Source organism: Leptidea sinapis, chromosome 33 (assembly GCF_905404315.1).
Source record: "Leptidea sinapis chromosome 33, ilLepSina1.1, whole genome shotgun sequence".
NCBI classification, from domain to species: domain Eukaryota; kingdom Metazoa; phylum Arthropoda; class Insecta; order Lepidoptera; family Pieridae; genus Leptidea; species Leptidea sinapis.
Genome location: NC_066297.1, coordinates 2,600,344 through 2,853,190, shown reverse-complemented (window position 1 = coordinate 2,853,190; position 252,847 = coordinate 2,600,344). Strand labels below are relative to the sequence as shown.

The following is a 252,847-nucleotide window of genomic DNA, read 5'->3' as shown; positions in this document are numbered from 1 at the left end:
TGTTACACATACTCTTAAGTCTTATTTGTAGGCTGCTAATGTTTGCTGTTGGTTATAGTTAATACTCCATAGCTATTTTGAACTACCACTTTTCATTGGAGTTAAACAAGTTTTTTCTCGGCATGACGCATTTGTTTAGTACTACTCTCAGAATAGTTATTCTTATAGCTTGTACTTTTTTTGTTTAGGTACATTTATTCAGTTTAGTAATCAATAATGAGAATTGGAAGTATATAACTGCTTGCGCCTTTGAAAATTTTACGTTTTCCACGCAAGAATTTTGAAACTATAAGCTTATTGGCGTCAACTCATATCACTCAAGGTCGCTGGCATTTAGTGTCGCCTTAAGCTCAGCATAATCTCAGCTGTCAAATGCTTAAAGTTGAACTCAGCTAAGTTTTACGTAAGTCTGAGCAAACGCAAAGTACGCTCTATTGTCCGTAGCCTAAGAGCCGTGACTGCGAGGTTTGAGCCATTTTCGTTACTTAGATGAAATAACTTTAAGAATGATCAAGGGAAACGGTCGGTCGTTTTTTTGAATAAATGAGTGAAACATATGGTGCTAGAGAAAGAGGTAGCTATATTATTATTACCATATCTGGTCAGCTACCACCATACCTACATTGTAACGTTAATAATACCATCTATGGTTACACTATGTAAATAAATTTTGGGTGTCGTCGCATAGATGGCGTGAAGATTGTCATTGCTTGTCAAATGATTTTGGATTAGGGTGGGGTCACAGTGTACGCTGTCTGCGTATTATATTAATACAAATAGGCGCCCGCTAATTTGCCGCTAGATTTCAGAGTATTAGTTTTATTATTTGTGATTTCAGCAATATTTTAATTGCATTTATTAAAAAAAAATATTGAATCAGATGTAATTTTGCGGAAATACCTAATTATCTAAATTTTGTGAGCCTAAACTCACTAAATTTAGATGATCATTTATTCCTTTAAGTTCCTGTAACCCCTAGCTGAAGCAGTGGGCATCCACAGTGCATCTCCATCGCGATCGGTCTTGAGCATTTTTCTTGATTTCTCTCCAGGTCTATCCGATGTCTCTTTCTCCATATTCCCTTGCTACACCAGAGGTATCACATGAGCGTTGCCGGCCTTTAAGGAAGGCTTACGCGCTTTATTTTGAAGATACCCATGTCGTATCGTCTCGGAAACACGGCACAAGGAAGCTCATTCCACAGCTTTGTACGTGGAAGAAAGTTCCTTGAAAACCGCACTCTGGAGGACGCACGCCACACATCCAGATGGTGGTAGAATTCGGCGGCAGGATTCAGGTAATTTTATTGAGCAAGCAAAAAAAAATATCAATGTAGTTTGTTACAAAACTAAAATGTGAATGAAATCTTAACAAGTTCCGAACGTTTAATTAACAGAGAGTTGGAAGTTTCGGGCAATCTACTTGAGTGGGCTATAAATAGAATATTGGGCATTTTCATCGAAACCGGATGACGAAATATCTTTCAATACTAATTGTACTTCTTTGTTATTACAAAACATTCATCTGTCTTGATTGTAGTTCCCTTATTTGACTCCTTGCTGTTTCGAGTTCTAATGGTAAAAATAATTAATATATTAAGATTTCTATATAATAACAAAATAATTTTTAGGCTATATTTTACCTTTGAAAGCGCCAATTAAGTTTATTTTTGTTTATTTTGAGCTGATTGGAGCTTTTTTTATAAATATATTACACCCTACGTAATGCATAGAACCAGGCAAAATGGTATAAATAGGCTTATATAGGACGTGTTAATAGGCTCAAGGTCTAAAGGCTGATGCATCCAATATATGATAATTTATATTTATACAGTTTATTCTTTAATAGTTTTTATGAAATATTTAATGTTTAAAACACTTTTAACTTTAGACGTGAGCCATGTATTAGCAGCACCTTACAAACTAATTTGTTTTGTATATTAAAGCCATTGTAAAATACTCTATTGATTGAAGAGTGTGGCCGTTGAGTTTCTTGTATGTTCTTCTCACGAGCTCTACTTTTTCCGAACATATGGTAGATTCAGTAATTTAATAGAAATATTTTATAGCGACGATTCAAAAGCGCTTAGATTAAGCCTAATTTAATAAAGTTTATTTGACTTTGACTTTAAATTGACTCTTGCTAGTCATCAAGTTGTAAAGCTCGTTGACTTTTGCATGAACATATTAATGCATAAAGTTCATTGCAAAAAAAGCGGAAAGGGAAATGTGAAAAATAAAAAGACGATCTGCTCAGGAGTAAGTAACTATATTTATTAAAAAATAAAACACCAATTATAATTTAATACATTATATCTATTGATTACTGTATATTAAATACAACTCATCCTCAATACTAACATTTATTGTCAAGGAATTATTATTGTCAACTTTATAGTCGCATTATTAGAATTATTGTCACAATCCACTATTCATAATAATATTCAGTAGCTAGATAAATAGTAAATACAATTTGACATCGCCTCAGGTTGCAAGTTTCACGGAATCATAGCACAAATCTATTAGTACCACAGTTTAAAAAACGCACGAAGTCCACGAGCTGATATGCGGCTAACTGTGACATTGAATACCACGGAAAGAACTCTAGATTTGTGTTATCATTCCACGGTTAAAGATTCCTAAAATTGTGATATGACAGTGAAATATGTCTCCGTATAGAACAGATATGTCCGTAGTAAGTTCTAGATTATAGACACATTTTAAATAACTATAACACGTAAAAAGTTCGCTAAACTGTTACAAACTGACTCGTAGTAACTAAAATAATTTTGTAAATTTCTACAGAATATTGTTAAAATATCATATTGTGTAAATTAATGTATATAATAGTAATGACGGGGAGGACCTGGTGCCCCGTCCCGTTACAACGAATAGAAGGTTAACGAATTGATTAGCTTAAAGCTGTAATAATGTAATATAATATTTTAAAGCCAAATTTTATAGTCTGTAAGTTATGACGATCTCAACCGTCGGTTACACAAGTCAAGACGATAATTATACAATACCTAACACGTAAATAGTTAACAATTTTCTTTCGCAGCCTTCTGAGTCTCGAAATTATAAAAAAAAACGCCAAGTTGACTTAGCTGATCTTCTTTATTGTTTGAAAGTGTCTAGTTCGTCAATTGTTCAATGATTAGATTGACTCTACATTTGCCTATGGTAATAATAATATGGTGTAATATGTATCAATAATTGACCAGCAACAAACAAATTAGTCGTATAAGTTCCTGTGTATTTATAGGTTTTAACTTAAAAAGAGAACTATTGATGTAAATGCTTTGTTTTAATATTATTATTGTAACAAGCAAGAACAGGTCACATTTCATAAGTTTTAAAACCATTTTGAAGACAAGTTAGGCTGCGAACACACCTACACTTACAAACATTAATTGATATTAATAGAAGCGCTTCTTGCGCTATGCTTATATATCTATAATAAACACGAAACATTTAACATATTAAAGCATAGTCCATCGGGTCGGATAGTGCATCCAAAATATATCCGAAAATTTTCAGCAAAGACCATTTCACACCGCACGTTACCGACACCGACTTGGCCGTCTCGAAGGCTTTTGAATCTTTAATATCAGATAATAATCTTAGATCTAATAAATTTAGCTTGATTAGAATAACATTCATTAAAATATCTCACACTTATTTGTATATTGTCACGGAAAATTGATTATTGACAAAAAATATTATGTTTTGTGATGTTGAGTATGTGGTAAAGAATACAGTCCACATTAGAAGCTAACTATTACGTTAGGCATGTGTTATTTTAATCAAGCTACATTCTCCGAAGAATAGCGACTAATCGTAATCACAACAATTCAGTAAATATTCGAATAAGCTACGTGGTTATTTATTGATTAAATCGTAAACACATTTGTGCCAAGCCATCGAGATTACACTCTTTATATACCTCAAGAGCCAGTGAGTAATGACTAGAACGATTTTAGTGTAATCCTATCCACGAGAATGTCGGGCTCTGACGTACCCGTGGATTCCACAATCTTTATTGAAATATTAGTTATGATTTTATGTTATTGTGGTTAGACAGACAAGAGATGGCGCCACTTTCTTTAACAATTATTAATTCTGAGAAAGGATTATAAATTATTGTATTCCTAGGAGATTCTTAGCATGGACCTCCTTTTCCCAATAAAAATGTATGCCTAAAATATGTTAGTACCGGAATTGTTTAAGAATCTGACTCTACTGTTTATCCATCTCAGTTGTTCAAACAGATTGACTCGTTGGTATTTTAAAGTATTTAAGACAGGAGTGTCACTGGAGACAGCAACTTTTGGAACATAGAAATAGCCTCTATAAAATTATTTATGAAATATTAATTATATTTAAAAGCAAGCGATAAACAATAGCGATATTATCTATTAATTGGATTACACTATACAATTACTAGTCTAATAAACATCAATAATTGTAAACATTGATTTTTATTGTCAATCCAACGTCCAAATTGACGCTACAGGGTAAAATAATTGATCTTGTAAAGTACTAATCAAAAAATCAATAATTTCGAGAGCGCGAATCACAAAAAACTTGAGATATCTGCACTTCCGGTGTCAAGATACAACCACAGACATGATTTTACACGTGTGAGGAGCCAATCACATCCATCGTCCATGTTTGTTACAAAACAGTAAACTCTTTAGTCATCAATTTTGATATTTTTCAAAATAAAATAAAGTTCTCTCTTGTGGCAAAGGCTTTCAAAATAAGGCTTCTTATTTATTTTAATTATTGTTATTGTTTTAAAGATATCCCTTAATTTTTGTGATCCGTGTTCAAGATTTCTAAAAGGACTATTCTTACATTATAAAATATTTGTGTAAAGCATCTACAAAGATATAAAAATAAAGCTCGCATCGGCAAAGCGAAGATATGATAGAGATATGATTTAATACTGATAATTGGGTTTAAAGCCAGAGAATTGTACGGAGATTTCCCTCCCGGAATGTTTGATCGTCCGTCGTGGTATCGTTCAGTAGATGTAGGGGACGTACTCGGGGAGCGTGTACTCCATGTAGGGGTGGTAGAAGTTGCGACGGACTGGGGGGAGCATGACGTCAGAGTAACGGTTGAATTGGGAGATTTGCCGGCTGCCAGTCGGTGGTTTCCTGTACAGATTACAAATTTGCTTAAAGAAAATGATTACGATTCGGTCTATTTGATGTGTAATTTATGAGAAAAAAAATACGAGACGAGCAAGTCGTTCACATGACAGTAAGTTATACATACGCCCTGCTCATTCAAATTCAAATAATTTTATACAAGGTAGGATTTAAAAACACTCATTCAAATTAGTGTGCCTCAGACCTGAGAAGAACGGGTGCAAGAAACTCAGTTGGATTCTTTTTTTTAAATTCTTTACAATATAGATAATATATGTCTTAAAACTTATGTCATCGCGGAATTTTAACATACTTATTTAATCCAATTGCATGAATCGAAATAACGGCATCAAATTATTGTTAAATAGGTTGAGGGCGTTCGCTCCATTCCCAGTCTCTGGTATCATCAGGAAAGCCATTAATCTTATAGTAACCTTTACCACACAAATGTTATTAACAATACTTTAGAATTATCAAATATTTGTTTTTTTGGATCATGTTGTAAAAGCATATACATCGCCCAATAAAAGACTTACTAACTTGACTTATAAATGTCCCAGTTACTAGCGAATTCGTTAATGTGCTTATGAGCATATAGAACATTACCAAGAATATATTATTGAGATGCAACAGTCAAAATGTTTATTTATTTCTTTAAATTTTTCCCTTATTGATTCATTAGGACCTAGGTTATAAATATCGCATTACAATGCAGCAGATTCTGAAAAATTCTTTAAATCTGAGCATATTCGTACCTGTGCCATCTTGAGAAATAAAATGTTAAATCTAACCAAAACACAAATTTTGGTTGCATGGTCCTATTTTTTTTTATGAAATCGTCTGCTAGTCTGCATCCTGTACAAAGAAGCCTCCCACGTGTATTATTGATTCATCAAAGCTCCTTATATAGACAGAATATGTGTTTGAGAATATTGATGAGGTGATGAGATCAGAAAATCTACAATACCAGAGGTAAATTATTTAAGAATGTGGAATGTCAAACATCAAGATGGAGAAAGTAGTGGACCTTGAGAATTCCTCCAAATGTATATAGTAGAAAATGCAGAGAGACCGCACCTCTCTACGTATGCCAAAGAAGTTGAGTGTGTGAGAAATTTAATTCAGGATGCACTGAGATTATATGAACACTGGTGAGATGCTCATATAGCAGTGATTCAGAGTAAAAGTCTAAGTTGCCTGAATGATTTCTTTACGTCACAATATTGATATGATGATGAAAGTGTTTCAACTTCCCTGATCCGTGTGATGATGCCGATTTGCAATATTCGTTGCATGATATTTACGAAAATCCTCAAAACTTACTTGTTGGCATGTCGCGTAGTTGGATCATCAGCGGGATACTCGATTGGCTGCATACCTCGGGGTTCTTGTTCTCCATATGTCCCGTAAGCGAAGTCATCACTGTACGGCAGCAACCAAATAAATACAATTTAATGTGTCAGCATCTACACAGATTTCAATAGAGCCTTCGACAAAGTAAACACTTATACTTGACTAAAAAAATAGTAAATTGTGGAATCACTAGGAATTTGTTGCAATGGTTTGATTCATACCTATGTAATAGAATCCATCGTGTAACCACTTAAGGGCTTACATACGAAACTTTTACCAAAACGTTCCTCAGGGATTCCATCTAGGTCCTATTTTATTCTTAGTTTTACGAACTATATTTCAGAATATAAATAACCACTTACTCTTTGCCAATGACATAAAACTATATTGAACAGTTAAATTACTATTCGATTTTGTTGGTTATATGCTTATGATTATATTTTCAATTTACTGGAAATAAAAATACATATTATTCCATTATTTGTATACGGACCTCTAAAAAATACGAGAACTGGCGGATAGTCGATATTTCTAACATAATAAACGCGAGACAAAATTTGAACTACATATAAAATAAATTACTCATGTGTGATGTAATCAGGATTGTCTCACTACATTAGGTGATTGTTTAATGTGCTCTTATCAGATCACATAATTCTTACAGTTAAAGACTAGCTGCTGCCCACGACGTCGTCTATGTGGATGCTATAAAGCACCAAAAATACTATGACTACATCTAGCGTGATAATATGTTGCCAATACGTTGCCTCATTCTATATAACTACTTTTTTAGTTTTCATCATTAAGTATTCATTTAGTAACAAATATAATGTACCAGAAATTATATTTGAGCCAGATAGCATCCTTCGAAAACAGCCAAGGAAGAAGGAAAACAGGAAAGAAGGAAATCGATGGCCGTATCGAGAATGCATGGAAGAGCTTCTGGTCCATGAATCACTTTATAAAGGGAGGTGATCCCCTGTCACTAATGCGCACATTCGTCGACATGTGAATCCTGCCCATCCTAACTTATGGTGCACAGACATGGTCACTTATGGAAATCAGAATTCCAAACTCCATGTTTCTCAGCGAGCTATGGAGTCAAACAAATCAATCGTATTAGAAATACAGAAATGTGCTTCAGAACTGGAATTGCTGATGTGGGACAAAAAACCACCAGGCTAAAGTGGAACTGGGCTCTGCATGTATGTCGGATGTACACAGACCGATGGGCAAAGGTCGTCACGCATTGGGATGGGCAAAGATGGCGAGGCAGACCCCGAAAACGATGGCGTGACGATCTGGATACTTAAAACAAGACCTGGTCGGAGCTGACAAAGAATCGCAATAAATGGAGTAAAGCAGAGGAGACTTTTGTCCAGCAGTGGGAGCCAATAAGCTAATAAAAAAATATTCAATGCACAGATTTGTTTCTTACGTACCCGTGACTTATAAATAAATAAAAAAGATAACAAAAGACATACCCTCGTCCAGCGGCAATCTCCTTTAACTCGTGCTTCTGCTCCGTCTCGTACTTCCTCTGCAACTCGCGGAGATGTTCTTGCCGGATCAATTTCTTCAGTGCTTCGAATCTGCATACAAACAGCAAGTAAACCTCCGAGTTAGGCAAAAGAACATGTTGATAAATATTTATGGGCAGGGCGATACTGCAGTGGACATGATGCAGGCATCGTAGATGGCATCACAACCGTTTCTCAGTTATTGTGTTTCAGTCTGAGAAGCAGTTCAGTTCAGTTTTAAAGCGATAAAGTAAGACAAAGACGGACCAGTAAACTCATATAAGTAGATCAACTACTTATATGAGTTTACTGGTCCGTCAAGACTTCATAGACCATTTTAGATACCGACTACAACTAGATACCGTACTACCTAAGAACAAAAGCTTTTTTAATACGGCAACTATTAGATGCTTGTGTGTGGCATCTTGACACTCAATGGCTTCTTTCAAATTTTGTAACATACACTTCATGTTATTTTACACTGAAATTAATAAAATATAAAATGATCACTGATGATATACAATCCCAGTGTCTTTCTTATATCTTGTAGTATTATTTTTACAAAGTGCTACTACGCAACCATTTTAGTTTCAATTATTAGCAAAGTTAAACAGAGCATGCGACACGACAACGTGCAACGTTGGGCGTAGAATTAAATTCCGCACTTTGCGACTACGCCTGCCATATCTAGTTCGAGCGCAGCGGAGACCAATCCTAAATGTAAGCTTACCATCTTATATCTCAATTCAACGGGATCGTACTCATGAGAATGCAATCACGGTGCCATTCAGAATTTATTTTGTTATTACAAATGTTTACCATAGATTATGATCTGATGTATTAAACTCTGAAGCTTATTTCTGTTTGAAAAATAGTCTGACCTGTCCCTTTGCGGAGGCACCATGAAGGTGGAAGGTCCCCTTGGTCGCGAAGGTCCAGAGTAACGCAAAATCTTGCCAGAGGTATGTGGAACATTCAGCATCCCGAACATCTGGAATTAACAAATCAGTTGGATGCAATTACTAATTATGACATTAATCACGACCTTCATGTTCACGAAGCATCCTTACACAAACAATGAGTTCAAGCTCTAAAGGTTGACAGAGGTTGAGGTTGTAAGAGGTTCATCCAATATACGATAATTTATATTTATACATTTAATTCTTTATTCCTTTTCATGAAATAATTTATATTATTTAAACACGACTCATATATTGGACGCGGCATCTTACAATCTAATTTGTTATGTATATTACAGCCATTGTAAAATACTCTATTTGATTGAAAAGAGTTGCCGTCGAGTTTATTTTATGTTCTTCTCGCGAGCTCACTCTTTAGCCAACATATGGTAAATTCAGTAATTTAAAAGAAATAATTGTAGTGACGATTCAAAAGCGTTTAGTTTAAGCCTACTTAAATAAAGTTTATTTGACTTTGACTTTAAATCGGCTCTTGCTAGTCATCCAGTTGTAGCAGTTTGACTAATATATTTATAATAATATCAATAAGGCGTACGATAACAAACGGTCTATACGAATGTGAGTTTGTTTGTTAACCTGTAAATTAACAATAATATCCTGAGATGAGTGACAGTGGACTCAGTTGGCGATGGATAGCTCACTCCTGTATTTTTTAGAGTAGATGATTCTCCAGATATTAGTAGCAAAGGTGTAAAGGAACTTAGTTGCTTAAATTTCATGAAAATCTTACCACGGTAATCGTTGTTTAATTGTTTGTGAATAAGTGATTTAAGAGACATTTGCACAATACATTATAATATGTTACCTGAAATATTTATTTTTCACCAAAAAGCATTGCGGATTTTTTTGTTTCAAAGCTATGTCTGACTATGAATTTATTTTTGATAAGTTAACTTATTTAATATTTATATTCAAATTCAAATATTTTTATTCAAAAAAGGATGTGATATCACTTATTGAAAGTCAAAAACTACCACCCATTCCAAAAAATATGCCTCAGACCTGAGAAGAACGGGCGCAACAAACTCAGCGGGCTTCTTATTTTCATAAATAATATGGTTATAAAGTAATATTGTACAATTAAACTTATTATTTAATAGCCTGAGGGCGGTCGCTCTATTCCCAATCCCATGAATTTATTCGTTAACTAAAACGCTTATTCTAGAATAATAATATATATAATAATAATAATAAACTTTATTGGCAACATAATTACACTGCTAATAGGTCATAGTTTATAATATAATAACTTTAAAAAACAAGTAATTTTAACATAAAATATTAGATTAAAATTATAAGTAAACAAAATTATGAACTTAAATTATAAAAACCACTAAAAAATAATTAAAACATACCTAGTAAAATTAAAATAAATAAAACAATTAGATTGAGGAGCAGTGCAATCACTTTAGTATTGCCAATCGGAGGCCCACTCAGTATGCGTCGAGCCTTCAGAGACTCGACACTGATTTTCAGTAGGCACCGTGTTACGCAGCACGGACAGCGACTGCGGTATAAAAATACTACCTACATCTTCAATTATAATTTAAATACATATTTCTACACTAAAAGCAAAATTTTATAACTATATTAGCAAAATAAATAATAAATTTATATAACACAACTACAGTCATTGTTTATTGTTGAAAAATGTAAACTACGCGGACACAGGGTATAAAGAGAATAAGAAAGAAAAAATAAATTGGCAATAGACACGTTATTTGAATAGATTCTTCTCTTTACATTTGAACCTCGGACCAACGATTTTCATAAAAAAAAATATATAGGGGATTTCGGGGGCGATAAATCGATCTAGCTAGGTTTCAATTTAAAAAAAATGTATTTTTATCCGTGTTTTAATGAGAAACAACTAGAATAACATTAGAATACAAAGGTGAATTTCGCCATTACATACAAAACTATAATAGCTCAGATGGGTGATCCGGAAAGCAGAAGACTCGGGTTCAAATCCAGATGTCCTATTAGTTTATTTTTTGTTCAAGTTTTGTACATTCTTAAAAATCCGGATATTGTTATTAATAAAAGAAGTTTGAAATGTGTTTCCTTTTCTTTTTAAATAAATAAAAATATTAATTGTGTTACTTTTTATGCCTTGGATTGCTTAACTTAATAATAACGACTGGTTTATTTAAATCAAAAAATATATAACAGCAGGTTTTTGAACAACACAGAGAATTTTAGCGCATTATTCATTCGATTATCTTTTACTTTCATCTCAAAAGTTTCAAGGGTTATGTAAGGGTTTTAATGAGCTTAAATATTCTACTGAAGTATCTCCATTTCGGTCAAACAATTTTGTAAAGTGTAGATCAAAGATCATTATTGTCGAGTCTACGATACTACGGCGTAGCAACCAGTCACATTCAAAATTATAATCTGAGGTTCGTAATGTTTGCTTCCACTTTTCGGATTCTGGTCATGCGATGGTAACTGACACGCCCTGCCATTACAATGCAGTGCCGCTCAGGATTCTTGAAAAGCCCAAATATTCTGAGCGGCACTACAATTCTCGCCAGCTTGAGACATAAGATCTTAAGTCTCATTTGCCCAGATATTCCACTAGCTACGGCGCTCTTTAGACCAAAACACAGTAATGTTTACACATTACTGCTTCACTGCAGAAATAGGCGTCGTTGTGGTACCCATAATCTAGCCGTCATCCTGTGCAAAGGAGCCTCCCACTGGTGAAATGATAAAAAAAGTGTAATTATAAATCGAGCGATGTTAATAAAATGCGTTTTTGTAAATCGCTTCAACTTTTCGATGTTTTTGAGCTATATTGAGCCCTCGAACAAATATTGATTAAATCCAAAATACCTTATAATATAAGTTTACCCTCATCAATTTCAATCAGAGTGTCAAAACCACAGAAAAGCTCTAACAAAACTCAAGATTAACTCAATAACTCTCTACGAACAGGGCCGGATTCATAGATCTGAAAAACCTCGTTTGGATTTTTTTTTCTCTTAAAGTAATATTTACTTTGTGAAAATTAATTAAGCATGTGGTAGATACCTGTTATTGTTTGTTACATTAAGTACATTATATTTAGTCTGTTTTATAAATATAGAATGCATCAATGTAAACAAATGTTGGTATTTCTAAATAAATAAATAAATTATCAGCAGACAAACATGAGGACCAACGCCCCCCCTTTAATCACTAATAATTATTATTGATTTGCCGCCGTAAGCGATGTTTTCATTTATTTTACAATCGAGTACTGGAGAGACATATATTTGTTAAATGTGGTTGTATTCCCAGTTGGAGTTCATTTATTTAATTTGCTTATCAACCGGAATATAATAGAATAAAAACAAGACGTAGAAAAATATATAGCTCATGCTCCCAGCGGTTTTAAACTAGCAACCAGTCGCTATTATAAGCCTATGATAATAAAACGCTTCTATAAATATAATTTAATTATTTTACTTTACACTTTAAATTTATAAATGATATATCAAAATATAAAATACCTCACAAAATCTTACAATACATAAGTTACACTACATAACTCTTAAGAATATTAGTTTGAGCGCTTACTACTGAAAAACCAGTTGGATTTTATTTTTGGATTTGGTTGCCAATTCATAAGGATGGCTTTATAATAGCATGAAGCGTAATTTATATATATATAGCGTAATTTTGTCTCACCAGAAACAATGGTATTTCTAAAGCAAATCGGAACGAACAGACTGCCGAGCTTAAACCGCGTGCGCTGACTAAGTAGTTTCATACATAAATACTGTTTTATTTTATAAATTATCCATAATAACATAAGAACATTTCTTTTATAAAATTAGTGATGTCTTTTCAATATTAATGCGGACATGAAAACAAATCTTATAACTATTTTTACAATATTATAATTACCTTAAATTAAAACTATCATTACGGGGAAGTGTACCAAGAATACTGGCAGCATTTCCGCGTTGGATAGCTAGCCAGCGTTTGGGTTTCCAGTAGCCCTAATACGGCGCGTAGATAGTACTTTCTACATTCTCCGCGCCTCTGGGTCCCACGGGCCAAGCGTCTCGACACCAAACGGCACAAAGATGTAAGACTAACTGTGACTAACATATTTGCGATATTTACTATCTTCGGCAGTCGAAGCAGCAACCCCAGCACCAACTGATGTAACTGTGACATGAGAAGGAGCCAGAGTGTGGGCGCAAGTCGCGTCTCCCACAAGCGCTCTTCCCCGTGCGCAAGCCCCAAGAGTCATTCCATTAGGACGCCTGCCTTCGCGATGGGTAATACCATTTGGCTCTAAAACAGCTGGTATATTAAGAGCGGCAAATGCCCTGCAGATGAGTTCATTAATGCTGGCGTTAAGAGCATCTACCTGAGAGCCACATCGGCAGTTATGTGTTATATTAAAAAATAAACTTGAATCCGGCCCTGTAAAGGGTGTATAAAGAGAGGGTAGCCACGAGCGATTTTCAGATCAATAACCGTGAAACGTATGGACAAATCATTGATGCTGGATGTTGGCAAATGTAACATGGTTTTACTTTTTGTTATATTTAAAGTGTTATACTTCGATAATCTAACCTCTATAAAACCTATAACTTTAAACGTTTTTTATACATAAGTGATCAGCCGTAAATACTCTTTTGAAACACCAGAGAAATTATATCACAGTTGTCAGCCATGAAGGTAGAAGAAAGATCATTCCCCATTTCAGCTGTCAGTTTAATACCAGTCACGGGGTTCACCTCGTCACGATGACAAATATTATCAATGCAACAGTTGAATCTTCATAAAACCAATCCGCTTAGAATGTTTTGCGAAAAAAGTTTTTATGTAAGAAGCTCTGGCTGCTAAAAAATGTGATTAATTACGAGTAAAAATTCCATCGTTCGAATTTCAAATATCCCTATTTCTTTTTTGTTTATTTTTAATACTGAAACTTTAAAACATAACAAATTGTTTAGATGTGCAAGAGCGACATCTCAAGTCAATTTGCTAATATAGAAATATTGGGGTTGAGCAGGTTTTACTGTAAAGTAGATCCTGTAGATGAAGCCACAACCTGAGAGTTGAACAAAGAATACAAGAATTATGATATATCACTCGAACGGTTGGCTCAGAAAGAGCGCTCGATTTGAACGCGAGAGGTCGCGGGTTCGAGTCCCGCATCGTTCATAAATTTTGTTTTCAAACTTTATTTGTGTAATTAATCCCAGAAGTGAGGGTTATCACTTTAAAACATAATAAATTGTGTAGTTATATTTAATTATCGTGCCTCATTGAAAAATGGATCTGCATCGGATTTTTTTTATGATTTTCTTTGATTTCAAATGTGTCCCTAAACCAGACGAGTCATTTCATCGACTCCAAATGCCGCTTATGACTGAAGGTCCTTTTAACGTTAACCATTTACCGTTGGCATATCGAATTTAAGCGCGGTCGTCTATCGTAAGGGAATGAAGAAAGAATTGGTTGTTCTTCTACGACTATTACCGAGGAAAATGTGTTAGCAGTGAAAAATTTAAATCAAGGAAACAAACAAATTACATAAGGAGAAATTCATCATATACAGAGTGGTTTATTGAGAAGGGTGGTGATGGCCAAGTCAGAATCTACGAGACTTAGAGAAAAGTCGTGAAAGAAGTCATGTCCTCGATTTATAAGGTTTTTGATTAAGAGATTTAGATCGGGAAGCGATCACAAGATGCTACACGCGTGAGAAGGAAAGGTCGCGCTGCCACTCAACATCACCGAAGCTCAGAAGCTGGCGCATGTGAAATGGTGCCGTGACATGATCGTGACGGACCGTGGGAAGCCGCCATTATACCGCTGAGATTAAAGCTAGAATTTATTAACTTTCTTTTCGCAGTACGGGAAGTAGAAGTTTATAAATCTTAATAATTAACAAATTTTACTTTTACAGGTTTCACATTCCTTGCGCAACTTATTTGGTAATACTTGTGGTTCGTACTTTTTCTAAAGTTTGAAGGTCGATTAGCAAATTGGGAAAATATTTGGCAATTTTGTTTGCTGGAGTTTCCGCAGCCATAGTAATGCCAAATAATGTTAACTCGTTTAAATATTGCCTAACAAAGTTGCTAAAAATTTTGCTTAATCCGATTGCAAAACAGAAATGTAAAATAAACTTTGTAGAAGTAAAACCTTAAAAAATGTTGACTCCAAAATAATGATGCATAAAAAAATTCGGGATGAGGATAATTGTAGGTTTCAGTAATGATCATAGTGATACAAAGTTTGATTATTATTTTATTCGTATATATTACATAGATTTATTCGGACTCAGAGCTTACATTTTCGATAAATGATACAAGAGAGAGTAACAAAAGTATGAAATAAATACTTTGGTCTGTATATGGTCAATATATCATTGGAATACTGCGTCAATTACTCTTTTTGATCTTGTTATTGATACAGTGCGACTGCTGCATATTTTCAAATTTAATTTGGCGTCCAAAAACTCAATCAACAGAATCGCTAGCGGTATCCGATGCAAAATTTACAAAATTTAAAACTCTAAATTGCATATGAAGTCCTGGTACATGTTGCTAGGATGAAACATGATTACAACCGCTATGAAAGACATTACTATCACCGTTATTTATGTTCTCCTGGTGTCTATGTAATAATACGTCGAGCGCATGACGTCAGAATATAATATTAAGGTATACTCGCGTCATACTCAAGACAATCTCTTCTTCAACTTTGATAGCATATTGCGTGACGAACCCTGTGTGAAATTTAGATAACTATCCTTACTTAAGAATCTAGGTGTGAAAAAGAGACGGAATAGACGAAGAACATGAAACCGTTCTGAAATAATTTAGTGTGCATTAGTCTCCTGTCAAATTGGACCGCGTTTTAATTTTTGTGTTTTTATTAATTAAAAAATATAAACGTGTCGTGTTAATGTATTAGATTGTGTTGTTTCCATATAGAAACAACCCAACTAAAGTATAGGTAAATACTGATTCTTCAATACTACTTTCGTGATGTTTATTTTCGTAGAATTTATGCACTAAAATACTAAATATTACATTTTATATACGCAGTAAGCCCTGTATTTTCTAAAGATTATAATAATTAAAAAAAATTCGACTGCCGAAGACAGCAAGCGTCGCAAATATGTTGGTCTCAATGAGTCATACTTCTTTGTGCCGTTTGGTGTCGAGACACTTGGCCCGGGGGGCCCAGAGGCGCGGAGAATGTTCAAAGTACTATCTTCGCGCCTCAATAAGGCTACTGGAAACCCAAACCGGTCAGATCAGCCAGCTATTCATCGCGGATATGCTGCCAGTATTCTTTGGTACACTTCCACGTAATGATAGTTTTAATTTGATGTAGTCTTAGCATTGTAAATATAGTTATAACATTTGTTTTGTTTGAATAAAATATATTAAAAAAATATGTGTTAGAAAATTAAATATTGTATGCGAGAATATGATGCCCTTTATCAATATTTGTCATAGGTATTGACCAAAAGCATGAACATTTTGAATTTTGTCTTGCCGTAATAAGGAGAGTGTTTGTCTGTTACGCTACTATTCTAAGTTTATAGATATATCACTGTATCCTCACACTGGATTATTGTATTATTAATCACACCGCACACATACCGCATATTAATACTAATAACCTTGTTTATTTAACGTATCTCTCATGTTACCAGTTGGAGGCTCCTTTGCACAGTATGCCGTCTAGATAATGGGCGCCTATTTCTGCACCAATACAAAACAAATATTGGAAATAAAAATAATTATGGATACCCAATCGAAATAAAAACTATCCTATCTCTTAAGTTGGACTTAGCTGCACTCAATGATGTAATCCCCATTAAAATCCGTTCATTAGTTTAGGAGTTCACTGGAAACAAACATCAGGACACTGGATTTATATAAATTAACTAGCTGACCCGGCAAACTTTGTTTTTCCATATAAATTATTTTTAGAGTTGGAGCGTTTCTTTGACATTTCAACATTACTTTATTTTTCTAAAATAAAGTATTTTTACAAAATAAATTTGGCCAAAGTTAGTTCTTGTTATATCAGCTAGCTGCCAATAAAAGCCCCGTCAAAATCGGTCCAGCCATTTCAGAGATTAGTCGGAACAAACAGACACACAGGCGAAATTAGTAAAATGTATTTTTTTGGTGTATGTACCGTATATATATTCATATACATGTAGTAAAGAACTGTTCTTTCAATATTACAAACAGACACTCCAATTTTATTTATATGTATAGATATATGTTGTCGTTCTTTGTCTCGTTTAACTCTCAATCTATTTTTTTTTAATTTATTTAATTATAAAAGTATTCACATTTACAAGTTTTACACATTTCGCCAAACTGTTGCAACAGTTTGTTGGCGAGTTTACGCTCTTACCCTCTTATTCATAATGGTCCGCTAACTTAAAACAGCTGCTACAGAGTGTTATTTTTCATTGTGACTTAGGTCAATAGAAGAAGACGGAGTGAGAATTAGCAATGCTTTAAGTTAGCAGACTATTATGAATAAGGGGGTTAGACTATACTATAATATTGTGCATCTAAAATAAATAAATTATCTATAACTGAAATGCTTTCAATAGATTGAGAGTTTGAGGTTCAAACTAACTCCTGCAAAGCTGCGTATTAGATCATAAACTGACCTCTCCATAGTCGGGTGTACGAACGACATTTGGTGGTGCCTTGGTGATCACTCGGCCGTAAGCTTCGCGAGGAGCAGAAGGGTATTGGTACCGGAACCTGAAACAATATGAGGGTATCACGAAAAAGTTCAACACACTGATCGACAGAAATCATCAAATTAAAATGTTTGTTATGTAGACTTAAGTTAAAATTCCAGTAAAAGTTCACAAGAACCAAACAACAAAATAGAATCATCATCAATTTACAATACTTACAAAATACCTCTACCTACTTACAATTTGACAATCCTGCTAAAATTTGAAATTAATATAATTTTAAAATTTTAAAAATATAATTATTTTTATTAACAGTAATTAAAAGCACAAAATCCTTTAGGGTTATCAAATCATATCAAAATCAATTTATTCATGTAGGCCATGGAAATGACAGTTATGAATATTAAAAGTTTTCTTATCTTTTTATATCCACCGCCTTTGAAGGTTGAGCTTTTATGAGAAGAAGAAGTGGCAAGAAGTTCATTGCCACTTTTTTAAATCAACATTTAAAGTTACATATCTTAAATTAAGTAAATGATTTAATTAATTTTTCAACACACTTGCTCGTAAACTGAGCCTTATTACATCGTTCTTAGGGCTATAAACCAAACTATAACATATACGTGGATAAAATTATTACACACTAGTGCATAATAGAATTATCCCAACAAAATTAAGTTAGAACCTAACTGCAAATTATATAGAGTAAACAGAGTATTTTCAATATAATCGTGTAATACAGTTTTTTTTTAACAACAAAGAGGTTTATGCGACTGAAAATCCATTTAAATCCATCAAATTAATACGAAAAATTTGTATTATTATCAATATATTTATAATTTATCAAGTGTCATTATTATTTTATATAATTTCTTACTTTTGTGATTACAAGCTGTACTTAAGTTTTTTTTTATTATAACGGACGAGACGAGCAGGACTTTCAGCTGATGGTAATTGGTACTCCATACCCATTACACTGCAGTGCCGCTCTGGATTTTTGAAAAACCCAAAAGTTGAGTGTGTGGTGACACTACAATTGCGCTCGTCACCTTGAGACATAAGATGTTAAGTCTCATTTGCCCAGTAGTTTCACTAGCTACGGCGCCCTTCAGACCAAAACACAGTAATGTTTACACATTACTGTTTCACGGCAGAAATAGGCGCCGTTGTGGTACCCATAATCTAGCCGGCTTCCTATGGAAAGGAACCTCCCACTGATAAGTAAATACCATTACTCCTTTTAAATAAGAGCGCCATCTCGCGATCCAACTTAATGTTGTAGCTTATCTTGAACTTCGCTGGCAATCAGCTCTTGTTTTTAAGAGAAATGCTGGTGCAATGGTTAAATTTACTAACTCAATTCGTAATACATCTGGATCAGTGTGGAGTGAATATGCAAGAGGTAATGTTGGTACAATGGCTTCGAGAACAATATAGTGTGAACAACACAGCGGCGCCGCTACAAACAACAGGTGGATATCGTTGCTTTGATCACTTCAACGCAATTTGCATTCAAAGGACAGCGAGAGGCGTGGAGTATCTCGATTAATAATAAAGTTCGATTAAAATATAGAATAATATTTTTGTTGTAGAGTTTAATTATTGTATTTTATTGAATTGTTTTGGGTACAGTGCATAGGTTATTTCTGTTTAAGTTTTAGTATCAATCTTCAGTAGAATCTGGGACTTAGTTTCAGATCGAGTTACTTTTGATTTCAGTTCCAGGGAGATTCTCTATCACGATCTCGAATATTCTCTATTTAAAATTGGATTTGCTGTCATGCTCAACATGATTTATGGTGATCGGATAATCATTTATTTATAACATTACACCTGATTACAATATTATATTTTGTTCTTTTATTCGTAACTTTATTAATAGAATGTAACTTAAAAAATAGTAGCTTACTACTAATCAAATATATATATTATATTATCTGATATATTTAAATTTATATATTGCTCATGGACTTAGAGTAGTTCCCTTGTTTGTGCTTTTTATAAGTTTTTAACATTGATAAGCTATGATTGAATTCCATGTTTTAACAGCAAACAAATAAAATAATTGAGGGCTGTATTTTTATCTATTATAAATCATATAGAAGAAATCAAAACTATTCATAATTTTTTTAAATGTCAAGGCAACTCCATATTTTTTATTACTTCTATCTGCATTTTGACCATCTAGAATGTAATTATAATTAACCTTTCGTTGTTAGATTACTAAGTGTAGGCGTCTTACAGCTTCATAGAAAATATTCAGCCCCATTTGAATTATTTCAAAAAAAATCAGGTGGATTTTCTAATAAAATTCTAAATTATACTTCATGTCAATGGGCGGTGTGAGTGAAAATGTGTCATTTGTGTTTAGCTCGTCTAAATATAATAAGAATATATGTTTTAATGAGATAATTTATCAGATCAAAGAAGTTAAATATTCCCGCACGTAATTGAAGAGGTGTTGGGAAGTGGATGTGACGTGGTGATAAATATATTATATCAATGGCGAAGACTAGACAAGGTCTAGGGTCGCTGTCGGCGATGAGATTTGAGATAAAAACGAAGTAAACTCATTTGCAATAAAATGTTTTGTTACGAACGACCAATGTGAACAGGCCCTTTGTTTTGTTTCCTTGCGGCGGCGTCGTATGCCGGGTCATCTACTTCCCTCAAATAACATGTGCGAAAGAAACGATCGCTGATCCATGCGTCAACTCGTGAACGGGTGTTGCTTGTGGTGCCAGGTCTACCTGTTATAGTTAATAAATCATTGTATTTGTTGGATGCGATTACTATTATGACAGTTATCACGACCATCATGTTCAAAAAGAATCCTTACACAAAAAATGAAATCAAGCTCTAAAGTTTGATATATCCAATATACAATAATTTATATTTATACAGTTTATTACTTTTTATGAAAGATTTGATATTTAAAATGCCTTTAACTTTGTACAGGATTCATATATTGGATGCAGCCTTACAAACTTATTTGTAATGTATATTACACAGTCATTGAAAAATACTCTATTTGATTGAGAAGAGTGGCCGTTGAGTTTCTTGCATGTTCTTCTTAAGAGCTCTACTTTTTCCGAACATGTGGTAGATTCAGTAATTTAAAAGAAATATTTATACTGACTATTCAAAACCGCTTATTTTAAGCATAATTGAATAAAGTTTATTTGACTTTGACTTTATTTACCTGGGAGCAGCACGGGGCATGGCCGTGTAGACGGGCCACTCGTTGTACAGGAGAGGGTCGCGGTAGGTGTTCACCTCATTCATTATCTCCGGAGCGCGCGCTTGTCGCTTGGAGAACCTGCGAGACAGAACCAACATTATGAGATACAATTACAGACACATTTAAAGAACAATAATAGTTATATGTTCAACAAGTGAGCAAAGTTATTTTTTGCTGCGAGTGCTGACTTTAGATCACGAATAGACTTCTAGAATCGAATCACGAGCGTAGAGAGTGATTCTTATATAGACTACTGAGGTAGTGAGTGATTTAAAGGCACGAGACAAAAAAAAATTGCTCTCGTGTGAAACATACAACTTTTCACCTCGACTAGCGAGAAAAGTGTTATAGGTTATGAGGTTAGAGAAACAATTAAGATAATATATAACAATTTTTCTTCAATTTTTCTTTATCATTACAAGTATTTATTTTAAATATTAACTCTTAAAAAAGGCAATAGTAAAACTTATAAAGCTAAAATTCGGTAACATATAAATTGTTGTGACAATGAGATAATACGCTAGGCTAAAATGAGTTTCGGAACGCACCGGATCGCTATGTTTATTTTTTCCCGGAGGTATGGTCACGTGGGGTTCGAAATTTAAATCACTGTCCCTTACGCTCACGCAAAAACACTTTTTGCTGCGAGTTTTCACGTAGCAATAGGGCCCTTTTCGTGCTGGGGAGGCGAAATATAAATGAAACCACCTGAAATATGGGAAAGTAATACGGAAACTGAATTACCGCGACTTCGACATCATTACTTTTCATTTAATTTTTTTATTTTTTAGGATACTTTTAATACGTACATATGGGCGCAAATCGCCACCTATCGTTAATTGTTTGCAACTATTGATATTTATGTTTTAGTTTGTCGTTAAAATGAATATATTATTATAGATATATCTGAAATATATAAGATTTAAATACAAATAGCTATTTGTAAACATGAAACTCTTACTTATTAAGGTCTAACTAATTTAATAGACACTGTTTTGACTGTTTGAATTATTTGAAGATGTTTCATTTATTGTTAAAATACTTAATTGAATGTGTAAATGTTCAAATTAATTTGTATTAGAATTAATATCGTATCAAACTTTATTATTTTATGCAATAAGTCTTTCTTAATTGTATTTCGAAACTTGCTTGCAGCGCCATCTTCTTACTTCGTAGTGTTTGTTCAAATTAAATGAATAAACTATTATATAAATCATTTGAAGTTGTATAAATTCACTTAAACATTTATTGAGCTGTATTTAGGAATTATTTTACAATACCTAATTTTATTTGTGTTTTAAAAGAAGTTGTATCTACTCTGTTTCATCTATTGTAAGGAAGCTATAAAAGCGGTTGTTTTATGTAAAGACGGTTCATATCTATACTAGCAGTTGTGCTTCAATAAACTGAGAAATTCTCAGTGTTGTATTTCTTCATGATGGATCCTGATCAAGGAAACCCTGGCGTAACGCCGGCATACACATTCAAACTGTTCTTTTTTCGCTGCTGGCGGCGCTCTTCTATGATAAAGCGGATATAAAAAATCGAACAAATGTTTATAAATTACTACTTATTAAGTACAAATACAGTTTCATGGTTTTCTCTCCGAAAATGAAGAATTCCCATGCAAACTTTCATCCTTTATTTCAACCCGTTCTTGCCCTTTTTTAAGAAAAAGTGGTAGCTTAAGTATAGTCTATTTTGGTAGTAAACATAATTAAAATCGAATTTGGTGTTAGGTGTGAAAGCGTGACATTGTTTTGACATAGTTTTTTCTTTGATTAATCAAGCGAGTGTTACACATTTAAATAAAACACTATAACAGGATTCAAACGAGAGTAATTGTAGATAGTATATTATCTTTGACTCATTTCATCTGCAGTCCCCATGAAAACGAGATCTGGAAAGGTCTTGAAACGCCGGGTTAACTAAAATAAAAATGTAACGTTTACGCAAAAGTCTTATGTAAAAACAGTTACAAATACGCATTTTAATCCTCGACATCCATCGTCTTCTATACGAATATTTATCCTATATTTCATCCTTACACCGGTCATAATTTTAAAACTGTAAAATAAACCCTGTAGATGAAGCCACAACCTGAGAGTTGAACAATGACATTATATGAACTTTACGTCACTCGAACGGTTAGCTCATTGGAAGAGCACTCGCATTTTATTTTTCAAATTATTTTGTGCAATCTTGTTAGATTTTCACGGAAAGAGAAAAAAATCAATCATTCTTAACTCTATACAATACACCATTGCATAAAATTTAATAAATAATAGATCTAAGGATTATAACAGACGAGGAACTTTATATCGTGAATATACTAGTTTTATTAAAATATATTCTAAAAAGTTTTGGCTAATATCGATTAAAATGTTCTGTTCAATGATTTAGTTCGAAGTTATTTAGATAATGCTTGTATAAGTACGGAATCCCTATTATATTGTATATTCTGAGCGCAATGAAATTTCCAAAGAACGTTCACAACACACTTTGCTTTTTTGGGAAGTGGAAATAGCCACAGATGTCCTTACATACAGTGCTTATGTTTCATTAAGATGAAATGTTTAGACATGCACCGCACATTTTTTGATATAAATATTAGATAATTTATAAGTCTAGATAGACAGTTAGACAACCGATAAAACAGGCCAGGTATATTTGTTTAGTGTGCGTGACAAGCTACGTCTTACACCCGCGATTTGTGTGACACTTTGTGTTAATGTGCGTGAATGGCTCGAGTTCTAAACTCAATTTTTTTCGACGTTTTGTTAGCTGTCATATGTCTATCTTGACGTATAAATGATCAAAGATATTAACATATTTTTATCCAATTTCCTTAATAATAATATCGACTCTCTTTACCTTCTAGACTTCCATGTCTTTTTTTATAATACGTTTAGCAGACCACTTATGGATTACAATTATGAACTTAGCTCTCAAATTACCAGAGGTGGTGATCAATACAACATGTTATATAATACCCTTTTGGCCCCCTTTAAAAAAGACAATTCTAATATACAGCTAATTCCCTAATAATAATAATAACATAATAACGCGGTAAAGTGGTTCCGCGTTTTAGGAAAACACGTTATAGAGGGAGTTTTTAAAGGCCTCGTAATTCATAATAATAATTATTAATCACAATTCTTAAAAAGTCAAATTGTTAGCCTAGTGTAACTATAATGAAGAAATATAAATTTCTCAGTATAGAAATATGTATTTGGGTAATATCGTTTTATATGGTGTAAGTCACACGTTATACGGGTAAATGATGAAACTCGTTATAATCATACCGTGATAATATAGGGTGCATTACTGCTTTTCAGTGAGATTACCAACTTATACACAAAGTAATTTGATTTTTACTGTTACTTTATTACACTATACTTAATTGGAAAACTTTAATTTAATTATTAATTAATATTGACAGATTTTCCTATTTTAAGCGATAGTTGAAAATAATAAACAACCAATTCCTTTTAAGCGTCACTTTTTTCTCTGTATAATGATTACTCTGTAACTTTTGTAATACTTGAAACGGCCTCAGATAATTTTACCCACACACAAGACAACCCACGCCTCCATGGACCCAACAGAGCATGAAATAGCCCTCGTTCAACCTATTTTTATATCGAAGTGAGGTTGGGTCAAACTTTCTTGAGAAAACTGGATAATATGGAATTAATGTTTTTTCTATTTTGGGCTCCGAAGTAAAACCGCTTAACGTGATTTACCTTATTAATATATAAAGTTTGTAATGTCTGATAACAAGTGTAGAAATAAAATAAAACTACACGGGAATATTTATTTTTATGTCAGAGCTTTTGAAACATGACGCATTTCTTATATTATTTTATTCCCATACTTTTGACTTAGATCACGTTTTCAGGGGAATGAAACTTCTGGACTGAAACTGGTTTCGAAACGTCGGGTTTGCTAAAATAATAATAAAAATAAAATTGTTACGAGAAATCTAATGTTAAAACAGTTACAATTACACGCGTTTTAATCCTTTAAAAGATGTTTGATTTAAATCTATTTCACTAACTTTCTAGAAGTTATTTTCACTTAATTAGTACTATTATACTTTGATGAAATAATAACTTTTACCTAGTATTTAAGTGGAAGTGATCAATATGTAGTTAAGTCAAGTCAATGTTGTTTTTATAGACGACCCGCATAGCCCAGCGAAGTAGAGTTCCTGGGTTCAAATCCCGGTAGGTGCAAACATTTATATTACGATGAATATAAATGTTAGTTTCCGAGTCGTTGTTGTTTATATGTAAGTATATCGTTTTCTGGTACCCAAAGTCTTTGCTTCGTTTGGGGTCAGATAATTCGATTATTTTATTATTTTAATCTATTTCGGAGGTATGTAAGTCAGGGTTACATAGTTTTGAAATGGCTTTATTTAAACAGGTTGACCCATTGCTTGTTTAGTGCACAATTTTACCCCCATGTGACTGCACATTTTCCATTTTTTCTTTTTACGTTTATAAACCAAAAAATGGTGCCAAAGTTTTGATTAAGCATAACGTTAAGTAACCTCAATAACGTGGTAATTAAACTTAATAAAGATGATTATTTGTTGTTTTACACGATTTTTATTAGGTTCACCTGTATGTATGTTTGTTTGTAACCGTCTCATTTGAGAGCGATTTTGACCCACTTTAAACGGCCAGATTTCGTTCAAATTCAAATATTTTTATTCAAAATCACTTATTGACCGTCAAAAACTACCACCCATTCAAAATAGACCTCAGACCTGAGAAGAACCGCTGCAATAAACTCAGCGGGCTTTTTTATATACAAATATTCAAACTTTGTAGATTTATCGATGGCCGATGACATTACATTATTGTTGATTTATAGCCAATCTAGTATTAAGCGTGTAATGTTGGGGATCCCTACCCTACATAACGTCATTTTATAAAATAAGTAGTATAAAATGTACCGCATGCAGATAATGGCACTGCATTACAAGTAGTTCAAGCTAACGTAATGGAGCATTATCTCGACTCAATACATCTCAATGAAGGTTATCCATACACTTAGATAGCCCGGTAATATATACGGGGTGTCCCAAAGTTATGGGACACGAAGGGAAAGTACCTTAAATATCGAAGATAGGCTATTTTACTGAAAGAAGACTTTATGTTATTCTTAAAAGTTAGTAATTCTGCATTCAAAGATTTTCTAAAAATTACTTGCCTCGTCTGGGAATCGAAACGACTTAAATGTAAAAAAAACACCCCTACTCTTATGATGCCAATCGAAAGAATGGCCAAAAAATAATAACTCGTCTTAAGTAACATAGTATTTTAAAAGATAGTAGTCAAATAAAGTCTTCTTTCAGTAAAATAGCCTATCTTCGATATTTAAGGTACTTTCCCTTCATGTCCCATAACTTTGGGACATCTGTATAATAATATAATGTTATATTGGCACGCTTTTAGACAAATTATCTTGCCCCAAACTAGGCATAGCCTGTACTATGAGTACAAGACAATGATATATTTAAAACAATATACTTACTTACACATACATAAATACATATAAACATCCATGATCATCATATAAATGATTGCACCTACCGGGTTTCGAACCCGGGACCTCTAGCTTAGTAGTCAGGGTCACTAAATATTCGCCTATATCGGTCGTCATATAATACATAGCTAATTGATTTTTGTATGCACGCGTTTGTTAGTAGGTTACTGTAAAAATTAAATTGGAAAATAAATTTATTTAAATTTAGTATCGATAAACTCAAACATTACTGCACCGATTTTTATGCTATATTCACCAATAGATAGCGAGATTCTCGAGGAAAGTTTTAGAATATAAATTGTTATTTTTCTTTTTATGAAAATAAGGGACGAGACGAGCAGGACGTACAGCTGATGATAATGGATACGCCCTGCCCATTACAATGCAGTGCCGGTCAGGATTCTTGAAAAACCCCAAAAATTCTGAGTGGCACTACAACTGCGCTCCTTAAGACATATATCATAATTTCACTAGCTACGGCGCCCTTCAGACCGAAACACAGTAATGCTAACACATAACTGCTTCACGGCAGAAATAGGCGCCGTTGTGGTACCCATAATCTAGCCGGCATCCTGTGCTAAGGAGCCTCCCACTGGTAAAACTGTTAAGTTTAAGTATTCACTATTGTATGCATTAACGATATTTGTTGGAGGTGTCGGAAGAAAATAAGCCGTCTGGGAAGCTTTCAACGAAAACACTGTCTAAACCCTTTGAGATATAACAGTAAATATACTGTATACCACAATACAATAGTATTGTGGTATTGTGTATCTTTTATAGGTCTACAGAAAAGTCCACAATGGCTTATGTGTATCTCTTACGTACAACATACTATATCCGTTTTAATACTTAAAAAATTGCCAATTATACAGCGATAATATAAAAACTGTTTATACAAATATGATATTAATATCGTATTTATAACATATTATAAGTATTGATTATTAGAATTTTTATTACTACATATTATACAGTCATTCAGAAATGCGTTTTCGTTTCATTTTCAACTCATTAACTTGATTAGTTATACATTTCTGATAGCTTTAGAGTTAAGACTACATTATTCCAGAATACTTACTTATTTTTTTTTTCTATTTACAGAACAGCGTCTGTCAGGTCAACTAGTTAAAAATAAAAAACAAACCGACGGATAAATAAATAAACTCATACGGCCTTACAAATAAACTTGGTATAAAGTTATAACTGATGATAAACAAAGAAAATGCAAAATGTTTAAATCGTGGACAACACTGTCAATACAATGATAATTCTGAAGTTTTCCGAATGACAAGCTGCCTTGCAAATAAACGCGAGAAACGTTATACGTGCGAACAAACCATTCGTAAGCAAAATGTCTATTTGTAAACATTTTACATATTCTTGGTTTAGACTTACTTATAACTTTATGCCATTTTTATTTTATTAGGCCTTTAGAATTCTTCCTCTTACAACTAACTCTAAAACTACATCATAGCTAATTATAATACTATTCTTTTACGACGCATCACAAGACACAAGAAATGTTAAACTAAACAATTTATTTTTAAAGTGACAGCCCTCACTTCTGGGATTAATTACACAAATTAAGTTTGAAAACAAAGTTTATCAACGGTGCGAGACTCGAACACACCATCTCTCGCGTTGGACGCCAGATGTCGCGGTATCGAGTCCCGCAACGTTCATAAATTTTGTTTTCGAATTTAATTAGTGTGATGTTAAACTTTGAACCTCTCTTTTGCGTCAGTGTTTAAAAAGTAGGGTCGAGTAACACTCTTACACTATATAAAATATAAGCAAAGTACCGTTTAGGCAAAGCTTCGGTAGATTTAAACAGTGTTTATATAATCACCATAAAGGTTATTATGGCGAGACCGCGTTCATTCCATCAGGCGTAACAAAGTTGTACAAAAAACATCATAAGAGACAACGGTGAATAAAGGCAATTAATTCGCAACAAGGGTGGAATATAAGAGCTCTCTCACACTGCCCGACGCAATATGTGACGTCGTTAAGAATTAATGTTAATTCAATTAATTGAAATGATTATGTCAGCCGGAATCCAACATATGTTTGAATTAAAGCAGAATTAAGTTTAAATTAAAACATATAAGATACATGAAGGTTTATTAATAGATTAATAGTTATAAAACATACTTCTAGTGTGGTTTAGACAGTTTATATTGGCAAAAAGCGCCTTGACCGTTTTGATATCAATGTCAGGTAACAAACTAGGTAGAAAGGTATATGTTACCGGTAAAATATAATTAAAACATGGTAGTACATATTCAGTTAATTTTAAGATTCATATTGATAATATTTTGATGCCGTTATATTTCTTAGTATACATACTTCTTAAATAAACTTCTTAGTAATTAGAATATGTTTGATTGTCTCTAAAAAATGTAATAAGTATTGATAAGCTATCGGAAGAGCGGAGTTTTCTAACACAGGCGCTATAGTGCTAAAACGGAGGCTTCAATCACGAGTATCGATTTATGTACATACTTGATAAAGAAAATAAATATTTTTGTATTTTTATTTTATTATTGATTGTTGCCATCATCAGCATCATATTAATATTTATTTTAATGCGTTATATGTGAAACAATGGATGCATACCCTTACAAATGCTGTAAAACCTTTTAGATTATCGCAGCGGTTGGTGTGTGTGAAGGAATCTTTATAGCAAAGATTATCTCGGCTCAAGGCTTGACAGAATCACCCAATTTTAGATTAATCTCACTTAATTTTCACGTCTTTTACGTGCAATTTTACGGAAATTTGTGTGTTTTTTTTGATTGAGTGGTTTTCTTCGCGTTTTACATTTCAGCTAGAATATTTTTGATTTAAAACATATGCTAAATTGGACTTTTTGAATTTAAATTGTTTTCTTACTCGATACAACTTATTAACGATGAATACATTGAAGATTAAAGGAGTTTTTTAACGAACACACATTTTTCTCTTGAAATTTATTCTCATATGATAAAGAGGATTAAAATTTTTTTTTGCAACCAATAAACTCGAAAGCTACTTGATCATAATCGTTCACCTGAAGAAAATTTTCAAAAAAAAATAAAAAATCGCTACGAATAATAGTGTTTAAGGTAGTTGCCGTTTTATCGTAATAGGTACTTCTAATTGACATAGAATCTTCATGGTTTCAGATTTTTGAGTGAAACTTTTTTCACATGGTACCTATGGTAGGTAATTCTTAAAACTATTCATCACCATTGGTAACGCCAGTCGTCCATATAACACACAATCTTTTCCTTAATCCCTTACATCTTTATCCTTTGCCGGTACAAGTTAAGAATAAACCGCGAGCCGCGATATCTATGGTCGTATAGCATAACACACATTCCGTCAAGTAACCACTCGCGAAGGTTGAGCACCCGCAACAATTAATTATAAATCCAGGAAATCCTCGTATTCTTGTTGATTTGCCGCTTTCTTCGATCGTAGCGATTTCTTCGTTATGTGTCCCGTGATATTATTGTATGTGTCCCTATTAGATACCCAACACATAAACTATATAAAGACTTAGAACTTCTTTCTGTCCGAGGTATATTTATCTTGCGTGTTATGACAAGCATGCATAAGGAGGTCTTGAATTTGCCTAATTATAAAAACCTACTAGATAGCCGTTCGTACAAGATTCCAACTCCAATAATAAATACAACATTTGCAAGTAGATTTAGCCCATTCTTACATACATATATATACAACAAGGTAAATTTAAAATGTTCTATTAAAAATTGCTCGGTCCATCAGGTCAAATTTAAAATACAGAGATGGTTACACACACTCACTTATGCAGACATGGAAGCTATTCTTAAAGTGATAGCTTAGCATTCATATAATGTTAATTCTTTGTAACATGATTAATCAGATACTCACACTCACTCACACCCACCCTCACACACACACACACACACACATACACACACACCCAGAGACACACACGTGTACACACACACATATACAGAGTGCACTTTTTGACCTTTCGGTTCATATTGTTAACCTTAGGATGTAAATTGGTTGCCTACAGGACAGGCTACGCCTAGTGTAGGGACCAAATATAATGTAATATTATGTGATAAAGTGTCTGTATATAATAAATAAATAAATAAATAAAAAATATATAAATTATGGTTCGCCAGCACACTCAGGCGAATATAGAAGAACCCAGGATCCTGCAGAAGAGGTGAGTACCGGCTATTCCCTTTATTCCAATGATTCCTATTCTGTTTACCTGAGAACCCCTTTTATTAATACAGTCCACTCTAAATTCCCTGGCGCAACCATACTTGTGGTCCTTCGAGCCGGATTGCTTCATGATAATGCGAGACCTCATGCAGCACGAGAAACTGTTTTAACTCTACAGGAACTGTAATTACAAACCATCCGTCACCCTCCGTATTTGCCAGACCTTGCTCCAACTGATTACCATAGATTTGGATAATTTTCTACGTGATAAAAAGTTTTCTTCTCAGCAGACAGAGCAAAATTCTTTCACACAGTTTGTCGAATCTAGATCACCACAGTTCTATAGCAAAGGCATAATTAATGACCTTCCTTTTAGATGGCAACAATGTATAGATAATAATGGTTATTATTTTGATTAATTTAATGTGTTAAGTTAAAAAAAAATCGGTTTTTCAGTACAAATCGGCAATTTCATACTTAAACTCAAACTCAAAAATCATAACCAATGTAGAGCAAAGCCGTACATTTTTACTTATAATATGATCAAATTTAGTCTGAGTATGTCAGGGCAAGTTAGTTAATATTAAGAATAAATTTATTTACATCGATCTTTCAACACACGCATTGTCATTAAATTAAAATAAGTTTAAATATTTTGCAAGCTTATACAATATATATATATACTAGCTGACCCGACAGACGTTGTTATTATGAATTTGTCAATAATATTTCATAACATCAAGAATTATTTCGTAAAATATGCTTCCTGTTGTTATAATGAAATTATTTCAGAACAGAACTGTCAAACCGTGCGTCAATAAATTCTCTCATATAAAATATGTCCATGCAAAACAAATATTGGAATTTAAAATATTTATGGATCTAAAATCGAAATAAAAACTATCCTATCTCTCAACTTGGACTAAACTGCACTCGATGAAGTAATCCCCATTAAAATCCGTTCATTAGTTTATAGAGTCCATAGGGGACAAACAACGTGTCACGTAATTTATATATATTAAGAAGACATATGACTACATTGTGATTGTCAATGGATCGACACACTAGTCGGAGACTATATCGTGGAATCAAATATATCTATGATTAACAAAAATCCATTTAACTTGGTAGCCATCATTGGCATTACTATGGCAAATTTTGAACATACTGTAAAATAAGAATTTAATTAAATAACTACAAATTTAACAATACTAAATTTAAAAGTGTGTTAATAAAATAAAAATAAAATAACAACGTGTGTGAGTATGTGTTTGTCTGTGTGTTTTTTTTTTATGGAATAGAAGGACAAACGAGCGTGCGGGTCACCTGGTGTTAAGTGATTACCGCCGCCCACAATCTCTTGCAACACCAGAGGAATCACAGGAGCGTTGCCGGCCTTTAAGGAAGGAGTATGCGCTTTTTTTAAGGTACCCATGTCGTATCGTCGCGGAAACACCGCGTAAGGAAGCTCATTCCACAGCTTTGTAGTACGTGGAAGAAAGCTCCTTGAAAACCGCACTGTGGAGGACCGCCACTCATCCAGATGGTGGGGATGATATCCTAACTTGTTTGTGTGTGTATTTGTAATACATATAACAATAATAGAATAATAAAAACAATTTTTAACTTTTCTGTTTCATTTGTTTTTAAGTTTACCGTTAAAACAGTTAATGTGTGTCATTTAAAATTCTGTTTTATCAACTGCGAACAAAATCCATGCTATCGTCACGGCTTAGGTACCCCTAAGCCGTGACGTCAGCATGGGATACCGTCATACCTTCGGGATGTTTAATTAAGTGACAGTTGATACCTCAACGATATATGATACATTAAGGGATATGATACTTTAAGGATAAATTTATACACATTTATAATAAAGTCCCAGCCACTGTTCAGGCATTATCTGTAAATAAATTTAAATGTTTTATTAAAAAATGGCTCTGTCGTAAATCCTACTACTCCACAGCTGAATATCTAAGTGATCGGACAGCCTGGGACTAGATTATGATTATTGCACAACAGCGATAGTACAATATTGTATATTTATTACAAACAATGCCGTGAGAGTTTCTTGCGCCGTTTCCTTTGCTTCCGAAGCGGTAGTAGTATCTAGTATATTAGAAATAACATCAAAAAGAATTCTAAAGGAATAATTTTTAGAAAATAAATGCCTTTTATGCCTTTTTATGACATAAACACCTCCTGCAATCATTCGAATTAATATCTAAATGCTATAAAAATTATAATAAAACTGCATGACACCCAACATAAACTAAGTTGACTACAGCTGACCACAACTTGTGTTACAAACATAGTTTTAGATATTATATTACCTCAGTGCATAATATTGTTATAATTTACCCAGTTTGGCGCGGCTTTGTACTCTGAATACAGCAATAAGGAATGTCTGTACAACATTCCTTGCGTACTAACTCTGGCACGATCTTAATTTGTGTTATTACGTGAAGCTTTGAGAGTTGTTTGAGAGCAATTTGCGGAATAGACGGACGATAGAGACCTACGGAATCTTTGTCTACGGGTGACAGGTAATCAACTAAACATTACCTACATGAACCACAAGATCCTAGAAAACGTAAAAATTATTAATGTAACATTAACATAAAAAAACATTAATATTACAGACAGCAAATTAAACGTGTTTGTAAGATATGTATATGAATAAACCTAACACTGAATTATTATCCTTTTTACATTTATAAATAGATTTGATTAATTGTAATCCATATATTTGCTGCTATAATTACTGATCTGTATCAGTATCTGAGTTAGAAAAGGTAACTTTTCACCAAATATCGTGGAAATATTTTTTTTTGTTAAAGATAAAAATAAAAAACCAAAAACTTGGTTAATGGAATTTTTCACATAAATTTAAGTTATAGTGAAAAGATTAAAAAACAAAAGTTGTAGATCTTTTTATTACCTACAACCTTGCTTTTTAACTTTTTTCCATAGGACTTGTAGTTTTGCCGGAATTCGAGATAAACCGTTTTTTACACTTAAGCCTTTTTCCTCTTCCCGACCTCAGATTTATTTATCCCTACTAATATTATGAATGTGTATGTAAATTTGTTTCTTACACTTGTATCTACAGAGATAGACAAGAGCTTGGGAAAAGACACAGGCTACTTTTATCGCGATTTGCTTGGTGGTATTGAAATAGGGATGACAGTTCGTTATTATCAAAGATAGCACCATGAAACTTTGTATTTAGGCACTTGATAAGAAATAAATAAAAATTTGTTCTAGCGTTTGTAAAATTAAGACATGTGTGGGAATGAAAAGGGAATCCCCCTTTTCATCCCCACACGTGTAAAGTTCTATTATAGTTGGTAGCTTATAAAAATGTACTAACAACAGCAGTTTGTATGTGTATTATTTGAAAAATGAGTATATTTCAAAAATAAAAAATACTTCCCATGGTAACTATGGCATGCGGACGAAGTCGCGAGTACATACAATGTATATATTGCTAAGATATAATAAAAACTGTATATTTGTATTGATTACCTCCACATAGCTTTGAGCTGGTCACAGGTCGGCTCGTCAGGTTTGGATTCCCGATCCCGGAGCCTGGACTGCCGTGGAGTCAGCACGCCCTCCTGATCCACTCTCTGTGCGCTCGTGATCGCGCATATGCAGGTTGCGACCAGCCATGCGGGCCACGATGACCACATTCTGAAAGGAAACACATTCATCAACTCCAAACGCATATGATATTGGTTTTTTATATATATATATATAAGAGGGGGCAAACGGGCAAGAGGCTCACGGGATGGGGAGAGGTGAGGCAACCGCCCATGGACATCCGTAACAACAGGTGTGTAGGTAGGGGGTACGCTTTTTATTGAAGGTCCCTAAGTCGTATCTGTTCGGGAAGACCGCAGCCGGTAATTGATGCCAAAAAGTGGCTGTGCCAGGCAAGAGATTTCTTATTTATTTGAAGTTTTTTTTATCACATTAAGGGATGAGATGAGCAGGCCGTTCAGCTGATGATAATTGATACGCCCTGCCCATTACAATGCAGAGCCGCTCAGATTCTTTTAATACCCAAATTTGTGAGTGGCACAATTATTGCGATATAAGATGTTAAGTCACATTTTCCCAGTAATTTCACTAGCTGCGGCGCTCTGCAGTCCGAAACACAACAATGTTTACGCATTACTGCTTCACGGCAGAAATAGGCGCCGTTGTGGTACCCATTATCTAGCCGGCATCTTGTGCAAAGGAGTCTGTTAAAACTGGTAAGCACTAGCTATTTTAATGTATACTCTTTCTTTTTTCTCTACATACATTTAAAAAGAAATTGAATTACTTCTTGTTTCAATGTACTTTTTTGGATTCTTCTCAGCAAATCCTTCCAACTTAAAAAAAATATTGAATTAGGCAGTATTTTGCATAAATGCATAAATATTCAAATGTTATATTATTATTATATGATTATTTTCATTTTTTGACATATAAAATAGATAAATGCTCGTGGCCGAGTGGTGGGGCGGGTCGTTCGAACATTCCCTAATACATATTTTCTTTTATTTACTTACACTATTAAGTAAAAACGATTGAGTGCCTTATTTAAGTGCATCACTTTATATGAATTGTATAAAATATAATATAAAAGTTTTAACAAAAAATCAACCGACTTCAAGAAAACTCTTCCAAAACAATAGATATAATATGCACTAAGAAGTATTAAAATAATTGCGTAATTTTATACAATCTAGGTAATTAATCTAATTCTAGTCACAATTATTGTTATTTTTGGAATTCGTGTTCATCCGCCGTGGCCCCGCTCTCGCCTCCACACGTCGCGCGTGCGACACAAGCACATCTCATCTATAACTATGTATATAGTTAAAAACCTACCTTTACTGACACCGACTATGTCTATGTATATATATTTACAGCCGCTTTCAATAGCGTATCTCTAGTTACGGATATATTGCTTACACCGTTATGTCCAATATAGTTATAGTCCAATGCTTTATGTCGATAGGTTATTGAAATGAAAGTAAGCGTAAAAGGGTAGATATGTCTACCTCTAGTAACTTAAACTAAGGATAGATAGGTTATTGAAAACGGCCTGTAAATGTTGCCTGTTTGTGTTAGAAGGTTATGGCTTATGAGTTATCCGGAGAGTTCGCTCGCTCCAAATTTTGTCGAGCCAACACCCCCTGAGGATGCCTCGTATAGAGGCGAATCACGTGTCGAATTGGTTGAAGACAAATCTAATATATTAAATACATAAAATTTGGCAGCCATATCGTTCAAAAATGTACATTTTACAAAGATTGCAATTAAAATACACTGGCCTGCAAAAGTAAGTATCACACTTTTCAAATTTTTTTTTTCTTAACTATAGAAGGTAGAGATTTAAGATTAAAAACGTTTTGTTGCAAATTTTATAGGCTTTAATTCTTAGAAACTAAAATTATACATTAGTAACATTTTTAACTTAAAAAAGATAAAACAATGAAAATAGACATTTTTAGTTTAGTGTAAAAAAAATCGACTAAAATGTATTACAGTATTATAAAAAGTATTACATGTTATTTAATTTTTAATTGGTAGCTGGTATTGCCTCCTCGAGCTCTGATTAGAGCTTCGAGCCGGTTTGGCATACTGAACACTAGGTTTCGGAGCCGATGTTGGGGAATATTCTCCCATTCTTCTACCAGGGCCTGCTTTAGTGCCCTGAGGGTAGTAGGTGGTGGTCTGCGATTTCTGACTAGCCTCCCAAGCTCATCCCAGGCGTGTTCAATCGGGTTGAGATCAAGACTTCTTGATGGCCAAGCCATCACGCTGATACCGACCTCCTGAATATACTCTTGTACGATATGAGCCGTGTGTGGCCGGGCATTATCATGCATCAGCATCGATCCATCACCCATATTTGCTAAATACGGCCCTGCATACTCATTAAGAATCTCTTGAGCATATCTTTGCCCAGTGAGGGTGCCATTTTCTATGGCTACTAGCTCTGTGCGACCTTCTGAAGATATGCCAGCCCATACATGTACACTGCCTCCACCGTATTGGACTCTTTCTGAGATGCAGGCTTAAAGGTATCGCTCACCAGGTCGCCTGTAAACACTTCGCCTTCCATCAGAAGTGTAAAGGGAGAATCGAGACTCAACTGCAAACAAAATTCTTGACCATTCTTCTTCATCCCACTGCATGTGTTCACGGGCGTATCGCAGTCTCGCTACTCGATGCTGTCTCTCGAGTTTTGGACCACTCGCTGGTCTTCGGGGTTTCAAATTTGCTTCAGCAAGTCTTCTTCTCACTGTACTGTCACTAATGTAGTCCCTCCGGGTCTGAAGTAGCTGTTGCTGGACTTCAACTGCATTTTGGTGGCGATTTCTTAACACAGTGGAAATAATATAACGATCTTCTCGGGTACTGGTACACCTGGGTCTGCCATTACAAGGTCTCCTCAGATGGTGTCCAGTCTCTTCGTACCTTCGCTTTACCTTCTGGACCGTTCGTACCGTCGCACCCACCATTCTTGCAATGCGACGCATACTGATGCCTAGTTCCAGAAAAGCCATGATCCTAGCACATTCTTCAACTGAAAGAGGCATGATAAATAAATGTTATGTGCTTTTTAGCATAAATTTTTAAAACAAGACCCATCGATCTTGAAAAAAATTTAAAACAGAAAGTAAAATGTAAATGGTAAAATTGTAATTCGGAAACGTCCACTTTGAAAAAGGAATGGTTTTGTTTTTGAAGTTTTTTTTCAGCCAATTCTTAAAAGAAGGTTACCGACTATAAAGTTGTTTTGTACAAAATTAAATTCTCTTTGGAGTCCTTTTTATTTCGAAAGTATATCTTGTGAACTTAAAACGTTATCCCAATTTTAAAAGTGCGATACTTACTTTTGAAGGCCAGTGTAGATTGTAAAACGACAAAGTCGAAATATTGATTTTATATACTGGCAATGATTTTCTTACCACTCATTAAAGCTCAAATCTTTTCCAAATTGGTGGTAAATTGTAAAATGTATAACTTTAACCGTAGTATTTAAATTCTCTTTGAATTTGACAACTATACCTGTCATTTCTTTAACCAAAATGAATTTAAATTTTTACCCATATAATTACATTTACGAAAATTGATTTGACCTAAATCCGTTTTATTGTGTTCTGTGAAATGCTCCTGATAATAGAATAAGTTTAATATCGATACAATATGCTCATTTGTATTTGAGGTATCCGTTTAATCCCAGAGTACTTCGGAACTCATAATCTTTACAAGGTTATTGTGTGTGGGTACGAAATATATTGGAATTATAAGTATTTGGATACAACTCCTGAAGATCCCTTAGCCGGCTTTCCAAACCAACAATTTCATCTTAAAAGAACTGAAGATAAAAGAAAGGCTATCGTCGACTGTGCAACTACGAATTCTGAAGTTCTTTTGTCATATCTCCAGAAATGAAGGATTGATTGAGTTGTTGATAGTGCAGGGCCAAGCAGAGGGGAAAAGAGAGAGAGGATGCTCACCCACGCTATGGACGGATCTTATCAAAGCAGTGACCCAGTGGTGGTCTGAAAACTACGGTGGAGTGGCCCCGCAATGATACAAACCGTTAAAAGTTGAGGAGCATCGTGCGGGAGGCAGTGTGACCCAAAACTAAAGAGACCAACGACGAGTAATTTTGCATCATCTTAGCGGCCACTACCACTCTGACAAGAGTGACCGATTGAGAAGAATGAAATATATATTGTTTCCGGATTGAGCAAGTGAAAAATCAAACTCAAAATTTAGCCTCTCAATTGTCTAAAATTATCATTATTATCATTTTATAGATTTTAACAACCTCCAGTTAAACATGTTTCATTGCACCGTTTCCCGAACCATGTCACCTATTCATTGGTATCTTTCAACGCGCTCTTGGACAAGAATGCTCAATGGGATCCATTCAATGATGGGTGGACTTTCCTAGTTTCTGAACTACTAAGGTACGCGGAGAGCATTGAAATTGTATAATTAATTCAATTATTCTTTAATATTCCTTTTTTGTTTGTAATTTTTTCTTTTTGTGTTTCGTCTAATTAGTGTAAGTGGCACTGCCGTGCAAATTTGACGGTAAATAAATAAATAAATGTTTTAGGATAGTGAACTAAAGATTATCATTATCCATCTAAATATTCCTAATTCTGTCGTCAAGTTTCACAAAAATACTAACATACTAAACTACTATTACTAATATCCCTCAAAGTGAAATAACAATGGACAACTTTTCTTCGAATTATTTATTTTTCTGGAAACAAATTGTAACCCAATGTTGCCGCTTTTTTGTTGCTGTAGATTTTATATTTTGAAACTACCTGACCCGACAGACGTTGTTCTGTACGTAATAAATAAAATACTGTTGTTTTGTGAATTTGTCAATAATATTTAATAACATCAAGAATTATTTAGTAAAATATGCTTCCTGTTGTTATAATACAATATGTCCATACAATACAAAAATTGGAAATAAAAATAATTATGGGTCCCAAATAGAAATAAAAACTATCCTATCTCTCAAGTTAGACTAAACTGCACTCCACGAAGTAATCCCCATTAAAATCCGTTCATTAGTTTAGGAGTTCACTGGAAACAAACATCAGGACACGGGATTTATATATAATAAGATAGATAGAACAAAATGACGGTATTTTTTAAATCATATCTCAACTTATTACCCCGTCTCCTTGTCATTTATAAATAAGTTTTACATGAAACCATAGAGTACACCAGAACTCATAAGTTGGCACTTAACGAGGTCGTGTTGGAAGAAGCAGCGACCGGCTTATGTGGGTGAGGGGAGACCATTAACTGGCGAGATAATCCACATCCAGCAAACTTGTGATGACGTGTGACAGCTTTTGTTGTACTTGCCGTCCATTGCGTGTTACTTTAACATACACTCACTAGTTTCTATAAATGAGACACAGTGGAAAGCAACTCTATAAATATGTCCATTCAGTATGACAAGTATGTTTTTCTACTCCTTTTCCTTTAACTGTCATTTATACAGCGACGATCACTAATATGATTACAATATCTGGATGACCGAGCCTTGAGCCAAACTTGAACAAAAAAAAAACAAATAGGAAATCTGAATTCAAACCGGGCTCTTCTGCTTTCCAATTAACCCAATGTCCCATCTGATCTATTATAGTCTTGTATATAGTGGCAAAATTAACTTATGTATTCTAATGTTATTGTAGCTGTTTCTCATTAAAACACGGATAAAACTACATTTTATTAAATTCAAACCTAGCTAAATCGATGTCTCGCCCACGAAACTACCTGTATACTAAATTTCATTAAAATCGTTATATACAAGAATTGCTCGTTTAAAGATATAAGATAATGTCGCCAAAAAAGCACTGTTACATGGGGCACACTAAAAGTTTTGCACTTCTGGCTAATCGGAACTATTTGAATTTCGAATGTTATATTTTTTGAAACGTTTCAACCTTCTTAGTAATAAAAAAGCAATTGGCGGGAAATCATGTGTCACTTGTTTTTTATCACACATCAAAGTTCTACGTACGCAACGAAAATGGAATTAAGTCGAAAACATTTAAGAGCGATGATTTTTTATGATTTTAAAAGTTCTCTCTCTCCGCAGCACTGTGCCGCTTGTCTTCAAAATGCTTTTGGGAGAGAAGCACCTTGCTTGATCACAGTGAGGCGATAGTTTACTGAATTTGAGAGAGGTCGGGTTTCTTTACATGACGAATTTCGTGAAGGGTAGAGTGGTGGATTTGGGATTGGTATGAGAAAAAATTCAGAAAATTTGACATGAAGAATTGAAAGTTCGGAAACTTTGTTTTCATTGGATCCCTCATGAACTGACAGCGGATCAGCAGCGGGCTCGCGTGAAATGGTGCTCACAGATGCTAATCAAGTACGACCAGGGGCATGCGAGCTGATGAAACTTGAAATTAAGATTTAACTTTTTAAGCAATCAATAAATTATGACTTTTTCACTAATTATATGATAGTATATTGCATATATTATATTAAACGAAGAGCGGCTCGAATCATCACGACGATAAACTCAAGATCGGTTTGATTTTTTGGCGTTGCGTAGAGATGTGGATTCTCTCTGTATCTTCAACCGAATTTATCACGGAGAGTGCTAAGAGGAGCTATTCCTCTTGATTCCGGCGGCCGAATTCCATCACCAGACTTTACGTCAAGATGCAAAATACCACCCGCTTCACGTTGACGTCTGGTATTCCACAACCGCGCGTTTTGCAAGAAATTTCTTGCCTAGCACAGCCACTTTGTGGAATCAATTACCGGCTGCTATTTTCCCGAACCGAAACGACTTGGGGACCTTCAAGAAAAATGCATACTCTCTACATCTCTTGACAGCTGTTGTTGCGGATGTCCATGGGCGGTTGGCTCACCACTCCCTATTACGTGAGGCCCTTGCCCGTTTTCCCCTTCATAAATATAAAAAAAAATCTTCTACTGCATACAAGACGGTGGAAGACAACGATGTATTTAATACGATATACATACGTAAACTCATATAAATACATAATATTTATTATTAATTTATATTAGTGGTTAGCGATCCTACCTACTAAGCTAGAGGTCCCCGGCTTCGAATCCCGGTAGGTGCAAGCATTTATATGATGAATATGGATGTTTGTTTCCGAGTCATGGATGTTTAAATGTATTTATGTATGTTTATATGAATTTATGTATGTTTAAGTAAGTATATTGTATTAAATATATCATTGTCTTGTAACCCATAACACAGGCTATATATGCTCAACTTGGGGCAAGATAATTTGTGTAAGAAGTGTGTCAATATTATTATTAAGCAATCATAAATGCAAGTGCAAAGAAGGCTCCCACCAGTAAATACTGTACTGTGTATAATTATTGTACGTATATAAGTATATAATTTAATTAAATCTCAATCAACAGTTAAACAATGCAAAGCAACCATAATAATTGTATCATTTGGCAAATGTAACGTCCCAACTCCCAATTGAAACAATTCGAATGATCGATCGAGGTCATTCGTGTTCGGTTCTATCGCCCACTTTACGAGAATCGTTATTGTGAAAACCATTTAATTGTATTTTAAAATTAAAAGTCAAAGTCGAATAAACTTTATTCAATTAGGCTTAAACTAAGCGCTTTTGAATCGTCACTACAAATATTCCTTTTAAATTTCTGAATTTACCATATGCTCGTGAAAGTTGAGCTCGTGAGAAGAACACATAAGAAACTCAACGGCCACTCTTTTCAATCAAATAGAGTATTTTACAATGGCTGTAACATACATAACAAATTAGTTTGTTAGTTGCTGCATCCAATATATGAGTCGTGTTAAAATAATATAAATTATTTCATAAAAAGTAATAAAGAATAAACTGTTTAAATATAAATTATCGTATATTGGACGCATCAAACTTTAGAGCTTGAATTCATTGTTTGTGTAAGGATGCTTCGTGAACACGATGGTCGTGATTACTGTCACAATAAGTAATTGCATCTTACAAATACAATGATTTATTAACTATAACAGGTCGACCTTTATTACTGTTATTTGTCCATTTCAATTAATAGTATGTCATATTGGCGCTAAAAGCACTCAATTTGGCCTATAATCGTTCTGTGGTAGCCCAAGGAGTCATGATATATCATGTTCGCAAGAGTGTAATAAACGCTTATCAAATCATTCAACATAAATTCTGCGCATGAGGCACTATGGTTAAGTAGAAAATACTGAAGAACTCTTACCAGGACACTAACGGTGCACTGCACATTAAACAAACTCCTCTCAATCTTTGTCCTCAGATATTGCAGAGTGTGTAGATTCTGTTAATAGTGCAGATGAAACCCCGTTACAGATTCTCTCTGAATGTGGCCCTTTAATGTCTAACAGAAGCATTTGTTTGGGAAGTCCAATTCTCCAGCCACTTGAGATACGTCAGGTTAATGCAAAAGATATAATAAGATTCATGAAAAGAATCAATCTTAGCAGTTAGCTATAGTTAACAGTGGCTATCACAATAGATCACATTGGTCTCAGTGAAACAGTGCTGCACTGAAGTCGCTTTACAAACCATAACCCTATGGTTAGAGAGGGCAATGGAGAGGGATATGTTTGGAGTTTCTCTGCGTGATCGAATCAGAAATGAGGTGATTCGTAGGAGAACCAAGGTTATCGACATAGCCCAAATGATTGCGAAACTGAAGTGGCAGTGTGCATGGCCCATAGCTCTACGGAAATATAGTCCACGAATGGCGACCACGTACCTAAAGACGTAGTGTCCCGTAGGGCCTCCACAAGATAGACAGACGATCTGGTCAAGATCACCGGAATGCGTTCGATGGAGATCTTTGGGGGAAGCCTTTGTCCAGCATAGCAAGCTGTCCGGCTGATGATTATGATGAAAGTTTATCTTTTGACGTACTAAGTAATGTAAAAAAATATTGATGAATACTATCTGTAAAGATAAATTAAGATCTCTGCTGTTCCGTGGGAGTCTAATGAAATGAAAATAACTGAAAGGTGCTTCAGTTTTAATAAAAGTAGCGCGGAGTGCATCTTTATTAATAAATCAATAAGACGGAAATAGTAAAGCTCAGCGGATATTGCACGGTGAAGGTGAATCTTATCTTTGAACGAGCGACAACAAAGCCTTTGTTCCCAGTATGATTCCATTCTGTGAGAATTTATACTTTATTTTGTACTAGTTACAGCCTGGGAATTTTCTCAGGCATATCAACTCAGACACCTATAAAACCATACATATACACATATGGAAATATTCGACCGCGTGCAATGCAATTCTACTTGAATTGTCGGGGATCCAGTGCTCTGTGAACGGCTCAATTACCTGGCATTCCGTAAATCTGTATGTCTATAAAAAAAAATCAATAATATTTTATTTCGTAGGTAACACACATTACACTTGAAATATGTAATTTTGTCATACAGCTCATTCGGAAGATTCCTTACAGAAGATAGAGCAAGAAACTCTAAGGTTGCTCTTTTCAAAACAGAATGGTATTACAATTTATTATTTTCAATTAAATTTACAAAAGTGATGCAACAACAATACTGAAACGTCAGTTACTAAATGCCTTACACGAGTAAATCAAAAAAACATTTACATTAATAAGTAAATACACAGTTAAAGTTATTGAGTACATACATATAGTACAAAACAGTAGATGTATCAATCCACATATACCATAAATAAAATAATGGCATTATACGAGCATTTTATTAGCATATTAAAAGTATATAAAAACTTTTATTTAAATAAAATAAAGAAAATAAAAGAAATATAAAAAACATGAAGCAGACTTCTCGGTGAGTGGATCATCCAACCACCACAAGTAGCGCCTAGTCACGAGCATTACGAATGGACCAGCCATCGCCTCTGTCGACTATATTTTAAGGAAGCGACCCGCCCCACGTCGCCACCACAAGCACTTGTCTTAAAAGTTCATAAATCTTGATATGTCTGTTCACATACCAGGTTGTGACTTCATCTATAGGATCTACTTTACAGATGATAACCTGCTCAACCCCAATATTTATATATTAGGAAATTTACTTGAGATAGTGGTCTTTCAAACATAAACAATTTGTTATATATATTTCTGAAATATCTAAACATTTATATCGTAGCTATAAATTTCCACAATAATCGCAAAAAGTAATACAAAATCCCTTTGAAGTTGCCCCACAAATGTATTCATTGAAAATATCGTCCATTTCCATGCTAAAATCAAATATAAATTTTTCATTTCTATGCCATCACATTTTATCGGAGGGAACTTTCATCAGAGTCTTCAAGTATAATCAAGCTATACATAGAAACCTCGCGTGGGTCACATTTTTACGTAAACGTACATTATAAATCGTTTTATTGCCGCCCACGATACACCAAACATATTTACTGTTGAACCTTTGAAGAAAATATATTTGAATACATAATATAGGAACTTATTTGGGTTGTAGTATTGTGAATCTTTGGGGGAGGCCTTTGTCCAGCAGTGGACGTCTTCCAGCTCATGATAATGATTGTGAATTTAAAATAAATTTTGGGGGTGAAATATTAAATGGTAATTATAAAAATAAACTGTATAAGCAACATAATTACACTGCAAAACATAGGTCATAATCTATATATAGCTAGCTGACCCAGCAAGCGTTGTATTGCCATATAAAGTAATAAAAAAAAATCAATACAATTTGTTATGTTTTTAAACTGATAACCCTCACTTCTAGGATTAATACACAAATAAAATTTGAAAAACAAAATTTTATGAACGATGCGGGATTCGAACCCACGACCTCCGGCGTTCCGTGCTGGTGCTTACAGGTTGTGGCAGTGTTTTATGGAGTCTACATGAGAGTTGAACAAAGCAAACAGAATTTTATAACGAGGCGGTAATCGAACGGTTAGCTCAGTGGTTTAGAGCACCGGCACGGAACTACGGGGGTCGAATCCCGCATCGTTCATAAAAATTTGTTTTTCAAATTTAATTTGTGTCAAAATACAATAATTAAAATTTTTAGGGTATAAAAATAGATGACTACCAATTCTCAGACCTACCAAATATATCATACATAAAATTTATAGTAATACAATAATCATTATATTCGATTGCCATATCGCGACACTATTGGATGGATTAGAATAATGTTAATATCGCGATACAAAAGTTAGTGTTGATCGTAGATGGGTGAAGTTGTATGTACATTTTAATACTGAATCATAATTAAATAAATTAAAAAAAATTAAAATATAAAATTTAAAAAAAATGTTAAGGGTCAACAACCCTTATCACTTAGGGGTATGAAAAATAGATAGTAGCCGATTCTCAGATCTACTGAATATGCATATAAAATTTGGTAAAAATCAGTAAAGCCGTTTCGGAGGGGTATGGTAACTAACATTGTGACACGAGAATTTTATATATAAGACTATCTGACCCGACAGACGTTGTTCTGTAAAAAAATACTGTTTTATAGGAACTTGCCGATAATATTTCAAAACGTCAAGAATTATTTCGTAAAAAATGCTCCCTGTTGTTATAATTGTTTCACAGCGGAACTGTCAAACCGGCACTAAATTCTCTCATAGAAAATATTTTATACAAAACAAATATTTAAAATAAAATAATTATGGGTCCCAAATCGAAATTAAAATTATCCTATCGCTCAAGTTGGACCGAACTGCACTCCATGAAGTAATCCCCATTAAAATCCGTTCATTAGTTTAAGAGTCCATCACGGACAAACAACGTGTCACGTAATTTATATATATTAAGATATAAGAGATTTATACCTATATAATGAATCATCAAGATATCTCTGGAACCATAAGTAGTAGAGATTTGAAATTTGGTAGGAATATTTCTTTCGCCGAGTAGAGGTCAGCTTAGCTGATTTTACGAAATCCCCCTCGCAATAGTTTTTTATTATGAACAGAACAATGGCTGTCGCGTCAGCTAGTTTATAATAAAAAAATGGAACTAATTCAAATATTTTTATCCAAAATAGGATAAATAAGCATCTTCAACATTATTTGTTACAATTGTTATGTAAAGTAATAGAGGAAATCGATGGCTGGTCCATGCATCATGCTCGTGATCGAGCACTGCTTGGGTTAACTTTGTCATCGGAAACAAAATTACGCTTCAAATAGTTAAATTGAAATAATACCTATACCAAAATCTCAAATGAAAGTTACGGGTCCGCGCTTATTTATGATGAAGTTACTTAATGTCGTGTAAGAAGGTGTTGCGAATAACACATTAACACTGGTCAGAATCGCGCCATTTATTTACGCCGCCAATTTTCCTGTTTATTCCCGGTGGTAAATTGCTTGGAAGAGCCCGCGCAACAGGTAAGGTCGTCGATAATCACATGAGGTCTAAATGAAAGCCGGAGGGCTTCAGATAACGTCACTTATAATCTATTTTCCTGTTGTATCACGTGCTTTCCTTGTCACACTTGTGAATGTACGGACGATTACTAAATTGAATCGGAATCAATGTTCGATCCGATGGGATTACTAATTAGTAATAATTTATAAGTTGTCACTATTACAATGTTGTCGAAGGATCCTTACACTAACAATATAAAACTTACCAATACTATTTTTATTAATAATTTTTTTGTAATAATTTTTACTACATTTTCTCTTAACATTTCATTAATTATTGTAATTGTTTATTGAAGAGTTTTTGAGGTATCGCTTTACGTTGGTCAAATTAAATGTAGCAGTTATTATTGATTGTGTTAGATTATTATGTTATAAAACGAAACCATTAAAATATTTGCATGTCTGTCAAGACGAAACATGTGCCTAACTTTTAAATTTGTAATAATAACTTTACTTGTGAATGTTTCTGCGAAATAAAGAACTTTGACTTTGATAAGTTCAAGCTTTAAAGGTCGATGCTTCCAATATACGTTAATTTATATTTATAAAGTTTATTTTTTATTATTTCTTGTGAAATATTTGATACTTAAAATGGATATAACATTGAATATGATTTATATATTGGATGAAGCAACTTACAAACTAAATTGTTATGTATATTACAGCTATTGTTAAATACTCTAATTTATTTTAAAAGAATGGCTGTCGAGTTTCTTATATGTTTTTCTAAAGAGCTTTACTTTTTCCGAACATATAGTAGATTCAGTAATTTCAAAGAAATATTTATAGTGACCATTCAAAAGCACTTAGATTTAGTCTATTTGAATAACGTTTGTTTGACTTTAACTTGGATATAAATATTATTTTTATTCTCGTGTAAGAATCTTTATAAAGTATTGCATAAATTGTTTACTTTAAAATTCAATTTAAATTTAAATATTATTATACAAAATAGGATGTGATATCACTTATTGTAAGTCAAAAACTACCATCCATTCGAACAAGTACGCCTGAGACCTGAGAAGAACGGGCGCAAGAAACTCAGCAGCGTTTTTGGTCATAAAAGTATGGTTATCATGTTATATCGTACTATAACACTCATTATTTAATAGCCTGAGGGCGGTCGCTCCAATCCTAATCAGTGGTATCATTAAGAAAGTCATTTATATTACGCTAACCCTTGCCAAGCGAACAAATGTATCAATTCTCTCACAGCTCAAGATTAAAGCCCGTCTGTCCACGATATGCCACCAACGAATTCTTTCGTATTTTAGTCACTTAAGGGTAATGAGAGCCTGGAGAAATTGATCGTAGTTGGGAACACAAATGGCAAGCGAGCCCGAGGCTGATCTCCTACCAAATGGACCGACTAAATAAAATACTCTAGGTCCCCGAGGTTTAGCTCAGTTGCCAGGGCCGCGATGGACAGAAGCCGATAGAAACAAATACTTCACTCCAAGTGCGGAGCACTTGTTGATGACCAGGATCCTCAGTCATGAGCTTTTTACCACACAAACGTTTTATAACAATTCTTTTGAAATTCGTAATGCATTTGATTTGAACATTTCGTGGGATGTAGTCGTAAAAGCTTTCCGCAACCAATGTTATGTATCTGTATGTGGTCAATGGAATTCGTTTCCAATATTTTGTTGAGCAACAATTAATATTGGTCAATCATACCGGAAGCCCGAAACTAACACATCGCTACACTTCGATCGATACCATAAGCGACTACGGCGTAGTGAATGCTACGAGAGACGTAGTAAATTTTATTAGATACGAACAGATGCCCGTGTCTACGTGGAAAATTTACAGTTGAATTAGATTTTACCCAACTTCTTTTTTATAATTTTATTCCTTACTAGCTGACTCAGCAAATGCCGTATTGCCATATAAAGATAATTAAATTAAAGTTTGTTTTTTACCTGCTGTGAAAGATATAAATATTCTAATTAGTTATTCATTTTAAACTATTCTTTCAATTTGATTTCTGAACGACAGGGGATTTTATTTTATTTTTTTTTAATTTCGAGCATTTTCATATTTATTCACATTTTAAACCTTCTCTGAACTTCCACAAATAATTCAAGACCAAAATTAGTCAAATCGGTACAGCCGTTCTCCAGCCGTTTTCTTCTGTCAATAGAAAACATATGTAAGTATTCGGGAATAATGTAGTCTAAAGCCATGAAATGAATCAAAGTTAATGTGTTAGAACTGAAACAAAAACGTATTTATGAATGATTTTATAACTACATTTTTAGTTACATTTGGTCCAGATCTGATAAGGGCATCCATGAAGAAACCATAAAAGTCATAAATTTGCTATACATACGTATAGCAAAGTGGATGTAAATTTAGGAATAATTCAATATTGCGACAACCGATTCTTTTTTTACTGGAAAGGATATACTTCAAAGACAGTTTGGTGAGAGTTTGGTTAGGTTCTGATTACGGAATCCATGACAAAATCGTTACTTTTCCGTTGAACTCTTCAATTCTTAGGATACTCGGATATTCTTACGATACTCGGCTGAATCTTTTTTATGGTATCCGGATATTTAAGTCATCTACCATTACAAAGTTATGGCCGTAGTAAGTAATTGTCGTAGTCGACTCGACTCCTTTACGACTTACAGTAAGGGTGCGATCTGTGGGAGAACTTCTTACTGTTTGTAATCAAATTGCGAAACGTTCATTGCTGCATTGAAAAATTTAGTGTATTTACAAATATTTAGCCAAATTGTTAGTTTGTTTACTTCAGATTCACTAAAAATCATAAAATAAAATAAAATAACAAAAACCGACTTCAAAAACACTATTTCAATAGATATAAAATGCACTAAAAAGTATAAAAATATTGCGTATTTTTTTTACAATCTAAATAATTAATCTAATTCTAGTTATGATTATTGTAAATTTTGGAGTCGGTGTCATCCAAGATAGGTTTGTAACTACATACATAGTTTTAGGTGAGATGTGCTTGAGTTGTGAGGAGGCTAGAGGCGAGAGCGAGTCACGGTGGAAGGACACCGATTCCAAAAATGACAATAATCGTAACAAGAATTAGATTAATTAATTATATTATATAAAAATACGCAATTATTCTTATTCAGTTTATCGCGATCAGACAGACAGACAGACACGGCAGAGAACTTTGTTTATAATACGTAGTGATGATTGAGTTATAGTTCGGTGATAAGCCAGAACAAAAATATACTAACAACCATGTTAATGTAAACTACTGATGACAATAATTTCCGCTTTTGAAGCAGAGTAATTATTATTATATATAATTCAAACAAAACAAATCTTATAACTATATTTACAATACTACGACTACATAAAATTAAAACTATCATTACGTGGAAGCTTACCAAGAATACTGGCAGCATTTCCACGTTGGATAGCAAGGCTGATCCGTTGACCGAAATAGCTCCCAGCACTTGGGTTTCCAGTAGCCTTATTGAGGCGCAAAGATAGTATTTTGAACATTTTCTGCACCTCTGGGCCCCACGGGCCAAGTGTCTCGACACCAAACGGCACAAAGGTGTATGACTCACTGAGGCCAACATATTTGCGACGCTTGCTGTCTACGACAGTCGAAGATTATTATATTATATGAAAAGCTTCTTGAAGCCCAATCAAAATAGAAATCAAAGAATATGCACATAGAATTTGTATGTGCAGTGAGTGTCAGAGCACGAAAAACAACTCACAGGCAAACGTAAGCCTGCAATGGAAAGAGTTCGTCCTCTTACTGTTTACTGGCATTTGCGTAACTGTTTACAAAAATCTGCTTAAAATTATTATCCGAGTTTCAGGATTCGTATTGAAAAAATCACCGTAAATATGTAACTATCGACAAAAGCCTACAGATTTATTTAGTGGTTTTATATTAGAGCAGTGGTAAGAATGAACAAAGTCACGTGCCGACATTGTACGTGTTGACGTCAAATTTAAATGAAGGTTTGTACGTGGGTGGCATAAATAGATCCATTATAGAAACAATAAACTTTCTATTTTTAGAGTTATCCAAATGATTTATAGATATATTTAACATTTACGTAGTCTAGCTAAACACATGATCGTATTTGGGCACGGCCGAAACATCGGCCAATTGCCATGCCAATTTCGCGGCCATCTGGAAGGCAAAGCCCAATTGGCTTCGAAGAAACTGGGCGTCATAAAAAGAGCACGGCAATAATTCAAGCCGGCCCACAAAGTAGACAAAGCGCAGGTCCGGCCACACATGGAGTATTGTTGTCATCTCTGGTCTGGCGCACCACAGTATCAGCTCAATCCATTTAACCGCGTGCAACGCAGAGCAGCTCCAATTGTGGGGGACCCAGTGCTCTGTGAACGGCTGGATCGCTTGGCGTTGCGTAGAGATGTCGCTTCATTGTGTGTCTTCTACCGCAATTTACACGGGGAGTGTTCCGAAGAGCTGTTTATCCTGATTTCTGCCACCGAATTCCTCCTTCGCACGCCACAAGTTAGGATACCATCCCCACCATCTGGATGTGTGGTGGTCCTCCACAGGGAGTTTTCAAGGAGCTTTCTTCCACGTACTACAAAGCTGTGGAATGAGATTCCTTGTGCAGTGGACATGGTTGCCATCAAAAAAAAGCTCGTACACCTTCCTTAAAGGCCCGCAACGTTCCTGCGATTCCTCTGGGGAATGTGGGTGGTGGTGATCCGTACGCTCGTTTATCCCCCTTTTCCATCAAAAAAAAGGCGCAAATATGATTAATGAAATAAAAAAAAGTTTAGATATCCAAATTTTATGAGTTTTGATTCATCTGAGATTTGCCTTTCTCTAATATGACAAGTGTTTCGCCTCTACACGAGGCATCCACGGGAGATGTTGACTCGCGGAATGCTGGCACAAGACTGAACTGAATGAGCCGAAAATATGGTGCGCTGTTTTTGAACGGCTGTTGTGACATATTATTCCCAGAAGAATCACGTTACAACGGCGAGGAGATCCAATTTGTATTGTATAATGTAAACATGTTGTTTTGCGTTTTATTATTTTTAATTGATTGATTGAAATAGTAAAAAGAAAATAAGACATAAGGCAGCTAGTGTCTGTTACTTTTGCATCACCACACACTAGAAGACCAACATCACTTAGAATTATTAAATAATCACAAAATAAAGTACTAACCGCACCTTATCACTTCAAAAAAATCATCACGGTCCACTGAATCAATGACAAATATAATTGATCGTATATTGATATATAAAATATCGTTTATTTGATGCACTTATCTTTATAACTTTTTTTTTCTATATTTATTTAGGGGCCTTTATATGTATGTACATGCCAGTCCCATTATTATCTATTAACATTAACACTAAAACAAAAGAAAAACAAAATTCTTAACTTAACAAACTAAAAAAAAAAATTTTAACAAAAAAACAACCGACTTCAAAAACACTATTCCAAAACAATAGATATAATATGCACTAAAAAGTATAAAATTATTGCGTATTTGTATACAATATAATTCTAGTTACGATTATTGTAATTTTTTGAATCGGTGTCCATCCGCCGCGACCCGATCTCACCTCTCACCTCCTCACGACTCAAGCACATCTCACCTATAACTATGTATGTAGTTACAAGCATATTTTGGATGACACCGACTTCAAAAATTACAATAATCGTAACTATTAGTAGATTGTATAAAAATACGCAATTATTTTTATACTTTTTAGTGCATATTATATCTATTGTTTTGGAATAGTGTTTTTGAAGTGAATTAACTAACTTTTTTAGACAAAAAGTTAGTTAGTGAAGTACACTAACTAACTTTTTGTCTAAATATGTGCAGATATACTAAATTTTTCAATGCAGCAATGAACGTAATCGCTTAATTGAAAAGTTCCGTAATTTTGTCATGGATTCCGTAATAAAATCCTAACCAAACTATCTTTGAAGTATATCCTTTCCAATAAAGAAAGAATCATCGAAATCGGTTGGCGCGATATTGAGTTATTCGTAAATTTATCATCCAATTTGCTATACGTATGTACAGAAAATTTAAGACTTTTATGATTTTTCATATGGATGCCAATGTCAGATTTGGATCAAATTACAATGAGACCACACGGGAAGCACCAGCTTTCAAATTAAAAGAGAATTATCAAAATCGGTTCACTCAGTCGAAAGTTTTGTGGTAACAAACATAAAAAAATGCCTACGAATTCAGAACCTCCTCCTTGTTCGATGTCGGTTAAAAAATAATAAAAGGAAATACAAGTGTTCAACATCCCTACAACTCAAATTCGTTGTTTATGTAAAGATGCTTTGTGAACATGAGGTCGTGATTACTGTCATAATTAGCAATCAGAGTCGTAGAACAGGTCGAGTAGGCAACACAAGAAGCAGTCGTTCACGAGTTGAAACATTACAAATCCTGTATATAATAAATCAAATATTTCAATAAAATAACATTTGCTAAAATGAAGAAAAATAATAGCATAAGTTGAATAAAAGAAAATTAACTGTAAACAAAGTAAAGTAGAATCAAGCTTGTGCAACAAAACCTCTATAGCCACTTCACACCAACACTCGAATCAAATGAAATTCGCGGAAAACAATTCTCCACACTTTTATTGTTTCTGTTCGAAGAAAATGAAATTCTACGAATATTTCTGCGGCTTGTACACGAGTGTTGAAGTAAAAATAGTCTTTCAGCGAAATTCTCGAAACAATTTCAATTACATTATTTTACATTGAAATTTTAAAATAAATGAATTTATACGAAACTTCGTATATTTATGTGTTAAATTTTAATGTTGAATGAAAAGAGATACTTCCTTATTTAACCTATAGTTGACAAGGCTAGCGGCGAAAAATATGGAGAATAGAGAGCAGTATGTTGGGGTAAGCCATAATAAGGGACGGGACGAGCAGGACGTTCAGCTGATGGTAATTGATACGCCCTGCCCATTACAATTGGATTCTTGAAAAATCCAAAAATTCTGAGCGGTAATACATTTGCGCTCGTCATCTTGAGACATAAGATGTTAAGTCTCATTTGCCCAGTAATTCCACTAGCTACGGCACCCTTCTGACCGAAACACAATAATGTGTAAGCATAAGGCTCCTTTGCACAGGATGCCGGTTAGATTATGGGTACCACAACGGTGCTTATTTCTGCCGTGAAGCAGTAATGTGTATGCATTACTGTGTTTCGCTCTGAAGGGCGCCGTAGCTAGTGAAATTACTGGGCTTAAATGAGATTTAACATTTTATGTCCCAAGATGACCGCTCAGAATTTTTGATTTTTTCAAGAATCCTGAGCGGCACTACATTATAATGGGCAAGGCGTATCAGTTACTATTAGCTGAACGTCCTGCTCGTGTCGTCCCTTATTATCATAAATAAAAACACCATCTTGTCAGCACCATGTGTAGGTCACATATTTTCTCTCCTATCGCTTAACAAGATAAACCTTATGAAATAGAGCCTTCGTACCTCCTAAACCATTTACATTAACAATTCGGGTAGAAACTTGATTCGTAACAAAACTTAATTGAAGATTCAATTAGTGTTCGCATTAGCAACATCTGGAACATCTGCAGGCTCAAAGATAACTCGATTAACTTAATTACCGGGACGTGATTAACTTAGTTTTGCTTTTAAATACTGTGCTGACCCATTGATTTTCAAGTCTAGAACCATCCAAATGGCTTATATTTGAAAAATCTTATATTTTTTAAAGTCAAAGTGAAATATTATACAAATTAGAGCAATAAAAAAATTTAAGAAAAAAACAACCAACTTCATATACACTATTCCAAAACAATAGATATAATATGCACTAAAAAGTATGAAAATAATTGCGTATTTTTATACAATCTAATTAATTAAACTAATTCTAGTAACGATTATTGGTATTTTTGGAATCGGTGTTCTCCCGCCTCGTCTCTCGCCTCCTCACATCGCGTGTGCGACTCAAGCACATCTCACTTATGATGTATATCGTTATAAACCTACCTTGGCTGACAATAAAAACGGAATTATCGAAATCAATTCACCCAGTCCAAAGTTTTGAAGTAACAAACATAAATAAAATATACCAACTAATTGAAAACCTCCTCTTATTTGAAATCGGCTAAAAACGGCATAAATATAAATGATGGTATCGATATGCATCAACCTTAAGAACTTGAATTGTGATAATTGGTCCATCTTATCGTGGCCTCATCATCATCAACATCAGCTGGAAGCCGTCCACTGTTAGACAAAAGCCTCCCCCAAAGATTTCCACGACGTTCGGTCCTGCGCTGCCCTCAACCAACGTATTCCGGCGATCTTGACCAGATCGTCGGTCCATCTTATGGGGTGCCTATCAACACTGCGTCTTCCGGTACATGGTCGCCATTCGAGCACTTTACTGCCCCAACGGCCATCTGTCCATCGAGCTATATGCCCTGCTCAAGCCACTACAGTTTCGCAACCATCTGGGCTTGTCAGGAATTTTGGTTCTCCTACGGATCCCCTCATTTCTGATTTAATCTCGCATGGAAACTCCGAGCATAACCCTCTGAGAGACCATGAGCTTCCTTATAAGGTTCATAGTTAGCGACCACGTCTGCGTTCCGTATGTCATCACTGGTAAAAATTCGTTTACATTAATACAAAACAAATACGTAATATAAGCGAACCTAACTTATTAGATTTGTATCTGTCAATTTAAATTTATCTGAATAAATTAGATACAAAAAGATACAGTCGAATCGAGATAGGAGTTATTAGATTACAGCCCGGCTTGGGTCGGATACAGGAGTAATGCGCGAGGTGTCAGCGCTATCTGTCTAGAAGACGTTCTAACTATTTGTCTTGGAGAGAGCCCAGGGCTGGATTCAAACATTCAGGTGCAACTGTAGTAATGTTTTTATTATTTATTAAACGCAAATAATAAGAATTAAGGACATTATATGAATGAATTCATTAATTATATATAATACTCGACAGACAGATGGCCGTTGGGGTAATAAAGTCCTCAAATGGCAACCACGTACCGGAAGACCCAGTGTCGGTAGGCCCCCCACAAGATGGACCGACGATCTGGTCAAGATCGCCGGAATACGTTGGATGAGGGCAGTGCAGGACCGATCGTCGTGGAAATCTTTGGGGGAGGCCATTGTCCCGCAGTGGACGTCTTCCGGCTGATGATGATTTTGATGATGATATAATACTCGCACTTAATAGAAATATTACTAACTTAACACAAAAACTCTACATAAATACTTAAAGTCAAAGTTCTTTATTTGCTAACATTTCGAGCTGAAGTTGTTACAAATTTAAGACTAGGCACATGTCTCCTCTTGACATACATGCAAATATTCTAGTGGCTTAGGTCCTTTATTATTTTTTAGAAAGAAAATATTTAAAACAGAAAACGTTTAGGATTTGCCCTGAGAAAGTTCAATTTCTTGGCTGCTTGTTAGAATACGAATAAATTAACCAAATCACAGTAATAGTTTTTTTTGTGAAAACAAGAGTCGAGACGAGCAGGACGTTCATCAGATGGTAATAGTACTCCCTGCCCATTGAAATGCAGTGCTGCTCAGGATTGTTGAAAATCCCAAAAATTCTGAGCGGCACCACAATAATTGCACTCGCCACCTTGACACATAAGATGTTGAGTCTTATTTGCCCAGTAAATTCACTAGCTACGGCGCCCTTGTGACCGAAATGCACATTACCACAACACAGAACTGCTTACACATTACTGCATCACGACTGAAATAAACGCCGTTGTGGTACCCATAATCTAGCCGGCATCCTGTGCAAAGGAGCGTTCTTTTCTCCAATTTCTTAAAGCACGGGTTGAACAATATTTTTTGTATCGTAGAGGAGGACAACTGGACAATAGGATGAATGATCACCGCTGTCCACATTCTCTTGCAAGATGAGAGGAATCACAGGAGCATTGCTAACCTTTTAGGAAAGGTGTACGCACTTTTTTTGAAGATACCTACCGTTTTAACTTAGAAAGTCCGCACCATGAAGCTCATTCCATAGTTTGGTTGTAAAACTATGGAATAATAAATCTTATAACTATATTTACAACACTATGACTACATACAATTAAAACTATCATTACGTTGAAGCGTAGAATACTGGCAGCATTTCCGCGTTGGATAGCTAGGCTGATCCGTTGACCGAGATAGCGGCCAGCGCTTGGGTTTCCAGTAGCCTTATTGAGGCGCGAAGATAGTATTTTGAACATTCTCCGCGCCTCTGGGCCCCACGGGCCAAGTGTCTCGATACCAAACGGCACAAAGATGTATGACGATATACGGCCGATGGTACGGCCTGCCGATTTTAGGCAGGATAACCCATTACAATTAATGTTTACAATTAGTGTTTTTATACCTAACCCAAAGAACTACAAATATGAATTTTTTTATTCCTATGTGCAGTTCTAAGAGCGTCGTCAATCACTAAGCGTCTGAAATTGTTTGTAGCGTTATCTGGTTTCTACAAAGAGATTCAGTTCTCGGCCCCAATGGAATAATTGTTTTAAACTGATGATAAACTGATGTTGAAATGATGTATTTATAATAATATATATCATATTCTGTAAAATATAGATATATTTCGCTAATTAAACTGTCTGAAAAAGTTTCATCAGGCGACCCGTCATCACTTTACATATATTTGCGGCTCAGACGGATTAGGGCGGAAGTCGATTTTGCTTTACAGGAGAGAGTAAAATAAAATTTCAAATTGATCGGCTAATATTGCAATAAATAAAAGCAACTCGTTAGTTATTACTATTTCTTTTTTTTGGCTGAAGTTTGTACTTTGTTATTCATATATTGAAAGTATATGAAAACGTAGCATAAATAAATAAATAAAAGTTTTTTTTTAAATTATTGTAATTGAAATTATTTGTAGAAGTACGAAGCTGTAAAATTGATTTAAAAGACTTCCTCTCATTAAAGCTAAAGATTTTCCGATGTGCTGGTAATTGTAAAAAGAAAAGAAAACTTTTGACATTTATAATAATTGTCTTGCCATACATGAACAGAGTGATTTTGATCTGATTTGAACGATTTTAAAAATATCAATATGAAATTGTCCTTCCTCTCCATGACAAAAGCGAAAAGAGGTGTGTAAAAGGGCATCCAATTACATAATAATTATTAACGAGAATCTCCAAGGGATAAATTCAAAGAAATTCATATTATGACCATGTACGGCCAATATATTTATAGCAACCTCCTGTACATTAACATTATAATTTATACAGTAAAATAAGCGACAAACATAATTTGACACTAGAAATAACTATAAGCTTATAGTGCCCCCTACCAGGCCTTATAAAATAAACAATTGTTTTGCATGCAATGGTATTAAATTTTAACAATAAATTACCCACAAGCGTATCTAAATTATCAATAAATAAATTTAAATCATTTATTATTTAGACTCATGTCGAAGGCTTATTACAGTATTAAAGATTACGTAAACCATATTACAATATGGAGTTAAATAGTATTATAGTTGATACTTTTTATAAATTTTATGGTTCAACCTTATGCTATTTTAATAGACTGATATAGAAAATTTATTGAAGTAGGCGTTACTTTGCGGAAATCCATAATTATACAAATGATTTGAGTTTTTTTTAGTGTTAATTCCGCCAATATTTGTCTTTAAACAATTCGACGCGTGTTTCGCCTCTACACGAAGCATCCTCGAGAGATCATCCACGAGACTGACTCGTGCCAGATTTTGGCGACAACACGACCTGACGATGCCTAGTGTAGAGGCGAAACACGTGTCGAATTGTTAAAGACAAATATTGGCGGAATTAACACTAAAGAAAACTCAAATCATTTGTATAGATTGATATATGTATAAACTTTTGTGAAATTAATATGTATTTAAATTGAATTTTTAGTGATTGACGTTAAAGGCATAAAAGGCATTTATTTTCTCAAAATTGATTCCTTTAGAATTCTTTTTGATGTCATTTCTTATACTACTAGATACTACTACCGCTTCGGAAACAAATGGCGCTCTGAGAGAGAAGAAGTGGCGCTAGAAACTCTCCCAGCATTCTTTTTTTTGGGCTCTTTTCAATAAAAATATACAATATTGTACAGTCATTTCTATCGCTATATAATAATCACAATCTAGTCCCAGGCTGTCCGATCATTTAGATATTCAGCAGTGGAGTAATAGGATTTACGACAGAGCCATTTTTTTATAAAACATTTAAATTTATTTATAGATAATGCCTGAACAGTGGCTGGGACTTTATTGTAGAAGTGTATACATTTACCCTTAAAGCTATTATGTATCTTATGAAGCCTACTAGATTTTGATTTTATGTCAATAAAGTATTTTTGACTTTGACTTATTATACTATCTATTGTAATAAATTTCTATATAATAAAGTTAAATTAAATCAGGCCCGTTCCGTGTTGAGTACGGCCCTGTTCCACCGTTAATAGAAATAAGATTTCCGAGGGAGTCACCCCCCTTCTCTGAAGAGACCACGCACTGCGCGATCGCCCACGCTGCAAGATAACATATTTTCTTCAGAATAAAATCCCGCACCAATAATATGAATATCTTTAGCAAAATACAACATGTAAAGGGAAATTCTCTAGTGTATAAAATACTTTAAGGCATAATGTTATAGAAGTGGTGCCTTTCCACATTTAAATAAATCTGACGCAGGATTATTATCATTTCTGGTATAATATTAAAAGGCATTTATTTTCTCAAATTTGATTTCTTTACATAACTTTTTGATGTCACTTCAAACAGTACCACCGCTTTGGAAACACAATGGTGCTCTGAGAGAGAAGAAACGGCGCAAGCAACTCTCCCGGGTTTTTGCGCTCTTTTTAATAAATTGTCTACCATCTTAATTGCTCTAATATAAGGTAGGCTAGGACCTAAAGAATCATTAAGAGAAAAATTTAAAGAAATATATATTATAACTGTTGTATATGTTTATAAGCGCATTAACGAATTTGCTACTGTTGCTATTTGCTAACTGTGACAATCACAATGTTAACACGAGAAACAAACATGAACTTGTTATGCCTACTTCTCGGTTAAGTAGAGCTAGTAAGTCTTTTGTTGGGCGATGTATATGCTTTTACAACATGATCTTAAAAAAATGTGCAAAACAAATGTGTTACGAAATTCAAAAGAATTGTTATTATTATAACATAAATGATATTCTTGATGATATGACAGACTGGAAATGGATTGAATGACATCAGGATATTTAATTATATATTTTTTTGTACGATATCTCAGGCATACTATTTCGAATGGGTGGTAGTTTATGACATTCAATAAGTGATATTAATTCCTTTTTTGAATAAAAATATTTGAATTGGCATATTCAGCATTATTTTTATATTACTAGAAATTGACCGGATACTGTTCTTATGGGCATTTTACCATTGCATCTTTTTCTGCCGTAAAACAGTAATTACTGTCGAAGATTACTGGACTGATGAGACTTAACATCCTATATCGATTAGTAATGTTCAATCCATATACACTGTTGATGTTAAGTGCCTATTTGTCTTTTTTTATGAAAATAAGGGACGAGACGAGCAGGACGTTCAGCTGATGGTAATTGATACGCTCTGCCCGTTACAATGCAGTGCCGCTCAGGATTATTGAAAAACCCACAAATTCAAGTCATTTTGAGTCATAAGATGTTAAGTCTGATTTGCCCAGTAATTTCACTAGCTACGGCGCCCTTCTAACCGAAACGCAGTAATGCTTACACATTACTAAATCACGGCAGAAATAGGTGCCGTTGTGGAACCCATAGTCTAGCCGGCACACTGTGCAAAGGAGCCACTGGTAGTTATTCCCCTTGTCTAGTTGATAAAGTCAAAAGATTTGTTTCTGTTACCGGGAGGTCTGCTTCATGTTTTTTTAACTTCTTTTATTTAATTATTTTAAAATTTAAGATATATTTTTTAAATAATAGCTAATTAAAGTCTCGCAAAATGACTTTATTTATTTATATATTCTATGTCCACCATGTGTAGATTTATGCATCTATTAGAATCTATAGCTCTTGTGTTTTTACTTATTAATTAAAAATTTTTTTTTGTCTTACTCGTGTAAGGCATTTAGTATTTGACGTTTGAGTATTTTTGTTGCATCACTTTGCATATTTGTAATAGATATGATTTGTAAATTGCATTGAAAATAAGAACTTGTAATACCTGATCTGTTTTAAAAAGAACATCTTTAGAGTTTCTTTCTCATTCTTCTCTAAGGAAATCCTGCCTTCCGAATGAGCTGTACGAAAAATAAATGACATTCATTCAAGTGTAACATAATTTATCTATGAAATAAAATATATTTCATTTCACGAAAAATATTAAAATGTGAGTAAATACAGCCCTAATCAAAAAACCAAAGCCTTTTTAAAATAGAAATAAAATTTTAAATTAGACATTATTATGATGAATGAGCTTTTTGTTACGTTGAAACTTTGCTTATTAAACCAATCATCATGAAATTAACACGCACATTATCCAATGTACCAGAAAATTATAAAAGGTGCATTTTATATCGCTGAGCTCTATTTTTTATATATCAGCTACTACTTTATGTATTAAAACTCTTTTTTTTAACGAATCATGAATTTATTATACCGTTATAGATACTTCTATTTTATCCCTTTTTAAAATAGATACTTTATTTATCCTCATCATCATCATCACCCGGAAGACGTCCACTTCTGGACTAAGGCCTCCTCCAAAGATTTCCACGACGATCGGTCCTGCGCTGCCCTCATCCAACGTATTCCGGCGATCTTGATCAGATCGTCGGTCCAACTTGTGGGGGTCCTACCAACACTGCGACTTCCATCTAATTTATTATGTTTTATGTCTTTATTTCTATATCTTTTTTGTACAATTGTAAATGCTATATATCCTTATGGTTTTTCTCTAATTATAATTGTATAGCTTAAATGTCACTGCTTGTGGCGTTGACATGGGACGGGTCGTCCCCTTCCCTAAATTATGATCGAGGGAGGCGATCGCTGGCCCATGTGTCATACTCGTGTACTTTTATTTTTTTTTTAATCTAGACATTTTAAACGTTTTAAGTATTAATCTAAATAAACAATTGCCAATAATTTAAATCATGATTTCACATTTTCTTCTTAATTGATATCAAGCCAAGATCAATACAGATAATAGATTCGATCATTATTTTATTAACTTTAAACTTTGTTAGGCTTTCAACTTAAAGAAGTTTCTAATTAATCCGGTAAAGATTGATTGTATACAAAATGTTTGGAATTCTTTAATAAAACAAGAACAAGGGACTTGTTAAGATCAGAGAGTAGATAACTTTTATTGGAAGGAAAAAAAACATTGTAAAACATAATCTAAACTTCTGAACTAATATTATAAATAGGAATAGGTACCACAATGAGCCCTATTTCTGCCATGAATAGTAATGTGTAAGCATTATTGTGTTTCGGTCTGAAGGGCGCCGTAGCTATGTAGTTAAATTACTGGGCAAATGAGATGACAGGCGCAATTTTAGTGCCACTCAGAAATCTTGGGTTTTTCAAGAATCTTGAGTGTCACTGCATTGTAATGGGCAGGGAGTATCACTTACCATCAGCTCGTCTCGTCCTTTATTATCATAAAAAAGTCACCACTTTTCCAATCGGCCCAATTTTGCTTTAGCTAGAAGCTTGGGCCACCTTAAGACTTATTAACCAAGTAATTTCACTAGCAAAAGTGCAGTTCATTACGAAACATAATAATATTGCTTGCTCTACTTGGTGGCAGAGTACGGCGCTACTGTGGAAGCGTCCCATGATAAGACCTCTCGTCGGTGTCATCCAAGATAGGTTTGTAACTACATACATAGTTATAGGTGAGATGTGCTTGAGTTGTGAGGAGGCGAGAGGCGAGAGCGAGTCGCGGCGGAAGGACACACGATTCCAAAAATGGCAATAATCGTTACTAGAATTAGTTTATTTAATTAAATTGTATAGAAATACGCAATTATTTTTATACTTTTTAGTGCATATTATATCTATTGTTTTGAAATAGTGTTTTTGAAGTCGGTTGTTTTTTTTTGTTAAAAAAATTTTAATTCAGAAGGTTGATGTGAATGGCAAGAGATCTCCTGGGACTCCTCTCGGTATCGGTACAAGAAGGGTCTATTCTTGGACCGTTCCTCTTCCTAATTTATATAAATAATCTACCTAATCTTGTTGAAAAAAGCACAACGTTTTGTTTGCAGATGACAATTCACTTCAATGAAATATTCAAGAGAAGCTAAGTTTTATATGACGAAGTAAACAATGCTCTATCTGAGATACTGTACTGGTTTAGCGCCAATAACCTTTTGTTAAAATATAGTCATAAAATCAATATATATAATTTTCAGCGCCAAGTCTCAAAATATAGATGCGAAAATTTTATTAAACAGAGAGTTGGGACAACCAGTGGGATATTTCTTAGCATTACGAATTGTTAAAAACGTTTGTGTGGTAAAGGTTATATTAAAACATAAATGATTTTCTTAAAACCACAGATTGGGCATGGATCGAATACCCTCAGACTAATTATATTTTGTTACTGTACAATATTACATTATATTAATATTTTTTATGAAAAAAAAAGCCCGCTGAGTTAGTGCGCCCGTTTTTCTCAAGTCTGAGGCATACTATTTTGAACGGGTGGTAGTTTTTGACATTCAATAAGTGATTTTAAATACTATATTCAAATAAAAATATTTGAATGGCGGACACACGGATCTGTCGGCGCTTGCGATTTAATAATAAGAAAGTAACGCAGTACCAACACTTAATTTATACAGACTTATACATTTGACAGTCTCTCTAAGAAAAATTTAAAGAAATGTCTGTTCATTGTCAGTACATTTATGAAAATTTAATATACGTTCACAAATATCGTCACATTTTTGCTCATAATAGTGATTCTCATTATTATAACACTAGAAATAAGGGAATGCTTGTAACTAATTCTAGTAGACTTCATAAGATACATAATAGCTTTAAGGGTAAATGTACACACTCTTATAATAAAGCCCCAGCCACTGTTCAGGCATTATCTATTAATAAATTTAAATGTTTTATTAAAAAATGGCTCTGTCGTAAATCCTGCTACTCCACAGTTGAATACCTAATTGATCGGGCAGCCTGGGATTAGATTATGATTATTTTATAGCAACAGCAATGACAGTATAATATTTTATATCTTTATTAAAAACAGTGCAAAACAGGATGTTGGAAGAGTATCTTGCGCTGGTTCTTCTCTCTCAGAGCGCCACTTGTTTCCGAAGCGGTAGTAGTATCTAGTATATTAGAAGTGACATCAAAAATAATTCTAGAGGAATCAATTTTGAGATAATAAATGCCTTTTATTCCTTTTATATTTATAGAAAATTTAATTAAATAAGTTAAATACCTAATTTTATTACATAGTTAGAACGAGAATCAAGGAAAAAGGAACTAGGAAAGTATCCTATATCATTAGTAAATTATCCAAACTCATCAACGCCTTGTTTTCCCACAGTATCGATAAACTTTCTGTCTGTATATACTGAACCTTAATACGAATTCGACTTAGATAACTTTGTCAGGGAAGCCGATTGGCAAATGTCCAAGCTATTAATAGCTCACAATAACTTAATAACTGAACAAAAGGTTCAGCCGACTAAGATATTGAGAGGTCTTCTTTCTATGTCTAATCGGTAATTATATAAGTTTAGTCTGAAATTTGTTAGTACTAATATTACGGTAATAATTTTGTTATTATTTACATTATCTCAACTCTCACACATGTCCACTTCCTGGAACCTAACTGATAGGGCTATATTTCCAGTCGCACCACACTGGGTGTCCCGGTGAAATTAGCTCTTGATTTGATACTAAAATATAATTTAATTATTACTTTTGAGAGGCGTAGGATCCTCAGATGATTTAAGCAGGGCACGTCCTCTGCTTTGCCGTCCTCGTAGACGATTTTCCCGGCCTTTTGTTTGTACAAAATCGTCTACGAGATTTATTTCAAAATAATGCAGAATTCGCATGAGAAATTGCGTTTTGCCCAAAGAAAAAAATCGCCAAAAGCACAAACATTCTATAAAGTATTTCGTAGGTTTCAGTATTTGTCGTAGAACACAGCAAGTATTCTTTTATTTTAGCAATTTTACAATAGCAGGCTATATTATTAATAATATTCACGAAGTTGATCTTGAGTATTACAGTTTATTTAGTATATGTGCTGCTTTATTAGAATTTGAGAGGCAGAAGTTTGTCGCCAGAGTTACTACGTCGTAATAAGTTTAGTTACCCGCATATTACAAAATCTACAGCCACCCACGCGCTCTGCAAACATTCGTAAGCCTCTGTGATGTAGTGTTTGTGTACTTTAAGAAAGTTTCTAGAAGTTGTCGCGGACCGCAGTTTCACGAGATATTTTCAATAATTCCTATCGCGTTTTGTTTACCAGTGAACAAAGATTCATTGACTTCACTCTATTCTTCTATATTTTTCGGCACTTCTATAAGCTTGGATAGCGTTAAATTAAACGCAACAGGTGTTCCGGTTCGATCCTCGCCCGCCACTTACCGATGTATTTTCGGTTTATTTGACGCTGTATAAGGTCGGCAACTCTCTTACGATTCGTCTGATGTTACGACAGAGGCTGCGGTGATTACGTACCATCAGGTGGCCCGGCTGCTCATTTGTCCTTCTCTTCCATAAAAAAAAATTGCTTGGGTACAAAGTACACATGTAAGAAGTGAAAACTGCATTGTGTATGAACCTATAAACTGCATATGAAGTCCTGGTACCTGCTGCTAGAATGAAATATGATTTCAACCGCTATGAAAGACAATACTATCACCTGACCTCAGAATATATTAAGGTATACTCGCGTCAAACATAAGACTTCTCTTCTTATTCTATGACCGCCTGGTACTAAAACACTGTATAATTCTTCCTATCTTCATTTTCTCTAACGTTAAATCGAATGAATTTATGTCTGTCCATTTATAGTGTCGCGCTTTTTCGATTCATCCACTTTCAAATCACAATGAATCTAAAGAAGTTTACACTTCAAAAATATCGATGTTAAATGAAATGGAATAAACATACATATTGGTTTACCTTATATGATACTTTTTGTATCGTATTATGTAGCTTTATAACCACACTCTATTGATTATTCATTTAATGGGTTCTAATAGCATCCGTGTGTGATGTCAATAAGTATTGTTCTCATTGGAAGTTCAGCATCATACAGCGCACGTCACAGCAACTTTTTATTCTACGATTTAAAAGGGCTGGGGTTTTCTTATCTCTTGATACTGACTGATTAGAAAACCCCAGTCAAAGCCCCTTTACTAACTGATTTAGCTTCATGACGTTTACCAAGTGTTGTTGCAATATATTTTGTTATGATAATAAGGGACGAGACGAGCATGACGTTCAGCTGATGGTAATTTATACGCCCTGCCCATTACAATGAAGTGCTGCTCAGGATACTTGAAAAACCCACAAAATTTTGAGAGGCACAACAATTGCGATGGTTACCTTCAGACGTAAGATCTTAAGTCTCATTTGCCCAGTAATTTCACTAGCTACGGCACCCTTTAAACGGAAGCACAGTAATGTTTACAGATTACTGCTTCACGGCAGAAATAGGCGCCGTTGTGGTACCCATAATGTTATATATTGTTGCGTAGCAACCCTTCGAAGTATATGACGAGAGTTCTCAAACTTCAAGACATTGTTAATTTCAACAGCTCCGTCAGCAATACTCGTAGCTCAGCGGAAAAGTACTTTAGACGCTGTAGACCCGGGTTCGATACACCTACCAGTGTATGGATTTTTTTGGGTTTTGTAAAGTTAAAGAAAATTTCTAGTAAGTTCAGGATCAAATCGAACAGAAAAAAAGGGATGGAAAATGTGTAAGCAGGATAAAAATAGTTAAAAGAATTTTCTAGTACAATTTAAATTTAAAGATGGAATGGGAGAATCAGTTTGAAAATAGAACGGATCCGGGGCTATATAAGCCGTACTAAGCGTGGCCTACGGCAGTTCTAGTTCTGACCCGAAAGTGTAAAGAAGAAGAAGAAGAAAAGAAGAAGTAGTGAAAAGTGGAAGTGTTCTAAGAAGAAGAAGACAGAAGAGAAGTAGTGTTCGGTGCAGTGTGACGCGTTGAAGGTACCGCCGCCCACCGAGGAACAGCGGCAGACCGGCGAAGTGCAAGTTCAGAAAAAGTGAACGCAAATAAAGACTCGTTCCTATAAGCGGAGTATTATTTCCAATCCCTGACCCACTCCCGTGTCAATATTGTCGTTTTCAATGGTAAATAAATAAATATATATATTTCTATTCATGCTGAACTGCGACCAATTTGTGACAAACACAGGCAGGACTGCCTAAGTGAAAATTTAAATTTAGTTTAGTATGAAATGTGCAATGATCTAACATAAGTTTGAAATAGAAGTAATTACAGTATTTGCGACGAAGTATAATCCGGCTAAGTTTGAAAGCGAATAGTTGCTAAAAACATAGTGGACTCCAAAAATTACAATAATCGTAACTATAATTAGATTAATTGATTAGATTGTATACAAATACGCAATTACTTTTATAATTTTAGTGCATATTATATCTATTGTTTTGGAATAGTGTTTTTGAAGTCGGTTGTTTTTTTTTGTAAATTTTTTGTATTTTAGTGAATTTGAAGTACGCTAACCAACAATTTGTCTAAATATGTATAGATTTACTATTTTTTTCTATGCAGCAATGAAAAATCTAAAAATAAATGTAAATTTATCATCCACATACGTATAGCAAATTTAAAACTTTTATGGATTTCTCATGCCACTGTCAGATCTGGACCAAATTACAATGGGACCACACGGGAAGCACCAGCTTTCAAATAAAAAAAGAATGATCAAAAGCGGTCCACCTAGTCGAACGTTTTGAGGTTACAAATATAAAAAAAATACCGACGAATTAAGAACCTCCTCCTTTTTGAAGTCGGTTAAAAAGTAAACTTCGTAGGAATTCCTATTACATCATGGCACGTGCTTGCCTCGAGCGCAATGAGTATGAAACTCAATTACCGTCGTTGTAATAACTTTTATAATTAAGTCAGGCTGTATTTCGCTCACATAATTGCGAGCACTCAACGCACTCCGTTCTAATTTATACCTTTTAGGACTCTTGTGTCTGGACTCGTGTCAAATTAATTGAATCATACACCCTAATGTAGGTGGTGTAGTGCGTTTATGTTGGTCTTAGCAAGTCATAAAGGAGAATGGGACTTTTGGGCCTGATTATTAACAAAAGTATATTTTACTTTTAAAAAAAATTTATATTTTTCTGATGTAAATACAAAAAACTAGCTCATTTTGCAATCGACAAACCGAAAAAAACATTAAAATAAAGAAAATCGATTAAAATGACGTAATCGAATGAATATTTAATCGATTAAGATAACATTAAGATCTAGTTGTTTTATTTCAATAATATTAGTAAGGTGCATAGTTTATTTCCGAATTATTATTATGAATAAAATATATCAGTTTCTCAGGAAAAAAACAGAACTGAGCAATTATTTTATTATCTATAAATCGATCAATAAATCGTTTTACATAAAAAATCGATACAAGTGAAATCCTTGTTCCTCAACGCTAACTTCACTTTGACAACAGTCTGACAGATCATTTCGTTTCTTCGTCATTGTCACTTCGTTTCTTGTTGCATTCGTTGAGTTACCGGCTTGTTTACTACCTACCCATTTGAATTCCAAGGAAAGTAATTGTCTCTAGCAGTCTGTTTTACAGTTCATGTATGAGCTAATGAGTAAATATTATTCTTAAGTATATATTATTCAAATAAAACTATCTTTTAATTTAGGTTTACTATATTATATTATCTAATTACCAAGTGTCTTATATTATAATGCAAAAAAATGTCGTTACAGTAGTAGATAGGTATACGTAGATAGATAGGTATTTATTATCTAAAACAAAAAACAAGGTTTGTACCCATCTAATATAAGTATGTGATAAATCCTTCGCAGATAGGCATTTAATAAGCCTAGAATAGATGACAGATCTTGCTAAATTTTCAATTATGGATTATTTAAATGTTATCTTTTAAATGGTGATACTTTCATCTTGTTATCACTTGGGCCCAGGAATGTATGGAAGCGTTTCAATCTCCTTTTTGTGCCGTTTGGTGTCGAGACGCTTGGCCCATGGGGCCTATCTCAATTATCTCGGGCTACTGGAAATCCAAGCGCTGGCAGCTAATTCGATCAACGGATCAGCCTAGCTATCCAACGCGAAAATGCTGCCAGTATCTTGGTAGGCTTCCACGTAATGATAGTTTTAATTTTATGTAGTCATAGTATTGTAAATATAGTTTTAAGATTTGTTTTGCGTAAATAAATGTAATATCATAATTTAAAATTCCTTGGACTTTTGATGGAAATCGACCCGAATGATTTTTCAAAAAAATTACATCCTGTATTATTGGACCAATGGACTCTGTTGCGTGTAAGGATCTGGTTTTGCAAAGGAATGCATTACTAAAAATGAAAGGAAATACCAAATTTTCTGTTTTATTATTTTTGCACTGAAAAAAACTAACCGTTCAAACTTTTTGTTCGAATTCTTACTTTTTTTGTTGATATTCTATCGAGGACAAATAATTTTAGTTAAATATAAAAAAAGAAGCCCGCTGAGTTTGTTGCGCCTGTTCTTTTTGTAATGGATGGTAAGTTTTTGACTATCAATAAATGATATCCTACTTTGAATAAAAACATTTGATTTGATTTAGTTACTAAGAAATTCGCTACCAATTAAATTTTAATGAGCAAAGTAAAGCCCACTACTTACTCACAGCAAAGGCCTACTAATAACGTTGAAACTGAATGGTAAATCATATTAGAATTATAATTTTAACTAATAACTAAAGTATCTACAAGTAGTCGTCACTCTGTTATCTCGTTCCAGCGTTAATTAAAATCCAGACTCTCGTCAACTTTATTATGACAAACAGCAGTTTTCATATTAAAGCTTTATTACGGTTTCAATGTTTAACTTTCAACCGCTAATTAATTTAAATTTAATATTTACGTAAGTGTATGTCAATATAATAAATGGAAAATTTTGTATGTTTTTTACGTACCTAATCACTGCAAAACTGCAAATAGCCGGAATGGCGTAGCGGTAGTAGCAAAATCGAACAGTGAAAGAGTTATTTTGAACACAACGCGCTGCGTAGATATGAGAGATAAAGATTGAACACTCCTTGTTGTTTGTTTTGTATTCTGAGGTTTTTAGGAATTGGTGACTTTGGCAGTCTGTATTCTAGTCGTTTACCCTTTCCGTTCTGTAAAACTCTGATCGCGCGGTATGCCTCAGATCGGCGTGATATAGGCGCGCGCACAGCGTTCTGTCAATGCGTTTTATTTTACGTGTATTAATATAATTTGGATAATTTGAGTGAATGTATCAAAAAGCTATTGAAACTAGCTATAAGACCATCCAAAACAAACCTTCATATAAACAAAATAAGGGTTAGAACTTGGTTAGGGAATAGTGTGCCGTACGGCACACTCGGTTTTGGTGTATGTGAAAAATCTAGTGCTCTGGGGCACTGCTGATTTCGGAGGGTTCTCAATTCGTCGGTTTTTTTATGTTTGTTACCTCAGAACTTTCCACTGGGTAAACTAATTTTGATAATTCTTTTTTTATTTGAAATGATCTAATTCTGGTTACAGTTATTATTATTTTTGGAGTCGGTGTCAACTAGGTAGGTTTGTTACTATATATATATAAAAATATAAATAACTATAAAGATATATAAAGGTATATATAAAGCTGAGATGTGCTTGTGTCGCACGCGCAACTTGATAAGGTGAGAGGCGAGAGCGGGGCCGCGGCGGGAGGACACCGATTTAACAGATAACAATAATTTTTTTTCTTTTTCTATCTATTGTTTTGGAATCGTGTTTTTTAAATCGTTTGTAAACACAAACATTTTAAAATATTTTTATAACACGTCTTACCACATCTCATGATAAATATCTACATATTTAAATAAATAAAATATTATATTCCAATTGAAACGCTTTTTTTCACGATTCACAAAAAGTAATTCTTTCGCTACGCAGTACATTCGCCTCGAAGTTGGATACAACGACATGTTAACATTTCAAAAAATCAATTATTCAAAAGCAAAACGAGGTTTATTTGTAAGAAATCAAAGCAAACGAAGTATTTAATTCAGACTGTTAAATATTTCATTTAAAAGACGAATTAATTTCTTTTCTGCTAAATAATATATTAAACATTACTTGGCTGTGGGTAAATGAACCAACGCGCCTCTTCAATTCTATTTTTATCAAAATTACTTTAATTATGCTTTTATTAACCTCATAAATTGATTTGTAACGACGAAATAATGGATTTAACTCCTACATATATCGTCAAAAAGGTCAAATAGCAAATGAAAGCACTTTGTCGCTAAGCAAATAGTCCTGTTATTCTCAAAATTTGTAATACATAAATTAAATTAAAAAGATGAAATTTTCGACACGTTTGTGACAAAATGGTTATGCCATGGATACAAACTTGTGGAAGACTTTAGGAAAGGCCTTGGTCAAAGGGCATACTGGCATAATAACCGATTGCTGGTGCTAAGTTCAACGGAGGCCGGGTTGCGCCTGCAAACTTTAGATGACGTCATAGCTTATCAACCGTATATTATAAACCGTGACCGTCCAATCTTAGCCAGTGGGACCAGTGGGAGGCTCCTTTGAACCGGCTAGATTATGGGTACCACAACGGCGCCTATTTCTGCCGTGAAGCAGTAATGTGTAAGCATTACTGTCTTTCGGTCTGAAGGGCGCCGCAGCTAGTGAAATTATTGGGCAAATCAGACTTGACATCCTATGTCTCAAGGTGACGAGCGCAGTTGTAGTGCTGCTCAGAATTTTTGGGTTTTTCAATAATCAAGATTATTGAAAAACCCAAGAGCTCAAGAGCGGTACTACATTGTAATAGGCAGGGCGTATCAATTACGGTCAGCTGAACGTCCTGCTCATCTCGTCCCTTGTTTTAATACTAAAAAAAGAGCTAAATAGCGACCTGAAGCTTCAAATAAATACTCGATATTGACTTGATATTTCACTTTTTAACTTTAAATTTAACTATGCTAAAGAACACAATGGTGCAGCATATTCCGCAGTCCTTGCTTACTGTTAATGTTAAGTTTGACATAAACCTTAACTGTAACAGCTAAGTTGATGCAACCCAGTGGACAGACATACAGAGTTGTCAGTTGTCAGTCACTACTGTGGCACATTAAAACAAAAACAACATGGCGCGTAACCAAAAATCGTGATGATTTGCTAACAAATGTCTCTCATATCTCGATAAATACGTTTGACTTCAATTTTTGAAGTGAAACTGTATGAAACTATATATATGAAACTATAATCGTTGTGATTTCAAACCGGATGCAACGGAAAAAACGACAGGTAAGAGACACAAATACAAAAATGTGTAGGATGAAGCCGGCAAACAATGAGACAGAAATATGCATACTATTTTATTTTTATGTATGACACGAGTAGGTATACCTTAATATACTCTTATGTCATACGCACGACTTATAACTGCAGAGACACCAGGAGAACATAAAATATGGTAGCGGTGTTAGTAATGTCTTTCATAGCGGTTGAAATCATGTGTCATCCTAGCATTATGTACCAGGACTTCATATGCAGTTTAGAGGTTCATGCACAATGCAGGTTTAACTTCTGACATGTGTAATTTGTACACACGCAATTTTTTTTTATTAGGAAAAGCAAACAACTGCAGCTTACAGAGTATATTATAAAGAAATTACTTCGAAGACGAATAAATTTGTAGCCAGATAGGCTATCCACAACTTTCAATATAGAACTTTGAGGTATACAATGCGAAGTACATAGAAAAAGTATTTATACTACTTATAATACTAACTGCAATTAAAGAGACACAAAAGAATGTTAATATTCTTAGTTATGACTACTTGGAGTAAATTAAATTTACAACAATTAATGAAGAATAAAAAAAGGAAAACAAAAGAAATGTACTAATGTAATGTAATGTAAAAGGAGAACTACACAAATGTACGCTTATAACTATATTTATAATGATATTAACCTAAAGTACTTATAATGTTTTGGTAATATAATAGGTACCTATTTGAAAGTATGTATGTACATAAATCAGAAAGTATCCAGTATTTTTTTTAAATTGGCACTTGATTGACTCTCGGATAAATGGAAAATATCAGCACTTACAAATTCTTTGTTGTAAATAAGTGTCGAGACGAGCAGGACGTTTAGCTGATGGTAATTGAAATACCCAAAAATTCTGAGTGGCACTACAACTGCGCTCGTCACCTTGAGACATAATATGTCAAGTCTCATTTGCCCAGTAATTTCACTAGCTACGGCGCCTTTCGGACGACAGTAATGCTTAAACATTACTGCTTTACGGCAGATATTGGCGCCGTAATTGTACCCATAATCTAGGCGGTATCCTGTACAAAGGAGCCTCCCACTGGTAATTGGCAACTAATTGATGCAGAGGTGATTTTATTCCTGCATTAGTGCGATATTTACAATTTAATATTATAGTCAGTAAAAAGGGTTTATTATATTATATTTGATTAAAACAGTTTGTTCCAAGTACAATACCATTTCCATTCCGAACGACCTTCATTCATTCGATTCATGAACAAGTCTCATCACTCAGATGAACATATGAATGAGTCTTTGGTCCCTCGAGGGTTGATATAAGGTCGGGAACACATTAAGCGTAGCCTTCCACGTAGCTTTGTGTTCATTAAGTGAAAACCCTAGGGAGGATTCAGATAACTTGAATTAATGTGTTAGCTAAGAGTTAATTGCTTTAAGTTAATTTTGGTACAAATGTTAGGACTATATTCAAAATTCAAGATGTATTTATTTCCTCTCACGATCACATGATAAAGTCTTTATTTATTTCAATACTAGCTGTTGCCCGTGACGTCATTCGTGTAGATAATGGGTTTTTTAAAATAATAAGGAAGTTTGGAATTGAAGATTATCTAGTGTCCTATTCCAGTTCCGGTTTCCGTTTTCGCTCCCGTTGTCAACATATTATATTTTTTTTTGTGGAAAAGGAGGACAAACGAACGTACGGGTCACCTGGTGTTAAGTGATCACCGCCGCCCACATTATCTTGCAACACCAGTGGGATCACAGCGTTACCGGCCTTTAAGGAAGGTGTACGCGCTTTTTTTGAAGGCACCCATGTCGTATCGTCCCGGAAACACCGCACAAGGAAGTTCATTCCGCAGCTTTGCAGAACGTGGAAGAAAGCTCCTTGAAAACCGATCTGTGGAGGACCGCCACACATCCAGGTGGTGGGGATGATATTCTAACTTGTGCGTGTCGCACGAAGGTGGAATTCGGCAGCAGGAATCAGATGAAACAGCTCTTCGAAACACTCCCCATGATAAATGCGGTAGAGGATACACAATGAAGCGATCCAGCCGCGAAACGCCAAGTAATCCAGCCGTTCACAGAGCACTGGATCCCCGACAATTTGAGCTGCTCTACGTTGCACGTGGTCAAATGGATCGAGCTGATACTGGGGTGCGCCAGACCAGAGATGACAGCAATAATGCGGACCTGCGCTCTACAAAGCGCAGGTCCTAGAAGAATGTGGGCCGGCTTGAAGTATTGCCGTGCTCTATTAATGACACTCAGCTTCTTCGAAGCCCATTTGGCTTTGCTCTCCAGATGGCCGCGGAATTGGCAATCGCTCGAGGTATCGAGGCCCAGAATTCCGATACTAGGCCAGGCTGTAAGGGAAGTGTAGTCGAAGAGCGGTGATACGACAAATGGGGTTTTTTTAGTTGGAAACGCGCAAACTTGATTCTTCTGGGGGTTAAGACAAGGTTCCATTTTCCCCATTCCGCGACCTTCTCAAGAGAGGATTCGATAGAAGACACAAGTTTCTCCCGGCACTGGTCGATGATTTCCTAGAGAGGCCTGCATGGCCCGTATATACGGCATCGCCCGTGCTGTCGTCTGCATAGCAATGTATGTTAGAGGTGTCCAACATATCATTGATATACAGAAGAAACAGTGTGGGAGATAGCACACAGCCTTGGGGCACTCCAGCGTTCACGGGCTTCGAGTTCGAGCAATAACCGTCGCCAACGACCTGTATGCTGCGCCCATAGCTATAGGCCTGTAGTTTGCCGGATCCGAACTGTCTCCTTTTTTTGGATCGGATGGACAAGGGCTGACTTCCATGAGTCAGGGACTACGCCTTTTGTCTATGAGTAAAGTATTATATGAATCTTATCTCAAGGAAGATTGCTATGGCAAACCAAACCTACTATTGGTATAGTAAAAGCTCATCGACGTGACTTTTTGTTTTTCACAAATCCCGCGGAAACCATGAATTTTCCGGGATTTAATGTAGCCTATGTACCTAACCAAGCTCTTGTCTATCTCTGTACAAATTTTCATTAAAATCGGTTCAGTGGCTTAGGTGTGAAAGCGTAACAAATTACACTTACACTAAACATTCACATAACTTATGACATAACAAAATCTGTCCGGGCAGCTAGTTTTATGAAATTATTATTTACATTATTCTATTAATAATATTATAACGGGTACCCGATGATACATATAAACATATTACGTCGCATAAAAACATGGCTGAAATATGGCACATGCTACAAATACATTTACTCCTGTTGTTTTAAATATTTTTGGTCGATAAGCAGCAATGTAAAACACTTTTTCAGTTCAGGTGAAGTTTGTTGAATTTAGAACTCTATTCGGACAGTGACATTTGACACCCGAGTGAGGAGAAAACTGTGTGCTTACATTATCTTTAGCACACTTTTGACGTTCCACTATCAGACTGCGAATGATAATGTGTTTTTTTATGACAGTAAGGGACAAGACGAGCAGAACTTTTGAGCTGATGTAATTGAATCGCCCTGCCCATAACAATGCAATGCCGCTCAGGATTCTTGAAAAACTCAAAATTTCTGAGCGGCACTACAATTGCGCTCGTGACCTTGAGACATAAGATGTTAAGTCTCATTTGCTCAGTAATTTCACTAGCTACGGCACCCTTCAGACCGAAACACAGTAATGTTTTAACTTCTTCACGGCAAAAATAGGCGCCCGTGTGGTTCTCATAATTTAGCCGGGATCCTGTGCAAAGGAGCCTCCCAATGGTGAAAAACGCCATTGCGGGTATCGATAGTAATTTAGGTCATGTAAAAAAAACCTCAAAAAACAGGTCACATTTTAGACAAGGTGTCCTTATAGGTCACAGAGGATTAATATTAACTTTGTACCTACAATTAAGCTGATATTGTTGGGCTCGACTCTCTTAAAATATACGAACCACATGAAACATTGCTGACGATGCCTTAGCTTAAGCCGGCTTATCAGATTAGCGTAGGCATCTAGTGCCTGTTCTATGTTAAGCCATTCACTCTATATAAGCCAGAAATTTTGCAGTACGTCATATTTAAGACGATAATTATATTGAGTTTATATTTATCTATGGTACATTGCGCTCTTAAAATAACAGTACACTGTAATGAGGCAAAGTTTTTATGAAATTTGCTCAATTTGTTACTTTTTATAAAGTTTATATTTAATAAATTTTGTGTATAAATCTATACTAATATTATAAAGCTGCAGTGTTTGTTTGTTTGTTTGAACGCGCTAATCTCTGGTACTACTGGTCCGATTTGAATGATTCTTACAGTGTTGGGTAGTCCATTTATCGAGGAAGGCTATAGGCTTTGTTTTTTTTTCAAAATTATGGATCCATAATAAAATTGCTATTTTGTAACACAAGGTGTAAAATCGAAAACCTATTTTTGCGTGCGCTGCAAAAACTATTGACAATAGAACAAAATGATGTACACGCTATAATATAGGCAATATTTTATTACTTATAAAACTATCGCGTGAATTATACTTTATATGGCAAAACAACGTTTGCCGGGTCAGCTAGTATAATATAAATATAAACATAATTTGTGTAATTAATAACCAGAAGAGAGGGTTATCACTTAAAAAAAAATAGAAATTGTTTAGATTTGAAAGAGCGACATCTCAAGGCAATATCCTAATACGCAAATTTTGGGGTTGAGCAGGTTATCAACTGTAAAGTAGATCCTGTAGATGAAGCTACAACTTGAGAGTTGAACAAGTCATATCAAGATTTATGTAATAAATGATAAAGAATTATTAATATGCATTTAAATTAGGATCACATATAATAGATTAGAGTTATAATCTAAATTATATTTGAAAAAAAATCATATTGATAATTTAGACAACTCTAAGATAAAGGATTGGTCTCCGCTGCGCTCCAGTTACCGAAGGCATAGACGCAAAATGCGGCAACTAATACTACGCCCAAGTGGGCGTACTCGAGCCAGTCTCGAACAATGTGTGAGATTGACGTGCCACTTGTTCTGTTAAACTTTGTTTATAATTGAAACTAAAATGACTGGTTGCGTAGTAAATCTTTGTAAAAATAATTCTCCAATAAATAAGACAGAAACTGCGATCACATATCATCAGTAATTCAAATTCAAATATTTTTATTTAAAATAGGATGTGAAATCACTTATTGAAAGTCAAAAAACTATCACCCATTCCAAAATGAATGCCTCAGGCCTGAGAAGAATGGGCGCAGCAAACTCAGCGGGCTTTTTTTTTTCATCATAAATATGTTTTACAATTAATGTAACATTTACAAAGTAACAGAGTAGCAGTATTTTGTATTCTACTATTAATTTCAAAGTAAAATAAAACGAAGCGTATGTTACAAAATTTGAAAGATGCCATTGAGTGTCAAGATGCCACGCACACAAGCATGTAATAGTTGCCGTAATACAAAAGTTATTGTTCGTATGTAGTGCGGTATCTAGTTGGAGTGCAGCTGTGAAGCGGAAACTATTTAGTTAAATGAATTTAATTAAACTTAAAAAGGAATAAGATATACAGGAATGCTTAGAGAAAAGTCGTACCTATCTACAGCTGAATGTGACCTTTACAGAATTCTTAATTGAAGCGCTAAATTTATCACTTAGGTTTACAAAGCTGGATTTTAATTAGAATATAGTTAATTACTGACTTCTATTGTTAAATTCACTGGTCTTAAATTGTCTCGAGCCTACATTTTGAGCAATTCACGCACACTAACACAAAGTGTCATAGAAATCGCGAGTGTAAGACGTAGCTTATCACGCACACTAAACTAATTTTCACGGCCTATATTTATCGGTTGTCTAACAGAAAGAGACTCTATGTAGACATGTTTTATCTAACGGTTTTATAATGTCTAGATTCGAAGAAGTCCAGATATCGCATGGCCTGCATCCTCACATGGGACAAGCCAACACAGCATGACGAAATGAAAAGAAAGTAAGAAGTATATTCTAGTTCGTGAAAATGTTAAGTGTCACCTTGACAGCTGTCATCCACCGATTAACTACGGAACGTAGACAGATGTCTTTGTTTTAGTCAAAGACTAAAAACGAATTATATAATAATATTCACACACTTTTACACAAATCATCTTGCCCCAAATTAGGTATAGCCTATACTATGGGTGCAAGACAACGATATATACAATACTTAAACTTATAAACATCCATGACTCGAAACAAACATCCATATTCATCATATAAATGTTTGCACCTTCCGGGATACCGAACCCGGGACCTCAGTAGGTAGTGTAACTAAAACTGGGCTATATTAGTATTCTTTTTATGAAAATAATTTATTTTAGTAAATTGAGTAGGTACATAGGTGAGACACTTAAAAAGCATTATAACTCTTATCAGGGTGCCTCGGTTCGATCATCGCCCGCCAGGTACAATAGTAGAGTTGTAAAATCATAATAAAAAGTTTAATACATACATACAGTTAATTAAGAATCCCTTCCATTTTTGAAGGCGTTTGAATTCAACGATAAATTAAAATATATTATTTGATATCCATAAAACAAACCGATAAATCAAATCAAATCAAAAACTTGGCGTTGGATAGCTAGGCTGATCCGTTGACGGAAATAGCTGTCAGCGCTTGGGTTGCCAGTACTACTGAGGCGCGTACATAGTACATTGTACATTCTCCGTGCATCTGAGCCCCACGAACCAAGTATCTCGACACCAATATCTCGACGTCTATTTCTGCCGTGAAGCAGTAATGTTTAAACATTATTGTGTTTCAGTCAGAATGGCGCCGTAGCTAGTGAAATTACTGGACACATGAGACTTAACATCTTATGTCTCAAGGTGACGAGCGCAATTGTAGTGCCGCTCAGAATTTCTGGGGTTTTTAAGAATCCTCAGCGGCACTGCATTGTACTGGCGTATCAATTACCATCAGCTGAACGTCCTGCTCGTCTCGTGATCTCGTCCCTTATTTTCTTAACAAAAAAACCGAACGGTACAAAGATGTAAGACTCTCATCGCCGTAAATATTTTTAGTTACATCTTTAAAATCTTTGATCGCTCTCCCCGATGACGCGCTGTTTGACGTTATTGCGAGCACGTGCGCTCATTTGTTGCGTATGTTATCGTAACTCATGCGTCAATGAACCCCATGTTGTTGATATCGTAAACGAGATAAATATACTACGATTAAGAATCGTACTCTGAAGCAATTGTCGTGGAGATAAAATAAAAATTGACATCTAATAAAATACCTTCAATAACACATTAAAATTTGAAAATAAAATTTTATGAACGATGCGGGACACAAAACCGCGAGCTCTCGCGTTCCGTAAGCGCTCTTCTAACTGAGCGACGAGTGACGAGATCTCAAGTCAATTTCCTAATACGCAAATATTGCGGTTGAGAAGGTAAAGTTGAGCCTGTACATGGAACCACAACCTGAGAGTTTAACAAAGACATAATATCAAGATTTATAAACGTGACGAATGGTTGGCTCAGTGGAAGAGCGCTCACATGAAAGGCGAGAGGTCGCGGGTTCGAGTCCCGCATCGTTCATAAAATTTTATTGTGTAATTAATCCCAGAAGTGAGGGTTATCACTTTAATAAAAAAAATTAACAAAAAAACAACCGACTTCAAAAACACTATTCCAAAGCAATAGATATAATATTCACTAAAAGTACGAAAATTATTGCGTATTTTATATGATCTAATTAATTAATCTAATTCTAGTAACGATTATTGATATTTTTGGAGTCGGTGTCAGCCAAGCAGGTTTGTAACTACATATACAGTTATAGGTGAGATGTGCTTGATGCAATGGGACAACAGGGGAAGCACCAGCTTTTTAAAAAAAAAATTATCAACTTTAGTTCACCCAGTCCAAAGTTTTGAGGTAACAAACATAAAAAGACATACCGACGAATTTGGTACCTCCTCCTTTTTTGAAGTCTTTTAAAAACATAACACATTGCTTACCTTAAATAAATATATTTTTACATTTATTATTAATACTGGGATGCTTCCTGGCACATAACCCCTGGTAACACGTGGAACAAACATAAACTTGTTATGCCTACTACTCGGTTGGGTCGAGTTAGTAAGTATTTTGTTGGGCGATGTATATACTTCTACAATATGATCCCAGAAAATGTACAAAACAAATGTGTTATGAAATTAAAAAGAATTGTTAAAAAACGTTTGTGTGGGGAAGGTTACTATAGCATAAACGATTTTCTTAATGACACCACGGACTGGGAATAAAGCGAGCACCCTCAGGCTCTTTAATTATAAACGTTTATTGTACGATATCATGTTGAAATCCATATTTGTATATAAAAAAAAGCCCGCTGAGTTTCTTGCGCCCATTCTTCTCAGGTCTGAGGCAGTCTCTTTTGAATGGGTGGTAGTTTTTGACGTTCAATAAGTTATTTTGAATCCTATTTTGAATAAAAATATTTGAATTTGAATAAGTGCAAACAAAAACAGCACCTATTTTTGACTACAAGCAGTTGTATCCAAGCATTATCATGTTTTGGTCATGCCGGGGCTACACCTGCGTCTATCGTCATGAAGATTCGTGCCATAACAAGACACATCCAGGTGTGACCGGCCATTATCTGCTATCGTACCGAGCATTCGGGCTACTTGTGCGCTATCTCTCGGTACGTCAAAGGGTTATAGCGCGCTAGCAAAAGGCAACGTGATCAGATTTTTTGAATGGAAGAGGTTGTCTATAGGCATCTCTCTATTGCTATAGGAACTATCTGTACTATAGATTGCCATAACAAAAAATTACAACAAAGAGAATAATTAATTACACCACAACCAATGACAAACGAACGTCAATTGCAACACCACAGCAATCGCAGGAGTGTTCCGGGCCCTTAAGGAAGGTTTATGCGCTTTTTTTGAAAGTATGAATACTTTTCGTACGTACGGAAGCTCATTCCACAGCTTTGCAGTACGTGGAAGAAAGTTCCTTGAAAACCGCACTGTGGAGGAACGCCACACATCCAGATGGTGGGGATGATATCCTAATTTATGGTGTGTTGTGAGAAGATGGAAATTGGCGGCAGGGATCAGGTCAAACGGCTCTTCAGAATCACTCCCCGTGATAAATTCGGTGATACACAATGAAAAACGTCTCGACGCAACGCCAAGTGATCTCGCTAATCTCAGTAATATGTTTTCTTTAGTCAACTTTTTTTAGTATTCTCGAAATATGTGAATCAATCGAATAACTTTAATTCCTTATTCCCTCATCTCAATAGATCTACAGCAACCTGACAGTAATCGGTCCAGCCATTTCAGGGATTATCCAGACAGGCAAAAGGATTTGTAATAGAAGTTCTAAATAAAATTTATATTGGTTTTGCACAAATGTTAATTTTAATTGCTTTTTCAAACAGTATTTTTTTTACAATAAAACTATGTCTATAACTATTTACCAGACTAAATATAATATTTTTTTGGATAGCTAGATTAATCTGTTGGCCGTAGTAACTGTTACGGCTTGGGTTTCCAGCTGTTACTCTAAAAATAACTTATAAAGAGAATCAATTGATTCTTAATCGAAACACTTAGGTTAGGCTGTGGTTAATAAATTAAATAAAAATTAATTTACAAGATTAAAAAAAATCCTAATTGAAGAATCCCAACTAATATTTTAAATGTGAATGTAAGTTTGTTTTTTAAGCTTTTACGCTGGAGCGACTGAACCCATTTTTATGAAATTCGGTACAGCGTTAGACTAGAGCTTGGGAATAAGCTACATTTCATCCCGGAAAATCCATAGGCCACGGGGATTTGTGTAAAACTCAATATCACGTCGATAAGCTATAACTATACCAATAGTAGGTTTAGTTTGCCATCTAAGCAATCTTCCTCGAAATAAGATTCAGATAATATGTTGGGAACGGGAGCGAAAACGGGAATCGTAAGTATGAGATAATCTTAAATTCCAAACTTGCTTATTATTTTGAAAAACTCTTTATCTTATCGGACGAAGTTGCGGGCATCAGCTAGCATTAGCATAAGAAACTCACTGTCCACTATTTCTTATTGTTACTATTTAAGTATAGAATTATAATATTATTAGATTATTATTGTAAGTTGTCGCAACGAAATCAAAAAATAACACTTCAATTCTCTGTATTTTCCCATAAGGAAAGGCGAAGGGCTTATTAACAAAGTTAGCCAAATATTGCTGACCGATACAAACTAATAAAAGATTATTGAATTTTTTGTGGAAGTTCTTAATAATTAATATCGAGTTCTTAATGAAATGTTGCAGAAGTCACAGGTGGGACGTCAACGTGACGTTGTCGAAACGTGATTTTAAAATGTATTTCTTATGAATTAATTATTCAATAATTAACATTTTTGGAGTATAAAAAATAGATTATGACTGATTCTCAGACCTACCAAATATTTATTTAAATTAATGCATATCAAAATACATAATTAAATTATGAACTTATTATTATGAATATTTACTGTACAACAATTATTGTATTCAATTGCCATTGTGCAACCCTATTGCGGATCTGTGGATGGAACACAATAATATAAAAATCACGATAAAAAAATAGGTGTTGATTGTGAACGGGTGAAAATTTGAAGTTGTATTTATTTTTTAATGCTAAATCATAATAAAATAAAAATAAAAAAAAAATATTTATATTTTTCGTACGGTATCGCAGGGTACCCGCCTTGTCATCGCATATATATTATGTGTCACACATGTCTGTAATGCCAGTGCACCGTGAATGCTCCATATATTAATGAAATTTCTATGACATAGAAATAGAACATTATTTCCATATATGAACTAATTTACAGTTGTTTTTAGCAATAGGAAGGGCAAAGGTCCTGCGAGACACCTAAATTATTAATTTAATATTTAACTTAAAAAATTATTAAATTTGCAAAACAAAACTCTAATTAAATACAAAATTTGACACATATATTTGTAGCCGTTTCTGATTTACTTCAATATTAATTATTGTTTGAACAATAACTTCTTATAAAATAGCATAAAATATAATGAAATTTTACTTCATGCTAAAGCCACGCAAACACCCCGCCCACTACAAATGTGTCGAAGCCATTCATGTTAGTCGTCAAAAGACGCGAGCGGGACCCATTCCCAAATATTTAGGTCGAAATCACAGGGATTTATAAGGGTGCACTTTATTTTTGACGTGTGACGTCTGATGATGGCTTCTGTCTTAGGCCAAATATACTAACTTTTAATTTATTTACTTTATAATTTGAATTTAATTTAAATTCCATGATTTATTTTTCATAACCGAAATATCATGATGAACATTTACAATATATAATTGTTATGGAATTTTGAGCTAAAGTGAGAATAAAAAATATATTTTACAAAAAATAATAATAACTTAAAATATAAATTATCTACCAGAAATTATAGTAATTGTTGTCTAATCTAAAATATTGTATTCTAATTATTAAACACAATTAACCTAAAATTTTTCTTAAATAAGCTATTAAACAATTCCTAATTATGAATAAAAAATATGATTGGGGTAGCGAATAATTGTTGAACCTAATTCCTACTGCTGAATCCTACCACCACGCCACACGCCACAAAAGATGTCATCCTCACCATCTGGATGTGTGGCGTGCATTACTTCACAGTGCGTTTTATGAAAAACTTTTTCCACATACTACAACTTATTGTGAAATTAACTTTATCCGTTTCTCTAACTCCATCGTTCAAAAAGTGTGTACACACCTAAAGGGCTGATAGCACTTCTTCTCATGGAAGAGAAGACGAACGAGCATACGGGTCATCTGATATTAAGTGATCACCGCCGCCCACATTATCTTACAACACCAGAGGAATCACAGAAACGTTGTCGGCCTTTAGAAATGTGTAAGCGCTCTTGTAAATCCTCTGGTGTTTCAAGAGATTGTGGGTGGAGGTGATCACTTAACATTAGGTGACCGGTACGCTGGCTTTTCATCCCATTCCTCATCAAAATGATTTATATATTTAAATAGTACCTACTGAATTTGTAACCTTTTTTATAATTTGTATCAAAATTATATTTAAAATATCAAAAGTATTTACTTTTACAATAATTGTAATCTAGTAGCTTAATAAAAAATATTATTTTATACTTAGTTATATTTGTTTCTTATTTTTAAAAAAACCCCAAACCCATCCTTTTTTTTGTAAAAATCAATTAAATCAATAATATATTTAGTTGAGTAATTCGTGGGCCTGGGCCAAAAGCTCCACCTGTGATAGCCAGTATAAAAAATGCAACATATGTGAATGTATTACGATAATCCTTACAGACACAGTCAGGCGCTAAAACTATACTTAAACTCTCACCTGTTGTGCCAACGAAGTGCAGTAAAAATCTTCAATACTCAGCTATTCTTTACAACTATCAGTCATACAATTATTGTCTCGAATCAATTATTTTATTGTCTATACTATCATTATTGGCATCGAATTAAATATTCGACTAAAAGCCGTGCGTTCCCGTCCGCGGTTCGGCTTGAACTAACCCGGTCTGCGAAGCCTCAAAGACGTGTAGGTTGCCTTGAGTGGGTGTTTTTCAGAACGGGATAGCAATACATTTCCCGAGATGTGAGACAGGGATAGCGGGTGTCACGTATACGGTGGACTTTTCGTACTGGAGGCGGCGAAATTTTGCTTCTCAATGAGCAAAGGCTTGCCTGTGACGTCATTTTATGTCATATTTGAGCTGTGGCTTTTCCGATGGATGCTGGGCAGGAGTTTGAGGCTTACCCGCTGGGTACTGGGGTCAATATTGACTGTGGATTGTGTAAAACTTTGGTTTTATTAAATTATTTTATTTTATCAACGAAAACCGTTCATAATTTATAATTTATATTAGCTTCGTGACTTTACTTTCGTGAAATCTAGTTTGTTGGTTGTTGAAAGTGATAAAGGCATATAAGGCATTTATTTTTTCAAAATTAATTTATTTAGAATTCTTTTTGATGTCACTTGAAACACTACACAGCTTCGGGAACAAATGGCGATCTGAGAGTTAAGAAACGGCGCAAGTAATTGAAATGACTTGTAAATCGATTTGTTACAAGCAATCCCTTATTTCTAGTGTTATAATAATGAAAATCACTATTAAGAGCAAAAAGGTGACGATTTTTTGAACGCATATTAAAAGCTGCTATATAGTTTATGATAGCTGACAAAAAAGACTAAAAACCAAGTATATTATAGGAGCAAGAATAAAATCATAACTTCAAGCAAACCTCCAACCGTGAAACCAAAGACTTCATATAGATTAAGTTTATAAAGATACTAGCTGACCCAGCAAACGTTGTATTGCCGATATTAAAATCGCGATACAAAATTAACTGTTGATCGTAGATGGGTGAAAATTTGAAGTTGTGTGTATTTTTTAATGCTGACTCATAATCAAACAAATTTAAAAAAAAGGTGAAAAAAATTAAAAAAAAAATCGTGTGGACCATCCTTAACATTTAGGGGGACGAAAAATAGATGTTGTCCGAGTCTCAGACCTACCCAATATGCACTCTAAATTTATTGAGAATCGGTCAAGCCGTTTCGGAGGAGTTCAAAGTTTAACACCATGACACGAGAATTTCATATATTAGAAAACAAATTTTTCTTTAAGGCTCAATAACGCACAAAGTAGTTAGGTATGTACTCAACGTAACGGGGTGCAACGCTGACCATATATACAATGCGGATTTTCCTAGATGGTAATTTAAACCTTAGATTAAGGATTGGTCTCCGCTACGCTCCGCTACAACTAGATACCGCACTACCTAAGTACAGTAGCTTTTTTATTACGGCTACTATTAGATGTTTGTGTGCGTGGCATCTTGACACTCAATGGCATCTTTCAAATTTTGTAACATACGCTTCGTGTTATTTTACATTAAAATTAATAAAATACGAAATACTTACTGTTGATATGTGATCCCAGTGTCTTTCGAATTTCTTTTACTATTATTTTTACAGTTTTACTATGCAAGCCGCCCTGTTTGTTTCATTTATCGACTACGCTTGCGGTATCTAGTTGGAGCGCAACGGAGACCAATCTTTAATCTAAGTGTAAAGCTGTACCTTACAATGCCAAGACACTTGACAGTTTGACATATTAGCAAATAAACCCTGTTTTATTTGCTAATATGTCATTAAATAAAATTTTGTTTGAATTTGGAACATGTCATATAAATTTGAATATTCGTTGGGTTTTTCCATCAAAGTGACATTCCTTTTTGCGGTATTACACAGAGAAGGTCTGGAGCCAAAAGCAATCTTTGAAATTCTTCATCTGCTTGCATTAGTCTAATGTTTGTACACCGGGCTATTGATAGATGCAGTAAAACCTACTCTGTTTTGGGCAGAAAATGATCTGGCTCATTCATTCATTGTATCCGTGCTAGGAAAGCGATCAAGCAGTGAAAGAAAAAAAAATCTACCACCATTCAAAAGAGACTGCCTCAGACCTGAGAAGAATGGGCGTAAGAAACTCAGCGGGCTATTTTTTTTAATATAAAATATGGATTACAATGTAATATCGTACAATAAACATTTATAATTAAAGAGCCTGAGGGTGTTCGGTTTATTCCCAGTCCGTGGTGTCATTAAGAAAATCGTTTATGCTATAATAACCTTTTCTACACAAACGTTTTGTAACAATTCTTTTAAATTTCGTAACACATTTGTTTTGTACATTTTCTGGGATCATATTGTAGAAGCATATACATCGCCCAACAAAAGACTTACTAACTCGACCCAACCGAGTAGTAGGCATAACAAGTTTATGTTTGTTCCTCGTGTTAACATTATGAATGTGACTGTTTCTAGAATATTCCTCAATGTGCTTATGAACATATAAAACATTATCGAAAATGTATTGAGAAGCAACAGTCAAAATGTTTATTTCTTTAAATTTTTCTCTTAATGATTCTTTAGGACCTAGGTTATAAATCGCGCGAATAGCCCTCTTCTGCAGCACAAAGATAGTATTAATATCGGCCGCACTGCCCCATAACAATATACCATAGGACATAATACTATGAAAATAACTAAAGTATACTAATCTCGCCGTATCTATGTCAGTTAACCGTCTAATTTTCTTAACCGCATATGCTGCAGAACTAAGCCTATTCGCCAATCCATCAATATGGGGGCCCCACTGCAATTTCAAGAGTTGTCAGTATCAAGAGTAATGTCAAGAAATATCGCAGATTCCACTGGTTTTACCACCTCTCCATTTAATAAAATATTCGCATCTACATTTTTGACATTTGGCGCGGTGAATTTAATATATTTGGTTTTATGATTATTTAACAATAAGTTATTGGCGCTAAACCTGTACACGATGTCAGATAGAGCATTGTTTACTTCGTCATACAAAACTTGGCTTCGTTTCACTTTGAATATAAGTGAAGTGTCATCCGCAAACAATACCACCTTGTGTTTTTTTTCTACAAGGTAGATCATTTATATAAATTAGGAAGAGGAAGGGTCCAAGAATAGACCCTTGTGGTACCCCCATACCGAGAGGAGTCCCAGGAGATCTCCTGCCATTCACCTCGACCCTCTAAATCCTATTATTTGAATATGAGATCAGAAGATCGAGTGCAGATCCTCTTATACCATAGTGGCATAGCTTCCTGACCAGCGTTGAATGCTGAACACAATCAATCATAAGCCATAAGAACTCAGCTAACATTTTGTGAAAAAGGTGTCATAAAATTTCATTATTTTACCCTTCGCTTCTACGGGGCTAAAAAAGAATATCGAAATTCCACGTCTATGGATATCGGAAGAGACAACTAAGGGTATTTACCAGTGGAAGCCGGCTAGATTATGGGTACCACAACGGTGCCTTTTTCTGCCATGAAGCAGTTATATGTAAATTGTGTTTCAGTCTGAAGGGCGCCGTAGCTAGTGAAATTACTGGACAAACGAGACTTAATATTATGTCTCAAGGTGACGAGCGCTATTGTAGTGCCGTTTTAGAATTTTTGGGATTGTCAATAATCCTGAGCGTTCATTGTAATGTTCAGGGCGTATCAATTACCATCAGCTGTATGTCTTGCTTGTCTCGTCCCTTATTGTCATAAATAAACATCAGTATATTAAGACACGTTTCTTGAGAATGTGGTTAAGGACCGTAACAACGTCATGTTCCTCAAGCAAGAATAAAAGTCTTTTCAGGTGTTCCTGAATACCGGCTCATAAATCTATAAAAAATAAGTTTCTAACTATATAAGCTAAAAACTACCTGCTATCTAATCGTTGTCTTTATCCGCTGGATTATGATTTATGGTCAGTTAGAGAGTGTGGCATGCAAGGCCATAATAATCTGGAGTCCTTAAAAGAAATCCATAATATACACATTTAATATGTACAATAATTTATGGAGGATGCGGGTCTCGAACACGTGCTTCTCGGTACAAACGCTCTTAACAACTGAGCCAACCGTCTTGGTAAGACTTATTGTGGCTCCATCTACAGGATCTACTTTAGAGTTGATAACCTGCTCAACCCCAATAATGACATATTAGGAAAATGACTTGAGATGTCGCTCGTTCAAATCTAACAGAAGTAAGGGATATCAGTTAAAAATAACAAAGTGAGTACCTTAGATAATTTATAACTCTAGATAGAGTCTCCTGCTACTAGACAACCGATGAAAACAGGCTAGGTTTATCACTTTAGTGTGAGTATTTTTTACCACTGGGAGGCTCCTTTGCACAGGATGCCGGATAGATTATGGGTACCACAACGGCGCCTATTTCTGCCGTGAACCAGTAATGTGTAAACATAACTGTGTTTCGGTCTGAAGGGCGCCGTTGCTAGTGAAATTACTGGGCAAATGAGACTTAACATCTTATGTCCGGTATTTTCATAAAAAAAAACTTTTGAGTTGTTTGAAAAAAACTGAGTACAAGCCACGTTTTATACTCGCTATTTGTGTTAGTGTGCGTGCATTGGTCATAGAGTTAACAATTATTTCGACGTTTTTACTGCTGCCACAGTTGATCTAGACGTATAACTAATCTTAGGTGTGTACAATCACTGACCTGTATAAATACCACTGGATTGGCAGTTCCATATGTTTGACAGCAAATTTTTGGAGTTTATTGGAGTTTACTCCTTAAGAATCGATTTTCATACAAGGCACCCGGTATGAGAAAAATATGGAGAGTAAAACCTACTCATCAAATGGGATAGTAACGTTTTTGGTGCGCATTATTTCTCGCGCACCTTTCACTTTTCATTTGGCGTGACAGCTCAGTCACTATATTAGTTGTATTGCAGTGATACGGATAGCGAACATATTTACAAAAGCAAGCGATATTTATCCGAGAAATACAAGAAACGGTGACAGACTGGTGATTGCACACAAATTTCATAATGCATTCTATGGAAAATGTAGCTATGTCATGTGTATAAAAATATTTAATAAACTCCCTCCAAGCTTACGCGTATTACCCGTCCAACGATTTAAAAAGGATCTTTTTACATGGCTTATAGATAAATGTTTTTACTCCATAAATGAAATGTTGACACATTAAGTTAAATTAAATTGACTTTAAAATATATATTAATTCTAGTCTTATAATCTCATAAATTAACCTAAGTGCTTAAAATATAGAGTTTGTTAATCAATTATAATAATAACTAGAATTTTGTTAATAATAATTTTGCATGCCAGAAATGGCCGATAACATTGATACATCAAAACTATTTACACCCATTGTTAAATGTTTAGAATGAGAGTTTAAGAATTTATTATTATTTATAATTATTATAATTAAACACCATTTTTCTTTTCATATATTTTGAAGCTTTATTATACACACATGAAAAAGTCTAAGCAACATGCATGATATTACAAATTTACCAGTTATATTAATTAATTTCTAAGTCTTTATTCACTCAAAGTGCATAGGTATGTAAACTTTTTTGTTATTGATGACATACTGGCTGGTTGTAAAAAAAAAATAGTTTATCTTTTGTTTTTTTTCATAAAATTAAATGAAAGCGAATTTGTTTGAATTTAAGTGCGTTTTTGTTGCTACGTTTAGTCTTGATTTTATTATTTTACCAACCATTTACATAAAGTTAGCGACATAATTTCCTTTTCTTGTATTTTGAAGCCTTATTATATTATTAAATTTATTTATTATTATTCTTTCATAAAGTTAAGTGAAAATTCTATAAATTATGGAAGAAAGTGGTGTAAATAATAGTGCCGGAAAATCTGATAAGCACGTGGGTACTAAGTAAGTTACAATTCATACATTAATATGACATGTATTGTATATATAAACATGTGTGCTTTGTATTTATTAAATATTGAATTATCAATATAGTTCATGCAAATTCATATGAGCTATTCACATTAATTAGCTTCTGCTGCTTGTCTGTTTGCAACCGACTCCATTGGACTTGACTTTGTTTGGAGTAAACTCAACTCATGCGTCGGAGCTGACACACATAATTTTTTGTGCCTATTTGAAGCGCCGCTCGCGAGCATCCAGAGAATAAATTTTGATGTATAATACAAATGTCTACCAAGGAACGTACAATACTCTGTAGTATTTTTGCATTTTGAATTAATTTCATTAGTTTTCCGTCTATCAATGTTTTCTGAGGTTGTCATCACTAGTTTTAGTACCGCAGACTCTCGCTAAATGGCCAACAGCGCCAAAATGGTGAATATCAAACAGGCACAAAAGCACTTTGACATCCGCCCGTCCAGTGGTAAATAGTAGAGGTATGTACAATCCATAATATTTTCATTGAAGATTTTTCCATAGAGAAAAGAGTTTAAGTTTATACAGACTTCTCATTTTTATAATATTTATAACAAGACTAACAAGACTAGGGTACACAGGATGTCCCAAAGTTATGGGACATGAAGGGAAAGTACCCTAAATATCGAAGATAGGCTATTTTACTGAAAGAAGACTTTATGTTATTTTTAAAAGTTAGTACTTCTGCATTCAAAGATTTTCTAAAAATTACTTGCCTCGTCTGGGAATCGAACCGACTGAAATGTAAAAAAAAAAACACCCCTACTTTTATAATGCCAATCGAAAGAATGGCCAAAAACTAATAATCCTTCTTAAGTAACATAGTATTTTAAAAGAAAGGAACAACGTAAAATGAATGTTTTCCTACTTGGATTGCTACGAATGGACTGATTAGATGGCCGGACAGATCCCCGGACCTTACACCATTAGATTTCTTCTTTTGGGGATACGTGAAAGATATGCTACTCGTATACAAAAAGCGATACGAGAACGTGGGCGAGTTACAAACAGAATTGTGCCATTTTGAGCATTTAATTAATTAATTTACAAATAATACCCACTTAATTGACTACTTTCTTTTAAAATACTATGTTACGAAGAGTTCTTAGTTTTTGGCCATTCTTTCGATTGGCATCATAAGAGTAGGGGTGTTTTTTTTACATTTAAGTTGGTTCGATTCCCAGACGAGGCAAGTAATTTTTAGATAAATCTTTGAATGCAGAAATACTAACTTTTAAAAATGACATAAAGTCTTCTTTCAGTAAAATATCCTATCTTCGATATTTAAGGTACTTTCCCTTCATGTCCCATAACTTTGGGACATATATTATAATAGAGGAGACAAACGGCTTCCCTCATAGAAAGCTAAAACCTGGACACCGGAAACACTGGAGACCAAGTGATGTGAAAGCTATGTATATATGTAAGACGTCTCTAATATTATTGATAATAGTAAAGCCAGATAGCTAATCCACTTAATGAATGCGAGGCAAATAGTTTATGGCAAATGTTCGTTTATGAAATACCTACCATACATCAGAGTGACGCGGGTGAAATTTCACAATTCGAGAAGACGTGCGGTGGTTAAGCTCTACTGCTGGTATTTATAATCTGGGACAAGTTTTGCGAACACTCCCCATGATAGATATTAACGCGTACAACCCAACTTCAAATATTAAATTTAAAACAATGTCACTTAAAAGTAAAAAAACAAATATTATCTACAATATTGTACTTTGGGGCAGGCGATGATTTACTATTTAAATTTTAAATTAATCTCAGTCATAATAAAGGTTACGGAGTATTTGAATTTATTGGAGCAACAGAGGGGTTAGATCATGTCATAATTGATGTTATCAAAATTCCATTGATTCCTGTGTGGAGATTTATAGAGGTATTCCCTGAATTTAGGGAAACAGGAGCATAAATTTAGTAAGTAGTCTCGGGATATGAGCTATGAAATATACTACTCGTATACACATTATTCTTTGAGGAATGTGAAAAATTTGTAGTTTATACATACAAACTTTACCTGAGAATGTTGTTGTTTATAAATAAACTCCAGCGACTTTTAATCGACTTCAAAAAGGAGAGGTTCTTATTGGGTGTTTTAATTTTTTATATTTGATACATCAACACCCAGGAACTAATAATCTTGATTAATTCTATAATATTCGAAAGAGTTAACATGTTATAATATTAATAATAATAATATTGACACACTTTTTACACAAATTATCTTGCCCCAAGTTAAGCATAGGTATATAGCCTGTGTTATGGGTTACAAGACAATGATATATTTAATACAATATACTTACATAAACATACATAAATTCATATAACATACATAAATACATTTAAACATCCATGACTCGGAAACAAACATCCATATTCATCATATAAATGCTTGCACCTACCGGGATTCGAACCCAGGAATAGTTATAGCGAAATAAATTATTCTGGATATTTTTATTACTATCCAGCATCGGAAGTCAGTAATAAAACAGAGTCTCCTAGCCGTGCATAAACCCCGAAAAGAGCGAGTTGGCTTCGCCCACCGAGTGGTTCCGTAGGTACATATTTTTTACCTATATATATTTTTTATACATTTACAAATGATTGCGAAACTAAAGCAGCAGTGGGCAGGGAAGTGGTAGAGGGTGAGAAGACGCAGTATCGGTAGGCCTCCTACAAGATAGACCGACGATCTAGTCAAGATTGCCGGAAAACGTTGGATGAGGGCAATGTAGGACCGATCGTCGTGGAGATGTTTGGAGGAGGCTGTTGTCCAGCATTGGAAGCCGGCTGATGATGATGATGAAAGTTAAATTTTTGACGTACCTACTAAGGAATTTAAAAAAAAAAAACTTAAATTACGATCTCCGCTGTTCCGTCTTGATGATGATAATACTTTATACATATTGAAAAATGTGTTTTTTTCATTATTCATCATAAATTGAAACTATTATATATATATACATCATAAATATAATTAAAAACCTGTTTAAGCTAGTCCCAATGAAGCCCTTCTATCCATAATAGAAAATTCCATACAAATATTGATTTCCGTGCGAACCTTTCGAGTGACGTAACGTTCATAATTTTTGTTTTCAAATTTAATTTGTGTAATTAATCAATCACTTAAAAAAATAATAAATTGTGTACACTTCCAGTTTACCACATGAAGGTTTCACATCTCATTTATTTTCTGCCCTATTTCCTTTTCATCTCATGTTTACCATTCTGGCATAATTTTTGTCTAATAAATTAGTATTAGTCGTCTCGGATGATTTTTGATTTTTATGAAAATAAGGGACAAGACGAGCAGGACGTTCATCTGATGGTAATGGATGCGCCCTGCCCATTACAATGCAGTGCCGCTCAGGATTCTTGAAAAACCCAAAAAATTCTGAGCGGCACTGCAACTGCGCTCGTCACCTTAAGAAATAAGATGTTAAGTCGCATTTGCCCAGTAATTTCACTGGCTGCGGTGCCCTTCAGACCGAACACAGTAATGCTTACACATTACTGCTTCACGGCAGAAATTGGCGCCGTTGTGGTTCCCATAATGTAGCCGGCATCCTAAAGGAGCCTCCCACTGGTGCAAAGGAGCCTCCCACTGGTCTATCCAGTCCATCGCCATTTCGAGTGATATAAAGTCGATGTTGCCTCCAAAGCACATAATTAATTAAAAGTTTTATTGGTAAAAGCATCAGCAGATATTTTCAGGTGAATTGATTCATATTTTTTTATTATATTATTATTACAAATACAACATTCGAACCACATTTCTCGATACAAATAATACAAAATAGTCGATTGCGCAAAATTGCGTTCCCTTTATTACAAAGCTTTACTATGAAAATGAAAACTTTTATATAATAAAATAATAAGATAAAGTTCAGTCAGACAATAATTTGATAATCTAATATATAAAATTCTCATGTCGCGGTGTATGTAGTTAAACTCCTTCGAAACGGCTTGACCGATTCTCATGAAATTTTGAGTGCATATTGGGTAGGTCTGAGAATCGGACAACATCTATTTTTCATTCCCCTAAATGTTAAGGGTGGTCCACGCCAAATTTTATTTTTATTTATTTGATATTTTTTTTAAATTTGTTTGATTATGAGTCAGCACTAAAAATACATACAACTGCAAATTTTCACCCATCTACGATCAACAGTTACTTTTGTATCGTGATTTTAATATCGGCAATACAACGTTTGCTGGGTCAGCTAGTCTATATATATATATAGCAAGACTAGCGAACAGCAATTCATTTATATATATATGAATTGCTGTTCGCTAGTCTTGCTAAAACTCGAGAATGGCTGGAACGATTTGGCTAATTTTGGTCTTAATTATAAAAAAAAGAGAACGTTTAAAGGGTGAATAAATATGAAAATGTTCGGAATAAAAAAAAACAACAATTTTGTTTTTCCTTTGATGTGTATCAAATTGAAAGAATAGTTTAAAATGAATAACTAATTAGAATCTTTGTGCCTGTCTAACTTTCACAGGAGGTAAAAAACAAACTTAATATTAGCTACCTAAAGTTGGCAGATTAACTACAGTTTGTTAAGTATGATGGCAATACAACGTTTGCTGGGTCATCTAGTAATAAATAATAACATCAAACAAATTAAAATAATGTCAAAATACAATAATATAAAAACCCTAGATCATTTATACGTCCAGATAGACAATGACAGTTGTGAAAACGTCGAAAAAAATTGACTTTAGAACTAACCTCTATTTTGAGCAATTCACGCACACTAACACCAAGTGTCATACAAATTGCGAGTGTAAGACGTAGCTTGTCACGCACACTAAAATAATATTCCTGGCCTATTTTTATCGGTTGTCTAACAGCAAGAGACTCAAGTTAGACATATAATTAATTATCTAAGATAAAAAAAAATAGCAGTTAACCAGAGAAATTCAATTCCAGGCTGCTTACTCATTTAAATAATCTATGATCTTGTAAGAGCCTTTGTTGCCTAGTTTACTTTTTGTCAGGGCTTTGAATTAACTTATAAACAGATTTGGTATCTGTTCGGTAAATCCCTACTAATATTGTAAATGTAAGTTTGTTTGTTACGCTTTCACGCCTAAACCACCGAACCGATTTTGATTAAAATTTAGTACAGAGATATACTAGAGCTTTAAAAAGGACATAGGCTACCTTTTATTGCAAAAAATTTGAGGATGGCAGTTTGTATGGAAATTCTTCATTATCGAAGATAAAACCTTGAAACATTGTATTTACTGATAAGATATAATTTCTAAACATTTGTTCAAGCATTTCTGAAACTTTGACCTACATGGGGATGAAATAGGGGATTGAAGTTCACAGGGAAATACTGTTAAAAAGACTGTCAAGAAAGAATTTATTGAAATGATATAAAAGAATTACTGACTTCAATGAGTTTTGTGGCAAGTTTACCCTTATTTCTAGTAATATTAATTATTATGAAAATTACTAGTTTTTATACTAAAAGGGCAACATGAAAAAATTATTTATATCACGGAGAATTGACACATTGTTGCTAGATAATACATAGATTACTTTTTAGTGAGTTTGTGTAGTTACAAAAAAACATAAAAGGCATTTATTTTCTCAAAATTTATTTTCACTTCAAATACTACTATCGCTTCATAAACAAATGGTGCTCTGAGAGTGAAGAAGAGGCACAAGAAACTCTCCCAGCGTTCCTTTTTTGCGCTGTTTTTAATTTAATATACAATGTTGTACAGTCATTGTTATTGCTATAAAATAATCATAATCTAGTTCCAGGCTGTGGGATCACTTAGCTATTTAGCTGCCTAGATAATGCCTGAACAGTGGCTGGAACTGTATTATAAAAGCGTATACATTGACCCTTAAAGCTATTATGTATCTTATGAAGCCTACTAGAATTAGTTACAAGACTACTGTAACTAATCCTAGTAAATATATATTTATTATTTAGGTATGGAAGGTAGGTTACTGTCTATGTACCCTGATATAGTGATGCCTATTACTGCCGTGAAGCTGTAATGTGTTTCGTAAGAATATCTGTGTTGCGGTCCGAAGGGCGCCGTAGCTAGTGAAATTACTGGGTAAATGAGACTTGACATCTTATGTCTCAAGGTGATGAGCGCAGTTGTAGTGCCGATCAGAATTTATGGAATAATCTAGAGCGGCACTGGACAGGGCGTCTCAATTACCATCAGCTGATCGTCCTCCACGTTTCGACCCTTATTTTAACAAAAAACAGAGATCAAGGGCTACTTTTACCTTCAATCTATTTAGAATATCTCATCATAAATTTGGTATTATCCCGAAACGAGTATTTCAGTCAAAATCGATAGTAAAATCAAATAATTCGTTTCAGGAAAATTTACAATAGTTAGCACCAGGCTAAATATACTCTTTCAAACAATTGAAGCCTGGATATTCATAATCCCCACGCGTTGACCGGTCCCGCCAACGCTTTTTACTAACGCCTTAGGCTCGCTACATACTTGCGACCAGAAAACCGCTATAGTTAAATTGTAACTCGTGCGATCTTTAAATACCTATTTATCTAATTATTTCTTGATTGATGCTTCATTTCTGACGACCGAGATGCCGTGTTATTTAGTTCTCAACACACCTTTCTTCACAGAAGGATGTTAACAACAACTTTACATTACATGTGAATGTTTCATATCCTTAGCCCAGAAGTAGATGAATGATGAATGGCTTCAGTGGAAGAGCGGTCGCACGGTACGCGAGACGTCGTGGGTTCGACTACCGCATCGTTCATAAATTATGTTTTTAAATTTAATTTGTGTAATCCTCAGCACACATAATTTCACAAGAAAACTAAATACATAAAGAAATAGAGACAAGGGTAGATAATGAGTGGAATTGGTTAATGGCGGGTTTTTAAATCAAAATAACAAGATCCTAGAAAATGTTTAAAAGAAATTTATTACGCAATTCAAAAGAATTGTCAAAAAATATTGTATGCTAAAGGTTATTAGTATATCATAACTTTTTTAATGATACTGCATACTGGGAATGGAGCGACCGCCCTCAGGCTATTAAATAATAAGTTTAATTGTACGATATTACTTTGAAACCATACTTTTTATGAAAAAAAAGAAGCTCGCTGAGTTTGTTGCGCCCGTTCTTCTCATGTCTGAGGCATATTTTTTGGAATGCGTTGTAGTGTTTTGAATAAAAATATTTGAATTTGAATTTAAACTACCTGAAATAAAAAGAAAAGTTTTAATTTTTTTTACGACATGCTTAACATTAAATTAATGCATTATAATAATAATAATTATGTATCAGAGAAAAGATAAGTCCAAAGAAATCCTGTCTCGTGCCCTTACTATAAAGTGAAGGTAATAAAAAAATGGGAGGATAAAATTAGAATGATAATTGAAGAGAAAGGCAAGGAAAAAAGAATTGATTTGAAACATCTAGGGGTGTACTTTGTCAAAGAGAAAACCTATTTCATATAAAATTTCATAAGAAACAAAATAGTTTAGCTATGTCGAGGACTAGCCGGAATAGATAGAGAAATATTTACACGGTTAAAATTAAATAAATTGGTTTTCTTATGAAAGAACTAACCGTGTCATTTTCAAAATCATAAATAATTAGTAAAAATCTGTTATTATGATTATAACAAAAATGCACTTAAATTATATTTATATTTGTAGATAGAGGTTATAGGCAGTCATTCTTACATACCAGTGGGAGGCTCCTTTGCACAGGATGCCGGCTAGATTATGGGTACCACAACGACGACTATTTCTGCTCGAAGCAGAATGTGTAAGCATTACTGTGTTTCGGTCTGAAGGGTGCCGAGCTAGTGAAATAACTGGGCAAACGAGACTTAACATCTTATGTCACAAATTTTTGGGGATTTTCAAGAATCCTGAGCGGCACTGCATTGTAATGGGCAGGGCGCATCAATTACCATCAATTGAACGTCTTGCTCGTCTCGTCCCTTATTTTCATAAAAAAAAAATACACAACTTTGCTCTGCCCAAACTGAAAAATAACAAAAATCCTTTAAGCGTGTAGCAAGCCTAACATTTAACGTGGGCGATGATGTAAATCGCTTTTACTGAATTCTAATGAGCTATATACCTATCTTTTTGGTTATGCACAAACTGTTGAACAAACGAGAACAAAGTAATAAATAATTTTAATTTCCAGCAAGTTGATTAATGGGATTTGCCGGGTTTGTTTTTATTAAGCTTTTCATTAATTAGACTCGGGGTAGAGATCCGTCTGTAGACAATGTTGTGCTTCGGTTCGTTCCCTTACCTTCATGGGGTGACAGCTTGTCCAATCGTGAATAATTCCTTTTTTGGACTTTCATAAGGCCAACAGATCAGCAGCGGTACCATTATATAAGCTGATCTACAACTAATCTTTCTACTTTTTAGTCTGGTTTATATATTACTGAGTGTTTTTTTATTGTTTTTGACATTTTTTTTATTTTTTTTTTTCAATATATTTGTAACTTAAATTACTATACTAATTCTAGTAGGCTTCATAAGATACATAATAGCTTTAAGGGTAAATGTATACACTTCTATAATAAAGTCCCAGCCACTGTTCAGGCATTATCTATAAATAAATTTAAATGTTTTATACAAAAAATGGCTCTGTCGTTAATCCTATTACTCCACTGCTGAATATCTAAATGATCGGACAGCCTGGGACTAGATTGTGATTATTTTATAGCGATTGAAATGACTGTACAATATTGTATATTTTTATTGAAAAGAGCGTAAAAAAATAATGCTGGGAGAGTTTCTTGCGCCGCTACTTCTCTCTCAGAGCGCCATTTGTTTCCGAAGCGGTAGTAGTATCTAGTAGTTATTAGAAATGACATCAAAAAGAATTCTAAAGGAATCAATTTTGAGAAAATAAATGCCTTTTGCCTTTTTAAATAGCCTGATTTTATTGAAAAGAGCGTAAAAAAATAATGCTGGGAGAGTTTCCTTGCGCAGCTTCTTCTCTCTCAGAGCGCCATTTGTTTCCGAAGCGGTAGTAGTATCTAGTAGTTATTAGAAATGACATCAAAAAGAATTCTAAAGGAATCAATTTTGAGAAAATAAATGCCTTTTGCCTTTTTAAATAGCCTGAGGGCGGTCGCTCCATTCCCAAAGACTGTATCATTAAGAAAGCCATTTAAGCCGTAATTAATAAGCAAGTAGTTTCCTACTTTGGACTTAAAGTAACCAGTACCTAAATATAATACCAGACTTGGACATTGGTGCAGATAGGCTTACAACATTTATAAATAAATTTACTAAAATTCATTAGAAGTACTAGTAATACTGTTGTTTTTTATTGGACTTAATTTTAATTGTAACATATTTAGATAAACTGTAACTTAACTAACATATTTAACTATTGTAATTCAAGTTGAATACTATGGTTAGGAAGGTAACAGCTAATGAATGATGTAACCCTGTAAGTTATCGGTACACTTATATATTTATTTTTGTATGTATTTTGTGTATTAGTGTGCGATTCTTGTGTTTCCGAATGAATAAATATATAAATAACTACATGAACATTTTTTAACAAATCCTTCGAATTTCGTAGCACAATTTTCGAAGCATATACGAGTACATCGCCCAACAAAATACTTACTTATTCAACTTAGCATTATGACTATCGAAGTTTATAGTAAATTTTGCCAAATTACTTTTGTATAAACCTTACAATATAAAGAATACGAAGACAGGCGGGAGGATCCTTTGCAGTGGATGCCGGCTAGATTACGGAAACCACACCGGTGCCTGTTTCTGCCTTGAAGCAGCAATGTGTAAGCCTTACTGTGTTTCGCTGTGAGCTAGTGAAATTACTAGGCAAATGAGACTTAATATCTTGTCTCAAGGTGAGGAGCGCAATAGAAGTGCTGCTCAGAATTTTTGGGATTTTCAAGACCTGAGCGGCACTGCATTGGCTGTTTGTATTAATTACCATCAGCTGAACATCCTGCTGGTCTCGTCCCTTACTGTCATAAATAAAAAAAAATATAAATAACAATTCGATTCTAGAATACTTTAATCTGAAAGTCAGTTGGGGTGCTGACTCCACATAATGTGGGATAAGGGCTTTTAAGTATGAAAATTGCGATTTTCAGTAAGTTTCGATTACCTAAATCGGAATTTTACGATACTGGTTTCAGAGCATGTGACCTTGCCAAAATCAATAAATGTCTATAGTACCTAAATTATAATCATTTGTTAAAACTGCATTGTAATGGGCAGGGCGTATCAATTACCATCAGCTGAACATCCCGTTTGTCACGTCTGTTATTATCATAGAAAAGGCAACAGTTAATATTATATAAATATGCGAACAACGAGGATAAGGCAATATTGAATTAACAATAAATCCGCTTCAAAGACGACAGTGCAAGGCGTGGGAGTTTTTCAATCTAAACGAACTATTAATAGTAGAGGAAAATTATTCAAGTAATGTAAAATATTTTCTTCATTTCAACCTACGTAATAAATTTTCCCCTTTATAAGGCTTTTAAATCCGACTTCAAAGGTTTATCCGAAGGTTGGTCCGAGTTTATCAATTTGTGTGATTCATATTTACAAATTCAATTTGTACCAATATTTATGGACTTTTTAACATATACAACCATCCATCCATCATACTGCATGGACCTTAGATCTTAGTTTATCTTGTTCAACTCTCAGATTGTGGCTCTATCTACAGGATTTACTATACAGTTGATATCCTGCTCAATCCGAGAGATAGACCTGAGAGACGGTCGCTCAGCGGGCAATGGAGAGGGATAGGCTCAGAGTTTATCTGCGAGATCGAATAAGAAATGAGGAGACCCTTAGGTGAACCAAACTCACTGACATAGCCAAAAGACAAATGATTACGAAACTGAAGTGGCAGGAGCACATACTTCGACAGACAGATGGCCGGTGGGGCAGAAAAGTCCTCGAATGGCGACCACGTACCGGAAGACGCATTGTGGGTAGGCCCCCCAAAAGATGGACCGACCATCTGGTGAAGATTGCCGAAACACGTTGGATGAGGACAGCGCAGGACAAACCATCGCGGAGATCTTTGAGGGAGGCCTTTGTCAGTGTACGTCTTCCGGCTGATGATGATGATTAACCTGCTCAACCCTATTAATTGCATATTAGAAATTGTCTTGACTGTCGTTCTTCAAATCTAAATAGTTTGTTATTTGTTAAGTGGTATCACTCAATTCTAGCATTAATTTATTAAATTTAATTTGTAACCAAAATTTATGGACACACATAATATAGTATTATCCATTTATATGTTTGTGACGTCTAGCTCCTGTAGTTTCATTAATTGACGTCATCGTCTTTCGAAAAACTGAACAAGTAGATTGGTTCAAATTAAAATATCTAGTTCTGACGATAGAGCTTATGTATGAGGGTTTTTAACATGGGTATCACAACGCACCTTATTTTGCCGTGAAGCAGTAACGTGGAAGCATTAATGTTTTGAAGAGCATGTCGGTTTGAAGAGCTTCGTAGCCAGTAGTGGTGATTTATCTGGAGTAGTGAGACTTAACAACAGTGATGAGCTGCTACAAAAAAGCTGCTGCTAAATTTGGGTTTAACGGGAACCATCGCTACCATTCCTCATGTCCAAATCTAAATATCGCTGCCATCAGTTGCAGAAGACACCCACTTAAAAGAGTGAAGAAACTGAAGGATGCTGGCAAGCAAAAAATGCAGTTCTGCAAAAATTAGGTTTGCTCGCAACTTAAAGGCATCATCAATCATCATCATCAGCCGGAAGACGTCCACTGCTGTTCAAAGACCCCCCATAAAGATTTCCACGACAATCCGTCCTGCGCTGCCCTCATCCAACGTATTACATCGATCATGACCAGATCGCCGGTCCATCCTGTGGGCACTTAAAGGTATATAAAGCATTTATTTTCTGAAAATTGATTCCTTTAGATTTCTTAAATCATTCACTTCTAACACTACCACCACTTCGGAAACAAATGGCGCTCTGAGAGAGTCTTCTCTCTCAGGGTGCAAGAAATTTTCCCAGCATTCGTTTTTCTCTATTTAAAAAAATATAAAATATTGTTCTGTCATGATTATTGTCATAAATAGACTACGCAGGGACAAAATAGGTAAAAATATAGGTATTATAACCGGCCACTGTTATGGGGCAGTGCGTGCGAGTATATTAATACCATCTTTATGCTGCAGAAGAAGGCTATTCGCGCTATTTATAACCTAGGTCTTAAAGAATCATTAAGAGGATAATTTAAAGAAATAAACATTTTGACTGTTGCTTCTCAATATACTCTTGATAATGTTCTATATGTTCATAACCACATTGAGGAATTTGCTAGAAACTGTGACAATCATAATGTTAACATGAGGAACAAACATAAATCTCAGGAAATGTACAAAACAAATGTGTTACGAAATTTAAAAGAATTGTTAAAAACTACTACTAAGTTACTATAGCATAAACGATTTTCTTAATGATACCACAGACTGTGAATGAAGCACGATATTAGGTACATTGTAATCCATATTTTTATATAAAAAAAGCCCGCTGAGTTTCTTACGCCCGTTCTTCTCAGGTCTGAGGTAGTCTATTTTGAATGGATGGGAGTTTTTGACGTTCAATAAGTGATTTTGAATAAAAATATTTGAATTTGTCCCTTAAACTAGCATTTATTTACCACAGGTGTACGGACAGTCAAGAAATGCGTGTACGCAAAAGTGACACGTGACAGAACGAAGTGCTCAAATATACCCATCTCCAGAATAGCTCCGGGATGCCTGCAGCAGTCTGAAAAGGGCGATGCTTCTAGGACGGACTGGGCTGGTGAGAAGATAAACTGCAGCGCAAAGTGGCCCAGTCAAGAGGCTAAGTGCGCGAACAGCCCAGTCAAACTAACTTGGGTTCAATCAAGAATCCTGAACGGCACTACATTGGCAGGGCTTACCACTTACCATCAGGTCTTGCATGTCACCTATTCTCATTAAAAAAATTGGCAGTTGTAGAGACTGCTGATAGAAGTGAAAACATAGGACTTTTAGTATTAAAATTTGAAATTTCATAATTAATTATCACGACTTTTCTCTAAGTCTTTAGTTTCCGACATGGCCATCACAGCCCTTCTCAAAAAACCAACCCGTATATTAATCAAACTTTACATTGAACTTTTCACTTAATCCATTCAACCAACTACCAACTATCTACTAACCAACAAACTCGTCAGTCAAAGAAGGACAAATTAGTTATCCCCAAAATTATTAACTATTATGGAACAAGAGAAAAGTGCTGCCTACTACCCACTGTCATAAATGACAGTTCATTCACATCATCTAACATCATTCACATCACGAAACATATAGGGTATATTGCGATATGTACTGCGACCACTGTACAGTGTGACGTCAATTTAGTAAACTGCGAATCCGTTCCTTTATAGCCAGTTATACTGTCAGCCGTATTTTTTGACTCAGCATTCAAATGAGTGTATTAAAGTTTTCTAGTTCACTAAAAAAACTGTTGTTGGAGTACTGTCAAATTAAAAATATTTGGGATTAAACTCTAGATATTGTTCATAAAACGTTAGGCACTCGAGTGGTTTTGACTGATTCCGTGATCAAAGTACTGCGAGTACCTCACCTCGAAAACGCCAGTGCTCGCAGTAGAATATGGCGGCGATTTATGACGTCATATTCCCTAGGGTACTGCCGCAGTATACTGGCAGTCCATAACGGAACGAATTTTTCTACAGTGATAGCACTGTGCAGTGCTCTCAGTGCATATCGGAACATACCCATAATTAATTCAAATTCTTACAAACCATCTGTCACTGTGTCCTTGAAAAGGATTTAATCATATATATTGTTATTTTTATTATGCTTTATTATTTTACAATTACCTCACAAATGTTAATATATTAGGGTAATACCAGTTTTAGTTTTATTAAAAAAATATAGTATTAGTTTTAATAATGTATCAGTTATTTAAATTAGAATTAGCGTAGCATTATTGTTCCACGAGAGCTGCTGTCGACAAACTACTTATATAGTCTGGCAGATTGTACTTATGAAATTTGTAATGGCTATTTAAATAAATAAATAAAAACTTCACTTATAAGATAAACACAGCACTAAAGTTATAATCATATCGGTGACGCGAACTCACGAGAATTAATCCCATCCAAAAAATGCCTAACTATATTATATTTTTTTTATTTATTTATCGCTTGCGCCAGTGAGCATGTCGGTAAAGCGAACCCATAAGGTTTTCCCCTACCAAAAAGAGCCCAAAGTGGTTTTCACTTCAACAATTCACGACGGACCCATGGCATGTAGGCAGTTAGCTCAAAAGCGCTTATAAAATTTCAGATTGGATTAAAAATCATTTTTGACCCGGAGTATTACATGAAAATTTACTATTAGCTAAAAGATATTCATGAAATCTCGCTCATCTCGAAAGGTAAAACTTTTAATTTCCTTTAATATTCTGACATTACGCGTAATCGCGGCGAACTTTTAATAATATCCAGGAATTAAATAGGTCAGCGCTTTCGTAAACAGGAATATCTTCGACTCAGCAATATTTTACCAACGACATTAAGGAATATTTTTTGCGTTAAGTTCATATTTTAACAAGTTGCTAAATTAATTATTATTTAAAGTGGGAAATCTATCTTTAATAGTATTTTCATTAATAATGTATCCGTGAATACGTTGAAATCTAAAGTCGTGGCAGTGGTAATAAATTTACCAGTATGGGAGAAGGCTCCTTCGTACAGGGTGCCGGCTTGATTATGTGTACCACAATGGCGCTTATTTCTGCCGTGAAGCAATAATGTGTAAACATTACTGTGTTTCTGACTGAAGGGCGCCGTAGCTAGTGGAATTGCTGGGCAAATGATACTTAACATCTTATGTCTCAAAGTGACGAGCGCAATTGTAGTGCCGCTCAGAATTTTTGGGTTTTTCGAGAATACTGAGCGGTATCGCAATGAATTGGGCAGGGCGTATCAATTACCATCAGCTGAACGTCCTGCTCGTCTCGTCTCTTATTATCATAAAAAAATATTATTGTAAGTACCCAGATTCAGAAATATTTTTTATTTTAAACAGTATTTTATTTAATGTGGTTCGTTGGTAAACTGGTGATCTTCTTCGTGTACCAAAGGTTGGGGGCTGATTATTCTTTTGCAGGTCTCCCCCAACCTCATCCTGCACTGCCCTCATCCAACCCATTACGGCAATCATGTCCAAATCAATGTTTTATCTTATAGAGGTCATGCTCATTCGCCAATTCACATTATTTTTTTTAATTTTTGCCGTGCAAAGTTGCGGCAGGGATTGTTAGCTAGAGTTACCGAGAGCAGCCTTCGGTATCATCCAGAACGTCTAAACAGATATGTCTGGTCAGCCACAACCTAAGAGTTGAACAAGATATACAAGTCTTATCAACGATACGTCACATGACCGCTCCCACGGAACGCGAGAGGTCGCGGGTTCGAATCTCGCATCGTTGTTTTCAAATTTAAATTGTGTAAGTATCAGTGACGGCTCATTAACAATGTCAAAGACGTAGGCAGTTCAAACCAACCTTAAAACACAGAACTGCCTAAAAAGTAATACCATATATAAATTTTTTAATCCCAGCCGGAATGAAATGAAAAAGCAGCGTCTCTAAAATCCACTTAACATAACACGAGGAAAATTTGACAATTTAGTTGAAGAAAACTTCGAAAAAGAAAATTACCAATGCTTGCAACTCTATATTGAAACTTGGAAAGAAGTTATGAAATTGTCAAACATTAACAATACTTTTATGTAATGAATATTATGCAATACTGTTACCTCGAAACAACAAAGTTTAATTGTCGCTAAACTCTGAGTTATCCCATAATACAGCTAATTGTGTATACTTCTCTCGTAACCATAAAAGGCATTTAATTTCTGATAATTGATTCCTTTAGAATTATTTTTGATATCATTTCTAATATATATGATACTACTACCGCTTCGGAAACAAGTGGCGCTCTGAGAGGGAAGAAGTGGCACAAGAAACTCTCCCAGCTATTCTTTTTTTTGCGCTCTTTTTAATGAAATATACAAACTTTTACTGTCATTGCTATTGCTATAAAATAATCATAATCTAATCCCAGACTGTCGGATCACTTAGCTGTGGAGTAGTAGGATTAACGACAAAGCCATTTATTATTCAACATTTAAATTTATTTATAGATAATGCCTGAACAGTGGCTGGAACTTTATTATAAAGTGTATTTAGATTTCAGTATTATAGCTAAGTATTAATTAAAATGACTATTATTCTTATAAATTATTGTTTTTATTTAAATAATAATTTAAATATATTTATTTTTGAATCAGGAGCTTTTAGTGGAAATCAATAATTATCCAAATGACTTTTCGACTCGAATACACACAAACTTGTAATGATGTTATTATGATAACATTTTAAACATCTGAATAAAAATATTACTATATATTTGACAACAGCAGCAATAACCCTGTTATTGCTGCTGTTGCTATAAGTTATCATGAGTATTAATTAGCATGGACCAGCCGTCGCTTAAATGTAATTGTGATGACAATATTTCACATAAAAACACACATTTTGATAATAAAATAAGGTAAAACAACGAAAGTACTCACTTTTCATGAGTTACCGTTGGGAGGCTCTTTTGCACAGGATGCCGGCTAGATTATGGGTACCACAACGGCGCCTATTTCTACCGTGCAGCAGTAATGTGTAAGCATTATTGTATTTCGGTCTGAAGGGTGCCGTAGCTAGTGAAATTACTGGGCAAATGAGACATCTTATATCTCAAGATGACGAGCGAAATTGTAGTGCCGCTCATTATTCATTTTTGGTTTTTCAAGAATCCTGAGCGGCACTGCATTGTAATGGGTGGGGCTTATCAATTACCATCAGCTGAACGTCCTGCTCGTCTTGTCCCTTATAAATAAATGTCCATAAAAAAACATGAACTTAAACTTACTTCCACGAGATTCTTATGATATATGAAACTGTAAAATATCGGTGATTTATGTATGTATTGCGTTTCTTCAGAATATTCATCCAGGATGTCTACACCATGCATTATAAGTGACAAATATTTTTTTGTCGTTTTCGACCTCCTAGGCCTTTAGTATGAAAATTATAGCTAAGGGAAACTAGGCGAATAGATCTTTTTAAATGAGTCAATTTGTTTGGAATAAGTAATAATGCCATAACATATAGGTATGTTGTTGGGCACTATTTGGTAGGGGAAAAACTTATGGTTTCGCGTCACCGACATGCTCATGACATGCGCACGCGATAAATAAATAATAAAAAAAAATATATAAATACATATAATATATAGACAGACACTTTTTGGATGGGTGAAATCTCGTGAGTTTGCGTCACCGAAATGCTAACCAGTATATCTGTAGCTATTTTTTTTTATTAGTTATGTAGCTTTTTTTTTTTCTCATTCGCCATATGTGCAAGAAAATTAATTACAAATATTGTTGGGTGTCTAATAATCGTGTGTACATCCGAAAAACAGATGGGAGTCCGCATATTCATATACATAGCGAATCTCAAATTGATAATTATAGACCGGAATAAAGAAACCGTATGTACATTATTTAATTTTTATAAGTATTCATATATTTCTTTATATATTTGCAATCTATAGTTTAATACTCATATTATATACTTCCTTTTTTTTAATAATTTATACACATAATTTTGTATTATTTATAGACTTATTCAAAGCAACTCTAAATAACTATCTCTTTCATCATAGCATATTTCATAATCTAATTGTACAAGTGAAACGAATGATCTGTTACGTCGCCTACACTATGTGCAAATTTCAACCCACCGTCATTAAAAATAATTATTACTTGGTATTGTATGGAAGTAGAAGAATATTTATTGTACAATATAGTAAATACTACGTACAAGCCGGTTATCAAACATGTGAATGTGTAAAAAGTTCTGGTTATAATCCCAGCGCAGAGGTATGTAGATTTTTCACTCGATTTAAACAATTTAATAACTGATCTAGATGACACACATATATAATAGTTATTTATGCAACTGTTGTGTAATAAGGGGTATTAAAACACGAATGTGTATCACATGAGTGTTTTAATACCTAATTATCAACAGTTGCATACAAGACTTTATCTACACCCAGAATATGAATCCTCTCAAAGATTCTGGAACAGTAAGCTTACTTACCTAATATAATTCATTACTGATTATAAACAAATAAACTAAGTATTAATGAAACAATTATTTATTTTAGTAGTTATTTACATTTTGTATAGTGCAATAATTAAAAAACACTCGAATATAATGTTCTTTTGCAGCGTTTAAAATGAATAGCTCACTTTTTGTAAACAAAACAATAAAAATATGGAAGAAAAATGGCGGGGATTCGAATAACCTACTTTTTTTTTACGGCGTGCGACGTTCTGGTAGTGTGTAACGCGCGTAAACGAAAATGTTCTTTTTTTGAAATTCATACAGATACCACGCATCGAGCAATAAGACTGTGGCTGTATGAAACTCTTTGCGCATGAAGGGATAAAAAAAAACATAGGAGTGTTGTTATGAAATTCAGTACAACATTACAACTCTCTTTTGGATGATATAGTGGTTATTAGAACATTGGGTGTTTTAATGTTGGCAATAAGCTAACTGTTTCAGAATCTTTAATAGAGGATTTAAAGCATGGGTGTAGATAAACATAATTTACAACTCGGACAACATAAGGCGTTGACTATTTTATTGCAGAACATCCGTATATACACTGTAATTTTGATAACTTACTTACATAACTTGACATAATATCTCTTACAGAGGGTTGGTTATCGCAATGTGTGAACTATCCTACTTTAAATGGATATAATTATTCGAATACTTTATTCAATTATAATCAAAGCGATGGAGTTATTGTTTACTATAAATCATGTATCAAAAATATATCTACTATCGAACGCAACTTAACAAACGGAACTTGTATACAAATAATAATTCAAAATACGGCCATCTTAGGTATTTATCGACAGCCCTGTTTTAATAATATTGAACCTTTTCTATTAAGTCTCGCTGCTATATTGAATTCTTTAACTTCTTTTTCAAACTTTGTAATCGTAGGAGACATAAATATAAAATAATATCATATGCCGATGATACAGTTCTGCTCTTCACAGGTAGAACTTGGGATGCTGTCCAGGAACTCGCTGAACTAGGACTTAAAAATGTCACTCTATGGCTCGAGAAAAACCTTCTTACCTTGAATTTAAAAAAGTCAAAATTTATAACATTCTCTGCAAGTGTCAAATCACAACCAAATAAAAACTTCTCAGTTAAAGTGCATTCTTGCTCATCTTTAGACCAATGCAGTTGTATAAAACTCGAAGGTGTTCATCAAATTAAATATCTGGGGGTTGTCATAGACAAATATCTAAGATGGGATGAACATATTAAAACACTTTCAGGGAGAATCCGAAAACTTGGAAAGGTTTTCAAAACTATAAGACATCTAGGTGATATAGAATTTGGTTTAAAATTTACAAAGCCTTAGTCGATTCTGTTTTGAGGTATTGTTTAATATCCTGGGGAGGAGCAAATAAAACCCATTTAATACGTCTTGAAAGAGCCCAACGCATGCTTCTAAAAATAATAGCATATAAACCTTTCACGTACCCTTCTCATATGCTCTACAAAGTAACTAGAGTCCTTACCGTTCGACAATCATTTCTACACTGCTTAATAATCAACCAGCACAAAAAGCCCGGTCGCCTTAATAGACCAGTGCCGAAGCCTTTGAAAATGATAAAAAGTGAAACAAAGTAATAGTAGGATGAAACCCATTGGTATAGGATGAGAATATAACAAAAATTAAGGGAAAAATAAATTACGGGCGATCTGAGGTCGGGAAGTGGAATAGGGGGGGTGTTTTAGGGTAAGAAAAGGTTTATCTCGATTTCCGGCAAAACTACAAGTCCTATGGCAAAAAGGTAATTGTTAAAAGTTAAAAAAATATAAATTACAATTGTAAATGTTCGGAAAATATAAGTCCAACAAAAGGCATTTCATAAAGAATCACACCTGTTATTTAGTAGCAGCAAAAATATGGATTAGAAAATCAATAATTAAAACACCCCCCCTTTTCCACTTCCCGACCTCAGATCGCCTCTAATTTATTTTTCCCTTATTTTTTGTTATATTCCGTCCTATACCAATGGGTTTCATCCTACTGTATTTTTTTTTGGTTTCAAAAATTATCGACCCTGGTCTATAAAGAAAATTTGGCTATACCTTCTCTTAGATTCAAAAATATTTATTGTGTTCCGAAGTTCAATCTTGTCATGTGTCGAAATCATGCTAGCTATCTAGGACCTTCAATATATAACCAAGTAAATAATAAAATAAAAATTGCGGACCTCTCTTCTTACAAAGTAAGATCTACAGTACGAGAGAGGTTTTTACAATTCAGCTATGATGAAACCGAGAAAATTATTAACTCAAAATTAATATAACTTTATACATTTAATTATGAATATTTGTTTATAACTTTGATTTATCTATGTAACTATTTGCTTTATCTATTATTATTTAACTTTATACAGTTCTTATTATAAGATAGGTATGCTTCCTAGTGAGCCATCCATAGGAATTTAATTTAAAGGTGCCTCTTTGTTTCTGTTTTTGCGATTGAGACGTAAATTTATATTAGGCATGTAGAACAATGTATTTAATTATAATATACATAAATAATAAAATAAAATAAATAAAAAATAAATACAGCTGACGTAGGTATTGTGTAACATTAATGCTGTGTTTATCATAAAAGTGAATTTGAATGGATTTAATGAAATGTTCAATTTTATTATATATTTAATAATGATTAATATTTCATTGAAAATAAGTTAAAATAAAAAAATTATGAAATTTTAAATTTTAGTACTAACAATTTTCACTTCTCTTTATAACTGCCAATTATTTTTTATAACAATACGGGTCGAGGCAAGCCGTCCAGCTGATGGTAATTGATACGCCTTGCCCATTACAATGCAGTGCCTCTCAGGATTCTTGAAAAACCCAAATATTCTGAGCGTCACTACAATTGCGCTTGCTACCTTGAGACATCGTTTGAAAAATGACTCGCATACCTACGTTTCATATTATTTAACATTTCAATTAACATCACAATCAAATGTGTTTTAATTGTAATGATAATTTCGGTTGAAATAGAATTTATATGAAGATGGATAACCCTTATGATTAATGACCCCAGTGGCTTGGACATGGGGAAGTACGCGACCTGCGTCGACGCTCTGGCTCCTTCTCATGTCCAAGTTACGTCAGTTGGTGCTGGGGCTGCTGCTTCGACTGCCGAAGACAGCAAGCGTCGCAAATATGTTAGTCTCAGTGAGTCATACATCTTTGTGCCGTTTGGTGTCGAAACACTTCGGCACAGCCCAGAGGTGCGGAGAATGTACAAAGTACTATCTTCGCGCCTCAATAGGGCTACTGGAAACCCAAGCGCTGGCAGCTATTTCGGCCAACGGAGCAACCTAGCTATCCAACGCGGAATGCTGCCAGTATTCTTGGTACGCTTCCCCGTAATGATAGTTTTAATTTTAATGTAATCATAGTATTGTAAATATAGATATAAGATTTGTTTTGTTTGAATAAAATTGATATTATTATTGCACAAAATAAATATTATTAAGTGACATGATAGAAAAAATAAAACAGGGCTTTGTTGTACAGTAAATGACTTTACTGTGTACCAAGCTCTAATCGAAAATCGATGTAACATATTATACTAAGTATCCGGCGTTCGTTCCTATCCTACTCACGGGGAAATAAATACGTCTGCTACTTCTTTTTTTAGCCTCGAAATATGTAATAATATACTTGACATGCACAATCATGAAGTACTACTTAGCTAAGCATATGCAATGGTAATTAAAACTTAGAAAAAAATACGGGTTGCACTCCGGGAGTGCCGGCAAAGTGAAAACTAGAACGTTAACGTTGTGCATTTATGAATATTTTGAAATTATTAGGGAATAATTTCGCACTTATTGCTTTATTTATCAGAATTAAAGTATAAATTTATGTGGTTAAATAATTTTTTTTACATAAAAACATTAACGATTCAGAACTATTACAATTATTTTTTATTTATCTAAATCTATACAGACCATATGTAGGTCTTGTTTACTCGAGATCTGTTTCTTTTTTGCTATTTTGCCAGGACTTGAAAAGGGTTTTCTTCAGTTCCAGCTTTTGTTTGACATCATCTGTCCAACACTTGGTATTCTTGTTACCACAGACTGCTCCTTTTGATACTCCGAAATGCTATGACACTAATTGGATACAGTTGGTTTGGAAGCGAGTCCATATTGCGTCGGCAGTGCTTTGTGGTTGGCTTTACTCTAAGTGCGCCACGAGGTCTGAGCATAGCTTCTGCCCTTCTTCTCTAACTAGTTTATGCCAGTTGATTTTTGGTGCCCTTTTTTCTTTTCTCACTTTTATTGCTCTTGGCATGTTATAGTCTGCAACCAGTAGTCGTTGTTGTGATGTAAGATTCTCCCCTGGTATCACTTTGCAGTCGCGAAAGATTTTGAGAAGGTGTCGGTCTGCCATTATATAGTCGACTTGGGTGCTCGTACAAAAGAAACCTCCATGCACTCTCGCGTTGATAGGTGATGTTTGTCCTATATGCCCATTGAAGTCTCCCAGGATGTATTTTGTTTCTGTAGAGGGTATCGACTGTATTAGGTCAGCCAGGTCGTTCCAATAGATTTCTTTTTCAGATGTTGTGCACCCAGTTTGTGGTGCATACGCTGATACGATATTCATGCATGGCTGATTATCGAGGACAAATTTGTTTGCCATGAGCCTGTCGCTTCCGCGGTTGACTACGTGCTCCTGTAGGTCTTGATCAATCACAATGCCCACTCCGTTTTTATTTGTGATTGAGCCGTTATTGAGTAGCTTGAAGCCGTTTCTAATATCACGGGACTTGGACCCCTTCCATATTGTCTCTTGTATACAGCAGATGTTTACACGTCTTCTTAGAAGGACTTCACTTAGCTCTGAGCTGCGTCCGGTCATTGAGCCCACGTTCCAGTTTGCAATGCGCAGTTTCTGGTTAAATTGGTGCGCGGCATTGACCTTTGCGTCGCTTCGGGGGAAAGCCCTAGCATTTGCTGCATTCGTGATCACAGTGTCGTCGCGTGAGGGGGACACCCTAGCCCTTAAATTCGCTCTTGTTTCCATACTTTTCATGATTAGGAGTAGGTTGTCGGCTGTAGATTTTTACAGCCGGTTGCCACCTGACGCCAAGGCACTAATCCTGCTTAGCTTATAGAAAGAAAGTTTCTTTGCCGTCGACTCTTTCCCTTCGAATTTGCATCGCCAGGCACGGCGATGAAACTTCAACAGGGCCTATTTGACCCAATATGTGGGTGTAGCCCGCTGCCAACATCGGATGGAAACCCAAGTTTGTGCCTCCTCCGCCTGATCCGCTGTTCCAATGGACTCCATCTCCGCCTTCACAGCCGTTAAGGTCTTCACCCGTAACCCTTGGCACGGGTTCCACTGACTGACTTTTATGACTGGACTGAGTCCCCGACCGAACTCGACCACTGACATTGTTCCGGCCTACTGGAACAAGTAGTGCCCCCCCTGCGACGTGAGAGAAATCAATTAAAAATATATTTTAATATTATAATATTAAATTATTCAAATTGGAATTTGGGAAAAATATCAGCATGTTCATGATTTAAAAAAAATAAGTCTAAACATAAACCACGTTATTCGTATTATTAAACTTCGCTGTAAGCAGAGCCTGTATTAACCTGACTCTAAAACTAAGCATCTGTGGTGGATCCACATTGCTAAAGTTGGGGAGTAATGTTGCCAAAGTTTTATGAGGCTCAGCTGTTGCGAAGGCTTGCTTTAATAAAGATGAATAAATCTATCATATTTCATAGAAACGCTTTAACTAGTTTAAACTCTAGTATACTATATTACGTAACAACACACTGCAGTTATAAAATAATGGTAGGGTATAGTATTAGGGCTCCTGTTTTGACATTTACCAACTACTTAGTTGGGTAAATTTTGCATGTTGGCCAGTTACTAGACCAGCTCCTTTCAAAAGTTTAGAACACTCCTGAGTTGTTCGCAGACTTCTTGGAGCGACCTTTTATTTACTAAAGTTTTTGCCCATTGGTTGGCCATTTCTGTACATTCAAGTACTATTATTTTTTCTATGGAAAAGGAGGACAAACAAGCGTACGGGTCACCTGGTGTTAAGTGATCACCGCCAACCACATTCTCTTGCAACACCAGAGGAATCACAAGAGCGTTGCCAGCCTTTAAGGAAGGCGTACGCGCTTTTTTTGAAGGTATATATATGTCGGATCGTCCTGGAAACACAAGGAAGCTCTTCCACAGCTTTGTAGTACGTGGAAGAAAGCTCCTTGAAAAGCGCACTGTGGAGTACAACCACACATCCAGATGGTGGGGATGATATCCTAACTTGTGGCGTGTCGTGTGAAGGTAGTATTCGGCGGCAGGAATCAGGTGAAACAGCTCTTCGGAACAGTCCCCGTGATAAATGCGGAGCACAATGAAGCGACGTCTCTATGCAACGCCAAGTGATCCAGCTGCTCTGCGTTGCACGCGGTCAAATGGATCGAGCTGATACTGGGGTGCGCCAGACCAGAGATGACAGCAATACTCCATATGTGACCGGACCTACGCTTTGTAGAGCGCTAGAATGTGGTTCAGCTTGAAGTATTGCCGTACTCTATTTATGACGCCCAGGTACGTGGTATTAGGTACGTGAGTCACCGTTTTATCGTCAGCTAGACATCCTCTGTACCTAGGGCTGTCTGTTACGCCGATTGTGAAATAGCGCTTGTTTAGTGAAGTGTGACCCGTCAGGGCGCCAACAATGATACGAATGTCGTGTCAGTATAGGCTGTGTCAGTTTGGGCGATAGTGCAGGTATCTCAACTTTCAACTGACTACAATTATAAATCATGAATAACAACAAGTATGTAAATAATAAAATCTTTTAAAAAGCATTGATTTATGTATAGTTTGTAGTCATTACATCACCTATCAACATTTGTTAAAGCGCTATATTAATGTAAAACATCGAAAAAGTAAGCCGTTCTTAAGGCTGGAGACCGCGACAACGGCCTTGAGGTATCGAGCGGAGGTAGAATACCTATCTCGCACAAGATCGCTATAGTTTTAATTCAGAATTAGAAGAATTTTTAATTTTCTTTACAAAAATAACAAAATTATTTCATTTTAAATAGTGTCGGTAAACAGTTAATAGTTTTTCATACAATTTTTATCTAGAATGAATGATTAGCATGGCTTCAACTGTAAGAAATAGGGGCACTTTGGTGATTTTTTCACAATTTCTATTAAAGATAGAAATGTAAAGAAAAAAATGAATTCTCTTCTCGTGATATATATTTTAATTTTATTTTTATTTTAAATTATATATTACAATATTTATATATTTTAGTTTTAAAATTGTTAAAATTACTGTCTTATAAACGTAAAAAAAATTATGAATGCTGTGATAGCTTATAAGTGAATTAACTCTTATCCATATTATTATTATATTTTAAGTTTAAGCATGTAAAGTGTGTAATTTGTTAGTTGCCCAAATAAATAAATAAATAAATAATTCTGTAGATATATCTAATTACTTTTTGTAAAAATTGGAGAGAGATTTATATAAACCGTTAAGAAATAAGAAATGGTTTCAATGATGCGCTATTTTGGCGATTTCTCGGAATAGTGGCCTTAATTTTGACAGTTGACAGTGTTATCTGTCACCTAGACAGTTGGTTGACGCTTGAGGACGCTTGAAGACCACAGAGCAAGCAACCATCGGTTCGATACTGGTTACACCGAGAGAGTCGCAAATGAAAACGTATAATTCACAACAAAATTAAAAATTATAAAAATCATAGCGTACATTCGTATTGGGACAGCTTCAAGGTCACAGAATGGCTCAAGCGGAAGATCGGCGCTGGACATACATGATGTGTGTCAGCATATGCCGAGCTTGTGCCTATTTGCAGCTGATGTTTGAGCTTCTTTTATTTCTATTATGTTTAAGTTTCATTTTAATTTTAAGCTGTAATATATTTTGTTTTGGTAAGTTTACTTTTGTTAATTACACATTTTTTAGCTGCAAATAAAATATTTTATTATTATTATTAATTTTGACGCCTCTTTCTGCCGCCGAGCACTAGTGTATGATTGCAGCGATTTAAATAACTGGGCTGATGAGACCTTTATATTTGAAGGGTTTTGTGCACATAATTTTGTGTATTTAGAGAATCCTGAGCGGCGCTTTATTGTTGTGGGCAGGACGTATCACGGACCACCAGGTAAACGTTTTGTTAACCACATCACTTCTTCTGATAAAAATATTCGTCTTTATATTTTTTTTATAATTTTACGATTCAACATTTTGTTTTTTGCAAGGATATTATATTATATATTAGTTCATTCGAATAAAAGTAGAAGTGGATTCAAGACGTTAGGTTCGCGGTTAGAAAGAAAATTTCACAGAGTTAGTAGCGACAAAGAATACATAATGGTACACCATTCGATCGATGCGATCTGCGATCGACCATGCGATCACAGATTTTGAAGGTCATAAGAAGGCGGTTTAACCTAAGCTAATCAGCGCTCTCTGATATGCGCGCTGTACGGTGTAGATCAGGGGTGCTCAAACGGTCGATCGGGATCGACTGGTCGATCGCGAGTGCTTTTTGAGTCGATCTCGAGAAAAAAATCCGGTGTGATAAACTAAAATCGGTAATTACGTACCATCTTATGAAATGTATGCTCAGGACATGCAGTGTCATGCAGATTCAACATCCAAAGTTGCTCTTTAGTTAAGCTTAGAACTTTAGAACGCGTTTGTTTTGTAAGAACCAATAAATTAGCAATTTTGAATAATAATTATGAGTTTTTTCATTGACATTTAAGAGCAGACCTACACTTACCTTGACTAAAAAAATGCATATTTTGCGCAAAACTAATATCTATGTCATCGTGACACTACCTAGACGACAATCCTTCATCACACATACTTGAAGCCTCTCAGAGCCGATCGATTGTAGTCTAACAATTTTGAGGTAGATCGCCAGCAGTTTAAGGTTGAGCACTCCTGGTCTTCGTCGCGAATTTGTCGCTCGCGCAGCGTTCTGTCAATGCGTATTATTTTAGGGTAGGCTTCTTTGCACAGGATGCCGGCTAGATTATGGGTACCACAACGGTGCCTATTTTTACCGTGAAGCAGTGATGTGTAAACATTAATGTACTTCGGTCTGAAGGTTGCCGTAACTAGTGAAATTACTGGGCAAATAAGACTTAACATCTTATGTCTCAAAGTGACGAGCGCAAATGTATTGCCGCTCAGAATATTTGTGTTTTTTTAGAATCCTGAGCGGCACTGCATTGGGCAGGGCGTATCAATTACCATCAACTGAACTTCCTGCTTGTCTCGTCTCTTATTTTCGTTAAAAAAAAATGTATAGCAATAGATTGCTTATAATTAGAATGATTTGAGTGAATATATCTGAAAGCAGGGGCGTGCATATCATATAGGCAATTAGGCAGCGGCTACCTCGTTATGAACCTAACCTACCTACGGTAAACAATCTTCGCTTATTCCAAAACTCAAATACGATTTGTTAGATCCACAGTGCCTACCTTGCTAGAAAACCAATGCAAGTGCCTGTCTGAAAGCTATTGAAAGCTATAGCTATATAATATATAAGACCGTGCAAAATAAACCATCTTATAGGCAAAATAAGGGTCAGTATTCAGTCAGTATCAGTGTATCTGAAAAATCTAGTGCTCTTGGTAATTTGGAAAGGGTACGTGGTACTGCAGTCGGCGGTATTACCAATATCTATCAAATGATATTAGCGGGCGTAACTGTGGAATATTGACAAGCAAATGTCTAACTTGATATAGGCGGGAACAGGTGTAGGTAAAAATTAAAATCATTCACATTAACAATAATTCAAAGTCAAAGTCAAAAAAATCTTTATTCATTGTAATCGTTATTCACTGTACAAAGTTATAAGTTATTTAGTGCAAGTCATGATGAAGTACAAAAGTTACAATAGCATTCAAGTGATTATAAGAATATTCGTTAATAAAATTTAGAAACATTAATTCGAACTATCTTTATCATTCAATTAATCTTTCACATTATAATAGGACTTTGATGTTAATTTATTTTTTACGATACATTTAAATCTTTTAATAGGTAATATTTTAATATTACTTGGGAGTTTATTATAAAATACTAGCTGACCCAGCAAACGTTGTATTGCCGATATTAAAATCGCGATACAAAAGTAAATGTTGATCGTAGATGGGTGAAAATTCGAATTTGTCTTTTTAATTATTTATATTGTCATTTAATCTTTTAATGCTGATTCATAATCAAACAAATTAAAAAAAAATGTCAAAAAATTAAAAAAAAACGTTCGTGTGGACCACCCTTAACATTTAGGGGGATGTAAAATAGATGTTGTCCGATTCTCAAACCTTCCCAATATGCACTCAAAATTTCATGAGAATCGGTCAAGCCGTTTCGAAGGAGTTCAATGTACGGAGCCTAGTAGATGGAATTGAATGCAATTGTCAATTTTAAAATTCATTTATAATTATTACACGATTTAAATCTTATAAAAAGTAATAATTGTGAGAACCGCGATCGATAAAAGTCCCGAGAGAGTCTCGACAACTTCACATCTTGATTATGTAGTTATTGGAGAGAGGATGTTGTGGAGAACGGGTTGTTTCACGCTCTGTTGGTTATTGGAAGACGTGGGCGAGGTAATGTGGCCGAACAGAAATCTAATTCTATAAAACTAGTATTATTTGCGGTATCTAGAACCAATAAGAGCAAAGGAGAACAACCACTTTGTATGGAGCATTGGTACTGAAATAAAGTTCTTTGTATATCAACAAAACCTTATTGTTTTAGTATACTCACAGTTTTTATTTGACTTTGCTAGCTAGCGGGGTTTATGAGATATATTGGTTTTTATATTTAGTCAAAGCTGCTCTATTCACACTTGGAGAACTTGTTGGTATAGCAAATACATGTAATTACAAAGTAAGCTATATTTTGTAAAGGATTTTGTAAGATTTAGACCAAATAAATGTCTAATGTGATGAAACCAAAATAATATTTCAATTAGCATGTTAGAACAGTACCCCCGAGTAGACTAGACAGTATACACACAGCATCCTCAGTTCTTTCTCACCAAAGGGTGACGCCGAAAGGTAATGTACTAATTACAAAGGGTTAATTACAATAACAATTTCATGTGATGCTTAAGGTTTTTTCTAAATAATTTCAACAAGACTTTTTTTGCAAGCTTCAAAAAAAGGTAGGAGTTCAGTTCGTCAGAATCTATTATCAAAAGAAATCACAAAATCACTTGTATATCGTTTATGTGAATAAGTTATATTAGATATATTTTGTGTATTTATTTAATTTTTGTAATGACACAATCGATTAATCTATTAGACATAACTCAGGTCTCTTCCAAACTATTAAATATCTTATAAATAAAATTTAAGACTTTCTCTACTAGCTACGACTACTCATTTTACTCGTAATAATTCGTACAACGATCTATATAAAATTGATAAAATATGTACTAGTCAGTACCAATTTGGTTGTTCTCCTTTAAAGAATAAAGCATTTTAATTGATGCCTCTCAATATATTCTTGATAATGCTATGTAGAAACTCTCATAATCATAATGGTAAGACTTATTATGCCTACTACTCGGCTAAGTCAATTTAATCAAGTCTTATGTGGGGCGATGTACATATTTTTATAACATGACCCCAGAAAGTGTTCAAAAGAAATGTATTACGAAATTTAAAAGAATTGTTAAAAGAAGTTTGTGTGGTAAAGGTACATATATGACTTTATTAATAATACTACAGATTGGGAATGGAGCAACCGCCCTCAGGCTATAAAATAAAAGATTGTATCAAAATTTTATACAAAGAAGCCCGCTGAGTAACTTGTAACTGTTCTTCTCACGTCTGACGCATTAATTTCTGAGTGGGTAGCACGTTTATAATTTCAATTAGTGATTTCATACCCTATTTTGAATAAAATATTTCAATTTGACTTTATTAATATTGAAGATATTTATTCTTTATTAGTTATAGTATTATTATATAGAAATTTATTCAAACAAAACAAATCTTAATACTATATATTTATGACTGCATTAAATTAAAACTATCATTACGTGGAAGCGTACAAAGAATACTGGCAGCATTTCCGCTTTGGATAGCTAGGCTGATCTGTTGACCGAAACAGCTGCCAGCGCTTGGGTTTCCAGTAGCCTTATTGAGGCGCGAAGATAGTGTTTTGTGCATTCTCCGCGCCTCTGGGCCCCACGGGTGTCTCGACACCAAACGGCACAAGAATGTATGACTCATTGAGATCGACATATTTGCGACGCTTGCGAAGTAGCAGCCCCAGCACCAACTGAAGGACATGAGAAGGACGAGAGTATCGACGCAAGTCGCATCTCACACCAGCGCACTTTCCCGTGCCTCAAGGGTCATTCCATCAGGACGCTTGCCATCGCGGCAGGTAATTTTGGCTCTAAAATTTATTAACAATACTATGTAATTTTCTCTGCGATAAACATATCCCTTGGTCGTACAGAGACGATATTTATTATGATAGTAAAAACAAGTTGGACAAGTTAACATGATGCTCAGTGAAACGCCCTAATAGTATAATATATAGTCACTATACATGAGGCTGTGGGTTGAAAGAAAGAAAGAAAACTTTTATTTTATCACTTTTTTAAAAAAAAATAAGGGACGAGACGAGCCGGACGTTCAGCTGATGGTAACTGATACGCCCTGCCCATAACAATGCAGTGCCGGAAAGGATTCTAGAAGAACCCAAACATTCTGAGCGGCACTACAATTGCGCTCGTCACCTTGAGACATAAGATATTAAGTCTCATTTACCCATTAATTTCATTAGCTACGGCGCCTTTCAGACTGAAACACAGTAATGCTTACACATTACTGCTTCACGGCAGAAATAGGCGTTGTAGTACCCATAATCTAGCCGGCATCCTGTGCAAAGGAGCCTCCCTGAACTGGTAAACTGGTAACTACACTACAATGAACACTACAATAAACCTTAAAAGTAATAAATCCATCTACATAATAATTATAATGATAAGTAAATATAAAATAATAATAAAATTAAAACAAATAATTTAAAAAAGACTAATAACATATGAAAACTTAGACCGTACATAAAATAAAATAAAAAAACATGAGAAGAGGTATATATAGCGGAATGAATAAGACATAATCATTGTAAAAAAATATAAATGCAATAAAATATGCGACGTAAATTGATATGAAATTTTAACTTGTAATTTTTTGTTGTATAAAGAGATGTGTTTTTAATTTAGTTTAAAAAGTTCTAAGAGATATTTAATCGGGTTGCAGCCCCAGCGGTAGGCGAGGGCGCAAATATGCCGAGTGTCGTGTGAGCAAGTTGCTATCGAGTTTCATACGCACTTTTTCAACACACTTGCGAGGATAAACAAACATGTATTGCATATATTGCTCAAACAAATAATGAAAATTATGGGAAATGTCGCGCAATTTTGTTTTGGACGCCCCAAATGTCAGGTGGATTACATATAGCCTACTTTAAATATATAATTTTATTGATAAAATGCATATATTTTAGAACATTTAACATTATTTCGAATTATAAATAATTTGATAGTAATAGTTTTTCGTCTTAATTAGGGACACAGTTATTTATTCCAAAAATGTAAATGGGTAAATAAAACCTTTTTGTTGTTACAAAAAAACTGTAAATTAAAAATGATCTGGTTACAGTCTTATAATTTACAGTTAGGTACTAACATAACTTTGCAGGGATAATATTAATATGCACTAGTGTGTAATATTATAATGCACGTGTGTGTTATAGTTCGGTTTATGGCCCTAAGGACGGCTCAAAAAGAAGGGCTCACTTTACAAACAAGTATGTTGAAAACACAATTCCACAGTTTCGCTCAAGATGTTTGGCAACCGAAAGTTCTGAGCGACATGCATTGAGGTGACCTGGAGACATAAGCTCAAGTTAGAGATTCATTCATTCATTCATATCAGCCGGAAGACGTCCACTGCTGGACAAAGGCCTCCCCCAAAGATTTCCACGACGATCGCTCCAGCGTTGCCCTCATCCAACGTATTCCGGCGATCTTAACCCGATCGTTGGTCCATCTTGTGGGGGTTGGTCCATCTTGTCCTACCAACACTGCGTCTTCCGGTACGTGATTGCCATTCAAGGCCAGAGGTTATCACTGGATATAAAAAGAGAACTTTTCACCAAATTTTGTGGATTTTTTTTTGTAAAACATAAATAAATCTTAACCAATAACTTGGTGATTTGAATTTTTCACATAAATTTTGAGGTTATGTGAAAAGAGTGTGTCTTACCTACATATTTGCTATTTTAGTTTTTTCCATAGGCTTGCACTTCGTCAGAAATCGAGATAAACCGTTTTTTACCCATAGAACCCATAGAAACTTCCACTTCCCGACCTCTGATCGCCAGTAAACTATTATTCCTTTCAATTTTGTAATATTCTCGTCCTTTTCCAAATGGTTTCATCCTACTATTATTTTTTTTTGGATTCAAATATTATCGACCCTGGTTGCTCCAAATATGCTGAGTGGACGCCATTTTAGAGACATGTAGTTTTTCTATATTATTGTTTTTATAAATAAGCCGGAAGAGGTCCAATGCTGGACAAAGACCTCCACGACGTTTGATCCTGCTCTGCCCTCATCCAACGTATTCCGGTTTAGTTTTCTTTCGAAAATTTATTCCAAACCCCAACAATTCATGGAATAATAAATAAAAATAAATATTAAAGGTTGAACTATACTATAAGGGTTACTAGTACTATTACATATTCTTTGTAAAGGTGAAAAATTTCTCGTTGGCTTCCAATTTCTCTAGCGTTATTCAACCTGAAGGTGAGTTGTGGGGTGGGGGTGTCGGAGAAATAATGATAACAGTGCTCAGCGGAACGTCCCGTTTATTTCTTTTTTTTTTATTATTGACACACTTTTACACAAATTATCTTGCCCCAAACTAGGCATGGCCTGTATAGGCACAAGGCAACGATATATTTAATTACTATTATACTTAAACTTACATAAATACATATAAACATCCATGACTCGGAAACAGACATCCATATTTATCATATAAATGTTTGCACCTACCGGGATTCGACCCCGGGACCTCTATTTTAGTATGTATGGTCGCTAACCACTCGACTATATAGGTCGTCATGTCTATACAGTTATATTAATTAACTTTAATTTTGATTAATAAATTAATTGAGATAAATATTTACCTCAATGATTTTGATTTTATATATGAAACAAAGGCTTATTTTAATTATTTCAAAATATGTGATTATTTGCGTGTATAAATACCATCGTTACGATTTTAAATATCTCTCCATATTTTTTCGACACGTAAATTCAATTATCGTATCTCGTGCGATGATTTTTAATAATTTCAAACGTGGACTTAAATCAGACGAGTCTAGGCCCTTCTAAAGCGACCATCTACCGTTGGCATATAGAATTTAAGCGCCGTCGTCTATCGTAAGGGGATGATTAAAGAAATGGTCGTTCTTCTAGGGCTGTTACCGAGGAAAATTTGTTAGCAGTGAAAAATTTAATTCAAGAGCATGGCCCGTTGGTTTCCTTACACAGGCTGCCGGATAGATTAAGGGTACCACAACGGTGCTTATTTCTGCCGTGAAGCAATAATGTGTAAATATTATTGTGTTTTTCTTCAAGAATCCTGAGCGGCACTGCATTGTAATGGGCAGGGCATATCAATCGTCCTGCGCGACTGGTCCCTTATTTTTATATAAAAAAAAGAAAGAAAACATTTGGAGAAATTCAGCATACATTACAGATTAGATCGGGAAGCGATCACAAAATACTACACGAGTACCTTTGCGTGAGGAGGATTCTTTCGCACATCACCGTGGCCTGTGTGGAAACGTGCCGGGATCTGATTAATAAATTTGAAGCAGGCTTGTCTCGGTGCGTTTTCGACATAGTGATCAATAGTGACAAATCTTGGGTTATCAATAGAATCTCGAAACAGCGTCGATAGTTTGGCTGTTTCAAAATGAGCCGCCTACGAAAGTGAAGCGCAGGTAAAATTTTGATCGATTGTTTCTTCATTGTAGCGGGGTACTTAGTGTCGATTCCATTACGAAATCAAAGCTGAATTAACGTCGAATGGTATACTACAAAATGCCCACCAGAAGTTTTCACTGTCATGCGACAGGTGTCCGAATACCGGGCTCCGCGGGCTATTGCTTCACAACGACATAGCGCCAGTTTTCGTTGCTGGAAGATGCGCTTTCAGCGTTCGAGAAGGCGGTAGAAGAGGTGTCACCGGCAAACTGAAAAAAGTGGTTCAAATACTGGTGACGGATGTGAGGAGATCCGTAGGAGAACCAAAGTTACCGACATAGCCCTAATGATTGCGAAACTGAAGTGGCAATTGGCAGGGCACGTAGTTCAACAGACAGATGGCCATTGGGGCAGTAAAGTCCTCGATTGGCGACTACGTACCGGAAGACGCATCTTGGTATGCCCCCCACAAGATGGACCGACGTTCTGGTCAAGATCGCCGGAATACGTTGGATGAGGGCACCGCAGTACCGATGTTCGTGGAAATCTTTTGGGGAGGCCTTTGTCCAGTAGTGGACGTCTTCCGGCTGATGATGATGATGATGCGACTTTGTATAAAGGCTGGGGGAAAGTACATTAAAAAGAATTAATAAAATTATTTTATTCATATTAGGTGATTTTTTAATTTTTCAAAACTGAGTGTCCCCTTTTTCTCATATAAATATTATTAATACTTAATTAATACTAAAGAAAAATCTCTCCATTTTCAAAAATTCCTGATTTTTACAGCGTGTATAATAATTTTGTATTTAACTGTAGTTTATTTATAACGCTTTGCATTACATTCATTGAAGTTCAGAGTTACATGGGCAGGGAAATGCGAATGGATACAAAACTCGAAAAACTGAAATGGCATTGCTTGCGGCGGAATCGTGCATCGGGTCTTCTTCTTTCCTCAAATATGTGCGAAGAGGACGATGGATGGTCCATGCATCAACTCGTGAACGGGTGCTGCTTGTGGTACCAGGTCGACCTGTTATAGTTAATAAATCATTCTATTTGTTGGCTGAATTACTAATTTAGACAGTAATCACGACCATCATGTTCACGAAGCATCCTTACACAAACAATGAATTCAAGGTTGATATATCTAATATACGATAATTTATACTTATATAGTTTATTCTATATTACTTAAACATGATTCATATATTGGATGCACCGCACCACCTTACAAACTAATTTGTTTTGTATATTACAGCCATTGTAAAAAATTCTGTTTGATTGCAAGAGCAGCCGTTGAGTTTCTTGTATGATCTTGTCAAGAGTTCAACTTTTTCCGAACATATGGTAGATTCAGTTACGATTCAAAGGGGCTTAGCTTAATAGCCTAATTGAATAAAGTTTATTTGACTAGTAGTTAGTGTTATATTTTAAAAGTCTTATTTATGTTATTAACAAGTAATCGAAGCCTCTCATAAAGCCTTTGTTAGTCAACGTGGCCTTTGTCCTCATTTCCGGCACCAAAATCAATTGTATTTGAGGCCACGTCTGCGTAATTCATACTCGGTGGGGGGGATTTCATTCTAAATACACCGGTTGCTCGGTGAATGGTTCATTCAATACTCGGGGAGGCACTGCGCATGCGCGACATCGATCCGGCGGCGCAGACAACACAGCCCGCTGACAGGAATTACAATTTTGATATACATACCTAGTTTTTGGTTCAGAAATCTATCTATACATACAGGCTGTAATCACTGTGATCAGGTGATTATAACTATTACAGATACCAAAAAACTTTAAACTGATATTGAAAGTACGTTACCTATCCGCCATTCTCTATCTAATTCTCCAGTGGGAGGCTCCTTTGCACAGGATGCCGGCTAGATTATCGGTACCACCACGGCGCCTATTTCTGCCGTGAAGCTGCAGTAATGTGTAAGCATTACTGTGTTTCGGTCTGAAGGGCGCCGTTGAAATTACTGGGCAAATGAGACCTAACATCTTATGTCTCAAGGTGACGAGCGCAACTGTAGTACCGCTTAGAATTATTGGGTCCTTCAAGAATCCAGAGCGGCACTGCATTGTAATGGGCAGGGCGTATCAATTACCATCAGCTGAATGTCTGGCTCGTCTCGTCCCTTATTTTTATTAAAAAAATCAGTATGATATCAACAATCATTTTAAAATTGAATGTTATTATATTTTTTATAATTGCTAGTAAAATGAGAGTTCAACAAAGCATACAAGATTTTATGACGATATGTCACTCGAACGGTTAGCTCAGTTGGTTAGAGCACCGGCACGGAACGCCGGAGGTCGTGGGTTGAGTCCTGCATCGTTCATAAAATTTTGTTTTTCATATTTTATATGTGCTAATAAAATGGTCGCAAAATGCTTTTATTTATTTATATACGGTGTGTGTAGATTGATGCATCTACTGTACTCCATAAATTTTGTTTTAACGTATTCATTTACATTTTTTTTTAACTTATTCGTGTAAATTTGAATATTTTTGTTGCATCACTTTACATATATTGTAACTGAAATGATTTCTTAAAAGATGATGCTGTAAATGTTGATTTAAAAGAGTGGTAACGAGTTTCTTGCCACTTCTTCTTCCTATTAAAGCTCAACCTTCAAAGGCGGTGAATTAAAAATACATATAAAAAGAAAAGAAAACTTTTAACATTCAAAAGTGTAATTTCCTTGACCTTTATTCATATAAAGTGATTTTAATTACTTATTTTTTAAATCAAACGAAAAATATGCAATTTTTTCTATTTAAACCCTTCAGTTTGAGATTAGTAGAAAGGCCAGACTGTGTCACATAACAAGGACATCACTTCGAATACAAAAGGTTGTACTTACTAAAAAATAAATATTAAGCATTCAATTAAAAGGTTTTATTACTTTTTTAAAGCTTTCTTTTTATATCAGTATTAATCTAACCTTTTAAAATAAGGAAACTAAAGTTTTTCTACCAATCCCATACTAAATATGTGGAGTTTAATATTAAAATGATCCTACATTTTACACTTCTTGTTTGATATTTTAAAAGTTATTGATGTCATTTTACTGATTAGGTAACGTTCTTTCAATATCAGTTAATAGTTTTTGATATCTGTCATAATTACGAAGTAATCGCCGGTCACACTTAATGATTACATACTCATCACGATACTCTGGAACCATAAGGCGTAATTTGGTAGTAGGTAATATTCCTTTTGCTGAGTAGAGGTCAACTATGAACGGATTTTACGATATTCCTCCCGCAATAGTTTTTTCTATAATGAACAGGATAACGTCTACCGGGTCAGCTAGTACAGTAATAAACTAAAGAGCCGTCTTGTCTGACATTGGACATTTTTATAAAACCGATCGTAGTTGATAAAAGGTGCAAATTAAAAAAAAATGTCTGTCTGTCTGTTTTTTATACACGGATACAGCTAGTTTAAGATAAGATTGAAATAATTCACACGCTCTCAGACAAATAATAAATGTGTTTATCTACACCCATGCTTTAAATCCTCTATTAAATAATCTAAAACAGTTAGCTTATTGCTAACACTGAAAAAGCCAGTCCTAGTAACCATTACATCATCCAAATGAGTGTTGTAATAAAATTCAGTACAACATTACATCATCCGGTTTCATTACAACACTCGTTTGGATAATGTTATGGTTACTAGGACTGGCTTTATTAATGTTAGCAGTGAGCTAACTGTTTCAGAATCTTTTTTAGAGGGTTTTATATTATGGGTGTAGATAAAGTCTTGAATGCAACTGTTGATAATTAGGTATTAAAAACACTCGTGTGATACTATTATCACACAATCGTGTTTTAATACTTACTCCTTATTATACAACAGTTGCATAAATAACTAATACTATTACAGTGGTATTATAGGCTACATATAGCGGTCTACTGAGTAGGTACAAAGATAGCTTCATAATCTTATAAAAAAAAATCTCGTGAACCAAAATCTCCCGGAACGGCTAAACCGATTTGTATGACATTGTGCATATTGGGTAGATCTGGAATTGGTCAACATCTATTTTTCATACCTTTAAATGATAAGGATAACCTAGATATATATATATATATATATTTAAGGGTGAGTCCCCATACCCATAAGAAATATATAAATATATATATATATATATTTCTTGACAATTTTTTATTTTATTTTATTATGATTATTTTTGCGATTTTTATATTAATCATGATAATCGGAACATCCACAAAACCACTATTGGGTTGCTAGATGGCAATCGAATACGTATATTGTAGTATGATATATTTCGAGGTCTGAGAATCGGTTGCATCTATTTTTTATACCCCAAAAATTTTAATAATGGAATATTTTTATTTCTTTATATGGCAATACAACGTTTGCTAGATCAGCTAGTATTATTATATACCTTAATCGATTTAGTATTTTCTTTGATTAACGCGAGTGTTGCATTTAAATAAAACACTTTTGAAAGCATTAAAATGCGTGTAATTGTAACTCTGTTTTTACATTAGATTTTTGCGTAAAAGTTACATTTAATTATTTTTTTAGTTACAAATACACGCGTTTTAATTCTTTTAAAAGTGTTTTATTTAAATTTGTCAATTAAGTTTTTAATCTCATGAATGTTAGGTCTTTGAAACATATTTTTAAAAATTCTAACTCGGTAAATCCATTAGCGTATAGACTACTCGACAGTCCGATAGTGCGTGTGGAATTTTTATCTGTCAATGTGTTCGTTAGCTAATTTAATATTCATACTAAGGAGCTAATTCCAAGTGTGGTTGACTGTTTACGACTTGTCGATCAGAATCAGTTAAAGTAACAATTAATTTACTTTCCTTTTCAATTTTAGTGATAGGCCTCCCTCAAAGATCTCCATGACGATCAGTTGTGCGCTGCCCTCATCCAACTTGGTCATCATTTCATCCTGTGTTCATCGCACCAACACTGCAATTAACAGTACGTGTTCGCCATTTAAGGACTTTACTACCCCAACGGCCATTTATCCTTTGATTTATGTGCCCTGCCCACTGCCACTTCAGTATCACAACCATATGGGCGGTCTACTTCAGTGACTTTGGTTCTCCTATGGATTTCCTCATTTCTGATTCGATCTTGCAGGTAAATTACAAACATCGCCTCTGAGGGAAGATTAGCTTTCTTATAAGGCCCACAATATAGCATAATATCCATAAAGAAAATGATCAAAAATCTGGATATACAGTATTGTAGTTACAATCAATATCTATCTTAATATCTATCATCCACATCTAAAGTTTAATTATACCACTCGTTCTCTAAAGAATTATAGATATTGTGACCAATATAGGGGATAGTATTGCCAACTTGAAGTGTTTTCGCTGCGTAGCATAATTTTTGTTTACAATATCTTTCGACTTACGACCTTTGATAATGTTTAGCTCTCATCGAGATCTGTCGATCTATATAAAATATTAGTGTGACAGAGTTAGAGAGAGGAGATAGGCTGTAGTTAAATATATAAATAACACTTTGTGGACCTATTCTCAATCAAAATACAGAGATCACATTAATATTGTAAGTCCCCAGTTTTTGTTTAACATCACCGCCTCCCACATTTTCTTGTAACACCAGAGGAATTACAGGAGTGCCGGGCTTTTAGAAAAGTGAAGGTGTTATTATGTCGTATCGTCCTGGAAACCGCACAAAGAAGCTCATTCCACAGTTTGGTTGTACGTGGAAGAAAGTTCCTAAAGATCGCACTGTGGAGGAACGCCCCACATCCAGATAGTGGGGATGATATCCTAATTTGTGCGAAGGTGGAATTCGGCGGCAGGAATCAGATGAAACAGCTCTTCGGAATACTCTCCGTGATAAATGTGGTAAAAGACACACAATGAAGCAACGTCTCTACGCAACGCACAGTGATCTAGCCGTTCACAGAGCACTGGATCTCCGACAATTCGAGCTAAAAATGTAAAAATAAGCAAGAACTACTAAAATTTAAATGAGTCGATGTTGAAAAAAAAATGTTTATTCAATAAAACCTTCGTAATCTACAGATTAACACTTGGTGACTCGTAGTTACGCTCGTTTCCCCTCCTCTTCCATAAAAAAACACGGCATGAAACGGGCTACAATTTATCTTATGGTCGCTCATTTCATTTCAACGAAATCATCCAGTTTCGTAATGTTTATAGTGCAACTCCCAAAACTATTAATTTCTAACGGAATATTAAATCTAAAACGTTTTTAACACGTAATTTACACCTGATACCAAACCTTGGTCTAAATTTAATAAACAGAAAACTTAAACAATAAACAGCAAACATAAATTATTCTAAAGTAAGTGTTCTTATTATTACGTTGACATTGTTTGTCGGCGAGTTCTCGATGTTTAGTTAATGTTGATGTCGTACAAAACTCGGCCCTCCCTTTTATATCAAATACATTAAAATCGCAGCCCCACATGCCAAAACCTATCATCCCCACCCTCTAAACGTGTGTCGTTCCTCCACAGTACAGTTTTCGGCAAACTTTCTCCTACAAACAAAGTATGAAATGCACTAATACGAATTTAATATATCTAACAAAAAAAAAACCGTAAACATCTTTCGGAAAGGCCGGAAATGCTCCTATGTTTCACTTAAGCTATACAACCTAATATAATAAGTGTGTGTCAGTTAGTGGTGGTCTTTAGTATTTAAAATACTAAAATTGGTAGACGCGTTCAAAAGTTATAATAGGTTTACATACATCCATACACAAACACTCACACACACACATACACATAAAAACAGACGTACGGTCAGCAACGCGGGAATAGTCAGGAAAGCTTCCTAGGACCTTAAAACTTCGAGATATGATGAAAATTCGTTTTTCGAAAAACGGAATAAAACTAATAACTTCCCGAATTTTTCGAAAATTTTCAATTTTGTTAGAGGAAAGTTGAAAAAGGCACAATAAGTAGTTCTTTGAGAGTCTCCTTTATCAAATTGCCAAGGATTTCCGAAGTGGTATTAATTTAATCGTAGGCTTACAGTATAGTATATAAATAAATTAAATAAATACTTATTAATATACAGGTTGTCTCAAAGTTATGGGGGACATGAAGGGAAAGTACCTTAAATATCGAATATAGGCTATTTTACTGAAAGAAGACTTTATGTTATTTTTAAAAGTAAGTACTTCTGCATTCAAAGATTTTCTAAAAATTACTTTTAAGGTACTTTCCCTTCATGTCCCATAACTTTGGGACACCTGTATATTAATAAAGGGTGCAAGCGAGAATTTCTCTAACGGAGATACAGCAAGATCGAAAAGAAAAATAACGAATCAATAGTTATTGTAACTGATTTTGATTGACAAGTCGTAAACAGTGGGAGGCTCCTTTGCACAATGTGTAAGCATTACTGTGTTTCGGTCTGAAGGGCGCCGTAGCTAGCGAAATTACTGGGCAAATGAGACTTAACATCTTATGTCTCAAGGTGACGAGCGCAGTTGTAGTGCCGCTCAGAATTTTTGGGGTTTTTCAAAGAATCCTGAGCGGCAATGCATTGTAATGAGCAGGACGCATCAAATACCATCAGCTGACCGTCCTGCTCATCTTGTCCCTTATATTCAAAAAAAAAAAAACAGCCATCCACGCTTGGTTTTAGCTTCTTAGTTGTACTGTATTCTGGTGATTAGATTATTTCTTGCTTGTCGGTAATAAAAAACATGCTCTCGGTTCGAGGTCTTTAATGCTACTTTATAAACTCAATGTAAATTAACTATACACTAACTAGTTTATACAATTATGTATACGACTACACTCACAATGTATTTTCAACATGCCGCCCACCAAAGGACGTTAGTACTTTAAAATTCTTTACAATTCTAATTAAGTAATTTCAACCGGCAATGACTTAAATTCAAAACACTAATCATTTATAGGAAAATCACAGAATTTACTTATTGATGAATTTCACCGCGATATCTGACACTATAAACCCTGGTACATCTACCTACGGACCATTTTCCAGGCGGAAGATTTTCCTCTTTTATTAGGACAATATCGCCAATATTATTCTCTGCCTTGCGCTTAAACCATTAAGATCTAGTCTGAGGTTAAGTTTAATATTCAGATTGCCACCTGTGCCAAAACTCCCTAACTAATTTCTGTGTCAATTGCCGACGATCCAGTCTCTGCAACGAAATGTCTCTAATTTCAGGTGAAGGAATGTTTACTAGTGCCTCTCCTATCAAAAAGTGTCCGGGTGTAAGTGGCTCTAATGCATATAGATCTCTAGTGTCGACTGTAGTCAATGGCCTTGAGTTTAGACATGCTTCTATTTCACATAGTGTTGTGGTCATTTCTTCAAATGTCAAATGCGGTAAGTATCCTTCGCAAGAGGTACTTTGTGGACTTTACTCCTGCCTCTGAGTGCCCTCTGTTGTGAAGATTTCTTCTACCAAAATGACCTAATTTTCCTTCTTCAAATACCTCTGCCAACTCTTTATTAGCGCCTACAAAACTCCGCCCTTGGTCACTCCAAATGTGAGTACACTTGCCTCTTCTTGCAATAATCCGACGAAAGGCACCGATGAATGACTTTGATGTTAGGTGACCCACTTACTCCAAATGGATGGCTTTAGTGGCCATACAAACGAAAATGGCAATGTATGCTTTTTATTTAGCTCCACGACCTCTCGACATTAGTATGTTTAAAGGACCAGCAAATTAGCATTATGGTTAGTGGTAGTAGTCTTAATCCTAATAACTATTAGCCTATTTCTATTTTAGTTGTCATTTCTAAAGTATTCGAAATGGTAATTTATAATTGCCTTCAAAAGTATTTAGAGTCAATTTATTTTATGAAAAACTGTGCGGGTTCTGGCTTTAATCAAATATATTGTCTGCAACAATCGATTTAGTTACATTAGAATCAAAATTGACCACAAGCATGTTGCACTCGGACTCTTCATTAACCTTAAAAAGGCTTTTGACACTGTCAGCCACGAAAATTTAATTCACAAATTATATGAAATGAATATATTGTTGCGTAGCAACCCTTCGAAGTATATGACGAGAGTTGTCAAACTTCAAGACATTGTTAATTTCAACGGCTCCGTCAGCATTACTCGTAGCTCAGCGGAAAAGTGTTTACTTTAGACGCTGTAGACCCGGGTTCGATACACCTACCAGTGTATGGATTTTTTTGGGTTTTGTGAAGTTAAAGGAAATTTCTAGTAAGTTCAGGATCAAATCGAACAGAAAAAAAGGGATGGAAAATGTGTAAGCAGAATAAAAATAGTTAAAAGAATTTTCTAGTAGAATTTAAACTTAAAGATGGAATGGGAGAATCATTTTGAAAATAGAACGGATCCGGGGGTATATAAGCCGTACTAAGCGTGGCCTACGGCAGTTCTAGTTCTGACTCGAAAGTGTACAGAAGAAGAAGAAGAAAAGAAGAAGTAGTGAAAAGTGGAAGTGTTCCAAGAGGAAGAAGATAGAAGAGACTTAGTGTTCGGTGCGGTGTGACGCGTTGAAGGTACCGCCGCCCACAAGAGGAACAGCGGCAGACCGGCGAAGTGCAAGTTCAGAAAAAGTGAACGCAAATAAAGACCCGTTCCTATAAGCGGAGTATTATTTCCAATCCCTGACCCACTCCCGTGTCAATATTATATATGGTAAATCCTACCTTTCAGATAAATATCAACTAGATAGAGTGACTAGAATAAAAGTAACAACCACCTGTATTACGTATGGAGTCCCTCAGTGCTCGATATTAGGACCGCTTTACTTCTTGGTTTATATAAATAGCATAAGTGCTTTAGGGCTAAATGGAGATATTATAAGTCTATATGCCAACGATACATATTAATTCTATTTAAGTCTTTTTATAGAGAAATTATCAAAGAAGCACAAACCTTGTTTCAAAGTAACCTTCTGACGAATAATGTTGAAAAGCCAAAAATCAAAAAAATACCAAATCTTGAGCAATTTTGCAAAAAAATCAAGTGATATCCAAGAAAACAATTAAAAAGTTATTTTGGTCTCTGGATATTCAACTAATCTGGAAGTCACATATTGAGTATATTCGTACGATGTTGCGATCTCTAAATGGTGCGTTAAAAGATTGTATCTTCCATGAGTTGTCATATTTTGTTGTATTTTAAAGAAGTTAGTATCAGGATATTACCACATATTAGATATTAGTGAACTTTTTTGGTACTTTTCCTATTCGTTTGCTTTATAACTTAACATAACTTGTGTTTTCTCATTAAGTTAATTTAAACACCTAACTTCTTAAACATATTTTACATTACAAAAATAAAATTTTGTTTTCAAATTTTATTGCTGTAGTAAGTAAATTGTTAATCTTAAATCTTATGAAAAATAAAGTTTCTTAAACCAAAAAAACTATCATTTGGATAGTTTTGAGTTTTCTCTAGTGTTCATGACGCCAATATTTGTTCAAACAATTCGACACGTGTTTCGCCTCTACACGAGGCATCCTCAGGAGGTGATGACTCGCCAAACTCTGGCACGAGACTGATATCATACAAACCGACGATTTTGAACGCCTGAATTCAGACCCCACCACTCTCATGCCAGAGTCGGGTCAACATCTCCTGAGGATGCCTCGTTCCGAAAAGTAAAACAGTAGTTATCAGACAAATTGACATCATAGTATAGTATATTCTATGACTTGGAACTAGTGTAGGTCCCTTATGGAGATGGTCACTATAGGTATTACGAATAAAAACATAAATAAAGGAAAATTAAAGAAAAGACAACATTTTAAATTCTCATTTAATTCCTAGAACTCATGAGGTATAATAACTCTAAACTAATCAATCGTTCGAAAACTATATTTCGTGAAACAGAACATTACATAGTTTATCTTAAATTTGTAGATACGCCATTCTCCAATCGTTAATTTTAACGTTTAAAATACGAAAAAAAACATTAATTTAATTATAATTAATTTATGCTAAATGATAAATATGAGTATATAAGAAGTCTGTGAAATAAGTAAAATTAAATAACATAAAGATATAACAACCAATAATAAACATTTGTAATTTTATGTTTAGCTGCAGTCAATATTTTGTTTAAATATTCTGAAATTCAAATATTACTAACTAACAAACCTTACACGATATAATAAAACTATCGAGGGGTTGAGTATGGAATTATCTACGCTCCTTAATATATCAGATTATATTTAGAATCCGTTATTTCTATTCTCTTAGAACTCTTTTTGTTTACATTTCTAAAAATATCAAAAGTCATTTTAAAATGGTGAAAAAATATAATTTAAAATTGTGGCTTACACTTGGAATTACAGTACAGTTAGCAAAAAAATTTGTATTGCTTTCGTCTGCAATTCCGATCTTTGAATGATCTTCCGTTGTTTACTTAAACCCATAAGAAATTTAAAAGAAATATTTATACTGACTATTCAAAAGCACTCAGTTTAATTGAATAAATTTTATCTGACTTTGACTTTGAAAGTTGCTTTGGAAACTGGTATGCCAGCACATGCGGGTAGTTTGACACTCACTTGAATTTTATGATAAGATTATTTAACTATATAATTCAAATGGAAATAACAATCTACCAATGGTTTACCAATAAAAGGTAAGGGAGAGTTAATTTAAATTATTATAAAATATACTAAGAAATTTAAACAAATATTGATTGCAGCAAATTTAATGATTGATACAACGATAAATTAAACCGAAGATTAAACCAAGATCGAAGATGTATTGTTTAGCTCTGAACTTGGTGTTGCTAAAACCCAAGTATTATATTTTTTATGTTAGAAAAATGGGCAAGTGTTTAACAGAGTAGTGGCCCATAGACATTCGTAATACGATGGTCAAATGATACCTTTGAAGAGAGCGTATTCTTACTCAATATGTGTATGCAATTAAAATTATAAAAATTGTTGAAACATACTAAATAAAAAAAATGAAATTAAAGAAAAAAGGGAATTGAAAAAACTGAAAATTTTAAATAAATTAAATTGATCTTTTTATTTACACACACAATTATAATTATTTTCTGAATTAGAAACAATTAGCTATTAAAGAAATTGGAACAATGAATTATGTTCTGGACAAGTTTATATAAATGAATATAAAGTAGAAAATAAACATTTTTATAAAAAAATATGCATTAATTTATCAATTTCAATGCATTAGAACGCACAGGGAAAATACAATCTTTTTATTAGAATGAGATTATTTAATAATATTCCAATCGAAAAGCTTCGGTTTAATTTACTATCGCTAATATTGTCAAGTTGAGTATTTACTGATTCGAGAACTAAGTGATTGAAAATTCTATATTATAATAGTAACTTGATACAAATGACTAAATATATGGCACGGCCTTCAATTTGAGGTTCTTGTGAATTACAATTTGTGGAAGTAAATGTGTTTTTGCCTTTTGTGAAACCAATCAATGTTATTAATTCCTAAATTAAGCATCACGTAATTTGAGGAAGTTAAATTTTATTTAAGATTAGGTTTAAATGATACGAAATATCTTTGCAAGAGTAAAAAAAATATTATCTATTTTGATTGAGCGAAAGTGGTTCCGCAGAGGAGATTTTTAAATTATTCTACACAAAATATACTTACGTTAATAATAATAAACTGAATAATCAATTCAAATAAATATGTATTTCACATATTAAATTCAAGTTCATTTTAAATTATTCCATGACCGGATAAACCATTTCTAATTATTCCATATTTTAAAATTTCATTTTCAATTATTCCATTTTTTTAAATGTAATTTTCAATTATTCCATATTTTTTAAATTTCATTTTTATTAATTCCATGTTTGAATATTTAAGTAAAATTATTGAATTGTGTATTAATCAATTGTTATTATTGATTGGTTAACTTCACAAAGGCTTGCAATATAGGAACGATATAAAGGACTTACGCTATTAAAATACTAATACAAACTAGGTGTTGGACATGGTTTGGTCAACATGTGGACGTTAGCATCGGGGAAGTAACGGCCAGGAATGCAAAGGTGATTTTAGAAACCGCATCTAATACTGTTTAGATTGTTTATTAAACTAAAGGAATATGGCATTACATGGCTACCTCATGAATCAGTATCATCCAATCATTCTAAATCTATACCAATAATATTATAATGTTTAACAAATACAATTTCTAACATAATTTTTCATATATTCTTATTTACAATGTATAAATTGACATTCTTTTCCTTATAATGTTTTGTATAATTGGATTTATTACAGTTTCATAACGCAATGTATAAAGTCAAAGTATAATAATTATTTATACATCTGTAAAGTTGGACGTTTGTACAGATTTCGTATAATTATGAAACTATTATAAAACCGTTCTCTTAGTATTGTCACACTGAGGCACAAAATGGTGTTTTTAACCCAATTTATTGCCAGTAATTTTACGAGAACTATATTAATAATACTATCTGTAAAAATGTCTTTTCAGGGTACTAATAAATATATTTACTATAAACTAACAACTACGATTGGTCAGGATTTAGGATTCACTTTACACTTTAAACACACTATGTATAAAATGCTTTACACTTTCAAAGTGGATTATTAATTAGATAAATCGTATGAAATTCAACATTGAAAGTCTTTTCATGGTTTTGGCACAGTTGTTGCCGTATACAAAAAACATTTCAGAAACTAATTTGTGACTAAGGCACAACTTTGAGTAACTACACTTTTGTATAGTGCTAATTTTAATTTTATATAATAAAGAGTATATGAATATTTTTAATATAATTTAATTACAATTTTATATTCGAAATTCGAGCTTCTTTATATTTTCATACATTAAATTTAATATGTATAATTTAAAAGTCACATTGATATAAAATACAAATGAAATATGGAACACAAGTTTCATATCAAAATATTGTATAAAGTGACTGTTCAATTTAAAACTGGGTTTTACTTTAGAATTGAATAGGTCAGTTGGCACTGGTGGAAGGTCCAAGGTTTGCTTCCTGGTGTTTGTATTTGTGTGACGTCATCTGTGATAGGCCTAGAACTGCGAACCCACACTGAAGGCAGTGGTAGTGGGTCTGTTTCTTGCTGTGTATACACTGTGGCTCGTAGCCGCAACCTGGAAGATACATCATCAAATTCAAATTTTAAATTCAAATATTTTTGTTCAGTCTTGGTTGGAAACGAACATTTTGGACTTCATCAGAGCTGAAGGCTGGCCGTCGTCTCGTCCCGATCTTAATTGGCTGGATTATGATTTAAGGTCCGTTTTAGAGAGTACAGCTTGCTCTAAACGCCATGATGATTGGGAGTCCCTAAAACAATCCGTACAATTGGCAGTGAAGAATTTTCCCATGGAAAGAGTGCGTGCATCTATTGATAACTAGCCTCAACGTCTAAAGGACTGTATTGCAGCCAATGGAGATCACTTCTAATAAGCTTTTAATTATAAATTGTATTCTATTTATGTATTTAATTAACACACTGTAAAAGTAATAAATGTTATTTGCAATAGAAATTTTTTCTATGTTTCAGTACTTATGGCAAGACTAGGTAAGGCTAAGACTAGGACCTATATAGAAATGTTATAAAACGTTACAACATATTTTGAACTATCTATTCTAGAAATGTTTAATATTGCAAGAAAGGAAAGAGAATAAATAAAGAAGAATAAAGTAATGATATGGGAATAATAAGTTATGTTTATTAACTATTAAACTTGAATCTTTATGAGGAAAAATTCTAGCCTTGAAGGCATTTAGTCGCATCGTTTCGGGAATACTGCAGTCGGTGTCTTGTTCATCATAAGAAATAAAGGTCATGGGTGACATTAGAGGTTTGAGTAGCTTCCTTTAGGATTTGGGATGGCAAGATTAGCAACCCAACCCTATCTAGTTGCAAAAGAATCCCGTGAATACCTAACATATTTTTTTAGGAGATGCGAAGCGCACCGGTCACCAGGTAGTATGATATAAATAAATACTATGAATGAAATGAACTCACTTTTGCTCGGTGGAAACTTCTCGAAGCCGGCCGCTTGGATGGAGTCGAGCTTCTGGTGCTGCCGCCGGTGTGCGACCACCTTGTTAGTGTCCGTGCAGACAAACTCGCACTTCAGACAGTGGAAGTGAGAGGCTTTGTTCTGACCTGTACCTGGCGATAAACGCACGTGTTAAAGAATTTGAAAATTGGTTTACACAACAAACTATTGCATGAGTTTTCATGAGTGTTACCAGAACATTAAGACTGACAATGATCTGGTGCAACAATCACGTGACTTACATATTTGTCATGCTCTTCCAAAAAAATGGGATATCATTTTAATTTTTTGAACACATCTTGTTGTAAAAGCATATACATCGCCTCACAAAAGACTTACTAACACGACTTACGACCGATTAGCAGGCATTAGAAGTTTATCTTTGATCCTGGTGTTCATAGTTCAGACGAATTCGTTTCTCGACTAAGGAAGGTGAACATAGTAAAAATCTGAATGAAGATTTAAAATGCATCAGTGAAATGTCTATTTTTAACATTGAAAGTACTTCCTCCGTACCCTGTATAATGGCTACATATAGAATACACTTAAAACTGTTCAAACTGCAAAAAGACGAAGTACCTTACTACCGAAAGAACATAGTTTGAGGTACATTTTCTTTACCTAAAAGCTCTAGGAGATAGGTCTGACTGTATGTATGTATTATATTTACAAGGCGTGTAAGTTACTGCAACACGATTGAGAAGTAAAGTTGTTACAATGGACTTACCAAATGTAGACGCGTGGGGACAATCAGGTCTCTGGCAATAGACATTAGCCCGGAACTGTTGGAAATCTCCGCCCATTAATGTGTCTAACCTGAAAATAAAACGCGAATATTATAAAAGGCATTTATTTTTTCTTTTAGGATAATTTTTTGATGATATTTCTAATATACTAGACTACAACCGCTTCGGAAGCAAATGACGCTTTAAAAGAGAAGAAGCGGTGCAAGAAAGTCAAGATAGAAAAGGTTAGCGTGACTACTTCAAATAAACTTCATAAGGTATGAAGTAGTTATTTTAGTTATACATTTTTTCTTATTTAATAATTATGAAATATGTAAATAACGAAGCCAGGTTTGCAAAATTTGCTTTAATAGAAGAATAAGGGGTTTAAATTGTATACTTTTTATAAGATTATTATCAAACTCGGTTTGAGCGAAATTAAGGTAAAGTCATGACGACGACAAGTCATTCAGGAAATCACAAAATATCTGGATCTGATCATTTTAAAGTACGATTTTTATTAAATTGTATGTGTTTAAATAATCCCAGAAGTGAGGGTTATCACTTTAAAAAGTAACAAATTGTTAAGATTTGAAAGGGCGAAATCTCAAGTAATTTCCTAATTTCCAAATATTGGGGTGCTCAACCCCAATATCACCCCAAGGTTATCGACAAGGTAAAGTAGAACCTGTAGATGAAGCCACAACCTGAGAGTTGAACAAAGACATATCAAGATTTATGAACTTTACGTCAGTCAAACGCGAAACGCGAGAGGTCGCGGGTTCTAGTCCTGCATCGTTCATAAATTTTGTTTTTAAATTTAATGCTAATAAAAAATTAAAAATATTATATAAAGTGTGCTGGTAACGTTTTGGATTTTATACGATATAGGAACCTGCAAAAGAGAGACCCTCATTGGGAATGGTTGGAGCATTTGCAGTGTTCGCATGGCTATGAGTTTTTTTTATATAACAACGAATAGGCACGATTATCACGTGACGGGTGATAAAGCGACCGCCCATGGACATCCACAACCCAAGGATACAAGAGATGTATTGCCTGTATTCAAGGGGGGGGGGTATGCTCTAAGCTTTAAGGTATTCTCAATATCACTGCAGTAAAAATTCATAAGCAGAGACTTCATAAACCTACCTTTCATGTCTTGCCGTATGCTGCACAAATCTGGTCTTATCACAGAAGGAGTATCCACAGTCCTTCCTGGTGCAATGGAAATGGGTCTGATGCTCGCGGTAGCCGCACTGCTGGTAGGCGCAGTCCTCGTTGAATCTGAACCGCAGGTATCCTTCAGGAATCGGCTCGTCTTTCAGCACTCGCATGTGAGGTCCACGCGTACCCGATCGTCGTCTACAAATCAAGCAACTTGCTTCAAATAATGTAATTTATAATTGATTCAATTATTTAAGAATTGCACCTATTGAACTAATTGGCGGAAGTAATAAAAGCATTGCAAAAAAGTATTTTTTACGAAGATAAGGGATGAGATGAGCAGGACGTTCACTTGATGGAAATTGCTACGCGCCGCCCATAACAATGCAGCGCCGCTAAGGATTCTTGAAAAATACTGAACGGCACTACAATTGCGCTCGTAACCTTGAGACATAAGATGTTAAGTCTCATTTGCTCAGTAATTTCACTAGCTACGGTGCCGTTCAGACTCCCACTGGTAAAACTTATCCTAAATGCTATGGAATATCAAACAGTTAATACAATTACAACATTACTTGAATTCAAGTTTAAAATCTGAATAGCGTATGTTTTAATGCACTGTCATAAAATTACTCCCAACGAAGTGTGCTTATAATTTTAATACCTATATTATTTTTAAAAAAATACGAAAGGTTGAAATTATTGCAACTTACGACTTCGCTATCATTTCAGCTTCTTTGTCCATCACCGGTGGAAGACCGTGGGTTTGTAGCAAACTTTGCTCTAGCAGTAGCTCAGGCGGATACATCATTGTTGGGTAAAGAGGGAAAGGTGATCCCCTGAAACAATAAATCCATGTTTAACTAATTCAATTTTATAACATTAATAGAGAAAAATTTCATTGATCACAAAATTACTTACCCTTGTGAGAACAAAGCCACTTGAGCTAGTCCTGGCAAACCAGCAAGTGATGCTTGGTATTGTTGCTGCATTTTGAGATGATCTTGGAGAGTGTTCTTTCGCCCTCCCGACAAATACTGCTGCAGCAGAAGACTCTGAACTGCCTGCACCTAGAATATATGAGAAATATTTTATATGAACAAATAAATGGAAAGCATTTTACTAGGCTTAATAATTTTGTGCGATGAATTGAAAAGCTACAGAAAATGAGATATAATCGCTAAAATAAAAATAGAATATCATAAGTCATCTTACTATACGTTGGGACTAGGCCAGAAAAAGCTTAATGCTAATATTTTAGTTGGAAACATTGTAAAAGATTATTTTGTTACCTGTTCGGCAGGATTAGGTGGTCTCTGACTTGGTGATGGCATCTGTGCACTCGAAGAAGTTGCGGTTGATGGCAATATCGATATCTCTGGGTATTCTCTCTCCAATGTCTCCTAAAATACAAAACACTAAAAATCTAAACATAAACTAAAACAATACAAAGAAAAGGTATCCAATTTGGAAGCATAAACGAGTTGTTAAATAATGATAATTTTTTAACAAAAACCGTTGTTCAAGAGTTAAATATTTAATTACCTTGGTAGCTTGCAATCCAACTGGTCCTGAATCGATCACATTGCTATGTTTTTTGATCATATGACTGAACAATAACTTCAGATCAACGTATGCTTGACTGCAATGAGGGCAGTGGTAATGTAAATTCATTCCTCCAGCATTCTTATTCAATGGACAAGCTTGATCATGACACGATGGGGGTATTGTTGGGCCAGAAATTTTGGGACCTTCGAAAGGTTTCTTTGAATCGTATTCTGGTCTCTTTTCCTTTGACGGAGATGCGTCGTAAATGCTACGTGGTGAAGACGTGTTGCTTCGGAGGTGCGATGATGGATAAAATGTGCCTGTCGCTTTTACTACTGAAATCATTAAAGACGGCATTATTTGAATGTCTAACATAGAACATTGAAAAAACTATCAAACTATATTTTATGAGAAGTTTAGTATTTTCTATGTAGTATTCTTTATATTTTGTAGTATCATTATTTTATATACACTGCACAGTTTCATGTCATATGAATTGTCTACAAAAGAATTATACATACCGGAAATATTATCTTGATCCTTTTCAAATTCATTCTTTATAACAAAATTTGTTGGTGTATAGTCATTGCCTTCTTTGATCGATCCGATACTATCAGCGGATGCCCTTTCTTTAATAGAATAATCTTTGGCTTCTTCATATGGCTTCTCTTGTTCTTCAGTTTTAATAACAGGAGTACCTCTACCATGTTTGTGAGTAGCCAGAGCAGAATACTGCGTTAGAATTGCTGGACAATTATTACCTTGAGCACAATGGAAATGCGATCTTAGCTGATTTTTGAAACAGCTTTTTCCGCCACATTGATCGAAGGAAATAAAATAGTCAAAGCCATCTAAAAGTGGATTGATGGAGTGAGATTCTCTCATGTGAGTTTCCAAGCTAAAGTGATTTTCGCTGGTATAACTACAGTGAAAGCAGTGCAAGTGAAGTCGGCTGCTTCTGAGCTGGCAGTTCGGATAATATTGACCACATGACTCTGGTGATGTAAATACTTCAAAATGTTGGAATCGTATACGCTGAAAAAGATAAATCCTAGTTAATTTTTTTTATCAAATTGTACAAACTATTTTTCAATTGAATTATGTTGAAACTTACCGGAAACTCTTCAATAGTTGTCACAACTGGGGAATGAATTACTGGTGGCATTTGATTACTCTTTGGCAGTTTGAAAGAAGTGAATATAGCTTGTGGCGTAACCTTAAATAAAATTATATAAATTTAAATAACTGTAGCAGAAAGACTTTTGCTCAATAATATTTATCAAATCGACACAAATGAACAGTACTTACATTATCAGTCCAAACTTCTACAACCCTGTTCTTGGGAGGCCTTCCTCTTTTTCTACTAAACATTTCATCCAAGGAACTGGAAGGGTTTACGTGTTGAGGGGCAATTGCTGGGTTTGGACCAAGATTAAGTTGCGCTTGTAAGTTCGGAGTCAATTGGGATCCAAGATTTGGAGCCATTTGCGCCAACTGCGCCAAATTTGGGGGTAAGTTTGGTAAGCTAGATACTTGTCCGAGCTGAGCTGCCATATTCGGATGCAGTTGCGCTGATAATTGAGGAGTAAAGTTTGGGGCAAATCTTGCCGCTAAGTTTGGGGACATCGGGCTCAAAATTGCATGTTGCCTGTGATGTTCTAAACGTCTGAATGGTTGATCTTCTGATGATAAAATCACAGCTCCACAATTCTCCTGAAATATTTATACATTTTTCATTTATATACTACATCACAATATTTTTAACTAAAAAATATTTTCACAAATAATATAAAGAAACAATGTGTAGATTTCAGACGACCGTGTATGGTTATTAGTCCTCTTCCATGAAAAATAATTAAATTTCTTTTATTTTGTATGTTGTATGTTGTTTGAAAACATAATTTATTCCACAATCTACCACAAAAATCTATGAAATAAGCATTGCTTCCTGTAGTTAGTGGTAGAATTCTCTTAAATTGTTCTCCAAAGTGTTACCACTTCATAATGGATTACTTATCAGAGTTCTGGCTAGTACACCACCCAGATAATCATTATTTTATAATCTGGATACACGGAACTGATCCGCAAGAAGATCTTTTACCTTCCACTTTTCTCAACAAGGCCTAACTCTTCAAGTCTTTGGGCCAGTGCCACATAACTGATTTTTGTCTACTTTGTAGATTCTTTTAGCTAATAAAAATGTGTGACTACAACTTACCCAAGTACAATGATAATGCGTTATATCTCGTATGTGCTGACAGGCTGAGTTGGAACAAGGGCTATTTCGTGTGTACGTCACAAAGTACGCCTCGGTCACCTGGTTTTGTTGTTCATGCTCCAGGACATGTTTTACCATTGTGTTATGACAGCTGTAAAGTAGATCATTATGTATATTTTAGATAAGTGACCGCGCTATTCCTCACATAAACATTTAAGTTTCACGGGGATGGCTTAAATTGTTTAGAAGTTTGTTTATATTTTGAACAATAAATATAAAAACAATGTTAGAATAAGAGTCAATAGAGCATATAATCTAAAATGGTGGCCATTACATCAATAAAGTTAGCATAGGAGTAATTCTAGCTAGCCTACAATTCCGTTCTATAACTGACCTCTTTAAATTTCAAAAAATTTTGTTTGTTTTTTGCAAGGTGGTTGTAATAAAAATTCGTGCGAAATTACAAGGAATTGCTATAAACGTTTGTGTCGTAGAAAGTATCGCGTGATATAGTGAATAAATTTAATTGTAATTCGATATTATTAAAAAAGGGCCTGCTGAGTTTCTTGCAAAAATCATGGTCTGAATTCATCATTCGAATATATGGTTTGGACATCGTTTTATTGGTGAAATAGGAAAATATTATTTTGAATAAAATTATTTAAATGTGAACTTGGGGTTAGGCATAGTAAAGGGTGGTTTAGGTGTAGAAATAATTGTCGTATTACCTGTGAGCCATCTTGCAGCCCTCAGCTAAGCAGTGGTAGTGCTTGTTGAAGGCGCTACACTTTCCACACTTGTCTTCGGCCTCTTTGCCTCCGTTAAATGTCTCAATGTACTTTCGGGATATCTCCTCAACCAACGCTGGATTCTGTAAAAATACATCGGACTTATTGATACGATTTTCATCATCTAAATAGCTAATGATAAAGAAGGCTGTACTGTGGTTAAGTTTCTTGTACTTATCAGTTCAACTATATCATTTTGGAAAGTAGTTTTCGTTTTATTGATTATGAGGATATGACACATTGAAGTTCTTTATTTGATTAGGCTTTTTTGTGAGAAGAAGTAGCGAGTAGTTTACCAGATGCTAAGTTTGCCCAACCTTGCCCATTAAAAATGAAGCACTTAGGATTTTTAAAAATCATAAATCAGAGGGGCACTGCGATTGTGCTCGTCACTTTGAGATAAAAGATGTTGAATCTAGAAATTTCACTAGCCGCTGGGCACCGCACCCTTTAAACCAAAACATAAACAGTGCTGCAATATGATTGACGACAGAAAAATGTGTTGCTGTGGTACCTATCTAGTCGCCATCCTGTGCAAACAACCCTACCATTGGTAGTACTTAGCTTAATATAATCTAAAATCAATAATTTTAGGTAATTGGAATATTGGTCGGAACAAAATTTTTTTGCAAAGCCTAGCTAGCATGAAAATATGGATGATGTACTGAGGATTTGGTTTTTGATTTTGCTTACAGCTAGCAGAATACTTACAAATGGATAATCCGGGTCCAGCAAGGAAGACATCTCATCTTCCACCTGTAGGTTGCTGCCAGGAGAGTACATGCTCAAGTCGGCACCTTGCTGCATCAGTGCGCTCTGGATCACTGATGTTGGTAAACTAGGAAACGCAATATTTACATTTGTATTATTTAGATTGCATAAAAGTGATAAGCAAGGACAATTCCACATTCGCACGACACGCCACAAATTAGGATATCATCCCCATCATCTGGATATGTGGCGTTCCTCCACATTGCGATTTACAAGTAACTTTCTTCAACGTACAAAAAAGCTGTGGAATGAGTTCCTTTTACGGTGTTTCCGGGATGATATGACCCTGAGATTTTTTTGAAGGGACCCCCTTCAAAAAAGCGTGTACACCTTCCATAAAGGCCGGTAACGCTACTGTGATCACTTAAAATCAGGCAACCCGCACGCTCATTTGTCCCCTTCTTCCATAAAAAAATATGCGGCTTAACCCCTCGAAAACGAAAGTTTACAAAACAACTGTGAACGCATTTATCTTCTTAATGCCTGGCTTTTCTCCACAAATGGTTTCGAGGAACTTTTTTCCACACTAAATCAAACCATTGAATGGAATTTCCTTAGCAATGCTCCTGTAATTCCTCATGTGCCGTTGAACACTGTCGTTAGCTTCCTATTCTAAAAAAAAACTCACCCAAAGGTCATTTCTTGCTCTTTTCTCTCGTGCTTCCTCTTATGGGTGAAGATCTGACTGCTTGAGTGCAAGACATAATTGCAGTGAGGTCTGATGCAGTGGATGTGATTGCACGTTCTGCTAAACCGGCAGTCCCTATACGGGCACGCTTCGTTCTTCATGTACTTCTTGAAGCCGTCTTTGGACAATGCTTCGTCCTTTATATGGTAAGTCTTGTGTTTTTCTGAAAATTATATATTTATGGTCAGGATTAATAGGTTGCTTCATATCTGATTACTTTTAATTCAGTTATTATTATAATTTAAATTAGTCAATATCTATTTTAATTATTCGAATTCAATAAATATAAATATAAATCCATCCATCATGAGCCGGAAGGCGTCCACTTCTAGACATAGGCTTCGCCCAAAGATCTCCACGACGATTGGTCCTGCGCTGCCCTCATCTAGCGCACTCCGGCGATCTTGACCAGATCGTTGGTCCATCTCCTACCAACACTGCGTCGTCCAATATAAATGGTGTTTCAAAAAGATCAATTTTGGTTTTATCTTCTGATTTTCGCGTAAGTTTTCTTACTACCGGATTAATTGTCCTCTACCAATTATTATTGAATAGACAGTTCCAAGATTACAAACGACATGGAAATCAAAGTAATTTAATGATTATTTTAGACTTACCCATATCAGCTTTATTTTTAAACGTATATGTACATCCAGGTCTTCTGCAGTGGAAGTGGGTGGTGCGTTGTCCAGCGAAGATGCAATGTGGAGCAGCACAGCTCTCTGTTGCCCGGAACCTCTGGAAACCTTCTTGGAGAATGGCAGAGTCCTTCCTGTGGTAGTTTGCATGCATCTGCACGTCCGAGGTTGATATGTACACCTAGAAAGGCAAAGTCCTGTATATAGTTTATGATTATATTATTTAGATAATTATTTTTTATTAAGAAAAACATTTTAAAGTAGATAAAGAAATACAGTCACATGCTCCGAGGTTCCATGAATTCAAACAAGTAAATTAAGTCTAGTTAGCAAGTTAATTATATTGATGTATCTGTTATTGGGCAATCTATATTATGCTTTAACAACACGATCCCAGAAAATGTACAAAACAAATGTGTTATGAAATTTAAAAGAAATGTTAAAAAGCGTTTGTGTGGTCAAGGTTATTATAACATAAATGATTTTCTCAATGATACCGCAGACTGGGAAATGACACCCTCAGGCTATTTAATTATAAATGCTTATTGTACGATATTACATTATCCATATTTTAATTTAAAAAAAGCCTGCTGAGTTTCATACGCAAGGTCTACTCAGGTCTGGTGGAAGGTTTTGACTTTCAATAAGTGACATTATGTTCTATTTTGAATAAAAACTCCTTGGATCGTTTATAATTAATTTTTTTTTTATTGCAACGGCATTTGCTGCTAAACGCTGACTTGTTATATATCTTTGCCTGCTTAGTCTAGGAAATGGAAAAGCTTGATTGCCTATCATCTTGTTGCCAACGCATAAGAGTGGAATTAACAAGATATATTACTTACCTTATCACAGCCATCTTGAATGCAGTGGTAGTGGGTTTGACTCCTGTTGTGCGGGCAATCGCTGAAGCGTTCTGAACAGTCGTCAAGGGGTGAATACCGCATGAAACCGTGCGCTAGTGATTCGTCGCGTTTTTTATGCCACTAAAACCAGAATTCAATAGTTAATAGATTATACTATTTATACAAAACAAATCTTGTTACTATATTATTAACAATACGGGGAAGCGTACCAAGAATACTGGCAGCATTTCCACGTTGGATAGCCAGGCTGATCCGTTGACCAAAATAGCTGCAAAGCTTGGGTTACACTGATCGAAGCATCATACAACTCGAAACCTAGTTCAATTTTCATTCTTGGAAAAGTAGGGCTTATAATCTATATATATGTAAGAGATTTTCACCTAGTCGCGCCAGAAGCCGGCTAGATTCTGCCGTGAAACAGTAATATGTAATCATTAATGTGTTTAGGTCTGAAGGGCGCCGTAGCTTAATTAATAGGCAAATGAGACTTAACATCTTATGTCTCAAGGTGACGAGCGCAATTGTAGTGCCGTTTAGAATTTTTGGGTTTTTCTAGAATCCTGAGTAGCACTGTATTAGAATGGGTAGGGCGTATCAATTATCATCAGCTGAGACAAAAATAGTACAGGTTTCTTTGGTTCTATAAAAATAAAGAATTTAGAAGAGGTCAGAATAGACGATACGTAGTTTTATGGGTCATTTTAAACTTTATATCACAGATGTATAAAATATCTAAGGGTCACCTTAAAATGGCGTATCATTTCCTCCTTCTTGCAGAAGACCCGGGCAGTGCAGTCCATGCAGTGGAAGTGCTCCCGGTACCCCAGGTCTTTGCAGTACGATGAACCACATTCTAGGGTTGAGCTGTATCTGAAAAAGAAACAAAATATAAGAACGAGTTGAAGTTAAAGGTAAGTGATATATATGTAGAACTAGCAGATATCTGCGACTTCGTCCGCGTAGATAAAGGGTTTTTAAAAATAATAAGTAAGTTTGGAATTGAAGATTATCTCATGTCCTATTCCAGTTCCAGTTCCCGTTTTCGCTCCCGTTCTCAACATATTATATGAATCTTCTTTCGATGAAAATTGCTATGGCAAACTAAACCTACTTATGCATGCTTATAGCTTATCGACATGAATTTCAGTTTTTCATTAATAACGCGAGAACCATGGAATTTTCCGGGATAACATGTAGCCTATGTCCTTTCCCAAGCTCTAGTCTATCCCTGTACCTAATCTCATCAAAATCGGTTCATTAGCTTCGGCGTAAAAGCGTAACAAAAAAACTTAAATTCACATTTATCATATAAGTAGGGATTAAGAACAGCGGAGCCATCCCTATAGGTTATACGCGATTTATTGAAGGTATCATACATCTACCTAAAAACACCACAAAACGAAACTCATTCAATAGTTCGTTTGATTCAACGTGTCAAAAGTGATTATGAAAAAATTGTGAATCAATACACTTTAAAAATAATAACGTGTTTATATTAAACACAAAAAACTTAGTATACATACGCAACAAATACAATGATTTACATATAAATAAAGATAAAAAGTAAAATATACATAAAACTTATAAACTATCTGGAAAGGTTAATGAAGCTCTTCCCAGCGTTTTGGTAAAGACACCTTGTTTTATTTCCTATTTTTGTTTTGATGCACAGATAGCCAATATGAAAAAATATTGCTAAGCATCCCGTCACAAACCGTTTGGAGAATACAGTTCTGAGATTTGCGGAGTCTATCTCAGATGAAAGCAACTCATCTCTCATCACAGCATAGAAATGAGGCACCCTCGATTCAACAGCAAACATTGCGCACTGCAGCATCTAAATTATTTTTATATAAATTATATCTTGCGTATAAATTTACCTTTTCACGTATCTCGAGTAATCCACGTTTGTCTGCAGGGAGTTCTTTCGTGCTTGATCCAAATGGTTCAACGCGGAAAGAAGACCTGAAACAAATATATTTCTTTAAAACATAAGCAGCTATCACACACATATCCACAGTTGCAATTAGTAGAGATTTACAATAAATGTTATGTTGTGTTAATAATACACAGCCTTAAGCCTAAAACTTATATTTCGCCATCAACAATTGCTTGACTGTGTCATCTGTTTCTTAGAAGTTTTAATTTTACGCTACATTGTTGTAATAAATAACAAACATAAACATCTATATCTTATATATTTAAACGAGCAATTCTTGTATATATATAATCTGAATTTTGGAAACGGCTCCAACGATCTTAATGAAATTTAGTATATAGGAAGATTCATGGGGCGAGAGATCTGATTAGTATGAGAGATGTATGAGATTAGTGAGAAACTGCTACAATAACATTAGAATACAAAGGTAAATTTCGCCAGTATAATATGCAAGACTATAATAGCACAGATGGGACATTGGGTGATCTGGAAAGCAGAAGACCCCGGTTCAAATCCAGATGTCCTATTAGTTTTTTTTTGTTCAAGTTTTGTAAATTCTTAAAAATCTGAGCAAGGCTTGGTCGTCCAGGTATTTTTTTTTTAAATAAATATCAAGAGAAAATGAGTTTTCGTCGTTAGTTACCTGACTGAATTGTCACCACATTTATTTGTTATAAAAATATACAAGAGAGTTGGGTCTTTAATATATTAAAGTTATATTTTGCTACGTAGATTGTTCACGAACAAAGTTTCCTTCAAAAATGCATTTAACCCACACATCTTTTTATTTATTGACCTGTTAATGCCACGATTCTGGAAGCTGTTGGCAGTTTTTCGTTTGCTTGAACGCGATAATATCTAGATTTACCAGTGGGATTTTAAAAATAATTTTTATTATATAATATATATTATATAAGTATATCAGTTTGTATGTCATTGTGAATCTGATATTATTGTATGTGTCGATGTAATGGAAATACAATGTACTACAAACATACTGATTCTTAGAACGTACACAAAATCCACGATAACATATGCGTATGTATTTAATTGTTCCAAGGTTTCCTCTAATACAAATCTTATAATTATATTTACAATACATTAAATTACAACTATGGAAGTGTCCCAAGAATACAGGCAGCGCTGCCGCGTTGGATAGCTAGGCTGATCCGTTGATCGAAATAGCTGCCAGTGCTTGGGTTACCAGTAGCCCAAATGAGACGAGAAGATACTACTTTGTACATTCTCCGCACCTCTGGGCCCCACGGGCCAATGTATCTAGTATACATAATCCATTATATATGTTTTAAATATGACAGAAAGTTTTTACACGCGGTTGACACTGCGGTACATAATATGTCTACTGTGCTGCGGTGCTAACTGTTTAATTTATTATTATATATAATAGAAGTATTTATTATCACAAAAAAGACGAGACGTGCAAGAAGTTCACGATGGTAAGGATTACGCACTAAAATGCATAAACAACTCATTAAATTTTCACTAAACAATGGATTCATTTCAACTTTTATGTTTTATGAGCAGCAGCTATACTCAGAGACATAAGTATTCACTTAGCTAGGTATGAGATGGATGTAATAGTAGAAAATGAAATAAAAATAAAGTTCTAAAAGGAAGTAATAGTTGTGCATGATCGACTGGCCTCAAGTCACCATATTAAAGTGAACGCAATCTCTACGCTTTCTTTAACTGTCAAAACAATTTCCAAACCAGAACTTTGTTTTGAAAGTGTCTAATCCGTCTTACAATTTCATAATATGCTAATAAGCAGGCCCGATGATACGTTGAGGCCATTCATTTCCTTCAGAACTCATTCTTTTGTTCGTCCAACTAAATCACCGCTATGCATCATATTCAAATAGAACAATGTACTGTTTTCATCGTGTAGGAAATATTTAATATCTACAAAGTCACTATTATCGAATATGTTTTGTGAAGCAAACGAGTGGATTGAACGCGGCGTTTTTTAAATTGCTGGAAAAATCAGCAAACAAATATCGCAACTTAGCTTTTATTTTTTAATTATGTGCCACATATGCCTGAAATCTTTGTTAAATTAAAAAAGCGGTTATTAGTTTAATGATTTCCTGTAAAGTACAGCTTAATTTATCGAGCAAGTTAAAATAGTTATTTAAGTAGGATAATACTAAGAATTGAATAGCATTATAATATTTAAAAAAGAGCATTACAACCAGAATCGTATATATTGGACCTTTTCTCGTAAATTTGTTTAATATTAGGGCTGAGCCTACAATTTTTCTATCTGCTTTAGTTGAAAAACTAATCTAATATCTTGACTTAATAATAATAAAGAGAGCTGTGCTCTCAGAGCGACACTTGTTTCCGAAGCAGTTGTAGTTTAGAAATGACACCAAAAATAATTCTAAAAGAATCAATTTTGAGAAAATAAATGCCTTTTACGCCTCTAAGAACTTCGTTGAGGAAGTACCTCAATGTTAGAAATGCTATTAGAATTATGAAGACGTTAGAAGTCAAGGTACAGACTTCTTAGTTCGAATTATAAGAAAAATGTATTTCTTGAAAAAAAGCACATAATTTGATTAAATTTTTCTAGTCATTATATTTTAATAGATGACTGATCGTTGACTTGCTTATGTGTAAAAAAGGTAACAACGCGTCTTTTTCGTTTATAAAACGCTCGTTCTCAGCGGATCTTGCATCACGCGGTGAACGTTTTAAGTTCAAAAGGAGTAACCCGTTTGTAACGGCCCCTCCCCAGTTTTCGAGTATCAAATAAATTATTATGGTAATTAATCAATGTTTTCTACTAGTCACTCAGATACACTGTGAGTGATCGCGTCTCGAACATTACGTAACGTTGCTTTTTGTTGATTCTTGTACTTTTTGTATCGATATCAGATATTCATGTCCAGTTTGAATTAGATTGGTTTTTGGTTCGGCATTACTTATGTTAACGTCAGATGTATACAGATTTCAAGTTAAGATTGTATCTCTGACTTTGTCTATTGTCTAGTCAAAATGTAATTTATAAATTTTCGATGGGTCATTGAAATTCCATAATTTACAGCGTACGAAAGGTTCTTATTTCTTTGCTGTCACCTGGAGGCAAGTGATCACCGCCGCTAAATTATGACAAGTCTGAAGTACTCATAATTATTGACAAAACTGTTCCTATAAAGTCTTTACTAAGCAATTTTTTTACGACTACTTAAGAATGTACTAAAACAAGACATTATTATTTATTTTCTATGAAAAATACTATGATATATTATTAACTACTATTGTTTTAAGGTTTTAATCTTTTCTTCTGCAAATATCTAGTAAATATAGAGCACATGTGACAAAAAACATATAACATTTCTGGTTGTTTAAAATTATGTATCTATTTAAGTAAGTTCTTTTATTTTATTCTTGTTTGTAATGAATATTAAAAAACTGCTTTTACATCAAATCCGCATTTGAAAGTGTAATAACGTATTCTCAAATAGTTTTGTAAGACGAATTAATACCTATACTTACGTATATCGACACTGAGAACACAATAGAACTTAACGGACGTTAATAATTTTGTGTGTTACATAAGTCGTACGTTTACACTTAGGGTTGCCGCGATGAGATATTATTAGGGCCACGTTTAAGGAATATATATTTAAATAAAATTATGATATGATTATATTTAAAAATAGCACTTTTACATACATGACACTCATACAATCTAAGCTTATATATGCACAGATTGCCACACGTACACTATCAATTACATACACACTCACAAACACACACTCACTTACCTACGTTGGCATTGCAGTATCTATTTTTAATTATTTAAATTGTAAACCTATGATTTTTGTTGGTTTTTTCAAATGCATTATAACCTCCAAAGATACTACAGTCAAATGAATGTGTAACTATTCCTATCTATGTGAAATTAAAATCTGCGAGACGCGAATCGACTATACACGCTTGGCAACCCTACACTCATGTATAAACAAGACTGTGGAGAGCTTATTATTAATGAAGTTGAATTATCACTTGTTACATTCTTGTTCCTATTCTTTAATAGCTCACGATTTTGTAGGACTAGGCTTGCTCTGTGGGAATGCCTGTCTAGAATCAGGAACCAGTGCAAGTCTATGTAATATAATATAAATAAAGCTTTCAGAGGAAGTGACTTTTTATATAGATATTTTTTTAATATTTTTAGGGTACTCTTTTTTTATGGAAAAGGAGGACAAACGATCTCAAATCATAATCTCCATTGTATACTACAGTATACTTATTATATTACAACTAACAGATACTACTACGAAGCTGTGGAATGAGCTTCCTTGTGCGGTGTTTCCGGGACGATACAACATGGGTACCTTCAAAAAAAGCGTTTACACCTTTCTTAAAGGCCGGCAACGCTCTTGTGATTCCTCTGGTGTTGCAAGAGAATGTGGGCGGCGGTGATCACTTAACACCAGGTGACTCGTACGCTCGTTCTTCCTCCTGTTCCATAACAAAAATACTCATACCAATGGAATCAGGGTAAAGCTAAAAGATATAACTGACAATATTTACTTCAGCGAAATAACTAAATCATGGAGATTTATGATATTAGCTAACCAAAATAAAGTAAGATACGGTCAAGGGATTCACTTGGAAAAAGGTGATCACCTTACACAGGAATTCAAGTTTATTTTAATGTCCGTAAAAGTTAAATGTCGCTGAATGAAATCTCAGCAAGCACAAGGGAGTTAACATCAATTCTACGAACAAATACTTTACGACCGTGAAATTTACTCGAAACAATAACATTAAATATTCAAGGATGAATCCAAAGATATATATACAAAGGAAGTAACGCACCCAGATTTCTTTGAAAACTTTCATCAATATAGTTCCGATGAATGAATTTAAAACCCATTACGATTATGGTGCCCATTGTCTTGCTTCAATAAACCGGCACAATTACGAAATTTCCTAAAAACCACTTTCGTGGAGATATGTTTGTACGTATCGAAAGACTTAAGAATGGTTTAGACAGAACAAAATATCACCAAGAAAACGTCTGATGAATAAAGAATGTTCTTTTGAAATGCACCAAATTTTCGAATAAAAAATAAAAAAATTAAAATGTGCTATAGACCTCAATGATTTTTGATGATGGAGTTTGGACATTGTCATCATAACTATCATGCATCGCTTTGGTAACGTGAATAGTGCGCCATATATGAAAATTTCAAACGGATTGATTTTTTATGCATTTCTTATTAGTATCATGTTTTCTATTATTACTGAAGTATACAAAAGTACTCCGTCATGTATAAAAAATGCCTGCAAACTTGATTAAAGCAAAGTAAAGAAAAGTCTCCATTAAGGCCTCGATACATAATTTTGTAAATAATAAAATGAAGGAAATAATTTGAAAATCACATTAATTTATAATTGATGGACAAATGCAATATGTGAGACAAATATTTTTACTTTTCTAGGCCATACTTTCAACAAAAATAATCACAGGGTTTTAGTTATATCGCTCAAGCTTAAAATATTATTTTTTTGCTATCTGTCTATAATATTAAGGTCTACGTTTGTGATATTATCAGGCAGGGCCGGGATCCCATTGTCTTATGTTATTAACATGTCTCGTCATATTCGACGATGATATTTTAGAAAATTGTAATTTCTCTAATGGAGCTTTTGTTATTAAATGTTGAAGAAACCTCTATTTACCATAATACTAGCCGTTCCCGCCCGCTTCACTGGGCGGAGTTCAAAAGGAAATAAATTAATGAAGGAACGTTGCAATTCGGAAAATAATACAGTAAATAATATAGTAGACATAAACCATCTAGGATTAATTTCGCATCGAATGGTTGTAGTTTCATGTCGATACGTTCAGTGGTTTTGGCTTGATTGAGCCTCAAACAAAGACCATTTTTATTATATATATATATATATTGATAAGTACAATATTTTTATTTCGCTGTGGAAGTTTTAGAATCTATTTGTAACTGAATATTTATATAACGGGTGTCAAAACTATCTATAACGTGTTTTCCCATATATGAGACCTGACTTATCGAAATCGTAACTGCTATTTCGGTGATATAAGAAATTTTTATTAATAAGGACTGTTCATTTAAGAATACAAATATACTATGTGGAGCGCACTTAAAGTTTACGGAATTAAAAAAAAATATCAAAAAAAAGGGTTTTTGTTTTTCAAAATGTGATTTTCAAGCTATTCCAGTAGCGTTAGTGCACTTTGTTACATAAATAAACCAATTTTGCAAATATTAAGGGGACTCTTACGACATGATCATGGAAAAATGTTTTTCACACTCTTGGATAGAATATTCTAGTTAGATAGCCTAGTCTTTAATGATAAACGTTTGGCGCGTAACTGTTTCTTCTGTTTTGGGAACAAAAAGAGCTGCAAGGTCTGGACTTTATGCGGGTAGTTCATAATTCTACATACACTAGGCGTGTGACAATTTGCATTATCGTAGATTAGGCGTTTATTGTTAGTTTTAGTAAAAACCTGCGGCAACCAAATTGGCGAGTACCGATCACTATCCACGGTTTAATGATCTTCCAAAGCAACCGTAGGCACGTGTCCAGTTATATTAGAAAAGGAACCAATCATCCGCTTAGAGACACTTTGGCCGCCTCATCATAAAATACCCATACGCTCGTTTGCTCCTTTGTTTGCGATCGTAGAAATAAAGACATGTTTTGTCTGTTTCTAAATGACCTGTTATTAAGTACAACGTCTAAATTACCTAATTAACGTATTGAGGTGCGAATACTTTTCAAGCTAAGTTTGTAAATCTCCTCAATCCTGCAGGTAAAACTTAAAAACTAATGGAAATCGCATTATCAATGTTGCAGAATTAAATGGGCCGAGATGACAATCTATCATCAAGTGGATTCTTATTTGACGTTTAATGTCTTACGGTTATAGCGAAAAACCAAAAGTTGTCCAAAACTTTCAAAAAATGACTAAAGCAAAAAAGCATTATTGGAATACAAAATAATTAAAACAATTAGACACAAAATGGTTAAATTTCGAGGGCGTACGTAAACTCCATCGACGTATTAAACATCGAACGAATCAGATATATTTATCCATCTGCAATCTGATTATTACCATCGGGTTCAATAACTGCATCATCAATTCCTCGCATCCGTGCCTCGGCCTCCTCTATCTCAATTGACATTTATTCCTTGCATACGTGCTTAGGAACATTTAGAGGAAGCGCTTTTTGTGTACATTCAAGGTCATATAGAGTTGATTCCAAAAATATATTACTTAAGTTATTAACATTAGTATAATAAATAGAAAGCTTTTTTCATGTCAGTTAAAGAATTAGAGCTGTTATTTCTATTAAGTAAAACAATCGTTTGAGTGACGTATCGTTGATAAATCTTGTTCAACTCTCGAAGGCGAGAGGTCCAGAGTGAGTCCCGCATCGCTCATAAATTTTGTTTTTAAATTTAATTTGTCTAATTAATCCCAGAAGTGATGGTTGTTACTTAAAAAAATAACAAATTGTTTAAATCTTTAAATTGCATCTGTATCCTGATTTTACAATAAATGCATGAGTGAAGGTTGTTGAAAATTAAAGTTGTGACACGAAGCTTTTGTGGAATACTAGGAAGGAGCTATGCTTATAGTGGTATGTATACGAGCACTATACTTTAACTTCAAAATTTCAAAAACTTGTACATATTATGTGTAATTTGTGTGTATAAGAGTCTTACAAGCAACAGTGGACTCTCTTTGTAAGATAATCTTGAAAATAATTATTGCTACTGGTTCGATAAGATTTTATTCAAGCATTCCTCATGGGAATTCTTCCTGAAAATTTATTATCAAATCGGACCATATTCAAATATTAAATTATATCTGTGTGTTGACGTCATTATCGACTAACGAATGAATTCTAAAATAAATCTAGATACTTTTAACAAGCTCCATCTAAACTTTTATAATTCCTTCCTATTGCCTTTAAAATGTAAATGCACTTAACATTAAAATTTTAAAATTTCAACCGTACGGCTTTCAAATAGGTCTTATTTTTCACCAACACGTTCAACTATAGTAAGTTGATACACAGTATTGATTGGTTTATTAAGATCGTTTATAGAAAGAAGGGGCCTATTTAAATCGGTTGGTTGTGCCGTGGAGGTTCGAGGCGTGGTTGAACGAAGAGCTATTGATGGCTGTAACCACCTACTTTGGTTACATTCATCATAAATAACCAATGTTTTCATAATGAATGATATGTTATGCTAATTAATTGGTTGCGCATTCATATTAATTCATATATCTGCGCTTTTTTTCGTAAATAATCTATAATGTTATCGATTAAAGATTAAATTCAAAAAGGAGACTTCTTAATATTTCCGCCTTAAAGATTTGACAGTATATTTAAATATTTTAAAATATAAATTGTCTTATTCGTACCATAAGTTTTTAGTCGATTTTAAAATAAATCCGTAGTTTTTTACGTCACTAATTTTTACGTCATTAATTTTCCTAATTTTTGATTGAATCGGAAAACGATACGTTACGTTTTCCGAGTCCCACATAACTGAAAAAAATCTAAATCAAATTATTCTAAATTTCAAAGTGTTGGAGTGTTTACACAAATTAAATTTATAAACAAAATTTATGAACGATGCAGGACTCGAACCCGCGACCTCTCGTGCTCCGTGGGAGCGCTCTTCCAACTGAACCAACCATTCGAGTTACGTAAGGTTCATAAATCTTGCATGAGTTGTACATGCTCTATTTTACAGTTAACCTGATCAACACAAATTTTTGCATATTAGCACGGTTCACAAATTTTCAAAATCCCATTAGAGATAACTGTGGAGGTATGTTAAGTCTATGGATATGTTTGAGGTGTGTTGGTTCTTAATAATTATTATCTATTGTTACTTAAGATTTGAAGTAACCTATTCAAATAACTTCCCTTAAAAAAGTACGTCGTAAAATCAACTCGTAAATACAAAGTCCACAATCAAATATGGAAGTTGGTATAATCAATTGAATTATACCCACCCAATTTGTACAAGACCAAATAGATATTTGTATATAAGCGTGACCGTGACGGTAGTAAACGAAATTCAATTTAACATGCCTCAGAGTTACTTAAATTAGACGGAGTCATCTAAATGCGTCGCCATTGAACTGAAGTTAAACGATAAAACTGAAAGTAAGGGAAAAACTTGAATCGATAATATCCTATGAACTTAAATACTTACAGTTCTCATTTCATAACTTAGATAATTTATACGTCTGGATAGACTATGTCAGCTGTGAAAACGTAAAAAAAATGACTTTAGAACTAACCTCTGTTGCACTCTAACGCACACTAACACAAAGTGTCATACAAATCGCGAGTGCAAGACGTAGCTTGTCACGCACACTAAACTAATATTCTTGGCCTGTTTTTATCGGTTGTATTTGTATATTGTATCTAGACGTATAAATGAAAAAACGAGAAGAGAGTGACATTAGATATTTATATCTACTATTTTACAATGTTTATTTTAAGCCTTCTTAGGTAAATTTATTTGAATTTGAAAGCTGGATTTTTATGGAATTGATTCAATCACATTTTTTAAATCTATCACTATTTAAGTGAGACAAAATCTTATAATTTACAAAAATGGAGGCATATTTTGTATATTATGTTTAGTATTAATTTTCTGTTATGAAAGGATATTTTACATCTAACCGGCATACCAAAAACTATAAATAATTCTTTCAACTTCTATTAAAACATGAAAATCAGGCCAAACAAATTAGACACCCGAGGTAGTGTTCAAAAGGTCTATTAAGTTTAATAAGTCTATGCGTGATGGTAAGAATTTAGATTGTTCGATACGATTCTTAACGGTATACAAAATTTTGATGAATGCGTGAATAGACAGACTAATATTATGTTACGTATAAGTTAAGTTTCATCTTACGTAAGTACTTACTATACGAAGAATTGGTATGTTTTGGCTTCGTTTTTGTTAGCAATGTACTATTATACAATTACTGTACACTTTTTTAATTACAGTAAGGGACGAGACGAGCACGACATTCAGCTGATGGTAATTGATACGCCCTGCCCAATGCAGTGCCGCTCAGGATTCTTGAAAAACCCAAAAATTCTGGGCGGCACTACAATTGCGCTCGTCACTTGTTGTTAAGTCTCATTTGCCCAGTAATTTCACTAGGTACGGCGCCCTTCAGACCGAAACACAGTAATGCTTACACATTACTGCTTCACGGCAGTAATAGGCGTCGAGGAGACAGTGCCCTGTGAATGGCTTCACTTAGCGTTGCATAGGACGTCGCTTAAATGTGTGTCTTCTACCGCATTTATCACATGGAGTGTTCGCATTTTCGCACGACATGCTCAAAAATTAGAAACGCCGCAAACGGGTAAGAAAATCACGTGATGGAAAGTAGTGAGCCAACCCTCCTTTGGACATGGAGTCAAAAGTGCCGGCTGTTAAGACCGCCGATGTGTAGCATTTTTCACAGTATGATTTTTTTCAAGGAATTTTTCCACATACAAAAGAACCTTGGAATGAACTTACTTGCGCAGTACACGACAATACAAGTTACCGACGAAAAACGCGTATGCAGCCATTCTATTATACCTCGTGTTGTAAGAGAGATTCTCTTTCATAAAAAGACATCAAAAAGTCGACAGCGGGCGATCGGAAACAGCAACATAAGTCTTGTATTACATTTCTTTGTTTAAACATTCATTAATTACACACAAGTCGTTGTACGACGCGTTGAGATCGTAAAGCCTAGTCGGCAGATGAAAGGGGTAATTATGCCGGAGATCGCATCTGAAACGATCGAAAGGTCTACATGATGGTTGGTATGCTGCAAGGAAATATGATTTGGTAAAATTTTGTCAGATATAAAGAATTAATGTTAGGTTAATTATGGCACGTGAGACATTTCCCCCCTTATTCATAATAGTCTGCAAACTTAAAGCTTTGCTAATTCTCAATCTGTCTTCTTCTATTAACCTAAGTCAGAATGAGAAAAAACACTCCTTAGCGGCTGTTTTAAGTTAGCAGACCATTATGAATAAGGGGGTAAGTCTTTATCTCAGAGTGACGAGCGCAATACGACGTGGTTGAGGTTAAATAGTGGTCTTAGTCGTAATTCTTTATCAGAATCTGAAGACGGTTGGAGCAGTCTGCGCGAACCAGTGTCCTAGTGTTTGTTTCTAGTGAACTCCTAAATTAATGAAAAGATTTTAATAGGGAATTACTTCATGGAGTGCAGTTTAGTCCAACTTGAGAGATTGGATAATTTTATTTCGATTTGGGACCCATAATTATTTTTATTTTCAATATTTGTTTTGTATTGACATATTTTCTATGAGAGAATTTATTGACGCACGGTTTGACAGTTTTCCTGTGAATCCATTTAATTAAAACAACAGGGAATATATTACGAAACAATTCTTGATTTTTTAAAATATTATTCACAAATTCATATAAACAGTATTTTATTTATTATATACAGAACAGCTAGGATCTTATACATTCCTGTAATGATATAGGCATCTCGATAACTTTAAAATCTCTTTACACAAAGCCGCGTGTAAAACACGTAAGTCAGACCAATCAATTAGTTCTAAACCGTACAAAATACGTCTCGCATTACAAATACCAATTACTGGTTCCGAATGTAAAATAAATTCAACCAATTAAATACAGAGGTCGCTACTCGATACACGGCACAATCGATTGTATCGAGACTATCGATTATCGATGTATCGATTCATGAATAAGTTGTCTCCGGCATGTTTTACTAGCCGCATAAAGAAGTTTAAAATAACTTGAAGGAATCTTACAAGAGAATTTGTGGGCTGTTTGAAGTAATTTTAAAGTGGAGACACTTCAACAGATTTTCTTCAAAAGTCTTACAATTTTCTGGTGTAACTGGGTATTGTCCCACATACTCCTATAGCCTATATGAGTATGTTTGCATAAAAGCCATATCAATTTTTGCTTAATTATTATAACATTTAAATCAATTAACTGAAAATCATTTCACGTAAAGTCTTAGTGTAATGTACCAATGTATTATCTTGTAATAGTAATACACTAAAAAACTATTTTTTTCTACCGATATTAATTATTTTTATCTCTAACTACCTCTACTATACTCGCGAGTTGGGACTTGACATCCGCGAAATGACTGGGTACGTACTACGCATATACTATCGTTGTTTCTTAAGACTATTTTATATTTTTTTTATTGTTTTTTTTTTTGATTAAGGGCCAATTGTCTAAGAAATAAAACTCCGTGATGAGCGCAAAAATGAAAACCTCCATCCTTATATAAATATGTCTCTTGTATTATTTTGCAGAATATCGTGAAGATTTGATGTAATTTGTGATCAAATTTGGTACAGCAATAGACTACAGCTTGGGAAAGGACATAGGCTACATTTTATCCCGAAAAAAAAAGTACGGAAAGATTTGTGAAAAACAGAATGTCAATCACGTCGATGAGCTATAACTATACCAATAGTAGGTTTCGTTTGCCATCTAAGCAATCTTCCTCGAAATAACATTCATATAATATGTTGGGAACGGAAGCGAAAACGGTAACCGGAACTAGAATAGGACATGAGATAATCTTCAATTCCAAACTTCCTTAATATTCTTAAGAACGCTTTACTTACGCCTAGGTAGGCGGACGAAGTCGCGGGTATTAGCTAGTAATTTATAACACAGCGTAACAAGAGATGTGTCAATAAAAATAAAAATTTCACTCAATAATTCATCTCCCGTGACAAATTCTTGTAACTATTTAATACAACGAACAGTATATCGGTCCGTTTGTTTATATTTTTATATGATATCATCACTATTCCACGAACAACTTGAAATACTTGTGCATTCATAAATTAGCCCTTATCATCACTACTTTAAGGGCTAGTATCGTGTGTCATTATTGTATTGTTCTCAAGTTATTCGTGTGGATATATTAAACAAAATTCCTTGTATATATACTTTCTTAAATAGGTTTATCCTTGGAATACAATCGTGTTTCTTCGTTTGTTGTAACGTTTCCATAGCGATGTAGAGTTAAAGAACTAATTAATGTTATTACAGTTTTCTTACCAGCTCCTTTGCACAGGATACCGGCTAGATTATGGGTACCACAAGTAAAGTATGTAAAAAAGTAATTTTTTACGTTAGCATCGGTGAACACATTGATTGTGTTTGCAAGATATTATTGAAAAATTATTGGGACGAAAAATATGGACATCTCAAAAACTGTTTTTTTTAATATTAAATAGTTTTTTAAAACGTATAAACAATGACAACAACTGAGGATCATTTTCTTAACCGACTTAAAAAAAGACGTTAGTTATGGCGTAACGTTTTTATGTACGAACCCTTTTCATTATTAAAGCTGCATTAAGTACAAGCTAGCTTTAGCTTCAATATATACAAAATTTATAGCGCGAATATAAAGCATCTATTGTCTGTTTGTTACAATATTATTTATATCTGAATAAAAAATATAATAAAATATTATATTTTGCACTCTAAAGCGTGCAATAAGGTTAAAAGCCTATCCATATAGAATTCCAATTTGAAGAAATCCGAGTGCGGTCTGTGAAGCCTTAGCTATAGAAATATTCTGAACATTATCATAAAAGCGGCCATACAGCGCGGTCGCATAATGCATTATAATTTTATACAAAGATACAAACTCAAATGAATATGCAAAAGCGATGCGCGAGCGCATATACGATTGAGTTATTGTGATAGTGTGCGTGTTTGCGTGAGGGACTTTTCATATAGAATGGTGGGTGTAGGGCCGCTTTGTTCTGGCAAGTTTGATGCGGAAAATATCTAAATTAATACGCATTCCGTATACATATTACAACCAATGTGAGGAAGACTAACTCTGAACAGATCACAAAGTATGGAGGAGGCCTATATCTTGCAAAGGAGAGAATAGGATGACTAGCATTTGTCGTCAAATTACTTTATTGCTTATTATTTATATATATTATTATTATTATATCTATGGTAACCACATCGTCTAAGTTAAATGAAGTAGACATATTTTTATTATTTTCAATGGTTTTAATAAAAATCATGAAAAATATGTTTTAATGAAGATTCTATAAGCATATTAAGCTTACAGCTTAAATAGTATTGCAGCGTTACCTCTAATTTTATTAACAGATCTTTTTATGTAATTATAACAAAACAATTATTTTTACAATAACGTTTTGTTATTTCGATCACGTTATTTTTAACATAATATAGTGCCACAGTATTACTTTCTATATATTCTGTTATTTGAGGCTGAATTTGTCAATAAAGACACCCGTCGATATGAAGATATCCGGTCCACGCTAGTGCGTGCTCGTGTGCGCAAGAACCTTTTGCACGCACACACGCACGACCGTTCTTTACGACGTCTGCCCATTCTGCGCGGTGCCACAAAGAAATTATACGCACATTAAACCTGAAGGTGTTGCCTTTTTACTCTTCATACTCGATGATAACTTTCTGGATTCGAGCGTATTCCATGCTTGTGTCATTTTTTTACGTCAGATCTTTTGACGCGAGTTAATGGTATTTGCTGGCTTTTGTGAGGTGAATATTTTTTATTTATATTTCTCAACCAAATACGTACAGCAAAGGTATTCTACAGAAACCAGTGAATATAATTCTTATAATAGTGATAACCTTATAATAAGAGGATCAACTTAACGCCGTCACTTGAGCGACCAATAAAGTACCTAGCCTTGAATGATTTATTCTTCAAGCTTGAATAAAATTAATATCCAACTTAAAAATGGTGAAGAAACGAAATCATCGACTGTCTTTTACTAAACAACTATATATATAATGGTTCTAGTTACATATATTACGTATTTTGAGTTTGATGATGTGAAGCACAATATCAAAAGCTTCATCTAAATCCAAAATTTACGACATATAGTGTGAAAATTAATGAATTAAAAAAATCCTTCAAACCTCGTACTCATTGTACTAATACACGATCGATTTCTGATTAAGTGATCGTAATCGAGCTATTAACTGATTTATCGACGTTGTCGATTATCTTGCAATTATCGACTTTGATTACATTGCACTAATTATACAACTTATTTAATATGTTTAACGTCTTCACTCGTTCTACTTGCTGTATTAAACCATCAACTCTTTAACATTAAACGCATTCTTTTAAATGCATTTATCCGTAAGGCTCTTCAGAAAAGGATAAGGAATTAAAATGGATTACTATGGCATCGATTGTATTTATATTTTTAATTCTTGTCTTTGATAAAACACATAATAATAATTCAGGTAGCATCAACCAAGGCAAACCTCTTAAAAAGTTGAGGATCGGTATTCTTTTACAAAAATTCCCACACAAGGTCTTTTTTATGGAAAACGAGCGTACAGTTCACCTGGTGTTAAGTGATCACCGCCGCCCTCATTCTCTTGTAACACCAGAGGAATCACAGGAGCATTTTTTTGGAAGAACCCATTTCGTATCAACCCGGAAATACCGCACTAGGAAGCTCATTCCACAGCTTGGTTGTAGAGAGATATTTTAAATGTTACATGTTTATAGCTGATTATCATAACGCCTTTTTAGTATAGGTACAGATATTTAGGTGCCTAAAAGGCAATATTTTAAAATATAACAGAATGAAGGCGTAAGGAATAGCAATTAAACGTAAAGCAACAGTTATACAACAAAAGTCAACCATAAATTATATTTACAGAAACAATAAATAAAACTGGAAAACGCCTAAAAACTATATTTAATAAACAAAAGATCCATCCTCGGGCGTCTTCAGGTCATTAGAACGGGACAGATGAATCTCGACTTAAACGTGAAAAAGATAAAAGATGAGTTAGTGTGGGAATGTGATAGATTGTAATCGAAATCTTGGATTATAATTCGATATTACATTATTAGAAAGTGTATCAAATACAACTTTGAGTACACTTTGTTATGGTGTGTAGAGAAGATGGATGAAAGTGTATTTACTGCACAAATGTATGTAGTTTGGAATTGAAGATTATCACATGTCCTATTCCAGTTCCGGTTCCCATTTTCGCTCCCGTTCCCAATATATTATATGAATCTTATTTCAAGGAAGATTGCTGTGGCAAATTAAACATACTATCGGTATGGTTATAGCTCATCGACGCGAAGTTCAGTTTTTCACAAACCCCGCGGGAACCATGGATTTTTCCAGAATAAAATGTAGCTTGCGTCCTTTCCCAAACTCCAGTCTATCGCTGTACCTAGTTTCATCAAAATCAGTTTAGTAGCTCCGGCGTAAAAGCGTAACAAACAAACTTATATTCACATTTATAATATAAATAGGGATAGGTAAAGATTCACTGTTTCAGAACAATTCAAGATTGTTTTCGCATCAACAAAAAATAATTAGGTATTTCCAAATATTTTATCTTAATGTTTTTCTTATGTGTAACTTGATGTTTAGTGATCACCGCTGAATGCTCTTTCACAACGCCGGGATCATAGATGCAAGTCCTTTATGTGGGTTGTAGCATTTTTTTATGATACATATTTGAAACAATTTCAATTGTAACTTTGAACACATATGAAACTGATAAACGCAATATGATAACTTGGAAATAAACATTTATAATTGGCATTCAAACACCTGGTTAAGGAGTCCGAGTTACTAACGGTTAAGAGGTTGTTATTTATGAGTATATATCTTTGTATTAAAATCCTTTTCCTTTGTTTTATGAATTCTAGCTGATGGTGATTGATACGCCCTGCCCATTATAATGCAGTGCCCTTCAGGATTCTTGAAAAACCCAAAAATTCTGAGCAGCACTACAATTGCGCTTGTCACCATGAGACATAAGATGTTAAGTCTCATTTGCCCAGTAATTTCACTAGCTACGGCGCCCTTCAGAACGAAACACAATAATGCTTACACATTACTGTTTCACGGCAGAAATAGGTTGTGGTACCCATAATCTAGCCGGCATCCTGTGCAAAGGAGCCTCCCACTGGTAAGAAGCCTTCCTTGTTTATCCGATGTAGATTTATGACAAAATATCGAACTAATGTCTTCATTTGGCTTATACATTAATATACTAAGAAAATAAGACTTCTAACAACACTATAAACAAAATTGTGCATAAGTTGACAAACTTAATCTCATTCACTTATCAATCTTTGGAATTTTGATAGTAGTGTTTAGTCTAATGATCAATTTCAAGGAACTGTGTCGGAGTATTTCATTCGCAGAACTTTTGTTTTTACAAATGTTTGCGATATCATTAAAATAAAAAATACAACTATGAATATAACTTTTCAACTTCTTCTTTAGCTCGTTGTTCGAGAACTACTGAGAAATGGGTTTCGGTGTTCTATATTAGAAAAAATATAAAAGATAAATACCTAATACAGCGAAGGCAACTAGAAAGGCATGAATATCCGAAATTTGCAAAAGTTTAGTTAAATTAACAAAAAATTAGAAGTAAACCATATACTATGTAAATTACTACAAACATCCACCCTTTATGGGCCTTTCATAAAAATCTAGTGTTGGTGTCTTCGATAATTCCGCTATGGCAAAATAATTAAAAACAGTACTAAAAAAATAAAACCAAAAATATATTAATGAAACGAAATGTTAATGAAAATAAAGAACGAAAATAATGAAAACATGAATAAATGAAATGAAATAAAAAAAATAAAAAAATGTAATAAAACATACGATAAAAGGAAAAATCTAGTCTTGTAATTGTAAGTTAATACTTTTGATGATTTTTTATTTAGTTTTATAAACTAACGTAAATATTGTACATCGATTCAACAAAAGTAAAATTGTTACACAGCAATAGTTTAGGGACTATCACGAAATATTCCCCACATCCTAAGCGGCCCCTACTTGTAATTGTGAAAACCTCGGTCGTTCTAATCTGCTCAATAGAGCACATTCATTCAATTGAGCTGAGAGAACTCCGGCTATTTCATAATGCCCTGGTACTCATCAATCTGTGTTACACTATTTTTATATTCGGGACATGTATTTTTATTACACTGGGTCCACTTGATGGCACATAATATATTAAATTAGATACTCCGGCTTTCAGCCTACTTTATAGTAGGTAGTTTGCTCCATAATCACACCTTCATTTACGCCTTATAAATTCTTGGAAATTAGAGTTGTATTTGCTAATTTTGTAGTTTTAATATTCCCAATTAAAACAACTAGAATAAATAGATTAGAAATATAAGCAAGGGTTACACTATGTGCTTCAATGAAGTTAACATTTTCAATGAATTTTTTGAACACAAATGTTTAGAATCTCATAAGAAAAACTAACAAAAAATCACAGGCGACCTTTCAATCGCTAGGAATATTAAAAACTATTAATTCGTTTATAAAGTATACTTACTATCAAATAAAATATCTCCTTTAAGAAACGTAACCTAATAATAACTTCCGTAGAAAGATTATTTTTTTGTCAATATCTCTGTAAAAACGTTCCAAAAATAGAAAAAAAAAGGATAGGGAGTAGTGGTATCTCTCCTTCCCACTGATTTGCTACGTAAGAAGCCAGCATTCACACGACAATCAGCCACAAATCAGGCACCGGACGCTGTGCAACTATCGCGTGGTAAACGGGAGACTATTTGCCTACTCGAGTTCCCGCAACCACTTGTATCAGCTCAACTCTTCCCCACTTTAATGCATCATTGGAACATTAAAGAAGGAATAATTATCTTCTTAGAATTATTTTTCGTATTCAACTTCTCAGGAACTCTTAAAGATGTGCTTGAGAGTTTCTTGTTTTTAGTTCTAGAAATAGTGGTAATATTGATAAACTAACATTTTATAATAAAGGTATCCTCGGTATCCTGGAAGTAAATTCATTCCATAATTTAGTACATATATGGAAAAAAGTATCTTTAAGAGACCACCGTGGAGGGACACCACACATTTAGATGCAAAGGATGATATTTGAGCTGTAGGCAAGAAATGCGATGCAGGAATTCAGTGGAAGGAAACAGTTCCCTGGAACCCTCCTCGTAAAAATGTGGTTGAAAATATACAACGAAACGACGCTAAAACATCGAGACATATCTCCGAAAATTCTAGCAATTAAAGTTCTGCGTTGCGCAGTCAAATGATTCGACCTGATATTGGAGTGCGTCAGACCAGAGAGATGGGAGAAATATTCAATATGTAACCACTAGCCAGTCCTACGCCTCACATAGCATAAGAATGCTTGAGGTATTTTCTCGCTCATAAATGACACGAAGAGACTTCGAAACAAATTCTAACTAACCACGGTACTAACGATGACTCGAAATTCTGAGATGTTCCTTGTAATTTCCATAGTAAAGAAGGCGTTCTTCTGAGACGTCTCGTTGTGATTTCTTTGGTAGAGAAAATTAACGGCGGCCAGTAGACTCCTTATACCTTTATATAGAATTGAAAACAATTTAGTATACTGAATGCTCATTGGTCAGGTAACAATGACAATATATCGTAAGTAATTGCCACAGCCGACAGTGGATGAAATCTACGTGTCACTAGAAATCGTTCGCCCATCATCAAGCTTCAATGGTTAAGGTCGATGTGTTCATCCTATCCCATCTTCCTGAAGGATGTAATATCGTCCTATCCCATCTGATAATATTGGTATAGTTTTTCAATTAAGGTTCATTGACCAAAAAATAACAAAGACGACGCACAGTATAAATTAGTAGTTGTCATATTTCACGGTGGAGTGTAAAGAATCTAGTGTTTTGTGGAGAAATAATTTAGACTGTGTAATTACCGTTGTTTGGGCGTTTTGTTTGAACGTGAGATGTGAGAAGTTTTGTTTGGGAAATTGTCAATATCATCTTGAATTTTAATTATCGATCGGTGTATGGCCTCCAGGAAGCTGTTATTCAAATTTGAGTTCATTTATATTTTATGTATTCTTAGAAATATGGTTTAGGAGGCGATAGTCTAGCGATTTGGTATGGCTTTTGAAGGTTTCTAAGTTTTAGGAATATTTGGAAAAAAAAATACAATAAGAAAAAAATGTTTTTAATGTACGTTCCTTAATCTATCTGTTAAATGTTTGTGCATGAAATTGTACACTCATGAAATCTACCTTCAATTGAATTATTGCACTATATGTATATAATAAATGAATATTAAATTGAGAATATCATAGATACTAGAAAAATGTTTAAGGTTAAAGTATAATTTTGAGAATCAATTGCAAAACAAGATTGCAGATCACTTAATAATTGGTAATTGTAAATTGCAAGAGCAATACCACAGAAACAATAAGAGCACTGCTAGTTCTTGAGGATTCTTTTGAAAGAGATGTTTTAAATTTAGCTCTGAAACATTCAAGATTTTAAAAAACCTAAGAAATTATCCCTTGGCTGTATATTCCAACTATAGGCATATCCATTTTGCAAATACCAAATATAATTTTACGATATCGATTAAAATTATATTTATTTTCTGTCAGCGAATAAAGAACAAAAAAATATATTATTAATATGGAAGTTGGGTGAGACGTAGATCACCGTCGCGGATGAAGTTAGCATTTTCCTTGAAGATGGATACCACAGTAGACAAGCATTAAGAAATTAAGGGATTTGGAAGAAGCTAAGAAGGTATACAAGAGCCGTGCCTTTTCTATTTCGCCCAATCCATCAAAGATAAGCGTTAAGATAAATAGAATTAAAAAGTAATGTAAAAATACATAGTTGTTAATCTTTATCTATCAGTATTTGTGGTAACAAGACGTCAAAATTAACACCACGTGTGGAAAATTTCACAAACTGGCCACACTAATTGAACACTAAACGGTATAATGAGTCGGCACACTTATCCGTTTGTCTCAGACACGTATTAATTATTTTAGTTCTTCTCTATTCAGTTTAGTAAAATGGAAAGTTCTGAACTTTTCGCAGTATCTCAACGCATTCCTGTTTATAATAATGGAGTAAATTATTTTCATGGAATCCGTTAACTGTCCGACTGCATCCGTGAAGAATAAAAAGTATTAAATTTAGATACTTTAGTGTTAGAAGTTAAAAAGCTATTTTGCTCTTTTTTACATCACAGTGTTGCTAACCTAACTATGCAATTACGTCTACCTATTTTACCATATTTGAAGTCAACGTTGAAATCTTTAACTTATAAATCTCTGTCGGTGAGATAGTCGAGAAGAGAGAGAGAGATTACAAAGATTAACAAGAGGGATTTGGAAAAACTAAAGATTATTAAGTCAAATGACTGTGGTCCGTTATGCTCTAATTTTCTGAGAGAATAATAACAAAAAATCCAACAAACATGAAAAGGAATATGTTGTTTGAAATAACTATATATTTTTCATTTTAATTATATACCGTTGGTTTTTAAATAAAATAGCCCTGAAACAAATTGACAAAGAATCAGTTGAGGATTCGATACGTCTCGGAAGCGCCATAGCATCAATGCTGACAAACGCAATCATAGATAAAAATCTGAAAAGAAATAACTATCCTTCTTGTCGATACCACATGGATACCTTCAACAATAGCTTCAAAGGCGCGGAATTCAATTCCGGTAAATCTTGTAATAGCAGTGAGATTATACTATTAAATGACCGACACACTCTTGGCTACTTTGTTTCCTTTTCGAAAAATGTAAGTAGATTGTAAATTAGACTTACCACTTGCTTGAAATTTTCTTTCTTGTGAATCTTCTGGGTCTATCATTGACTGCTTTTGAAAGAAACCCTGCAAGTGATTGAATTGAATTATAGTAATCTGAACATGATGTATATCTTTTCAATAACCTATGAAACTAAGATTGCCTTTAAAGTGTTCATCTATATTGAGGATATTCTTAAAGTTATCAACTTATTAGTTAAATTAGGCTAAGTGGTGAATAATTGATATTATTGTTAATATTTAGTTAGTGAATTAATACTTCACCTGCATTTGCAAGTTAGCTAAATCTTCCAAGTTTTTCCTCATGAGGATATTGTGCTGGTCAAATTCTGATACGCTATTCCCAGCGCTGGATGTGTTTGATTGCTCCTGAGGAATTGTATACTATATTATTATTTAAAAAATAATAGTATTAAAGCTTAACTGTATCTAAAATTTATGTTTTTTTACTACTTAAATATTGTTACTTAATAGTCAATTTATAAAGAAATAGAGATTAATATGAACAATAAAAAAAATACATTTGATCAACAGACAGAGATGTGTAGGTTGTATATCCATTGGAATATTGGATATAACATAAAGTCTAATTAAAGTTAATAAAATTTAGATTACAATTGACGCCTATTATTACTGACGCAATTACAATAAGCACAGTAAATAATGCAAGATAAGAGATTAACGAAACACAATAGAATAATAGTACCGCTATTTTGCGACAGAAAAGGGCATTATTTAATTAAATACCTGTCCATCGGCATCCCTGGATACACTGAGATCCAAGGTTTGCTCTCCATCATCAGAACCGCTGCAGTCATCCTCTGGTTGACTTTTGTTTAGCCTCAGTGTTTGTTGGTTGATTATTTGTAACGCTCTTTGTCTAAAACAAGATTACCTCTTCAGTTTAACATCTAGAGAATCTATTATCTAGAGAAATCTAGAGAATTTATTTCGATTTTCAAATTAATTTAGTAAAAACAGTAAAATATTTGATTATTTCCTGCTGCTGCTTCTCAGATTGAAAAATTTGCTTTTAAAGACCTTGATCGCTCTGCAAAACTACCATAGAATAGCGTAGCTCAAATGTTTTAAAGCAAACAAATTTAATTATAAAATCTGCTGGACGATCGCTTTTTTATGAAAAATCACAAAGGGATCAAAATAGCAATTATGTAAATAAAGCAAATACGAAGCTGACCTTTGAGACTCAATGTCATTATCGGGTGTTTTTGGAGGAGTAATGTTCGTGGAGCCTTCATCCTCTGTTGCTGATGAAGATCTTCTGAGGCTCCTGTCCGTCCCATCGCCCGAATCGTGTCGCCTTTTTAAGCTCATCGGCAACTGGGTAAACGGTTTGCCTGCAAAAATCACACTGGCTTAAATCTATATTAATAAAAATATTAAGCAACTCCTAACTTCTCTTCTTTCACCTTTTTAACTTTTTCATACGCATAAAGCAAGAAGCTTTATGGACATTTCAATCAATATAGACATATATATATTTGAACTAATCAGTCTAGAATATAGAAATGTAAGATCTTTTAGTGTCTACTTAAATTTTTTAGGTAATCAATAACTACCAACACGTCAAACAAAGCCTTTTTTTCGTATGAATTTCGATATGAATCTACAATATGAATCGGTTCATTTGAAAGTAATTATTTCATAAAGTCTTTTGAAAAAAAAAGTTATAAGGTAATTTGTGTTTGTTCAAAGCAAATCCGGCATTAAAATGACAAGAATTTCTAATAACTATGCGTCAACAAGTAGTACTTATTTATCGAACCTTTAAAACCACTCAAGTATAACAGCAAAAAACTGTTTTAAAAGTTAAATTTTAGGTACGTTATCACGGATCTAAACAATCAGAATTATATTCAAATTTATACGCAAATCATTCATCATTATTGGTTACTTACCTTGAAGTGCTTCCAACGCCCTGATTTGCCCACTTATAGCGTCAGCGACTTCATTCGACGACAGACCATAAATTCCCAGCAATTCTTTCATTGTGTTCATTGCATAATCCCTAAGTATTCTATTCGCTGTATCACCGTTCTGCTGAACATCATTTACTTCCATGTCCGGATTCTCCAATCTATCGTTAGCGTTTATGTCTTGAGTTTTGTCTTCATCGGAGTCAGAATCCCTTCTTCTTGGAGGCGAATTTGTTTTAATTAGTTGCGAAATAGCGAACGGATTTTTGGCACAGAAACTTTTATTTTGTAAGTTATTAAAATTTAAAACTTTATTACTATCATTAATTTGTAAGCTATGTATATAGGTTCTCTGAAATGTATCCTTTTTGTCCTCTAATATAGGATAGCTTGAGTCTATATTTTCGTTTGAATCCGTGCTTAATCTTCTGCTTAGATCTACAACATCACCTTTGAGGAGACTAAAGTTTTTGATCCCTATTTTTGAGTATTCTTCAGTCGTTTGATCTGGTGTAACCCTATCATTACCATTTACAGGGCTTTCGTCACATGCACCATTGGACTCATCAGAAAAGGTGGTTGCGTTTGGTGCACATCGTGGTTTGAAGTTTTTTCTTTTATTCCGTTTCGGCATGTTGTAGTATGGAGACATATCTGAGCTGTGTTCGTCTCTGTCTGCGGTTTCCGTCCAGGTTTCATGGTGGAGATATAGAGGTTCCTCAGGTCCCGGTTGTAGTCTCTCATGTATGGATTCTTGATGAGATGCCATCGCCGTAGTCATTGCTCTAGGACGCCCTGACGCTTTTCGAGTACCTGAACCAAATAATTTCACCTTACTTTACCAATTTTACCTTACTAATCTTAACATATGAATAAAAACGTGATTTTATTTTATATTAATTATAAAAATGTATTCAAGAGTTTTTTTAATTTTAATGTTATAAGTTATCTGATGTGTTAATTAAAGTTAAATAAGTATAAAATATCGTCTAAGTAAATAGATCTCTCTGTCCCAGAGTTCGGTGGGTCAAAATCTCTTGAGGTAGCCTCCTATAAAGACGAAACACGTGTCGAATTGGCTGAAGACAAAACTTAGTGGAATTAACCTTCAAGGTAACTCATAACATTCAAATAATTATGGATTTCCGCAAACGCCTAAATCAATAAACTTGTTACATTTTTTTTTAATAAAAAGAGCTTAACTTCTTCTTGTATAGCAATATTGTTGATAAATAACTTACTTAATCTAAGTAGGAATGTTTATATCCACATTAAAAAAACATTGAACTGAGTTCGAAGTTGATTCAAAGAAAGGGTCTACCGATACGGCTGACTTATAGCCCGATGACCAAAACAATTAAAAATCAATCAGATTTTCGCTCACAATATGAGTGATTCATTTTATTTCGCTTTAACGAAGACAATGTGTTCAGAATTAAAACAATAGTCTTTTGTGAGGCGAGATTAGCTGAATATTGAATGTTTTGTAAACGTATATAAATTCGCAATGTTGTTTATTAAATATATCAAATTGTAATTTTGACAATTGTTTTGTTATATTGTTTGCGTTTCAACATTGTATTGTGTGGAGCAACTGTTTTATTATATTTCTTGTTATGCTCATTGGGTGGGATCTTTTGTGTCGTATTGCAGTGTTATAAGACACTTTTATTAAGGGATCACCTCCACCCAATTTTACTCATCTCATCAAAGTACGCGCTTACTTCAAATCTTTGTTATAATTATCGTTCTACGCTAGCAGTTGAAATTCGCTTTAAAAAGTTTCCTCGAAAACATGAGTAATGTAAATATTTAAATAATTAAGATTCTATTAATAAAAATATAAACTAAATGATTTTTTCCTTGTTTTGACTGGTAAACAAATGATTAATTGTCTCCTATAGTTCACACTGGCTCACCCCCAGCTATTGCTTATTTAGTTTATTATAACTTAGAGTAATGCTACTTATCATATTCAAACAATTTTGCGCTTGTTGCAAAGGTCATCAAGGCCTTAAAAACCTTAGCAATGTATCTATATTCAAATTCAGTACTGGTTTATACTGTCCAATACTTTTAATTGATATCAAATTAAAAAAAAGAGCTCAACACGTCTTAGTTAATTAAAGATTATATTATAAAGCTCTTACCTTTAAGCCTAATAGCAGTTACATCTTATTGTTTGATTAAAAAATTCGATCAGTCTTGTGAAACATCAATGGTCATCGTAATCTGAAACAAAAAAAAGCAATTAATTTCATTGTAGTTGGTAACTTGATTATTATTTAAAGTGTCAAGCGGAACCCTCGATACGTAACTTACAGTCTAACTTGAATTAGTTTTTTTCTTCAGTGGAAACTTAATAGTTATTCATGAATTGCTACCATTAAGAAAGTCTAGTTTTCTATAGCAAAAAGCACGCTAAACTATTTAAGAATAAAAAAACTAACACGAAATAAATTTGACGTAATCGTAATTTAAGAATAATGATACAAAAACCGTGGTCGTAGCGCGAGAGACCACGCATCGATCAACTCTATGAATTTAATTATATTCAAAGTATTACGTTCGTAGAGGTTATAGCAGAGAATAGAGCGCGCGTATATTTTTTTCGTACCTACTCACATAATTATGGTTATTGAAGTCTGATAGATGGGTACTATCAAATAGACGTAGAGGATAGAATTTTGGAAGCCATATAGATTTTTTTTGTAATGAGTATATTCATAAACATTTCTACTGAGAAGTGTATTGGTTAATTCTTATGTCGTATCTTGTATCTTTATGTTAATATACATTGACGAATATGGCAAATATCACCAACGTGTACGATCGATCCAACGGCTGTGAAAAGTGTGTAACAGAAGCAACTTGATATTATATTATATCCTTTCTATTTTCAGTCAAATTTCTATATTTTTCTCATGTTTCTTAGTTAGTAGTTAAAGATAATTTTATGAGCTTAAAAATAATTTCTGTACCCAAGTTGCAACGACCCGTTATTAAATGTGACCAATAGAGGCCGCATTCAACCAACGCTCGCTCTATAACTAATAACATCTTCGACTAGATCTGTTTTCGAGAAAACAAGATTGCTCGAAGCGAAGAAAAAACGTGTATTCATGTTGAAATTGGTAACATTGAGGTACAATTGCTTATTATATACCTACCTACTAATATAGTACCGGCCTTCGCTTGTAACTAGTTATTTAGACTCGTTACTTTACCATTTACCCACTTTTGCTGACGTTAAGATAGATTTATTTGGGTTCCGTTACTAATTTATGAAGCATAATATATCAGAAAAATTGGTTAATACAGTTTTTTTAATAGGAAGCGCTTTAAATTTAGTGCATCATCGTGCAAACATCGTACAAATTTACGAAAAAATTGTACACATACTTGACATTTTAAAACAGTGGCCAGTGGTGTTTGTATGCTATTCTGAATGGCTTTACTTTTTTATACCCATTTGAATGAAGATTGTTTAAATTTGAATTGATATATTACCATTCAACATGTACTTTTTTCGTAGATTCAGTAGATTAAATGATAAATACAATGACGGAACCACATATACATAATGCATTTTTTTTATGGAAAAGGGGGACAAACAAGCGTATGGGTCACCTCGAGTTAAGTGATCACCGCCACACACATTCTCTTGCAACACCAGAGGAGTTACAGGAGAGTTGCCGGTCTTTAAGGAAGGTGTACGTGCTTTGAAGCTACCCGTCCCGAAAACACCGCACAAAGAAGCTCATTTGACAGCTTTGTAGTACGTGGAGGAAAGTTCCTTGAAAACAGCACTGTCGAGGAACGCTGCCACTCATCCAGATGGTGGGGTAATATCTTACTATGTGCAGGAGTCAGGCCAAACAGACCTCTTCGAAACACTCTCCGTGATCAATGCGGTAGAAGACACACAATGAAGCGACGTCTCTACGCAACGCACAGCCATTCACAGAACACTGGGTACCCGACAATTAGCTTAAGCTTTTAAAAAAGAAATTCGAGTCTTTTTTCCTATCGAACAGACAAGTTGATGTGAAATTTGATTCTCGCTTAGAACATTGCGACATGTTAACACGCTTTGACGCTTCGAGTATATTCTGGGTGTAATATTCAAATAATTATTTCCAGCAAATCATCCATGATCACAAATGATAACTTTGACATTAGATAGCACGTTGGTCTTCAGTTTTTGTATAAATTCAATCAAATTTATTTAATTTTTCGTAAGTTTAGTCTTATGACTTAATTGAACAAACAGACATAACACATCAAATAACTCAATATCAACTTAATACGAAGCGAATGTATAAAAACAACAGAATCACTTACGAAAATTGTAAAAAAAAACCAACAAATGTAAGTTCTAACTAAACATACGTCTTGTTTATTTTTTATATTCGATTCTTTCCGAGAATCGAGATAAAAAATCTCGCGGTTTTTACATGTTTCTCGATCGCCGGAATCGTTCGTATTGTTCATTTTGATTATTAATTGTTGCCAGTCCGAATATTTGAGTATCCAATGTAATTTTCATTTTAAAAGTACTACTATTTTATTAAATTCTTTTTTAAGTTCGCTGACTAAGATTCATAAATACTCTTAAAGAAATATATTATGCTGTAATAATTGCTTCCTATGGATTTAAACTTCGGAAACTATGAGTGAGAAGAAATGGATGACAAGAAGAATGAGAAAGATGAAGAACCAAAGAATGACAAGAGCTTGTATGAATGAAATTAAGGATGTATATTTTAGAAGATAGCCTCCTTAATTCAAACTTATTCGTTATTCTATATGATAAGATAATATTTCGGATTTTGTGTATTATTGATATACTTGTACATCTAAATAAATAATACTTAAATCTTTATCAAAATACTGTACAACAAATATTATATTATATACCAAGAAGCTAGCAACACTACCTCAAATATTTGAAAAACCACCCACTAGAATTGTGGGTGGTTTTTCAAGTATTTAAAAAAAATGGGACACCGAAGAATGCTCTACATTTAAAAAATACAGCCCTTTTCACTTACTATTTATAGATAAAAGAAAAGAAAGGCTTCACAGAAATTGAGGCCACTTCTAAATAGGTAAGTCCACAACATACTATCGATAATCTCTTATGAAATCTGTCAAAATTACCGGGCATTGTTTTGTATGACATATCGACAACTAGTCATGCGACATTTCGATACTTGTCCACGTCTAGTGATGGGAGCTATCGATACCGCGTCTCAGCTTGAGAAATCTCTTATTGATTACTGACGTATTGATTCCAATTATTTTTACCATTCTAATGAGTAGTTATAACTTATATATTGCGTTAGAAGTTTAGAATACTGGTTAAGCGTGAGACAAGTATGATCGGAGTTTTATTTTAGAAATCAACATGTGTGGCTAACATAATGGATCGGTTACCAATTTTATTTTCTAACTTCGAAAAAGCATAAACGTTTCACAAACTGAGGCTAAAACGGGCAAAACGCACTTCACCGTATTTAAATTGCAATTTGTTGTTCATTTCAATATACTCTTCTAGTATAATCCATCTTTGTATTTGTTTCACACATGAAGAAAATATCGAAATGTTAAAAGAAATGTATATTGTTATACATTTTTTTAACGGACACAATCAGTAAAAGTTCTCTCGGGCAGAAATACATTACTACATGACTTAAAACTGAAAATGGTCCTAGAGCAAAAGTCCAACATAGCTTAATCACACTGATCTAATTCTAAGTCTTTGCTTAACAAATTATTTTACAGCGATGTTAACGAAATATCGGAAGAAAAGATGGCCACAACCTCGAACAACTGATGGTTACTAGGCAGGTAGATGGACAACGCTCCATCGGTCGCAGCTATAAGATCGTCTAACCAAATCCGCACATTTCTGGATACCGGACTTCATGACGCACTGCACGTAGCCAAAGAGAGGCACAGATGGCAAAAGAAAAAATTTAATCTTCAGAGAAATCACGACACTCAGCAATGAGGAATACGACGCGAGGAGGAGGAGGAAAGTAGTTGCAAATATATTTTTTTGAAATCGAATCGAACCTAAGTGTGTATTCCACGATCATTGCGAATGTACTGTTCGAATAAAAATTAGAGATCTTGTAAGAAAAGTATATTAACGTGAGTTAATAGTTACAAGTCGGAAATAAAATAGTTTTTAGTAGACACCATAGTCCGTTTGACAACAACTATACGACTAGAAACTTAATAAAAACCATAATAAGTTCAATTTAAAAATGTAATAGAACTCGTTAGGGATGCCTAGTTGACTATCGATAAAAACTATTTAACTTATAAAATATATCGATAAAAACTCTGAACTCGAAACACGCCTTTAAATTGTCTTAGTTCCAAACCGAACCAGCATTCCGTACCTTAAAAGCCTCCAATTATGACATAAGAAAAACAGAATTATCTCTCAATGATATCGAAATATCATATAAACGTGAGTTTTATGAAAAATAACATGTTTTAATGTACATTTCCGTTGTCCTTCGGCCATCTTGCGCGGCCATATTTAAAATTGATATTTCGATCGCGTATGTAATCGATGTTTTATTGTTATTATTGTGTGCTGTTTGAGCGAGGCTGTTACAAAAATGGAATGTCCGTCAATTATGGTGTCGCGTTAAGTATTGATGGATTTACTTGGCAACGAAGCCAGCTATTATATTTTCAATGATTATAATTTATTATTTCATAGATATAGTAAATGCTCTTTAGTTAGATATGAATCTAAAGAGATTTATTATTTTTTATTATGAGCGTAATTTGATAATAGTTATATGGTAGGATTTCTTACATATTACAAAACGCACTTAAAATTTTATCGTTCACTTGGCGACAGTAATTACTTACTATCAGGTGAATGTCGTGTGACCTATTTTTAAATTAAAATATATTTTAGTAGTAGAGATACTATGATTCAGTTATATATTTCAAAATCTTTTGTTATTTATGCATCAATATTTTACGAACCGAATTTCAACCTCATATCCTGAGATATCTCCACTTAAGTCCTTAAGGGAAATGGTATTTTATAATGACAATAATAATGATATAAAAGTACTTAATACAAATTGTTATGAAAATCTAAATTTAACAGAATATAAAAAGGGCAAATTAATTTAATAGAGGGTTGAAAAATTATGACAGTTTTGTGTTAAAAGTTGTACAAGCCTTGTCAATATCAAATATGGAACGACGAAAGTGGAAGCGTACCAAGAATACTGGCAGAATTTCCGCGTTGGATATATATACCGATATCACCGAAATAGCTGCCAGCGCTTGGGTTTCCAGTAGCCTTATTGAGCCGCGAAGGTAGTATTTTGTACATACTCCGCGCCTCTGGGTCCCACGGGCCAAGTGTCTCCATACCAAACGGCACAAAGATGTATGACGATATACGGCCGATGGTACGGCCTGCCGATTTTAGGCAGGATAACCCATTACAATTAATGTTTACAATTAGTGTTTTTATACCTAACCCAAAGAACTACAAATATGATTTTTTTAATTCCTATGTGCAGTTCTAAGAGCGTCGTCAATCACTAAGCGTCTGAAATTGTTTGTAACGTTATCTGGTTTCTACAAAGAGATTCAGTTCTCGTTGTTTACATTAAGTGTAATGTTACACTGGGTTGCTAGTATTTCGTGGATTTGTGCGTGCAGTAGGTCTGGCCTTAATGTTTCCTGCTAAACTATTATACACTACTGGCAACAATAATTCCTAATTGGCCGATGAATTGCCATTATCATGTTGTAAGACGTCTGAATTTCGAAGATCTACTCAATTGAGTGTCGGCTTGCAAATATAGTTGAAATTACTTTTAAAAATGACGCTGATGATTAAGTTTTTATCCATCCAGTGTCCTCATGTTTGTTTCCAGTGAACTCCTAAACTAATGAACGGATTTTAAAGGGGGGTTACTTTATGGAGTGCAGTTTAGTCCGGAGTGAGACAGGATAGTTTTTATTTTGACTTGGGACCCATAATTATTTTTAAGTGGAATATTTGTTTTGTATGGATGTAAAAACAAATATTCCACATACATTTTCTGTGTGAGAATTTATTGACGCACGGTTTAACAGTTCTACTATGAAACAATTTCATTATAATAACAGGGAGCATATTTCACGAAATAATTCTTAATGTTATGAAATATTATTGACAAATTCATATAAAACAGATTTTATTAATTATGTACAGAACAACGTGTGTCGTGTCAGCTAGTAAAAATATAAAACTCAAATTTCGTATTCGATACATAAACATTATGCAAGTACGCAAAAAAGGTTAAATCTTTATATTTTCTATCTTTAGTGTTTAATGTGTGTTTACCAAATACCTAGAGAGTCCAATCTCCGTCGTATAGAAGCTGACAACTTCAGATGTAATCAGATCATGCCCTTACGTAGAAAGAAGTTCAATGATTCTAAGACTGGCATGCAACAAAAAAGCTGGCACAAAACATGTTCCGTGTACAAAGTGAGAATTAAAAAGTCAACGATCTAAATCAAAAACGTTCGAAATATGATTTAAAACGTGTTCCGGTGAAACTATCTAGCCGCCATTATACATACAGGTAATGAGGGATAGACACACGACCGCGACGGACATATTGTTTTATCCAAATAAAATAACTCAACTAAATTTTAAGTAAAATTTTAACTCTTGTCATGATTTCTTCGATGTTCACTATTAATTTAATCTATCGAATAGGTCTTTCATCAAGATTGGATAGTCAACAAATATGTATATATATATTCTTAGCTTTTTATAACTGTGATCAGCACCACAGCTAGATTTGCCGTTGCTTAAATATTTATGTCAACTTTTTTAGAAGCTATATAGTATTTAGATAAAAGCTAATCGACTTCTTTTTAGATAAAAATTTCCAAGTCCTTCAAGCCATAGCAATTTCCAGATATTCATGCACTTCCGTTTTCCATGTGAACGGCGGCGTTTTGAATCTTAAACAAAAATATGCTTATAAATTAAAATATACAATGCAGGTCTGCTCTCAAAAATCTATATGTATCTAACAATAAGTTTAACAACATAAGCGTTTTGTCTAGATAAGTGACTCGAAGGTATCTGCACGCATATAGCACGTATATACAAAATTTACACCAAAAACATTATGATTCCAGTGGTAAATAAACACGCGAGCAGACACTCACCGTTTCTTAACCAATGAGCCTGTTAATGTCATAAACGTGCGGATACACAATGTTATCAATAAAAACCTCATTAAAACCTTTCAATCCTAAACGACCGCTCGGCTCATGTGTCCAACGGAGATAGTGTACTTTATAATAATATAATGTTTCAAATATTTCAAGGCTAACCGTTCTTAGCTGTCAATCATAATAAGTTATCTATCCCACTCGCACTAATAAGAGCCCAATTCATTCGTCACGCTCGTTCGCGCTCGATCAACCTCGCCTTTATTTGAAAATTTGATTTTAAATGTGGAATGAATAAGCATTATCTTAAGGAATCCGTTCTTTTATTTGAATTTTAATTCCTTTTTTACTCGTTCCTTTTAACTTCAAACCAGCCAGTTCTTGTTTGGTCGAGTATTTAATTAATTTCCGGTAATTATTTATATGTTTTGTGTGAGAATAGTGATGTTACGTAGCTTTCTTATGAGTTACCTATACAGACAAAACTACTTACTAGGACAAGGGGGGATGTAACCTTGAATTTCACATAAAAAAAAAATTATATCCGAGGGATTATCATTTCATCAACTACATTCGGCTACAACTACATAATATAAACAGTCACAAATTCCATGTAAGTTTATAAGAAATCTCATCTGTATATTTTATACTGCAAACTTATTAAGAAATGCAAAATAAAGCATTATATTAGGGTTGCCTCCGAGAAAGTTATTCACTTAATAAATTTCACAGAAATTCTATCTTCCAGTGTTTTGTGTACAGAATTATTATCAAAATATAATCACATAATGACATGATTTTACTGTACAATTAAATGTCTGTCAAAGATTTTTTATGATTAAGATTAAAAGTATGTAAAAATCGAGTTTTTAGAAACGGTTTAACGCGTAGCGTAGTGCGATTTGACTCTCATCTCAGGCCTGAGATAGCATGGCTCTTGTTCCCGTAATTACACATCAAAACAAATAATAAATTATAATCTAAACAATGCTTCGAATGAACTTTGCGCTTAGTTGTACTACTAGTTAAAACATCTAGTACAATTTCAATGCTATGGATTACTTTTACTTCAAAAACCATTACACTAGTTCAATTTTAGTACGTTTATAACTACTTACACGAATCCATATTCAAATAACTATAATTCAAGATTATCAGTAAACATGTGCCAAGCGCGACAACCCTACCAATGACAAAGTGGACAGATTCCGAACGAAATAACTCCTGCATTAACAAATATTGTATAATCTGTGGATATCAAATTTCATAAACACACTACTCTGGTGGCACTGACGCGATTTGTAGCACATGAGTTATAATTTCTTTATTATTCACATTCATCAAATCAGAAACTCATACGTACTCATACAGACAGAAACTCCCCATTATTTATTTACATATCAAGCGATCGTCGCAATGTAGGAAAGATTTCATTTAGGTACGTGGCAATCTGATAAATAGTATTGGATTTCGTTCACAATTTGACAGAATTTTATTTTTTGCGCGGAACCCTAATTCATAGTGTAAAGTAGCTCATTATAAGGTGACCTGCCATTGTAAGCTCCGTTTTATTCGGTTAATCAACCTTTTCGGAGATATGCTACACAAAAGAGAACATTTTCTATTCTGGTGTTGTTGTGTTATCATTCATGAGCTCTTTAAAAAGCTGTTATTTCGACATAACAAACACCACTTATTTCCTTGCACAGGATGCCGGCTAGTTTATGGGTACCACAACGCCGCCTATTTCTGCCGTGAAGCAGTAATGTGTAAGCATTATTATGTTTCAGTTCGAAGGGCGCCTTAGCTACTGAAATTACTGGGCAAATGAGACTTAATTTCTTATGTCTCAAGGTGACGAGCGCAATTGTAATGCCGCTCAGAATTTTTGGTGTTTTTGAGAAATTCTGAGCGGCACTGCATTGTAATGGGCAGTTCGTATCAATTACCATCAGGTGAACGTCCTGCTCGTGTCGTCCCTTATTTTCATTAAAAAAAACACATAACACAACACATTTATATATATATATATATATATATATATATATATATATATAAATATTATATATATTTATATATATATCTAGATATTTTTACTTATAAAACAAGAACAATGCAATAATAACATTGTCATAAGAATTTAATCCAATTAAATCACAGTATACCGTAAGGGTAGTTTGTTTTATATGTACTTCTATAAAGGAGGGTAGATTGAAATAACAGTTGCCCCAATATGATTCTTTTGTTTGCAATTTCGCGATATTTTTGTATTTTAATAGTTGAACTAACGAGGTAGTGTGATTTGCACATCTCGGCTTCAGATAGATTATCTCTATAACCACTTTAAGCTTCAGATTGACATATTCTAACTATTTGTGACTCATCTAATTCATCGACATTAAAAAGTTAAATCCCAAACGAAATTAAAACAAACAAAGGTTAATGTAATATAGTTTTTGTTCTATTTTTTGTTAATCCCCGTGTCCACTGGCGTATCTTGTCACGCGACTAAAAGCGTGACGATTACACGCGCGACCTTTATTACGGGATAGGCGCTGCTTAAATTATTTGTGGATTCAAACTCCGAACAAAAAAAAAACAGAACGTGCCCGGTCGAGTTACTTGCCGGATTCTCCTCGGATTCTGTACGAAATAGGTTATAAAAAGGAAATTATATGCCGCAGAGAAAATACCTCATAATAGGATATTTTCCTATTCACCGGGCGCAATAATTCACAATCCTTGCTCCACTTAATGATTTCTTTGGTTTTTTAGCCATAGAGTGGAGTAATAAAACTTTTGATGTGGATGATAGAAATATACTAAACTGTATTTCCCATACATTTTATCCCTAAATTTATAGGATTAAGTCATAGAAGTGTAAAGATTGCTAAAATTTATTGAAACAACAAATCTTATAACTGGTCTGGGAAGCGACTTGCGTCGACACTTTGACTCCTTCTCATGTCCAAGTTACGTCAGTTGGTGCTGGGGCTGCTGCTTCGACTGCCGAAGACAGAAATCGTCGCAAATATGTCGGTCTCAGTGAGTCTTACATCTTTGTGCCGTTTGGTGTCGAGACACTTTGCCCGTGGGGCACAGAGGCTCGGAGAGATCTTCGCGCCAGAATAAGGCTACTGGAAATCTAAGTGCTATTTGGCTATTTTGGTCAACGGATCAGCCTAGCTATCTAACGCGGAAATGCTGCCAATATTCTTGGTCCTTCCGTTGATGAATGATAGTTTTAATTTTAATAGTCATACTATTGTAAATATAGTTATAAGTTTAAAGATTGTTAATTAATTTAAATAAAGATACGTTAAACATAAATGCGGCAGCCATCAGACGTCACACACAGACCGTTCTGACAAAGCCACATTATTGATGTGGACGCGTCCGACCAATCGCTACAATATTCTAATCTGTTTTATCGACGACTTTACGGCCCATAATGATCACTTGTTGCCCGTTAACGACTATCTCGACAGATGACGTTCGATTTTTGAATTTTATGTTCCAAAATATAAACAAATTCAGGATACTTATTCTATATTTGAATAGATTTGTTTATGATAGGTTAATATTCTAAGTTTCAATATGACTAGGGTTGTGTTTTCACTTTTTATTACTATAAATTTTATTGTTTTTTAATGAAAGTTTTATTGTTTATTTATGATTGGATCAAAGATAGAAGAAGCTTTAATTATTATTATGAGAGTTGTTTATATTGGTTGACCTGAAGTACTCTGATATTAAAATAATATTATGGCGGCGAGAAAAACATAAAAATAAGTGTTAAATCTATTACGCATCGACTTAATTATAATAATTAATCAAAATATAAAATTCCAGACACCCACACGATAACTGCGCCGCGAGGTGTAATAATATTAAAATGGCTAAAAATTAATTCTTGTTTTAAGATAAGTGGCTTCCCACGCCGAAATGGTTTAATTAAATTAACTTGTGATTAACTTTATGTCGATAAAAGTCGTTTAAATTGGATCGTTCCAGTTATGCGTATGATTCTATTAAAATCTACATAAGTTAGTAGACTTTCGTATAAATTAAAGATATCTGGCATTGTTTATTCTTCTCATTTAATTAAATTTTTATTCTGTAGTAGTGATGGTAAAATGTAGTAAGAAAATTATTAAAAAATGGCAATAATTAAGCCTGATTAATATTAATAATTGACAAAGTCTCTGAAACACTAAGTAAAAGTTTAAATTTAGTTTAGTATGAAACGTGCAGTCATTTGACATACGTTTGAAATAGTAGTAAGTACAGTATCGTAATTGGCCACGAAGTATAATCCGGCTAAGTTTGAAAGCGAACAGTTGCTTAGAACGCAGTGGATTCGGAATCTTGTAAAAAAGAGATAGCCGAAAACATACTAAACGAAACTTCAATTTTTACTTACGCTCTTATTACGTAGTATTTACATCCTCTTTGGATCAAATAGAAATCAAATAAAACCCGATAACACGTAAGTATGTATTTTTAAAACGTTCTTGAATTGAATTTCTTCACTTATACGGACAGAAGCAATTATATATTCAGAAATTGAATATTCAAAAAATTTATATGCATAAGTTGAATAATTGTGATTAATCTATTTATTATAACATTATAAAATAACGTATAAACAGTAATGACGGACGGACAGTGATACGTACGTGGAATATATAATAAATGTAATGCAATATTGCGTTTTATATAATTGTGTCATCTATTTGTATAACTTTCACGTTTCTATGACTAACTTATGGTGCGGCTATGGCTATTGGTAGTCGCTTTTTATATTATTGTTAGAAAATAACTATAGCAATGTATTTTTATTATTAATTGTAGTATATTTAATTTAACCTTAACCTTATTACTTTTACCAGCGGCATGCCGACTAGATTATGGATGCCACAACGGCACCTTTTTCTGCGGTGAAGCAGTAATGTGTAAACATTACTGTTTTCTTTTTGAAGGGCGCCGTAGCTAGTGAAAGTACTGGGCAAATGAGACTTAACTTGTACTTCTTATGTCTCAAGCGCAATTGTAGTGCCAATCAAAATTTTTGTGTTTTCAAGAATCCTGAGCGGCACTGCTTTTTATTTGCAAGATGTATCAATTACCATCAGCTGAACACCCTGCACATCTCGTCCCTTATTTTCATAAAAAACGGACACCTAAAAATTTTGAGGGTATTTGTCAAATAAAAATTTTAGCTAAGTATTCAAGTATAATACAGATGCTACGCAATTAGTCTTAGGTCATAAAAACTTGTTCGCTTTTATTGCGAAACTTTATACGGAATATTACTAAACAATAGTAATATTATAATATGAATTACTTATATAGAAGTAATTAGCTGGCTTTCGATTTGGACATCTCAACCGGTAGTTGTAAAAGTTCTTAAAAACTTTTTTGTTTTGTTGCTAACTAGCGCCTCTAGCGGTACTTTCTAGAACTAAATATTTTACGAATGATGCTGTCAAGGCATGGCAGGTTTATGTTTAAATTTATCAACGTTCGGTTGTATTTCGTAGCACTATGAGTACGCTCTCTATTAAACGAAGTAAGTTTATTTTGTGCTGTCATAAAAGTTTTTGGATGATACTTATCCAGTGTACGATCTTGGCGAATAAAAACCAGTTATAAATATAAAACATTTAACGGTTCATAGGCTGATTAGTATGATTCTGAAGTATAAAGAAATGTGCTATAAGATGTTAAGTCTAATTTGCCCAGTAATTTTATTAGCTACGGCGCCCTTTAGACCGAAACACAGTAATGTTTACACATAGTAATGTGAATGTGAATGTGTGTGTATGAAGCAGTGGCTTCACGGCTGAAATAGGCTCCGTTGTGGTACTCATAATCTAGCAGGCATCCTGTACAAAGGAGCCTATTGAATCCGGCGTGATTTTGCGGAAATCCAAAATTATCCAAATATTGTGAGCCTTCTTGAGAGCCTTAAATCTGACTCTCGTACCATAGTTTGGCGAGTCAACATCTCCTGTGGATGCCTCGTGTAGAGGCGAAACATGAGTCCAATTGATTGAAGACGAATCATTTTACATACATAAGAAGGCTCACAATATTTGAATGACACAAAAAACATTAACTATCGAACATGAAGTAGATATCAATAATTCATGAAATCAAACATAAGTAAATAAGGCACCATTTATAACGAAGCTGTTTCTTATGATTATATATCAATAATATAGAACTACCCTCATTCAACGATGACACAAAAATATTAAATTTCGAATATGAAGTACCAATTTATGAAATGAAACATAAGTTACATAAGCCTTATCCTAATTAGGCAACATATAACAAGGCGTGGTACTGTATATAGTGACATACGAACGCACAGCGCGACGGTAATTCTCCTTTGTATGCTAATCGAGAATTATCTAGTCTCACAATTGTAATCTTAAAACTTGCTTGGAATTTCTTCATCGTGTCTTGTGTTTTTAAGGCGATTTGTTTTGTGGATTTCAATGCTTTGATCATATCTTATAATATCTTCGAGGAAAATATAACAGTGAATTCGTTCATGACAAAAACATTTTTAAATATCTTATTTATGACGAGCTCGCGACTTCACTTGCTAAGATTTTATTTTGGTGGCGATCTCACCATTAAAATAGATTTACTTACAAATTCAGGGATTTAACCTTTAGCTTTCATTGTATGATCTATCTGTCTGTGCACGTTTGCTGCAGCAATTTTTGTTAAAAATGCCAAAGTATAAGTTAAATAATACTCATCTATGTATACATGGCGTAGACAATACGTGTGAATATTTATAAACGAGAAAGCTGACACAAAAAGCCTATTTATACCCATACACAATACTCTGTAGTCTATGATCTATAATAAACACCAGGAAGGCGACTTTACGTCGAACTGTTATTAAATTCCCAACACCTCGTATTTTAATTCATAAATTTCCGGCGACAGCCCTATTACATACCAGTCACGTAGCACACACACTTGTACATGAATACTATCTCTAATTTATATATAACACGAGTTATATTCGGTCATTTTTGATACTTTTCGTATATCATATATATTCTAAATAGTATTTTTTTTCTTTACTTATATTAAAGGTAGGTTTACACCAACCTTTTTTTTTATGAACGAGTGAGCACAATCGATAAATTACCATGAGAAATTGTATGCGATTGTGAATTTGAATATTAACGTTGCTTTTTGTGTTATCTGTGTCATTTTTATCTGATTTTAAGTGGCAAATAACTCATATTATAACTTAAGTAAATGAAAGTCATAAAATTCGTGGACAAAAGTATTGGCTCAATAGACAGAACCATTGACTCTGACCACGGTCTACGTGTTTTCGGTTTCGACTTAGATAATTTATACGTCTAGATAGTTTCTTGCTGTTAGACAACCGTTAAAAATAGGCCAGGAATATTAGTTTAGTGTGCGTGACCAGCTACATTTTATACTCGCGATTTGTATGACACTTTGTGTTAGTGTGCGTGAATTGCTCAATATAGTTCTTGACTATATTTTTTAGATATTTTCACAGCTGTCATACGGCCGTTCCCAATATACCTACTACTGTCAGTAATTATCTGTCAATAATCTGAAGCTGTCCCAATATACTTACCCGATAAGTCATTCTTATCGCCATATATTGGGACGCGTGAATTACAATTTCCATACAAAATTCTATCGCTGGTAAGCTATGCGTCGTTCCATTGTCAGACGGCCGCGGCGTGTACGGATAAGGTGAGTTACCGCCGATAAGTTTATTGGGACAGAAAAGTCAACGATAGTTACGATTTTTATCGCAAGTAAGAGATCTAATCTATCTAGACGTATAAATGATGTAAGTATTAAAGTATAAACAAATTAAACGTACAAACGCATTGTATTGTATTGATGATAAATTCGTCCCTTCCTTCCTCGTAGTCTTCACCTCATAGTTGGGCATAGACCTCATGTGTCAAACATCACATCATTTATCATAGTCACTGAAAACCTGTGTTTTAAACGTATGGCGAATCTGTCTGTCATTCAAAATATTTTTTGGAAGAGTGAGTTTTAGACAAATTGTGTACATATTCCTTGTATTTTTTTGTTTAACGCGAGTGTAACACATTTAAATAAAGCACTTTTAATAGATTAAAACGCGTGTAATTGTAACTGTGGGAGGTGCGGAAGGAGGCCGAAATATAGACTTACAATATACTGGCGTATAGAGAACCTGACAGCCTGATTATGCGTGACCTATATTGATTTGTCAATGTGTACGTTAGCAAGTGGTTTAATATTCAAAATACTAGTTAATTATATGCGTGTGTGGATTGTTTACGCTTATTCAAATGCTGTGAGCCATCTTGAGTGTAAACACCGCTAAGATTCGTCTTCAATCAATTCGACACGTGTTTCGCGTCTACACGAGGCATCCTCAGGAGATGTTGACTCGCCAAATTCTGGCACGAGACTTAAAACTCACAAAAACGCTGGTAGTCTCTAGAATTCGGCGAGTCAACATCTCCTGAGGATGCCTCGTGTAGAAGCGAAACACGCGTCGAATTGATTGAAGGCGAATCTTTGCGGAGTTTACATTCAAGAAGGCTCACAAAATTTGAATAATTATGGATATAATATGCAAAATAACGCCTAATTTTTTTATATTTAAAATTGGCTACATTTAATATAGATTCGCTATCCTTTCCTTTCCTGGTATATATCCATTGTCTCGCACGCTTCGTTTGACTATAGAGGAAGGGGTGGTAATTTGGAACCCTACTTTGTTTTTTTAGTATTTTAACAAAAATGTTTGACAAATTATCTCTAAAAGTGACTTTCTATACCGTAAATTTTATTAACTTTTATAAATGGAACGAATTTACATATCTATCTACGCTATATTTCTTATAGATAGATTCTGGTTCTTCAGATTTATTTTTGTTGTAAGTACCTTAAACTCACATAAGAAAAAAAATGAGGTGTCACTTAAGCGAATTTTCAGTTTTCAAATAAGTTTAATGTATATATATACGTGCCTAGTTAGTTACATAATCTTGAGACTAGTTGTGTTATTAAATGCTAGGACACGGAACTTCAAAGACAAAACGTAACAAAACACATATTACATTAATCAACCCGAAATATAAGCCCGTTTATTACGAAAATTCTTATCGACACTTTATCTCGATAAATATAAAACATTATATTTTAATTGCACACCACTAAATTACACCGAATAGATACAATTTGTTACATTTGTCTATTTCTGGGTCACAAATACTGGCCGCCTTTATGTATTTATATTACGTAAAAACAAGTTATTTCGAGGTCTCCAATATTCTAGAACTTTTTAAATTTGACATAAGAATCCTATTAAAAAATTGAATGAAATTCATTCCTATGTGACATACCGAAGACTATTTGAATTTTGAATTCAGAATGTCGTTAAATCGTTTTTATCGTTTTGGACAATCCGTCTTTATTAAGTTAAAAGGTTTGTTAGGATGCTTTATGCCTGAAAAAGCAAAAACCTGTAGCATCCTTCACTTAATAAACGGTAACTGTTAACATATTAAGTTAGCCACAGACTAAGCCGTTGACTGTTGTCAAAAAGGTGTGACCTCTATTCTCCAATAACTTTATATCGAAAGTTTTCGATCTAATCATAGATAAAATATAATGAATACACAAGTTTGTAACGCCAAACCACAGACGACGTAAATATAGTTATTATCTTTTGTTACGAAAATTCTGTTACTTTATTTTAGTCTGTTTTTAGGTTTACTGCTAAAGGCTAAGTAATTGTCTGTTTCACAAGGTTTTATTATGATTTATTTTGATTTTGAGCATCTCTTCAGTTTGACCAAGATTTGTTTATACAAGCTAGAAAATTTGGGAAGTTTAAGATCAATGTGTAACACTTAACAAACATTTTATATCCCAATACTAGTAACCATGAGAAACATGAGTATTATGTAGAAAAAAAAAGATACTTAACTATTACTTTGTGTGCAATATACAAAAACACTACATATTTAAATTCGAATCTCGAAAAAAGAACGCAGCGATGCAAATTTCAAATATGGAACGCTATTCTATATTCGCTATTCCTATTTCGAACTCAATTATCATTTTCAATTATTAGACCTTCGGGCCAACGGTCGTGCGTGTTGCATTGTCCTAGATTTTTACACGTCCAAGAAATTTTATTGCATTGTGTTCATGTGTTTTATTACAGTAACAATATCATTTTATTTAATCTACAGTGAAAGGCAACGCAATTATTAATAGTGTATCTATCATCATTATTCATAATATTATCTAAGTCATCTCACAGAGACCTTATTTACCAATATACCAGCCAATTACTAAAACTAACTTTATTTTTGTTTAATTCTATAACAGTCACACAAATAAAACTGAAAACAAAATTTTATGATCGATGCGGGACTCGAACCCGCGACCTCTCGCGTTCCGTGCGAGCGCTCTTTCCAACTGAGCTAAGCGTTCGAGTTCGAATCGTTCATAAAATTTTATTTTCAGTTTCATTTGTGTGATTGATCCCAGAAGGTGAGGGTTATCACTTTAAAGTTCTATAACAGTTATTATTTTATTATATATATCTATTTTATTTTATATGAAACATAACCGTATCTTATAAGCTTGTAGGTAAATTTAGCAATGGCACAACCTCAGTGGCTTTAATTGCTAAGAAACCATTTTCTTTAAATTTGCATTTTATTAATTAAATAAATATCATAATCCCACTTCTTTTACTTCTTCCATTCGCGTTAATTCTTTCAATTCTCCTTTTCACGATCGTTCCTTTTTGCTTACTGTATCTCCAATCTGATCGTGGAAGGTGGACCCAATCCACAATTTCCAAAACTTCCGTACCTATTCAATCTATATGCAGTCAATGTACTTTCAGCCATTCTTCTAACATCACCAAACTACTTAAACAACGTTTAATAATCCCCACGCTAGCCTGCCGATAACCTAAATTAAAATCCGTAATTAGTAAATCTTTATCAACACAAGCACCTACGGCCGGCAACCGAGTTCACTGAACTAAAAGTGTTTCCAACCACTCGACTGTTTTATGAAGAAAACACTCGAAAACACATAACTATTTCTATACTTTAATTATACACAGAACGCCCACAGCCGCCTCGTAAACGTGGCGTGTTCGCCCTCTGTGTGAACGTACTTAATGCACTTGTAATTTTTATTGGTTATTTAATTTTTGGTACGTATTCCAGAAGGTAGACACTAGACTTACGGACAACGACATGGAGTTACAAAATAGAAAAAAATATTTGAGTAATTTTTAAAAGGCACGCGGGCATTTTCACTTTTTTCGACGCTATGAAGGTAGTCGATAAATCTTTCTTTAGTATAGTGTGATGTCATAATTATCTATAATCATGATATTTATTTAGCATGTGAAATTGTTAATATATAAAAGAAGGAAACAATAAGTATAAGTATTTATTGTACTAAAATGCCGCTTTGCAACTTAAAAAAAAAACTTTTACCAACCCACTACCACCTTATATTTATAAAGTGCCTACATTGTTTAATATCTTATACAATTATACAAAATCGATTTTTATAACCTGTAATCGTAACATTGTATAGAATAAATACTCTTTTGTTATACTCCAATTATTCTTAAACACAAATTAAATCGAAAATGGAATGGATAATCCTTAGCACGACGTATGTTGTAAGGTGAGTGAATCTAATGTAATGTAATGGGTAAATGTAGAGAGAACGCGATGGGTAAGTTATATTATCTGGTTCTGGATTCCTCTTTCTTCATAACAAAGTTCAGGGTAAGATCGACAGCTAACTGAACTATTCTTACAATCACCAGTGCCGTCAGTTCGCACTAGCCACACGTCTCTATTGCAAGTCCCGCTGAGTCACACCAATTATTATGAAAATTCGGTAATCTGTCGCACTCTATGCAACTATAGTAAACAATTGAACAGTACTGAACTTTTTAATAACGGTAAAGACTGCTTTATAAGGTGTGTTAATAAAAATCTAAAGGAAGGTATAATTTAAAAGTAATTCACTAACACATACACACGCATTCACACCAAACCGCACACGCATATTGTAAATCCATTATTAGAGGTAAGTTCTACAATAGTATTATTATAACCTAACATAAGTTCTGTGGATTTTGTGATGTATTAAATAAAAATAAAAAATAAAAATCTATTAGTTATTATATCGTCTACAGGTTTTAAATTCATATTATTACATAGGGAAGTAGTCCCTTCAAGTGACCCTCAGATAAATGATACAAAAAAACAACTAAATTAAAACTACAAATTATTTTAGAATCAGAATTAGAACACGTTTTATTACGCGATCGCACGCCACGTATCGGAATTCGAATTTCAAAAAGTGTAATGATTGATTGTCAGCCAATGACAATCGTGTATTCAAATTCCTTACCAATTTGAATGTGGAACGAGTTCTCTTTCCTGTTGGCGCGTGTAATGTTTCCATAGACTATAAAACAATGAGCAATTATTTTTATGCTATATTTTATTGGATTCCGCGTAATGCTCAGCACTCTAGTCAAATAAAGAATATTAATACAATCCAATCCTGTTTTATACATATGTCGCGAAGCTTAAACTTGCTATTTAGATAATAAACTATACTATTTAGGAACTCAAATATTATCAGTCACCTTTTTTAAAGTTTTTGTATTTCCGATGTTTTAACTGTTTTAAGTTTCAACAAATTTCATTAATAAAAATTACAGCGGACAGAATTATACATTAAGGCTTTCATGATGGAAAATGTAATTAGAGAATATTTCCTGGTAAGTCAAAGATTGCGCTCGACTTATCTTGCCACCCCCCGGCTCAGGGAACCGGCTCTACATATAAGAGTCGGAGAATCCCTCCCTAAGCATTCTCGCTCGAACTGCCGTCGTATTCCTCTGGTGTTGCAAGAGAATGTGGGCGGTGGTGATCACTTATCACCAGGTTTGCTCGTTGGTCCTCCCTTTCAAAAAAAAAACAAGATGTAAGGCAGAAAACCCCAAATTTCTGTCACAGAGCGTAACAAAATTAAGTATCGAATACATGTATATTCGTAATCTTAAAATCCATTACACAAACAAACTTTACATATGTCCATAGCCTCAATGGTCCTCACAGATACTCCCAGCAGCTGGGCCGTGTAAATATTTCCGGATAAGACAAACACTCAACATGAAAAATTAACATTTTCTCACTTTCTCAATATTAGTTTTATGATTGCGGTTGTTCAATACATTGTTTTGTTAACATTACTAAGTAATAATTCTTGGATTTATTTTTAAGTATCAGTCAAATAAACTTGTTGTAGTTGTGTCATCAAATATTGCCACAAATTTTAACCGACTTCAAAAAAAGGAGGTTCTCAATACGTCGGTATTTTATTAATGTTTGTTACCTCAGAACTTTCAATTGGGTGAACCGATTTGGATGATTCTTTTTTTACTTGAAAGCTGGTGCTTTCCGTGTAGTCCCATCGCAATAACAATTAATAGACTAGAAATTAAATTAACTATTACTAACTAGAATTAGATTAATTAATTAGATGTTAAAGCTTTATTATCTTTTGTTTTGGAATAGTGTTTTTGAAGTCGGATGTTTATTTGTTCATTTTTTTTTCAACATAGGATAATACAGCGATTTGCCCCAAATATAATGTACTTAACAATTTCAGTTATTTCCTATGGCGATCGTTTTTTGAGTATTTTTAAAGTTTCCGTTCAGTTCCATACTTGTTGGTTTGTGTGATTGGCATACGCTTTCGATAAATCTGTAGTGATTCGGCTACTCGGTAGTTTACTTGATAAATTAGAGATCGATTGATAGTTGAAACTTGATCAAAACTCAAAAATATCATTATCTGAATGTATCACTATTGAACTTTACAGTATGTACTATCGCTATGCGAAATATCTATGTGTTCCAAATACAAATCCAGTTTCGGACCCAAACACGTGTCAAGTACCGACAGAATATTAATTGGAATTTCTATTATAGTTTATTATTAACGTAACATTAGGTATACTCATACTCTTAGTAAAGATTTGAAAAAAATAAGTTATTTATTACTTAAATATTCTTAAGTTGTAGTTTTTTTTGGTGGTAATTAATTAAAATTGTTCTAATAAGCTTAGTTTTACAGTCTAATTGACATAGATTAAATTTTGATGGAAATTAAAATATCGTATTTGTCAATCCCAGCGGGGGAAAATTCGTGAATAATTTTTCGATTAACTACGAACACGGTCAAAGTTATTTTCTCTTCTTTAGGCCAAATAGGTATTTATTTTCTCAAAATTGATTCCCTTAGAATTCTTTTTGATGTCATCCTATTATAATATTATAAATGTGAAAGTTTGTATGTCTGGATGTATGTTTGAACTTCTTTAACGCAAAAACTACTGATTGGATTTTGATGAAACTTTACAATAATATAGCTTACACACCAGAATAACACATAGGCTATTTATTACTTATAAAACTATCGCGTGAATTATACTTTATATGGCAAAACAACGTTTGCCGGGTCAGCTAGTTTCTAATATAGTAGATACTACTACCGCTTCGGAAACAAATGGCGCTCTGAAAGAGAAGAAGTAGCACAAGAAACTAACATAGCATTGTTTTGTTGCATTTTCGAAGTCTTAAATATATTTCTTTCAAATTTTACAACCTTAATTAGATAGACCTACATCATTTCTGTCAAATTACTCTGAGATAGAGATAGATGGGCCATAAAAAAATAACCTGATATTTGCAATACAATTTTGCCGTACTTTTCTATATTTAAACCAAAAAAAAAGTTGAAAAAGACTAAATTCCACTAATAGTCATAAAAACTTTAAACAGCAAAGATATAGTGTGGTACAAGGCATAAGAGGCATTTACATTCTCAAAATTAATTCCTTTCGTATTCAATATTTTTAAGCGTCAATTTTGACTCACTAATACTTTTTTGGAAACAAATGACGCGCTGAGAGGAAACTGGGCAAGACAATTTCCTAGGATTTAAAAAAAATATAATTTAAGCAATGATGTACTTTGTTATAGCTATTGATATGAAATAATCATAATCGTAGTCTAGTAGTATCTAAGCTTTCCGATCCATTGGATATATCTCTGCTGAGCAGTATTATTTACAGAAGAGTTTATTTTTAAAGAAAAACATTAAAATTTATTTATAAATAATGCGCTATTCAGCGGCTGGACTTTATTCAAAAAAAAAAATTATTGAACGCACAAAAATAATAAGAAGTATGTGACTGGAGAGCAGTACGGTGAGCGATATACACAGAACGTACCCAAATGGACCAGTGGGAGGCTGCTTTGCACAGGATGCCGGCTAGATTATGGGTACCACGGCGCCTATTTCTGCCGTGAAGCAGTTATGTGTAAGCTATACTGTTTTTCGGTGTGAAGGGCGCCGTAGCTAGTGAAATTACTGGGCAAATGAGACTTAACATCTTATGACTCAAGGTGACGAGTGCAATAATTGTAGTGCCGCTCAGAATGTTTAGTTTTTTCCAAGAATCGTGACCGGTACTTCATTGTAATGGGCAGGGCGTATCAATTACCTTCAGTTGAACGTCGTGCTCGTCTCGTTCCTTATTTTCCTAAACAAAATTACATCCAATAACAACAATGTACTAAAATATCGCATAACTGCGTAATAACCTTGCTCACCACTCAAAAATTTTACCAGGTCTTTAAACTAATATTTTTACCAATATATTGTTGAAAATATCTAAGACTCTTGAAGTTAAAGGCTTAAAATCATTCGAATGAATAGTTTCAAGCCGAATGCCAAACTTTCTTGAACATAAGTAACACAATTCGACGCATCACTCCACTAATCTATAAATCCCGTTTGATCGATTCAGGCGTTCGATAGTATTAATTATTTGTGTTGCGTAAGTATCCTATAGTGACATCGATCCGAATTAGCCATTGTCCGACGTAGTACGATTTATATTTATCATTTGGATAATAAAAGCTTAAATTAAATTTGTTTCTTGCAAATTGTATAGTATACAAGCTGACCCGATAGACGTTGTTCTGTACATTATAGATAAAATTTGTCAATAATATTTCATAACAACAAGAATTATTTTGTAAAATTTGCTGTCGTTATAATGAATTTTTTTTAAGCAGAACTGTCAAACCGTGCGTCAATAAATTCTCTCATAGAAAATATGTGCATACAAAACAAATATTGAAAATAAAAATTATTATGGGTCCCAATTTGAAATAAAAACTATCCTATATCTCAAGTTGGTCTAAACTGCACTTAATGAAGTAATCCCCATTAAAATCTGTTCATTAGTTTAGGAACTCACTGGGAACACACATCAGGGCACTGGATTTATTCATATTTATATTTTAAAAATATATAACATTTTACTTACATGTTATGTACTTAAAATATTATGATTCGGGCTACTTATGAATTATATTGCACTTCTGATAAAGGTCGGGAACGCTCCTGTGATTCCTGTGTTGATGTGGGCGGCGGTAATCACTAAACACCAGGTGACCCGTACGCTCGTTTGCCCTCCTATTCCATAAAAAAATGATAATGTACTATCATTTTGAGAACAAAAACGCTTAGAATAGAAATTGTTCTAAGTGTAGTAATATTTCAGGAAAATGTGCCAAAACTTACATGTAATAATAAAAATAAAATAAAAATTTTCGGTTCTTGTATTAATTTTGAATTTATTTAATTGAAATTTGTCAAAACTCTTGAAATCATTTCATTTTTAATCTTTTTTACGTCTTATCCACATTAATAAAAGTTGCATAGTCCGTAAGACCAGGTGCGATGTAACAGTCAGAAACATAAAACCTAAAAATACTTTTGTATTATTTAATTTATTGAGCTTAAATTATATCTAAGAAATTCCACTGACAAAGCCGTGCGACTTAGCTTATACACCACTACTTAAACACCACAATCAATAGAATTAATCAATAGATGTTTCTTCCGCTGCCGACCGTACCTTATCACGGATCGTGGATCAAACTTAGCATTATTTTGAGAAGTAATTATTAATGTTAGCCCACCGAATATCGCTCGTCCCCTCACTACGCAATGCTAATGAATAATAGTGAGGTAGCCGATGTCGATGTCGATAAGTGACATTCCTAATTATCGATTGTGTGCTGTCGTTACGACACTAGCGCAGCCTGCGGGTTTTCTTGCGAAATAAATTATTTTAATCGAGTGTTTCTAAAGTTAGCTTACAATCCGATTCGGCCGTACTTTATTCTAAATGTCTTTTTAGTTGAGAGTCTTACTTGATATTGGTGATCACGATCAAAAGTTCCATTAATATTAAGCCATTATGCATCAGAATCCACAAGACCTCGACCCATGCTATGCCCAATGAACAGTCATAACATCATCACAGGTATCTCAGCATAACTTTCGATCAAAATACGTCTAATACAAAAACCATTATAGCGAATAATCATGTAATGATTCCCAAAAAAAGCTATAATCTCCCTAAATTTAGGGAATGCGAGGTCGTTCTGCATTGCTAATTGTAACCATACAACATAATAACCGACAGAAAAAGCCACGTAGATGATCATTTCGTTAAAGAATCCCAACCGCCGATCGGCCATTTTATTTGGAACTGCGACGTAAATTTGACAAAAGTATTTTATGAACGTATAAATTCGAAATGTTGACACAGGGCTGGCAATACACACATATTTATTATAAAAATTATACAATAATTATCAAATCATTTTAAAATACTTTAAGATACAACCAAATTATTAGTACAAAAGCACTCTTAAAGCTGCAATGTTAAAACTCGAATTCCGAAAATGCAACCGTTATAAACAAATTCTACGACTACCCTCCAGTTTAATTAACCAAAAAAAATTATGATTTTTATGGGTTATAATTAATGTTAGAAGCAACCCTGGAAGTCCAATCGTACAGCAACTACGCGCTTCGCCGAAATACTTTTTGTCCGATCACAACTTGTTCAATTACAGGCCAAATTAATGTAGCACGCACACAATGAGATCGTGTGTGTGTGACATTTCTGTGTGTGTGTGATCACACAATAGGATTATAAATGTTCAGTAACCAGTTATGAGTTTCTATGTATATACATATCTCTTTGTTTGCAATAGATATGTTCTTGCATTTTAATTCGGGCTTACGGCCTTATACGACGCGGGTACTTTACAATAGACTGTATTAATCTTAAAGTGAATACGACGCCCTCTGGCGGGATAAAAATGCATTTATTTGCATTTTTATAATGTCTGAATACGTTTGCTTGTGCGAATGAAAGGCAGTTCAATACAATTCGACATTAGTATAGGGAATAATTATATTATTTTTTGTTATGATTTTAATTATTTCTTATTAAGCAAATTATCATTACCATTGATTATACATTAAATTTAAAAAGAGGTTTCAAAAAGTTTTTTTAGTTAGTTTTAGTTAACTGTTTACGATATTAATTTCAAAAATTACAATACTGATGCACTTCTTTGAACACCTAACATCAATAATTAAAATTGGTATGAAAATAAGCGATCTGATATAATATAAATACAACAAAAAACAAAATGTAAAAACTACATTTATTTATTTTTATAAACATAATTTACATTAATCAAGTCTTGTCTTCAAAAGTGAATCCATAAACAAATTCCTAATTCAACGAATATTCATAAAACCGTTTCACGAAAACCGCTAATTGTTAATAAATCATAAAAAACGTATTATTACCGCTCTGTTCAATAAAATATCTACACGTTATGCTAAACAGTGAATCAATAGGAATTGATGAACTTCGATCATTTGCGTCGATTTATTAAAAGCCCACGTTTCTGTCGCTTGAAATGGTAGCGTAAAACTTGCTAGAACGAATAGTATAGTAAAACGTAATTAATTCACTTCTGGCTTTTATACAATAAAAATAAGTATTTACATATTGAAGTTACATTTAAACTTTATTTAATAAAAAAAAATTGTTCTGGTCTAAAAGTATTTGATGATGAAATGGAAATGAAAGAGGAGATTCATATGGGTACCACAACGGCGTCTGTTTCTGCTGTGGAGCAGTAATGTGTTAGCATTGCTGTGTTTTGGTCTGAAGGGCGAAGTAGCTAGTGAAATTACTGGGCAAATGAGACGTAACATCTTATGTCTCAAGGTGAAGGCGCAATTGTAGTGCCGCTCAGAATTTTCGGGTATTTCAAGAATCCTGAGCAAAAAAAAAAGAGACAAGTCAATACAAAACAAAAACGATATGTGCACTGTGAGACATGTAGAAATGAGGCCTAAGATTTAGTATATTATAACAAATAAAAACGACTTTACCATAGAGAGATATAGTGTAGTCTATTATTAAGCTATTAATTTTATACCATAAGCTTATAAACTTTATAGCACAATACACTATAAACGGAAGCTCTATAAACAAAATATCAAATAAATTTAAATAAAAGATTGATACATAAAGAGCAGACGGTAAAAAAATTGGAACAATTCAAATCAAATGTTCGAAATTCGAATTCTCGTTAGAGAGGGACGCATGTAGGGTTGATGACCCGATGATATGTCAGCATAACTCCCTCTCACTCACTCTACATATTAATCTATTCTGTTATCTCATTCTATGAGATGTTGATCTTGATACGTCACATTTTTAATAAACGAACTCCATATGACATGGCGCACGGAAATTCGTTCCAATGATTAATATGGCCGCCGCGTACAGATACGTAACCAATACTTTGTTTTTAAATGATACCAGAAATATTGATAGTTTCATGTCATAGCTCGTGTTGTGATCGTTCGATAAATACCAACTTAGAAAGTCTGACACACGCCGTAGACAATAACTACGTAGGTTGTTTCATGTAAATAGTTAATAGAAATTTCTTCGCTTCGATCAAGCAACGTACTTTTTATTTTTGCACGAGTACTTATTTCTATCAGATATCAACTAGATAGTTTATATTTTTATTTTAAGTGTAACAAAACTTAATAGTATGTATCTTCTTATAATAAATATAAATTTTAGAAATCCTTAAGGAGATCGTGTTTTTTTTTTCGTATTTGATTATTTCTTGATACAGCTACATAGGTACTATATGTATAAAATTCTATGTATCTTTTTAAGCTTTTTACAGTAATCTTCATTCACTTTGTAGTTATTATTAGCCATTTCTTGTGCTATTTTACCCAAACGTTTAATTAGGATGACGCTGTAGCGAGCTTAATAACATAATAATCTTGTCGCCTTTGGCATTTCAAGCTATTACTCGGATTCTTATTTTAATTTTGACGTTAATAAGTGTGGCGAACGAACAAAACGAATGAAAAACGACCGCCACGATCCAACAAAAACACAGATGTACTAGGCATCGTACCGCGCGGTGTTTCATTACAAATAAAAAGTTCATATTTGACGTTTAACAAATTGTTCCTTTTTCAAATCGACCAATGATGCCATTGTGTTCGTTCCTAATGGCGCGTTCTATTTTCAAATCTCATTCTCTTTACAAATCTCGACTGTTGAGATAGATTCAAATTTGGAATGTGTTACATTGGATACATTTTCCCACACGTGTATTTTTGTTGCAAATGAGTTGATTAATTGGACGCTGTAGCAGACAATTGACTCGCGTTTTATAAATGTCGTGCTTGTCTGATTGCTGTGATTGTTAATCTTAAATAGTCACTAGAGATATGCAGAATAAAGCAACGCACGATAAACTCTCTAAAGCCAATTATAGAAAGTTTTTGCTTTATATTTTATAATTTAATAAAAAAATCATCATTTATTCCAGCGTGAAAAGCCATATTATGCCAAATCTGAACAAATAAAATAAATCATACATTTTCCACTTCACTAATTTGAAACAAACATTTGATTAATTCAAACAAACTTTTGAAACAGAATCTCCAATCTCTAATCTGTAACCAGCTCACAAAGTGAACTTCAATTAGAAATCACTTAATCAGAAACTTTCGTAAGTCGTGATCATTTATACATAATTATGTGCCTCCATATTTAATTACATAAACGGAACGGAATGATTAATGACTCATTGTCAATATAAGTAGCAAGCATAGAGTATAATAATATTTTTTTTAATCTAAAATATGCATCGGATCTTTCAAACAGCCAAATGTCCAATCCAGCGAAGCGCGAGATATTGCCAAATAGAGATCAAAGGGGTTTTTACTTTTTTTGTTATAAAAAGATTTAAAATTGAAGGGCGCGTCCCCAAATAGTGGGTATGGCGTCCGAGATTATAATAACGATTTTAAAATCCCCCTAGAGTTTTTCTCTATTTTTAAACTTTTTCGGAAGGGTTGTTAAGTGGACGTGGGGTCCGAATTTGATGCATGTTTCTAAAATGGGGTGAATCTCAGATGCACAGTGTATACAAGGATCGATACATTTTTGTCAACCTAAGCGAGAATCGGAACGCTGATTTTACGTTTTGACACTTTTACACTTGAATTTTTAAAATTATTGAAGTGAAAACTTACATAGAAATTCATAAGATTTAACTAACGAGGGTGAAAATGAGATAGGAAGTATTATACAATGTTTTGGTACCAGGCTGATCGCCTGGTACAAGAGAGTAGAAGAAGAGATTGTCTTATGTATGACGCGAGTATACCTTAATATATTGCGACGTCTTGTGCCTGATGTATTACTGCATAAACACCAGGAGAACATAAATATGATAGTGGTGATAATAATTTCTTTCATCCTAGTTAGTTAGTTATCCTTAATGTCATCCTAGCAATATGTACCAGGACTTCATATGCAGTTTAGAGGTTCATGCACAATGCAGGTTTCAACTCTGACATGCGTTTTTTATTTTTTATCTTAATTCTTAGAGTAAGAGAGTAGTCACGTGAACACCTATTTGTGAGTAAGGAAGTACAAAAGAGATTCGACTTGGAAGGTTACCTGTTTATTAATCATGAGTGTACATACAAGTTTATCTGTTTACCTTACTGTGGATATAAACATTATTGATGATGGAAGCGCTTTTCGCGAGAGTGATGTTGAAGGCGATTTTTTTTTTGTGGAATAGGAGGACAAACGAGCGTACGGGTCACCTGGTGTTAAGTGATCACCGCCGCCCACACTCTCCTGCAACACCAGAGGAATCACAAGAGCGTTGCCGGCCTTTAGCGGTGTACGCGCTTTTCTTGAAGGTACCCATGTCGTATTGTCCCGGAAACACCGCACAAGGAAGCTCATTCCACAGCTTCGTGGTACGAGGAAGAAAGCTCCTTGAAAACCGCACTGTGGAGGACCGCCACACATCCAGATGGTGGGGATGATATCGTAACTTGTGGCGTGTCGTGCGAAGGTGAAATTCGGCGGCAGGAATCAGGTTGAACAGCTCTTCGGAACACTCCCCGTGATAAATGCGGTAGAAGACACACAATGAAGCGACGTCTCTACGCAACGCCAAGTGATCCAGCCGTTCACAGAGTACTGGGTCCCCGACAATTCGAGCTGCTCTGCGGTGCACGCGGTCAAATGGATCGAGCTGATGCTGGGGTGCGCCAGACCAGAGATGACAGCAATACTCCATGTGATTATAGATGTTTAATATAAATCAAGTTACTGACATAGCTCAGATGGTTGCAAATTGAAGTGGCAGTGGGCAGGGCACATAGCTCTACGGATAAATGGCCGTTGGGGCAGTAAAGTTCTCGAATAGCAACCACGTACCCGAAGACGTAGTATTTGTAGGCCCCCCATAAGTTGGTCAAGATGAGGGCAGCGCAGGACCGACCGTCATGGCGATCTTTGGGGGAGGCCTTTGTCCAGCAGTGGACGTCTTCTGAAGTTAATTAATCAATATAATTTATTGCATAGCTGCTCATATTCATACCCATACTTGCTAATCATTATTAGCTTCCAACTTTTTTGTTTCCGATACATTGAATTTAAATTTTTAAGATATTATTTTACTGTTAAAGTACTTGCAATATCAAGATAACACGAGTACAATGCCAACCATTCTATCCAATTCAAGCAAATCCTCACCAATTGTTACGCAGAGACGTTTTATCAATAAAAATAAAAATCCTCCAGGAAGACTCCAATTTGAACCATGTTGAACGCACAACAGATTTATACGAAACGTGACCCTATTCTACACGTGTTTGGGTCTAATTTTATTTAACAATGGGAGACTTTTATACGCAATTAGTTATTCTATTAGGTGCCCCATTTGAATCTGTGTAATAAAAATTGGATGGAACTTCCTAAGTGTATTTAGTTTTGTAATTTTAAATAAAATTACAATGGAATGGTTTCGTATCAAATTTAATAATGCATTTTTTTTTCTTCAGTTGGTAGCACCAGTATACAACATTATGACCATTTTAATACTGACAAACTGCTGTTCCTATAAAGACAGAGCTCCAAGACGAATAAGATATCTTGTGGGCTTGAAAGCCTTTATAGAATCATTGAATAACGACCTATTAAAACTTTGAGTATCATTGTAATTCTATGTTCCTACTCTTTTACTAATTAATTCGCAAGTCGGTACATCTTCGATCTAATAGTGGAGTGTATACCCGGGACAACCTTTTCAATCACATATATGCTCTATAAATTCGTGCACTCAAAAACCTAAATTTCCTCACTCCAAACCACTTCTTTCTTTTTCATATCCCTCGTAAGAGCATTTAAAAGGAGAAATAAGCAAAATGAAAGCAAAATATTCATTTTTTTTATGCAATAAGGGACGAGACGAGCTGCTGGTAATTGATACGACCTACCCATCACAATTCAGTGTCGCTCAGGATTCTTGAAAAACCTAATAATTATGAGTGGCACTACAACTGCGCTCGTCACCTTTAGACATTAGATGTTAGGTCTCATTTGCCCAGTAATTTCACTGGGTACGGCGCCCTTCAGACCGGAATTTCATATCTGTGGAAGATTTACAAATGGGTACTAATTCCAATCTCAAAAATATTAAATGTTAATCTAACTTGAACGAACTGGGTGCTTTAATTTAAAATTTCTATAAAAGAACAACCGGGAAATGCCCACACGTTCTCAGCAGCGATAAAACGGATTCGAAATTTTAAATAGTTCCATATTCAAACGGCGATTTCAAATATGGAAGGGCAATTGTTTCCCGTTTTCGCTTGTAGTTAGTGGCTGGTTAGTATGCGGGCTACGCGGCCAAGTTTCACAATGGTCAACGATATTGATAGAGTTGCCAGTAACTTCATACAATTTATGAATTTTAAATATTGTATTATGAGTATATCTTATTATCTACTACGGGGACAATTCCGATGAGTTTCATGTGTTTTTGTGACACATACACTCACATTAAAACTATACAACAATCATCCTACAAAAACAGAAAAATCTCCAAATTTTGTAAAATCAAGTATATTGTAAGACGAAATAAGAAGTGATTATAATAATGATGGGGTTCATTTTATGGTAGGTTTTGACCTTCACCCAATAACTACCTACACGAGAAAGCAGAGGCTATTTTTTATGAAAATAATGAAAGGGACGAGACGAGCAGCACGTTCAGCTAATGAAAATTGATACGCCCTGCCCATAACAATGCAATGCCACTCAGGATTCTTGAAAAACCCAACAATTCTGAGCGGCACTACAATTGCGCTCCTCACCTTGAGACATAAGATGTTAAGTATCACTTTCCCAGTAATTTCAATAGCTACGGCGCCCTTCAGACCGAAACACAATAATGCTTACACATTACTGCTTCACGGCAGAAATAGGCGCCGTTGTGGTACCCATAATCTAGCCGGCATCCTGTGCAAAGGAGCTGGTTAGTTTGTATGTAAAAATTGTATCACATTTCATTGTAATATGAAAAATAGTCAGCTCATGCCAATAATTAAGTCGAAAACGGTTAGTTGCAGGAAAACCATATAAAATATTCAGTTGCTCGGTTCGATTCCCGTCACGTCTCGGTGAAATTATACAGATTCATAATATTAACACTTTCTACGCCGTTTAGGGCTTAAGTGACCATTATATCGAAAAATGGCTTTCTGTATGTTCCTGTTTGGTGATAGAATATAAAATACATTCTTTTTGTATATAAAAGTAATGTTATGACAATGTGTCCACACTGTAGTCGACTTGGCTTTTTGGAACGCATTCATCGCGTCTTCAGATCAGGTATGGTATGAGCATAGATGCTCGTCTGAATTCATTGAACCAAGAATACACATAGCTACGGACTGTAACTTCCTCACCACCTGCTAATTGAAGTCTCGGGCAGCTTTAGAAAGACTTAAGCCACTTTCTCAAGTTAAATACAAATACACTACGGCGCTACATAAAATTGACAATCACACAAACTTATACGTAACCTACTCTCGGAATGTTCCATTTTCAAAAACCGTGATTTTTTTTTAATATCATAGAATATAATATAACAATACAACGGCCCAGATACTTTCAGTATAACCTACGTATCACGTATAACCACGTAATTTTGACATTTCACCATCATTTAAATTATTATTATATACCTTCAAAAAAGCGGCCTTCCTTTAAGGCCGGCAGCGCTCTTGTGATTCCTCTGGTGTTGCGAGATAATGGGCGGCGGTGATCAGTGATAGCACCAGGTGACCTGTACCCTCGTACCTTCTTCCATAAAAAAAAACTATTTATTATAATATAATAATTTTTGAACGTAACATTGTTTGAAAATGTAATCCTGCGATTATTCTTAAATTACTTATGTCGATCGTTTAGTTGTGAGTAATAATTTTGAATCAAGATATTAATAATTTAAAGCTGTTTCCATTGTGGCGTGTACAAAAATTCCGAAGCAGGCAACACTAAATATGGAGATCATAAAAATGTTTCCCAGAACTCGTGTAAAACACATAAATATTTCATTTACAATATGTTTGAAATGCATTCAACAGTTATCGGTTATTTAAAAAGCGAATTCACAACAAATGTGAGGTTTAATTGAATGTTGGTGATCTTCCGCTGTTTGAGGAAATTTATTTGGTATGCATTTTCCGGCTCCACATGTGTTTCAAAAATATAATCCCATGGGAATGTCATTTATTTACATTACATATCTTACCTTCACAATAATTGAAGAAATTAAATTCCAAGGGAAGTTCATTTGAAGCTTGTAAATTGCGCGGTTATTAATGACTAACACAAAAAATGTTCCAAAATCTAATTTAAACGTTCGAAACTATTCAAATTGATATTCGAAATGTAATTTTATTCGATAGTTGAAACAAAGAAGCGATAATTCGTATGAGGTGACTTGCATTTCGTTTTCATTGTCCGTTCGGATTGATGTATTAATTTTAAATGTAATTGTCGTTAATAATTACAAGATGGCGGTTCAATTTCAAATTTCGAACGATAGATAAGCGCTAATGATGCCCTTTTATGGCATGATGAGAAACCGATATAACAGATTCTTTAACATAATGTTACCTCATCGTAATTCTTAGACTTTTTATTACTAGTTGAGCAAAAAGTTTGTACTCATGTTTTTTTTTTAGTTGTCAATTTTATGCTGCCTGTCGATCATTGGGCTAACTAGATGTTAAGAGTTTTCACAAACCATCAATTTTTATTTGGATATAAGCTTATTTATATTTTTAATGATATTTATGGAGTTTTGGGTAAATTTTCGGAAATTTAACTGGACTAGCTTTTTATTTTGAAACAAAATAGTAACTTCTATTTAAAAGTGGACGCGCTCTTCCTCTGAGCCAACCGTTCGAGTGACGTATAGCGTAAGAGAGACATCTCAAGTCAATTTCCTATAATTTCCTGAGCAGGTTATCAGCTGTTAAGTAGTTGTCCTGTACATGGAGTTGAACAAGACATATAAAGATTTATGAACTTTACGTCACTCGAACGGTTGGCTCATTGGAAGAGCGCTTGCACGGAACGCGAGAGGTCGCGGGTTTGAGTGCCACATCATTGATAAATTTAATTTTAAATTTAATAAGCATATTTATTTTTTTGAAATTTTCTCTCAACGCCTACTATCAAGTGAACCCACCCCACACATGACGTGTTTAATATATTTTCACAATCGCGTTTCAAGTCAAAAACTAGTAAATCAAGATTGTTCAATCTTCAATTTAATTTCAAGTAATTTCAGAATCGCTCTTATGAATAATGCATTGATTTTGGAGCTTTGTCGTGAGCATTGTACAACATTGCAATAAATTAATGTTAACTCCTTTTGTATCGTCGTTAACATAATACGGAAGATTTTTTAATAGCCATGAACGGTGAATGAGCTACGGGTCAACATAATAGTATTTTACCTTTTTTTATGAGACGAGCAGGACGTGGGGAGTGTTCCGAAGAGCTGTTTAACCTGATTCCTGCCGCCGAATTCCACCTTCGCACGACACGCCACAAGTTAGGATATCATCCCCACCATCTGGATGTGTGGCGGTCCTCCACAGTGCGGTTTTCAAGGAGCTTTCTTCCACGTACTACGGAGCTGTGGCATGAGCTTCCTTGTGCGGTGTTTCCGGGACGATACGGCATGGGTACCTTCAAAAAATACGCGTACACCTTCCTTAAAGGCCGGCAACACTCTTGTCTTCCTCTGGTGTTGCAAGAGAATGTGGGCGGCGGTGATCACTTAACACCAGGTGACCCGTACGCTCGTTTGTCCTTCTATTCCATACAAAAAAAACGTTCAGCTGATGGTAATTGATACTCAGGATTTTTGAAAAACCCAAAAGTTCTGATCGGCACTACAATTGCGCTCGTCACCTTGAGAGATAAGATGTTAAGTCTCATTTGCCCAGTAATTTTAAAAGAGCTACGGGGCCTTTAAAACCGAAGTACAATAATGCATGCATATTACTGCTTCACGGCAGAAATAGGCGCCGTTGTGGTACCCATAATCTAGCCCCCCCACTGATAAATTACCTACAGGAATTATAATGCTGGTCGAATATAATCCAAGCATTGAGTAAAAGTCGTCGATGAAGTCTAAAAGCACACTCTTTGCTTTAAATATTTTGCCGTCAGAGTTTACTTCGTCTGCATTAATTTATTAAGCGTTACAACTATAATAACGACACGGGTACCTTTAAAAAAGCGCTAACACCTTCCTTAAAGGCCGGCAACGCTCCTGTGATTCCTCTGGTGTTGCAAGAGATTGTGGGCGGCGGTGATCACTTAACACCAGGTGACCCGTACGCTCGTTAGTCATAAAAAATATTCTTCATAGCTAGTAGTTTATTGTATATATCTGGTAATTTATTTAAATCACTTTATTTATCTAGGCCAAGCAAATGCCACTTATGAATGTAAAAAGTGTTTTTTATTTCCTTTTATATTTACTACGACTTCGTAAAAGATTGAGCTTTAATAAGAAGAAGAGGCCAGAATCTCATTGCGACTCTTTTAAATCAACATTTACAGATTCATCGTTTTACAAAATATTTCAATTACAATAATTGTATATTATATAAAATGATGCAAATGTCAAATTTAATTATTATATTAATTGAAAATCGACTATAATATACATTATATAGTATTAAATATATATTTGCATTGTGCCCATAATATAATCATAATCGAAGGTAGTGTTTAAATTCTCTTTGAACATAATAAATGTGCCGTACCACAAACAAACCTATGTAATCCTCAACATATTTTATATAATACTTATACTAAAAAAAAAAGTTGTATCTGTATAATGCTATGTGTTATTAGAATCAATATGCGAAAACTTTTAAATGGTATTAAATGTTCACACTATTGTTTTTTTTTTTTTTTTTTTTATGGAATAGGAGGACAAACGAGCGTACGGGTCACCTGGTGTTAAGTGATCACCGCCGCCCACACTCTCCTGCAACACCAGAGGAATCACAAGAGCGTTGCCGGCCTTTAAGGAAGGTGTACGCGCTTTTCTTGAAGGTACCCATGTCGTATCGTCCCGGAAACACCGCACACGGAAGCTCATTCCACAGCTTCGTGGTACGAGGAAGAAAGCTCCTTGAAAACCGCACTGTGGAGGACCGCCACACATCCAGATGGTGGGGATGAAATCCTAACTTGTGGCGTGTCGTTCGAAGGTGGAATTCGGCGGCAGGAATCAGGTTGAACAGCTCTTCGGAACACTCCCCGTGATAGATGCGGTAGAAAACACACAATGAAGCGGCGTCTCTACGCAACGCCAAATGATCCAGCCGTTCACAGAGTACTGGTTTCCCGACAATTCGAGCTGCTCTGCGTTGCACGCGGTCAAATGGATCGAGCTGATACTGGGGTGCGCCAGACCAGAGATGACAGCAATACTCCATGTGAGGCCGGACCTGCGCTTTGTAGAGCGCAGTCCGGCAGTTTGTCTTTGTATAGTAATTAAGTTATTGTAACACTGTCAGTTTTCCAAATAAAATAAAATAAAATAGTACAGGCTATGCCTAGTTTTCCAGATAATTTGTGTAAGAGTGTATCAATATTATTACTATTTAATATACTAAATATTTCATATCGAATTTTAAAATAATATTAAATTAAAGCGCACGAGTTTTTAATGTCTTAACTTTAACTTTGACTCTAGCAAAAATCGAGCCGACCTGTCAATCTTTCCGCCATTTTAATTCCTGACGCAAGGAGGTTATAATGCCATGATTAACTCGTCTATGGCACTCTGTCTATTCCAATCAGCAATGGTGAGCGCGTAGTTGAACTTAATTAAGGTGTTAATAGCATTCGTATCGCCGGCCATTTTAAAATTACGGCCTTAGCATTCGCGTTCGGAATTTGAAATAATGCTTATGGCTGCGTGGAATGACTTCACGTTTATCATAATAATAGGTGATTTCTGCGAATGTTTGATGGAAGCAAATGTGTTAGAAATTAATCTGTTCACTCGATTTATAACTTCCCCCTGGAAGTAATCGTTTATTCACTATTATTTAAATACAGTCACTTCAATGATAACACAAGTAATAATATAATTAAGCACTCACTATGTAAAATTTTAATTACTTTCGTGTTAAAAATAGTTTTTTCGTTTTTTACTTTGATAATTACTTATGTCAAACATTCGTGTATCGTCGTAGACTTATTAATTAATATTTAGTGTTAGAACAATTGTGTATATTTTTACGTATTCTATTGGTTAAGAAATGCTAACCAAAAGCAAAATGCTTTAGAAACAAATATAAAAAACATGACAAATGTTTTAAATAAAATAGAAGGACAAACTAGGTTACCTGACCCCGGAGGAATCACAGGAGCGTTGCCGGCTTTAAATCGTCGAATAGACCTTTGATCACCGCTCAACAAAGCTCATCTGATTTTGGGAGCACGTGGTAGAAAGTATTTTAAAAACAGCTCTGTAAAGGATCGCCACACATCCAGATAGTGGGGATCTTAAATCATTTACCACATCTAGATAGAGTATGACAGCTGTGAAAACGTCGAAAAAAATTGAGTTTAGAACTAACTTCTATTTTGAGCAATTCACACACTAACACAAAATGTCATACAAATCGCGAGTGTAAGACATAGCTTGTCACGCACACTAAACTAATATTCCTGGCCTGTTTTTATCGGTGGTCTAACTGCGGTTGTCTAAGAGACTCTATCTAGATGTACAAATTATCTAAGGTGGGGATGTAAGATGTTATTTATGTTCTTGGTGTGTGTTGTGGAATACGGTGGTAGAGTAGAGGGCAGGTCAAAGAGTTCTTCAGACGGCTTCCTAGGTAATTTAAAATCAACATTACTGCTTCTATAAAGTTACCAACCATCATCTTATTGTCTTTTCATTACGTTATTATTTTTAAAAACGAATCCAGCTTAAAATATAATATTTACGAATATGTAGATAAGTCTCTACAACCGGATTATGTACGAAGGGGAGAGTCCAGTGCCATCAATAATTATTTTCGTGAACGAGCTCAGCTTTCCATTTTTTAAATAAACTCAAAGGGTAGGGGATTCTAATAAAATTACGCGTGGGGACCAACTGTGACGACGAATATAAAATTCACCCGCTTTCGGTATGTGGCCAAGTTGTACGAATGTACCTGAAAACAAAAGAAAAATATATTTTAAATTTGAATGTTCGAAATCATCAAATAGAGATAAATATCGTTTTTTAAACAAAGTGGTTAAATCACCGCTTAAATCTTATGATAAATTTATGTAATAATTTCCAGCGGCAGTCAGCTTATAAATTTAAAGACTCTCATATTGTGCAGTTTGCATCTTTCGAATTAAGATTATGAATATGTCTTAAAATTCGATTCATGCAAAACAAGGTGTAAATAGAACAAGTATAATAGAACTATTGAGAACATTTTGTTAAAAATATTGTATGAATACAGATTATTTGAAACCAAAAAAGGCGAACACAAATCGAATTCAAATTCGAACCCGCTAACGAAAAACAAAAGAATAACAAACGGAAAAAATTTCAAATATCGAACGATCAATTATTAAAACTGTGGTACAGTAAATCGATACAATTCACAAAAGGAATAGAATGAGCATGACGATTCAAATATTTTCGAAAATGGAATATTAAGTGCCATTATACGATCGATTACGATTGGTCGCGTCCGCGTCGCGTCGTGGCGGTAGTTTGTACTCTATTATTAAAACCTTAGCGTTTATATGTTCTGTTGTGCTTGTTCGAGTACCTACATTAAATGATGACATTCGATTGTTTTTTTTTATTAACGTTTTGTTAACAAATACGTTGTTTTAAACGAACAATTGTACATATTTTAATCATTCGACTTTTAATTACTAATGTCGACATGAAAGGAAACATTTTATAATTTTAATATTTAATCGTAACAAAAAGAAATACATGACGTATGACAAAAATTCAGTGCAATAGCAGTTTTTTACCGACTTAAAAAAAGGAGGAGGTACTCAATTCATCGGCATGTTTTTTTTTATATTTGTTACCTTAGAACTTTCGAATGGGTGAATGGATTTTGAAAATATTTTTTTTATTTGAAAGCTGGTGGTCCAGATTTGATATGAGAAAACCATAAAAGTCTTAAATTCGCTTTAAGTATAGGCGCGACTAATGGATGAATAACTCAATATCGCGCCAACCGCTTTCGATGATTATTTTTTATTGGAAAGGATGTATTTCAAGGGTAGTTTGAAGGGAGTTTAGTGAGGTTCTGGCTAAGATCCATGACAAAGTACCAAACGGAACTCTTCAATTCTGCAAATTAAAGATATTTGTCCGAATCTTTTTTATGCTATCTGGATATTTGAGTCACCTACCGTAACTTCGTAATGGTCAAGTAATTGTCGTAGTCAAATATGATCAATGGAACTCTTTAACGACTTACAGTAAAGGTGAGATCTGTGGCAGAATTTATAACTGTCTGTAATCGAATTGCAATGCACTTACGTTCAAATTCAAAATTCAAAAACACTTTATTCATGCAGGTCACGGAAATGACACTTATGAATGTCATAAAAAAATAAAAATATTGTTTCTTATTGAATTTACCGCTACTGCGTAAAGGGTTGAGCTAATGAGAAGAAGTAGCAAGAAACTCATTGCCACTCTTTTGTTAAGTCAAGATGTACATTTTAATTGTACACTCTTTTAAGTCAAGATGTACGTTAATTGCTGTATTACGAAATTTTGTAGGTCTACACACATTTAGATAAAGTATTAGTTAGTGTACTCCAGATTCAATAAAAATCAAAAAATAAAAAATAATTATAAATATTATATAATTTATTAATATTTTAAATAAATTATTAATTTTACTTTAACTTTACATACAAGTAACTACCATCTCTACATTTTTAATGAATCCAATTTTAACTGTATAAGTACAAAACTGCAAAAGACGGTGCACCATCTACTAATAATTATTAACCGTCATAAAATCGATCAAAAACCGTTCAATTTAAATCTAAATTCAAACTCTTGCTGTCAATACGTGTTTCATTCAACACTTGCCAATGATTGGTGTCATAATTCCCGTCCTATTCGGGTCAACGACATATGTATGCTCACAGCGTATATAATACCTTAAGTGTCCCTTTACACGCCCTTTGAGTCACACAAACACTTACTTCCTGGTTCATATTATAATAATTCTAATTTCAATAGCAAAAATTAAAAAAAATAACTTAATACAAACTGACAACATCATATTGTGGTGTGTGTATTTATTTAGTAATAGACAATTTATACGTCTAGATAGAGTCTCTTACTGTTAGACAACCGATAAAAACAGGCCGGGAATATTACTTAGAAATATTAGTGTGCGTGACAAGCTACGTCTTACACTCGCGTTTTGTATGACACTTTGTGTAATAAGTTCTAAAGTCTATTTTTTTCGACTTTTTCATAGCTGTCATAGTCTATCTAGAGCATAGTTTCTCAACCTTATTTTGCTCACCGCCCACTTTGAGAATATGTTTTTTTCTAGAGTATTTTCGTGTATGTTTTTGCCTTTTTAGACTATATTTTTTAATCTACCCACGCCCCATCTGCGCCATCTCAATGCCCCCTAATTTTCTCTGGGTCTTCTACTGCCCCCCCGAAAGTCTCAAACGCCAACAAGGTGGCGTTATCGCCCACGTTGAGAACCTATGATCTAGATGTATAAATGATCTAAGAAATAAAAAATCAATTTTGAGAATTATCTGATAGGAAGTAATCAACCAAAATGCGGAGCTAACAAAAAATCAACAACATCTTAGTATGTAGAATATTCATAATCTGGCTCATATATAGATGGACATGTCTAAGTTAAGATCTCAATAAAATAATATCAACATACCAAAAAAACTAATAAAAAAGTAGGTAGCTGCTCTATGACAATCATTACTGATTCTAGATTCTTTTGGCATATTATAATAATATCAATTAAATGCATCTAAATATCATTCATATTTCAAAAGGTTTCCTTATCACTTATCTTCGATTTGAAAATGTATTACACGATTGCTACAAAAACAGAGCGGCGGCTGATCCAAAAAATATCATTAAATTCAATATTTCATTTAAAAAGCACTCTCCGTATCTCGGACATTAATCACTAAAACTACCGACCTTCAAGAAGAACATCGGTATAAAATCGACAATCCGAATAAAGCACTTAAAGCGAAACGTCATTATCGCACAATATAAATAAAAGAATAAACACGGGAATCGAACGCAAAAATTGAATATCGAACTCGATTTAAAACAGAATACGAATTTTAAAAATACAAGAGCATTCGAGCGGCATTAATTAAAAATTCTCGGTAGAATATTCAAAAATAGAATTCGCATTCGAACGCTCCTTGTACGGTTGAAGTTTGAATTTGGAAGCAACAAAAGGAGAGCGCGGGAGCAACCCTTTTAGCGCTGATAATCTGTTCCACGGCCATGTTTTCTTTTTTTATCCGTTGTCACTTTTTTGTCCGAACCCGAGATTGTACACAACATTCTTTACTTCGAAACGAAGCTTTTTAAACTCGTCTCGAGATTTATTCCTTTTTTATTTCCTTTAATAACGAGTCGTCGTCCATTTTAATTGATGAATGGTCACGAAGAATATGTTTAAATCGCAGAGGTCGAACTTTTTATCGCTTGAAGGACCTTTTTCATTATCTAATTGAAACTTTATGCCTGTCTTCATCTAATGTAATATTAGTATTTTTATGGTCAAATCAAAATCAAATATTTACGAAAACATAAATGTACCTGAATCATCAATGCTATAAAAAAAATTATAAGTTAAAATGACTGGCACAAAGAGTATGCTGTGAATTGTTGAAATATAAAATTTTAAAAATAGAACTCAATCCTTCCGCCCTCGGTCGGTTAGTGCTTTACATGAAATATTATTTTATGGAATCAACATCTGCTACTTCGATGTGTGAGTGCGAGGGGCTCATGCAGTGAAATTACTTAAAAGTAATACACTTTCAAGTGGATGGGAACATTTCAACTCTGTTTTTACTCATGTTAAATATAGAATTTTGAGTGTAACTCATTTTTAAAAATGCTTGAGAAGTTACGAAGCTTTTATATCGTAATGGAATTTCTTAACTGTTCTTGAGAATCTAAATTATCGAGCATATGTTATTTGAGTGTTTGCGTTTGATAAATAACGTTTTTGTTCCAGTATTGCACTAAATATATTCTATTCATATCAGTTAAATGTCAAATTCATTTTGTAGAATAGAGGAGCGAAACCCTACCATTTTTTAAATTACGTTCGTCATGCAGCGGCCGCACCCCATATCCTCTTTTCAATAACAAAAAGTAACTGGTTGTAAAGAAATTTGAATTTAGATTTTTTATTCTAAATTCAAATCTCATGCCTTTGTTCGATTTTACTTTTTGTTGTTGACGCGTTCACGTACAATGTGAGATCGTTCAAATTAAGAATTTAAATTGTAAAGAGAAAAATTTAAAGTTTAATAGGAATTTTGTTTTGTAGAGATTGATAATATATTGTCCAATTAATACTGCTTATGAGTTATATTTTGAATGACTGATACGCATATATTTCCTTAAATTCTTTGTAACCGACTTCTCATTCACTATATTCATTTCCAGATTATTTTTTTTAAAAACATAACTTGCATACTTAACATTGTTTAGCAAAATATTGTGAAAGTGTATGTCAATAATCAATTCATTTTAATTAAAACCCAAAATCATTGCTACGTTTTTAATTAAATTTTTTTAATATTACACACTGAAAAGACTATCTTACCCCCTTATTCATAATAGTCTGCTAACTTAAAGCATTGCTGATTCTCACTCTGTCTTCTTCTATTGACCTAGGTCAGAATGAGAAAAAACACTCCTCAGTGGCTGTTTTAAGTAAGCGGAGCATTATGAATAAGGGGGCTAAACAATAATTATGCGACAACAATAATTTCAGTTTTACGTTAACACTTTAATTAGTTAGACCCAAAACTTATTATTCTAAATTCAAAACTGACTAATAATAGAAACTTGAGTTCAAATTCTTTTACTATAACATATTCTAAATATGAAATTAGGCGGGAATTCTAAATCTTACAATACTTTTTTACAATTGTGACGAACCTCAGCTGTGTTAGTTTTAGGATTACGTTTTTTCGACTACCCTCGTTTTTTAAGCCCATAGACTATTTTAATATTTCCGTACAATAGTAGGCGGTTAAAAAGGGTTAGAGCTATGCGGGCGTATACAATATTTTTGAAATAAGTACGTTGACATTGAATGATCACATTCAATTGATTGTACGACATCCGTACGGATTCTTATTGTTGTGATATTAAATTATTTTTTGTGAGTTTTAAACTTCTGTTGTGTTAACAATGAAAAATTATTTTATATTGAAATATTATTATAAAGTTTTTTGAATCTTAGATGTAGTTTGTTACGCTAACGTACAAAAATCTACCATGTTTTGGGCATTTTCTCGGATACACAGCCTGCTGAAATTTTGACAGTGTGTGCAAAAACCAAGATGGCTGCCATGCAAATAAAAAAAACATATGTTTTACAAAGTGTTTTAATGAATATCTCAGTCTTATCATGTACCAATGTAACTTGTAACTTTATTTAAACTATTTATTTTAAATATTCACGTACTTCATAACTTTGGCCAAGAAGTAAAAATATCTAAAGCCAGCTTTATTAAATCCGTGTATAATGCATATCATCATCGGCTATTAAAACAATTAATAAAAATGACTGATCACAAACCCTTTGAAATTAAGGTCAGGATAAAAAAGGAGGAAGTCGGGATCGGGTGAAAAAACATGTGGGTGAACGGCCGGGGACTGTATCGAGTTGTGTACGATACATTGCTGGCTCTGTATTATTTGGTGTAAAATATAATTATGTCATTATTATTTATTTTGTTTTTTTTTTCTATTCAGTACAACGCCGTGATAATAATAGAGAAATTCAAATTGGGGGCTTGTATTTGCAATAACAGTTGTACAGTTAGCTAAAAAAGTAATTCCATCTATTGCCTGCAATTTCGGTTTTCATGTTTACTTTAATTTTTTTTTTGTCATTATTTTACTCATATCACTGGTTTTTTGCCAGGCCTAGTTAAGGGCTAGACAGTAGAAGTGGGTCAATTATTATTACGTGCCCTAGTCTACTACCAGAAGTATTGGCATGCGCATTTGAGATGCTATCCTTCAACAAACTAAGCGATATCCTGAAAGTACATAATGCATTCTGGAAAAGAGTTTTAATTTTTAACTTGATCGAAGAAAACACATCAAAAAATATTATTCTGAGTTTATATAAAACTAACCAATAATCTCTAAATTAAAACCCACAACTTCACATAATGGAAGAGGACACTGTCAGTAAATTTTGCGAAGACCATCTGTTGGAGGTGGTATATTATTGCCAAAAACCATCTGTCTACACCAACTCACGACCTCCTGGATCCAAGGCAATAATAAATGGCGCTAAACTTAATAATGACAACTATGACAAATACTATGTTTGACTCATTGCATCTGCAAAGGGAACGAGATCTGGAAAGGTCTTGAAACGTCGGGTCAGCTAAAATAATAATTAAAATGTAACTTTTACGCAAAAATTTAATGTAAAAGCACAGTTACAATTACACGCGTTTTAATCCCTTAAACGTGTTTTATTTAAATGTGTAATCAAAGAAAATATTGTTCTGAGTTGGTTTGTCAATATTACGTTTTTAAGTAAACAATAAAAAGTGTATAAGCAGCAATGTATAGGAGCATTCTAACAGGATGTATCAAGTACCGTCATAATATCTTCAAGTAAAAACTGCACATGTGTGCGTTCACTTTCACACAGATGCAACTTAATATGTCGTTTTACAATTATTATGTGATCTCGTTCTTAACACTCTGTAATTACAATCTACACATTAAAAAAAACATAAGCATAGGTAAGGTTATGAAAGAGGGTTGAATACTTTAGGTAATTTAATGTTGTAGATAGTGATGTTAATTGTTAAAACACTATAAATAACAAATAATACTGCTTTATACTTATTTTAGTAGTACCCAGTTAAAATTTAATAAAAATCTGTATATCTTACTAGGAAAACCAAAGTGATAGCCCAAACGATTGCGAAACTGAAGTGGCAGTGGGCACGGCACATAGTTCGACGGACAGATGGCCGGTGGGGCAGAAAAGTCCTCGAACGGCGACCACGTACCTGAAGACGTAGTGTTGGTAGACCCCCACAAGATGGACCGACAATCTGGTCACGATCACCGGAATACGTTGGATGAGGGAAGCGCAGGACCGATCGTCTTAAAAAATCTTTGGGGGAAGCTTTAAAAATGCATTTTATGGTTATTATGCGTGGGTCGATTCCGTGTACCAAATTACTAGACATTAAGCAAGTTTTCTTTAATGTTTACCGTCAAAGGGAAAGCTGTAGGTATACTAGATGGTAGGGTATCACCCATTATTAACACGTTCATATTAATCTTTGATATTACGTCGGTTATTTGTAGTAGGTTAAATCAGCCAAGTGTGCATAACACTTATAACTTACTCTCCGTTTTTAACGTGCCAATAATCCTGCAGACGATAAACGACCAATAAACGCCTCGTATAAACTTGTACGACTATATAGCGACTAAGATTCATTTTAATTAAGTCAAATTATAACATTCTAGTGTGTAAGAACACTAATGACGCAATAAAGTGTCTTTAAACGAAATAATAATATTAATAAATCTTTGACATCAAAATAATTGCAGAGAACAAAGCAAACAGAATTTTATAACGAGGCGGCACTCGAACGGTTAGATCAGTTGGTTAGAGCACCGACACGGAACGCCGGAGGTTGTGGGTTCGAACCCCACATCGTTCATAAAGTTATATTTATTAAAATTTTATTTGTGTATTAATCTTAGAAGTGAGGGTTATCACTTTAAAAACATAACATATTGTTTATGATTGCAGGGTAAAAAATAGCCTCTTTATGTCAATAAGACATTTTATAATAGGGAAAATTATTTTAGTCATCTGCTTTCAATTCCTCGAAACGAAATGAGGAAACTCTGAATATGAATATAAAACATTTTTAATATTAATCTTCAATAAAAATAAAGTTCCAATTTTGAAATATTTTATCGGACTGGCTGGAGAGTATATATACATAAATGATGACGAAAATATCTTCCAATCTCAACGTAACACCTATAATTTAACACGCTCCCAATTCCATATTCAAAATAACGTTTGCATAGGCAATAGTTGTATGCCATACAGCCAAATAACAAATAGGTGTTATATGATCGTATTTATCAATTTATGACGTTTCGGGGTAGCCGGGACGGGACAGGCAACACGACAACGCAGACCACGACACGTCTGGCTATTTGCGGACTGTTTGTTACGAGCGCGTAACTCACAATGCGCGCTTTTTGTCGTCATTATGTCATGTACATTATTTTGTAGTCGCCCATGAGTAATTCGAAGAGTGTAACAATTTTTTTATTAGAGAATTTGCTAGAAACTGTCATGACAGGAACAGACCTAAGCTTATAATGCCTACTACTCGGCTAAGTCGAGTTAATATGTCTTTTGTGGGGCGATGTATATAATTTTACAACAAGATCCCAGGGAATTGTCAAAAAAAAATGTATTACGAAATTCAAAAGAATTGCATATACATATATAACATAAATGACTTTCATAATGAAACCACAGATTGGGAATTTCGAAGAGTGTAACAATTTTTTTATAAGTAAATTTGCAAGAAACTGTCATAACCATAATGTTAACACCAGGAACAGACATAAACTTATAATTACTACTCGGCTAAGTCTTTTGTGGGGCGATGTATATAATTTTACAACAAGATCCCAGGAAATTGTCAAAAAAAAATGTATTACGAAATTCAAAAGAATTGCATATATATAACATAAATGACTTTCATAATTAAACCACAGTTTGGGAATAGAGTGAACGCCCTCAAGCTATTAAATAATAAGTTTAATTGTACGATATTACTTTGTAACCATATTTTTTATGAAAGAAATGAAGCCCTCAACATAAAACTCGAAATAAATATTAATGCGTCTAATACCGCCAAAATTTAAATATCGAAACAATATCTATAATTAAATGCAGCCAGTATTTCTCTGCAGGATAAGCCCGATGCATGTCGCTTCAGTAATTCCCAGACGCATAAATAACAATATTTCGTTCGCACTGAGAATGCATAATATTAATTACCTGCGTGCGATATTATGTATTGTAAATCTGCTTAATTATTCAAACTCAAACTCCGATGTTCTTAATTCAAACGGTAAACAACAATTTTAAACTTTTTTCTTTACTACCAGTTCGAAATGACGCGTTAGTAACTGGAACCACAAGCGCCAAAATCTTTTCCTTTTTTAAACAAAATATTAACGGTATTATTACAATCAAAATAATTTAAGCATGGCTTGGACACGTGTTTTATTAATCAGTGACCTAATAATAACGACGTCTAAAATCGAGCTTATATTTTTCTATTACAAAACAGTGTTTAGCTTGCGTTTAACTCAAACATCGTTAAACACAACATAAACTGAAGTGTACAGGAACAACTAAAGGAACGGAACGCAATTTTTGACAGCTGTCACCTATCTGTCATCATATAATCTAAATCTTGCATGTGAATATGATCCATCCGTTAAACACACCTTCGACAAGCTTCGACTCGTGTTTAAATATAAGTAATGACTAAAGATTGTTGAACGCTATACAACAGAGACACAAACTCGTATAAGAACTTTTTTAAAACAGGTGTTCAACACGTGTTTAACTTTTTTGTAATAACACAGTAAGAATTTAAAACAATTTGATTTACAAGAATAGGTTGTTTTAGAAAATTTGTATTTATCACTAATACACGTCTATACCTCTCAATACCTATTAACATAAGCGTTCTTTAACTTAATTACATTGAATAATTATATTATTACTTACTAATGAACAAACTTTAATCAGTTTATTATTTGTACGTTCCTATTATACATAATTTTGTTTTTTTTTTTTTTTATGTTTTTTTTTTATTCTTTCATTTATTAAGGACAATCATCGGGTTACTACTAATCATTATTAAACTAAACAAAATGAGGTACTTACAAATTATTGTTAAATTGTAGACCCACTTAGAGATTGCCACAGCTTGCAAAAGAGATGCTACTTGGAAGCAGAAGAAAAAAAAAGGGACAAGATATTATAACCAATCGAAACCAATTTAAACCGATCCAACAATCTGTAACAGTCAACTAGCTGGTTCTAGTACAATGAACAAATAACATTTACATAGAGCTAATTCAAAAAATAATATAAAAAGGAAAACTAATAATAAAATTTTCAAAATCTTGTACAATTAACAAATAATACACAATTAGAGCTAACTTAAAATATAATCAAAAAACCTAATAATAAAATTTTCAAAAACCCAAATATGAAAATGAAAAAAATGGAAAATGAAGACACGCGAACCTCAAAAAATGTGAAAGAGATTACATTGAAAACCGAATTGGTATACAGCTTCATGAAATAAATCTGCAATTTAACACAAAATCACTGCCAAAGAGAGCCATTGTAATCCAGTTGTATTTAATTCAGAGAACAATCTGTCCATTGCACATTGTTGTAAGTTTATTGTTTTTGTCTCAAATATCTTCAAAACATAATAATATATTCATTGGAAATATTTTCCATTCATCATTGTTATCTTAACTGACCATTTACTGACTTTGATACGATAATATATTTTATAATTTACTACTGATGCCCGCGATTTCGTCCGCGTAGATAAAGAATTTTTAAAAATAATAAGCAAGTTTGGAACTGAAGATTATCTTCTGATCTATTCCAGTTCTAGATCCAGTTCGTTTTCGCTGTCGTTCCCAACATATTATCTGAATCTTATTTCGAGGAAGATTGCTTAAATGGCAAACTAAACCTACTATTGGTATAGTTATAGCTCATCGACGTGAATTTCAGTTTTTCACAAATCACAAATTATGGATGTTTCCAGGATAAAATGTAGCAAGCTCTAGCAACCAAACTTCATCAAAATCGGCTCAGTAGCTCCGGCGTAAAAGCGTAACAAACAAACTTACATTCACATTTAAAGGATTCATTTAAAATACAAATATTATTAGATATTTAATCAAATACAAACTTATAGGTGCGTGTGATTAAATCTGATATTTAAATTTATTGAAAAAGTATTCCAGAATGTGTGAAATATTAATAAAAAGGATGTTAAGACGAAAGTATTCAAAAGGAGCGATTCAATAAATAATTCATTCGTCAAACAAGATAATGAACGCACAATAATAGACCGAGCGGAAAGATAAACCCGCGCGCATTTTTCGCAAACGCATAAAATACCAACGCACTATAATTATTGCATTGTACCAACGCCCTGTCCCACTCTCACCGAATACATCCGTCTCGCTTGCACGCTGCGCACGCGCCGATGTCACACCTCAGCAACAAGAGCACAGCAATAGAACAACTATCGGATTTTAGCATTTACACAATTAATTTTACAGTCCATTTTCACAAAGCAGTGAACTTCAGTAAGGATCTTTTGTTCGAGTTATTCGGAGCTACGGCGTAGCTGCTCCAAGTATACTTGTCCCGTTCTGTCGCGATAGCGTTGTCGCTCTCGAACTCATGTCAATGCATTTTATTGTAGACACTAATAGCTTTGATTACAAATGTAAATTTTCAGCTCGCAATCGCGTTGGTCGGTTTTTCTCCACGATATCTACTTATGGGTATTAAATTGTTGTAGAATTATTAAACCTTGGGAACTTGAAGTTTATTGGTTTTTTTTTCGTATTGTTTCTTTGAATGAGTTTACGTGCAATTATTTATTAAGGCTCGCGGTATGATAAATTGATAAACTCGAATGTAAGTTTTAACTTGTTTTTTTTTTTTTTTTTTTTTTTTAAATGGCTCAAAGAACAGTAAAATATAGTACTTTTACGTTGTACGTAACAAATAATCTGCAATCTATAGTTTTTTTACTGGGCAGATTCACAACATAAGTACTTTTCAGAGTATCACTTAAAATTTGATGATACGTTTTAACTGTAAGCCTAATTACATTATCACTACTAATATTATAAATGTGAATGCAAGTTTGTTTGTTATACTTTTACGCCGGAGCTATAGAACCGATTTTGATGAAATTTGGTATAGCGATAGACTAGAGCTTGGGAAAGGGCATCTAAGGCTACATTCCATTGTCCCCGCGGAATTTGTGAAAAATTTAAATTCACGTCGATGAGCTATAACTATACCAATAGCAGGTTTAGTTTGCCATAGCAATCTTCCTCGAAATAAGATTCATATAATATATTGGGAACGGGAGCGAAAACGGGAACCGGAACTGGAATAGGACATGTGATAATCTTCAATTTCAAACTTGCTATTATTTTTAAAAGCCCTTTATCTACGCGGACAAAGTCGCGGGCATAGGCTAGTATATAATATACCAGCCATCGTGACAAAGATTAGTATTTTGGCCGACAAGTAGCGCAATGATAACATGTGCCTAATACCTCATTGATTTATATGTGATATACAAATCCCCTTTGATGTCGACAACAAACGTACTAACGTAAGCCGATATAAAATCTCTACATAGCTACTAATAATTTCTAATTAATTTGATACATATTTTGATTATAAGTAATAATGAAAGATTGGAAGGTAGATGAGAGATTTAAGGATAGATATTTGATATCTCAGTACCAAAGTGTAACAATAGGTCTGATATTCAGTAAGTTTGACATAAGTATGAGAAATTGTTTCATAAAACCAATGTAAAAGTCTTGGATGTTGATACGAGAATGACCTGCTGTTAAGCAAAAGTTTTTCTTATACAATTTGTAATTGAGGGTAAATCTTGAACATTCAAATCTTTCCAACTGATAGATCGAGAGATAGATAGAGAATATGATCAAAAAGAATTCTTAAGGAATCAATTTTGAGAAAATAAAAATGCCTTTTATGCTTTTACAACTGATAGACAGTGGGAGGCTCCTTTGCACAGGATGCCGGCTCGATTATGGGTACCACAACGGCGCCTATTTCTGCCGTGAAGCAGTAATGTGTAAGCATTACTGTGTTTCGGTCTGAAGGGCGCATGTAATAATAATTATAATAATTACTAGTTGACCCGACAGACGTTGTTCTGTATATAATAAATAAAATAATGTTTTTATATGAATTTGTCGATAATATATCATAACATCAAAAATTACTTCGTAAAATATGCACCCTGCTGTCGTAATGAAATTGTTTCACAGCAGAACTGTCAAACCGTGCGTCAATAAATTCTCTCATAGAAATGATGTATGGACACATCAAAGGAATAACAAATTTGTTGTTTTTATGTAATTTAGCAGCATTTTCCTATTTATTCACCTTTAAAACCTTCTCTGGACTTCCACAAATAATTCAAGACCAAAATTAGCCAAATCGGTCCAGCCGTTCTCGAGTTTTAGCGAGATTAACGAACAGCAATTAATTTTTATATATATAGATAATATAATATCACATTCACAATCGAATCAGGACGCACAATGTCTCAATAAAGCATGTCAAACATTTCTCTGTATTTACGTGTTCTATTCGAGTAGCGATATTTAAATAGAGTCCAGTATACGTTGAGATATCCATCGCATTGCTTCAGGCCAGAACACAGTGGACTAAGGGCTCATCAGGGCTCAGCACTAAACGGTCGTCTAACAACGGTTTCCCAACCGAATACCGCTCGCAAAAGATCAACTGCTGCCAATTTTCACAAAGACAGAGCTAAAATAATTGTTGCAAACGCGCCCTATTTCGAGACGCCGCTCTTTGCATTTAATTCTAGAACCGCATTATTCTATCGCACGAATGACATTGACAGGTGATCAATTTCAATCTGTTCTAAATATAAATTTGACATTATTTACGCGGATGACAAATTCTAATTTCGAATATAGAAATTAGAATGCATCCGGATTATTCAGTTGGAATTGAATTAATTGTAAATGTTTTAATTTTAAAAATAATAAAGAATATAATTTTTCTTTGATTTCATAAAAATTACTTAATAAGCCATTATATTATAATCTTTTATATTTGAGTATCATTTCAAAAATTTAACACATTTCAGTCGTTATAAAATTCATTTGTTTTCGCTGTTGTCTTCCCCTGGAAGGGCATAAAAACAGAATGGGATTTTTGTGAAAATAATATAAGGAAGTAGGTTTTTACAAGAAATATTGAAAATAGACGGTTATATAAAAATATGTTATATATATTTTTTAAAGATAACTATTTCATAATAGGATTCTGTTTGTTTTGATAAAAAAAATATTTTCCATTAATTTTACCATTAAATAAACCTTCGATTTAAACAAATAAAAAAACTTACATTTAAATTGCCTATACATAATAAATCTTTACGTAAAATATCTTATGTTATATTTTACATAATATTATCTATTATTTTGAATGCAATATGTTAAAAGAATAAAAGTTAAACAAATATGTCTCAATATATCTGATAAGACAGCCAATAAATTTAGCGGAACTTCTGTAAAGTTTGGCAGTTTCATTTGGCGTACACGTAAAACTAGGAGACGTACTTATGAAATTGCTTTAGAGAAATATGGACGTTGACAAGTTTACAACTAGGTGTTCAATAGAGTTTGAAATGCTGTAACGGATCTTAGTTTGTTGGTGCGAATACATTGCTAGCTTTAAGTACTTAATTTAAATCCACTATAAAGTTATGTCAAACACTTGGTGCCTGCGATGTCAAAAAAAAAATAATTACTCTAGGATTGAAGCATATAGGGTTGACAATAGCATTTTATATAACGGTATTGTTTTTTATGGAAAAGGAGGACAAACGCGCATACGGGTCTCCTGGTGTTAAGTGATCATCCGGCCTTTAAGGAAGGTGTCCGCGTATCGTCCCGGAAACACCGCACAAGGAAGCTCATTCCGCAGCTTTGTAGTACGTGGAAGAAAGCTCGTTGAAAAGCGCACTGTGGAGGACCGCCACATATCCAGATGGTGGGGATGATATTATCCTAATTTGTGGCGTGTCGTGCGAAAGAGGTAAACTTAATGTAAAACAGATAATAATAATATTAGATTTTGAAAGTTCAAATATGAAACAAAACGTATTTATTTAAATCTGTATGAACACATATAATCGCTATTGTCCTGCTAAGTTCATAAAAATATGGATTTAAGTACTATTTAGTGAACACAATGCCTTTTTTTTTCACAAAAATTGGCAACCCTAGAAGCCTGGTAGGTAATAAAAGTTTAACTTTGCGTATTGATGAATTAACTTTGCAAACAAATAATATATGAATAGTCAGGTCAATGCGTCCGCAAATATATTCCAATACAAGTTATAGTATAAGAGTCATTTATTTTTAAAGGTATAATATTGTTTTTATTACAATTCAACCACATTGTGATAAAAATCATTACACAAGGCAAGCAAAACTGAAGTGTTGGTGTTCAGCCTTCGGGGAAGACATCTTGTGTAAAGCACAAGCGCCATTGGTATTACGAGAGCATGCATTTCAAGCATCAAAAGTCCAAGTGGTCTGTATGATCGTCGAATTAACCTTTTTCCACATATAGCAAACGAAAACCAATGAAAGTATCTTCTATATTCTATTTCACTCGCTTTGACATACACACACTCATTCTCTTTCATTTCTTGGCGTTCTTTGCTGTCGTATGCTACATTTAGACAAGGCCTTACGTGAAGAAATAGCATCCAAGGAGATTTATTTCATTTTATTTTTCACATATAAAAGCTGTCGTACATACTTTCTAACTTCAAGTTGCTTTCTTGATAGTAATTATATATACATATTTTAAAAACAAACACACACCCGCAAATAAAAATAAAAAAAATATTTTATTGCATAGATGCAAAATTGACAGTTAATTTAAACCGACACTTTTCTCAGTAATTTAATTATATAATTAAAAATAAATATATTGAATGCAGCAGCTATCGGACTACGATTTCAAACAATGTAAAAGTCATCGTTCATATTTATGGTGAGTTTATATTATTCCACTAACCAGTCCACTCCACATGAATTGATAATTTAATATTTAATTGTGATAGAACCGCGCCTTTTTGCTATCATTCTATCTGAAGAAATTACTAATAATGTTGAAAAACAATCGCAAAAATTACTGTATTGGCTTCAGTGATAATAGCTTGGTCGCTTAATTAAGCCTCCTTATGATGAAGCTCATTGTCGCTCAGAGGGCAATGGAGAGGGCTATGCTTGGAGATCGAATCAGAAATGAGCAGATCCGTAGGAGAAGCACAGTCACTGACATAGCCCAAATGATTGCGAAACTGAAGTGGCAGTGGGCAGGGCACATATCTCGACAGGCAGACGGCCGTTGTGGCAGTAAAGTCCTCGAATGGCGACCACGCACCGGAAGACGTAGTGTTGGTAGGCTGCCTACAAGATGGACCGACGATCTGGTCAAGATCGCCGCAAAAGGTTGGATAAGGGCAGCGCAGGACCGATCGTCATGGCGATTTTTGGAGGAGGTCTTTGTCCACTACTGGACGTCTTCCAGCTGAAATGATGATGCTGAAAGCATCCTTCATAGTAGGTGACAAATATATTAAGATTTTAGGCAACGCACACGAAATAAATTATAATATAATACATCGAACTACTACTACTTAAACAATAAAACATATATTGAGCAAATAAACGAACAATTACAATAATTTATGATCGCACAACGGCCAATGAGAAGAAATAAACGGCTTTTCTAAATTAGTTACAAAGCGACATTCGAAATACGAAAATGTACTGAAGAGCCAATCGTAACACCGAACACTCTATGCCAAAATGCCAAAGCGACACAAACAAACAGGAATTTGCTCTATTCGAAATTAAGAATATAAATTTAAATTTGGAATCAGTATTCGATCATCTATATTAATTAAAATCAAGACAGTTTTTATTCCTACAATGGATCCTATTCTTTGCTACATAAAAGACGGAGATAATAATTGTTTTTATATAATCACAAAACTGAATTTTGCAAGCTACATTAATATTACAAGTTAATTAAATCGAAACGATAAGTTCTTACGGACCAAATGGCCAGTTTCAAATCGCGAACAATCATCAAAAATAAGAAAATAATTAATACTCGCCTCGGAACGTGAAACCGAACGTTTAGAACAAAACAATAAAACAATACGACTCTCGCAAACCGAAACAAAACACAGAAAAATATGAATTCCGATCGGAACGGTCGCTAACAAAAGATGGCGGATTTTAATGAAATGAAATAAAATATAAATTCCTTTCACGAGCGAGAATTCTTACATTTTTAATTTGGTACCGCGGAATCGGAATGGCGCTAAAAACGGACAAATTCCAAATTTGAAAGTCTGACGATGACGACGGACTATTTGAAAATTGTAATAATTGTTCACGTTGTGATACTATTTCAAATATCGAACATTTCGAACATTCTTTATTTAAATTTAGAATACAAATTAATTGGTGCACTAACAATAAAAGCTAAGGAAAATAAATAGAATGATGTTATTATTGTTATCGATTGCCGTGTCTGTTTCCAATCAAATCGCATCTGGGTAATATCTGTAACCTATTTGTAAACACGTTAAGGAGGAGCCTGATGGTCGAACTTAATAGGTGCCTTTATCGAATTATACGTACAAAAAAATGAGATTAGATACGTGGTTGGGTTGTGCCTTATTATTAATTATTAATTCGGAAAAATTCCGGTTAATAAGAATTTTACTTAAATTTATCTGAAGAAGCACTTGTATGGTATAATTTTTACGTATAAAATAGGATTTTTAAAACGTACAATATAATTTGAATCATTACGCATTATAAAATGACCTAAATCATGGCATACTACGAGTTTATATGTAGTTATTATAGAATTATCATGCAGTAAGGATTTTCGGAACGCGAGAATATACCTTATTTACGAATGTACGGTATTTATCATATAAGGCTGAATCATGAACTGGTTGCACTAAGTTATAAAGAAATGAACGTAGCTTTCTGCACTGCACGAGTTTTAAGTGTCCACCAGAAATAAATGGAAGACATCGGAGCTCGGAAAATATCCGGAAAAAACCAGGTTCAGTGTCATTGTAAAATGTTTATTATTAAGTAAGAAAGGATTGGCTTGAAAACATGTTGAAGGCATGGAACATGTAGTAGTAAAAAAAAATTTGTCGGTCGGTTGTTTTTTTGGTAATTTATTTTTTATTTTTTGGTTTTTAGTGAGTTTGAAGTACACTATCTTACAACTTGTCTAAATATGTGCAGATATATTAAATTTTTCAATGCAGCAATGAACGTAAGCGCTTAATTGAAGAGTTCCGTTACTTTGCCATGGATTCCGTAATCAGAACCTAACCAAACTATCTTTGAAGTACCTATATCCTTTCCAATAAAAAAAAATCATCGAAATCGGTTGGCGCGATATTGAGTTATTCGTAAATTAATCATTCAATTTATACGTATGTATAGCAAATTTAAGACTTTTATGATTTTTCTCATGGATGCCATTCTCAGATCTGGTCCAAATTACAATGTGGTCCACACGGGAAGCACCATCTTACAAATAAATAAGAATTATAAAAATCGGTTCACCCAGACGAAAGTTTTGAGGTAACAAACATAAAAAAAAAAATACCGACGAATTGAGAACCTCCTCCTTTTTTGAAGTCGGTTAAAAACAGAGCAAAAATCCTTACATAGTGCCATATTAACTCTACTTGAAGCTTATAAGCAACCTATAAGATATGAATATAAAAAGAACTTTTTGAATAAATAGCACGAGATAAAAGTTGTCTGTAGCGGTAAAAAAGAATGGCCAATAAATATCATTCGGTTTTTAAATTTAATATTTTAAATTTGGAATCGAACATCGCAATCGCATTCGTAAATCTGCCAATGTATTTCTGGCAATAACCGTATTTCCCGAAACATTCTCTGCTAATACAAAAAGCCTGAGATGATTTCAAAACATCGATTGGTCTTGTCATAGTATAATTATAACAGTTCTCAATAATATAGTTTCGGTACTACTTGAGTAGTTTTGTCGTCATATTATTATTGAGTGTACTTAAAATGTTATTGTTCAATATCATCAATCGTGTTCAGACAGTTTATTGGACAGTTTATTGGAACTGAAATAAACATCTCATCAAGTTTGACTTTATAGTAATGGCTTCAATTTGACAATAACATTATATTTACTTTAAATTGATTTAATAAAGGAAAATTAAAGACAAAATTAAAATTTCTGCGTTACAATACGATTCTGCTACTGTTATAACTGCTCTGTGACGCGGGCAATAAAATCAATCATATAGCCCGTAGCTGCAATATGAAATTTTTACATTAACCCGACATAAAAACCTTTCAAAAATAGAACTTTTGATTGTTTATGTTATTTGAAAAATGTTATACGAGAACTTTATCACCGAATTTGATAACAATTTACAATGAGAGTGTATCATGTACCTAAAGGTTAACTTTACGTCCTTTTGAGAAAATGCATGATACTAAACTACTTTTTTGGAAACAAAAAGTTTAAAGTTACACACATATATATAAAAATATTTCACAATATTATGATAAAATGTCCATACAATAATAGGTAGGTACTATTATTTATTTACAGTTCTTTTACGATTTTTTTTTACTTTCTCAAGTTGGTAAATATATTGTAAAATACTGAAGCTGTAAATATGTAAGTATTATAACGGAGTTTCTTCCCACTTCTTCTCATTAAAGCTCAACTATAAATCATTAAGAATAATATTAATTATGCACATAATTTTAGGCAGGAATTTTAAAATGTTTCATCTGCAATAATTCTGTCATTTTCCACTTTGCGAATTAAGGATCTCTTAACTATTACAATATAGCCCGAACTGTTAATTGATAACTGGAAATTAGGAACCAGTGGTGTAAATTTGCGGTAATAATAGGAGAAGATTAAAAAAAAGTTTTGTAGAATATTTCGTCAAGAAGAGATGAAACCTACACATATAGCCAGTTCTCTAGCTACTTATAATAAAAAAAAATATGCGGAACCTAAACAGTTCAGACACGAATCATTCCTACCGCTAGGATCACTATTAAGTCTACAATCTAACCCGTAGTCAACCACAGCCTACAATGGCGGGCGTGTCACGTCGGGCTAGCAGAGAATAACTTAGACCTCCCCTCTCTCCCCACACACCTCCCTCTCATCCTCCCCTCAGAGGCTTCATTGAGCATTGTCTTGAGATCTGACCTTTGTTAGAGCGTATTCACACAGACGGCACTGCGTTTACAACGCGGCGTTTATCAACTTGATATTTGGGCATACATTGGAAATGATGAGCAATTCTTAGCTTCTACAATAATTAATTTTCGAGCAAATAAAGATGGCGTGTTTTCATAAGTTTATTCTTCCTATTCTAAACGTTAGTTAATTGGTCATAAAATGTCAATTATTTTTGTAAATATGAGTACATAATTAATTCCTGAAGAATTCTTTGAGACCTCAATTTATACGACTATCACCACTTTATAAGCAAAGGCCCTCTAAGAGAGAAGAAAACGAAACATTCAATGAAACTTTTACAATTTAAATTCAACTTTTGTGCGCTATAGATGACAACGGAGGCGAACTTCCAAATTTTTTTCGTTCAAATAAGTTGTCAGAGAATTTGTATTTAAATCCATATCCAACCTTATTCCTTAATTGTTTTTTGTTCGTTTAATAATTATTGTAACAAAAAACGATGCTAACCAGTAACAATTTATGTGACAAGTAATGAGAAAAGCTACCTATACGTGAGAGCTTTGGATAAAATGAAGGGAAACTTTACTATATGTAGACCCTTAATTAATTGACCCGTAATTCTGCCCTTATTTGACATACAAATGTATTAAAAAAGATGTTTAAATTATTACAGAAAAATTAACATTTTGAAGTGCTTGTAAAATATGGTACAAGCGTAAAAGAAACGAAATACATATGTAACGCCTTAACAGTGCGTGTAAATTATCACATATTAAGTGCTGTTAGCGCTAACTAGTGATGTACCTAGGTCACATCGTGTATTCATTCACACAAATTGAAACTACAATGTTATATTGCAGATCGGTGTTGATACAAATATAATTTTAATACCACGAAGTACTTCGTAACAAAAAATCTTTTTTACACTAGTATTTTAATAGAACTTTTTTGCCGCTCAGGAAAGTAAAGAGTAGTCATATGTAGAAAAACGTAGGCTAAACTTATTATTAAATTCTTAATTCATTGCCGGAATTCGTAAAGGAAACCCAGGAATATTAATTAAACATGGAATCATTCCAACAATATAACACAGCGTCTAGACAATTTTTACTATCCATAAATTTGCCTCCATTGTTGTGTCGTATAAGAGGTGATAGAGAAATCGGCTACGATTGAATTCTACGCGCGTTTACTTACGTAACACGGTGTTTCGTTTAGGGCTGACACGCAGTATCGACCTGCGGAACAGCCCTAACCGTGACTGAATTATAATCAATACGCAGTCGTGAATACGATCGTGGACTAGCATTTAATCCATCTGATGTTATCATGTTGTTTTTTTTTCCTCTAATGACGAAATAATAAATAAAAATTCTCAAAATTAAGTTTTCAAAAAAAGTTTAAAAAAAAGGCTAACGCATTTTTATATTTAAGAAACAATTTGATAAATATACTGTAGTAACCTCTTTTGTTTAATTATATGAGCAAACGTAAAATGGGTAATAATATAAAAAAAAAACAGTAATTAGTAATACAAACGTAAACTTAAACAAAGCAATACTAAATAACAGTAATTTTTTACAGTACATAGAAACTTTGATAAATATTTATATTTACTTACTTCTACTTTACGTAGTCACAGGGTATCAATGATACGAAGAATTCACCCGGGCTGTCAATTAAAATATTATAAAAGAAAAAATATATAATCAGAATATATTTTTTGACAGCAAACGTGGCAGCCCTAATTGCACCGGGCACGCGCCACCGACACGTACCCGCAATAACTCGGGGTGGCCCTCACTCGCATTCTTTTACGAACCATAGACAAACATACTAACTAGGTATCCAAATGAAATATCGAAACTCTACAGCACATTTGACTTTGGAACGCCATTAGCCATCGACTATTTTATAAATCATTCATGTTAATTAATTAATTACAATTAGCAATACTATTAGCTTTATCTAGCGTTTATCACCCGATTGAGTTGTAGCAAACTTTATAATTGTTACATAATATTTATTTACTGTACGTTGAGTAAATTCATAAATGAAAATATCAACATTTTAAATATTAAACCAAATAACTCAAATGTATGTATCAAAAGCTCACGACACTATTTGAAATAAAAAGACTAACGTTATTTTAAACTCGAATTTCGAACGTCAGTCAATAAAAAGAGCAAAACATAATTCTTATCTCGAAGCCGATATGAGTGAAGCAATTGAAAAACGAAACGAGCTAAGTTCATATGAGCGCGTTCCAAATTTAAGTGTATTCTAATACCGTAGACAAGATGACGTGGCTGGATAATATAAAACCATAGACCTATAAAGTATAAACAGAATATTTTTATAAACTTACACAATATTTCTAAGACAAGTTTTGGTACTTCTTTGTTTTAATATAATGATACGGGAAGTTAATCTAAACTTTTAAGCTTTAGATTATTTTCTTTCCTTAAAATATAGGTTACTATTTATATAGTCTTTTAATGGAACACAATCACAGGCTAAAAGCCATTTTAGAATTAAATATTCAATTGTAGATACGCACAACAAAATCAATCAACTTTGGATATGAATAAAAAACAGGCCTAGTTTAATATTTCATAGATATGATCCTATTGATTGATTGCTTGTGTCCAATTTAATAAGTCCCCCTACTGGTGTGTTTTGTTACAAATCCGGGCTCATGACGTCGCGATGACTGGTTCTTGATCGAAGAATGTTGACCCCGAGTGTGGGGCATGTTTTGGAATTAATTAAAAATGTTAGGAATATTTCTGTCGTATTACGACTGTCAGTTTGGTGCTCATAATCGGTTGTAATTAAATTATACCAATAATTAAAATTTACTATTGAATAAATAGCATAACTTTGATCTACCATTACCATTTACCACTTAAATTTAGAATTGAATTTAACGGAACATTTTATTCAGCCTAATAATGTTCGAATCTGTAAGTAACAAACCGAATAGCGAATCTAGTTCGATTCTATTTTCAAATAATTAATAGGTACGTGAGAGAGTGATGAACCGTTTTCAAAAACGGAACTTCTTGTTCTTATTATGAATAAGGATACGCTAGCGCATGCGTCCGACGGCTTAAATGCATTAATGCTCGTTTTTCTTTTTTTGTATGTCCGGAGATTGGTCATTACGCATGAATACGTTTTAACATAACTATGAGTGATGTAAGTTCTTTATGTTACTCATGTTTCCGGTGTATTTCAGATGTGTTATTTGTAATCTCTTTCATAAAGTATTGATAATGTAACGCTTTAAAATAGATGGTATTTAAAAATGGAATTTCGTTATGACTTTTTTAATGTTGATGTTTACTATTCGATTCGAAATATGTTTTTCTCTTAGAAATATCCCCAAAGATGATAATACTCACTATATAGGGAGTCAGTCACTTTCAAACAATTTGAGCTCAATTTTCATCTTAACAAATAAATAAATCCAGTGTTTGCATGGAGTGCAGTTTGAGAGATATGATAGTTTTTATTTCGATTTGGGTCCTATAATTATTTTTATTACCAATATTTGTATTGGTATGGACATATTTTCTATGAGAGAATTTACTAACGCACGGTTGACAAATTCATAAAAAAAATACAGAATTTAATTTATTATGTACAGAACAAGGTCTGTCGGGTCAGGTAGTATTTTTAATAATATTAAGAACGATGCGCGACTCAAATCCGCGACCTCTCGCTCTTTCGGTTCGGGTCCCGCATCGTTCATAAATGTTGTTTACAAATTTTATTTGTGTAAAACTTAATATTTATAAAAATACTAACTAAGCCGAGAGACACTGTTTTAATTATTAAGAAGTGAAGGTTATCACTTTAAAACATAACAAATTATTAAGTTTTAGTTAATTTATTTGGGAATAAGAAATGTTAACAAGGCATACAATTAAACAATACATCTCACAGTAATTAACAAACACGCGTAACAGATAAAACTGAACGGCAGAACGTATGAGTGAGGATTAATATGCAAATAACTCTATCATGTTTATATAATCGGGTTTTAGAACTTAATTAGATCCAGTTGAATATTTTATGACGTCTCTTATGAATTTTATTATGTTCAAGTTAATTTGTTTAGGGGTTCATTATTTCGATATATTTGTTTTTTAAGCTAAGATAAATATATAACTACGCTTGCTTTTGAAACGGTTGGGTAGAGTTTGTGGACATCTATTCACAATGGCCCTTTTATAGTTATTTGTCGTCTTGGCATCGTCCAAAAACTAACCACGTAACAAGTGTAATAAGTCTAAAATTCAGTATGTACGAGAGAAGTATAAGAACTTGATCCATAAACGAACGCATCATAAAAGAGAGAAACAAGTCGATAAGTGAATTTTTTTAATGAAAATACGGGACGATACAAATAGGACGTTCAGCTGATGGTAATTGATACGCCCTGCCATGGATCCTCCTCGCCTCCTATGAGGATTCTTGAAAAGCCCATGCGTCACCTGGAGATATAAGATGTTAAGTCTCATTTGCCCCGTAATTTCACTAGCTACGGCGCCCTTCAAACCGAAACATAGTAATGTTTACACATTACTGCTTCACGGCAGAAATAGGCGCCGTTGTGTTACCCATAATCTAGCCGGCATAATGTGCAAAGGAGCCTCCCACTGGTAAATGCAGTTTAGTTTTTACTTGCAATATATCTTCATAAGTCTAGTCGTTTTTTTTTAATTTATTTCTGAAATATTACTGTTTGAAACTAAGATTTTATTTAAAAAACACCCTAATGTGATAATCTTTTACTTGTTTTACCTAATTAGATCTGCTACAAAAGATATTAAAATGAAACCTAATAATAATATAATAATAATATTGACACACTTTTTACACAAATTATCTTGCCCCAAGTTAAGCATATATAGCCTGTGTTATGGGTTACAAGACAATGATATATTTAATACAATATACTTACTTAAACATACATAAATTCATATAAACATATATCAATACATTTAAACATCCATGACTTGGAAACAAACATCCATATTCATCATATAAATGCTTGCACCTACCGGGATTCGAACACACATTCTAATGCCACAATGCTTAAATGACAAATACCAACAAGAAATAACATTCGTTCGTCTTACAACTGAGTGCATCTTACGTAATTCCACGAAATAACACTCATAATTAAACCGAACGTATTTCTTAAATACGTAAATTAACCTCAATTGAGGAATCGCTCTATTTAAATTACGAACAACTTTATGGAAGACACGTCATTATTTATCCCACAGACTATACATGGACCAAACTTGTGTTGTTATATCTCGATGGACTTAATGGAATTTTTAAATTTGACATCGTATAACGGCCTGTTTCCAATTAGCAATCCGAGATTAAAATTTTCAATAGATTTCCTATTTTTACTAATTTCAATAGACGATGTATTGTAATTGGTGATTTTTTTTTTTATAAATCTGTATGAAAAAAATTCTGATAATAATTTGACATATTACCGACATTACCGAATTCGACAGTATACAGGCGTTTTTGCACAGGATGCCAGCTAGAATATGGGTACTTACCACAACGGTGCCTATTTCTGTCGTGTAACCATCGTTGTGTTTCTGTCAGAAGGGTGCCGTAGCTGGTGAAATTACTGGGCAAATGAGACTTAATATGCCTGAAGAAGACGAGCGCAATTGTAGTGCCGCTCAGAATTTTTGGGTTTTTCAAGAACTCTGAGAGGCACTGCATTGTAATGGGCATGCCATTACCGTCCCTTCTTGTCATAAAAAAGAATATTATATGCCTTTTCTATTATCCATTTCAAAACTGAGATTGAAGGAGTAACAGTGTATAAAATACTTATTTAATAAGAATCTAATTAGAAATAATGTTTGGTTATTTAACATTCCTAATTAATAATACTCAATGTCTGTTTCATATTGAAATTCATTTTTGCTACAAGTTCCCAATAAATGAAGACTTAATGTTAGATTTTAAAGTCCATATTTCATTAACTCACGATGTAGTCCCTGCTCAAGAACTGCAAGCTAAAATAAGCCTTCGAATGAACATAACATAAGGTCCAAATTACAAATAAGAATTATAACATGAAATGTGTAATGGATTATTTTTAAAAATGGAATTAAAAAGACAATAGCCGAACGTATTCGCATTTATGCAATATTAATTTATGGCAGTTTTAATTTAACCTTCTTTATAAATCAAGGTTTAAGCGCAGTGTCACTAACTTATTCTTGTAATACATAGTTTTATAAGTAAAACAAATGTACCCGCAAATGAAAATAACGGTGATAATATATTAAAAAAGCTTTCGCATGATTACTCACAACCGGAAACCGTTAATCTCTAATTGAGAGCAAAGCTTTTTACCCGTTTCCTGATTGGTATAAAATATCAAGCAATTTTAGATACCCAAGAGAACATAAGATTACATCTTATGACCTTTAAGTATTAGAATTCTGTTACTTTTTAATTAACAGCCAAGGCCGTTCTGTTTACAAATAAAAGCACAAAAGTGATTTTTCAATAAGTTCAAATGTAGAACAAGTTTCGTTTGACAGTTTTGTTTTTCGACCTCGATTTTAAAAAGTGTTTGGCAATAGACAATCGGTTTTTTAATTTCAAAGTTCCGTTTTGATTATTAACGAGCCAATTTAGACTTTAATTAGTATTGCATTGATAACATTTTGCAAATTACCTTGTAGATGCTCTTTTTAATAATATTTCCCTTACAAAACAAACATCCGGGATATTTTAGATTATTTTCATTAATTTTTAGTTTGACTGAGATAGTGTTAATAACTTTAAAAGTAAAGTCAAGTAAAATTCGTACTTTGGTTCTATAAAATTTACCCTTTCTAATGGTTCTGAAATCAATTTTTATCATTACTAAAATTTCAATGTCCGTCCTTCTGTCTTTCAGCGGATTGTGTCTCATTAACTACAATTCCTAGACTGCTGAAATTTTGTATTGTCGCTTTAGCAAGAAAAAAAATAAGATGGTTATTTCCAAAATGGCCGCAATTCAAACTCAAAATAAAAGCTTACGAGTCACCTGGTGTTAAGGGATCACTGCCGCCCACATTCTCTTATAACACCAGAGGAATCACAGGAGCGTTGCCAGCATTTAAGAAGGTGCACGCGCTTTTTTGAAGGTACCCATATCGTATAGTCCAGGAAATTCACACGACACAAGGAAGCTCATTCTACACCTTTGTAGTAAGAACATGGAAGAAAGTTCATTGAAAATCGCACTGTGGACGACCGCCACACATCCAGATGGTGGGGATGATATCCTAATTTGTGGCATGTCGTGCGAAGGTGGAATTTGGCGGCAGCAATCAGGTGAAACAGCTCTTCGGAACACTACCCGTGATAAACGCGGTAGAAGACACACAATGAAGCGACGTCTCTACGCAACGCCAAGTGATTCCCCGATCTTCACTGAATTCTTGGTGTTAAATATGATTTGAATTAAAGACTTACAGATGAGTAGCAAAAAGAAAGCAATTTGAGCTAATCAGCGAGCGATAAAGACATAAATAGCCGTAAGTTACAATTATATATCTATCGTGGACGTTGACAGACGGGTGGACAGGCTCCCCGTTATGGCTATCTCGTTACAAGTAAACGCTACAAAAACACAAATGTACGTAGAACGCTCCAAATTGAATTAATTACTCAATAAAGAACGTACACCGTATCGTAAAACAGAACGGTATGAAAACGTTTTAATAACCTAAGATAAATTAGACATTTTTATTAATTAACTATGGGTATTTACTATCAGTACCTGGATGACTGAGCCTTGCTCTGATTTTTCGGACATCTGGATTCGAACCGGGGTCTTCTGATTTTGGGATCACCCAATGTCCCATCTGAGCTATTATAGTCTCGTATTTAGTGGCGAGATTTACCTTTGTATTCTAAAGTTATTGTAGCAGTTTCTCTTTAACACGGAAAAAACTGCATTTTTTTAAATTGAAACCTTGATCGATTTCTCGCCCGCGAAACTACCTGTGTACTAAATTTCATTCAAATCGTTGGAGCTGTTTCGGAGATTCAGATTATATATATACAAGAATTGCTCGTTTGCAGATATTTAAGATATATAAATCCATAGTCCTGATGTTTGTTTCCAGTGAACTCCTAACGGATTTTAATGGGGATTACTTCATGGAGTGCAGTTTAATCTAACTTGAGAGATAGGATTATTTTATTTCGATTTAGGACCCCATAACAATTTCCAATATTTGTTCTGTATGGATATATTTGCTATGAGATAATTTAATGACGCATGGTTTGACAGTTCTGCTGTGGAACAATTTCATTATAAAAACAGGGAGCATATTTTACGAAATAATTCTTGATGTTATGAAATATTATTGACAAATTCATACAAAAACAGTATTTTATTTATTATGTACACAAGAACGCCTGTCGGGTCAGCTAGTCGTCTAATATAATTAAGACGCTGAATACTTTAAGAATACAATTATTTTAATAGTTTGCATGGTAGCCATCACAAAATATGGCTATGACAAAATTTAAGCTATCTAACTGACAGACGGGTGGTCGAACGAACATAAAGTCTAAGTTATAGGTTTCTCATTGGGTACCCTTACCTGGTTGAGTTCTTACTCTAAGAATTTATCGAATCTAATAAGATACTCCTAATATCAATGACTTTAATCACTTTGAATAGATTGTAAGATTCTACTTAGACTAGAAATAGCTGGTATCCATTATCAATATACTAAACCAAGTCGAATAAAACAAAAAAGTGTTCACAAATAAAATTTTAAATCTACAAACACAAGTGAAGCGCCTAAAAATCATTCTAAATTCAAATTCAACGCAGCATAAGTCTATAGATAATATTTTTTTCTTAATTTGAAAATGTATTGATAATTTAAGGCAAAGGTATTTTGTAAGTCCAAACTAATATTTCAAGTATACATATTAAAGCGAGGTTAAAACTTATTAACGCAATATTTCATAAAGTTAATTAAAATATAACAATGTATCACTTGAACAGCTTACGGCACCCGTTTGTTACAATAAATCTTTTTGCTTATTTTCAAATTTCCGATTAACACTTATGTATACTAATTCTTATTAGAATAAATTGGTATTTTAACTATTAGAGTTAACATATTTATTCATTAATTTGTAAAATATTTCGATTTTTTGATTTGTAATTACTTTTTCTAAATGCTTATTAATAGTTGTTTCCAATAATGAGAACATATAACGTTGAAAACATATGGATGTGTTGACTAGGTCAACAGAACAAACTAAAAGATTTTATCTGAGTATTTACGCGTGTAAAGGGGAATGTGTAAGATTTTTCTTTTTTTTTTTGAGAATAAAATGTATGGCAGGATCAACCAAATAGAGCTCTTGAATGAAATTCGTGCCTACTACCCTAGCGTGTTTTTTTAATAAAATCGGGACGAGACGAGCAAGTCGTTCAGCTGATGGTAATTGATGCGCCCTGCCCATTACAATGCAGTGCCGGTCAGTATTCTAGAAAAGCCCGAAAATTCTGAGCAGCACTACAATTATTGAGCTCGTCACCTTGAGACGCTACGGCGCCCTTCCGACCGAAACACAGTAATACTGACACTTTATAACAGAAATAAGCGCCGTTGTGGTACCTCCCACTGTGTGTCTAGACTACCAGTAGCAAAGGTGTGAACTCCGTTCAGTGGCAATAAAAAAACGCTGCGAAGTAGAATATGCCTTGATCGGTTTGTGATACATTATACGTCCCACTATATAATATAACAACGAAGTCATTGCACTAACTCAGGAGTCTACAGGGAAGTAGCTCTTAGAATAATCCTGCGCGATTGAAAACTTTGATGAATGGATACCCGTAGCACTAGAGTCAGAAAACAAACGACATCGAAGACATGAACACACACAAGAATAGGCCTACATCTAACATTGGATCACCTCACTACGTTAAATATGATTTCAGATGAGACCTACCTAGAGACATACCTTGCTAAAGCAACTGTTAAAGAATATGGTATTTACTATTTCAACGGACTTATATATTATCAGCTCTATATAATTATTCTTTTCTAAAACAAAATACTGATATTTATTTATTTTCAAAACTTTCGTGGAATCAATTTCGCTTGTAGGTTATATACATGTACTGGCTATATGTTTTGTATGTTTTTATAACAATAAGGGACGGGACGAGCAGGACATTCAGCTGATTGTAATTGATACGCCCTGCCCATTACAATGAAAAAACCAAAAATTCTGAGCGTCACTACTGTTGCGCTCGTCACCTTGAGACATAAGATGTTAAGTCTCATTAGGCCAAGAATATCACTAGCTACGGCGCCCTTCAGACTGAAACACCGTGATGCTTATACGTGACGGCTTCATGGCAGCAATAGGCGACGTTGTGGTACCCATAATCTAGACGGCATCCCGTGCAAAGGAGCCTCCTACTAGTAATATATGTATTAAGAATGTTTGTGTGTCATATCCTAACGATTGTTCGCCGCATTTGTGCAGTTTTAATCGTATACAATCAAAAACTTATAAAATAATTTAAAGTTGTTGGTCACACTCATTTAATCATCGCACTGATTCACTCGTGAGTCAAGCCATTGTTTAAATACCGCTTACTAACATGGAGTAAATTAGGAAATGTATTTTATTGGAAAGCCATATAGAATTACAATTGGACGTATTTCCAGAAAAACGTTCCAAACCACACTCATGTCGAAATTGAGTTAAGAACACAAAACTGAGCACATGATTCATATTAACAGACTGATAAAAAATGGCAGCCCTACTGTCACTGTTTAAATGACATGACTTAGTAGCCCAACCCACATGTATGGAATTACAACTAATATTTATTAAACTTTAAACACCAATTCCTTAAAATGTTATGTTTGTAGCTTGGAACGTTTTTCAGGAACTAAGTCCAATTGGTATATACGTTTCCCACTAACTTCGTGAGGGTATTTGAAAACTGTTTGCTACCTGTGTGTTTGCTACGTTTTGCATTTTAAATTGAAATGATGTTTAGATTACCTTAAGGTTAAATGGTATGTGTCTAACAACGACTGGGTTGCAGGTACTATGCCCGATTGGTATATTCTATATACCAATGTCTTTATACATGGGTATATTGTGTGTATGTGATTTTTATCAATAGATGTAAAAGCAGTAATGTGTAAACATTATTGTGTTTTGGTCAGAAAGGCGTCGAAGCTAGTGAAATTACTGGACAAATGAGACTTCACATCTTATATCTCAATGAGACGAGCGCAATCGTAGTGCCACTCAGAATTTTTAGATTTTTCAAGAATCCTGAGCGGCATTGCATTGTGATGGCACCACAGACGGTCTCAGCCAGTCTATTTTTAATGGATGGTCATTTTTGACGTTCACTGAGTGATTTTTAATTAAAATATTTGAATTTGAATTTGAAAAATGGCAGGGCTTATCAATTACCATTGGCTGAACGTCATGCTCGTCTCGTCCCTTATTGTCATAAAAAAATTAATCCGACGGCATAGCGAATTAGCCACAAATTTTCATGAAGTGTTTTTTTTTTCATTATACCATTCAGCTTTAGTTCGTTAGTACTCAAAGTTATAAATAAAAGTGCAAGCAAGTAAGCCCAGCGCTTGTACTTTGATGATCGATAAAAAAAAATTACACCTACGATACGAAAAATGGATAAGTTAATTAAATTATATTATATATTTCTTAAGCTTTATGTCCAAGTCTTGATATTAAATTAAATTTCTTTTAGTTTCAACACAACCAGTTGAAGATTAATAAGAATGCTTCTCTCTACAAAATATTTTAACGTTTTATCAGTTTCAACATATTAATGTTTCCATAATGCCATAATCCATCTAAAATTGTCATACGAATTCAAAATTTTCCTTTTATTTCCTATATCTGTTATATTTCCCTTAGATAATTTAAACGTTTAGTTAGAGACTCTTGCTGTTAGAAAACCGATAAAAACAGGCAAGGAGTATTAGTTTAGTGTGCGTGATAGGCTACGTCTTACACTCGCGATTTGTGTTAGTGTGCGTACATTTCTCAAAATAGGGGTTAGTTCTAAACACAATGTTTTTTCGACGTTTTCACAGTTGTCACAGTCTATGTAGACGTATGATCTAAGATATTTCCCTTATTTAGAAGACCATATTTTAAAACTTACGCACGCATAAGAAATTGTTTATGATTGACTTTTTAAATTGTGCCAGTTTTCAAGTTCTCATTGTTTTACGTTTAGAGTTTTTTATTTATATAACGATCACGTTCCTGATTGTTTTGCTATGACGTCACCTCCGCGCGCCTGATAAGGCGGTTCCGGTCGAAATCCTGGCTGAATGGACGGCTGTACGGCGTTCGACCATTGCCTCAATGCTTCGATACGGTAACGGAAGTATATTTATGATGTATACCGCTTCACTACGTTTCTTATTGGAATATAAAACTGAATTAATTTCCTACTGAGCTTACGGTAAACAGGTTCTTCTCATTTTTTTTTTCATTTTTTTATATATTTATGGTAACCATATGTTTATTCTTAAACTAATACAAAGTCCTGTGAAACTGTTTACACAGTTTGTCTATAGGGCGAGTCTCATACAATAAATCCTAAAACGTATTTTACAAATGTTACTGCAACAATAAATAATACTTCAATAGTTTTTTAAATTTATTTTTGTTTGATTCCCGTCGGATGTCCTATAATATATGATAAACTATTAAGTAGATATGGTAGTTAATGATTACTGTCATGATTGAAATAAAGTATGTTTTTTATGAGTTGGATGGTTTTACAATTATAGAGAATCATTATGAGAAAAATTTCAAGAAATAAACAAATTCATTATTGCCTATCATCTCTACTTCAAACTTATTATGCTTACTATACGGATTGGTCAACTTTGAAAAATATTTGTTATTTGCCTTATCTGGCAACAGAAGGAATTTCTTGTATCATTCTATATTGTATCTGTTGATAGCAGTAAGCACAGTAGGTATAGCTTGCCAAAAATCCTAAAAAATCTTTTGATCTGATCACTGTAATCATGGAATCACTCTCTAAGTTAAAGATTTTTTGAAAATTACTACCCAATGGTTGATCATAGCTATCCAACGCGGAAATGCTGCTGAAGTGAAATTAAAAGATGCTCGCGCATTACTGTAACACAAAAGTAACAGGGTGAAGTTGGTTCCTAATTTTCGGACGTTTGCGTTTCTTCGTCCATTATTAGGATAGGCAAAGGGTTCAAGCCCGTGCAGCCGTATTCGTTATTTAATACTTAATTGTCAAAGCTATCGTTACAAGATTTTAACAATATTGTTCTTTCTACAAACGTAGAATAGCACGAGGAATAATTTTAAGGATTTTTGCTTTGTTAGGCCAAAGAATTATAACTTTTTGCGTGCATACATAAGTACACACACACTTTTTTTTATAATAAAATAAAGTTACTAATTATTCATTGTAGTAACGTAATCACGGAGCGAATCGTGATATATTCGCTCTGCCACTCAACCAAAGATACCACGAATACTTTATCTTAAGAACAAATCTTTAGTTTAGATTACATAAACGCAAGTCAAAAGTCAAGTAAAAAATCATTCGATACCGCTCTATTAAATCGCCAAACATAACAGCTTTACAACGAATGAGATTATTTGCTTTCAAAATATATTTTAAGCCTGAGAAATATAGACTTCATTTAGGTGATACGAATGTGGGTAAGGTGAAAACCATTTATTCTATCAAAATTGATTCGCTTGAGTTATTTTTGATCGTACAGACACCATTCTTTCGCAAGAGAAAGTGGTTATTAGAGAGAATACAATAAGAAATACCAATTATTCAATTCTTTTCTTAGGTTTGACTATAAAATAATCATAAAATAGTCACTAGACTTTCTGGTTTAGGTTAAAACAACCGTTAGAACAATGGATATAGATGACTGATGGTACTAGGAATTCAGCAGTGCATTACAGTATCAGGCTATTTCTACTATCAAGTGAGTACAAACGATGTAATAGTGTAGTGATTGAGTATGATTGCCAAGTCTTTTTTAACACCAGATAAATGATGGGGGAACATTGCACGATTAAAGTGAAAAATATGATTTTTTTATGGAAAAGGAGGGCAAACGAGCTTACGGATCACTTGGTGTTAACTAATCACTGCCGCCAACATTCTCTTGCAATACCAGAGGAATCACAGGAGCGTTGACAGCCTTTTAGGAAGATGTACGCGCTCTCTTTGAAGGTACCCATGTCGTATCGTCCCGGAAACAGCGCACAAGGAAACTCATTCCACAGTTTTGTAGTACGAGGAAGAAATCTCCTTGAAAACCGCACTGTGGAGGACCGCCACAAATCCAGATGGTGGGGATGATATTCAAATTTGTGGCGTGTCGTGCGAAGGTGGAATTAATATCATTGGTCCTTACTGCAAATACAATTTTTGGAGAAATATGAACGATGCGTATATCTTAATATATATAAATCCAGTGTCCTGATGTTTGTTTCCAGTGAACTCCAAAACGAATGGACGGATTTTATTAGGGATTATGGAGTATTCATGGAGTGCAGTCCATCTTGAGAGATAGGATAGTATTAATTTCGATTTGGGACCCACAATTATTGCTATTTCCAATAGTCTATTTGTATGAGATAGTCATATATTCTATGAGAGAATTTAATGACGCATGGTTTGACATTAATTCTGCTGTGATAAATAGGGAGCATATTTTACGAAATTATTTTTGATTTACAAAAATATTATTGACAAATTCATAAAAATCCGTATTTTATTTATTATGTACAGAACAACGTCTGTCGATTGAGCTAGTAGGTTTAGAATTTATAAAGTCGCGCCTCCATTCTATGTCATTATAATAAACGAAGTAAAGTTATTCCAAATTTAAAACTTTTTGTCTTTATCTTACCTTTGTCGCTACAGAATTACAGGACAGGGAGAAGTAATTTTAAGCTTGTAGTAACTTTACACTGCATTTATTATCAGCGGAGTCTGCGGTCCGGACATATTTGTTGAATATTCAGTATTTATAATAAATAATTAATTTTTTGCGGAACGTTGAGATAATTGCAATTGAGACACCCTGATCATTACAATGCAGTGCCGCTCAGGATTCTTGCAAAACCCGAATATTCTAAGCGGCACTACAATTGCGTTCGTCACCTTGAGACATAAGATTTTATGTCTCATTTGCCCAGTAATTTCACTAGCTACGGTGCCCTTCAGAGCGAAACACAATAATGCTTACACATTACTGCTTCACGGCACCCATAATCTAGCCGGCATCATGTACAACCTCCCACTGGTAAGCCTCCTTTGCAAACTTGTAAACATTCCCCAAAATTTATTACACAGAGCCCAAACTCCTAATAAATTTTAATACCATTGCCGCTACAAAAAAAAAATGACTTAACTAACTCAAAACTGAGTGAACCTTTCATGAGCCAAAGTCTTAAACACAAAGTTTGCCATTTCCTTTGAAGTTCATTTTACAGATTCTATTGCTATTATAAAATAATTTTACAGTGCTGTTAAGCAAAGGATTTGCCACTATTAGCGTTCCCAACAATAATCCTTATTTATATCTCTTCTTCACTGTTTAGTATGGAGTTTTTGTAATGTATTTAAATACATAATTCAATAATATAACTAGTATGTTTATAAAATACTTAGTTGTAAAAAAGTGGTGAAGTATAGAAGCTATTAAAATCAATAATAAAAAAACTATAATATTATAAACACTTATACTAAGCAGTTAGGCAAGTTGATAATAATAGTGATACGAATATTAAATGTTACGGTTGCGAGGCGGAATTCGAAATTTAAAATAAGTTACAAATTAATGCAAAATACTTTGAGATATTAAAAAAAAAAAACTGTTGATTTTGTATTGTTAATGATCAAATATAAGTAAATACTTAATACAATAATAGGTCGGGAAGATTTTATAATCAAATCTCACAAGTTATTTCATGAAAAGTTTCAAGTCTTAAATAAATAACTTTGTAACTTGAGATTACATGAATGAACGCTCCCAATACATTCATTCAAGTTTAAAACATTGCGCCGTTTTCACAAACATTTGTTTAAAATGTACTCACAAATATATTGTTTAAGTAATATTGCAATAACATAAGCATTGTTTAAATCTTACCTTATTTATAACATCCAAACAGGAATTAATTTCAATAATAATCACTTTGTCACTTAGTTACGTTCAATAGATCACAAAACATCCAACACAAAATGGATAAGTCCACGCTCCTAAGTAAATAAAAAGTTTGTATCAGAAACGCGGGAAAAAAAAGATTCGAAATTCGAACCGTAAGAACGACAGCCGCGCGCGCATTTAACACGCGACTGAAAAAATTACCACATCCACGTAAGAGTTGGAAACTAAATCAAAATACTCGATAGGAGAGGGACGAGTCAATGGTGGCCCCTCCCTTCCCCTACCACTCGACACACGCAAAAACATTCGTAAAAACAACGCGAAAACGCCTAAGCGAAATAATCTCCCATGGTTTTAAAACATTTCGCATTTTAACAATGTTAGTAAAACAATACAAAGTTTAGTATTGTACAAATCATAATTATAAACACGGACTGTTCAAATTTAAATAATAAATTCCGAGAAATGCTGCTACTGGTTCGATTGAAAAATTGTTCAGGCATTGACAGATGTCAAGTATTCCCGCGCTTCTGTACAGACTAAAGAGTTCGAACAACGAAAGAGGTTTTACATTGGCGTCCGCTCTGTGCAGCCGCTGAGCCACAAATACTGAGTCGAATGCAATAATACCGCGTTGCCGAGTATTTTTTTAACTAAAAAGCGTAAGAAAGGGTCTTTAGCTTGGGGTTAGATGTGAGGTCGGACAAAGATGTTTTTATGATACGTACAGAGATGGAAATTGGATCGTCAAGACGCTCGGCCTTCGCGATGATCGCAGCTTTTTGTGAAACAGCTT

At 34.1% G+C, this 252,847-nt stretch overlaps 3 protein-coding genes and 1 non-coding gene across 8 annotated transcripts; 1 reads left to right on the top strand and 3 right to left on the bottom strand.

The window, feature by feature from the left end:
• Positions 1–2,294: 2,294 nt before the first annotated feature.
• LOC126974787 (uncharacterized) lies at positions 2,295–84,806 on the bottom strand. The gene is made up of 8 exons (XM_050822469.1): positions 84,645–84,806; positions 34,247–34,414; positions 20,912–21,028; positions 17,674–17,770; positions 8,913–9,022; positions 7,996–8,103; positions 6,482–6,580; positions 2,295–5,164 (listed from the first exon to the last, which is right to left on the bottom strand). The coding sequence occupies exons 2-8, from the start codon at positions 34,411–34,413 to the stop codon at positions 5,029–5,031; spliced, it is 834 nt and encodes a 277-aa protein (XP_050678426.1). The 5' UTR covers position 34,414; positions 84,645–84,806; the 3' UTR covers positions 2,295–5,028.
• Positions 79,758–79,829, top strand: Trnaf-gaa (transfer RNA phenylalanine (anticodon GAA)). The gene has a single exon. It is a non-coding gene; the product is annotated as a tRNA-Phe (tRNA).
• A 28,299-nt stretch (positions 84,807–113,105) lies between the features above and the next one.
• Positions 113,106–113,966, bottom strand: LOC126974614 (craniofacial development protein 2-like). The gene has a single exon (XM_050822121.1). The coding sequence runs from the start codon at positions 113,964–113,966 to the stop codon at positions 113,106–113,108; it is 861 nt and encodes a 286-aa protein (XP_050678078.1).
• A 21,817-nt stretch (positions 113,967–135,783) lies between these two features.
• LOC126974764 (uncharacterized) lies at positions 135,784–252,647 on the bottom strand. 5 transcript variants are annotated; one of them, XM_050822422.1, is made up of 27 exons: positions 252,623–252,647; positions 252,034–252,143; positions 177,238–177,319; positions 175,070–175,900; positions 174,349–174,508; positions 173,898–174,030; positions 173,415–173,519; positions 173,150–173,216; positions 151,350–151,434; positions 150,213–150,339; positions 149,449–149,589; positions 148,583–148,784; positions 147,906–148,128; positions 147,218–147,344; positions 146,447–146,589; positions 145,719–145,869; positions 144,809–145,213; positions 144,615–144,716; positions 144,022–144,535; positions 143,498–143,835; positions 143,245–143,355; positions 142,874–143,022; positions 142,666–142,791; positions 141,938–142,150; positions 140,788–140,876; positions 140,024–140,173; positions 135,784–139,139 (listed from the first exon to the last, which is right to left on the bottom strand). In XM_050822422.1, exons 4-27 carry the CDS (start codon positions 175,866–175,868, stop codon positions 138,985–138,987), a joined length of 4,815 nt encoding a protein of 1,604 aa, XP_050678379.1. In that variant the 5' UTR covers positions 175,869–175,900; positions 177,238–177,319; positions 252,034–252,143; positions 252,623–252,647; the 3' UTR covers positions 135,784–138,984. The 5 variants fall into 5 exon arrangements, with proteins under 5 accessions (XP_050678379.1, XP_050678378.1, XP_050678383.1 ...); XM_050822421.1 differs by lacking the exon at positions 252,623–252,647 and having other exon boundaries at positions 252,034–252,239; XM_050822426.1 differs by lacking the exon at positions 252,623–252,647 and having other exon boundaries at positions 140,024–140,167; positions 252,034–252,239.
• Positions 252,648–252,847: the final 200 nt, after the last annotated feature.

Excerpts from the sequence above, each read along its gene's own strand:
- LOC126974764 (XM_050822422.1), bottom strand. The coding sequence starts at position 175,868 with ATGACTACGGCGATGGCATCTCATCAAGAATCCATACATGAGAGACTA. Across the intron at positions 174,031-174,348 it reads AATGACATTGAGTCTCAAAG|ACAAAGAGCGTTACAAATAA; the intron begins GTCAGCTTCGTA and ends ATCTTGTTTTAG. Across the intron at positions 173,520-173,897 it reads CCAGGGATGCCGATGGACAG|GAGCAATCAAACACATCCAG; the intron begins GTATTTAATTAA and ends ACAATTCCTCAG.
- LOC126974787 (XM_050822469.1), bottom strand. The coding sequence starts at position 34,413 with ATGTGGTCATCGTGGCCCGCATGGCTGGTCGCAACCTGCATATGCGCG. Across the intron at positions 21,029-34,246 it reads CAGCTCAAAGCTATGTGGAG|GTTCTCCAAGCGACAAGCGC; the intron begins GTAATCAATACA and ends TCTGTCTCGCAG. Across the intron at positions 9,023-17,673 it reads GTACACCCGACTATGGAGAG|ATGTTCGGGATGCTGAATGT; the intron begins GTCAGTTTATGA and ends TGTTAATTCCAG.
- LOC126974614 (XM_050822121.1), bottom strand. The coding sequence starts at position 113,966 with ATGAAAAGTATGGAAACAAGAGCGAATTTAAGGGCTAGGGTGTCCCCC.